Source organism: Schistocerca americana, chromosome 4 (assembly GCF_021461395.2).
Source record: "Schistocerca americana isolate TAMUIC-IGC-003095 chromosome 4, iqSchAmer2.1, whole genome shotgun sequence".
NCBI classification, from domain to species: Eukaryota; Metazoa; Arthropoda; class Insecta; order Orthoptera; family Acrididae; genus Schistocerca; species Schistocerca americana.
Genome location: NC_060122.1, coordinates 435,097,690 through 435,386,047, shown reverse-complemented (window position 1 = coordinate 435,386,047; position 288,358 = coordinate 435,097,690). Strand labels below are relative to the sequence as shown.

The following is a 288,358-nucleotide window of genomic DNA, read 5'->3' as shown; positions in this document are numbered from 1 at the left end:
AGTGACTGCGATTAGGATTTTAGACATTTCCATGACGTTCTCCCTTACATTACGCGAAACTGAGATCTCCCGCCCTGTTCTTATCCGTAAATGCGAAATACCTCGTATAACTATTACATTAATCTGACTTGTATGCCACACAATTGTACAATATTTCAGGATGTGCTGCAAAAGCGATGTGTTCGAAATCTGCTTCGCACACGAACTGCAGTTTCCAATTACTCTTTCGCTACTCACAACTCTTCCTGTGCGATCACTCCGTTTCGACTCACCGCGACAGGTCTTACTTCGCTTCGAAAGGCGTTCACAGAGCTCTTTCTCTGTCTATCGATGATTCTCCATCATCCATAACGAGCTACAGTTTGTCGTAAGTACCTCTATCCGTCATTCAAAGTCACTTATACTCGATGCCCAGTCGGGTTCGATCCACTGCGGCTGTCAGAGCTGCCAGCTTTGTGCCCCAGACTTCGCACCTTGTGTTCCTCCAAGTCACCTATACATTTAATCGTGTATTCTTCGTAGTGCAGTGTTTATGCGAAATAAGTAAAATTTCGTTTTTAGCTATCCTTCCTGGTACTGCATTTGGCGGAGGCAACAACTGATACTTAGCAGCTGTCGCCAAACGCCAAAAGGAGGATCTTTAACAGATACGTGGAATCTGTTTACTATCTGGTGGACTTAAAAGTCATTTCAACCTCATTATTTGCCAAAACGTTTCCAACGCCATCAACAATGTTGTTCTTAAAGGGGAGGAACATGCCCCCGTTGGCGACTGTTGTTCACCATTAGACCTTCGAGTTTCCTCTGAGATGTAGAGCTCGTTCCACCACCTTATTAGAGAAACCATTTTCTTGAAAGCAGACTGTAACCTTCTTGAACAGTAGGTAATGTTTCTTGTATACTTCCTTTGGCCTGCGTAGTTTTAGTTATATCTTTCTTCCGTTTCGCATTTCGTGTTGAGAGTAGAGGCTTTTCACTCATTGCAGAAGCGTCACTCATTGTCTCGTATTTTTATAGATGAATCTTTGTGATTCTGTAAAACAACAGATTTATCAGTACCGTGCACGACAGGGAATACTGTGATTTTAACAGTCGATGGATAACGTCGGTCTGATTGATTCTCATGGTCTGTATGGAAAATTGGGTCATTTCTTTGGCGTGGAGGCCGTGTTGTCCCTCCCCTCCTGTCTCATCAGCAAAACAAAAAATGACTGCAACGTACCTCCCTGCGAGCACGTTAATCACAAAACCAGTTTACAGTTCGCCTTTTCACATCTAAGATCTTCGATGGCTTCGTGAGACTATTCAGTTTTACACGGTAGAGCGACGGGAGTAGACCCAAAAACATCAAGTTTACTGTCTATGCTTCATCTACTGCATCAACGGCATCAGTCAGAAGCAGAAATTGCCACTTTTTCGTTTAAAAGAAAGGAATGAAGTTGTGAAATTTCAGCTGCTCTGGAGGGTTTGCCACAGCTCTAAACTGTATTTGGGCTCAACACACTGTAGCATGCAGTTCTAGAGCTATGAATTCTGCAAACAATTTGGCATGGCTGCACAATGTGTCAAACTAAGGAGCTGAGTAACGCCTTGGTTCGGCTATACACTACTACGGGTCTGTTCTACTTTACAATTTCAGTGTGTTTGCGCGAAATTTGTAACATTTATCTGGTCGAACGCTGGGTTTGAGTTGCACTTTACAGAAACATGCCAAAACACAAAGCTTTCAGAATATATTTATTAAACTTAAATGATGCCAATCAACAACAAAAAATAAAAAGACGTGAAAATATTCCGATATATCCAGCATGATGATCAGATCTGTTGTTCCAAAAACTGTGAAGTGTTATATTACATGCCACCAAAGTTGAATAATCAGTTTGTAAAGTTTATCTCCAGTTTCTTAACCCTTCGGAGAGCATTACACAGTTACTTTTTCTTACGTCTAAGACGGCTATTTCAGCTGCTCTAACTTTTTTTTTCTGTATCACATTTTTTATTTTTAATGGGAATCTAACGTGACTTGTATACGGATAAAAATATATTTGTAAATTTTTTTATCTGTATTTCCTGACATATTCATCATTTACTTGGATACATGATAGACTTAACCATTCGAGTATATAATTTCAGAATACCAACTAAACAAGTAGCATCTAGAATCAAATGAATAACACAAAAGGATATACATCTACATGCACATCTACATGGATACTCTGCAAATCACGTTTAACTGCCTGGCAGAGGGTTCATCGAACCACCATCACAATTCTCTATTATTCCAATCTCGTATAGTGCGCGGAAAGAACGAAGACCTATATCTTTCCGTACGAGCTCTGGTTTCCCTTACTTTATCGTGGTGATCGTTTCTTTCTATGTAGGTCGGTGTCAATAAAATATTTTCGCATACGGAGGAGAAAGTTGGTGATTGGAATTTCGTGAGAAGATTCCGTCACAACGGAAAACGCCTTTCTTTTAATGATGTCCAGCCCAAATTCTGTATCATTTCAGTGACACACTCTCCCATATTTCGCGATAATACAAAACGTGCTGCCCTTCTTTGAACTTTTTCGATGTACTCCGTCAATTCTATCTGGTAAGGATCCCACACCGCGCAGCATTATTCTAAAAGACGACGGACAAACGTAGTGTAGGTAGTCTCCTTAGTTGATCTGTTACATTTTCTAAGTGTCTTGCCAATAAAACGCAGCCTTTATTTAGCCTTCCCCATAGCATTTTCTATGTGTTCCTTCCAATTTAAATTGTTCGTAACTGTAATTCCTAGGCATTTATTTGAATTTACGGTCTTAAGATTTGAATGATTTATCCTGTAACCGAAGTTTAACACAAATTCCTTTTAGCACTCATGTGGATGACCTCACACTTTTCGTTATTTAGGGTCAACTGCCACTTTTCGCACCATTCAGATATCTTTTCTAAATCGTTTTGCAATTTGTTTTGATCTTCTGATGACTTTATTAGTCGACAAACGACAGCGTCATCTGCAAACAACCCAAGACGGCTGCTCAGATTGTCTTCAAAATAGTTTATATAGGTAAGGAACAGCAAAGGGCCTTTAACACTACCTTGGGGTACGCCAGAAATCACTTCTGTTTAACTCGATGACTTTCCTCAATTACTACGAACTGTGATGTCTCTGACAGGAAACCATAAATCCTGTCACATAACTGAGACGATATTCCATAAGCACGCAGTTTCACTACAAGTCGCTTGTGTGGTACAGTGTAGCCGGCCGGAGTGGCCGAGCGGTTCTAGGGGCTTCAGTTTGGAACCGCGCGACCACTACGGTCGCAAGCTCGAATCCTGCCTCGGGCATGGATGTGTTTGATGTCCTTAGGTTAGTTAGGTTTAAGTAGTTCTAAGTTCTAGGGGACTGATGACCTCAGAAGTTAAGTCCCATAGTGCTCAGAGCCATTTCAACCATTTGGTACAGTGTCAAAAGCCTTTCTGAAATCCAGAAATACGGAAACGATCAGAAATCCCTTGTAAACAGCACTCAAAACTTCATGCGAATAAAGAGCTAGTTGTGTATCACAAGAACGATGTTTTCTAAACCCATGTTGACTGTGTTTCAATAGACCGTTTTCTTCGAGGTAATTCATAATTTTCGAACACAATATATGTTCCAGAATCCTGCTGCATATCGACGTTAATGATATGGGCCTATAATTAAGTGAATTACTCCTGCTACTTTTTTTGTATATCGGTGTGACCTGTGCAACTTTCCAGTCTTTGGGTACGGATCTTTCATCGCGCGAACGGTTGTATATGATGCATCAGCGTACTCTGAAACGAATCTAATTGGTATTGCTTTTATTAAGTAATTTAAGCTGCTTCACTACTCCGAGGATATTTACTTCTACGTTATTCTTGTTGGCAGCTGTTCTTGATTCGAATTCTGTAATATTTACTTCGTCTTCTTTTGTGAAGGCCTTTCGGAAGGCTGTGTTTAGTAACTCTGCTTTGGCAGCACAGTAGCTAGAAAATGGGGTTTTTGGCTTACTAGCTCACTCACTCCGTTCGCTCGCTATTTCGCCAAAACCCCCATTTTCCATCGGCTTTACCATCATTTTCTGCTATAACTCATTCATTTTTCATCTCGGTGAATGTAAGAAAATAAAGAGGTGAACGTAAGAAAATAAAGAGGTGAAAATAATGGTGAACGAGCGTAACTGACTTGAAGAAGTGCAAAATATCTCCTATCGAACTCCTTCCACTCAGTCTTCACTGAGCTAGCGATAAGGTTTTATGAATTTCTTAATTTTTTATGTTGTTTGAATGATTTCGTGAATACAGTTCTACCACATTCACAAGTACCTTCAATTTTCTGATATTCTTTACTATATTCTATACACATTCTACAATATCCACCTTGTCAATATTATCATTGTAAAATTCACCAACATTCTTTTTCTCTAGATACATACCATATTGTTTTAGCTGTTCAGCTGTTGGATTTACAGAATATAAAATTCAATAGGAAGAAAATAATGCTGAACAAGAGTAAAAAACTGCAAAACGGGTGCGCACCCGAAGAAAAGTTTTACATACTGAATTCGAGATCATGAAATTCATTGTTTTTATTTTTATGTATTTTCATGCCTTTATATCTCAGTTTCAGCTGTCCACCTTCAAAAAATTGAACATCCTAGTTATTAATTAATTTAGCATATCTGTCTGGCAAAATAAGTCCGTGGTTGCTTCAGTGAGCAGTTAATTTGCCTCTCGTGGTAATGTTTCGTAATTTCACACGTCTATATCCATTAAATATTTAACCCCGTACAACAGCTTGCAGTCCATATAAAATTCAGTGTCCGTTATGTGTTTAGCCAGACACCATCCACAAGATACCATACATTATGATGTCCATTCTACCGAAGCAAAAGTGGCTTAACAAAACTTGTTGATGTAGAGCCAGCATACTCCATCACGAAGGCGTACTGCTGATATACTCGTATAAACGTCGACTCCAAAAGTAGCGTTTTTTGCAGTCTACCGACGCTAAATCTTTCTGCTCAAAAATGTAAGCAACCCTTCACAAAGACATACTCACAAAGATTCACAAATAAAAACTAATGAAGAGGCTGGATCGTATCGTATTCTTTGCGCAGCAGTAAATCCCGTAACTGACGTTATTCATGCGTCTCTCGTTAATTACATGCAGATTTTTATAACAGGCCTACCGTTTAATAGTTTGTTTTACATATGACATAATCCAAGTATTAAACATTTTAATCATTGGTAAATAGTATCTCAACCACGATAAGGAATGCAGCTGGTTCATTCAAAATCTTTGTCACTATGTAACTGCAACTTGCAGTACAGCATCAGCCCTTCATACGGCACTTCGTTAACTCACACGACTGCTGCGTGATGAAGCAAGCTTGTACTCCAATAATAGCCACATGTGTACAGGACATGTATTACTATCTCATAAAACGGAAATAGATTCTGTCAAATTTACTATCGATGGCAATGCGTGTATCGTTACAAGTTACGGAAATACTGGAGCATAAGCTTGCTAAGATTTGGTCGAGGTTTTCTTGATTTAATGCTGTTCATTCCCCTCGTGTATAAATTTACGCAGGGGGGATGTACACTCCGCACCTGGCCTGCAGTATCACACTGTTGGAGTGCGTAAGGTTTTTCAAAACACCATAAATTTAGCATTCCTTACATTTCTGGACGATAAAGGACATCATTCTAAGTCTAACCAGAACGGGAAACGAGCTGACTGTTTGTCCATGCTGTAGCATTCTACTGATCCTGTCTATGTATTGCGAATAACAAATCCTTGTGAATTTACATGCCTGGCTCTTGGTTTGGCCCGGATCATAGCCTACGTGCTTCGCCTGAGAGGAGAGCGTAATGCATTGGTGAGGTGGACATTCGTAAAGCTGTGCTCACATGGGACGAGGAAGAGTTCGTGAACGTGGAGCAAGTCCAGTTTCGTTAACTCACTGCGTGGAATTTCACGTTCCACAGCATTCTGTAGCGTGAAGGAATGAATAAAGCAAGTTAGATGTTTTGCTTCGTGGAGACGAATGTGACCAGTAAGACGTAATATCGCGTTCTACGCCACAAAAAAAACTTGTGAGACACCATATATATGAGTTTTCTGGATATATTCTGTTTCAAAGCATCAGAACATTGAGGATCTCCCGAAAATGCGACGTTACTGGTACGATTTGTTGCACTAAAATGACAGGAAACGTTATATTGGTGGTTTAAGACTGTTCGTATTCAGTTGTTTTCAATTTATAACTTTCTTGTGTTTGTATCTGCACAGGTGTAACGATGCTACGAAACTGTCTTGTCGGCACAGATATCACTACTCTAGGTGACTAGCTGCTCGACACGGAAGTCAGACAGCGGGACCGTAGAAGAGGGAAAACTGGATGTGGGGGTAATCTGTAGCAGATCAGAGAGTCCAAAAACCGTGTAGAGACGGCAGGAGAAAAGCACAAAACGTGATCAGCCCAAATGACAGAAACAACTAGCGCAAAACCCAGAGCACGGCGCGATGAGAAAGCCAGATCTTTGTTCGCCGGTCTCAGCATAAGAGCTGGGAGCCCGGCCATCCGTGATAAATTTCTGCACTACTCTGCTGCAAGGTCCACTCCAGCTCATCCGTGTCCCATTTGCAGGGGTACTATATCCCCGCCCCCGAAAAGACCTCGGTCACAACTGGAGAGGGTGCGAGATTCCTTGTCAGCAGGTAACTAACCATCGCCTTAGACAACGATGACTCAGCTGGTTTTGCCGGAACGGCAGAAGACTGCGGATGCTGACGTCGTGGTGGAGGTGGCAACATATTTGCACATTGCTGCAACTGAAGCCCCCTACCAGGGAGACACCACGACCAATGCTGTCGCCCAACTGGCAGGGAAACAGTGGCGATCCACGTAGGACAGATTGCACATGCAACTGATCTGAATAACAGGTCAGCAGCTCCCAGCCGACATCCACCACAAACAAATGCCGATATTTGTGGCTCAGCAGAACACTTGATAGTTACCCAAGCTGCCGGCCAAAAAAAACGAGACCAAATGACAGCCCTACGAGGAAAATGCGGCAGACTGCGACACTCCAGGACACAAGTGAGTTAACAAATCCAACATTCCCTGTGCTGGGCACCCATATGCAAATGTTCCTCTGGACTGCACTCATTAACTGCTGTCACCTAGCATGTGCACCATCACAGGATGGGGCAAGCATGGACTTCTTCAGTTGGCCCTTGAAAGTTTGTACAAATCGCTCCGCCTCGGAATTAAGTCAGCTGAAATGGAGCAGTTGTCGCATGCTGGCTACCACTGCAAACGCAAAAACCTTGAAACTCCCATGACAGAAATTGCTGACCATTACCAGACACGAAGGTCCGATTTTAGCCTTCCATAGCAAAACGACTGACAGTGCATGAATAGTTGTTATATCTGTTGTGGAGGGCAGCTGGGCTACGTGTGGGAAATTGGACAATGCTTCCACCATCAACAACCACTTGCTTCCTAAAACAGGTCGACATCCACCCTGTTCCTGAGAGTACTTACAATCTGGTTGGCGCAGGAAAATTCTTATACATGGAAATGAGTGTGCGATAGCAAGAGCAATTCAAGAATATGTCGACATGGAAGCACTGGAAACCAAGAAAACAGTAATTTTTTCGTGGACAGCGCTAAGATGGCTTGAATAGATTGTTTAAGTGGATGACCAGCAAATGTAGAGTAATAAATTTATATATGTCGCAACATGAGCCCTGCTGTGACCCCAAAGTTATTGGCAGACACCTTATAGATTTTCATAAAGTGGTCGGACATGTGACTATGGTAAACTTTACGACCTCCTTAGGTAAAGAGCATTGTGTTATCAGTTTGGGGGCTACAATATACCTATACCGAATGGATCACATGTGTGACCCTTTGTGCGACTTTTTAAGTATTTTACATGCTAACAACGAGTATTTACAGTGTGCTTCTCTGTTCCCTCGACTGATCACAACTATGCGGAGTCACCTAACATATTCTTTACAGAACAGGTGCCGTATGGTTTTAATAACATTTTTCTATACGTCTATTGAGATAATAGGGATACCTGTAAGTTGGCTGCTGTCTTTGATGCTTTCCTGGGAAAGAGATCCGTCTGCCTCTAACGTGACATGGATCTGCATTAAAAGATGATAGAAAGTAGATGGAGGAATCGGTTGGGAGCAGCTGTAACGAGGTATGATTTAATGATAAACTGATGACGCAAACTAGAGAGAGGCAGATGTTGCAGCACGTCATTTATCACACATTTAATCATTTTTTCCGTAGTTTTCTTGGGATGTATCAGTTGCGTGGTATCACCTGCATTCGACTCGTGTACAACTTTATGTTCTGTGTGTGACTTAGAGCACTATCTACCTACGATCGTTAGCAGGAAACCTCTACATACCACAGTCAGCAGAGGACTACCAACGCATGTGTAATGAATCATCTCCACCAAACCGATGGAAAAGCTATTTCGGCGGCCTCCTCTACACGAACAATGATGTATACAAAGTACTCCATTTCCCTGCCACATCTCGGATATAAATCGAGTCTTAAGTGTTATGACTGCAGTGATTCTAAGTTACTGATAGGGGGTTGTGAGGTACTGCGATCCCTGTCTATACATTTGCTTGACAGATGTTGTGTGTGGAAGAGACTGTGTTCTGTTCATGGACGGCAGCATGGCGTGTAATTTCACTTGTCAAACCCCGCTGCTATGCGTTTTGTCTATTTCCTCATATTGCCCGCATCTCGTGGTCGTTCTCGCTTCCCACGCCCGGGTTCCCGGGTTCGATTCCCGGCGGGGTCAGGGATTTTCTCTGCCTCGTGATGGCTGGGTGTTGTGTGCTGTCCTTAGGTTAGTTAGGTTTAAGTAGTTCTAAGTTCTAGGGGACTTATGACCACAGCAGTTGAGTCCCATAGTGCTCAGAGCCATTTGAACCATTTTTATTTCCTCATAACAAATCGTTGTTTCATGCATTTTCCGTTGCTGACGAACATAATAATAGAATGTGAACAGTGGGCGCTGTACACCTCTGGAAAGCAATATGTGCATTTATCAGAAAGAATCCATGGTTTTTTCCCTTTGGTGCAGAAGATAGTAGTTTCATCATTTTAAAGTTTCTCGCCATAGTGAGTGGGACAGAAAACTTGCAGCGTGAACGTAAATCAGGTGCTGAAAATATATTTCCTGCACTGGAGTATTAACAGTGTTGCATTTGAAGGAACTAAAATATCAGAAATCACACTGCTTTAACATTATATCATGTTTAAGTGCTGGACTATGCAGCCTTATGAATGTGTGTTTATGTTCTATGTTCATTTTTCTCTTACCAGTATCTTCCTGATATAGAACCCAAACACCGCAACAATATTACAGAATTGATAGCATACATAAAACGCTCCAAACTCCATCCATCTGGACCTCCATCATGCATAAACCATACATGCATACGTTCCTTCTTCTTCTTAATCGTCTGTTATACCACCACAATGCTCTCCAATGTATCAGGCTCGTATCTACTATATACCAGTTGTAACGAAATTTTTTTGGCAGGGGTGGTGACTGGAATGCAACAAAAATAATCATTGAAAGATTATTTGATTAAACAGAGAATTTGAAAAGTTTGTTGTTACACTTGTGTTCCAATGACATCAAAAACATATGATCATGGGGGTGTTTCTTACTGATCACTCGGGCCTTCACCACTCAACGATAACTTCGAGACAAATACATATGTTTACTGCTAGAACAGTTTCCAAACGTTACACTTTAGTAATTAGTTCTACAGTGACATATAAAGTTTAGTTCATTGCTTATACATATCTTAGGTCGGTGTAACTCAGAGTAATCTGCTTCCTGCCGATGCTGCTGAAGTCGTCATCCCGGTCCATTTCATCTGCAAACTGGGTCTAGCTACATGAATTCCATGGAATAATCCAGGTACCATGTCGTTTTATAGTGGTTTATTAATGAGGAGCTGCACAACTGGTTCTTGGTGGGAGTCCACTCCACATAACCAGCTATATAGCCAACCACAAACAAGCTAAGATATCGATACAATCATCACCGCACACAGATTTCATTCTTCTATGGATTTCAATTGGAGGCACGTTTTCTGCGGTTAGACACTCGATTACAGCACGCTGTTTCTCAAGTACCCGACACAGTTACGTTACACATCGCGATGTTACACGGTACAATTCGGAGCCATCTAGCGGCAGAGGGTTACAAGCGTCAGCGAAGCGGGAAAGTCGCTCGAATAATATGGGTGACATGTACACTACTGGCCATTAAGATTGCTACACCAAGAAGAAGTGCAGATGATAAACGGTTGTTTTTTGGACAAATATATTACACTAGAACCGACATGTGATTACATTTTCAAGTAATTTGGGTGCACAGATCCTGAAAAATCAGTACCCAGAACAACCACCTCTGGCAGTAATAACGGCCTTGATACGCCTGGGAATTGAGTCGAACAGAGCTTCGATGGCGTGTACAGGTACAGCTGCCCATGCAACTTCAACACGATACCACAGTTCATCAAGAGTAGTGACTGGCGTATTGTGACGAGCCAGTTGCTCGGCCACCATTGACTAGACGTTTTCAATTGGTGAGTGATCTGGAGACTGTGGCTGGCCAGGGTAACAGTCGAACATTTTCTGTATCCAGAAAGGCCCGTACACGACCTGCAACATGCGGTCGTGTATTATCCTGCTGAAATGTAGGGTTTCGCAGGGATCGAATGAAGGGTAGAGCCGCGGGTCGTAACACATCTGAAATGTAGCGTCCACTGTTCAAAGTGCCGCCAATGTGAACAAGAGGTGACCAAGACGTGTAACCAATGGCACCCCATACCATCACCCCGGGAGATACGCCAGTATGGCGATGACGAATACACGCTTCCAATGTGCGTTCACCGCGATGTCGCCAAACACGGATGCGACCATCATGATGCTGTAAACAGAACCTGGATTCATCTGAAAAAATGACGTTTTGCCATTCGTGCACCCAGGTTCGTCGTTGAGTACACCATCGCAGGCGCTCCTGTCTGTGATGCAGCGTCAAGTGTAACCGCAGCCATGGTCTCCGAGCTGATAGTCCATGCTGCTGCAAATGTCGTAAAAACTGTTCGTGCAGATGGTTGTTGTCTTGAAAACGTCCCCATCAGTTGACTCAGGGATCGAGACGTGGCCGCACGATCCGTTACAGCCATGCAGATAAGATTCCTGTCATCTCGACTGCTTGTGAGACGAGGCCGTTGGGATCCAACACGGCGTTCCGTATTACCCTCCTGAAACCACCGATTCCATATTCTGCTAACAATCATTGGATCTCGACCAACGCGAGCAGCAATGTCGCGATACGATAAACTGCAATCGCGATAGGCTAGAATCCGACCTTTATCAAAGTCGGAAACGTAATGGTACGCATTTCTCCTCCTTAGACGAGGCATCACAACAACGTTTCACCAGGCAACGCCGGTCAACTGCTGTTTGTGTATGAGAAATTAGTTGAAAACTTTCATCATGTCAGCACGTTGTAGGTGTCGCCACCGGCCCCAACCTTGTGTAAATGCTCTGAAAAGCTAATCATTTGCATATCACAGCATCTTCTTCCTGTCGGTTAAATTTCGCGTCTGTAGCACGTCATCTTCGTGGTGTAGCAATTTTAATGGCCAGTAGTGTTGTAATACCTCAACCGATATTGAGAAAAGAGTAAAAAATTCGGAGGAATTACTTTTCATCACGACCTCGTATTTTAAACTTCATGTGTGTAATCGGTGCTTGCCTGACAAAAGCTGTTATATACAAATGGGGCTGCTGTTACGGGAGATACACAGAGGTGAACGATCCACCCCTGTGACTGTAGCGTGAAATATTTTTAGACTGGTGGGAGGCGGGCGACTTGCATGTTACGAACGAAGGATGAACATTATCTAATTTTTATTATGTTTAAAAGGCACTGAGGCTTTTCCGTCCACAACACCGAACTGCGACAGTTAGTAACTGATACGGCAGCCTGAGCTCGCTATAGACTTCCACACTTGTTTCGTGATCCTCCTAATTAGTAAACAAAGCACCAGCTAAAGGCCAGCGAACAACGGTAGCGCGCCCGGTTTTCCTCACCCACAGGGACTAGCGGCGCCTGGGGCAGCCCAGAGCGCTAGCAGGATCCCCGTTGTCGAGGGGCGGGGTTGTGGGTGTGGGTGTGGGTGTGGGGCCCGGCGCCTCGTTTATTTATTTATACAGCGGGATGAGAGGCGGCCGCGAGACATTTCACAGATGAGCTGTCCCGGCTGAGTGCTTAACCAGCGGATAGGCAGCACGACGCGACGGCACCCACTACGAGTGTTTTCGTAGGGATGAGAAACACAAGCAGGCGGATATTCTTACAACACATCATACTTTTGTTCGTTAACATGTTTCTGTATTTTTCTGACAGATTTCCGTGCTCTGCGGACTTTCATGTATTCGACGTCGCGTTTGCTTGTTTGATAACGATAAACAGAAAATTACTAGAAACAGCGATCTGACTTTCGTTCGTCGTTTGTTCCGTTCCTGTGAAAGTGGTGCAACACCTATTGAGGGCCATTGTTTCTTAGGAAAACAATTTCACATTTCATGGTCAATACACCCAAATTACCTTTTTTCATTCAATGTTTTTTATAAACAGGCTCTCGACTTACTATGTCATCTGTGTCATCTGTGGTTTCCAACATATTCGATTTATTTGATTAGAAAAGAAAGTAAGTAGGCTATGTCAGCTACTGGAAGGGTGACCATAACTATGCTTATGGAAGAAGTGTTTAGACTCTTGTATGCTATATAAAATCAAATATATATGCTGAGCTCAATAAGCTCTATTGACAGATTCGGGAGCCGAAGCGACTGCTAGATATAAATTATACAGTGAAGGGAGAACTTTGCATGCCGTGCAAACACAAGTTTACACATTACAGTAGAAGTCAGTTCACCACAACAAGAACTGAGTGTGGTGAAAATAAAAGAAGGCTGCGAAATTTAAGAAGACATTGGTATCAAGATAAATCGAGAGGAAAGGAGTAGGTGGTCGAAGCAGTACACGATTTTCTTGTCAGTGGAGTAAAATGCGAAAACGTCATGACAAAAACAGAGGCGACGTATTATTTAAAAATGAAGCAAGTGATAACCATACAAAGTAAAAAAAGAAGTAAATTATTGAAAGGAGACACGTGAGAATATTGGAAAAAGCTGTCGTTAACGAAATTGACTCTGTGTTGGACCGTTAGTTACCAACACGCGGCTGTATATGGTGCAAGACAACATGAAATAGTTATCATCGTAACTAAGACGAGTTTCAATAATTCCACGATGTTTTTCAGGTACTAACACTCTGATCGTCCCCTAGATACAATGCTTTGTACAACTGGTGATTTCTGCATATAAGTTCCCTTTCGATACAATCCTCTGCATCACAATTCGCACTGAAGATGGAACACGAAACTTACAGCAGTGCAAATTGCCACCCAAAGACTTACCTTACTAGAAACTGAATGACTGATGCAAATAATTACTACATTTTGTTTTATAAGATTTTGTTAATAGTGGTAATACATCATAGATTAGAGCTTCCAGTGTGGTAAAACAATTCTAAAAAACGACGTGGCAGGCATCTTTCTGTGAAGAACCGCGATCGCAAAACTAGTGGAAACTCTGTTTCTTGAATGCCGACGAATCGTAACAGTGGCGGTAGCGGAAAAAGTGACTATCGGTCATGGCAAAGTTTCAACATCTTGCGCGAAATTTTGAACGCAATAAAGTTCGCCAACCGCTGTGTTGCGCGGCTGCTACACCCATTTACAAAGCGGAAGCGAGACAGTAGCGGACATGTTGCAGCCAGCTTGACACAGGCCTACCCAGGTGACTTCTTTAGCCGCCAGACCACCATTGACGAGTTCTGCGTGGCCTCCAGACAAAGGAGCAAAGCAAACAGCGCGAACTGCTTTGACGCCTGTGTGAGCACTGTAGTAAGTCTTCGCATTACCTAAACTGCTCAAGTATATTCATTGAGTCTTCATTTTATACTGTTTCTTGAAACTTGGTAAGTAAGATTTCGCCGGATAGTTTGGCGTCTATCTTCAAGCGTCTTTCGGTTTATATATTTAATCATTTCTGTGAAGCTTTCCTGTGAGTCGTACAAACTTGTAACTATTCGTGCTGTCCTTCTTTGTTTATGTTCCATGTCCTGTGTCCGTCCTATTTTGTGTGAGCTTAACTAACATTCTAAGATGGGAGTTGTCTTCTTTGTAGACTGCATTTTCCCTGTATCCTGCCATAGAACCGAAGGCTGCCGCCTGCTTCACCTACGGTTGGGTCTGGTAATCATTTCATTTATACCTCTACAAATTGCTTCACCCAAGTGTTTGAATGAATTGTATGATTGCAATTGAAACTTATTGTAGTCATAGGATACTTACTTTACTGAGTTTTAAAAATGCGCAATTTTACATTTTTGTGCAAACGAGGTAAGTTATCAATATCTACTCCACTTTGAGATCTTGTCAAGAACTGACTGGATATTTGAGCAATTTTTTTTCGGATAGTACTTCATCGCAGTTAGTGCACCATCTGGAAGAAGTCTGAGGTTGCTATTAATATTGTTTGCTGTGTCATTAACATACGACGTGGAGTTACTTCTATTTCTGTCGAAGACTTTCTGTAAGAGATAACAAGCTACGTTCTCCCTAACAAGAGACCACCGGTCCAATCATACCACATACTTTTGCTAATAAACTGCAATGAGTCAAAAGCTTTCCGCAACTACCTGTTAGCCTTGATCCATTGTTTTCAGGGGTATCTCTTTAGAACAGCACTAGTAGGTGCTGGTTGCCATGCGTCCTGTTCATTGTACCACTTATATTTGAGCGCAGAATATGAAGATTCTACTACAGATGGACACCAATAAAACTGAGCAGCAGTTTTGTAGATCATTTTAGCTATCCTTTCTGTAGGCAGATGTGACTCATGCTTTCTTCCACTCACTGGGTACAATTCTTTCTTTGTACAAGCACCATAATCCGTAATTACATATTCCTCAGTGAACTCCCTTCTTGCTACGCTTTGTATCATCTGCTCCAGACATGATCAAAAGTCTGGAAGACTGTTTATCAATTTAGTAGGAGGGGTTTCATCTTCAAACAAATACGCAAAAATGTATGTAAAATGTTTTTCGTGTTGTTGAAATGTGACCATCGGTCCGTTTCGCATACGCTGATGAAATGTGTCCGCTGTACATCATGCCACTGGCGCTGTATAGCTCCTGGAATTGTAAATTCTTGCTTTGGCGAGACTGTAGTAAAACCTCCTGGAAGAAAGTGGTACATGTAAGATGTTTTACTTTACTTAAGTTCCTTAATTTCTCATTCCATGTGCGAATGCAGTTGGGTGATTCTATGGCTACTTGAGAATTAACGCATCATGGTGGAAGAGCAGGGAAAGACTCAGTACGGGAGGGAATGTCGGTGTGTTTCTTTCGAATGATTAATTTTTAACGAAAACTTCTCCCTACCATCTGAAACCGAGCGTTACTTCGTGTATGACAAAGAGGAGCACTGCGTGAAGGACATGGCGAAACGCCGAACCTAAAACAGGAGAATCATCAGCGTACTTAAATTTTAACGAAAAGGTCTTACATAGGCAGTACGAAGGAGGTCATGTGTGAGAGAGATGGGGCAAATGCAGAACGTAAAGCAAGAGAATCACTGGCGTGCTTGAATTTTAACGAAAACTACCACACACCACTTGACAGACAGAGCTAGTTTCGGAGACGAGAGAGAAATGCAGGACGGTAAAGGGACAGAAAAATTCGTAGCCTCAAATGGCCTGTGATCGGAGTGTTTCAAATCCACCTGACCTCTCTCCCCCTTCAATCTGCAACCAGCGCTATTTTGGAGGTGACGAAGGCGGTTGAGGGAGAGAGACAGGGACACAGAGTCGTAAACCATGAGATGATTGCATATGTCTAAAAGCTAACAAGCTTTTACCCCCTCCCTTGGAGTGTGAGAGTAGCACTCATGAGAGAGTGAGGGCGACAGACGACAGAGTAAGGCATAGTTTTAGATGAGGATGGAAAAATTACGAAAGGAAGAAGAGAGTATGTCTGGTCACTTTCAGATTTAGCTCATTTTGCTTTCCACCACTCCTAAGGACCGTACAATGGCCTGAACTGCACGAGTGTTTCCGTGCCAGTGATGAGTTAGTGCAGGGCAGCGACGCTTGGTGAGGAGGCAGTGCTGGGAGGCATCTGGTTGCTGTGGTGAGTGCGCCGTCGCGACTGCGCGAGATCTCCTGCTGTTCTTAGAAGAACTGAGGGTAGGCCATGTTAGGCAGCATTCACGCCGTTTCTTCTTCTGCTTACTTATTCAGTCAAATCAGGGAGACGTCTGGCTTTGTTCTTACGTCTCATAATAGTTTTGGACTGGTTGTCCGTTCTTCGCAGGCCGTGTTCTTTCCTCACTGTCACCAGCGACCGTATAATGCGCGGTAGTTAGTAGAGAAGAATATTTCTCAGGTGTGCCTGCAACGTATGCGAGTGAAGGCTATTTTTCCGATATCATAAGTAAAGATTCTATGATTTTCTTTTCCACACTAGTGTATTGTCGATATCTTTGCAGAGCTGTTGTGTTAAGGGAACCGACCATTCCATCCTATATAACATTTTGGTAGTCATTCATTGTGAATTTGTATAGGTAGATGAGATGCGTTTTCAGCTTAGTTAATCCTGTCTTAAGAAATAAACATCTTTTGAAATTGATGCATATCTCTCATCTCTGATGCAAAAGCAAGCCATCACTCTTCCCTCCGGTTATTTTCCGCTACCTCCTCGCTAGAAGCTGTTTCCGTTGCTTGATATTAGATAATATGTGGACAGCGGTCTGGTCGCTCATCTAATAACCAAGTAGCAGGCCAAATAGCAGACTTAGTAGAGAATCCAGTGGCTATGAACCAATTCTCAGATTAATTCTGATGTCCATTTGACCAAGCAGTAGCATTTCACTTTGTCTACGTCGCTGGAACCTATTTTAACCATATCAGACAAGCAACAGACGTACTTTTAGTTAACTTTTCCTACCAGGATGAGTAATAAAGTCAGAATAGTAAATTTTGACTGCCGTCACATATGTCATACTTTTTATCCATCAAGCCAGATTTTTAAACAAAAGAGATACTGAAGCAGTATTAACGCAAGAACCTGAATATATTGAAAAACGTTGATTATTAAGAAAACTGCTGTGGTAAGTCAGATACTATGAACATTTGGCGCCTTAAAATCTTTGTAATTCGTCAGGTTCTGGGTCCAGCTTCCTTTACTAATATCAAAACAAATTTATAAAAGTTTTCTACCAAAATCTACAGGTATATTATATAGAGGAAGTTCGAGTATTAAGGAAAACAGTTCACTTTTGTTGTTGTATTCCAAATTGGACTAATTCTTAGCTCTCAAACTCACTGTATCACAAATTTCAGCTGTTTGGTAAGTATTTGTATTTCTCTTAGCAAAATTTAAAAATTTACCACTGAAAAATGTTTTAAAAACGTTGCACTTGGAGGTTAATGTGGAATATTCCGGAAATATGGAACAGAGTGGTGAAAATTACAGATAATTACGTAAATTTGGGAAAAATATATTTAATGTACACTAAATACAATTCTGGGATTGCTCTTGTTTTAAGCTCTTAAAAGAATTACTCGCCAGTAACAGAAAAAGTAGTCGATACGATAAAATATCTGTTAAGTTCATGAACTTCAAAACAAAGTTCTGAAACAATTATTTGCTTATGTCGTAGATGATTCGTTTACCTTCATTTATTTGCGGAGGTCACGAATGCAATCTTCGTTCTCAGCACCTGCACAGTCAGGTTGGGGCCATATTTATTAAGTATTCCATTTTTTCGACACGTCATCGTGTACTTCACAATATTAAAACAGAAACAACTGAATCCAAAACTAAAAATCGAGCAATAGATCTACATAACGATCTGCTTTTACTTAATAAATTGCATAGTTTTAATCGTTAGCGTATATTTTCAACAATTATCGCATATTTTTGTAATCTTAACTGCAAAGGTTTAGACTATAAAAACATTTTTTCTGTACTATCACTTAACACGATGTCTGCAGACGAACATCACGGGAACCTTTTGAAGTAGTTCATGCGCTCTCGCTTGTGAGCTCCAATCGAAGGATGAAAAATCATGGTATTCCATATTTTTCGATCATTCCATTACACTCAAAGTTTACCTATATACATAAAATTCTGTTACTGAAGTTTTATTCTCGGTTTTGTAACTGTTAATGCCCCGACAATAATAACTCTTACTTAGCAACACTAGTCGTGTTTCTCGTGTATTTTTATGCAAACTAACGCAGACTTTTCTAAATGTCCTTTCTGATGGGATGAAGCAGTTGAGACTTAATACGTTTCAATTTCTCTACAATCAGTTAAAAAGTGGTTTAACAACGTGAACTATAGACTGTAGTAGCATTTGTTGATCTTACGGCCGCATTTGATACCGCATGGCGCGATGGCCTGCTACTTAAATTTGCAGAAGTCATACCACACAAAATACTGGTATATCTATTTATCATTGGCAGTCCCTTTGCTTGGAGTATCTAAACTGTTGTTTGAGAAGTTGCGACTACTGCAAACAATGAGCTGAAAAAGAAGTTAATCTAACTAAGTGTTTTTCAGAAAACTGTACTGAGTCGCCTACTAAGGAAAACCAGAGTCTACCTAAGTTCTCTTCAAAAATCGTAACACTATGTTTCATACTTCCTTACTTCTCCGACAAGAGATTTGACGAAATCTTAACTAATTTCTGGTCTTATGAAAAGAAGTTCCTTGAAATGTTGTTGTTGTTGTGGTCTTCAGTCCTGAGACTGGTTTGATGCAGCTCTCCATGCTACTCTATCCTGTGCAAGCTTCTTCATCTCCCAGTACTACTGCAGCCTACATCCTTCTGAATCTGCTTAGTGTATTTATCTCTTGGTCTCCCTCTACGATTTTTACCCTCCGCGCTGCCCTACATTACTAAATTGGTGATCCTTTGATGCCTCAGAACATGTCCTACCAACCGATCCCTTCTTCTAGTTTCCTTGAAATATGAAATGTATTTTTTTTTCTTTTTCTTTTATGGCTCATCCATGGCAATGAATAACGCTCGAGCAACTGTTCTGTGGAAACTGCTGCTGCCGCTACTGAAAACTACTAAAAAGGCACGTCTGGGTGGCAGACTACTGATGAACTCTGTGTTCAATGAGTCACGTAAGGCGTCTGTATTTTAAATTGAAATTGTGAAACTTTTTTTCTAATGAACGACAAAGATTGGGTAATGGATGATGAAGTGATGAAGTACGTTAATGCTGATTCCTTTAGAAGGTGTACAGGCCAATTAAGTAAAGTATCTTAACAAAATTATTCTTCATTATAATCAAGAATTGCAAAGAAACTGCAAACTCTGAAAATACTTTAAAGTTGTTTGTTCAGTTGTGTCATGTTCAAAGAATTATTACAAAATGCATACGTTCATCGTAGATTACAAAAGGTTGCATTAATTGAGTTAATCTTTCATGAACTGTCGTTAACATTACCTAATTGAGAAGAGGGAGAATGTTCTGTGTCAGGTACTAAATTGTTGTAATGGTGCGTAGGCAGCAGCTCACATGCAATTAAAGCAAAGGCTCATAATGAAGTCTTGATCAAATCAAACAAAAATTCTTTCTCTCTCACAGTAAAGATATCAAAAGTCACGTAATAAAATCAATTTTCTCAATGAAGATAAACTGTCATCATTCTTGCCATACCGCTTTCTCGGGTGTAGCTCATTTCACGATTACACGATACTGCCGACCTGTGTCTGCGAACAGCATCTGTGAGGACCGGCCGACGCAGAGATGTTATTGCAGACGCGCAGTGTCACAGATGACATTGCGCGCTGTCTAAAAAATAAAGTAAGCGCGACTGCCGTCTGTGTATCCTAGATATAAGGGTTGATAGTGAACAAATATCTTTCACAACCCCCTGGCTTCTGAGGCCAGAATTCTGCAGAGTAAGTTTTATGGAGGATAAGGCTTACTCTGAGAAATTCGCTAACGAAGTTATAAAAAAAAATCTCTATTGTGAACAGAAGTGAGATGAAACAATTGTTTTAACAAAAAAGTATCTCAAATTACAAATAACCTTGAGAGATGTACAATGAATAAAGATGTAGCAATGGAAGCACGTGCTTAAAAAGTTGTAACATATTGAAGATATTTGAGTTTGAAGTACATCATACTGAAGTGTGCAGTGTGGAATGTTCTGCTCACAACATGGAAGTTCGTAGCACATTACGAGAGGGCTTAGCACATTATCATCACAGTAACCTTCGCTGAAGACTCAGTGCGAGACTGAGTTCCAGATGTGCCCCACTGACATCGACAAACAAGCATGTGCTCTCTCGCAACTCAGAGCCCAAATGATTGTGACTTATCCAGCATTTAGTGGTACTAACTGGAGTAGAAAATCGTACATATGCACCATAAAGCGTCTCGTAATAATAGGAAGACATGTTATATAACGTTGTTAAGAGCAGACTCAGGGAATGAGGTACCAGTTTCTAGATCTCTGCTGACAGCTCAAAGCTCAAAAGTTTATCAGTTACACAGCATGATGTAAACAAACAGTGAGAAACAGACGATCTACCAGTCCATTAAATGATTGTGTGCAATTGTTAAACTTGTCATAGCTCTTTGCTATAAACATGACAGTTTCTTTGGTAAAAGTGTGTTACTTGCTTACAGTGTGCCTCACAGCTGTGTCATATTGCTGGTGTTCAAATGTCAAATCCCAAATTACTGAAATCAGGCTACGAATAGTGTTACAATGTGTGAACAAGTTATTCGCAATAAACAAAACAAAATCTTAGGATTAGAAAATGTACAATACGAATATATGGGCAAGTAACGCACATCAGGGCGACAGAACATAGAAGTAGAAATGACATAGGAAAGAAAATGTTGCGTTCATATTCATAAATTAATATAAAACTTCTTCATAGGAATAGGTCATGTTAAAATTATTTCTTGTATACAAAAGTGTAGAGAAAGGTAGTTACAAAATTCCACAAAACGTTGTGGTTTCAGTTATGTTCAAAATTTTCTTTCTTAGGTAGAAGCATGTTGATTCATAAAATAAGCTGTCTTTGCATATGTGAAAGTGTGATGTGTGAAGCTAAGTACATCAGCAATTACCACCTTTCAAAGTACTACTTTCTACAGAATGCTCGAGCTCAAGCTTTTACTGAAGGATACAGGAAAGTTCTGGGAAAGAAAGGCTTCATGCACAAATGACCTGTTGTTCCTGGTATAAGAATGCGGTAGTCATTAAGGTCAGTCAGTTGTGAGTCATACATGTAATATAGCCGTAATAAAAATTAATTTCTTAACCTATGCACGTGTCTACTAGGAATATTAGACTAATATTAACATCCTAATTCTACCCCACATAACAAATAAATTTAGAAGTTCAAGCATGCCTTAAAGTTACATACAGAGTGAAATATTGGTGCACATTAATGACTTCAAACTTAATTCACCATCTAACAATAAGTACACAATAAGACAAAGAAAGTCCAAAGGGTATAATTACTTACGGGCTAACATGTCCAAAATTTTCTTGTTACAGGTTATCTAATGTTATATATTTTAAATTTCTTTGGTATTTTCCTCCTCCAAGAAAAAGATAAAATTACCTTCTGTCACATTATCTCTTGTTATTCATCTCATCTTTCGTTCTTGCCCCTGTGCTATAATTACCAAGGACAAAATGGGTGTAAGAACAAACTGAGACGAAATCACAACAAAAGTTGTCACCTGAGGTAAACTATAGTACTTTTCTTCACGTCAATCTGCATGTGTCTAATAGAAACCTTTCTTGCACAGAGAAAAAATTACTTATTGCTGAAGTATAAGTATATTATTCCTCAAATCATTTACTAAAAATTACACATCGGCTGAGGTAGAGCAAATAGCAAGGTTGTCAAAAGAAACTTCATTGCATAACTAAAGGTAACTCCCCAATACCTATAAAGAATTTTGTTTCATTATATTTAAAAGCATTTATTACAAATCAGTCATCATAAGGTCCCTATAATCTCTAACTCAATGCCGTTCGGGGTAGCCGCGCGGTCTTGGGCGCCCTGTCACGGTCAGTGCGACTCCCCTCGTCGGAGGTTCGAGTCCTCCCTCGGGCATGGGCGTGTATGTTGTCCATAGCGTAAGTTAGTTTAAGATAGATTAAGTAGTGTGTAGGCTTAGGGACCGATGACCTCAGCACTTTGATCCCATAAGACCTTACCACAAATTTCCGAATTTCTAACTCAATTTCATATCTCTTACCCTCATCATCAGCAATATATCGTAATATAACTTCGTAATCATATACACATTTTCTTGGCAAAATGTTTAATCATGCAATACTTGTAATCATTATCATTGTCTCTATCCATAAGATACATATTTCAACACCATCGTTTCTACTTAGTAAAAAATTCCTTATGACTCTCAGCTTGTAACGTTGACACTATCCTACTGTTTTACGACACACTTCATCGAATAGGAAATTACCTCCTTCGATCATCCACCTGAAATTCTAAATACAGCAAACACTAAACGAGGTGCAACAATAAAGCAATGAGACTGATGTGAAAAAAAATGTTGCTTACCGTTTTAAGTTTAGTGTTGTCCCTTCAAAGTTGTTCCCTTCTGACTGCACACACTTTTTCCAGCGCTTATGCCATCGGTGGTAACATTTCTGGAACTTGTTTCTGTAATAGCCTCCAAGACCCTCGTCACGGCTTTATGGACATCTTGTGTTGTCTGAAAATGGTGTCCCTTGACCGTCGTTGTGTCCCTTGGAAATAGAAAAAGTTGCACGGAACGATATCTGGTGAATTAGGTGGCTGTGAAAGCACTGGAATTTGTTTTGAGGTTAAAAATTGCTGTACTGACTGAGCAGTATGGGATGGCGCATTATCGTGATGCAGAATCCAATTATCAGCAATGTTGGCACGGACATGAAGAACTCTTTTACGAAGTCTTTATTTGTAGTAATATTGGTTAACTGTTTGTCCAGGAGGCACCCACTTTTTATGAACAATTTCCTTGGAACCAAAGAAGCACACAAGCATGCATTTCACTTTTGACTTTGACATGCGAGCTTTTTTTGATCTGGGTTATCCCTTTGAGCACCATTGCGAACTTGGCGTTTTGTCTCTGGATCGTACTGAAAAAACCAACTTTCATCGCCAGTGATAACACGGCTCAACAATTCTGGATTGATTTCCGTTTGCTCTACCAGATCAGCTGCCACACTTTTCCGTGTTTCTCGCTGTTGCGGTGTGAGATTTTTGGGGACCATTTTTGCACAAACCTTTCTCATACCAAGATCTTCAGTTATTATTAGACGAACTGTTTCTCAATTGATGTTCAGTTCATCTGCAGTCATTTTCACGGATAATCTTCGATCAGATCGTACAAGTTCATACACCCTGGCCAAGTTGACATCCGTTCGTGAGGTTGATGGTCGTCCACTGCGGTCTTCGTGTTCAACATTCGTTCTGCCTTCACTAAACATTTTATGCCAACGAGTTCTTGACATAACTTCCTATCCAAAAGCCTTCTGGAGCTTACCGTAAGCTGCCGTCCAGTTTTCACCCAATTTAACGCAAAAAGAAACGGCATACCGTTGCGCAATACAGGGTGATTCAAAAAGAATACCACAACTTTAGGAATTTAAAACTCTGCAACGACAAAAGGCAGAGCTAAGCACTATCTGTCGGCGAATTAAGGGAGCTATAAAGTTTCATTTAGTTGTACATTTGTTCGCTTGAGGCGCTGTTGACTAGGCGTCAGCGTCAGTTGATGCTAAGATGGCGACCGCTCAACAGAAAGCTCTTAGTGTTATTGAGTACGACAGAAGTGAATCGACGACAGTTGTTCAGCGTGCATTTCGAACGAAGTATGGTGTTAAGCCTCCTGATAGGTGGTGTATTAAACGTTGGTATAAACAGTTTACAGAGAATGGGTGTTTGTGCAAAGGGAAAAGTTCTGGACAGCCGAGAACGAGTGATGAAAATGTAGCACGCATCCAGCAAGCATTTGTTCGCAGCCCAGGAAAATCGACTCGCAGAGCTAGCAGAGAGCTGCAAATTCCACAATCAACTGTATGGAGAGTCCTACGAAAAAGGTTAGTTATGAAACCTGAACGTCAACTACCCGAGGCGATGGATCGGCCGCCAGGCAGCCCGTGACAGAGCACCTCATCACTGGCCTCCAAGAAGCCCTGATCTTACCCCCTGCGATTTTTTCTTACGGGGGTATGTTAAGGATATGGTGTTTCGGCCACCTCTCCCAGCCACCATTGATGATTTGAAACGAGAAATAACAGCAGCTATCCAAACTGTTACGCCTGATATGCTACAGAGAGTGTGGAACGAGTTGAAGTATTAGGTTGATATTGCTCAAGTGTCTGGAGGGGGCCATATTGAACATCTCTGAACTTGTTTTTGGGTGAAAAAAAAAACCTTTTTAAATACTCTTTGTAATGATGTATAACAGAAGGTTATATTATGTTTCTTTCATTAAATACACATTTTTAAAGTTGTGGTATTCTTTTTGAATCACCCTGTATTATGTGGTTCCATTTTAGTGACGAGAGACACAAACACGTGTCGACTTATTACAGCACAACTCACGACTGAGCAGTTGCATCGATGTGCCGCTTGGACTAGAGGCAGCTTATAGACCATGGTCAAACGTATTGTGCCTACGCATGCCTGCAGGGTTGCCACATCTTGCAAAGAACATCAGTCTCATTACTTTATTGTCGCACCTCGTACATCTACACGAGTTCACATGGTAGAGAAAGCTGTGATTCTTTCCGTCCTGCCGAATATTAAATGTTATCTCTTCCCGTAAGGAAAGTTTCATTAGTAGACAGCGTAATTGTTTGATGATGTCTTCATTTAAAATTGTACAACATTGTGCATTGTTAGCAAAGGTAAAAGTACATATATAATTATGAATACCTAATGTGAAAAAAACTGGTACAGAATATAACATTCAATCATAGTTAAAGTTGTAAGAAAAGGAAAATTCTACAAAAACACTGCCTGATAAATCATGTCTGAAATTGCATCGTTGCTCTATAATAACAAAACTGATTTAAGAAGTAAATGTGGCAAAACCGATATAAAGCCGTTCGTCTTCCTCAATAGTATTTCCATGTCTGACATGCCTGTAAAAGCTTGTCTCAGTCGATAAACGCCTTAACGCTGGAAATGTGGTGCCAGCCTCTAGTTATCTTTCTATGTGAACAGCGATGGGATGGCAATCCATCGAATGCAAAAAGGTCCGACGTACAAGAGAAAGAATTTCTGACACTCACCTTTACCTTTGAGAGGTAGAAGATCCGGGCGAAATGAAACCTTTTGATTTAAGTGAAATTCTTTATTGTTCATTTTTGATCGTTGAGTGCGTTTCCTTCTCTGTTGCTTGTTTTATGTTTTTGACTGCAATGTCAATGGGTTCATGATGTAAACATCGTCGCTCTGCAAAACGAATAATTTCTCTAATGCAATCTGGTGGTAGCATTTTTTCAACACTAAATGAGGAGAAAGCAGTATGGAGTCTTTGGCAGAGATTATCATTTCCTGAAAAATGTTTATATATCTATCCCATTCAGTCTGTTTCCTGTGGCAGTACAATCTACATAATTTACTTAATACCTTCATTATACGTTCTGCAGTGTTTGATTGTGCGTGTACAGGAAAATAAAGATACGCTGATTTTTTCTACTTTTCAAAGTGTGAAGCCAAAAAGTAGATCGAAATTAGGTCCATTGTCAGAAATTATTTTGTCTACATGACCTACCTCTCGTAAAAAACTCTTAACAAAGGTTGTAGTTACTGTTTCAGCTGTCGCTTTTCGTAAAGGTATGAATGTAACATTTTTAGAAGCTATTTCTACTGCAAAGAAAATGTAATGATATCCTTTTGTCGTTGAGACTGGTCGGTAGTGATCAACTGCGGCTAGATGGCGTAATTTCACTAAGATGACAGGAAAAATGTGAGCAAAGTGTGGAACTGTGGGTGATTTCGCTTTCTGATAATGTTAGCAATTAGCAAGAACACGATGAATAAGTTTTTCCACGTTCATTAAATAAGAAGTCTGACTTAGAATCGGAGAACATTTTCTTGCGACATAATGAGCACAACTGAGATGAGTATACCACACAAGTTTGTTTATTAGGTCTTCCGAAACGCAAGCCAAGTAGAGCTGTTCGGATTCTGTCGTTTGAAATAAATGTTGTGCCTCACTAAGTAGTAGTTTCTGACAGTCAAATTGTTCTCGCGGTACTGTCATTCTTCGATGCCTCCCCAAATCGGTTCTGCAGTGTCGCTCAGAGCGGATGGAATGAAATTTTCAAAAGCTACTTGTTGTTCCCAAAAATGATTCAAATGGCTCTGAGCACTATGGGACTTAACTTCTGAGGTCATCAGTCCCCTAGAACTTGGAACTACTTAAACCCAACTAACCTATGGACATCACACATATCCATGCCCGAGGCAGGATTAGAACCTGCGACCGTAGTGTTTCCAAAAATGGCTAAAGTGTTTTAGGTACCTCTGCTGTATCATGTTCCACCAATGGATCGTAAAGGAGCGTCAGCAACGTAGCTCTGTGTGCCAGGAATGTGTATCACAGTAAACTGAAATGCCTGCAGGTACAGCACCCTGAAACGTGGCTATGTGCTGTGCACCAATGACGACGCTTCAGATAAGCAATAGTTTTAAGAACTTCTTGTGACACCTAAGAATATGAGGTGGCTTCAGAAAGAAACCAGGTTGTTGTACGGGCAATAAAACTAAAGTTCTAGCCTTTTTAATTAAGCGAGCCCCGATTAGAATGCAGAGGGATGGCAGACAGACGGACGGCCAGAGCGGAGGCAGCGTGCCGAACGGTTACGAGAAGAGCCGTGTCGGCAGCGGTAGGCCAGCACGGTGACTTGCAAAAACGCGAAGGCGGAAGGACACAGAAAAACCAGGTGTAGCTTAGAAATACGACGCAGCACCACCCACAGGCGGACACTCCTTGCGGATGGAGAAGATGGACTGGTACGACAAGAGACTGCCGAAGGGTAGAAAAGTAGTTCGTTTGAAAAAACTTGAAATTAGAGCAGAGGAACAGAGTAAAATTTGCAGAAGAGTGCAAATCAAAAGTGTATTTGTGCAGAAAATATAAGGTAAAATGTGTCTGTTTTAAGGGCAGAGGTGGTGGCTGACGTCACAAGCGGTTTAGTGATGGAGGAGAGCGCACAGCTCGCCATTGTGGAGGACTAGCGATTAGACCGGGGAGCAGTACGATAGCCGGCAATTGCGCTCCCGCAAGATTTCCAACTAAGCTTTGCTTTTTGGCTAAATCTGTATAAGACCGTGACAAAGGAATGTGCGCGTAGATGGTGAAATTATTTTGACTGTGAATGAATGCTTATCTTAATATGTGACAATTACTGAGGTATACAAGCAAATAGTTAATTGAGCAAAGCTTGGTGCATGCAACAACACGACAGTCATTTAACACGGTAAGTCAGCTGCTGTGCTCGCCTCTGTGTTGAAATTCTGTTTTTGGTTTCTGCCAGTGATCATTATGACCAATTGGCTATGATTATGCTTGTTTTTATGTGGGGTATTAAGTGTAAGTAATGACTGAGTTCCGTGGCATCCGGTAATACAAGATCCTGGCCTTGTGCACGAAAGCCCCGCGTGGCAGCTGAGTGAAGGATATTAAAACGATCACAATTGAGATTAGCCTAATTGAGACAACAACCAAAAGCAATCGGTATCCGACAGTGGTCTTGAACCCACTTAGAGGGGCATATCCATCTGACCGCTATCTGACTGGATTCTGGCGTGCAAACTACGATTTTGCAACTTGTTTGTAGTAAACTCTATCCAAGTATTTAGAGGCCTGAGAGCTGCGTTGCGTTGTTTAGTAGCATCGGAATTCCTCTCCAAAACCTTAGTTCTAAGCATTTGATAAGTCCAGAATCCACAGGGTGGCGAATAACGTACGAGCGGCAGGTAAGATTACAGGTCGAGAAAGAGCGGAGGCCGACTACGCTGCCAACGTGCAGGAAATCACAAAGAGGATCTGCCACGCATCCCTGTAAATCTACCTCTTACCGTACGAGACAGTTCAATGGGTCCAGTACGTTATAAATTAGGGTTTGTCATTCCGCAGTGGGGATGTTACAAAGTGGTAAATGGCCAACCCAACGAGCCAAACGTCTGTGGGAGAATTCTGCGGTCACTAAAAATTGCAGTGCACAGTGGTCGGTAAAGTGTCTTTTCCAAATAAGAAGTAGCGAAATTTTGTAAAAGCCCAAACGACTGCTAGCACTTCAAGTTCTGTACCTGAATAGTTACGTTCTCAATATGATAAAACACAGCTAGCGAAAGCAATACTCTTTGTACTATAACATTATTCTCCTCAATTTCCTGAAATAAATGTGCACTAAGTGCAGACTTAGCAGAATCTGTGGCAATGCAGAAATCACAAGTAAGGTGAGGATGGAAAAGTAATGGTACGTTAATTAATGCATGTTTTAAACTATCAAATTCCGTTTGAGCTTCTTTATCCCAATTCCAAACTGCGTCCTTACCTGTTAATTGGCTTAAAGGTGAAGTATTAAGAGCTTTGCAATCAATGATATGACGAAAATAATTGACGAGTTCTGTTTGTCTAATCTTTTTCTCCAACAAGTCTGCCTGGACGATCTGTGTATAATGGTTACTGTGCACAACTGTGATGTTGTCAGTCGAAGTTATGTATGGTGTCTTCCGTTGTTATAGTCTGTAACTTCATGTTTTGCTTCTCATTTATAAACATCTGTCCTTCTTTGAACTGTTCAAGTGGGTAGTATTCTTCCGTCTTGGTAAAATGTATTGGATGTGTATCATCAGTGTGAAGGTCGGAATTCAAATTAATTTGTGACGCTCTCTGCGAAAGTCTATCTAACTGTTCCTTTAAAGAGTGGTACTATTCTTAAGTTTTCAAGTCCATGTATTTCGTTAGTGTGTGTAGTGATTTCGTCTCTTCCCCTGATTGTTGTGTCCGTTGTTGTGACTGTTGTAGCAAGTTTGTAGCTAGTGTAATGGGTACTACATTGTCGACTTTTGCCATGATCTGTTCCTTATCCTTGGTGTTTTTATTAGTGATGTCCTTGAGTCTGTCGTCTACTGATTTGTCTTTTGTGGTGCCGTTCATCTGAACGTTTCTGGGAAGTGGAAATCTCCTCGACTCGTTTTGCTAAATTCGTCTGTTCCGGTTTTATGTCATTACTTATTTGTTCTGTGATTTCGCCTGTCATTGTCTGAATTTGGTTAGAAATTTCCTTCAAGCTCGTTTCAAAAGATTTAATGCGTTCCTCTTGTTTCTTGGTAAATTCGTCAAACTGAGCAGTGAAATGTATCTTTAATTCTTCTCCTTGTTTTAACATTCGGATAAGATTAATGCTATGTAAGAATTGTGACATTCGTGTTTGGTGATACTGTTTGTTTGTGTTCTTTGTGACGCAGTTTTTCAAGGCAAAATTTGGTGTCTGTTAGAATGGGTCCTCGTTTGTCACTCTAGAATCGCGACAATTGTCTGGAAATGAAATATTCTAGTTGTAACATATGGTGCGTTCACTACTCTGTAACGAGTCTGTGTTGAGCAGAAGCTGACTGTTCGCGTGGAATGCAGTCGCGTCTTACATTGTTACGTCAGGTTTGAATACACTTTGATTATCTGCTAACTCATCGGAAGACATCGTTGCGGTGGGAATTAAAGATCTCTGATTCTGAGGTCGTTTGTTGTTCGTGCTTCTGGACCCAGCTTTTCCTTCAACATTTGGCGTATTGGTGAGATATGTTTTTACGAAGTATAGAAAACTGGAAACTCAAAACTATTTTTACTAAGCTGAAAAAAAATACACAAATGGTTAGTAAACAGCGCAGCGACATTACAAAGGCAATACAAATGTATCAGAAATTTAATAAAAAAGCAGTGCCTCTATCTGACTAAAAATTCGCAAAAAGTCCACGAAGTCCGTCCTTTGAACAGATGTCGCCAAGCAAAAGTTTCTTTTAAAAAATTATTAGTTCTACTAATAGTTTTTATTTATTGATTTGGCATTGGCAATTGCTTTGCTTGGATTGTCTAAAAGGTTGTTTGAGAAGATACGTCTATTGCAGACAATGAATCGAAACAGAAGTTAATCGGACTGCGTGATTTGCAAGAAAATATACGCAGTCGCCTAATGAAGAAAACCAGATTCTCTTTTGGCTTTCCTATGACAATGAGTAACGCTCGGGCAACAGCTCTCTGGAAACTGCTGCTGCTGCTGCCAACGAAAGCTAGTAAAAAGGCGGCAAACCAACTACAGATGAAGTCCGCATGGATTGAGTCCACGTAATGTGTCTGCATTTTAAACTGAAATTGTGGAACTTCATCTAATGAACGATAAAGATTGGAAAATGGATGATGACATTGCAAATTAACGTTAATGCCAATTCCTTTAAAAAGTTCGCTGGCAAATTTAGAAAAATCATTTTACAAAAGTATTCTTCATTATAACCAAGATTTGCAAAGAAATGACAAACTCTGAAAATACTTTAAAGTTGTTTATTTAGGAGTATCATGTTCAAAGAATTATTACAAAATATATATGTTCAGCGTATATCATAAAATGTTGCATTAGTTGAGTTAATCTTTCCTGAATTGTCACTAATGTTAACTAATTAAGAAGAGGGTACAGTTCTGTGTTGGATGCTAAATTGTTATAACGGTGTGTGGGCAGCAGCTCGCGCGCAATTAAACCAGAGGAAGTTAATTCTTACCTCATTACGAAGTCTTCATCAAATCATTCAAAAATCTTTCTGTCTTGCGGTAAACATTACAAAAACCATATAATAAAATCAGTTTCCCCAATAAAGATAAATTTTCATCATGCTGCTTCCTCGGCCGTGACTCACATCATGATTACACTATGCAGACTGCCTGTCTCTGCGACCAGCATCCGTGAGGAGCTGCCGACGCAGGGATGTTATTGCACACGTGCTGTGTCACAGATGAGCGGTGTCTGAGAAACAAAGTAAGCGCGACTGCCGTCTGTGTATCCAAATTATAAGGGAAGCTGACAGTGAACAAATATCAACAGTCCTTTCAATACTTAGCATGAGGCGATACCAGGTATTCCTTGGAGGGAAAGTTAGTAGATCGGGAAGGATGAATGATAGGCTACCCATTGGCTCTGCTCTATCATGAACCCCTTTTGATTCTTACACCACCGATATGACCAACACTAATGTTAAACAGTTAGCTGATGACCCATCACTGGCTTGTCAAGCAGGAAACGTGGAGGAGTTTGAAGGCGCTTTGAGCACAGATTTACACATCATTATCATCATCAGCCAGTTCGATCACTTGGTAATATGGCCTCTTTGAGTCGGCCTGCAATGTAGGATGCCTGTAGATTCCTCCAGTTCGGCCGATGTCGAATTTCCTGTTGCCAGATCAGTCCGGCTTTTTTTTAAGTGTCTGGCCCATCTGTCCGGTGGTCGTCCCCTTCGTCTTTTTCGATTTACACATAGTGGTTGATTACATGAAAACTGGAAATTGAAGCCAAATCCGTCTGAAAGGGGAAAATGTTTATCATCTTAATAACAGCGAGGCGAATCATAAATTAAATATAGTTTTCTAAAACATTACTCTGGAACAAAACCCATACCCATAATACTTTGGGAGTCATTTTGCACAGAGTCCTTACTTTTAAGAGCCATTTTGAAAATATGGCAAAGTGAACACCAGAATTGATATTATTACAAAACTAGGTGGACAGCAAGGGGTACTAACGTAGATACTTTTCGTACTGCTGCATTGGCGTTGGTTTACTCTACAGCAAAGTACTGTGCTCCAGTACGTATAAACAGCGCTCATGCACACGAAGTTGATATTTAACTAAATCAAGCAATGAGAATTAATGGCACTGTTAAATCAACACCACTTCCACGACTGCCTGTATTATGTGGTGTTGTATCACCATCAATCAGACGAGAAGCGGCAGCTGCAAGAGAGTTACAAAAGTTTACTACTTATTAGAACTCACTTCTACACATTCGGTTTCACAATATACCTGTCAGCAGACTCTGATTCAGAAAATCACCCTGGCCAACGCAAGAGGTGCCTCTTGCATATGACTTGTGCCAAGAATGGAAAAGCGTTTGACGGATGTTCCCTCCAACAAATTTTCGTCTTCTTACTGATGCGTACGAATTTTAAGATGGGCATGTCATTTTGATTTTTGTAAGTTACCGACGTGCACGTCAGAGAGAGGGCAATGTTATGTTACTGTTAAATAATCTTTTGTTTTGTCGTGGCACAGTCTTTCTCTCTGCGCACTCTTATACATTCTTAGTTGAAGTGCGGTAGGTAATGGGCGTATTCGGTAGTGAGGTCTTGACTTGTGACTGTGTCTGTCAAACGAAGCAAGGATGAATAAATGAAAAGCGAAAAGAATGTAAATTTTGAATATAAATTTAGATTGTCGGAAAGAATATTGTCAGCATGTGTAGTGTGCGAGGTTTTCAACATTATCCCGCTCTCTGCGCACAAACTATTGGTCTGTAATAAAACTAATGTAATTTAATTTTGTAGTAGGATACGTTTTCTTTAGAGGCTGCGGTTTTCGAAAATTAAGTACAGAAGTGGCCTTCAGACGCGATCCCACCGCCACACTCTTCCTTCACCGGTCAGGATTTTTAGTATGTGCTTCATGGCACTCTCTCATACCGCTGTACAAAAATCTGCGACTACACCAATATTTCTCATTTCAACATTTTAAGGGCCTTCACTGGCTGGGCTACTACGCACTATTCATAATGAGAACGATCCAGAGAACGATCCATTCGTCTTTTCTCTCTCTCTCTCTCTTTTTTTTTTTTTTTTTTTTTTTTTTTTTACCTTCCCATCATCCCTACGGGGAAAAAATAATTTGAAGGGAAGAGTTTCAGGGCTTTGATGGTTACGAAGTAGGACCATTTCTACCAATGCACTTCCCGGGGTTTGTTATAGATGAAGTCTCACCTGACGATTAGAATGAGAAAGGAATCGGCAAGCTGGAATAACGTAGTTATTCTTTTAGCCAAAGTAACCCCTACCAGTACTGCTGGAAGCTGATTTTCAAGAGTCTAGATAACGGGTTTCTACAAGACGGTGCTGTAACATAGCTGATAGTCTATCATAACACAACACACACTTGCAGAGAAGCGCTCTTGAAAATGTCTCTCCACTTCGAGCTCCACTTGTTCGTTGAGGATAAGATCTGGTGAGTTAGAGCTATAGATATAAATTTCTAGCAGAAGAGCTAGAAATTTATATCCACAGCTGTAACTCACCAGACCTTATTCTCAGTGAACAAGTGAAGCTTGCAAACAAATCTTATCTCCACATATTTCATGAAACATTCAAAAACAAAAACTCATTACCCTCTGATATAATAACAAAGTAATATGCTATGGAAATTCGATGTAGCAGTCATACAACAGTTCAAGTATCATTATCCTAATTTGTAAAAGTCGTATTGCAAACACAAGCTGTAACTGTCATTTTCATAATTTCTAACAGCTTTCAAAATTTCATGTGTAAAACTTGATTGTACTTCCTAGATCTAAGTTATCTGACAACAGTGTGGCTCAAAACAGTTCTGTCATTTTTTAAATTTGTAATAGCTTTTAGTAATTTCATATATACAACACCATTGTACTTCCTAGATCTAAGTTCTCCGACAAAAATGTGGATTAAAAAATTTCATAATGTGCATCAAAAAACTTCGCAGTTTATAATAGCTTTTTAAGTTTCTATATGTGTAACGTCCTTGCACTTCTTATGGCTAAGTTCTTTGACCATAACCTACATGTTTCTGTATGAGCAACATGTTTACACCTGATACGTCTAAGTTCTTTGACCGTAGCCCACATGTTTGTATGTAAGCACAGTGTATTTCACGAGTGCACGTCGCAATAGTGAAATATGCAGCTAAACTTTATAAAACTGAAATATGTACATGAAAAAGATAACAAGTAAGCAACTAAGTGGAAAAACTGTCACCACAGCGTAATTGTAATAATGATGCTTCATCTTTATGTAAGTACAGATATATTTTCGAAACATGCTGCCTTGCCACTTAGACAATTGTCCCACTTGTATCTGTTTAGACACCAGCAAATAATTTTTTTGTATTTATACCGTGATCTCCAGCAATATAAACATGTACATGGCTGTATAAACACCTGAGGATGGGCACAAGCCCGAAACCGGTCGTGTGACAAATAAATAACCTTTTATTGTGACGTGGCGGAAATTTTTTATAGCCTGTTTGTTATCTATATATTACGACTGCCGATTCCGCTATACGTGAATGTTTACTTGTGTATCAGCTGTATTCAACTATACCTAATACAATTTCTCGGAAAAATTCAAAGTCGATTTCCTCTGTAAATTTATGACAAACATTAAGAATAAACTATATCTCAGCCGGTCGCTGTAGCAGAGCGGTTCTAGGCGCTTCAGTCAGGAACCGCGCGACCGCTACGGTTGCAGGTTCGAATCCTGCCTTGGGCATGGGTGTGTGTGATATCCTTAGGTTAGTTAGGTTTAATTAGTTCTCAGTTCTAGGGAACTGGTAACCTCAGATGTTGAGTCCCATAGTGGTTCAAATGGTTCAAATGGCTCTGAGCACTATGGGACTTAACATCTATGGTCATCAGTCCCCGAGAACTTAGAACTACTTAAACCTAACTAACCTAAGGACATCACACAACACCCAGCCATCACGAGGCAGAGAAAATCCCTGAGTCCCATAGTGCTCAGAGCCATTTGAACCATTTTGAACTATATCTCAGCACTTTTTTAACCGTGTTCCACACGCGTGTTTCACTACGGAACAGGAAGCAGCCTCATTCATTTTCATACTGCGTATTAACAGCCCGACAATCAGAGCACAATAGTGCAGAGGCTGTGACTATACATAATACTTGATATACAAACTATTCGTACATAACTACAGCGTGATTAAGAAAAACGTTGATGGCTGCTAATACATTTGAATATCTTAAAGCTTCATTTAACATAACTTAGTAATAATATATCTAATACAGAAGTAAGACCTGCTTCCAAGGGCGCAACAACACCAGTGTACGTTTGCTACTGCTTTTCACCAATCATCGCGTTTGTGTTCCTTTATGTCAGGTTTATTCTTATGAGACGGAGTGTAGTAGCGCCACTACAAGTATGCAAATCACGTTTGCTTTAAATACAACACGCTGTAACGGTCGTGAGCGTTAGTTACCTTTGAGATTGGGCGTGGTGGATTGATATCAGTCGAGAATACCTTTAAGGCGACAAAGGCGGTATTATGAACATCTCACTGACTTTGAACGAGGTCGTGTAATAGCGCTACTAGAAGCTGGATGTTCCCTCTGCGATACTGCAGAATTTGGCAGGAATGAAGCCGCTGTTCATGACTGCTAGCAGCGGTGGTCACGAGGATGTACGGTTGGAAGAAGACCGGGCTCCGGACGACCACGTGGCACTACCGAGAGGGAAGACTGCCGTGCTCGGTGTTATGTCTCTTGTCGCATCGTACTGCGTCCGCAACAGCCATCTGAGCAGCATTTGGGACACAGTGACACAAAGAAATGTTACAAACCCGTTACTTCAAAGACATCACCGAGCCAGACGGCCTGTAGCGTGCATTCTACTGAGCCGGCCGGGGTGGCCGTGCGGTTCTAGGCGCTACAGTCTGGAACCGCGCAACCGCTGCGGTCGCAGGTTCGAATCCTGCCTCGAGCATGGATGTGTGTGATGTCCTTAGGTTAGTTTTTTTTTTTTTTTTTTTTTTTTTTTTTTTTTTTTTTTTTTTTTTTTTGCACCTTCCTGCGCCGTTTGAGAGAAGAGATAAAGAAAAAGAAAGCGCGGAAAATTGGGTCGCGGAGTTCTTTTGCATCAGGACAACACACCGGCGCACAAAACCCTCACAACACTGGAAACTCTGCGTGACTGTGGGTTCAAATTGATACGCCATCCGCCATATTCTCCAGATTTGACACCATCAGATTTTTTCTTTTCCCAGACCTAAAAAAGTCCTCAAAGGACGTCGATTTGACAATGATAATGCAGGGATTGACGCTGTGAACGTTTGGTGGAAGTCGAAATCGAAGACCTTTTATTTGAATGGTTTGCCGAAGTTACCTGAGCGTGCCCGCGAGTGTATTAGCGTACACGGGTATTATATTGAAAAATAAATTGGTATTATGAAATTTTTGTCATTCTTTATTTGTTAGGCTAGAAACTTTTCGACCCCCCCCCCCCAATCGTACGTTGCCTAGACAAATACATTCCAGAAATTTTATAACTGTAAATTAATTATTTATTGGTGCCGCGATTTTTTTCTGTCAATGCATATTTGCTGATGAGCAATGTAGTGGGTTGTGACAATGTGAGGAAGAAAAACAGCTTTGCCCGGCTGTTCTATGACTGCTCTACAGAAAGCGTCTCGGGCTATGGAGACGGGTTGGCCTTTCCTCTGCTCGCTGCACGACCCCTAGTGTGCGAAGGGGCTGCCGTTTAATCGGATCAGGCACTGGTTGCGTGGCGGGGAGAGGGAGGGGGAAGCCGGCTTGCCGCCAGCCAGCCAGCCAGCGGGCCGGCAGTGTTTTAAGGGGCGCGCGACGCGGCGGGCCGCCAGAGCTGCCGGTGCCGCGCCATGGACGTGGACCACGTGACCTACATCTTCGGCAGCGTGTCGCGCCGCCGACAGTCGGACGACGCGACGGCCGCCAAGCGCCGCTCGCTGGACCCGCAGCCCGCCGGCGGGTCGCCGCCGCCCCCGCACGCCGCCCCGCCGCCGACGACGACGACGTCGATGACGCTCAGGTCGCCCATCATCAGGTGCGCTCTTCGAACAACTGACTCGCACGCCACGCTACTCCGACCGTGCAGCCGTACTACATTGGCCGGATAAAAAGCAGTGGCAATGCAGTTGCGCTTAATACCGGACGTTACTGACAGGCGTTCACCGTATTACATTCCCTCGAATACTGCCCCACAGCACGGTCACTTTCTTCCGCAGAAATGAGAGGCGTTGTTGTGCACCATCAGCGCATTCAGCTCTGTCGATGTCTCGCCAGGACCGCACTGTGGCACGAATAACGTCTTCTCTTGTGGCGAATGCTACGAACAGGTTCCTCCACGGACAGGTCGTAATCGTACGGACTCATATTGGGTGCATACTGTGGGTGTTTCAGTATCTCCCACCCCCACGTACATAGGAGCTCATGCACGGAATGCGCTGTGTAGTGGCGTGCATTGTCATACAGGGTGATCGTATCCAATATCACAAGGAAACGTTGCGCACTCCAGCCCCATGGCACCTCAATCTTGATCCACACAAGTTCGTGTTTCCCAAGACATACTGTTAGGGTGCTCGAACACACACAGTAACTGACTCAAACACAGCTGTCACGGGCGGCTACGGTGGCCGAGTGGTTCTAGGCGCTTCAGTCCGGAACCACGCGGCTGCTACGGTCGCAGGTTCGAATCTTGCCAAGGGCACGGATGTGTGTGATGTCCTCAGGTTAGTTAGGTTTAAGTAGTTCTAAGTCTAGGGGACTGATGACCTCAGATGTTAAGTCCCATAGTGCTCGGAGCCATTTGAACCAGTCTGAGCTGTCACCGCTCCCTGCACTACTTCGACTGACCTTCTGCTATCAGCTACAGACAGCAGGCATGCCACTGACGCACGTCCTTCACGTTACGGCGGTGTTGCCACTACTTTTTATCCTACCCATGTACATTTTTTTGTGATTGCCGGAATCGACAAAGCAACGTAATCAGATTTTTCGCAGCTGATATTTACATTTAGATTACTCCGTACCTTGCAAGTCATTGTGAAGTGCGTGGTAGAGGGTACTTCGCAGTGTACAATACGCTAGGTTTTCTCCCAGCTCCAATCGTCTATGGAGCGCTGTAAGAATGACTGCTTAAATGGGTCTGTCTTCTGGGACCTGCGGTAGCGATATGTAGGGGAGATGAATCATTTTTCCAGATTCATCACTTAATACTAGTACTTAAATATTTTAAGTAGGCTGCCGCAGCGTAATTTGTGTCTACCTTCGTGCATCTGCCAATTCAGTTTTTTCAACATGTCTGTGACACTCTTCCCTCGGACGAAAAGACCTGTGACGAAATCGTGAATTCGTGCCACCCTTATTTGTGTGCATTCAATGTCTGGTGTTAGTACAGTTTGGTATAGATCCCACAAACTCCAGCAATATTCTAAGATGGAACGTTTAGGTGATCTGTAAAGAGTCTCCTACGTAGACTAACTGCATTTCCCGGTATCTTCCCAAAGAATCGAAGTCTGTCGCCTGCTTTACCTACTATTCAGACCATGTGACCATTCCATTTCACGTCCTCACAAATTTCTACACCCGCGTAATTGTACGAGTTGATTAATTTACACAATGGATCTTTGACATTGTAGCCAGAGGATACAACGTTTTCTCGTTTTATGAGTGCATAGTTTTACATTTTTGTATATTTCAAGCAAGTTGCCAATAGTTATACCACTTTAAAATGTGATGAAATATTTATGCAGCATTTTTTCAGATAGCATCATCATCTGCGAAAATTCTTAGGATGCTGTTTACATTGGCTGCCACGTTACTAATACATAATATGGACAACAATGATCTCACCACACTTCGCTGAAACAACATCTACTTCTATGAACGACTCTCCATCCATTTTTCCTATCGTAAAATCGTTGGTGAGCTTTGTTATGCAAGTATTGGGTTCTGGTCTAATGTGCGCTTCTTTGCCTAAAATTTCTTCTATGATTAAAACATCTGTTGGCCACAGTACTTCGAGGAAGATATCGATCATTTAAGAGTTACATTCGGAAGAAAAATCCTAATCTGACAAAGAGATAAATAGCACACTTCATCCTAAAAGATATGGCGCATATAGCAAAAAATGACCGACTAAAGGGAAAGTCATCCTCCCATTCGTAATAACAATTACAGATCGCATCAGCAAGTGCTAAGAAGACACAGTAGTGGCAAAGCGTTTAAACCGAGGAGAAAAGTGCAAGAATAATTGAACAATTTCAAGAGCCTAGATCTGCCACTTGTCACATCGGGCGTGTACAAGATGCCGTGGACATGCTGTCAAGTGTACGTACAAACTACAAAAAGAATATAAGAGTAATTTTCGTCGGGCAACACGGATAAATCGGCGGTAGCAGTCAGGCCAGGGAACCAAAAATTCGTTTCTCCGATACTACCGTATTATCAAGTTTCAATCATTACAGTGTTAGCATCTAGGATACATTGGGTTGGGGGAAGAGGGAGGAAGGGGGGGGGGGGCAAAGAAATTCGAAAGCACAAAAACAGCTTCAGTAGAAATATGGACAAATTAACAAGTTGTGAGCCTTAGCGCTAAATAAAGCAAACAGTGCCTGCTCTACAGTAGTACAACCTCCGTGACACGCCTCGGAACGACCCTGAGATCTTAGCCAGTGGTCTGATCGTCACCATTAGACCGTTGCGCGGTTATGTATACAGAGTTAGTCTTGGTCGGACTGTTTACCTTTCAAAACACTAGTGCGTCTGTGTAGCCTTTGATGGTGCCTTCAACATTAAGACATAAAATGTTAGGGCGGAAATATGCCTCAAACCCCTGCCTAATGCCATATAACGAAAATCATCAAGGATGCAAGTGCAGAGTGTTTCATAAAGACTCGTTGGTTTTCACAAGCCTATGTTTTCTACATCAGTGAACTCGTGCAATACATTTGCAAGTACGTCTACAGTTACTGCATTCACTGCCATTACTATGCTACAGCGCAGTTCACCCAAAGTTTTTGGGATGGGATGCATGTAGACGATATCTTTCATAAACACCCACAAAAAAGTCACATACCGCGAGATCAGGTGAGCTGTGAGGCAAACGATGCAATGCTACGTCCGTACACCTCTTGGGCTAAGGCTATACTAGCATTTTTAACGTAACTTTTATGTGATAAACAACGCAAAAAATATGGACCCAGTGTTGGGGCATATGACATCGCTACACGATACGAAAATTAATGCACAATGTGGAAGGGCAGGCGCGTTCTCAAGGGCCTACCGTAGGTGAATGTGCCTCGGCGCTTTTTCTTGCGTTAAAAGAAGCACCTGGCAGTGATTAGACGTGCGTTAAATAACACATTGCTCTGGCCACAATTGTTGAGGGTTGTTTTACACTCACAATGGAGTTACAAGGAAATGCTTATAATGGAGGTTGAGAATACAAAAGTTTATTGGTTCGCGACACTGATTATAGAAATCGTTAGAAGACACAAAATGCATAGACGATTGGATGTGAGACAGTTTTCAGAGATCGATGGGGAACTATGGAAACAGAGAAAGAAATGAAGTAGGTAAGCCTTTGTTGTGTTACGTGTTAATAGTTCTTACAATAGTATAGCAATAATAAATTCGTAAGCACACTAATGCGATTCAGTTTCACTAAATATTAAGTGGCCTTTATGAGATCCGCCTGACAAGTAATTAGGTAAATAGTATAGAAAATAATTCAGTTCCAGTATCTATAAACAGTCTTTCTGTCACTGAAATACTCTGTGGCGAAGTGAAATATGCCACAAAATTTTCTCCTACATCGGTGTTCCTTTGACTTCCTCTAATTCTACGAGGTGGTACACTTTCAAAATAACACAATAGTGTGTCTTTAAAGTCGAATACATCCCACTTCCCGACAAAGTTGTGTAACGAACGACACGTTTTGATTATGAAATTCGCAAACTCAGCATGAACGTCAAGAGGACGGTGGGAAATACGTCACTTATTGATTAGTATTCCCAACGCACATTCGACAGTTCTTCGGGCTCTGCTGAACCGATATTTGAACTTTCTTTTTTTTTTTTTTAATGTTAGAATTATTCTTGGATAAGGGTGCATTACATTTTTACAAAGTGGCGCATTACATTTTGACAAAGTGCAAAAGCTTCATTAGCTACAAAGACAAACGACAATAATAAAGAAAACAAGGTTGGACAATTTTTCTTTCGTGTATATTTCTGAAATTTCCTTGGCGACGTCGATTTGCAATTATTGGTAGTATCTACAGTTTCCTCTGATTTTTCTGTTTCACTTGGTGCACAATGGACCGTGCTACAAAGCCAACTGCATTAACAATACATCGTGTAGCCGGCGTGCTCCCAAACTGGAGCTATTTACCGTATAAAACCTTGTGTTATTTAAAGTGTGGTACAGCTAGGTGTCTACGGTGATGACGTCGTTTCCGAGCCACCACAGGATGCCTCGCCTGTTGGGCCAGTGGCCGATTCTCCGGCAAGGTCCCGACAGTCACAGAGGGCGGGCCTATTAGTTATAGGGAGCTCTAACGTTAGGCGGGTTATGGAGCCCCCTAGGAAAATAGCGGGTAGGTCGGGGAAGAATGCCAGTGTGCACTCGGTGTGCTTGCCGGGGGGTCTCGTCCGTAATGTGGAGGAGGCCCTTCCGGCAGCTATTGAACGCACTGGGTGTGACCGGCTGCAGATAGTAGCACATGTCGGAACGAATGACGCCTGCCGCTTGGGTTCTGAGGCCATCCTTGGTTCCTTCCGGCGGCTGGCTGATTTGGTGAAGACAACCAGCATCGCACGCGGAGTGCAAGCTGAGCTTAATATCTGCAGCATAGTGCCCAGAGTCGATCGCGGTTCTCTGGTTTGGAGCCGTGTGGAGGGTCTAAACCAGAGGCTCAGACGACTCTGCGACTATAATGGTTGCAAATTCATCGACCTCCGTTATTGGGTGGAGAACTGTAGGGCCCCCCTAGACAGGTCAGGCGTGCACTACACACCGGAAGCAGCTACTAGGGTAGCAGAGTACGTGTGGCGTGCACACGGGGGTTTTTTAGGTTAGAGGGACCCCCCCTTGGGCGAAACGATAAAATACCTGACGGCTTACCAGAGAGGACATTATCATCGTTGATAAAGAACGTCCGTCCTCAGAGACCAAAAACAGGAAAAGTTAACGTAATATTGGTAAACTGCAGGACTATCCAGGGCAAGGTTCCTGAATTAGTATCTCTTATTGAAGGAAATAGTGCGCATATAGTATTAGGAACGGAAAGTTGGTTAAAACCGGAAGTGAACAGTAACGAAATCCTAGACACAGAATGGAATATATACCGCAAGGATAGGATAAACGCCAATGGTGGAGGAGTATTTATAGCAGTAAAGAATTCAATAATATCCAGTGAAGTTATTAGCGAATGCGAATGTGAAATAATCTGGGTTAAGTTAAGTATCAAAGGTGGGTCAGATATGATAGTCGGATGCTTCTATAGACCACCTGCATCAGCAACCGTAGTAGTTGAGCGCCTCAGAGAGAACCTGCAGAACGTCGTGAAGAAGTTTCGTGATCATACTATTGTAATAGGGGGAGACTTCAATCTACCAGGTATAGAATGGGATAGTCACACAATCAGAACTGGAGCCAGGGACAGAGACTCTTGTGACATTATCCTGACTGCCCTGTCCGAGAATTACTTCGAGCAGATAGTTAGAGAACCAACTCGTGAAGCTAACGTTTTAGACCTCATAGCAACAAATAGACCGGAACTTTTCGACTCCGTGAATGTAGAAGAGGGTATCAGTGATCATAAGTCAGTGGTTGCATCAATGACTACAAGTGTAATAAGAAATGCCAAGAAAGGAAGGAAAATATATTTGCTTAACAAGAGTGATAGGGCACAAATCGCAGAATATCTGAGTGACCACCATCAAACGTTCATTTCTGAGGAAGAGGATGTGGAACAAAAATGGAAAAAATTCAGAAACATCGTCCAGTACGCCTTAGATAAGTTCGTACCGACTAAGGTCCAAAGCGAGGGGAAAGATCCACCGTGGTATAACAATCATGTACGAAAGGTACTACGGAAACAAAGAAAGCTTCATCATAGGTTTAAGAGTAGTCGAATCATAGCTGATAAGGAAAAGCTGAACGAAGCGAAAAAGAGCGTAAAGAGAGCAATGAGAGAAGCATTCAACGAATTCGAACATAAAACATTGGCAAACAATCTAAACAAGAACCCTAAAAAGTTTTGGTCATACGTAAAATCGGTAAGCGGATCTAAATCCCCTATTCAGTCACTCGTTGACCACGATGGCACCGAAACAGAGGACGACCGAAGAAAGGCAGAAATACTGAATTCAGTGTTCCGAAACTGTTTCACTGCGGAAAATCGTAACACGGTCCCTGACTTCAGCCGTCGCACGGACGCCAAAATGGAAAATATTGAAATAAACGATATCGGAATTGAAAAACAACTGCTATCACTTAGTAGCGGAAAAGCATCCGGACCAGACGAGATATCCTTAAGATTCTACAGTGATTATGCTAAAGAACTTGCCCCCTTTCTATCAGCAATTTATCGTAGATCGCTGGAAGAACGTAAAGTACCTAGCGACTGGAAGAAAGCGCAGGTCGTTCCCATTTTCAAGAAGGGTCATAAATCAGATGCGAATAATTATAGGCCTATTTCGCTTACGTCAATCTGTTGTAGAATAATGGAACATGTTTTGTGTTCTCGTATTATGACGTTCTTAGGTAATACAAATCTCCTTCATCATAACCAACATGGATTCCGCAAACAGAGATCATGTGAAACTCAGCTCGCCCTATTTGCCCAAGAAATTCACAGTTCCGTAGACACTGGCGAGCAGATTGATGCCGTATTCCTGGACTTCAGGAAGGCATTTGATACGGTTCCGCACTTACGTTTAGTGAAAAAAATACGAGCTTACGGAATATCGGACCAGGTTTGTGATTGGATTCAGGATTTCCTAGAAGAAAGAACACAACATGTCATTCTTAACGGTTCAAAATCTGCAGATGTAGAGGTAATTTCGGGAGTACCGCAGGGAAGCGTGATAGGACCTTTATTGTTTACAATATACATAAATGACTTAGTTGACAACATCGGTAGCTCCGTGAGGCTATTTGCAGATGACACGGTTGTCTACAAGAAAGTAGCAACATCAGAAGACTCGTACGTACTCCAGGAGGACCTGCAGAGGACTAATGCATGGTGCGACAGCTGGCAGCTTTCCCTAAACGTAGATAAATGTAATATAATGCGCATACATAGGGGCAGAAATCCATTCCAGTACGATTATGCCATAGGTGGTAAATCATTGGAAGCGGTAACGACCGTAAAATACTTAGGAGTTACTATCCGGAGCGATCTGAAGTGGAATGATCACATAAAACAAATAGTGGGAAAAGCAGGCGCCAGGTTGAGATTCATAGGAAGAATTCTAAGAAAATGTGACTCATCGACGAAAGAAGTAGCTTACAAAACGCTTGTTCGTCCGATTCTTGAGTATTGCTCATCAGTATGGGACCCTTACCAGGTTGGATTAATAGAAGAGATAGACATGGTCCAGCGAAAAGCAGCGCGATTCGTCATGGGGACATTTAGTCAGCGCGAGAGCGTTACGGAGATGCTGAACAAGCTCCAGTGGCGGACACTTCAAGAAAGGCGTTACGCAATACGGAGAGGTTTATTATCGAAATTACGAGAGAGCACATTCCGGGAAGAGATGGGTAACATATTACTACCGCCCACATATATCTCGCGTAATGATCACAACGAAAAGATCCGAGAAATTAGAGCAAATACGGAGACTTACAAGCAGTCGTTCTTCCCACGCACAATTCGTGAATGGAACAGGGAAGGGGGGATCAGATAGTGGTACAATAAGTACCCTCCGCCACACACCGTAAGGTGGCTCACGGAATATAGATGTAGATGTAGATGTACGGTAAAAGAAAAAGAGAACGTTGCGGTAGCAGCCGTAAAACTGTTGCGTTAAAAAACGGCCCTGTAACCTTAGCCTAAGAAATTCTCTTACATGTACGTACCAGTGCGGTGGTGCACCGTCCTGTCAATAAATGGAATATCCGACATGTTCTCACAATTTTGGAGAAAGCTAGATGAAAGAACGTGCGAGCGAGCGAGGTAGTTACTCCAGGGAGACGCGTAGCGGCAACCACATGCTTCGATAAGTTGCAACTGGTGCCAAGGCAAATTTCTAGTTTCGATTATTGAGTTAAAATGTAGCCCAAACTTCTAATCTTGATGATGTAGACGAAGAAACAGTCTTGTGAAATTTAATGAATCTTTTTGCGGCAACTTGTATGTCTCATAGAAACAACTTGTTTACGGCCTAACTGCTAGGGCACCGTAAGCTTCATCGCGTCGACGGGTGTGCGCTCTTGCACTTGCATCTAGCGCGTCTCTCTCCATAACGTAGGATTTCATGTCATCTGCTGCACATCTGAATGAAACAGATTTATGCAAATGAACTTAGTTGTTGGCTTAACATTTCACGTTCTGCATAAAAAAATTGTGTTTTCTTTGCTCTGTAGTCTTTCTGGTTGTGCAACTTTAAGGAAATCATTCGCAAAGAAATTGATTCTTTGCCTTATTGAAGTCTCACATTGCCACTTGATAATTAACTGTTCCTCTTTTTTGTTCACATTAAGTGCATCCTTCAGTGCAATGTTTTGTATTCTGTAGTAAGTGAACAAATGAATTCCGTTGTCCGAATAGTAAGAGGCAGCTGGAAACAAGCAGAAACGCATGCTCATCCGAGACCTTTTACGAGAACAATCGCCAACTGTTCTAGTTCTGATCTCAATTGCTGTCGACATTAGCCGATCAGCAACGTGGAAAGCGAGATCTTGTTCGTCGGATTTGTTGGTCGAATACTCGAGGACACTTCTCCAAAAGAGCGAGAAGTCAGTCGTCAGTTTCGTACAACTCAACATTAATGGTGTTCGAACTCGCAGTGTGGGTGCGCAAACGTCAATAATTTCAGCTGGCTATAAGACACAGCACTACTGATTCGTTTAGTTCGTCTGCACGAGTACTTCTTAAGTCATTGTACAGTGTATTGTCCAGCATACTGCTTATTGTTACTTGTTATAAAAGAGTGAGTCAATAAGCAAGTCGCAAATGCCAGAATACCGCATATCGTTTTAAATTTCGCGCCTATACGTATCTAGAAAGTGACAGCACATGTCGCATAGAAGGTAGTCTATACTTACCAGAGAAATTCCCCATCGCACCCCCCTCAGATTTAGTGGTGAGAAGGCCCAGTGGGTAGCGCGTCAGAAACTGAACACAGATCAAGCATGAAAACTGTGAAAAAAGAAGCAAAGTAGAAACGGTCCAGGATAAGGATGGACAATATCGAGTGAAGCTGAATAGCAACGGCGTTGTGGATATGTTGTCAGGTCATTCGACTGTAAAGGGGGAAGTCCAGGTTCAGATCTTCCTCGTGTCCCTTTTTTTCACAAAGTTATGAACTATCTGTCCGGTCATTGAGGTGTATATTCGTTGTATTCAAATTTGTGCCTGTGTGGTGGTGCAACGTCCGTTTGCAACAGCGAGGTGTAAGGAAGTTTTGATTCTTGAATTCCTTTGTTGTAACATGTTATGTTATGTTATGTTAACCGTGGACCTAGAAACGACAGAGAGGCTCCGTCCCCGCCGCAGCCGCAGTGGTCCGCAACCCCACGACGACCACCGCAGTCTAATTCACCCCTCCAAAAATGGTTCAAATGGCTCTGAGCACTATGCGCCTTAACTTCTGAGGTCATCAGTCGCCTAGAACTTAGAACTAATTAAACCTAAATAACCTAAGGACATCACTCACATCCATGCCCGAGCCAGGATTCGGACCTGCGACCGTAGCGGTCGCTCGGCTCCAGACTGTAGCGCCTAGAACCGCACGGCCACTCTGGCCGACCTTCACCCCTCCGCCGCCCCACACCGAACCCAGGGTTATTGTGCGGTTCGGCCCCCGGTGGACCCCCTCAGGGAACGTCTCACACCAGACGAGTATAACCCCTATGTTTACGTGGTAGAGTAATGGTGGTGTACGCGTACGTGGAGAACTTTTTTGCGCAGCAATCGCCGACATAGTGTAGCTGAGGGGGAATAAGGGGAACCAGCCCGCATTTGCCGAGGCAGTTGGAAAACCGCCTAAAAACCATCCACAGACTGGCCGGCTCACCGGACCTGGGCGGATTCGTGCCGGGGACCGGCGCTCCTTCCCGCCCGGAAAGCCGTGTGTTAGACCGCACGGCCAAGCGGGCGGGCTTGTTGTAACATAGTTCACACATGTTTATTTGTTGTTTTCATTTCTGTTCAAAAATGGTTCAAATGGCTCTGAGCACTGTGGGACTCAACTGCTGAGGTCATTAGTCCCCTAGAACTTAGAACTACTTAAACCTAACTAACCTAAGGACATCACAAACATCCATGCCCGAGGCAGGATTCGAACCTGCGACCGTAGCGGTCTTGCGGTTCCAGACTGCAGCGCCTTTAACCGCACGGCCACTTCGGCCGGCCTTTTCATTTCTGTGAGATGTCTATGCGGCATCTCGTCTGCTCTCACTTTTCATCACATTTACTTGCGACGGTAATACATTCTTACCATATGACTCATATGCTATAAGCTATGTATAGTTCGGCAATTGCGAAGACTACAGAAGAAGAACAGACACGCCAATGACGGAGAGACAGTTCACAATTTTGTAAAAAAAAAAATAAAAAAAAAAAATGGGGCACGAGGAAGGTTTGAAAACGGATCTCCCTCTTCGCACTCCAACATGGTGACCACACAACCACAACACCGTGACTCTGGCAATCTGCCCGATGTTGCACATCCTGTGTTTGGACCGTTAACTGATTTCATTTTGCTTCTTTCTTCACAGTTCAGTACGTCTTCCTGTTTTCATGCTTTATCTGTGTTCTGTTTTCGGCGGGCCGTACATTGGGTCATTTTACCGCTAATCTGACGGGGGGTGCGATGGGGTGTTTCCCTAGTTAGTACTCTGCTTTCAATGGTTAATGATCTGTTGTCAGATCAAGATGGCAGATATGCTATCAACGTGTATCCGACTAGAACAATGCGACTTTTATGAGCTGAGGGGCTGTCCACAGAGCACATCTATAGCGAAATTCGTCCCGGATGTAGACAGAACTGAATTCCATGGAAATTTGTGTCCAGTTGTTTACAGGAATTCAGCAAAAGACAAGAAAAGTCACAAAGAAGGAGCGTCCTGCCGCGGGCATCTTGTTTCCCCGTCTAGGCGTATTTCGCTACCCGCATTACACATCGGTCTTGTGTGTTGCAGCAATGTAAGGAAACAAATAACCTTGCTATAACCTGCGAGGTCACTCGTTAGATGCGAACGTTCCCACAACAGTTCTATGCTGTAGGCCCTTTAACGCCTTGTAGAACAAGGGGATGAGTGTTCAAGTTTACAAGAGGAGTATACTGGAAAGGAAAATAAATTTCAGGCTGGTACCCGCCGTTCCGATGTCTCATCCCAGTTTGTAACTTATTTATTGATTCACCCTCGTACATACCGTTTTCTAGTTTCGCTCTCCAGAGGGTGACAAGAAAATGAGTATCTTTGCTAGTGTTTATTCCATTGGACGAGGTCGACATTTTTATAATGTGGCAAAACTTTAACTTATTACTTAAATTTGTGGCCACATGCCCTTCTCGCCGCCATAGTCGTCAATTATGCCAATGAAGGGAAGCCGTCTGCTTCATCTGTCTATGAATCGTATAAAGTTTGTCCTGAGTGTTATCGCATTTCAGCTGCTTGTGTATCAAATTTTCGGAGCCTGAGATCGAGGAATAGCTCAGCATTTGCCTGGAGGACCGCTGAAAACAGCGTAAAAACCACAGTCTGGGTGGCGTACTAGCCTAACGGGCGTTAATTTGCCACGCGAATACGATCTGGGCCTGGATAACCTTATCACGCAAGCTGACACGCTGAGCGTTAAGCCATACGAGCAAGTTTCCGGGAAAATTGCTGTAAGAAGAGAAAATGTGCGGGTCTAGTGCAGAGGTAACGTTCATATTGCAAAATTTGGTTTTTGGTAAGTTTTTGCGTAGGGTAGGGACTTCAGAAAGTAAGTTACAGATGCTGTCCCATGCTGAGACCATTATCTTGTCAGAAGAGAGTACATGGTCCACGTTTTCCGCAGACACAGTTCTCCTCCGGTGCCGATGACACGTACATCAGAGTGTGAGATTGAAATGGCGATGGAAGCGTACTCCAAAGTTGAAGTACGCGTGACAGTACGATTCTTGTGGTCAAAACGTCTGAATTTCACGCAGATTTACCGTGAAATTCTGGCAGAATATGGACCAAATGCAATGTCGCGTGCATTTCTAGTGAAATGTTGTGAACAATTTGACCAAGGCTGACAGAGTGAGAGAACGTTTCGACCGTTATTTACAGATACATAGTGACTATGTTGAAAAATAGTGTCAAACATCCGTAATATTAGGAAATGGATAGATTGCTGCTCACTATAAAGATGATCCGTTGAGTTGCAGACAGGTACAACGAAATGACTATTACGCATTATAACTTTCGACCAAAGTCTTCTTCAGCAAACAAAAGTGAACACACATACACTCACTCAAGCGAGCGTACCTCACACACAGCTCCGAGCGGAGCTGCCGGTGGTAAGGTCATGTGTGTGTGAGGTGTAATTGAATGTGTGAGTGCGTGCGTGCTTACTTGTCTTTGCTGAAGCAGGCTTTGGCCGAAAGCAACGTGTAACGTAATAGTCTTTTCGTTGTGCCTGTCTGCAACTCAAAGAGGCATCTCTAGGGTGAGTAGCAATTTATTATTTCCCTAATATTGTTGTTTCTCATATATGTCTGTTCGTTCGAATTGTAGTGCAACATTCAATAAAAGTTGGTTGGTCTATCACAATAGTGCGTAACTTACGTTTTGAAATCCCCTCATACATGTTTCAAAATAAATAGCTCAGATGTTAATTTCATTTGCGAAGTTTCTTGGTACATCCAGCAAGGATTTTGACTCTGAGTCGCAGTGTGCGCTCATTTGAATCTTCCTGTCAGATTAAAATCGCGTACCGGACCGGGACCTGATACAGGGATGTTTGCCTTTTTCGAGCAAGCGAGTCCTGGTCCGCCACAAAGTTTCAATCTTGCAGAATTATTTTTGATGTTGCATGTGTTGCTGGCATATGGATAAACCGCAATACTGTGCCATCATATTGTAAATCTTTGCTTTATTTTGTTCATCACTAATGGAAATTCATCTCAAGTAAGTGAAGGTTCATAAAGAACATTCTCCTACATTTGCAATAGTTACAAGATAGGAGCCTGAATTTTAATGTGACAAAATTCTTTTGAAAATGATCTACTGAAAAGACGTGTACAACTGCAACCACAGCCGCCGGAAACTTCAATAAAATTTTAAAAAAATTATGCAGGAAGCTGACCAAAAGCAAATGCGAATAGAAATTCAGAGCAAAGTTTCAGTAATAATCTCAATGATTTTATGCAAGGAAGGCGGAATAGGCGAAGTCGATTTCATCTACTGGAAAGGTTATGCCATTGTTTTACGGGAAGCAAAAGGAAGTCTTCTATTTCCTTTGCAAAGAGCGACGCAGTGACTCTTGACTGCTACGTACTGGACAGAAAAAAATAGATCGTTTATCATCGGGGGTAATAAGCCTGACCACGAAGGTGTTCTCGCAGTGCTGAGTGATTTAAATTACGGGCTGTTATAATTCACACTCTATTTACCAGATATGTCTCCCTCTGACTTTTCTTTATTTCCAAGTCTAAAAAAATGTATGCCTACAAAACATTTTCAGCCCAATGAGGAGGTTACAGCATCCCTAGCTGTATGTTTTAAAGAACTTTCAAAATAGTACTTGAGGGATGGAATCTACACCCAAGAAAAAATGTGTACTCAAAGTGCATTGACCTAAAAGAGGACTAGGTCGAAAAATAATAACACAGTCTTCAGCTTCCACACTGAAATATTACCATTTTACCCTCGTATACTTCAGTATCTGTACTAAAGCCTCTTCACTTCTTTGCACGGTCCCTCTGTGAGATATACACTGGGTGTGAAACGATCGTTAGAGTCTGTCTTAGTTCCCTTTAAGTTTTTCAATAGCAAAAGTTGTACTGAAATTACAGCAACCAAGCACGTGTGTTACAAGAGCTTGATTTCAGTAAATCATGACTGGTTTTGAGCGTTTACACTCGTATGTGGTTGTGATCGTAGTTGCCCAGGTTAAAGATGACAGGACTGCTCGAGTGTCCCATTTCCATGTACAGTCGAGTGGAAAGTTTTCTGAATAGCTTCGTAAGAGTCTCAAAAAGGTATTCTCTGTAAAGGTCCGCGGTGCGTATGTATCGTGGAGCTTTACTTGTGATACGTAGCACTTTGTTCTGTATGATCTACAGGCATGCAGACGTGTTGTAGCTGCATATCCCGAAACTGGAGCTGCATGCGTCCCCAGTGGTCTAATTAGTGATGTGCACATGGAGCTCGACACCCTCCAATTCCGTGTACAGAATAGCCTGTTGAGCACAGGGTAAAGCTTTTTCAGCCTCGCATTTGCTCGGTTGGTTATGTAGTCAATGCGGTCCTCCCCGTGTAAGTTTCTGGTCCAATTGGATACCAAGTATATGACATTTTTTACAGAAACGTATTGAGTGTTATTTGTCTGCAGTTTTGATGTTTATGCATCTGTTTCGGTTGGCGTGTGAACGGAATGGCCTCGCACTTGTCGGCGTTTACTTTAACACGCCATCGTTCCAACCAAGATTCGGCAGTTGCGAGTGCTGACTGTAATCGTGAATTAATGTTTGACGGTTTCCAGTCTTGCGCCAGGATGGCCGTGTCATCAGCATAGATGGCTACCGTCGTGTTTTGTGTAGCTGGGAAGTCCCTGTAAACAGGTTAAACAAGGGAGGTCCCAGGATGCTGACTTGGGGCACTACCTTTTGTATGTCGTGTTGTGCTGACTGTTTGCCCTGAACGTCAGTGTAGAATCATCTGTTGGTGAGATTTGAGTGTATGAGACGTGTGAGTCCGTCGCGGAAACGAGCATCACTGAGTTTGCGAATGAGACCGTTGTGCCATAGACGATCGAAGGCCCTGTTGTTTTGCTTGTGTTGTAGCCGGCTGTGATACGTTCCATTACGCGGAAGAGTTGTGTTGTTGCGTGGTGATTCCTGAATGTAGCTGTCATTTAAATAAAGGCCGTACCTCAGTAAAATCGCAGAACTCTTCTGCTTACAGTGGAAATATAAATGTTCCAATAATCTTTGGTGACAGAACATCTTCATTCCAAAGACACCAATGTAAGAAATGGTCTTATTGAGAGAGCAAGATGGTGATAGTTCTAAGAGAACATCTCTGACTTCATTCGGCCTGACGGTACGAACGTTCGAGCAGTATTAAAGGCACGTCACTAAAAAGTCTTCTACGCAGTCTCACTTAAAATTGTACTACATTTTCTTGTAGTACTCCAATAAGAATGCAATTAGTGTTCTGGATAGGCTTCAACTTTGACTGCCGGATTGACTACATGCATGACGTCATCATCTTCCACACCTCTCCTAAGCCACACAGCCACCTAAGTCAAGAATCTCCCCTCCAGCAACGCCTACCCCATCCTCCCCCACACCCCCCCCCACCCACCCACCCACTCCTTCCTAACCCACACCGTTTCCCTCTCCAGTGATTTCCTAAGCCATGTGCCTTTTTTCCGAAATAGGACGATCAGAGAGCTCCTAAGCCAAAACACATATTTAGCTCTCCTAATAATAGTATTCTACTGTCCAAGAACATTTTCAATTCCTTCTCCAATGTCCCCTCCCCGCTCCCTCCACAGCCCCTCCTTTTCCTGAAAACAGACCAATCAGAGAGATATTATGCCAACTGCATTACACATATTGAGTTCCCCCAATATCAGATCGGTATTTTGGTTTAAATGGTTCAAATGGCTCTGAGCACTATGGGACTCAACTTCTGAGGTCATCAGTCCCCTAGAACTTAGAACTACTTAAACCTAACTAATCTAAGCACATCACACACATTCATATCCGAGGCAGGATTCGAACCTGCGACCGTAGCGGTCTCGCGGTTCCAGACTGTAGCGCCTAGAACCGCACGGGCACTCCGGCCGGCAGATCGGTATTTTGCTGCCAATCAGATTTCTCCACTCTTTCTTAAACCCTGGACCCCTTTCTTGGAAATCCGCTTAAAAATCTTCCAAACCAATACACATATTCAGCCTAGACGCAGATAAGTATTTTACTGTCATGTCAGCCTATCCAATTACATTTCTCGACTCCTTCTTATACCACGCCTCTTACTTGAAAATAGGCAAACCAGAATGGTTCGTACGGCAAGGGAGAGCAGGATATAGCATCATTCTGGTCCAGTGGTATGGGCAATCGTATAATGAATGCATGGCGTCAGACGCATTCGTCTCATAGCCAATGTTAGTTCATTTTCAGTACGCAAGGGACCTAAAATGATGAAACAATAAACTGTGAGTAGTTTGAAAGGATACTATTGACTTATTTTGCTAGATTTTCTGTTCTCGATATAGCTATTGTGAGCAGTACACACCTAAACATATGTATGTTAGCCCTGTAGGCGGCGCAAACAGATCGTAACTTTATTTCGTTTTTTAACATTTTGTGGGAAAAATTTTTTTTGAAGCTACAGTCATCTCCACAGCTTACTCAGTAACTTATTTTTGTTGTGCTACATTTGAAAGTATCTGTGAGTAAAATGTAAATCAGTTTATTTACTTACTACATACTGCAGTCTTGCATTATTAAGTAACTATATCCAAGTAAAACGCACTGAATTTTGAAACTTTCTCGTCTGTAAGGTGGGGGTGCCATATGTAATCACAAATAATGTTCAAGGAACGTTGGGTACAACAAACGAAGTATCATCACCTTTTTAGAAGTTTTTCAGTTCAGTTTACTTCTCTAAACGCCATTTTAGGGAAAATATGATAATGCATCATGTTCTACACTATAAAAATATAATTGACATTATTGACTGGCTAATGTAGCTTTTTATTAGTTTCGATTTTAGGCCTAGTTGAAGCTATGGATGTGGATAATACTTATCCTTATCTACATGATAAACATAACTGAAGTGTCAGTTAGGGAAAAATGGTTGCAATTATGCACAATACTATTATTGCCTGTCAATCATTTCCATCACAGACCTACAACACCCACAAGAAGACACTCATCCAAATCCACAGGACAAAAATTCGATAACTCTTGATTGCCAGGCATGTGCTGCACCACTAGACCAACACATCTGACAATGACTCTCTAATCAAGTTAATTTTTACTTTACTCTTTAGATCAAGACAAAGTAAGTTGTTGGGTGAAGTAGCTACATGAAGATGGAAAGATTAGCACAATAGCTTTCTCGGCGAATCTCGATGATAAAATCTTCTCGGGTTGACAACCGAGTCAATGTGTTGTTTTCCAGCAACGTTTCAGCAAGTTTCTTACTTGCCATCTTCAGGCGAAGGCCTTCGCCTGAAGATGGCAAGTAAGAATCTTGCTGAAGATGGCAAGTAAGAAACTTGCTGAAACGTTGCTGGAAAACAACGCATTGACTCGGCTGTCTACCCGAGAAGATTTTATAATAGATTAGCACAAGATTGGAAAAGTTAGAGGACAGCATCAAATTATACTGATGATTTTCTTAAACAAGTAATACAACGATGATATGTTTCTTTAGAATAAAAAAACCGTGCCTCGAAGATTCGTCTCACTACAGCCAATCGGAATCCATTTAAACGGTATCGCCCCTCCGGCTGGCTGTGTCATTCGGCACAGAGGACAGAGAAACCACCTCCAGTAGCTCCACGTCTAGGGCAGCACTGTGGTGTTCAAACGAACCTCTGGGCTATGGATGGTTTATCACAGTTGTATTCGGGAGCAGGTGGGTTACCTAAACAAGACTACGTCAGTTTCCACCCTATTCTTGACGAATTCGATTATCTGTTTCGATTCCAACGCTCCCGATATCGACGGTACGCTAAACTCTATCGTTCTTTCTCGGTATTCTCCCACGTGAAACCAGATACGTGAAAGAGATACACTGTTCAGGTTTCTGCCAGTGCAATGGAGTTGTCCCAGGCACGTTTCTGTATTATGACTATATTACCCTTTGTATAAATGATCTTCGAAGGTCTCCAAACGTTTCCATAACATGATTTTTACTCTTGAGTACTTTGATGCGACCCGCCACGTGTTTTTCTTCTGTACGGTGTGAATCTCTTCAACTCACAATAGCACCTACAACCAACGGCTGTCGTGAAGTTGGGCGACCACCCCTCATCACAGATGTCGGGTGTCATAGGCTGAGCAGAATGGTAAAACAGGACAGGCGGCGAACTGTGGTGGGACTGACATCAGACTTTAATACTGGGCAGAGTACAAGTGTGTCTGAACACACAGCTCACCGAACACTCCTAGCGATGAGCTTCTGCAGCCGATGTCAACACCACAACGTCGGCAACTCCGACTGAAATGGGCACATGACCATCGACACTGGACGTTGGCGCAGTGGCAGAGCGTTGAATGGTCCGATTAATTCCGACACCTTCTTCATCATGCCGATGGGAGAGCGGGAAAAGCTCCTTGACACAAGTACTGCGGGACGGAGACAATGGGATTAGCCGAGCGGTCTAAGGCGCTGCAGTCATGGACAGTGCGGCTGGTCCCAGCGGAGGTTCGAGTCCTCCCTCGGGCATGGGTGTGTGTGTTTGTCCCTAGGATAATTTAGGTTAAGTAGTGTGTAAGCTTAGGGACTGATGACCTTAGCAGTTAAGTCCAATAAGATTTCACACACACACACACACACACACAGACACAAGCTGGCGGCGTGTCCATTATGCCCTGGCGAACATTCACACGGGCATCCATGGGTCAACTGGAGCTCATTAAGGCACCACGATGGCCGGGATTATCGTACACTGGTTGCAGATCACGTACACCCCATCATGACAATCACGTTTCCCAACGGCAGTGGAATTTTTCAACAAGATAATGCGTCATGTCACAAGGCCAGGAGTGTAATGGAGTGGTTCAAGCAACAAAGTGGCGAGATCTAATTGATGTGCTGGCCCCCCAGCTAGAAAAATTCGTAAGTGAGGTAGAGTTAAATTGGGGAGGAACCATTTTTAATCGTTCGCTGTAGTACCTAGCTTAGCAGACGATGTAGCATTACTCGCAGGAAACACAGTTGTGCTGGCTGATGCCTATCAACAACTGGAGAGAGACACTACAAGGGAACTTTATCTGGTAGTCAATGTCGAAAAGACCAAATATATAGCAATGACCAACCAACGTAACATACCAAGTCTCAGGATAGCCGACAAGGAGTCTGAAAGGGTGAGGTACTTCAAGTACCTTCTATTGACTATCACAGAGACATCGGCAGCTAAATGAAAGCTATAATAGCAGCAGGCAACAGATGCTGCTTTCCCGAACAATCCATGATTAGAAACTCGCTTCATTCATGAAAATCTAAAATCCTCTTTTACAAAACAATTGTTATGTATGGAGCCGAGACGTGGACCATGACTGCAAATGAGGAAAGGATCCTTAGCATTTGCGAGAGAAAGGTTTCTCGTAAAATATATGGCCAAATATACGATCAAGGAAGTTGGCACATCCGTAAGAATGCAGAACTAGAACAACTTCTTGAAGAAACTGGCATTGTCACCACCATTAGAATAAGAAAACTACAGTGGGCAGGACACGTGGTCGGAATGTAGGAAGACAGAACATGTAAGAGGATTTTTCATGGAAAAGCTGGAGCCAGACAACGGAAGGGACGTGCCAGAGAGAGGTGGGTAGACGGAATCGAAGAAGACATGAAAAAGCTGGTTGCCAGAAGATGGAGATGGAAAGCCATGGATGGGACAGAATGGCAGTATATTGTAATTCAGGCCAAGACGCGTAAAGGGCTGTAGAGCCCAGGAGTAAGTACGAGGTGCATTCAAGTTCTAAGACCTCCGATTTTTTTTTCTCTGGACTGGAAGGAGATAGAAACATGCGCATTGTTTTAAAATGAGGCCGCGTTCATTGCCAATATGTCCCAGAGATGGCAGCACCGTACGGCAGATGGAATTTTACCGCCAGCGGTGAGAATGAGAACTGTTTTAAATACTTAAAATGGCGACGTTTTCCTTACTTGAACAGCGTGCAATCATTCGTTTTCTGAACTTGCGTGGTGTGAAACCAATTGAAATTCATCGACAGTTGAAGGAGACATGTGGTGATGGAGTTATAGATGTGTCGAAAGTGCGTTCGTGGGTGCGACAGTTTAATGAAGGCAGAACATCGTGTAACTCCAAACCGAAACAACCTCGGGCTCGCACAAGCCGGTCTGACGACATGATCGAGAAAGTGGAGAGAATTGTTTTGGGGGATCGCCGAATGACTGTTGAACAAATCACCTCCAGAGTTGGCATTTCTGTGGGTTCTGTGCACACAATCCTGCATGACGACCTGAAAATGCGAAAAGTGTCATCCAGGTGGGTGCCACGAATGCTGACGGACGACCACATGGCTGCCCGTGTGGCATGTTGCCAAGCAATGTTGACGCGCAACAACAGCATGAATGGGACTTTCTTTTCGTCGGGTGTGACAATGGATGAGACGTGGATGCCATTTTTCAATCCAGAAACAAAGCGCCAGTCAGCTCAATGGAAGCACACAGATTCACCGCCACCAAAAAAATTTCGGGTAACTGCCAGTGCTGAAAAAATGATGGTGTCCATGTTCTGGGACAGCGAGGGCGTAATCCTTACCCATTGCATTCCAAAGGGCACTACGGTAACAGGTGCATCCTACGAAAATGTTTTGAAGAACAAATTCCTTCCTGCACTGCAACAAAAACGTCCGGGAAGGGCTGCGCGTGTGCTGTTTCACCAACACAACGCACCCGCACATCAAGCTAACGTTACGCAACAGTTTCTTCGTTATGACAACTTTGAAGTGATTCCTCATGCTCCCTACTCACCTGACCTGGCTCCTAGTGACTTTTGGCTCCTAGTGACACTCTCCGTGGCCGCGCATTCACCAGCCGTGCTGCTTTTGCCTCATCGATTTTCCAGTGGTCAAAACAGGCTCCTAAAGAAGCCTTCGCCGCTGCCATGGAATCATGGCGTCAGCGTTGTGAAAAATGTGTACGTCTGCAGGGCGATTACGTCGAGAAGTAACGCCAGTTTCATCGATTTCAGGTGAGTAGTTAATTAGAAAAAAAATCGGAGGCCTTAGAACTTGAATGCTCCTCGTAAGTAAGCAAGTGGCATTTCTCAACAAGATAATGCGCCATGTCACAAGGCCAGGAGTGTGATGTAGTGGTTCGAGGAACACAGTAGAGAGTTTCAGCTGATGTGCTGGTTTCCCAACTCACCAGATCTGAACCCGACAGAAAACTTCTTGGATACGATTGAGCGTGGCGTCAGAGTTCGTCGCCCCACTCCCCGGAACTTACGGAAATTGCGTGACACATAGTGCAGATGTGGTGCCAACTCCCTTCAGCGCCCTACCAAGGCCTCATTGCTTCCATGCCACTGTTATCTGTGCCAAAGATAGAAATACAGGCTATTAGGTAGTGGTCACAATGTTCTGGTTGATCGATGTATCTCAGCAAAGAGAAAGATAATGTACTATCGTCCTGTCTGTTGTGGTTGCCCAAAACTACACTTTATTTGGTGTATAAGCTATAGTTTCCAAGGAATCCTCATATACCATGTGCATAAAACGTAAGTTAGCAGGGTGTTCAACAACGAGAAATAAAACTGATCACAATCAGTATCCACACGCAAAATACCTGGCAGGAGCGCGACGTCGTTTAGCAGCATTAACCCGCTCCAAATACAAGTCCGACACTTGACCATTAGAATAAGAAAACTGCAGTGGGCAGGACACGTGGTCGGAATGTAGAAAGACAGAACATCTAAGAGGATTTTTCATGGAAAAGCTGGAGCCAGACAACGGAAGGGACGTGCCAGAGAGATGATACCAGACGCCACGCCCAAAGACTCACCATGCTTATGTTCACTGCCAGGTCTCCGTAAACATTCTGCAAGCGCCTATCAATATCTGCGTTTCTCTGGTTTTTCACTAAAAGAAACTCAATGGCTACTCTCTGGTTGGAACACACTTTCGTTACAGACGCCATTTTGAAGGCAACGTATGGCGCTGCCACCTGTCGAAACTTCATGAAACTACGTCTTTCGCTTAGAATTAAAGATCGGTTACTGCATTTTATCCGAGTTCAGAAATTGATCGTTGGACAATCAGTCTTATTATTCGAGATTCATGGCATTGACTGTTATCACTTAAAAGTCAAGCTCATACTCAAGACCTATTTTAGAGGTCAATTTTTTTAACTGGCAGTGCGAGTTAGAGAATTATTGGTTTTATTGATTCAAGAGCTGAAATATCTAACCACTTCGAATATCTTTCTCAGCATTAAATGGTGTGGTCTGTTTAAGTGTGTGCTGTGTATTCCGAACTCATGAGATTACTTGCTTACTATTCAAACACTTGGCTTTCCGCATCAGACGTACTTTGTTATACGATTGGCGTTCAGTAACAATTCAATACACATCTTTTTCGGCCAAGTGTCTACGTCCAAACGAACGTCTTGCTGCTGTAGGGTGGAGAAGGAAGAACAGTTCAATGACGTTTGTGAGCTCCTCTTGGGTGCGCAGTCTTGTGGGAGGTCTTGCACTCAGACGTCCAACTGTGCAGTGAGATGTTTGACTAGGAGGCGATGACTGACGTCCAGAAAAACGCCTGATAATAACTGATGTGCCGGCCGCGGTGGTCTAGCGGTTCTGGCGCTGCAGTCCGGAACCGCGGGACTGCTACGGTCGCAGTTTCGAATCCTGCCTCGGGCATGGGTGTGTGTGATGTCCTTAGGTTAGTTAGGTTTAAGTAGTTCTAAGTTCTAGGGGACTTATGACCTAAGATGTTGAGTCCCATAGTGCTAAGAGCCATTTGAACAATAACTGTTGTCTCGTTAGCACCATCCGCGACTACATTGCCAGCTGCTTGCGGTTTATTGGTAGATGCTTGGATGCACGACGCCTCTTCCTTCACGTTCTGGTATCTACCAGCACCGTGATTATCTATAGCGCAGCTAAGCCACTCAGCGCTGGATCCGTCGGATACAGCGCTGTCCGTTCTGCTTGTCACTGTTTTCCACATATCCTTTCCGATTCTGCCAAGAATGTCTGCATTCCTTCTGTTATCAATCCACCTAATTTTCAACATCCTGCTGTAGCAATACATCTCAAACGCCCCAGTTCTCATCGTTTCTGGGTTCCCCAGAGCCCATGGTTCACTACCACACAATGCCATGCTCCATACGCACATTCTCAAAAATTGCTTCCTTAAATTAAGACTACGTTTGATACTAATAGACTTCTTTTAGCCAAGATTGCCCTCTTTGTCTGTACTAGTTACTTCTTACACTGAAGCGCCAAAGAAACTGGTATAGGCATGCTTATTCAAATACAAAGACATGTAAACAGGCAGAATATGGCGCTGCGACAACACCCATAGTAGACAACAAGTGTCTGGCGCAGATCGGTTACTGCTACTGCCATGCAAGGTTTCCAAGATGTAAGTGATTTTCAAGGTGGTGTTGTAGTCGGTGCACGAGCGATGCTACACAGTGTCTCCGAGGTAGCGATGAAATCGGGATTTTCCAATACGACCATTTCACGAGTGTACCGCGAATATCAGGAATCCGGTAAAACATCAAATCTCTGACATCGTTGCGGCCGAAAAAAAATACTGCAAGAACAGGATCAGCGACGACTGAAGAGAATCGTTCAACGTGACAGAAGTGCAGCCCTTCCACAAATTGCTGCTCGGCCATGAACAAGTGTCAGCGTGCGAACCATTTAACGAAACATCATCGTTATGGGCTTTTGGACCCGAAGGCCCACTCGTGTACCCTTGATGACTGCGCGACACAAAGCTTTACGCCGCGCTTAGGCCCGTCAACACCGACATTGGAATGTCGATGATTGGAAATATATTGCTTGGTCGGACGAGTCTCATTTCAAATTGTATCGAGCGGACGGATGTGTACGGGTATGGAGACAAGCTCCGAATCCATGAATCCTGCATGTCAGCAGCGGACTGTTCAAGCTGGTGGAGCCTCTGTAATGGTGTGGGTGTGTGCAGGTGGAGTGATATGGAACTCCTGCTAGTCTAGATACTACTCTGACAGATGACATCTACACAACATCCAGTCTGATCACCTGCATCTATTCACGTCCATTGTGCATTCCAACGGACTTGGGCAATTCCAGCAGGACAAGGTGACACCCAAAACGTCCAGAATTGCAACAGAGTGGCTCTTCTGAGTTTAAACGCTTCCGATGGCCACTAAACTCCCCAGACATGAACGTTATTTAGCATATCTGGGATGCCTTGCAACGTACTTTTCAGAGGAGTTCTCCACCCGCTCGTATTCTTACGGATTTATGGACAGCTCTACAGGATTCATGGTGTCAGTTCTCTCCAGCACTACTTCAGACATTAGTAGTGTCCATGCCACGTCGTGTTGCGGCACTTCCGCGTCCTCGGGGAGGCCCTGCACGATATTAGGCAGGTGTACCAGTTTCTTTGGCTCTTCAGTGTATATTCTCCTTGCTTCGCTCATTACATGCATTTTTCTTCCAAGACAGCAGAACTCCCTCGCTTTACTTACGTTATGGTCACTATCTTTGACGTTAATTTTACCGCTAATCTCGCTCTTACTGCTCTCCATTACCTACCTCTTCCATTGGTTTACTCTCAATCAAAATTCTATAGCCATTCAAATGTACATTTCATTCCTGTAATTCTTGGTTCTTCGTGATATATCCGCAATTACATCCTTACAACGAAATCGCCGCATATGATACCATTGTAACTTTCAAAAAGGTGGAGGGGCCGTTAGTAGTGAACCAGATAGGATGACATAATTTTCCGGCGTCTAATATGCACGTGTGCACGTGCAGGGAAATGTTTTGGCTAACAAAATGGGCTAAACCGCTGGTGGGAAGCAGACGTAAACAAACGCGTGGAGTCACTCGTTCTCGAAGATTCATTCCGTTCTGAATGTCGAAACGAAGCACACGAGAATAGTGCCTTGTATCTGGCGGGCAGAGAGCGCCGAAAAAGTAAACGAGCCGTGAATGCCCCATTGTCGCCTCCCCGCGCGTGTTTGACTGTTGCGGCCGCCCCGCTGGACAGCAAGAGACGCGCCGTGTTCTGAGGTCTCAGTTTTGCAACGCCCACACAGTGGCAGCACTGTTCACACGTGTGTTTGGGGAGGGCGAAAGTATAATGTAACGTAGCTACGATTCAGTTTGTCGTACAGAGATAGTGAGAAGCAGATACTACACACACACACACACACACACACACACACACACACACAGTCAAGATAAATTTTCACGCGAAGCAGAATTTTGATCTTTAGAGTGACACACGGTTTTTGTACCACATATTTATTGTCTTGGTCTGGTGCCAATGAAAAAGTTTGTAGGTAAAAGAACTGGATCCGACCTGTAAAATGTAACCTCACGGAACTCATAAAAATCACCAGTCGGAAATTAAAAAAATTTCAGCTCTAAGGACTTAATGGAAAAACACCAGTCTATAGCAGACTAGTAGTTAGTAGTAAATGAAATGATTTAGAATACCGTGCTGTGGACGGAGTACGAATCACATACTGACAAGGAAAGTACGTGACCACGAACGATCAGAACCCCACAAAAATGTGCTTAGCTTAGGAATACGAGTCGCTCATATAGCTATTCGCATGCAAAACTGTGCTCCTTACCACGAGAGACATTTGAACGATCACCTATTCAAGGTCTAAGAGAGGAACTCTGGTAACGGGAAGAAACAAAATATCGATATAATGCACACATCAAAAAGAGTTTTGCATCACCCCGATTCCAAGAACTCCTGAACAGACGTTGACTGTGGATATTGTATCACAGACACAGTCCCTTTGACTGTTCAGAGCTGTCACTAAACCTGCCCAAAGATGTAAACAACCGTGCATGAGCAGCGCCTATTAGACGGAGGGGGTCTGACAGCCGATCAGTTCCAGTCATTCCACCAGGAAGGAGGTACACGGCTCGTGTTGCCTGTAGTTCAACCATGCCTAGACGGTCAATACCGCGGTTCGACAGCTTCCGCATTGTTACTTCGTGCCAGGAAGGGCTCTCGACAAGGGAAGTGTCCAGGCGTCTCGGAGTGAACCAAAGCGATGTTGTTCGGAAATGGAGGAGATGCAGAGAGACAGGAACTGTCGACGACATGTGTCGCTCAGGCTGCCTGAGGGCTACTACTGCAGTGGATGACCGCTACATACTGATTACGGCTCGGAGGAATCCTAACAGCAACGCCACCATGTTGAATAATGCTTTTCGTGCAGCCACAGGACATCGTGTTACGACTCAGACTGTGCGCAATAGGCTGCATGATGCGCAACTTCACTCCCGACGTCCAAGGCGAGGACTATCTTTGCAACCACGACACCATGCAGCACGGCACAGATAGGTCCAACAACATGCCTAATGGACCGCTCAGGACTGGCATCACGTTCTCTTCACCGATGAGTGTCGCATATGCCTTCAACCAATCGTCAGAGACGTGTTTGGAAGCAACCCGGACAGGCTGAACGCCTTAGACACACTGTCCAGCGAGTGCAGCAAGGTGGAGGTTCCCTGCTGTTTTGAGGTGGCATTATGTGGGGCCGACGTACGCCGCTGGTGGTCATGGAAGGCGCGCGTAACGGCTGTACGATACGTGAATATCGTCCTCCGACCGACTGTGCAACCATATCGGCAGCATATTGGTGAGGCATTCGTCTTCATGGACCACAATTCACGTCCCCATCGTGCACATCTTGTGAATGATTTCCTTCAGGATAACGACATCGCTCGACTAGAGTGGCCAGCATATTCTCCAGACATGAAGCCTATCAAATATGCTGGGAGTAGGTTGAAAAGGGCTGTTTATGGACGACATGACCCATCAACCACTCTGAGGGATCTACGCCGAATCGCGGTTGAGGAGTGGGACAATCTGGACCAACAGTGCCTTGATGAACTTATAGATAGTATGCCACGACGAATACAGGCAAGCATCACTGCAAGAGGACGTTCTGCTGAGTATTAGGTGTACCGATGTGTACAGCAATCTGGACCTCTGAAGGTCTAGCTGTATTGTGGTGCAACATGCAATGTGTGGCTTTCATGAGGAATAAAAAGGGCGGAAATGAAGTTTATGTTGATCTGTATTCCAATTTTCTGTACAGGTTCGGGAATTCTCGGAACCGAGACGAACCAAAACCTTTTTTTGTGTGAGAACCCACAGGTAAAGTTACACGATCGTCACTTAATCGTGTGTGCTATACAATCAACTTTCCGAACCGAAATACGAGCCTGTGTTACAATATGCTTGGAAAAAGGCGGCTTATGACTTGTCATACCAATGTCTTCCTTTGAAAATGTAATTAGTGAGGCGTTTGATAACGGATTGCTTGAATGGAGAAGCGATCTTGAATCTGAAAAAGTGGCTTTAGTTAGACTTTGCATAGATCACTTCATAGAAATCCCACACCTGCACTGTGAAGACTGAATGATCGCGTAATACTGTGAAGTCATATTATTTTGAATTGCGGACAGCCGCAGCCAATGGCCATGTCTTTAGAAAAGGGCAGAAAACAACTCTCTGGCTATAGAAAGTTTTTTTGATTAAAGCCATGACCAGTTTCGTTTAATGCAGGCGCATCCTCGCGCGATATAAATGGTGCCTACAACATTATTTTACGCTTTCCTGAACCCACTCCCTGTACTTCACGTCATAGATAAATTAAAACCAGCTAGAAGCGTCCGTGAAATTGATGACAACTGGGTGTCCCATAGTTCAGAGACCGAATTGATAGAACATCCTAAGAATTTTTGTTCTTATGTTAAATCAGTAAACGGATCGAAGCCATCTGTCCTTGTGACCATAGAGACATCGAAACGGAGGACCACAAAGAGAAGGCAAAATACTAAACGGCTTTTTCCAAAAATCTTTCAGTGAGAAATATCGTACTGTAGTTCCTTCTTTAAACCGTCGCACGAACGTCAAAATTACAGATGTCTAAATAAGCGACCACGCGACAGAAAAGCAACTGAAATCGCTCAACAGCGGAAAGGCGAATGAATCTGTTGGAATACCAATTTGATTTAAATAGTATATGCCGAAGAACCTGCTTATCTTCTAGCAGCCGCCTATCGTAAGCCACTGGAGGTGCAAACTGCACCTAATGATTAGGAAAAAGCGCAAATCATTCTCATTTTTAAGAAGGGTCATTGAAAAGACGCATCTAACTATAGGCCTACATTTCTGAGATCGATGTGTTGTAAAATTTTGAAACATGTTTTATGCTCGTTTATTAAGAAATTTCCGAAGACCGAAAATCTCCTCTGCATGAATCAACACATGCTCTGAAAAAAAAAAGCCCATATGAAACCCAGCGCGCTCTGTTCGTCCACGAGACCAGCAAAACAGTAAATACTGGTGCCCAGGTAGATGTATTCTTTTGACTTCTGGAAGGCATTCGATGCAGTTTCACAATGCCACCCAATGAACAAAATACAAGCATGCGGAATAGGAATATCCGATCAGCAGTGTGACTGCAATGAATAGTTTCTCTAGTAAGTTCTGGGGCTACGGAAGAGACTGTTATACGTCAATTACTTTTCACAGACTACACAGGCTGAATCACCTACTAGTCGCACAGCAAATATTTCGGACGTGGAAGGCACTATCGATGTGTGATTTTCACATAACTGAATTGGGGCAAGGGGGCCTGGTTGCAACCAATACACGTTGAGACGTTGACGAAAGTGCAGTTTTTTACAACAGTTACAAATTATTTAGATGGGATAATGCGTGTTGACAGTAAAATCCTATAAGTAGCGTAAATGAGAATGTCAGTGGTGTTTTTTGCAAGAAGCTAGTGCAAGTAGTTACGAGTTATCGTACTGTGAACAATGGAAAGATCAACAGCTATTTGTTCCATCGTATTGCTTAGATGCTAGACGAAGACGTCAAGTTTGTTTACACTGTGTTGTGTGCACACTGCAATTGCCCTGCGACGGTCCTTTCACTTATTGTGTGACAGAGGACGTGGTAGGACGTGCTTGGAAGATGGTATTTGCCAATGCGAAAGGAACAGACATCCTCGTGGTTTATGGAGAATGTAGGAAGTTTGCCGTTCGTTCGTGTACCTTGTATGCCGAAAGATATCCCAATAGAGTCAACCTCTCCAACCTCTTCAAACAATTACATATGATATGAAACGGCGTATTGCTGTTGCCTGCCCTGCAATTTCCGCTGAAATGCTAGAATGTGTGCAGCAGTCATTGCATTCCAGACTGCAAGCTTCTATTGAGTCAGGTAGTGGTTATTTTCAGTACAAGCTTTGAGGGTACATTGGTTCTTCACGCGACAGGCCCCACAGATGTACTGTATTCGCCTTTGTTTGTTTTTCGTTTGTGCTTGATAAATGGTTCAAATGGCACTGAGCACTATGGGACTTAACTTCTAAGGTTATCAGTCCCCTAGAACTTAGAACTACTTAAACCTAACTAACCGGCCGGCCGGAGTGGCCGTGCGGTTCTAGGCGCTACAGTCTGGAGCCAAGCGACCGCTACGGTCGCAGGTTCGAATCCTGCCTCGGGCATGGATGTGTGTAATGTCCTTAGGTTAGTTAGGTTTAATTAGTTCTAAGTTCTAGACGACTGATGACCTCAGAAGTTAAGTCGCATAGTGCTCAGAGCCATTTGAACGATTTTTTGAACCTAACTAACCTAAGGACATCACACACATCCATGCCCGAGGCGGAATTCGAACCTGCGACCGTAGCGATCGCGCGGTTACAGACTGAAGCGCCTAGAACCGCTCGGCCACTTCGGCTGGCTGTGCTTGATAATGACCCGCTTAACAACGGAACGCCTCCGGAGACGTTTTAACATTTGTGTAGAGCTGTACATACGCACCCATGTGAAATTCACATTCGTTTGTGCTTCAACATAGAACAAACAGCTGTCGGTGTTCACAGTGTTCAAACTACGATACCACATAAACTACCTGCACTAGGGTCCTGCAACAAACACCAGCCGCGCGAAGTGGGCGCGCGGTTTGAAGCACCATGCCACGGATTACGCGGCCTCTCCCGCGGGAGGTTCAAGTCCTCCCTCTGGCATGGGTGTGTATGTTCTTCTTAGCATAAGTTAGCTTAAGTTAGTTTACGTAGTGTATAAGCCTAGGGACCGATGACCTCAGCAGTTTGGTCCCTTAGGCATTCAGAAACAACAAACACCATTGGTGTTCTAATTTAGTCTTTGATTGTGGTACTGTCAACAGGCATTGTTCCAGTGAAATATTTGTACCTTTTGCAAATAAATACACATTTGAAACTCATAACAGTCTGTGTGTGGGCTGCAAAGACGGATCCTTGCCTATTATTCCAGTCTGTGAAATCCGCACATCAATGGCGCAATCCATTGGCTGGTTCAAATGGCTCTGAGCACTATGGGACTTAACTTCGGAGGTCATCAGTCCCCTAGAACTTCGAACTACTTAAACCTAACTAACCTAAGGAGAGCACACACCGCGACTGCTACGGTCGCAGGTTCGAATCCTGCCTCGGGCATGGATGTGTGTGATGTCCTTAGGTTAGTTAGGTTTAAGTAGTTCTAAGTTCTAGGGGATTGATGACCACAGATGTTAAGTCCCATAGTGCTCAGAGCCATTTGAACCATTTGAACAGCACACACATCCATTCCCGAGGCAGGATTCGAACCTGTGACCGTAGCGGACGCGCGGTTCCAGACTGTAGCGCCTAGAACCGCTCGGCCTCCCCGGCCGGCCGCAATCCATTATCGAAATATTTGCGCTGCAAGGTTTAGGTGATTCACTGTATAAATGACATAGTGGATAACATAAGAAGTTTCATGAGGATTGTTGCGGATGCTGCCGCTTTATACAGAGAAGTTGTGAGGCTAGAAAACTGCAGCGAAATGCAGGAAAACCTGCGGAGGGCCGACGCTTGGTGCAGGGTTTGGTAGTTGACCTTCGACATGCATAAACCTTACGTATTTCGCATAATGAGGCAGAAAGACCCGTTATTGTATGGTTACGCGATTTCGGAACAATCACTGAAGCAGTCCCATCCACAAAATATCTATGAGCAGGCGTATGGAGTGATTTAAAGAGGATCGACTACATAAAATTAATCTCGCGTAAGGCCGATGCCAGGTGGAGATTCATTGGAAGAATCCTCAGACAGCGTAGTCCACCCACACAGGAGGTGGCTTACGAAACACCCGTTCGATCAGTACTTGCATATTGCTCGTCAGCCTGGCGAACACACACGATACTATTGTTAGAAGAAACAGAGAAGATCCAAAGAAGGGCAGTGCGTTACGGAGGTGCTCAGCTATCTCCTGTGGCAGCCGATGTAAGAGAGGCGTTCTGTGTCACGGTGTGGTTTAGTGTTAAAATTCTGAGAGCGTTTGTTCCTCGAAGAGGCAGCCAATGCATTGATTCTTCCTGGGTATACCTCTATAAAGGGCCCTGGCAATAAAACTAGAGAGAGATTCGAGCTCACGTGGTAACTTTACAGACAGTCGTTCTTTCCTCGAGCCATTCGCAACTGGAGCTGGAAAAGGGAGAAGTGACACTGGTACACAAAGTGTCTTTCGCCATTCATCATATGCTTGCGGATTACAGATCTAGATGTAGACAAATCAGAATGGATAAAACGTACTGAGTGTATATTTTCCGTTTCGGACACATTGCATCCTTCCTCATCAAATTCCCACTTTGTTCAGCCCAGGTACTCCCGTTCACTTCAACTCTTCTGTTGATTTCTTTTGCTCTGCATCTAGACGTTACCTTCAGCTACCACAGATACAAAAACTCAGCAACTGTTTCTCTGAGTCCATTGATACTTTGCACTATTTTCTTTTCTATGTGTTGATCGTGAACTATTTTAGTTTCATTCTAACTGGTTTACAGGCCATTTGTTTTATTATATTGTTCCTTCAGTTACTGACTTTTATCTCAACACCAGGTAAACAGTACAAAGTCATCAGCGTAACGAAGATGGTTTAAGTATTTTTCATTAACACATAATCATTCTCCTTTTTCCCAGTCCAGGAATCTTAAAATTTCCCTTAAGGTTGATGGCAATAGTTTTTTTTGATGTGGAGACTGGTCCTGCTTATTAGAATTTTTTTACAAATTTGAGAAACTGCAATCGAAGCTTTAGCTTTGGATTGCACATTCCTCAGTTTACTAACATAAACTGATTAATTCTTTATTTCTCTAGAGCTCGCAGTAAATAATTATTTGTAACTGAGTACAAAGCTGTCACAAAATATATGAGTCCCCACACGATTGTCTCGTGAGTGTCTACAAACAATTAGCGCGAACTTTTCACCTTGGAGATGAAAGAATACGATGTGAACGTTATAAAAATTATCTTAGAGGACGCGGAAAGCAACAGATTTTAAGTGAAGTTAATTTTCAGTGACGTATCAGTTAGTTAGTTACACTGAGAGGCACCCACATGCCTTGCTCATACTGTGGCATCAAGCAGTCAGGCCTGCAAGATGAGTGGTCTGCCAAGCGAGTGGATTTATGTTTATTTATCGGGTAACATCAATGACTGATTATGAGCTCTAGTACTCACAATTAAGCTACAAATTATTCTCCTGTTTGAATATTACGCAACAGAAACGGATAACGCACATCTGACTATTAGTAATTTACACAACTCTGATTGTCCACTACGCACTGGCAATACCACATTTCTTTCTTATCCAACGGCTTTGACCAACCCGTGGCCATCGCACTGAATATGAATGGCGCATACATTATAAATTCTGGATATCATGACTACACTCTATTCGAAGAATAAGGCCACCAATCTTTTTCTTTTCACTATCTTTTTTTTTTATTCCGATAAATTCTATTATTCTATTATTACATTTTTATACAATAATTACACACGAGAAACTCCGCCCAGTGGGCATGGCTTTACATTGGTGATTATCTTATGGTCTCGTAATTATCTAACGCTACAGTGCACTTTCTGGATAGGATGGTGGATCTTTTGCTATATCTCACACTTCGACTCTCACACCCATTATCACGAAAATTTACTCCAGACCGAGTGGTACAAAAAGGAACTTTGAACCTATCTTGCTACTCTCCCATGCAAACCACACATACTTAAATTACATGGAATACAACACACTGGCAACATACATCACAAAGAATAGTCACAACGTTAGAATCACTTCACTTTCAGCTTTCCCACTTCAATTAGTATTCATCTCAGTTTCACACGACACTACCCCACTTCGTAACTTTTCTTTCCTACTACGAACTCTGGAGGATATATGCACGTTTTCCTGTGCAATGCAAGCCAAGTGGCGTTGCTGGATAGACGGCTGACTCACCTTGCTTCTCTCTCAGAGTATTAGAGTTTGAATCCAGCGTCACACGGAAACATAACACGCAGAATAATATTAAGAACATTTTCGTCACACACGCGAGTCCTCAACTGATACCATGGACGAGTACTTCTCTTTATCCTTTGTCTATTACACAGATTGAGACTCACACAGTACTCACCACGTGGAAGTACTCGTCTCTAATTCCAAGTCCTGCACACGCCATTTCTTAAATATTTCCAACTTATAATACACACGCCAGTAATTCAGCTTAACTTTAGCACTCGGAAATATTTCAACTTAGTACTAGCATTCGACAGTATTCCAACTTAGTACTAGCACTCGCAAGTATTTCATCTTATTCCTACACGTGGTTTCACTGTGACCGTTGGTCACTTCCGAAGATTACTACGAGCCCCTTAATATTACCTGTCTGTCATTTAATTCTCCCCCCAAAAGTTCCTGAAATAGAGAAGTAATTATTCCAAACTACTCTTGAGTATTTCACATGCATATCATTTTCTCCACTCTTTTGTCTTTACGGAGCACACCTAAGACAGGTCTTACCAACACAAGATCCAGCGCCAGAGTGCTGAAACATGGCCGTTCTTCAGGTCATCTCGCACCTCCGTCGAGGTGGGGGAAGACCATGCTACCCATTGGTCAGCAGCATTTCAGGCGCTCAAAGCTCAGGTAAATTTCATCTCTTTGGTTCCACCAAATGTGACCAAAGGACCGTCTCAAAGATGATCATATATTGCACATTCACTATCTGCAGTTAGCAGACGACCATACATTCATTCATTTCGCAGATCTCACCAAATTGGATGTAGGGATTTATTTTGTAGTGGTGCACATGTGATCAATTAAAAAAATAAATTGTCATTCTTTCCTACACTGGTATTCGGCTTTGGTGTATTAAGTGAAATTGAGTTATTATTACAAAAAATATGTTGTTCTGACAAGAATAACGAAGAATGTTGTACCTATATCATTCTCGGGCGGTACTGTACCCTTTCGCCATGTCCCATGAATCACTGAAGGATTCTTTGTCGAAATTATGTGGGAGGAGTCAGTTTAAAGCATATATATACATCACTAGTGCTAACTTTAACGAACATATTACTTTTTAGTCCTACACATGTACTCATGCAAGGACATTAAAAATTATTATTATTATTATTTTTTTTTTTTTTTTTTTGCAGACTACCAATTTTTAAATAATAATTCGTCCATAAAATAGAAGGACTTATTTAGGAGAAATGATTTTGGGCTAGATTTAAAACTTACTTCGCTACCTGTCAGACATTGTATGCTATTGGGAAAATGATCAAAAGTCTTTGTAGCACCTCACTGAACTCCTTTGCGAAGCCCTGACAGCTTCAATAATGTGTAATATAAGCAATTTTTTCCACTAGTGTTGTAGGTATGGACATCACTGTTCTCCTCATTCTGTTTTAGCGGTAAAGTTAACCGGCATAATGTGCGCATATGAAGATTCCATAACCCTAATGGTATAGCTGAGTATGAATGACATTTGCAGAAAGTGATCTTGCTTTGCGCCATTTGCTCTGAAAAAAAAAGTATGACCTATTCTCTCTTTAGCATAATGCAGTGGACCACTACGGTCGCGGGTTCGAATCCTGCCTCCGGAATGGATGTGTGTGATGTCCTTAGGTTAGTTAGGTTTAAGTAGTTCTAAGTTCTAGGGGACTGATGACCTCAGAATTTAAGTCCCATAGTTCTCAGAGCCATTTGAACCAGTTGATAATGCAGTGACAGGAACGAGCTTCCCTGAAATGCTGCAGACGTGGCTTTTTGCATAATTAGGGAGGACTCCAACGATTTCATATTCGACATATTCGAAGAGAATGGAACGCCACCACAATGGCGTAACAGTATACAACTTTTCCTCACGACACATTGCCTCAACGTTGGACAGGACAATTATGGACGCCGAGACACTGCGCTATACTCGTATTCCTTGCCTCCAAGATCTTTAGACATGACAATATTCGACTTTTTCTTTTGGGTGTACGTGAAGGAATTTGTTTTCACCTTCCCTTTAACTCGTAACATAAATGAGTCCAAGAATAGAGAAACAGCAGCAGTGACTTTCGTCGATGAAGAAATTTTAAACAAAATGTACGTAGAACTTATGTCATCGAGATAGTGTTTGTGCGGCTGGTGGTGAACGCATACAGCGTTTGTAATTGTACTGCAAAACAGCGTACTTCTTTTGTATTATGTTTTCATCAGTACATATGACGTCTGGAAATCGGGTGATTCTTTTTAAAACGCCCTGTGTTATGACCACTATAAGCGTTCAGTTGATAACGAGAAACAACATAGGACCTTTTTTTTTATTTGTACTTCCATTCTCCAGTTCAAAGAGTAAAGAAGGCTGTTTGGAAACCGATCGTAGTAGAGCGTCAGTTGTTATTAGGCAAATATCAGGGGGGACTATAATGGGAGGGGGGGCTTCGAATTGGGAATAAATGGAAAGTGATCACTTGTTTCAGCGTTTGCCTTAAACCAAGGGAACCTTCCCGGGAACCTTACTCAGAACATGGGAATGAGAACTACTTTGTACCAAATTTTGGCACAATATATCTCAGAACATAATTTAAAGCCTAGCGTGTGTGAAAGTGTACCTGGCTGCGTACTCACAGACTAAAGTCTATGACTTTCTCGACGTGTAATGTGTCTAATTCTCCTAGGAGTAAGCTGCGTATTACACATTGTGATGGAAACAAGGACACTATGGGTGACAGGTCATAATTGGCGCCAACTTAACGTCTAGTCACAGTGGGCACTTGTTATGTGGCGTATAATAACGGATTATAAGCATGGCAGTTACTCAGTTCCTCGCAAACCTTCCCTCTCTCTCTCTCTCTCTCTCTCTCTCTCTCTCTCTCTCTACAACGATATGCACATATACTTACACTGATCAGCAAGAACATTATGATTACCTACCTAATTGCCTAATTGCCGGTACGTCCACTTTGGCACGCGTCGTGTCATGGAAGCATGAGGCCTTGGCGGGTTGCTGGAAGGAGTTTACATCACATATGCACACACAAGTCACCTAATTCCGGGCGGGGGGCATTATCTTGTTGAAAAATGCCACTGGCATCGGGAAACATGATCGCCATGAAGGTGTGTACGTGGCCTGCAACCAGTGTACGATACTCCTTGGCCATCATGGTGCCTTGCACAAGCTCCAGTGGATGCATGGATGCCCACGGGAATGTTCACATTCATAGGTCGTCGGCTGCGGAGGCCCATCGTTAGGAGTGTCCGGTGCACTGTGTATTCAGACACACTTTTTACTCTGCCCAGCATTAAAGTCTGATATTAGTTCTGTGACAGTTTATTGCCTGTCCTGTTTTACCAGTCTGCCCTGTCTGTGACGTCTGACATCTGTCATGAGGGGTGGCCGCCCATCCCCATGACGTCTCGACGTGGTTTCACCTTGGTTTCGCCACGTGTTGAAGACACTCGCCACAGCACTCCCCCAACACCCAAAAAGTCATGCAGTTTCCGAAATGCTCGTACCGTGCCGCCGGGCTATCACAATCTGTCCCCGGTCAAACTCGGGTAGATCGCGTGCCTTCAACATTCTACACACGGACAGCACACTCACTGATACTACATGCACAGTGCGTGTGTCTCAGTAGCAGTCATTGCTCGCCAGTTGGCGCTGTTATCGCCTGACGCGTTTATATCGATAGTAGGTCGGTGATCACAATCTTCTGGCTGATCAGTGTATAACGTCACTATACACAAAGCTACCATATCCATACCTTTTTACTTTACACGTGGCTGTAGTTCTATTCGTAATGAGTTGAGGAGGCGCATGACCCGTAACGTCCTGTGCAATATTATTTTGGCGCGTTACACACAGGTACATCTGTGTGATCCCGTTGGTTCTTCGACAGTCAGTGCCTTTCTTGGGTAAAACAGTGGGAGGATATCGTCGAAAGTTCGTATTAATACGGCCTGTTTTACGTTTTTCTCGGTAATGGTTTCCAGCAAATTTATTCTATAAAGGTTGAGCCCGAAGCGGAACGACATGCTATTGGCTATTGGAATGACGTCAGCAGTGAAGCAGAACTGCGAACGCGAGGCGAGTTCTTTTGCTACGTCACAAATAAGGCAGCTTAACACCCAAAATTACCATTTACGTTTTGTTTATAGCAATTACTTACCTCGTTAAATCCCTCCGATTGCTGAAGAGTATCAGTGAAATTTGCTCGTCTGTGATGCTGCCACCTTCCCTTTCTTCAGCTTTTCATCGAGGTATCGCGCTCCAATAAAAATTCTGGTCCGTAAGACTATTCTAATTATGTCCGGCACCACATGAGGATTTTTTTGCGAAACCTTGCCCACTAATCTCTCAGAAATATTTTTATGTTCGCTTTGACACAGTGTCAGTTCCGTTAGCCTCATTGGACAGGAGCTCAAATTTTGAGATGCGTTGCATCCACTTGTCAGACGGCACAAAAAAAGAAAAAAGAAAAAACATGCTCGTGATGAGAATTCCATCCATCCGTATCCTCAGTGGAGTGTTGGAGGTGGGAAAACTAATTTTTCCGCCGAGGAGGGGCAGTGCTTAGCACATTGGACTTGCATTCGGGAGAACATCGATTCAAATCCGCGTCCGACCATCCAGATTTAGGTTTTCCATTATTTCCATAAAGCGCTCCACACAAATGCCAGGATGCTTTCTTTGAAAGGGCACGGCCGACTTTCTTTCCCATCCGTGACACAGTCTGAGCTTGTGCCCCGTCTCTAATGATTAAGTTTTCGGCGGGACGTTAAAACGTAAGCTTTCCTTCCGACGTTGTCCCCAGTGTGTTATCTCATCTGCGAACAGAAATTTTCGTGGGAGCCCTAGTTCAGCCGTCCTGTTGAAATGTACTTAATGACGAGTGACAGAGGATCAGAAAGAAGGTCAAATGAATTAAGCGATGTTATCAGTTCTTTCTCGAACGGCAATGTTTGCTTTCTGCTGCCTTAGGCTGCGTCCACAGTGGCACCAACAACGATCGACAGACGCCATCGCCAGAGGTCGCCCGATAAAATGGGCGACAGCTTTGTCACAATGCATCCGATCTCCTTCGTCAGTCTGAGGCACGGTCAAGGAGGTTAGGTAAGAATCTGTTCTTTGTATGAAGTATGTTAGATTTTAACCTCCAAGAATGGTATGGGTACCATGCTTCGAGACAAGTGCTGGAATGCGGCGTTTTTTATTAACAAGATGCCGAATTCATGTAAATAAGCTACACACATCAAAAAAAGTTTTACATCACTTCGGTTCCGAGAGTTCCGGAATCTGTACAGAAAATTGGAATAGAGATCAACATAAACATCATTTCCGCTATTTTTAGTACTCATGAAGACCATACATTGCATGTTGTACCACCATACAGCGAGGCCTTCAGAGGTGGTGGTCCAGATTGCTGTATACACCGGTACCTCTAATACCCAGTAGCAAGTCCACTTGCATTGATGCTTTACCGTATTCGTCGTGGCATACTATCTACAAGTTCATCAAGGCAGTGTTGGACCAGATTGTCCCACTCCTCAACCGCGATTCGGCGTAGATCCCCCAGATTGGTTGGTGGTCACGTCGTCCATAAACAGCCCTTTTCAATCTATCCCAGGCATGTTCGATAGGGCTCATGGTCTGGAGAACAGGCTGGCCACTCTAGTCGAGCGATGTCGTTATCTTGAAGGAAGACATTCACAAGATGTGCACGATGGGGGCGCGAATTGTCGTCCATGAAGACGAATGCCTCGCCAATTTGCTGCCGATATGGTTTCACTATCGGTCGGAGGATGGCATTCACGTATCGTACAGCTGTTACGGCGCCTTCATGATCACCAGCGGCGTACGTCGGCCCCACATAATGCCAGGGAACCTCCACCTCGCTGCAATAGCTGGTCCGTGTGTCTAAGGCGTTCAGCCTGACAGGGCTGCTTCCAAACACGTCTCCGACGATTGTCTGGTTGAAGGCATATGCGACACTCATCGGTGAAGAGAACGTGATGCCAATCCTGAGCGGTCCATTCGGCATGTTGTTGGGCCCATCTATACCGTGCTGCATGGTGTCGTGGTTGCAAAGATAGTCCTCGCCTTGGACGTCGGGAGTGAAGTTGCGCATCATGCAGCCTATTGCGCACAATCTGAATCGTAACACGACGTCCTGTGGATGTACGAAGAGCATTATGCGACGTGGTGGCGTTGCTGTCAGTCTTTTTAGTGTAATTGCACAAAGCATAGTTTCAAAATTTGGTATTTGGGGTGCAAGAGTGAAAATATTAGCTTTTAGTCTTCAAGGCATCATAAACAGCATCCAATGTATCGCACAAAAACTTTGAAATTGTATTTTTCAGAACGCGGTATAGGCCTGAATACTGGAAAGATGTAATCGCAAAGTGTCAAACGCCGAAGTGTCACTTCTAGTTTTACTTGAGCCAGAACTGCATCTTTAATGTGAGTACCGGATTTTTTTTTAATAGAGCTCGAATCACACCTGCACAAGTACTCTAAATAATCGAAATTAGCTTTCTTTATCCGGAAGTGTTTCACGTATGTGTCTTCACATTTTCATACTCGGCATGATTAGGGCTAACCCTGCAAAGCGAAGTTACAAAGGCTATGTTTTGCTGAATTTATTTGAAGCTGTGCAGGCATGCGGTAATTAACCTTCAATGACTGTCATTTAGCATATGTGTGAAAGATAAACAAAGTTAAAAAAATAGTCCGCACACGTAAAGCCGTGAAAAACAGACACACGCAACACCACATTCACAAACCACTTTATGTAACAGAATCACCACCCTAGTGACATAAAAACGCCAGTAAGCACTGATAATAATTTGTAGACAGCTATGTCCACCTTCAACAACCCAAAAAAGATCCACACAGTAAGCATAAGACACCCCATCCTTCCCACTTGAACAAAGTATGTTTTGAGGTTACAATTCACACCTAAAATTTTCTATAAATATTTTGTCTATTAGTGGTTTCCAATAAACCTGCAATTTCAGTCCACAGATTCCAAACCATGTCGTCATCGTCGTTGTTGTGGTCTTCAGTCCGAAGATTGGTTTGATGCAGCCGACCATGCACTCTATCTTGTACGAGCTCCTTCACCTTCATGATATTGTTTTCCTCAAGAAAACATTCGCTCTTCCTTGGATTAAACCGTTCGTTTCACAGTCCATATGTGAGAACGTCAGTCGATTTGACCAAAGAAAACAAACCGATCTGAGTTTCACCTATTGTCGTTCGGGCGATGAGATCAGCTACAGTGTGACGGCGGTCGTAGTAGTGTTGTTGTGGTCTTCAGTTCTGAGACTGCTTTGATGCAGCTCTCCATGCTACCGTATCCTGCACAAGCTTCTTCATCTCGCAGTACTTACTGCAACCTACATCCTTCTGAATCTGCTTAGTGTATTCATCTCTTGGTCTCCCTCTACGATTTTTACCCTCCACGCTGCCCTCCAATGCTAAATTGGTGATCCCTTGATGCCTCAGAACATGTCGTACCAACTGGTCCGTTCTACTCGTCAAGTTGTGCCACAAACTTCTCCTCTCCCCAATCCTATTCAATACCTCCTCATTAGTTATATGATCTACCCATCTAATCTTCATCATTCTCCTATAGCACCACATTTCCGAAGCTTCTATTCTCTTCTTGTCCAAACTATTTATCGTCCATGTTTCACTTCCATACATGGCTACACTCCATACAAATACTTTCAGAAATGACTTCCTGACACTTAAATCAATACTGGATGTTAACAAATTTATCTTCTTCAGAAACGCTTTCCTTGCCATTGCCAGTCTACATTTTATATCTTCTCTACTTCGACCATCATCAGTTATTTTGCTCCCCAAATAGCAAAACTGCTTTACTACTTTAAGCGTCTCATTTCCTAATCTAATTCCGTCAGCATCACCCGACTTAATTCGACTACATTCCATTATCCTCGTTTTGCTTTTGTTGATGTTCATCTTATATCCTCCTTTCAAGACACTGTCCATTCCGTTCAACTGCTCTTCCAAGTCCTTTGCTGTCTCTGACAGAATCACAATTTCATCCGTGAACCTCAAAGTTTTTATTTCTTCTCCATGGATTTTAATAGCTACTCCGAATTTTTCTTTTGTTTCCTTTACTGCTTGCTCAATATACAGATTGAATAACATCGGGGAGAGGTTACAACCCTGTCTCACTCCCTTCCCAACCACTGCTTCCCTTTCATGTCCCTCGACGGCAAGTATTCCGGTCAACATTGTCAAAAGCTTTCTCTAAGTCTACAAATGCTAGAAACGTAGGTTTACCTTTCCTTAATCTTTCTTCTAAGATAAGTCGTAAGGTCAGTATTGCCTCACGTGTTCCAATATTTCTACGGAATCCAAACTGATCTTCCCCGAGGTCGGCTTCTACCAGTTTTTCCATTCGTCTGTAAAGAATTCGTGTTAGTATTTTGCGTAGTAGTGTACTGATTTAAAAAGGTCGGCCGATTTCGGTCTTCGGCGGAATCCACCGATATCGGTGCCAATGTGACCGCGGCCTTAGTGCCAAAGTGGAACGAACTTGACGCTTGCTCTTGAGGCCCATCTCGTAGTGTGTGCATTGGAGTGAGCCCTTGTGTGAATATGTGCGTGTGTTTGTGTGTGTGCAGAGCGGTGGCGAACCGTGCGGTGTGCGGCATCTGCCGGCGCGCGCAGTCGGAGCCGCGGCTCCTGGCCTGCCTGCACAGCTTCTGCACGGAGTGCCTGCTCGAGCTGCAGGCGGCGCAGGCCGGAGACGCCTGGAGCGACCCGGGTGAGTGGCGCAGTCGCTGCAGCCCCTGTAGCAGGTGGCACGCATGTCTTCGTTACGAAGAGGCGCAACGATGTTACTCCTGGAGTCACGATGGAGGAGCCATCGTATATGACTTCAGGGCGCAGCTAGTAGTGATTGAGGAAACTCTGGCGCCACAACAGTACGTCGCGGACCTACTACGTCATTCGCGTATGTTATCTCTCGTGTAACAGTATTGCAGTGCCATTTTCCAACAGGACAATGCTCGTCCACACATGGCATATGACTCTACGAACTGTTTGGATGATGCTGAGATACTTCCTGCTGAAAGTCCTTGTTTTGTACAGGGTGTTTGGTTCAACTTGAGAGAACTAAACATCTCGAAAACGATCAAATGTTTATTATATCTCTTAAAAAAATAATGTAGCTATTTATTTAGATGAAACACTCTCCTAGTAAATTTGTTTGTCCTTTGATTTCTCGTGATCTGTTACTGATTTTTAGTGAAGTTAGTTTTTACTTTTAGCTTTCAAAAAAATACAAAAGAGATATAATAAGCAAAATAATGAATTTCTTAGGTTGCCAATTACGTATTATATCTGGTTTTATCGAGCGCCAGGCTCCCTACAAATTACTGTAAATGCAATAGCGTAGTATTACTCAGCTCCAGTTCACTATAATTGAAAATAGACAAGTTTTAATAAAATTATTTCACTGGATTACTTCAATTAATCTCACTGAATATTTTTACAATATTTCTTCCGCTCCGGCTATCAGACGTTGTGCTGTAAAAAAATATTTTTAAATGTACCGCGTAATGGCGGCTAATTGTTAACAATCAGAGATCACTGTTACTCGCTCCGCAGCAGCTGGAAACATGCTAAATAATTTTCATTAAATATTCTTTTCATAAGGTAAATGTGGCGTGGGTTCTTGAAATAACACACGGAGATCACTTTATACTAATATATTCTTACTGGGACACAGTTTACACCATTAAATATTTGCAATTACGTTACGACAGAAACAAATGCTAGCGCAGCACAATAGCTTGTGTACCTTATTCCAGCTAACACCAGAACGAACAGAACAAAACAGACTAGACAGAAGAATGAACATTGCATTGTGTTTTATACTCTTACAGAGATGATAATACTTCTTTTAATTACTTACACATTATAATCTCATACACTAAAAATAATGTCTTTTCTGCATTTATCGATATATATATTGTATATTTTTACAGTTAAATCAATGTTTGCAATTCATTTTGAGTCACATACAGTCATTTTTATTTATGTTTCACCTCGATAATGGTGAATATTGCAAAAGGGACACTACATGTTGTCTGTGCAAAATGGCTCTGAGCACTATAGGACTTAACTGCTGAGGTCATCAGTCCCCTAGAACTTAGAACTACCTAAACCTAACTAACCTGAGGACATCACACACATCCATGCCCGAGGCAGGATTCGAACCTGCGACCGTAGCGGTCGCGCGGTTCCAGACTGTAGCACCTAGAACCGCTCGGCCACTGCCGCCGGCTGTTGCATGTGAAAAGCTAATATTATCAAAGGGAACATCTGTCTGTGCTACAACTGGTCACCTCCTAGCCACCCCGCCCCACCGCTGGGCGCAGTCAACTTCGTATTTGCAAATACGAGGCGTGTTTTTTAAGTAAGTACCGTTTTGAAATTTAAAAAAGACGTGGTAAGATATCTCAATAATTTTATTTTTACATGAAAGCCTGTACCTTAATATACTTTTCTACACGATTTCTGTCAATATTGAGGCACTTGTCATAGCGTTGTACTTGGTTTTGAATACCCTCCTCATAGAAGTCTGCCGCCTGACTTGTTAACCACTACGTCACCACTGTTTTGACTTCGTCATAATCTTGAAGACGCTGACCGCCCAGGTGTTTCTTCAAGTGCAGGAACAGATGGTAGTCACTGGGCGCAAGACCGGGGCTGTACGGTGGATGATCTAGAGTTTCCCATCGAAAAGATGTGATGAGATCTTTGATCTGATTCGCCACATGCGGACGGGCATTGTCTTGCAGCAAAACGATGCCCTTGCTCAACTTCCATGGACTGTTGCTTTGATTCTGGAGTGACGTAGGCCACCCGTGTTTCATCGCCCGTAGCAATTTGGCTTAAGAAATCATCACCGTCGTTGTGGTACCGCTCAAAGAAAGTCAATGCACTGTCTAAACGTTCGGTTTTGTGCACATCCGTCAACATTTTCGGTACCCAACGTGCGCACAATTTTCGGTAATTCAAGTGCTCGTCCACAATGCCATACAAAACACTACGAGAAACATTAGGAAAGTCATCCTGCAAGGAGGAAATCGTAAAGCGTCTATTTTCTCTCACTTTATTGTCCACTTCCTGCACCAAACTTTCCTTAACGACCGAAGGACGCCCACTCCGTTGTTCATCATGCACATTTGTTCGGCCATCTTTAAATGCTCTCACTCACTTTCTTACCATTCCATCACTCATAATGTTTCCGTAAACTGCACAGATCTTACGATGAATATCGATCGCTTTTAGGCCTTTAGTACTGAGAAATCTTATAACACCCCGTACTTCACAGTCGGCGGGACTCACGATTATCAGAGGCGTCTTAAACACTCAGTACACAACGTAAACAAGAAAGAATCAGACTGTCATGGCGTCAGTGCATAGATTAAGGTACAGGCTTTCATGCAAAAAATAAAATTATTGAGATATCTTAGCACGTCGTTTTTTAATTTCGAAACGGTACTTACCTAAAAAACACGCCTCGTATTTATCTCTCCCCCCCCCCCCCCCCAATTGCTATTGCATATTGCGATTATTCGCCTAAAAATTCCTACGGTTTACTCAAACTATTGTTTTCCATTCTTGGTAGATGGCGCTCTAATCAACAAACATCAAGTATTTCCGTCTTTCCTGTTACGAACCGACACATTTGATTCTACATTTCACTTACTACGTAAATGTCAATGTTTTCGTTCTAACGGCTGATATTTAGGGCCTATACCCGAAATTTGCTTTTATGTTGCAAATTTGATTGTACAGTACAATACGGTTAGCCTTTTCAGTGTTTGGTTAGAAACTATGTTCTATGTGATCCACGAATAACGGCGTGGATGTAATAGTTTTCTGGTCCCATCGGGATGCTTCATGTTAGTGAGTCCCCTCGCCTCTCACCATTTCAGAGGTTGATTTCGGCGAGTATCCATGGCAGGTGCGCCTGTCGCTATCACGTCATGCACATTTCATCTTATTACAATGGTTGTGGTTCGTATCCCGCCGGTAGGTGCGTAGGGGCCACCACGAGGGTTATGGCGTTTGGATGAAAACACACACCGATATCAGTCGCCCTCAAAGCACGGTACGAAGGTGGCCACCGAAATCAAGCATTCTGATGGTTTTGGGACTCACTGCAATCAGCCCCGTAGGTGACACAAATGTACCTTATCATGGACATAGCTTATTCGCCAGAAATGTCAATGTCTTGCCATGTTACTTGTACTGTACAGTCACATTTGTAACAATCCAAGTAGCGTTTGAACATCAGTATCAACAGTTAGAAGGCAAAGGTTTACATTTACATCGTAAATGAATTGCAGAACTAAATGCATCGGTTCTTAATTGCGAAAACAAGCACAAATGGTTCAAATGGCTCTGAGCACTATGGGACTTAACATCAGAGGTCATCAGTCCCCTAGACCTTAGAACTACTTAAACCTAACTAACCTAAGGATATCACACACATCCATGCCCGAGGCAGGATTCGAACCTGCGACCGTAGCAGTCGCGCGGTTCCGGACTGAAGCGCCTAGAACCGCTCGGCCACCGCGGCCGGCAAAACAAGCACAGATGACATTTGTCGATTAGAGTGTCACCTACTATGAATGGGAAACAATGGTCTGAGTAAACCATATTTACTTTTTTGACGTAGAATCCGAATATGTAATGAAAATTTTTGACGGTACAAAGATACAAAGTTCACCTCACCCACGCAGAATGGTTTTCCAGTTGTAGCACAGACCATAGAGCATTTCTTTATAGCACGCGTCGTTTTCGATATATTTAGTTCTCTCAAGTTAAAACAAGTATACTTGTAAACCGTGTGATGACACTAAAGGTTAGTGAATTGAATCCTATTAAATATGCAAGGATACCCTCCAAAATAATTTATGGGGAAGTTTATGACTGTTAACTACTAACACGAATTACTTTAATTTATTCAAATAAACAAATAGTAAGATATCGAAACATCAGTCTTCTTACAACAAAATCATGAATAGACAAATGGCAGGCTGTGCCAATAATAATGTAATAAGACATTATATCTGACATAGGGGGTCGGGAGGAAAGATGCCGATACTCAAGTAAATTAATTACAGTCGCGAGATGCCGACTGATTCCCGTAATGTTAATTGAATATGGGTAGTACTATACGAACGAATGCGACACCCCTGTGCTCGGAGTTCAAAGCAGATGTTCATGGTATTAAGATGCAAGTCTTCAGAGTGAAGCATGAAGTAATTGGATTACTTAAAAAGACTTAACGGCCCTACACACGTCCCGAAGTTGCGGCTCGATCTCACCATAATATTGCGGGTGGTGGCTGAAGCGGCCGCAGAAGCGATTACTGGCGGACACGACACCCTAGTCGGTGGCTAAGTTGAAATTAGCCTAAAAACTTTTGTAAGTCGCCACTGCGTCAGGTCAGGTGGCTCTGCAGCCGGCGGCACCTCTCCGTATAGGCAGCCTGGCAGCGAAGGCTCCAGAATTTCGATCAAATGGTTCAAATGACTCTGAGCACTATGGGACTTAACATCTGAGGTCATTAGTCCCCTAGAACTTAGAACTACTTAAACCTAACTAACCTAAGTACACCACACACATCCATGCCCGAGGCAGGATTCGAACCTGCGACCGTAGCGGTCGCGCGGTTCCAGACTGTAGCGTCCAGAACCCTCGGCCACTCCGGCCGGCTCCAGAATTTCGTCATGAAGGTTGAAAATGAGGTGCAAGTCTAATTTCCGACTGAGTGTTGGTTAAAAGGAAATCTCGCATTGACGTGTCCTGCATCTCTCATTGATGTTTGGTTAGCTGACGTCTGGAGCTTCTGAGTTCTGGTCTATCAAACTGCTTCTCACAAAACACTAGTCCCCTTCCTCTAGCTGGTTCACCAATAATAACTTGCGTCCTGGCATTCTCCACCAGTAAAGTTACGTCACTCTCCGTCTGTGTCTTTCTTTGACTAATGAGGTGCTCTGCATCGTCACCGTACGTTGTCTCTTTCTAGCTTATAATTTATTTATGTGAGCCAATGTTGACGGGTTTATACTGAGTAAACATTTGCTCTTTGCAGAGTCAAAACGTTTAGTGATGTCTTACGTTTTCAGAGACCTATCCATCTTTGAGATATTTATATTTAGCTTTCAGTACTTTCTGGAGAAATGCCCAACTTACTACATTTCGAGTACGATTGTTATTTTTGCTAAAAAGGGCGATCCTCCTCACTCCATTTCCAGGTCATAAACATTTTCGCCTGGAGTTCACTCCAAGGGAGAGGCTATCTGTTTTTCTATACAAAGCCACGTGTCCAGTGGATGTGCTCCAAGGCTATACGCACTGGCCGCTTGTCCACTGCCGCTCAGTCCTACCCTCGCAGCATTCCGAGAACTGGCGCTGAGGGGCGCCTGATTTCGGGGCTTCTGACGATCTAGGTGCCCTTTCACAGTTTGGTAGCTTTCATCGTTTTGGACTTCTACAGGGCATACTAATATTAAGCAACAGTGAAAGAATATCGAGGGTGCATGAGTTATTTACTTACAATCACTATTACTGCTGTTTCTCACATTCTTCGGTGTCAATTAAGTAATCCGATGAAATGGATTCCCTTTATGGATCTGTGTAGATTATGAGACTGTTTCTGGAAAAACAGTCCCATAACATCCTGTGGCCACCAAGATCCCCAGATCTGTCGCTGATAGTACATAGACAAGACCATCTAGGATGTCACCCCTATCCTAGTGCCAGTGTCCAGTGTATTAAGGACCAGCTACAACACTCGTGACGTAGCTTGCCTCAGGAGTGGATACAACGGCTTCTAACAGGATCAGTGCACGCATCTCAGTCAGTGAAGTTTCATTTCATTTCCCTCTCCCCTCCTGGGTGCAACTTTTTTCTAGTTGCAGATTGGAAAATTTATCGTGCAGAAGCATAAACATTAAATGCTATGGCACACAATATCAATATTATAAGCTAGTCTGCTAGTACGCAGTCTATACAGAAACTACAAATGGTGCAAGCCCCCAGAGACTGTTTATCCATACTACGCATGGGGCACTTGCTATGTACTGCACACAGTCATGTGTTCCGCAGCCACAGTGTCCACTTCCTCGTGTAAAAGTTAAGCTCACCAGTTTCCAGTTGAAAATGATAATAAGGTTTAGTATTACTTGCGCATGATTGTGCAGTACTTGAAAATCACTGACAATCATAGGTCATCGACAAGCTCTACTTTCAAGAATTCGAATACTACATTCATTGTAATCTTTTTGTCTTAAACCACATTTCAAATTTTGTAAATTGGTGGAAGGGTTTTGTTCACATTTCCTAATCCACTCGCGTCTGTTGTATGCTATTATAAAAATGCACCACCATATTGTCGAATACGATTGGTTGCTTCACATTGTTAACAAATCTATGCTAAAAACCGTTTGTTGATGGACCCTCAAATCAAACTTGAGGAGCGTTCAATAAGTAAGGCAATACTTTTTTTCTGAAAGTTGGTTGGTTTTTTGCAGGATTCCAATACGTCGTACTATTCCCCACTCTTTTGGCTACAAAAACCTATTTTTCAGTATAATCTCCGTTCAATATGATAGCCTTACGCCACCTTACTGGGAGTGCCTTTATGTCAACATGGCACCACTCTACTGGTCGATGTCAGAGCCAACGTCTTGCTGCATCAGTAGCCTCTCCGTCACTGCTTCCCACGGAGCGCATTCTTCATTGGGCCAGTCAGATAGAAGCCGGAAAGTGTGATATCCGGGCTGTAGGGCGGGTGAGGAAGAACTGTGCAATGAAGTTTTTTGAGCGCCTGTCGGATGCGCAGACTTGTGCGTGGCATTGCACTGTTTGGGAAAAGGAGAAGTTAGTTTGTATGTTTGTGTTGGTGAACATGCTGAAGTCGTTCCACTGCAGGAATCACGGCTGTGTGCAGCTGGCCAGCACTTGGAGATCGGATTAGTTTCTGTAACCTCGCTGCGATGATGACAGACGCCGCGCCCAGTGACTCTCCATGGTTTTGTTGACTGCCAGGTCTGCATAGACATTCTGCAAGCACCTATGAATATCTGCGAAGCCCTGGTTTTCCGCCAAAAGAAACTCAATGACAGTTGTCTGTCTGGTATGCATCCAAGTTACGGACAGCATTTTTGAAGACTACGTATAGGGCCGCCACCTATAGGAACGACATGAAACTATAGGAGCTAAAACGAGAATACTCTACAATGTCCCACAACTTATTCTGCATTTTTCAATCGAAACTGGTCGAGAAAACAAGTGTTGCATTACTTATTGAATGCTCCCTGTATCTAGGCTGCTAAGCGAAACAGTCGATATCTAGAAAAATTCCGAAGTCTGACTTGCACAATTATTAATTAACGTTACAGTAAAGCAGCATGCCATCCGGAAGAATTACGGCTGTAGCTTCCTCTTTCTGTCAGCCTTTCACAGTACCAGCACAGCAAGGCAGTTTTCGTTGATGAAACGAGGCCAGATCAGTCAATTTTGCAGGCTGTTGCCCCTGTAACTACTGCAAAGGCTGCTGCCCCTCTCCAGGAACCACACGTTCATCTAGGCTCTCATCAGATACCTCTCTGTCGTGGTTGCATCTATGGTACGGTTAGCTGTATCGGTGAGGCACGCAAGCCACCCCACTGATAGCAAAGTCCATATTTCATATAGGTTAGCGATAATTTATTTCATCTGGTGATGTTTGTGTAACATTGTTTTACGTTCCTTTCAGTAATTTTTATTTGAGCCACAATGTGCCTTCACAATAGGTTTGCATGCCATGTTGCAAAGCAGTGTGCACAGTTTTTGTCCAAGTCTTAATACATAACCGATTGAGATACTTCATGGTCTCACCCTATTCTGCCTGTTTTCATGTTATGCCATTAACAACGAGAGGCTTCGGATAGACTCATTTTGGCAGCTCACGTGCGTACCATGTAAAATGTAGCAGTCTATGACATTTTAGCTCGCTACCTCCTCCTTATTATGAGGAAATCGCCCGTAAAGTTCTTGATGTTCAATTGACTAAAAACTAGTAGACTCTATACATAACTGAAAATAAGAGATTTTTCGTCATCATATACGTATATCGCGTCTGTAAATGCTTATTTTCCGAGAAATCGAGGAAAGAAACGTTGACAACTGCTGCTTATCACGCTGCATCCACAGCTTTATTTCGTGCACTCAGGTGCGCCCTGCCCCGAGCTGCAACGCCACGCCTAGTCGGCGGTCCTGGGCTGTCAAAGGGCCCTGTGTCAGTTCCCTTCCCGAATCAGTTTCTTCATCGGCCAAGCAATGGTGCGAGCTGCCAGTGACTATAGGCTGCTTGCTGAATGCACCACTTTCTCGCAGCAGGTTACAGCTTACGCCTTGAGGCCATTGGCTTCTCTGAGTATTGTCCCGACTAAGAAATAGGCGAATGTTTTAATAATACTGTTTTCATGTTGAAATATCACATGAAACCCAGGTATCGACTCACTGCCCCTGGTAGTGAACTATCGGCTTTCTGATCTCCAACTACTCAGTTGCTCCACCACTGCAGAGGCCAACCCACCTCCAGCCTCTCCAGTCACAAGCAGTTACTGACGTCTGCAGCTGGATCCAGGGCCAAGTCTCCAACTGCAACGTGCACTTTCAGTGGTATGAGTGTGGTGAGTGAGCTTTCATTTTTGAGGCCTTTTTGTTTTGTTTTGCACGTGGAAACCTGTAGGTACAATTTGTGAAACGTAAGGGGCCGCCCGCATCTCGTGGTCGTGCGGTAGCGTTCTCGCTTCACACGCCCGGGTTCCCGGGTTCGATTCCCGGCGGGGTCAGGGATTTTCTCTGCCTCGTGATGGCTGGGTGTTGTGTGCTGTCCTTAGGGTAATTAGGTTTAAGTAGTTCTAAGTTCTAGGGGACTGATGACCATAGATGTTAAGTCCCATAGTGCTCAGAGCCAGCCATAAGGGGCCCGCAGATCTGTCGCATTTTAAGTGAAATTGTAGAGAGTACTATTTACAGCCTGTGAGATGCCAACATTGTAATTTGGCAGGGCACAAACTGCCTTGTATCCTATGAGTGTCAACTACACGTAGTTCTCACTGATGTTAAGGGCACAAGGCAAATCAATCTTCAGAAGCTATATGGGCAATGATCCATTGTAAGGATTAATGTCATTTCTTGTTATTCTGCCAAAGTCTGGCTTTCCTTTTTTTGTCATTTTGTGGTATCTTTAACTGTACTGTACTTTTGGTAAGTAGAATTAGCACAAATGCCGGGGTAACTAACATGAGCAATGACACAAAGGTAAGCAATTGATTCTTTGTTTAAAAAAGGTGGCCAAACCATCGGACAGTAAAGCTTATTTACAAAAACAGTTGATCATTTTGAAGCCAGACAGCACATGTAGATAGGGTAAACTATAAGGGATAGCAGAGGCAAAAGCTCAATTCACTTTACCCACTCCTTCTTTGGATACACCTGCAGCTACCCTAGTGCTTCCTTTTTCAAGTAAAATGACTGCAGATGTGTTAGCATTTATTGACATTCTGGAAGCTGCTGCAGGTCCAGGCGGGTACTCAGAAGAAGTACATCTGCACATGATAAAGTTACAATTGATAGGTGACACAATGACATATGTATTGTGTCCTGAAGGGTGTAATAAGGCAAGCACATTCGAACAACTCGTGAATGGACTCTTTCAGCGTTACCACAAGCAGAACAGTACAAGGTTCTTCAGGAAGCATCTCAGTGGAATGTCTGAGAAACAGAACGAAATGGTGGAAATGTCCTTGAAAAGAAATAGGAAAATAAATTCGCAAACATATGAGTTAACAGAGAGTGAGGAGACAGATAAAATTATCCTACAAAAGGCAGAATAAATAGCTCCAGGTGCATTTTTGAGGGGGCTCCCACCTGATACGTCGAGGAGAGTACAGATGGAGCATCCAGTGGGTTCGGCTCCTGCGATTAAGGTTGCTATGCAACTGGAAGCCGTTGCTATTAAAGGATAATGCTACAAAGGTATATTCGTAGGTGGACTGTTACTTGGTGGGCATCGAATGCAACATAAGTTTTTAGTGGGTACAGGGGCTCATGTGAGGGTTACTAGTCTGGACTCTTGGATAGTTAGAGACTGAATTCTACTTGATGTAGATTATGTGGAGTAGGGGACAATGCTATGGCATCATTGGGATCAGCAGTTTTCAATTTCTGTACTAGATCAACGAATTTTTGGGAATATGTAGAATTATCGCTCTATGACAATGATGAGTGCTGCACAATCCCAAGGCTGGATTTACTGAATAATCATCACATAAAAAGTGATCTTTTGCAGCACACAATTGACTTCAGTTGGACATTGTTCTAGCTAGGAGTGGCCACTGCAAATTATATATCGTAGCAAGGTTCACTGAACATGAAGGCAGAGCCGAGTAAACTGCGCACATGATTATTAAAGCTCAATTTAAGTGATAAAGTACCTGGAAGTATGTGAAAACTACTCTGAGTAAGCGTGTATACTAACCTACTGAATGTTATTTGTGCATTATAAAGCCATCGGAACACAATGAAAGTCGGATATTTCACTTTGTTTTGTATATAGGAGCGTGGTACGCTTGCACCATATAAATGTGGATAATTTTGTCTCTGACGAAGTGGATATGTCAAAAGGATTATTTATTGCCAATTTGTACGTTCTAGATGACGATGAATTTGTAGGTCCAGTGAAGACCTTTGCCACAAGCGAACTATCAATGTAGCTGCATAGGCACAAAAGTACAGCATTTAAAAGAGAAGGATGGGATAGCTATGGAAACTCTGCTGATATGATTTGCAGATTTGTTCAGTCCTAATGGACCATTAACAGTGACATCTGCAGCACAGAATGAAGGAGCCCCATTGGAGAATAATCCTCTTGTCTAAAGGAAACCATGCAGAATACCTTGGTACTTGCTACTGATATTGGAGGAATTCATCAATCAGATGCTGGCTGATGGCTTTATTGAGGGCGATGACAGTCTAAAGTCATTGTTATTGCGACCAAGAAAAAAAATCAGATCAGATGAAGAAATACAGGTTTAGTTGCGATTACCAACATCTGAATGCCAGAAGAGTGATTGATGTGTATATAATATAACAAAAAGTCAGATAATCTGGGTCAATGTAAATACTTCTGCATAATGGATTTAAAGAGTGGATGTCACCAGTTGGAATTGGTTCGCGAAGACCAGCCAAAGACCATATTCATTATTCCTTGGAGACTCTTCAAGTTCCAACGGATGCCATTTGCGCTTAAAAATTCACCAGCTACATTTCAGACTTTACTACATGGAGTATTAAGAGGGTTGAAACCACATCCTTGCATGGTCTATTTAGACAATATTATTGTATTTTCTAAAGATTTCGAGGAACATACGCAAAAACTGGAAGAAGTGCTTAAGAGGTAGCATTGGCTCATTTAATGGTAAGTATTCGAAAGTTTCACTTTGAATCGACAGAAGTAAACTACCTATGCCATGTGATTAATCAAGATGCAACTGACCCAAGGTTGATATGTACTGTCCGTGATTTCTTACCACCACAAACTGTGAAACAACTCTAATAATTTTTAGGTCTATGTGATTATTACAGAAAACATGTCAAAGGTGAAACGTCCCCTTTGAACAATTATACATGACTGTGCTTAAACTGACACACAATATTTTTAGCACAACACAATTTGACTTTCAAAAATCCCTACAAAAGAATGGCCCTGGCTAACATTAACCTATACGTTTCACAAATCACTTACCTCACAAAAATCTTCATTACTCGAACTACTGCAATACAGCGAGCGCCACTACTGCCAGCTAAATAAAAGATCAAACTACTGAAGGCACTAACTACTGATACGCACAGTTAGCAAAAGAAAGATTTTGATAGAGAACAAACAATGTATTTACCTTAATATTGCTCAAAAGTCATATTATATATATCAGTTCATGACATCCAGTCTTACAAATGTACTGTCTCTGATGGACACACGTCCAGATCATCCGCTCTTAAAAATCCGCCATCTCACTTCCCCACATCCACCACTGCTGGCGGCTCACCTCCAACTGCGCAATGCTACGCGCTGTTAACATCCAGCTGCCCAACACTACAATGGCATACAACAATGCAAACTAGCCACAGACTGCACACAGCACAGCCAGTGATTTGCATACAGAGTGGTACGTGGCGTTACCAATAAGAAAACCTAAACAGCCTACTTACATAGCCCCCATGCTCCCCACAAAAAATTTTACAAATTGTTTTGTTAAAAAATTTTTCACAATTACAATAACAAAGAAATCATATGCACACACTTATTGATACAATGTTGGTCAAAAGATAAAGTTTTCTCACAGTCCATAAAGACAGTCCTGATCGTTCATCACAGTAAAATAGCAGTGTTTTCCTCAAAGTCTGAGCAGTAAAAGGAAATGCACACAGAGGTAGTGGATTTCCATGCAGTCTTGAAGAAGTAGTGTTGTCCTTCCAACGGAAAGACAGTGCTGACTCTCGACATGCAGACAGGTAATGGGCCACAACAGAGCAAACCGACCGCAGAGTCAGTCAAAGTTTTGAAGAATATTGGTAGGTAGGTCATCACAGAGTAGACCCACTGTAGTCCTGGTAGAGATTACGGTATTGGTGGGCCACCAGAGGTGCAGACCCACTGCAGTCCTTGTAGAGATAATGGTGTTGGTGAGCCATCAAAGATGCAGACCCACTGTAGTCCTTGTAGAGATGGCTAGTAGCCATCCGTTGTGACTATGCTGGTGCACAACCACCATTGAAGAGTCTTGCGGACAATATAGCAAGTCCATAAACCACCACTTGTGCACTCACAAAGTTTTTGGAATTGACCTTAGAACCAGCAATGCTGTTAACCAGTCCCTTGCTGAATTATTAACACACGTGCAAACACTATCAGTCCCTACTTCTCACATATTGTCCATATACTGTGACCAACAGAAATGTGTTCAGTGAAACGAATGCTTACAAGTTACTTAATCTGATGAACTGGTGTCCATTACAATTATAAATTTACAACATAAGAATACAATTACAAAGGTACAAAATACATCATTAAAGAACATAACATTGCAGATAACATTTGTAGTAATAGTGGCTTTACAAAAGAATAGAAATTAACATATACATCAGTGTAACAGGAATTATGACATAAGTAAATACATAAAAGATCAGAATAACTTTTCAAACATCAACTTCACACATGAGCATTAAAAGAAAACAGAATAAATAATGTCTAAACATCTTTACGAAGTAAATAACATATTATTAGAAAAATTCTACAACGTAACTCTCATGAGATAAACATATAAAGACAGGAAGAACACAAATACCCAAGGGTACACAAATACATAGTGGGATAACACCAGGGGAAAGGGCAGGGTTTGTTTTCAGTGTAACATTTGGTACTGCAGTCCAACCCAAAACTTCGTTCTGTAGATCTTTCCTCTTATTTCAACATTTATTTCCACCAAAAAAATCCTATCCAAGCATGCTTTCTATATTCTGTTCACATCCTCTTTCATAATTCTTTTGTGGCCAAACCATTTTCTTATAGCTTCTCAATGCATTTCTTCCAATTCATCACAACTCGTTCTCACATATAGCCTACCCCATCTTAAGCTAACTTAAATCTACTGAGCTCAGATGCTAAACTAAGGGACGAGGCAATGCAGAGCACAAAACAATTAACACAAACAGCAGTGACAAAAAAATGCAAATTGGTAAAGCAAGCAGCAGGAAATCTAAATTAGCAAAGCAATTGCAATATTACAACTAACATAAGGCACTGTGCAGCAAACAAGAAAAATAAATCAGTAGTAAAACTGGCTTAACAGAGTAATACAAAGTGAAATTTAGTAGCACTATGCCTGGCAAACAGCAGCAGCAAATGCAATAACTTATATCTAAACATGACAGAGCTCAAGCAGAAAAAATATTACAGTAAAAATGGCCATGTTTAATACCTATGTCACATCATAACACTAGAGTGATGCATCACGATAACTTACTCTACCAAAAAAATTACCAAGTAGTTGAAAAGAAAATTATGTATGCTGTTACTGTTATTAATCCCTTCTTATTGTTCTTTCCATTCCAAGTGCTCCTTTTTCGAAGAATATGGATCATAAAATTATTATTTAATAGATCTGTTGGCAGAAAGTGTTCACATTAGCAAATGCACTTAATTTTATTTTATAAAGCCAATGCTGAAACACAGCTGGAAACCAGATATTAAACAAAATGAGCAATCTCTCAACTAGAAAGACAATAGATGTAAAATGTTTCTCATCATTTCATTATGCATTTTAGTAAATATCATAAATTAAGAGCTCCACAGTGTAATCACATGTTTTCAAGTTTGAGCGTGTCGCATTTGCGATGCTTTTGACAAAGAAATGTCAAGAGCGAGGATAATGGCCTCCTTTTTTTTCTCCACCTAATGGCTTTCTTTTGTCAGACGACTATCTCTCAGCTGGGCGCCCAAAACGCATTACGTCAAGGTGACCTACCTTCCTTACCGAAATATTTACGACATCAGTTTCCGCTACAGTGACAGTCTCGTAAGCCGGCCGAAGTGGCCGTGCGGTTAAAGGTGCTGCAGTCTGGAACCGCAAGACCGCTACGGTCGCAGGTTCGAATCCTGCCTCAGGCATGGATGTTTGTGATGTCCTTAGGTTAGTTAGGTTTGACTAGTTCTAAGTTCTAGGGGACTAATGACCTCAGAAGTTGAGTCCCTTAGTGCTCAGAGCCATTTGAACCATTTTTGAACAGTCTCATATAAAAATTTCACAGGTCGAGAATTTGGTTTACAAATGTGTAGAAACAAAATCCTGTAAATATAACAGTGTCCACAAAATTTTCGTCGGCATTGTGGTACATTCACGCATTTACACACATTTCATAACTCTTAAAGTACGATTCTTGGTTTCCAACATCCTTTTTCACAAGTCAGAGTCCCTAACCACTACTCATTATTCCTTACCTTACTACACATATAAATATTCGTCGACACTTCTTCAATATTTCATCATAATAAATATGTAGCATAATCAAATTCCTCATATAGCATCAGCTTATTGATCATAAACATACTTCAACAGCATAATACACATTGTCATCGTAATAATAACATCATAACATTTTAACAAAACTGAAGGTTGTTTTCCAAGATCAATGGAACGGCTCACATGGAGACATTTCAGTAAGTGTATCGGAGTATGCTGTTGTAATATGGTGCTTAGTATAGTAATGGACCATGTACGTCTAGTCTTGTGAGAGGATGACGGAGAATAATGCGAATACCTTTCCCCCAGGTTGCATTACCGTCGAGAACTTCCAGGATGTGTGTAATAATTCTAATTTACACTGTACCTCATTATGAGAGAAGTAGTGGACACTCTAGGGAACCAATGACTTGAAACACGATTGCTGTTTTCCAGGCAGGAGGACGTCGTGAACGCAGGCACCAGTGGACACCAAGGTGAACCTACAGCACATGGGAAGTAAGAAATGAGGCACAGAGATGAAAAGAGACATTGAAAGGGCTGCGTCTCGAAGCTGAGAGGAAAGCAGTATTAGAAGAAATATGGGGAGACTACCAAAGACAGCGGCTATTAGCGGTTATAGGATCAGTTAATCAAGTGATGGATTTAGCGTCATGACATTTTTACGACAGAAGAAAGTGTGATTAGACGCAAGTGGGAAATTACAGTTACACTTGGGGAAAGCAGATGCAATGTGATGCGAAAGGGATGTTCTGACGCCAGTCCTATATTTCTAAAGGATTGGTATGCATTAGGGTTACTCTGTGTTCGCTCCATATATGGTAATAGTGAACTGTTATGAATACAGTCAACCGAAAGGAATGACAGGCTTCGAATTGCAAAATAGTGGAATACTAATTAATGGTACAACTTGTGATATAACAGGCACTATGTTCCGTCTCACAGCTACCATCACTAGAACAACCATAACTAACATGAAACAATCATTATTGTATAGGTTGGAAAAGCCATTAGAAGTGTTCCTAAACGAGAATCTGACCTATTTAGATGACGTCCTAAAACGAAACTACTTTTATGCACTGGATGAGCTCATAACGTCTCAGAAGTTTGATATTACTGCTGAGAGAATGTTGCAGCATGTACGGCAATATTAAGATAGGCAGTGCAATAACATTATGTCCATGAGTGAATCGGTTTCTGTTACTTTTGAGGTTCTGATTCTCCTTTGTGAAACGTGCAACTACCACAATCAGAAAGCCACTCACCCTATGAACTTCCAGTACATCAATCAACAGTGGACTGGGTTACCTGTAGCAAGTAACAAGTAGTTAAGTAGAATTAGATGAGTAGCTACCTGATAAACAAGGAAAAATGCTGAGCATAGGAAACAACCTATGGGACTATTTGCCGTTAAATGGCTGCTGAGGAATTTGTCAAAAAGAGAGAAAATGGTAATGTAAATATAATAATTTGTAAGTGATGATTTAATGGAACCATGTTGCTATAAGGAAGCAAGAAATGTACAGTGGCCTAATCATAGAAAATAGCATTTATATTAAGAATACAGCCAATGAACCTTATGGTTTAAGCTGAACTAGTGTAAAAGGGAAACTGAATGTAATGTACGTAATTGCCATCCTGTAAGATATTTGTGCGAGACTTTGGAGAATTGCCATGATCTAGGGTCCTGTGGACTGAACCTTCTGAAGAAGCGAGGCTGAATAAAACTGGGATGGCTAATGGAAGAGGCCATGAAAGTGGGTGAGATCGAGTCAGCCAGGTGCTGATACAGCTGGCCGAGCTGAGGGGCCATAGTCGCAATAGCTTCGATGCATCAGGAAGGTAGAGCTGCTGTGGCACTGGTGACCTGATTGCTTCACGTTCGATCCATGGCTACGTTGTTTCTTACGTGATGTCAACTGATGCCTTGGTAAAACGGATTCGAGCCAAACCCGTATATATACGAGGGGCGTTCTATAAATAACGTAATACATATTTTTCTCGGCCGATTTCAGTTGAAAAAATGCTGAATTGGTTGTGGGACATCGTGGAATATTTCTGCTTCAGCGCCTGTAGTTTCATGAAGTTCCAATGGGTGGCGGCGCTATACGTAGCCTTCAAAAATGACGTCTGTAACTTGGGTGCATTCCAAGCGGAGAACTGTGCTGAGTTGCTTTTGGCAGAGCATCGCAGATATTCGTAGACGCTTGCAGAATGTCTACAAAGACCTGGCAGTGTACAAAATTTTGGTGAGTTGTTGGGTGATGTGTCTGTCATCATTGCAACGAAGTCGCGCAAACCTGTCCGATATGCTGTGTGCCAGACGGTAACACACAGCTTTGACTCCTTCAGTACTGGAACGTGCAGACACTCTCATTTGAGGTCATCGACAGAGCACAGTCAAACACCTCACCTCACGTCCCTGTTGGTAGTGCAGACATACTCGCCCGCCAGTTGAGGTGCTCAAAGGGTGTGCTGACTGGGTTCCTCACGACGTAACAGAAGACCATAAAGAGCAACAAATTTAATCCAGCGAAGGATGCACTTCGTGGGAAGCAGTACATGGATGATGGAGAGGTTGTTGATGCAGCAAGATGTTGACTCTGACATCGACCATTAGAGTGCTACCATTAGGACATACAGCGCCTTCCTGTAAGGTGGCGTCAGGCCGTCGCGTTGAACGAAGATTATGTTGTGAAAAAGAGTTTTGTAGCCAAAGGCGAGGGATAATATGGTTTATAGGATTCCCGAATGAAACCAACTTGCTTTCAGATAAAAATGTGTTGCATTACTTACTGAATGCCTCTCTACTACTCATTTCTAGACACAAGTCCGCAGTCTGACAGCCTCCAGTTCTGGACAGGTATCTATGCTGATTTAAGAGTCTGCATGAATCAACTAGCAGTCACTTCTGGACTCAGCTGCTGCTAAGTGCGGCCATTCCGTTCACACAGAGGCCGATGACGCTGACTTAGCGCCCTCCAAACAGTGGGTCTCCTGCGGGCCTACTTTACCTGCTGCCAGCCTGATACCCTACAGCCACTCAGCTACCGTCATCTGTGTGGGCAAAGTCCTTGCTCTCTGCCTCCATTGTGGTGGGTAGGCTTTGCTGCTATGTGTGCACAGGGTCCCCGGTTCGATTCCTGGCGGGGTCAGGGATTTTCCCTGCCTCCAGATGACAGGATGTTGTTGTGTCGTCTACATCATCATCATTGATCCCCATTACGGTCGTAGGAAGGCAATGGAAAACCACCTCGGCTAGGACCTTCCCTAGTCGCGCTGCGGGTCTCCCACATCGTCCCCTACGCTCCTCGGAGTGTGGTATCTTATCATCATCATCATCATCATCATCATCATCATCATCATCATCACTGTCTCATCCACACTGGTGCACGATTCTGTGTGCTATGGTGAGTTCCACCCCGAGCTGTGAGGCCACACTTAGTTCAAATGGGCGCTGGAATGGGCCTCTGCATGTGTCCAGTATCAATGACCTTGCTGACGTCATTGTTTCATCGGCCACAGACGTCGCAAGCTGCCTATGACATACCGCATACTAACCGCAGCACCTTGTCGCCTGCCGTGTACACCTTTCACTTTGGCTTGCGTTGGCTTCGCCGAGCAACTTCCCAACTCTTGTATTTGCGGAACATTAAATGAATGTTTTAGCAATGCTGTTTTCACGACGAAACTTCGGGCCACAACCAAGCATACATTCACTGCATCCTGTCCAGGATGGTGAACTACCAGCTTCCTGATCTCTGACAAGCATATCCTCCACCTGCTGTAGAGGCTAATCATTCCCAGCCTCCACAGTCCCGCCATTACAGTCAGCATTAGACATGTCCGACGTTTCCTATAGTCGTTATATGTGTTATACAAGCATTAATAAATGTCTTTAACGCTACTCATAGTATACAGAGAAAAACCACAATAAATTTTGTGGGCATATAATTCGTAATACTTCCTCGACTTTAATGCTGTAGCATGTTGTGATAGATGTAATTTGTATTTTCTATGTAGTCTGTAAGCAGAAGCTTGCCGGAGTGGCCGAGCTGTTCAAGGCGCTACAGTCTGGAAACGCGCGACCGCTACGGTCGCAGGTTCGAAACCTGCCTCGGGCATGGCTGTGTGTGATGTCCTTAAGTTAGTTAGGTTTAAGTAGTTCTAAGTTCTAGGGGACTGATGACCTCAGAAGTTAAGTCCCATAGTGCTCAGAGCTATTTGAACCATTTTGTAAGCAGAATGCCATACTTATCATCAAACAAGCAACAGCAAATATTTTTATCCTGTCGCCACTAACCGTATCTCTAGAAACAGGCCCCGCAGAAAGCATTTCTATAATTGTGTACCAGCTTCAGTCAATAACTTAGTAATCGTATTCATCTTCGGTAAATGAAAAATGTGCAACAAACCAGTAATATGTATACGCAGAAAAACTACTCTTGAAAATAATTTTCTGTGTAACCAAGGCCGATATACTATTGGGATGTATTAAACCGATACAACAAATTATCTTAAATCATAAACTCTGATAATGAAAAAAGTAAACCACTTAGAATGGGAGGAGGAAGTGAAACGAAACAACACAAGTTGAGATTGTACATAATATTAGTTCAGTGGTTACTGTATCTATTCAAATTTGAAAGGACCTTGGCAGATGGGCCCACTTATCTGTATGAAGTTGCACAATCTCTGGCCTGCGTGCGTGCTCTGATTCAGTTGATGGCAGTTGCACCCTCTCCTGTGACAAGTCAGCTCGCAACTGTCGTATATCCTGGATGCTCGCACAAGGACAGAGTTGACGTCTGAGCTGGTCCCAAACATATCTTATCAGGGACATATCTGTGGATCCTGATTACCATAGGAGTACCTCAACATCATGCAGACGGTTCGTACAAACACGCGCCTTGTGTGGACGAGCGTTGTCCTGTTGAAAAACGATACCATTTTATTGTTGCATGAGAGGTAATACACGAGGATTCAGGGTATGTGTGTCATCCCGTTGTGTTGCCAGAGTTTCCTCAATCACTACCAACCATACCCTATGGTCCCACACACCATGACGCTAAAAGTAACACTGTTGTGCCACTCCAAGCCATTGGAAGAGCGGTACCTCTCCCTAGGTCGCCGCCACGTTCGTCAGTGATGGTCATCCGGGATAATGCAGTCCGTGGTTCATCACTCAACATAATGGCACGCCATCCATCAACAGACCATGGCGCCTGGTCACGGCACCACTCCAAATGCGACCGTTTTTTTAGTGGTGTTAACGGCAGCCTACACCTGGGATGGTAACTCCATAGTCCGACTGCTAGTCTCTGACCAATGGTGCAGGATGATACAAGTGTTCCAGGGAGTCCGCTGCCAGTTCTCGGATGGGAGATGTAGATATGAAGGTTGTACAATGTGTTTGGTGCACAGTACGACGATCCTTCATTCGGGTTGCCAGATTTGATCGACGGACCTTGACGACGAGTGTGCCTTTTCTAATGATTCAAATCAATTCAACATCGGGACACTGCCACATGCATATTCCGCACAAATAAGGATATTGCACAATTCGACCAACTGGCAAAATGGAGACCCACAATAAGGCCCCGTCCAGACTCTGACAGATGTTGATAACGCTGTCTCACACGAATATACGTCATCTCCTTGTCCTTCGCAGTGGCCATTAAACGTCTGACACTGTTCACACCCTGTATATACCCTATTATGCCTGGTAACACTAATGGACTCTGGTGGCCGTTCCAGCTATCACAGAGTATTGTAGCTCTTAATCATTTACATACCCGCCGATGTTACATTTACATCCTACCATGTCTTATGAGAGCTTCACTTTTTTCGTCGGGCAGTGTGTTATGACATTGCAATGGACTGGATCCCATCATGTAGCTGACCAGTGGGAAGATCTAGAAAGAGATGGATGGATAGAGTAAAACAAGACTTCCTACAGCTGGGGGCATGGAGAACTGGAGACAGACAGCAGAAGATGGAGTAGATGGAGAGCTTTAATTCTGATTTCGCGCGGTCCTCTGGGTCCGATCACTTAAAGCAAGTAAGCATATAACTGAGTGTCACATTCGGTAGGAGAGGGAATATAGAGCTGGATTAGTGTTATCTGTGATGTAATAGTCGGGATGTAAGTGATTCGTGAGGAAGAAGAGATAACTGTCAGTGTAAAATATTCCGCCAACATCGAGTTGGCTAAAAGACTGCCACCCCAGGATTATACTTAAAAATACGAACTATATTACGGAGAAAATTTAGAAAGAACACATTCTATTAATGAGTGCCTCGAGATAAATGAAACTTTGTATAACACCGAGGTTAGAACACGGATTTTCTGCTCCTCGCGAGCTGTCGCCTTAACCGTCAGGCTATCAGGAAATTATGCCAGACGTGACTCAGTCACAATAAAATTTTAGTTCCGTCAATGACTGGCAGAAATTCATGTCAAAGCGTGCCACAACTAATTGCCGCACCGGCATCTGTGACCGAGATGTTCTAGGCGCTTCAGTCCGGAACCGCGCGCCTGCTGCGGTCACAGGTTCGAATCCTGCCTCGGGCATGGATGTGTGTGATGTCCTTAGGTTAGTTAGGTTTAAGTAGTTCTAAGTCTAGGGGACTGATGACCTCAGATGTTAAGTCCCATAGTGCTTAGAGCCATTTGAACTAATTGCCGTCAACGCAGTTACGAAATCTAACTCTTGGTAATTTCAGGACATTGCAAAAACTTGACGTTCACTCTTGAGCTTAGTTTAACATGTAATAGGCATACAAACTTAATAAATGTGAATTTCTAATGTCCCGTAATAGGTTTTCAATTTTAGTCTTAACATTTGTAGTTCAGTCATTTTCTTCGGTGAAAATAAATCAAGGCTTTTAGAATCAAATCGACAAAACGGTGTATGGGTGCAACCCCGTAAGAGTGTTCAGCATAGGAACTACGCAACAGGAAGTGGTTGAATCTGCACATGAAACAATAAATGTAGTTCAAGTTTTGACAGTCTACAGTTTATTGAAAAATTCACAGATAGAATAGATATTTATCAACACTTGGCAATTATATGAAACAAAATACGGAAAAGCTAGATATGGAAAGTTGTCGTTGTTAGCAACACATCCTAAGCACACTGCATGGATTGTGAGAACATTATTACTCTATATCATGCCAAGATGACAGCTTTAAGATTGTAGTCACATCGGTTATGTATAATGGGCTATTCATATCCATACTAATCAAATTTTAAAAAATCTGAAGGTGGAGCTGCAAAAATTAGATGCCTCTTACCGCGACCAAGAAATGTTCACGAACCATGCCTATGAGTTTAGCTGTAGACGTACAAACTTATGGAAATTCCAAAGACCACTGGAATGGAATTTTGATACATCTCACCTTCTGCGATATATATAGTTCATATACTGTTTATTGATTAATTTTATGTTGTACTCTGGCCGGTTGCTACTAACCAAATGGTCACGGATTCGCGCCCCGTTATAATCTTTGATGTGTATTTTAAAGGGTATACCCTTTGTCCTCGTGATACAATGCTTTTTCTAAAAGAAGTGGCACAGCGTGTATGGTAGATTCAAAGGAATCAGATTTCAGATCCCCCCTGCAGCCATTCAGAATTTGTTTTTCCATAATTTTCCTACATCAGTTAAATAGACTGACTGTATTATTCCTCTGAAAGTATCACGAGTGATTACCTTTCCTCTCTGAGTTTTTAGTTCGTCGCTAATGACAATGAAGTTGACGAGACCTTAAATGTTTATCTTCCTATGTTTTCTGCTGGTGTCAAGGTGAAATACCAAAAAAAAAAAAAAAAAAAAAAGAAAGAGACAGGACCGTGATTTGTGACCGTCACAACACGGTACAAAGAAAATCCTATATGAATATAGAGAGAGGCGCTAGCAGGAGTGGGCTCAAAGTCAAGTATTGTGAGAGACAACCAGAATCGAGTTATGTCATGATTTTGTTCAGACAGGATTTTGTAAGAAACTTAATTCCATAGCACAAATATAGTTTCTCGACGCGCATATTGATACACGTGAAAGCGTCTATATATGGGCTTGCAGGAAATCTGCAAGAGACGCTTTGAGCTTACATCAGCTGAGTTACGCAGGGCAAGGCCGGCCGTGGCTTTGTATTGGATTATGGCGCAACAGGGCGAGGAAGCCCTGGAGCAGGGAAGCCGCACCGAGAACCGGCCAAAACACGCCAGTCGGCCTCAACTTCCCAACGCAAGTGTCAAAAAACCAGCAAAAGAGGCACACGGAATAAATTCAACACAGCTATCACCGTAAAAGGCCGTCACGATTCCCTCACAAAACGGAATTCTGCTGTCTGTTTAGGGAAGAAGTACACCCTGCTTCAATTAGGTTCAAATGGCTCTGAGCACTATGGGACTTAACTTCTGAGGTCATCAGTCCCCTAGAACTTAGAACTACTTAAACTTAATTAAACTAAGGACATCACACACATCCATGCCCGAGGCAGGATTCGAAGCTGCAACCGTAGCGGTCACGCGGTTCCAGACTGAAGCGCCTAGAACCGCACGGCCACACCGGCCGACGCTTCAATTAGGCATGGAATACACGGTAAGCAATGCGTTGTACCACCAAATTCTAGTAGTGTCGGAACTTTGGTTACGAGCAGAGTGTACTCTAAAAGCTGCAGTTAGCACAGCGATGCCACAAAGACACAGTCTGGATCAGTTTCTAAGGGTAGTGTTATCCGACACCGTTAAGTAGATCTGACGAAGAACGCAGTATTAGTATTGTTGATTGTGCCACAAACTTCCAGTTCGAGCTTTACTGACGATTGCTGGGCATAGGAAATGTTCGTTATAGACCATATCGTGTGCACTTATAGAACACCTTATAATTACATTTCTCCCTGAAACATTGAAGTCTCTTCTTTATCTACGATACACCAGCGCTGGACGTAATGGGAAAGTCTTGTACCATAGGTGATCTTATAGATCTTACAAAACATTTTTGCCTGAGCCACTCAAGTCTCTTCTTTATCTACGATAACGATTGAAACAGACGAAATTAATAAAAAAATTTGCCGCGGCCAGGACTCAAACCCGGAACTTCTTGGTTGCTAGGCAGAAATGCTAACCATTACACTACCAGAGCACTACAGTAAGCGTAAGTGCCCTCCCCAGCACAGGACTTTCCTATTACGTCCAGCACTGGGGTGCTATTCCAATGCCGGAGAACCCTGGCAATAGAGACAATGTAAGGGAAAATTAACGAAAAATATGAATTGAAATTAGAATTATATTTTCAGCTGCTGACGGGCGTTGATATATATCAACGGCGACAGGTGAAAAAGTGTGCCCCAATCGGGACTCGAAGCCGGGATCTCCTGCTTACATGGCAGACAATCTAGCCATCTGAGCCACCGGGTGCACAGAGGGTAGTACGACTGCAGGGACTATCTCGCGCTCGCCTCAAGTACATAGATATGAATTGAAGTTTGTGTTGGGTAGTGCAGTCAACTTGAGAAGTTGGTGTAGCAATGCTCTCCGTAGGGCTGACGTGGTGCAATGGGTAGCATTTCTGCCTGACAAGTAAGAAGCTCTGGGTTCGAGACCCGGCTGCAGTACGCATTTTAATTCATTTCTTCTGCTTCAGTCATTATCCTATATCGTGTGGACGTTTAAAGGAGCGAGGGCCAGTATACCGAGTGACCATCAGTCAATAGCATCATTCTACGATGTCGGTCCTTAGCTCTGGGGGTGCATATAGGATATTTACCGTTAATTTTTGTGTTTACACCAGCAAATTCCTGATGCTTTAAAGAGTCGAACTCCCATGCATAAAACATCTTCAAACTTTTGATTGATTTACAGATGAGTTAATGTTTTACATATTTGCCGTTAAGCATGTTAGCGATAAAAACTTAAGATAAAGTTTGAAATTGTGCTTAAAGTTTGTTGGAAGTCGCTAAATGCTCTCATTCTCATATAATGGATGAATATAGTAGGGCTAATCCGAGCGTAGCGAACTCTGCTGCCTCAATACATGGGCCTACAGTATCAGATCAGAGGTATTCGGGCACGCTTGTTGGATATTAATATGGTCTGTGTCCACCCTTCGTCTTTATGACGGCTTGAACTCTGCTGGAAACACTTTCAGTGAGGTACCTGAATGTCTGTGACTCAATGTCAGTCCACCCTTCCTCGAGAGCCGAAACCAGAGTAGGTAATGATGTTGTACGTTGAGTTCTGGAACGAAGTTGACGTTTAACTCACCTCAAAAGTGTTCCACTGCGTTCAATTCGGAACCATGGGCAGGTGAGTCCATTTCAGGAATGTTATTGCCCACAGACCACTATCTCACGGATGCTAATTAATGATAGGATGCATTGTCTTGCTGATAAGAACTGTAATCGCTCTGAACTGTTCCTCTACTGTACACTCTATACAGTGCTGTAAATACGATCATATCCTACCGCATTTAGTGTTTCCTTAAGGGCGGAAAGGAGACGACAACTAACCACGAAAAACACCTCATATCATAACACCACCTCCTCCGTACTTCTCTCTTAGCACTACACGTATTGGCAGGTACGTTTTCCAGGCATTCGCTACTCCCAAATTCTTCCATCGGATTAGCGTTGGTTACAAAGTCATTTGTCTCTACAAATCACTTGTTTCCAGTCACTGTTCAGTGACGTCGCTCTTTACAAAACCTCAAGCATTGTTTAGTAACACTGACTAAAGAAACGTGTGGCTTATGAGGAGCTGCTCGACCACTGAATCCCATTCTTTTCAACTCATTACGCACAGACATTGTGGTAGCTGGACTGCTGGTAGTACTTTGGATTTCACAAATTATTTATACACTGATTTCATGCGATTTTTTACAACCACCCTCGACAATGCTCGGCGATCTCAGTCCGTTAATACAATAGGTCTGCCTGGTCTTGTTTCAGCTATGATTGTTACTCCCCATTTCCACTTCACCGCCGTACCTCTAACAGTCGACTTGGGCAGCTTTAGGAGGGTTGAAATGTCCCTGATGGATTTGTTACGCAGGCGACATATCCAATGACTTGTCCACATCCAGGGTGGCAAACAGGCATTCCACACAGATATAAATTTTGTCTCAAAATTAATTAAAATGCCACTGTTAGATTACAAGAATACTCAAATTAATATAAATGACAAGTTTGGGATTTATCCCAAAATGATAACACAACCTCTTTCTCACTGCAGGAGCCTTCACGAAGATTGCGTTCACCACACGAACAACAAGCAATCGGGCGTCCCCTGGAAACGACCTAGTCGGCCAATCCTGCAAACACCGGAGCACCCTTTCTCATTCTACATTTTAATTTATGAAAGCTTTCAAAGTTCAAGTCATAAACGACAAGAGGGTTTGATTACTTTCAACTCTCAACAAATTAATTAACATTTAGACATTGAATATGTGATTATTAAAACTTTATCTCTACATATGAAAGCATTATGACAAATGAAACAATTAAACCATTATCAATGATATTTACATCTACGTTGTAGTAACTGAGCAACGGTCTAAGTTGGTGGAGAATGAACTTTATATTTTGAACTAATCAAAACTCTCATGTACTCAATGGAGGGTATGTTAGTAATTAACTCTTAAATTTCTAAACTCAAAGCGTACGCAGGTTGGAGTAAACAAAATCTCAACTCAACATTTAATCTTGCCTAACATGCGTTGGTACATTGCCAATCGGGAACTGATGTGGTGTTGTCCCCATGCTGGATCTGACATACTAATTCCCTTCTCAGGCCTTGACTGAATTAATTCAGTCTTAACTTTCCTGCGTTCCGTAGAAAATTAATGGCAATTGCACACTCTCTATTGGATGGAGCGACGTGCACAAATCTCAGCCCACAAAAATTCCCTCAGGAATATGAACTACCGCTTTACGTTTGTCGTCACGATACGTGAAGTGTACCGCCCTCACTTCGCAAACGTAAAGTTTGAGTCTCAACGTCTTCGCTAATTTTACTACACTCATGTGTGTGGCCGGCCGTGAGACGAGAGCTCTCTGTGTGTTAATTTAATTCTCAAAATGCTTTTACATGACGTCACTCTCCCCACTACGATTCTACTACGTCACACAGTACGGCTTCGGCCAACTGCTTCCTCGTTATAGGTGAATTCTTATTTTTCTTGCCCGGGTCGCCACTAGCCTCGTTAATGTGGTATCGCCATTTACCCACGGTCTCGGCTGAGTTTATTCCAAAAGATATTATACTGTACTCGCCTTAATTCTTTCTGCACTGCAGCTGGGCCTTCTTTTGTTAATGTTAATTGGGATTTCCCAATGCCATTAGTCACGGCTGGTCCCCAAGCTGCGTTCACTTTATCTCATTTACGCATGCCCCTGTCGTTGTAAGGGTAGATATTGTTCTGTTATTTGATGCATGACATTGCCTTAATTGCTTCCTTTTGACAATATACAGTTATTTTCTTGGCGTTTTATTCTGTATCGTACGTGTGAAGCTTATATAAGGTCGGTAAAATGCGGACACCTTACAATAGGAGTGTCTGCATACTTTCCACCGAGCGAGGTGGCGCAGTGGTTACCACACTGGACTCGCATTCGGGAGGACGACGGTTCAATCCCGCGTCCAGCCATCCTGATTTAGGTTTTCCGTGATTTCCCTAAATCGCTCCAGGCAAATGCCGGGATAGTTGCTTTGAAAGGGCACGGCCGACTTCCTTCCCTGCCCTTCCCTAATCCGATAAAACCGATCACCTCGCTATTTGGTCTCTTCCCCCAAACAACAACCCAACCCATACTTACTATCAGATATTCTATACACCATTTCTAACTGTTCTTACTGTGCTAGGCCTTTAACATGATGTTATACCACTTAACGTTTAGATAGTCGCAACATTTTAAATTTTTAAATGCGGTCAATAATTATATGAAACACTGAGAATCAAATTTTTGCTGCCCGTAGAAGTCATTAGATGGGCAGTTTGCAACTGGAACCTTGAACCATGAACCATGAACTACGAGCAGCTGGCTAGTTGGTTAGTAATGTAGACATGGTGAGGTATTATAGCCACTGTTGTTCATTGTGGGTGGCAAAAGGGAACACATCAAGTATTGCCTTAACAAAGAACAATACTTCTTTTCTTTGAGAGAGTCTGAAGCAGAAACATTGTTCCAGTGTGGTGCTTACCGTAGCATTGCCTGTTACCAGATAGGTTACTGTGGCTGGAACATGAGGCGTGAAAGAGAGCAAAAAGTGTTCTGCGTCTCTTCCCCGTCTCCCTCTGCACAGAACGCAACATACACCCGTATATTACGTGCAGACTGCTATAGCACAAGGTCGACCAGGTATGACCACTCTGCATATCTGACCTCGACTACATGATGGAACCCAACAATGACTGCAAGGCACTGGTCTGCCTCAAGAATTGCTGCTTCTTCACACTGTCTACTCGTAGCTCACGCTATTTATCTCCGTGCCAGACGTCTGGCAGCTTGAGTCCCACTCCCGGCAGTACACACACCCTATGTGACCGAAAGTATCCGGACACCTAGCTGAAAACGACTTCCAAGACCGTGACGCCCTCCATGGGTAATCCTGAAATTCAGTGTTGGCCTACCCTTAGCCTTGATGACAGCTTCCAGTTTCTCATACATACGTTCAGTCAAGTGATGGAAGGCTTCTTGAGGAATGGCAGCTCATTCTTCACGGATTGCTGCACTGTGGAAAGATATCAATGTCGGTCGGTGAGGCCTGTCACGTAGTCGGCGTTCCAAAACATTCCAAAGGTGCTCTGCAGGATTCAGGTCAGGACTCTGCGCAGGCCATCCCATTACAGTGATGTTATTGTCGTGTAACCACTCCGTCACAGGCCGTGCATTATGAACTGATGCTCGATCGCGTTGAAAGATGCAATCGCCATCCCCAAATTGCTCTTCAACAGTGGAAAGCAAGAAGGTACTTAAAACATCAATGTAGGCCTATGCTGTGATAGTGCCACGCAAAACAACAGGGACTGCTAGCCCCTCCATGAAAAACACGACCACACCATACCATAACACCACCGCCTCCGAATTTTACTGTTGGCACTACACACGCTGGCAGATGGCGTTCACCTGGCATTCGCCGTGCCCACATCCTGCCATCTGATCTCCACATTGTGCACCGTCACTTCACACAACGTTTTTCACTGTTCAGTCGTCCAATGTTTACGCTCCTTACACCAAGCAAGGCGTCGTTTGGCATTTACCGGCGTGACGTGTGGCTTATGAGCATCCGCTCGTCCATGAAATCCAAGTTTTCTCACCTCCTGCCTAACTTTCATAGTACTTGCAGTGGATCCTGATGCCGGTTGGAATTCCTGTGTGATGGTCTGGATAGATGTCTGCCCATTACACATTACCGACCCTATTCAACTGTCGGCGGTCTCTGTTCAAATGGTTCAAATGGCTCTGAGCACTATGGGACTTACCATCTATGGTCATCAGTCCCCTAGAACTTAGAACTACTTAAACCTAACTAACCAAAGGACAGCACACAACACCCAGTCATCACGAGGCAGAGAAAATCCCTGACCCCGCCGGGAATCGAACCCGGGAACCCGGGCGCGGGAAGCGAGAACGCTACCACACGACCACGAGCTGCGGACTGCGGTCTCTGTCAGTCAACAGACGAGGTCGGCCTGTACGATTTTGTGCTGTACGTGTCCCTTCACGTTTCCACCTCACTATCACATCGGAAACAGTGGACCTAGGGATGTTTAGGTGTGTGGAAATCTCGCGTACAGACGTATGACACAAGTGACACCCAATCACCTGACTACGTTCGAAGTCCGTGAGTTCCGCGACGAGCCCCATTTTGCTCTCTCACGATGTCTAATGACTACTGAGGTCGCTAATATGTGGTACCTGGCATTAGGGAACAGCGCAATTTACGTAATATGAAAAACGTATGTTTTTGTGGTGTCTGGATACTTTTGATCACATAGTGTATGTACCCACTATTTGTGGAGTTAATTATGTTTACATTGTAGGTTGGAACATGACCTGCTCGTATAGCGTAACCTGCAGCACTCTAGCTGAGTGAAACAGGAAAATGAGTCAGACCCAGATAAACCATCCGACGGATTAACGACTTTGACTGATACAATGGCCAGCCTGCATGTGGTTTTGGGGCGTTCATTTAGACAAATGCTGAGCTATTCCCCATTTTCTACCACAGCAAATTCGATACGCAAACAGTTAAAATACGATCAAAGACTAGACATAGTTTACACAGTTCTCACAGAGAGGTGAAGCCCCCTCCTAGGCAACCGAGGGCTGTGGTAACAGGGAGGGGATCCGGGCGCAATGTTCAATAAAATTAATTTGCCAGAGCATGAGTACAGCATACACTGTAGTAGACGGGATTGACGCAAGGAGAAGAAGAAACCCAGTATTCATTTTTACTCAAACTACTACAGAAAGAAAGAGTAGTGTGGCGTTGTTGGCTGAGAGGCCTGACAGGGTAATTCGGTCGCCTAATAGGAAAAGGTTTCTCTTCCTCCATGTACAATGGACCCTTTTCATGCGGCGTGCGAGAGACGTGTATTAAGTGTAGCTCTTGAGTGTCGTGTCATGTTTGTGTTGTAAACTGGTGGGAGAAGGGAATGGGTGAAGCCTGGTGCCTGCAGGTAACGTACTCTTGTTGAATGGCACTAAGAGCGGAGTTTAATGACCCCACTCGACGGACGGATCATCAACAGCGTCACATATTCTAACTCCATGAGACACTGCAGAAAGATTTGAAATTTAATTCAAGATACAGGCCAAAATTCTGGGGATCAGAAACTTTACTCCACCGCCTCTCCTGTCGCTATCGGCGAAACGCTGGCGCAGCAAATTTCTTCCGCCATCAGGATTCGAACTGGCCACGTGCGGGCCGAGCGCCACCACACACGTGTGTGTTCACCGATTGGCTGTCGGCTGTTAGCTAGGGAGGAGTTCAAGTTACTGATATCAACAGTTAATACTGTCTTCTATACATCGGCAACTAACATAATACAAATGGCTCTGAGCACTATGGGACTTAACATCTGAGGTCATCAGTCCCCTATAACTTAGAACTACTTAAACCTAACTGACCTAAGGACAACACACACATCCCTGCCCGAGGCAGGATTCGAACCTGCGACCGTAGCAGTCGCGCGGTTCCGGACTGAAGCGCCTAGAACCGTTCGGCCACCGTGGCCGGCTAACATAATACAACCTGAGTGTAATCAGACATTAGCTAATACCCCCTCCCCCCCCCCTTACCGTCTGTTGCGCCCCACCCTACACTATCTTCAACTGCAGCACCTAACTAAACTGTAAAATGAAAGACTTTTTATCGAACATGATGAAAAAGAATGATATTTTGCGTGTCCGTGTGTTTTTGTGTGTCCGCGTGTTTGTGTGTGTGTGTGTGTGTGTGTGTGTGTGTGTGTGTGTGTGTGTTAGAGTGAATGATGAAGCAATTCGTGGTGCATGACAAGTGTCACCCACAACTCTTTCTCAGATAAGAAAGCTAAATGCCCACAGTGAGGGTAGACACAGGACTAACTTCCCCTGCCTCACTTCTCTCCATTGCGGCACTTGCTTGACCTGTATACCGTAACCCAGTTTAAAATCAGACAAGTTCAGTCGTGTGCACTATACTTAATATTCATAAATCACTTCATTGCTGCATTTTTTACTTCTGAATTGGCAGAAATTGGACAACTTCAGGCTGTTAACATTTTGTGTCTAACCTCTCTAACGATGATGATGATGATTAGAATAATAATAATAAAACTTTGTACAGCACTATAGTAGCCCTTATGTAGTTATTACTGACTCGTGCTGCCAATTAATTCGATTATGTTTCGAAGCTAGTAATGAAGGATTTTCTGGACTACTGCAGGTACTGTCTACAACTTAAAGAAGACTTCTCTTGAGATATTTAACATTTGTTACGTATGTATCACACTTTTATCATCACAATGTACGGGACAAAGCGCAACCTATGTGTGTAGGGCGTGGAGTATCCGAGGAACCTGTAACCTACACCGCTACTAATTGAGAAAAAGTAAAAATGGCTCAAATGGCTCTAAGCACTATGGGACTTAACATCTATGGTCATCAGTCCCCTAGAACTTAGAACTACTTAAACCTAACTAACCTAAGGACATCACACAACACCCAGCCATCACGAGGCAGAGAAAATCCCTGACCCCGCCGGGAATCGAACCCGGGAACCCGGGCGCGGGAAGCGAGAACGCTACCGCACGACCACGAGCTGTGAAAAAAAAAAGTAATTATTGATAACTTACATAATCAGTATTAGAGTCTTACAAAATTTTGGTAATAGTAACGATCTTTTGAAAGTAATTTAGTTTCATAACTGAAACAGAATCTAATTGTTTAGTTTTTAAGCTTCATAAAATTTCATTTTAGCCCTCAATGGGTAATTACCCCGGGTTGGGAACCACTGTACTGCCACGATTCATATCTACCACTACTACTGCATTACTAATTAGCACTACTATTCATTATACCTAATTTAAATACATTGCAGACAGTAATAACAACATTATAGCACGCTACATTCCACAAGGCATTCCGTCACTCCACAGCCCGTAGGCACATCCTGCAGGTTCCTTGGGTGCTGCGATGACGCCGTAGTGGAATCTGCCTGTGTCCCCTGGTGGCAGGGGACGACTCCCCTCTTCCGAGGGAGCTTCCTTTTTGCCGGTGAGGAGCTCCATGTCGGCGCGCAGCACACCGGCTGCCGAGTGCTGTGCCCACAGCTGCACTTCGCTCTGATGCACCGAAGTTCTCCGAGCGTGTGCTATTGGCCGTCTGTCTGCCGCAGCTGTTGAACTCGACTCCCTTCGCTGTGTTGCTTCGCGGTCTTCCGTCGCAACTGGCGTTGACTGGTAAAGTGTCACACTCTCCAAGTCTTCCTCGAAATGGCGCCGCCGATATTCTCCAGGATTTGTCATCTCTCGTAGTGCAATGTGTCTCTGACATAAGGACTTCTGTGTCGATTCAGTTACAACCGACCATACCGACCACATCGACATACAGCGAATATCCACAGAGAGAATTTTCTGACGTGCAGATGGTAGTTTGTCTTTTTTCAATTCACACTCAGTAGATAGCGTAAAGGCTGTGACCTGTCAAGAACTGTGTCATTCCTTTTGAGAGACATGGGGCTCTCGATCATAGCCTTTGTCTTATGCCGGGGAAGAAACCACAAGTACGACTCGCTGTTCGAGGATCATCACATCGTTTCTGTCGCTGGAGTAAAACCTGAATGTGAATTCGCTATTTTTTGTAACCCATATTCTTACTATACTTCTGCATCCAAGGTTTCGTATTTCTTCAGCCACTATATCGTCGTTTTCTGCCGATTGCAGACCGAGCGGACATATCCTGAGTACTCTCTACAATGCCTTAACTGACACAATACTAAAAGCATATATTTACTAAGATGGTATCTGTTCTTTCGGAGATGTCCGAAAGAACAGATACCATCTTAGTATATATATATACAGTTAAGGCTCACCGGCCACTTGACCATCTTCTTCTTCTGTGCGAATCACAAACAGTGCCCGAACTCTTACGGGAATCGGCAACGCGCCGCGAGTAATGAGTATAATGGGCGGGGGCACTACGAATGTAGTGCGGGGCAACACGTTGAGAATGTGGGTTTCGAGGGAGGCGTGCCAGAGATAAATCCCTGCAGTCGCGCTATCCTCTATGTCCTCGGTGGCTCAGATGGACGTTCGATCCCTGCCACTGCCTAAATTTAAAAAAAAAAAAAAAAAAAAAAAAAAAAAAAAAAAAAAAAAAAAAAAAAAACGGATAGAGCGTCTGCCATGTAAGCAGGAGATCCCGGGTTCGAGTCCCGATCGGGGCACACATTTTCATCTGCCCCCGTTGACGTATGTCAACGCCTGTAAGCAGCTTAGAGTGTTCATTTCATTGTAATACTAAAAGCTCCCATCAAACGGAGAAGTATTCCACGTTGTAACCTGTTAATTGCCAATAATGATATTATGACCAGGAGTCTGTACGTGGAAACACTCTCGCCGTATCGCAACTCGGACGGCGTTATGATACTTCTTTATTTTCGTACACTTATTTCTAATCGAAACTGGCGATGCTAGTAATCGTATTCACTATGTTCTCGCCTGACATACTCATTTCTTTTGTACTGATGAGCCAAAACACTATGACACTTAACAGCGTTTGGGTTCGCCATTCAACGCAACACAACAGAGATTTTTCGTGGCATGCATCCGAAAGGTCATTGTCAGCTTTCAGGAGGCATGTGGCAAAAGAAGTCTTCGCACAGGTCACACAATTCCTGTAGGTTACGGACCGTTGGTTTGTAGATATGGAGCTGGCAACCGATAGCGTCTCAGAAGTGTTGGTTCAGATCAGGAAAACAGGTAATCAAGACATAATCGTGAGTTCACTGCCATGCTCCTCAAAACGCTGCAGCAGAGTTCTCACCTTGTGAAACATAATGTTATCCTGCTGGAAGTTGTGCTCTCAGTCTGCAAAGATGTCAAGCGTGAACTGATGCAAGCGATCCGCAATACTCCACAGCTCACAGCTGTCATGGTGCCTTCTAATACTAGTACAGGTCCTATGTAAGCGCAGATGAATGTCGTTCACCCCCCACCCCCCCATAGCATAACCCTGCCTCTAAGGGTCTGTGTGATGCAGTGCATGTTTCAAGCAGACGTTTGCCTGAATGACACTGTATCCGGACGACCATAGATCTGGTGTAACAAGAAACGTAATTCATCTGACAAGGTGACACGCTTCCATTGATCCACAGTCTAAATTGCAGTCCTCAGCTGGCCTTCTTGTATCGAACAGACGGCCATCACTGGCATCAAAGCAGATCAGCTTTCATCAGAAAACACAACAGACCTTGACCCTGCCCTCCAATGAGCTATTGCTTGACAGCACTGAAGTTGCAAATGGCAGTGGCTTGGGGTTTGTGGAATGCACACTGCAGGGCGTCTGGCCCGGAGATGTCCTTGAAGTAACCGATTTGTAACAGTTCGTTGTGTCACTGTGGTGCATATTGCTGCTCAAATTGCTGCTCCAGATGCAGGACAAGGCGGCAGAGTCATACGCCAAACATGATGGCCTTCCTTCTTGTAGTACGACCTGGGGTTCTGGAGCTCGGTCTTCTTCGACCTTACATTCTCGTGACCACTACTGCCGCAAATCATATGCAGTGGTTATATTCCTGTCAAGTCTTTCTGCAGTACTGCAGAAGGAACATTCAGCTTCTGCCCTACTACACGATATCGTTTAAACGCAATGAGTTGCTGATAATGGCGTCTTTGTCTTTAAATTCATTCTTTAGTAACATCAGTTCAGTAACTAACACTCACGACCGTTACAGCGTGTATTTAAGGCAAACCTGATTTGTATCCTCATAGTGGCACTATTTGTCCCACTCTTATGCTATTGGCGCGAAACTGGAATAGACAACACCTTAAACGCCTACCAACTCTCTTTTATGTCGCACAACTCCTTCTTGGTGCTGCGACTTTTTCTGTCAGTGTATTTTAAGTACTAGAATATCTATCTCAATAAGGTATAATAGAAGTTTCTCTTGTGCTGTACATGTTAGTAGTAGGGCAACCTGTGCGTTACACCACTCTGCATTGTTGCCAAATTTATTCAAGATGGCAGATCCAAGATGGTGGCAATAGTTGTGGCAACGCCACAATGACGTCATGGCAGTAAGTTCACATTTTGGCGGGAAAATAGGTCAATTGGGCTACCTCAACTAATATAACACCCTCCCCTCCTAATTCCCCCCTCCACACTCCCCCTCTCCTCCCCAGAAAATGGCGGGAAGTTCAAATTTTGACAGAAAAAAGGTCACTTGCACTACCTCCACTATGCTAAGAAAATGGCGGCAAAAAGGCCACTTGGACTACCTCCACTAACCTAAGTCATCCGACCACCACCTCTTTCGAGGAATGGGCAGGGAATGGACTCAGTCTGCGGGATAGGATGGACATAAGTCCTTACTTTGCATTCAGTGTGTATTTAAACAATTTGAAGCAGTAGCTCAATCCAGTGTGTTCACCATGAGGTCTAGAGTCCAACTGACATAATACATAATGCTGCCACCAGAGGGCTCTTGCTGTGTCCGCAAGAAGAATCTGAGAAAACGTCGACATGGAAGCGAAGAGAACATTGGAAACAGTCACTTTTTCTGTCTGGCCAGCATTCTACTATACAGGGCTATTACAAATGATTGAAGCGATTTCATAAATTCACTGTAGCTCCATTCATTGACATATGGTCACGACACACTACAGATACGTAGAAAAACTCATTAAGTTTTGTTCGGCTGAAGCCGCACTTCAGGTTTCTGCCGCCAGAGCGCTCGAGAGCGCAGTGAGACAAAATGGCGACAGGAGCCGAGAAAGCGTATGTCGTGCTTGAAATGCACTCACATCAGTCAGTCATAACAGTGCAACGACACTTCTGGACGAAGTTCAACAAAGATCCACCAACTGCTAACTCCATTCGGCGATGGGATGCGCAGTTTAAAGCTTCTGGATGCCTCTGTAAGGGGAAATCAACGGGTCGGCCTGCAGTGAGCGAAGAAGCGGTTGAACGCGTGCGGGCAAGTTTCACGTGTAGCCCGCGGAAGTCGACGAATAAAGCAAGCAGGGAGCTAAACGTACCACAGCCGACGGTTTGGAAAATCTTACGGAAAAGGCTAAAGCAGAAGCCTTACTGTTTACAATTGCTGCAAGCCCTGACACCCGATGACAAAGTCAAACGCTTTGAATTTTCGGCGCGCTTGCAACAGCTCATGGAAGAGGATGCGTTCAGTGCGAAACTTGTTTTCAGTGATGAAGCAACATTTTTTCTTAATGGTGAAGTGAACAGACACAATGTGCGAATCTGGGTGGTAGAGAATCCTCACACATTCGTGCAGCAAATTCGCAATTCACCAAAAGTTAACGTGTTTTGTGCAATCTCACGGTTTAAAGTTTATGGCCCCATTTTTCTTCTGCGAAAAAAACGTTACAGGACACGTGTATCTGGACACGCTGGAAAATTGGCTCATGCCACAACTGGAGACCGACAGCGCCGACTTCATCTTTCAACAGGATGGTGCTCCACCGCACTTCCATCATGATGTTCGGCATTTCTTAAACAGGAGATTGGAAAACCGATGGATCGGTCGTGGTGGAGATCATGAGCAGCAATTCATGTCATGGCCTCCACGCTCTCCCGACTTAACCCCATGCGATTTCTTTCTGTGGGGTTATGTGAAAGATTCAGTGTTTAAACCTCCTCTACCAAGAAACGTGCCAGAACTGCGAGCTCGCATCAACGATGCTTTCGAACTCATTGATGGGGACATGCTGCGCCGAGTGTGGGAGGAACTTGATTATCGGCTTGATGTCTGCCGAATCACTAAAGGGGCAGATATCGCACATTCGTGAATGCCTAAAAAATCTTTTTGAGTTTTTGTATGTGTGTGCAAAGCATTGTGAAAATATCTCAAATAATAAAGTTATTGTAGAGCTGTGAAATCGCTTCAATCATTTGAAATAACCCTGTATTTCTATTGAGGTAACAGTGATACACACGAGTTGACTACTGTATTTGACGTTGTTCAGGACAACAGAGAACCATCTGCCTCTAAACTTATATGCAGCTGCATTAAAGGATAACAGAGAGTGTACAGGGTGATCGACTGAGATGGAGCTGTAACAAGGAACGATTTAATGGCGGACTGATGATGCATTCTAAGGAGGGAGATGTTGCTGCTGATCATTTGACCATTTTTTCCGCTGTTCTGTCAGGATGCATCAGTTGCATGACATAGCCTGTGTTTGACTCGTATACAACCATGTGTTCTGTATATTGTGACTTAGAGCACTGTCTACTTGCGATCGATAACAGCAAACCTCTCGGTCATCAGAGAACTTCCATCTCATGTGTGATGAAATGTGGCCATCCTGTTTTGACACATTCCTCTAAACAAACGAAGATTTATGTGGTGTACTCCATTTCCTTGTCGCATCTTGGGTATAAAATCGAGACTTCAGTTTCATATCTAAGATGATTTTAAGTTAGCGATAGGTGAGAGTGAGACACTGCAATCCCTGTGTATACATCTGTTTGACAGATGTGCTTTTTACAGAGTTTGTGGCAGCATGACGTGTAATTTCACATGTCGGACACTGCTGCTAAGCTTTTTTGTGTTTCCTTGTAAGAGGTATTCTCCGTTACTGATGACCATTTTATGTAGGACTGATGCGGGCATAGCATAATTTCTGAACCATGATTGGATGTGAACAGTGGATGCTACACATCTTTGGAAAGCTATATTGCGCATGTATCACACAGAGCCGATGTTTTAAGGAAGAAGTTTTTTTCACTTTACACTTTGTTACCATAGTTTATTGTAGAGAAACCTGCAAGAAGGATGTATGTCACGCACTGGAAGTATATTTCTTACATTGGGATATTAAAAGCGCTGCATTCCACATGACTGATAGGTCAGAAACTGAAGTGATCTAACATCATAGCCTGTTTTAGGTGCAGAACCGTGTAGCCTTAGCAGTGCATGTGTTTGTGTTCTCTTTTACCAACACCCTCCTGGTACTGATCCCAGACACTAGAACAATACTATAAAATTGATAGTGTAGTTGATTTACGTAGAATGTTTCGAACTCCAGCTGTCTGGAGCTCCATCATGCATAAAAACCACCCGTTTCTTGTTCTTCTTAACCGTCTGCTATTACAACACTTTCAAATCTGTTTCTATACACCGAGAACGGGTACTAACCTCCTCGACATGGGCGCATCTGGAGAAATCTTGTGGACTTGGACGGGCGAGGACTCGGCAAGCTCCATTCATTCATGAGACGCAAAATGTAGCGGTCTACTTCTGGTCAGCTGCAGATTAAATCGGTAATTGTGCTGCAGAGCAGGTTGATCAAAGACAGTGCGAGGGAGTCTTTCAGTCTCTAATTTTATCCTAAGACAGCGAGAATGCTCTGTGACTCCCACTGGCATAGAGGTAGATCGTAAATTATGCACTATGCTCGAGGTGCCAGAAATATGTGGAGTGCTGTCTGGTATACTTTGATGATGTATATGTTCAAGAATTAGCAATGAATAATCATACTGCACAGTCATCTATCTACATTCGCAATGATACTCGCAAAGTAGTGGAGGGGCAATTCAGCGATGACACTGAAATTGGGAAACATGCTGTCGCATCATTGGTCGATGTTGAAATTACTGTAAAATTGCTAAACTTTTTCGCGCTATCAACTGTGATGCTTATTATTACAGTACATCGACGGTGTCTTTTCCATCCCATTCGTCCACCAGTATACTGTTGGTTATCACATAATGATTGACTGACATCGCTTGTTTGTGATAGAGAAAGAGTTTTGGCGGAGGGGCAACAACTTCTGGGGATGGCTAGCACCGAAACAGTGATCGCGTACATGACTACAATATGAGGAATCAGTCGAAATGGAATGCAGAGCCATCAGCTATCCCGTCACTGTGACAGATGAGTTTAAATTTAGAGGTCATCAATCACCTTCGGACAGCAGTTGGGAAACGCTTGACAACACCGCCAAACTCATCCAGATTCCTTAAGTTTTTAACTGTCTCTTATTTAAAACCATCCAGCATGTGTGGTGTGTTATGGCAGCAGCAGTAACAACATGATTTACGGTGTGAAATGTCTAGTTTTCTGTAAGAAGCAATGGATCAGAACATATTAACGTCAGTTTAGAGCCTGACACAGACATCGAAGTTATGGTAGAAAAAACAAAATGTATGGCAGTGTACAAATAGTGTTACCGCAAAAAAAAAACAATGTTTTGAACAATGACATAGGGTCACAGGGAGATGGTCCGTGCAATGGATCAATAGCTGTATACTTAATAGGATCGTCACATGTGCTCGATGCCGGCACGCAGACAGCATTTGTTTTCGATATAAGGGAGAAAAGAGATGCAGTAAAAATCTTATCGAGTTCTCTCCCAGATGAAGTTAGTGGAGCTTTTATAGTTCTAATTTTTCTCTGTTGGATGGTACAGAATAATGAAGATAGCATGTTGGGGTGGTAGATATGAATGAGCCCTGAGGGACACAGATCTGTTTTGAACAGCAGTACTTGTATGTAGTTTGAGGATGCATCACAATGCAGCAGCAAAATCCTCGTCCTTCCCCCAGTTCCATTACTGTCTTTTATACTACCTCATGTTGCAGGAGCAGGCTTCGTTTGGTGCTGACAATACACGTCGTACACTGTTGGCAGAGCTACGACAACATGTTCCCATTTCCACCGAATGGTCAAAACATAATCCTGTTGCACTAACCCATGTCACTCTGTTTCTACACAGGTTGCAGAAGGTGGTAGATACAGCTCTCTCCGACATCTGCTCAGCTCTTACTTAAATTGGAACAATATCATGCGCAAGGCTGCAGGAATGGCAGCAGTTGCAAGAAGCATGGGGACTATCTAAAATTTTACTGCAGCTGATAGGTTCGAAAAAGGTAACTCGTTTCAAGATACGAGAGTGCCGGAAATATGATTCCCTAGTGGTTGTTACATTAAAGGACTTCTCTATAGGATCCAATGCAGATATGTGGTTGAATGGAGAGACTTGATTCCAAATCCTAGACAGCATTTCTACCGAAGAGCGTAACACTAGAGATATGAAAAGCTAGTGTACATTTCTTATGACCTCAATCAGCACACAATCTACTGTTTGTGATTCTTCTCAATCAACCTTCGCATATAACCCAGTGGATGTATTGCAGAACCTCTGACATCACATCGAGACAGAATGCGTTACTAATACTGGAGAAACATCTAGCAGTGGCATGAGGGAGTTGCAAATACTGGTTTCATACCACGTTCCTTAGTCGAATCACTTTCTAAATTCAGTTATTTTATCACGAGGTTGCATCGTCAGCTACGTGTAACCACACTGTTGGTCTGATAATATACACTCCAGCAATCACCGTCTGTATTCAGTGTTGCAATATTTGTCTGGGAAAACCACTTCATTCGGAGGTAATGCCATACCTCGTTTTCTAAGGCCAGTATAACTTTTAAAATGAATACTTGTTTGTACCTATAGAACCAAGACCGCTTGTGATAGTAATATGGTCGTTGCGATCGTGTTTTTTTAACATATGGTGGTTTGTAAGACGATTACACCTCTCTTTCTAAGAGACGGTGGTACCACTCGCAAGAAAAACTTTTTGAGACATGTCCACCCATCTCTGATTTTCGGTCAGTATTATTACGTATAACCAGCAATCAGTTATTGGCCAAGTATTATACTTAATAGTAGGGGATGCATAATAGTTTCGCCTTGAGCATCAGGCTTATGAAGTATATGCATGTGTGTGTGTTCTGACATGTGCATAGGAAGGTATGGGTTTGACGCAGAATACTGTGACAGCAAAGGGAAGAGTATGTCAAGTCATAAGAATGGTACAGATATTTCTATTTCCAGAGCCACAGATGTCAGCAGGGTGTATTTCCGATACTTCGCTCATTGTTGATTATCGTCCAGTTGAGACTATGATCGTGATAAAATGTACAGGGTGGTCCACTGATCGTGACCGGGCCAAATATCTCACGAAATAAGCGTCAAACGAAAAAACTACAAAGAACGAAACTTGTCTAGCTTGAAGGGGGAAACTAGATGGCGCTGTGGTTGCCCCACTAGATGGCGCTGCCATAGGTCAAACGGATATCAACTGCGTTTTTTTTAAGTAGGAACCCCCATTTTTTGTTACATATTCGTGTCGTATGTAAAGAAATAAAGAATGTTTTAGTTGGACCACTTTTTTCGCTTTGTGATAAATGGCACTGTAATAGTCACAAACATATGGCTCACAATTTTAGACGAATAGTTGGTAACAGGTAGGTTTTTTAAATTAAAATATAGAACATAGGTACGTTTGAACATTTTATTTCGGTTGTTCCAATGTGATACATCTACCTTTGTAAACTTATCATTTCTGAGAATGCATGCTGTTACATCGTGATTATCTGTAAATACCACATTAATGCAATAAATCCTCAAAATAATGTCCGACAACCTCATATTCCTCTCAACGGTGAGTAGTTCACCTTCCATAATGTCTGCACATGCATTGACAATGCGCTGACGCATGTCGTCAGGTGTTGTCAGTGGATCACAATAGCAAATATCCTTCAACTTTCCCCATAGAAAAAAATCCGGGGACGTCAGATCCGGTGAACGTGCGGTGCTTTGACGACCAATCCACCTGTCATGAAATATGTTATTCAATACCGCTTCAACCACATGCGAGCTATGTGCAGGACATCCATCATGTTGGAAGTACATCGCCTTTCTGTCATGCAGTGAAACATCTTCTAGTAACATCAGTAGAACATTACATAGGAAATCAGGATACGTTGCACCATTTAGATTGCCATTGATAAAATGGGGGCCAAGTACTCTTCCTCCCATAATGCCGCAGCATACATTAACCCACCAAGGTCGCTGATATTCCACTTGTCGCAGCCATCGTGGATTTTCCGTTGCCCAATAGTGCATATTACGCCGGTTTACGTTACCGCTGTTAGTGAATGACGCTTCGTCGCTAAATAGAACGCGTGCAGAAAATCTCTCATCATCCCCTAATTTCTCTTGTGCCCAGTGGCAGAACTGTACACGATGTTCAAAGTCGTCACCATGCAATTCCTGGTGCACAGAAATATGGTACTGGTGCAATCGATGTTGATGTAGCATTCTCAACACCGACGTTTTTGAGATTCCCGATTCTCGCGCAATTTGTCTGCTACTGATGTGCGGATTAGCCGCAACAGCAGCTAAAACACCTACTTGGGTATCATCATTTGTTACAGGTCGTGGTTGACGTTTCACATGTGGCTGCACACTTCCTGTTTCCTTAAATAACGTAACTATCTGACGAACAGTCCGGACACTTGGATGATGTCAATTGGTTCACAAATGGCTATGGGCACTATGCGACTTAACTTCTGGGGCCATCAGTCGCCTAGAACTTAGAACTAATTAAACCTAATTAACCTAAGGACATCACACACATCCATGCCCGAGGCAGGATTCGAACCTGCGACCGTAGCGGTCCTTCGGTTCCAGACTGTAGCGCCTAGAACCGCACGGTCACTCCTGCCGGCTTCGCAATTGGTAAACTGTCCATTTTAACACGGGTAATGTATCACGAAGCACTGGCGGAATGTTATGTGATACCTCGTACTTATACATTTGTGACTATTACAGCGCCATCTACCACAAAGAGAAAAAATTGGTCTAACTAAAACATTCATATTTCTTTGCATACTACACGAATATGTAATAAAAATGGGGATTCCTATTTAAAAAACGCAGTTGATATCCGTTTGACCTATGGCAGCACCATCTATTGGGCCAACCATAGCGGCATCCTGTTTCCCCCCCTTCAAGCTAGATGAGTTTCGTTGTTTGTAGTTTTTTCGTTTGATGCTTATTTCGTGAGATATTTGGACCGCTCACTATCGATGTGGCCAGTTTCCTAGGATTATTCTGTCTGCGCCAGTCGCCTGTGGTGGGGATGATTCACGTTTTCGGCTAACGGTAGGAGCTGTCCGAATGGAGAGGCCTGTTGGTGTGGAGGAATGTAGCTGACTTAACCGTGTCGTCCTCTAGACGGCCGAATAGCGAACTAATACTTAGTATATGTTGGATAGCTTTTGTGATCGCATTTGAGAAGATTCAATATAAATGTGTGTTTACGCTGGACCATTATGCCCTCCCATATAAATTCTCCAGTTGACTGCTTGTACAAACTTAGCGCCCTTATTTAGTTGAGGGGGCATCGATTGTGGTGTGTGCACATAGCAGGTAAAAGACAGGTGGAAGGCACATTTGCTGATTCTCTAGACATAAGTAACACTTTAGTTGACTTTGTAAATTATAAGAATGATTTGGAATCTGTTACATCACTGAAATCGGTGGAAATAATAGTTTCCTCTAATTTTTTCGAGTTTTCGTGTAAAGGTCTTCACAGATGGGATAAGTTTCTAGTTACTCGATGGTTTAAAGCACGCTACACCTCGCTAAAGTTTAGGGTTTCTAGCGAAATAATTTCCAGTCTATATCTTCGGAATTATACTGTGCGAGCAATATTGCTGTGTGCTTGATATCGAGAAGTATCGCGTAAATGGTATAGCATTCCGGCAAACCATGTGAAAATACATGTGTTCTTGTAATCCCAGAATCTGGAGAAGTGTGTAGAATGCAAGCAAGCAAGCAGGTCGAGGCCAGAAACAGTAACGCCTTTGTGCTGAGGGGAAACGAGCCCGACTTTCTACAACAGTTCTGAGAGTGACTTTGGTCCGATGAGTTCACGCTGGTCACGCCTTGGGAGGGCAAGACTTGTGACCATTGGCAGCAGTGGATGATCGCCCGACCTTCTGGGAAAAATCTAGTGCTTATGCTGTCTGTCTTCGCGGTATATGTACGAGTGTCTGGTGGTCGATAGCTATATGCATGATGCAAAAGGGGCGATTTTATACGGCGCAGGATACGAATTGTATGTTTACTACATTGACATGGTACAAAGGGATATATTTCAGGGTTGGACATTGGTTTCACTCTCTAATATTCAACCTTCCATCCTCAGTGGCAAAACAGTGTAATTGTGCTTGATATAGAGAAGTATCGCGTAAATGGTATAGCATTCCGGCAAACCATGTGAAAATACATGTGTTCTTGTAATCCCAGAATCTGGAGAAGTGTGTAGAATGCAAGCAAGCAAGCAGGTCGAGGCCAGAAACAGTAACGCCTTTGTGCTGAGGGGAAACGAGCCCGACTTTCTACAACAGTTCTGAGAGTGACTTTGGTCCGATGAGTTCACGCTGGTCACGCCTTGGGAGGGCAAGACTTGTGACCATTGGCAGCAGTGGGTGATCGCCCGACCTTCTGGGAAAAATCTAGTGCTTATGCTGTCTGTCTTCGCGGTATATGTACGAGTGTCTGGTGGTCGATAGCTATATGCATGATGCAAAAGGGGCGATTTTATACGGCGCAGGATACGAATTGTATGTTTACTACATTGACATGGTACAAAGGGATATATTTCAGGGTTGGACATTGGTTTCACTCTCTAATATTCAACCTTCCATCCTCAGTGGCAAAACAGTGTAATTGTGCTTGATATAGAGAAGTATCGCGTAAATGGTATAGCATTCCGGCAAACCATGTGAAAATACATGTGTTCTTGTAATCCCAGAATCTGGAGAAGTGTGTAGAATGCAAGCAAGCAAGCAGGTCGAGGCCAGAAACAGTAACGCCTTTGTGCTGAGGGGAAACGAGCCCGACTTTCTACAACAGTTCTGAGAGTGACTTTGGTCCGATGAGTTCACGCTGGTCACGCCTTGGGAGGGCAAGACTTGTGACCATTGGCAGCAGTGGATGATCGCCCGACCTTCTGGGAAAAATCTAGTGCTTATGCTGTCTGTCTTCGCGGTATATGTACGAGTGTCTGGTGGTCGATAGCTATATGCATGATGCAAAAGGGGCGATTTTATACGGCGCAGGATACGAATTGTATGTTTACTACATTGACATGGTACAAAGGGATATATTTCAGGGTTGGACATTGGTTTCACTCTCTAATATTCAACCTTCCATCCTCAGTGGCAAAACAGTGTAATTGTGCTTGATATAGAGAAGTATCGCGTAAATGGTATAGCATTCCGGCAAACCATGTGAAAATACATGTGTTCTTGTAATCCCAGAATCTGGAGAAGTGTGTAGAATGCAAGCAAGCAAGCAGGTCGAGGCCAGAAACAGTAACGCCTTTGTGCTGAGGGGAAACGAGCCCGACTTTCTACAACAGTTCTGAGAGTGACTTTGGTCCGATGAGTTCACGCTGGTCACGCCTTGGGAGGGCAAGACTTGTGACCATTGGCAGCAGTGGATGATCGCCCGACCTTCTGGGAAAAATCTAGTGCTTATGCTGTCTGTCTTCGCGGTATATGTACGAGTGTCTGGTGGTCGATAGCTATATGCATGATGCAAAAGGGGCGATTTTATACGGCGCAGGATACGAATTGTATGTTTACTACATTGACATGGTACAAAGGGATATATTTCAGGGTTGGACATTGGTTTCACTCTCTAATATTCAACCTTCCATCCTCAGTGGCAAAACAGTGTAATTGTGCTTGATATAGAGAAGTATCGCGTAAATGGTATAGCATTCCGGCAAACCATGTGAAAATACATGTGTTCTTGTAATCCCAGAATCTGGAGAAGTGTGTAGAATGCAAGCAAGCAAGCAGGTCGAGGCCAGAAACAGTAACGCCTTTGTGCTGAGGGGAAACGAGCCCGACTTTCTACAACAGTTCTGAGAGTGACTTTGGTCCGATGAGTTCACGCTGGTCACGCCTTGGGAGGGCAAGACTTGTGACCATTGGCAGCAGTGGATGATCGCCCGACCTTCTGGGAAAAATCTAGTGCTTATGCTGTCTGTCTTCGCGGTATATGTACGAGTGTCTGGTGGTCGATAGCTATATGCATGATGCAAAAGGGGCGATTTTATACGGCGCAGGATACGAATTGTATGTTTACTACATTGACATGGTACAAAGGGATATATTTCAGGGTTGGACATTGGTTTCACTCTCTAATATTCAACCTTCCATCCTCAGTGGCAAAACAGTGTAATTGTGCTTGATATAGAGAAGTATCGCGTAAATGGTATAGCATTCCGGCAAACCATGTGAAAATACATGTGTTCTTGTAATCCCAGAATCTGGAGAAGTGTGTAGAATGCAAGCAAGCAAGCAGGTCGAGGCCAGAAACAGTAACGCCTTTGTGCTGAGGGGAAACGAGCCCGACTTTCTACAACAGTTCTGAGAGTGACTTTGGTCCGATGAGTTCACGCTGGTCACGCCTTGGGAGGGCAAGACTTGTGACCATTGGCAGCAGTGGATGATCGCCCGACCTTCTGGGAAAAATCTAGTGCTTATGCTGTCTGTCTTCGCGGTATATGTACGAGTGTCTGGTGGTCGATAGCTATATGCATGATGCAAAAGGGGCGATTTTATACGGCGCAGGATACGAATTGTATGTTTACTACATTGACATGGTACAAAGGGATATATTTCAGGGTTGGACATTGGTTTCACTCTCTAATATTCAACCTTCCATCCTCAGTGGCAAAACAGTGTAATTGTGCTTGATATAGAGAAGTATCGCGTAAATGGTATAGCATTCCGGCAAACCATGTGAAAATACATGTGTTCTTGTAATCCCAGAATCTGGAGAAGTGTGTAGAATGCAAGCAAGCAAGCAGGTCGAGGCCAGAAACAGTAACGCCTTTGTGCTGAGGGGAAACGAGCCCGACTTTCTACAACAGTTCTGAGAGTGACTTTGGTCCGATGAGTTCACGCTGGTCACGCCTTGGGAGGGCAAGACTTGTGACCATTGGCAGCAGTGGATGATCGCCCGACCTTCTGGGAAAAATCTAGTGCTTATGCTGTCTGTCTTCGCGGTATATGTACGAGTGTCTGGTGGTCGATAGCTATATGCATGATGCAAAAGGGGCGATTTTATACGGCGCAGGATACGAATTGTATGTTTACTACATTGACATGGTACAAAGGGATATATTTCAGGGTTGGACATTGGTTTCACTCTCTAATATTCAACCTTCCATCCTCAGTGGCAAAACAGTGTAATTGTGCTTGATATAGAGAAGTATCGCGTAAATGGTATAGCATTCCGGCAAACCATGTGAAAATACATGTGTTCTTGTAATCCCAGAATCTGGAGAAGTGTGTAGAATGCAAGCAAGCAAGCAGGTCGAGGCCAGAAACAGTAACGCCTTTGTGCTGAGGGGAAACGAGCCCGACTTTCTACAACAGTTCTGAGAGTGACTTTGGTCCGATGAGTTCACGCTGGTCACGCCTTGGGAGGGCAAGACTTGTGACCATTGGCAGCAGTGGATGATCGCCCGACCTTCTGGGAAAAATCTAGTGCTTATGCTGTCTGTCTTCGCGGTATATGTACGAGTGTCTGGTGGTCGATAGCTATATGCATGATGCAAAAGGGGCGATTTTATACGGCGCAGGATACGAATTGTATGTTTACTACATTGACATGGTACAAAGGGATATATTTCAGGGTTGGACATTGGTTTCACTCTCTAATATTCAACCTTCCATCCTCAGTGGCAAAACAGTGTAATTGTGCTTGATATAGAGAAGTATCGCGTAAATGGTATAGCATTCCGGCAAACCATGTGAAAATACATGTGTTCTTGTAATCCCAGAATCTGGAGAAGTGTGTAGAATGCAAGCAAGCAAGCAGGTCGAGGCCAGAAACAGTAACGCCTTTGTGCTGAGGGGAAACGAGCCCGACTTTCTACAACAGTTCTGAGAGTGACTTTGGTCCGATGAGTTCACGCTGGTCACGCCTTGGGAGGGCAAGACTTGTGACCATTGGCAGCAGTGGATGATCGCCCGACCTTCTGGGAAAAATCTAGTGCTTATGCTGTCTGTCTTCGCGGTATATGTACGAGTGTCTGGTGGTCGATAGCTATATGCATGATGCAAAAGGGGCGATTTTATACGGCGCAGGATACGAATTGTATGTTTACTACATTGACATGGTACAAAGGGATATATTTCAGGGTTGGACATTGGTTTCACTCTCTAATATTCAACCTTCCATCCTCAGTGGCAAAACAGTGTAATTGTGCTTGATATAGAGAAGTATCGCGTAAATGGTATAGCATTCCGGCAAACCATGTGAAAATACATGTGTTCTTGTAATCCCAGAATCTGGAGAAGTGTGTAGAATGCAAGCAAGCAAGCAGGTCGAGGCCAGAAACAGTAACGCCTTTGTGCTGAGGGGAAACGAGCCCGACTTTCTACAACAGTTCTGAGAGTGACTTTGGTCCGATGAGTTCACGCTGGTCACGCCTTGGGAGGGCAAGACTTGTGACCATTGGCAGCAGTGGATGATCGCCCGACCTTCTGGGAAAAATCTAGTGCTTATGCTGTCTGTCTTCGCGGTATATGTACGAGTGTCTGGTGGTCGATAGCTATATGCATGATGCAAAAGGGGCGATTTTATACGGCGCAGGATACGAATTGTATGTTTACTACATTGACATGGTACAAAGGGATATATTTCAGGGTTGGACATTGGTTTCACTCTCTAATATTCAACCTTCCATCCTCAGTGGCAAAACAGTGTAATTGTGCTTGATATAGAGAAGTATCGCGTAAATGGTATAGCATTCCGGCAAACCATGTGAAAATACATGTGTTCTTGTAATCCCAGAATCTGGAGAAGTGTGTAGAATGCAAGCAAGCAAGCAGGTCGAGGCCAGAAACAGTAACGCCTTTGTGCTGAGGGGAAACGAGCCCGACTTTCTACAACAGTTCTGAGAGTGACTTTGGTCCGATGAGTTCACGCTGGTCACGCCTTGGGAGGGCAAGACTTGTGACCATTGGCAGCAGTGGATGATCGCCCGACCTTCTGGGAAAAATCTAGTGCTTATGCTGTCTGTCTTCGCGGTATATGTACGAGTGTCTGGTGGTCGATAGCTATATGCATGATGCAAAAGGGGCGATTTTATACGGCGCAGGATACGAATTGTATGTTTACTACATTGACATGGTACAAAGGGATATATTTCAGGGTTGGACATTGGTTTCACTCTCTAATATTCAACCTTCCATCCTCAGTGGCAAAACAGTGTAATTGTGCTTGATATAGAGAAGTATCGCGTAAATGGTATAGCATTCCGGCAAACCATGTGAAAATACATGTGTTCTTGTAATCCCAGAATCTGGAGAAGTGTGTAGAATGCAAGCAAGCAAGCAGGTCGAGGCCAGAAACAGTAACGCCTTTGTGCTGAGGGGAAACGAGCCCGACTTTCTACAACAGTTCTGAGAGTGACTTTGGTCCGATGAGTTCACGCTGGTCACGCCTTGGGAGGGCAAGACTTGTGACCATTGGCAGCAGTGGATGATCGCCCGACCTTCTGGGAAAAATCTAGTGCTTATGCTGTCTGTCTTCGCGGTATATGTACGAGTGTCTGGTGGTCGATAGCTATATGCATGATGCAAAAGGGGCGATTTTATACGGCGCAGGATACGAATTGTATGTTTACTACATTGACATGGTACAAAGGGATATATTTCAGGGTTGGACATTGGTTTCACTCTCTAATATTCAACCTTCCATCCTCAGTGGCAAAACAGTGTAATTGTGCTTGATATAGAGAAGTATCGCGTAAATGGTATAGCATTCCGGCAAACCATGTGAAAATACATGTGTTCTTGTAATCCCAGAATCTGGAGAAGTGTGTAGAATGCAAGCAAGCAAGCAGGTCGAGGCCAGAAACAGTAACGCCTTTGTGCTGAGGGGAAACGAGCCCGACTTTCTACAACAGTTCTGAGAGTGACTTTGGTCCGATGAGTTCACGCTGGTCACGCCTTGGGAGGGCAAGACTTGTGACCATTGGCAGCAGTGGATGATCGCCCGACCTTCTGGGAAAAATCTAGTGCTTATGCTGTCTGTCTTCGCGGTATATGTACGAGTGTCTGGTGGTCGATAGCTATATGCATGATGCAAAAGGGGCGATTTTATACGGCGCAGGATACGAATTGTATGTTTACTACATTGACATGGTACAAAGGGATATATTTCAGGGTTGGACATTGGTTTCACTCTCTAATATTCAACCTTCCATCCTCAGTGGCAAAACAGTGTAATTGTGCTTGATATAGAGAAGTATCGCGTAAATGGTATAGCATTCCGGCAAACCATGTGAAAATACATGTGTTCTTGTAATCCCAGAATCTGGAGAAGTGTGTAGAATGCAAGCAAGCAAGCAGGTCGAGGCCAGAAACAGTAACGCCTTTGTGCTGAGGGGAAACGAGCCCGACTTTCTACAACAGTTCTGAGAGTGACTTTGGTCCGATGAGTTCACGCTGGTCACGCCTTGGGAGGGCAAGACTTGTGACCATTGGCAGCAGTGGATGATCGCCCGACCTTCTGGGAAAAATCTAGTGCTTATGCTGTCTGTCTTCGCGGTATATGTACGAGTGTCTGGTGGTCGATAGCTATATGCATGATGCAAAAGGGGCGATTTTATACGGCGCAGGATACGAATTGTATGTTTACTACATTGACATGGTACAAAGGGATATATTTCAGGGTTGGACATTGGTTTCACTCTCTAATATTCAACCTTCCATCCTCAGTGGCAAAACAGTGTAATTGTGCTTGATATAGAGAAGTATCGCGTAAATGGTATAGCATTCCGGCAAACCATGTGAAAATACATGTGTTCTTGTAATCCCAGAATCTGGAGAAGTGTGTAGAATGCAAGCAAGCAAGCAGGTCGAGGCCAGAAACAGTAACGCCTTTGTGCTGAGGGGAAACGAGCCCGACTTTCTACAACAGTTCTGAGAGTGACTTTGGTCCGATGAGTTCACGCTGGTCACGCCTTGGGAGGGCAAGACTTGTGACCATTGGCAGCAGTGGATGATCGCCCGACCTTCTGGGAAAAATCTAGTGCTTATGCTGTCTGTCTTCGCGGTATATGTACGAGTGTCTGGTGGTCGATAGCTATATGCATGATGCAAAAGGGGCGATTTTATACGGCGCAGGATACGAATTGTATGTTTACTACATTGACATGGTACAAAGGGATATATTTCAGGGTTGGACATTGGTTTCACTCTCTAATATTCAACCTTCCATCCTCAGTGGCAAAACAGTGTAATTGTGCTTGATATAGAGAAGTATCGCGTAAATGGTATAGCATTCCGGCAAACCATGTGAAAATACATGTGTTCTTGTAATCCCAGAATCTGGAGAAGTGTGTAGAATGCAAGCAAGCAAGCAGGTCGAGGCCAGAAACAGTAACGCCTTTGTGCTGAGGGGAAACGAGCCCGACTTTCTACAACAGTTCTGAGAGTGACTTTGGTCCGATGAGTTCACGCTGGTCACGCCTTGGGAGGGCAAGACTTGTGACCATTGGCAGCAGTGGATGATCGCCCGACCTTCTGGGAAAAATCTAGTGCTTATGCTGTCTGTCTTCGCGGTATATGTACGAGTGTCTGGTGGTCGATAGCTATATGCATGATGCAAAAGGGGCGATTTTATACGGCGCAGGATACGAATTGTATGTTTACTACATTGACATGGTACAAAGGGATATATTTCAGGGTTGGACATTGGTTTCACTCTCTAATATTCAACCTTCCATCCTCAGTGGCAAAACAGTGTAATTGTGCTTGATATAGAGAAGTATCGCGTAAATGGTATAGCATTCCGGCAAACCATGTGAAAATACATGTGTTCTTGTAATCCCAGAATCTGGAGAAGTGTGTAGAATGCAAGCAAGCAAGCAGGTCGAGGCCAGAAACAGTAACGCCTTTGTGCTGAGGGGAAACGAGCCCGACTTTCTACAACAGTTCTGAGAGTGACTTTGGTCCGATGAGTTCACGCTGGTCACGCCTTGGGAGGGCAAGACTTGTGACCATTGGCAGCAGTGGATGATCGCCCGACCTTCTGGGAAAAATCTAGTGCTTATGCTGTCTGTCTTCGCGGTATATGTACGAGTGTCTGGTGGTCGATAGCTATATGCATGATGCAAAAGGGGCGATTTTATACGGCGCAGGATACGAATTGTATGTTTACTACATTGACATGGTACAAAGGGATATATTTCAGGGTTGGACATTGGTTTCACTCTCTAATATTCAACCTTCCATCCTCAGTGGCAAAACAGTGTAATTGTGCTTGATATAGAGAAGTATCGCGTAAATGGTATAGCATTCCGGCAAACCATGTGAAAATACATGTGTTCTTGTAATCCCAGAATCTGGAGAAGTGTGTAGAATGCAAGCAAGCAAGCAGGTCGAGGCCAGAAACAGTAACGCCTTTGTGCTGAGGGGAAACGAGCCCGACTTTCTACAACAGTTCTGAGAGTGACTTTGGTCCGATGAGTTCACGCTGGTCACGCCTTGGGAGGGCAAGACTTGTGACCATTGGCAGCAGTGGATGATCGCCCGACCTTCTGGGAAAAATCTAGTGCTTATGCTGTCTGTCTTCGCGGTATATGTACGAGTGTCTGGTGGTCGATAGCTATATGCATGATGCAAAAGGGGCGATTTTATACGGCGCAGGATACGAATTGTATGTTTACTACATTGACATGGTACAAAGGGATATATTTCAGGGTTGGACATTGGTTTCACTCTCTAATATTCAACCTTCCATCCTCAGTGGCAAAACAGTGTAATTGTGCTTGATATAGAGAAGTATCGCGTAAATGGTATAGCATTCCGGCAAACCATGTGAAAATACATGTGTTCTTGTAATCCCAGAATCTGGAGAAGTGTGTAGAATGCAAGCAAGCAAGCAGGTCGAGGCCAGAAACAGTAACGCCTTTGTGCTGAGGGGAAACGAGCCCGACTTTCTACAACAGTTCTGAGAGTGACTTTGGTCCGATGAGTTCACGCTGGTCACGCCTTGGGAGGGCAAGACTTGTGACCATTGGCAGCAGTGGATGATCGCCCGACCTTCTGGGAAAAATCTAGTGCTTATGCTGTCTGTCTTCGCGGTATATGTACGAGTGTCTGGTGGTCGATAGCTATATGCATGATGCAAAAGGGGCGATTTTATACGGCGCAGGATACGAATTGTATGTTTACTACATTGACATGGTACAAAGGGATATATTTCAGGGTTGGACATTGGTTTCACTCTCTAATATTCAACCTTCCATCCTCAGTGGCAAAACAGTGTAATTGTGCTTGATATAGAGAAGTATCGCGTAAATGGTATAGCATTCCGGCAAACCATGTGAAAATACATGTGTTCTTGTAATCCCAGAATCTGGAGAAGTGTGTAGAATGCAAGCAAGCAAGCAGGTCGAGGCCAGAAACAGTAACGCCTTTGTGCTGAGGGGAAACGAGCCCGACTTTCTACAACAGTTCTGAGAGTGACTTTGGTCCGATGAGTTCACGCTGGTCACGCCTTGGGAGGGCAAGACTTGTGACCATTGGCAGCAGTGGATGATCGCCCGACCTTCTGGGAAAAATCTAGTGCTTATGCTGTCTGTCTTCGCGGTATATGTACGAGTGTCTGGTGGTCGATAGCTATATGCATGATGCAAAAGGGGCGATTTTATACGGCGCAGGATACGAATTGTATGTTTACTACATTGACATGGTACAAAGGGATATACACTCCTGGAAATTGAAATAAGAACACCGTGAATTCATTGTCCCAGGAAGGGGAAACTTTATTGACACATTCCTGGGGTCAGATACATCACATGATCACACTGACAGAACCACAGGCACATAGACACAGGCAACAGAGCATGCACAATGTCGGCACTAGTACAGTGTATATCCACCTTTCGCAGCAATGCAGGCTGCTATTCTCCCATGGAGACGATCGTAGAGATGCTGGATGTAGTCCTGTGGAACGGCTTGCCATGCCATTTCCACCTGGCGCCTCAGTTGGACCAGCGTTCGTGCTGGACGTGCAGACCGCGTGATACGACGCTTCATCCAGTCCCAAACTTGCTCAATGGGGGACAGATCCGGAGATCTTGCTGGCCAGGGTAGTTGACTTACACCTTCTAGAGCACGTTGAGTGGCACGGGATACATGCGGACGTGCATTGTCCTGTTGGAACAGCAAGTTCCCTTGCCGGTCTAGGAATGGTAGAACGATGGGTTCGATGACGGTTTGGATGTACCGTGCACTATTCAGTGTCCCCTCGACGATCACCAGTGGTGTACGGCCAGTGTAGGAGATCGCCCCCCACACCATGATGCCCGGTGTTGGCCCTGTGTGCCTCGGTCGTATGCAGTCCTGATTGTGGCGCTCACCTGCACGGCGCCAAACACGCATACGACCATCACTGGCACCAAGGCAGAAGCGACTCTCATCGCTGAAGACGACACGTCTCCATTCGTCCCTCCATTCGCGCCTGTCGCGACACCACTGGAGGCGGGCTGCACGATGTTGGGGCGTGAGCGGAAGACGGCCTAACGGTGTGCGGGACCATAGCCCAGCTTCATGGAGACGGTTGCGAATGGTCCTCGCCGATACCCCAGGAGCAACAGTGTCCCTAATTTGCTGGGAAGTGGCGGTGCGGTCCCCTACGGCACTGCGTAGGATCCTACGGTCTTGGCGTGCATCCGTGCGTCGCTGCGGTCCGGTCCCAGGTCGACGGGCACGTGCACCTTCCGCCGATCACTGGCGACAACATCGATGTACTGTGGAGACCTCACGCCCCACGTGTTGAGCAATTCGGCGGTACGTCCACCCGGCCTCCCGCATGCCCACTATACGCCCTCGCTCAAAGTCCGTCAACTGCACATACGGTTCACGTCCACCCTGTCGCGGCATGCTACCAGTGTTAAAGACTGCGATGGAGCTCCGTATGCCACGGCAAACTGGCTGACACTGACGGCGGCGGTGCACAAATGCTGCGCAGCTAGCGCCATTCGACGGCCAACACCGCGGTTCCTGGTGTGTCCGCTGTGCCGTGCGTGTGATCATTGCTTGTACAGCCCTCTCGCAGTGTCCGGAGCAAGTATGGTGGGTCTGACACACCGGTGTTAATGTGTTCTTTTTTCCATTTCCAGGAGTGTATTTCAGGGTTGGACATTGGTTTCACTCTCTAATATTCAACCTTCCATCCTCAGTAGCAAAACAGTGTAATTGTGCTTGATATCGAGAAGTATCGCGTAAATGGTATAGTATTCTGGCAAACCATGTGAAAATACATGTGTTCTTGTAATCCCAGAATCTGGAGAAGTGTGTAGAATGCAAGCAAGCAAGCAGGTCGAGGCCAGAAACAGTAACGCCTTTGTGCTGAGGGGAAACGAGCCCGACTTTCTACAACAGTTCTGAGAGTGACTTTGGTCCGATGAGTTCACGCTGGTCACGCCTTGGGAGGGCAAGACTTGTGACCATTGGCAGCAGTGGATGATCGCCCGACCTTCTGGGAAAAATCTAGTGCTTATGCTGTCTGTCTTCGCGGTATATGTACGAGTATCTGGCTATATAGCTATATGCATGATGCGAAAGGGGCGATTTTATATGGCGCAGGATACGAACTGTATGTTTACTACATTGACATGGTACAAAGGGATATATTTCAGGGTTGGACATTGGTTTCACTCTCTAATATTCAACCTTCCATCCTCAGTGGCAAAACAGTGTAATTGATTGAGTCTTTTTGTATTTGATGATCTATAAGCCACTTTTGCAGGGTTTAATTGCCAGTGCATTGTGGCGATCTGTACAAAATAGTTTTTGCCACTGAAGGTCTTGTCTGCAGAAAGAAGAAAAAAAAGGAGACAGTGCTTACACACCAGCAGCATTAGCAATTTGGTGGGTAAACTCAGTTAGAGCCAATCATAATGCTCCATTCATTCACAAGACATCCTTTGCGCCTGGGACATAGGAGCCTCTACATAGCAGTGAGAACGTTTGCGTTTCGGAGATGTCTGTTGAAAGCAGGACTTAACGGTTTCCAGGTAGGGTAACACATGACAGATGGGGTGCCACGGTACGACCATCAAGAGGAGTGCATTCGGCGTTATTCTGGTGTATCTTCATAAACAGGTTCTGTTAGGACAAGAATTTCCCTGTGGATAAGCTGAGACATCATGAAAGCTCCTACAAAAGCGACCGTTAACCATTTCTATGACACTTTACGATTTCCTAGAGGTCGACTTGGCTCTTATTTACATATCCATGTGATGTCAGTAAACTCTGAGAACCTTTTAGATGCACCTGTGATGCTGAGTCGCTATGTGAACATTTCACAGTGATGCGTCAGCCAAGCTTGGCAGGTAAACGCGTGACGGCTAGACGCAAGTCACATGTCCCGTTAGGATCACTAGGAAGAATGCACCCTGTGCTATTCTGGGAAACATTGGAACCGATTTCTATAGCGTGACCTGTGATGTCAGTATAACATTGAGAGCCTTTATCTGCGTCTGTGAGGGTGAGTCACTGGGCAATTAGGTCTTTGCTGGACCGCAGGTAGAGAGGCATCACGCCAGGAATGGTGAACACCTGCGAGTCCAAAGGGTGAATTGTCTCTATTTTCAGAGACATGTGATGTCAGCATAACACTTGAATAATTCTAGCCGTATACCCAAAAATAGATGCGACTTTCACTTGCTTACTGTAGGCAGCAGTGGTGTGAGAGCGATGGCTTATGCTCTGGCGCTGGCTTGCGTCCGGCTGGCCCTCCAAGGTGCCCGTGCAGTGTCGGCACGTGTGCATGTTGGAACAATTTGCTGATGCATCGTGGTTGACAATACTTCGAAAGCGGTTTTTACATGCAGCGAGTATTTTTGCAGTGCATTATTTTCGACTGTTTAAGCGTTTTGAGGGTGTTTGCAGAGCCTTTTACATGCATTATTTTGACAATTTACCAGTTGTTTTCGTGTCTGTGCATCAATGTACTGCATTATTTCGGTAAATTACGGGTAGTTTGCAGGTCTGTATGGAGTGTACTGCATTATTTGGACGGTTTAGAATTAGTGAGCGTGTCTGAAGAGCATTTTAAATGCGTTGTTCTTATCATTTACAGGTTGTTTTCATGCCTGCACATCAGTATACTGCATTATTTCGACAGTTTACGAGTAGTTTGCGGGTCTGTATAATGTGTATTGCATTATTTAGGTAATTTACTAGTTGTTTTCATGTCGGCACATCAGTGTACTACATTATTTCGGTGATCTACGCGTAGTTTGCAGCTCTTTAGTGTGTGCAATGAATTATTTTGGTAATTTACGAGTTGTTTGCGTGTCTGTACATCAGTGTACCGCATTATTTCGATAATTTACGAGTGGTTTGCAGGTTTGCAGACTAAGTAGCATGACCCCAAGCACATCAGAGCGAGTGTTTTGTATCAGTGTAATAAATGAACTACGTGAAATTCATTGCTAAATAAATTGTTCCAAAATAAATAAAATACACTCATTCCTCTCTCCAGCAGTTCCAGCACAGGATGAGTCCTTTTCCCGCCATTTCCTCCCTCCTCAGACTGCCCTCTGGTAGTAGTATTGTGTACTAGATCAGTTGGACTCGAGACCTCGTGGTGAACACATTGGATGGAGCTACTGCCACAAATTCTTTAAATAAACCCTGGATTAAAAAATAACTTACATCCATCCTATCCAGTGGCCTAGCACTGGCTGAGTCCTCCCTGCCAATTCCTAGGGAGAGGTGGCGGTCAGATGACAGGTTAGTGGAGGTAGCCCAAGTGAACTTTTTTCCTGCCATTTTCTTAGGTTACTGGAGATACCCCAAGTGACCTTTTTTCTGCCAAAATTTGAACTTCCTGCCGTTTTCTGGGGGTGGGGAGGGGAGAGGCTTAGGTTAGTGGAGGTAGCCCAATTGACCTATTTTCCCGCCAAAATGTGAACTTACCGCTATGACGTCATTGCGACATTGCCATATCTACTGCCTCCATCTTGGATCCGACATCATGAATAAATGTGGCAACACTGCAAAGTGGGGTGGCGTGCAGGTTGCGCTACTACTCACGTTTATTGAAACACATTGGTTTCTATCCTATATAGCAGATGTTACCATAATGGTCGCCAAAGGCAGAATAGGCATGCCATTAGTTCTCCCTAGCCCCTTCTGCAACCACAGTATGATGCTGCAACTGCCAGCTATAAAGGGTGCATCCACTACACAACTTCAGTGTTAAATGTATCTATGACCACATACATAAAGCAGTTCCTAGGCTGTCAATAATATAGGAAAATAATATTGTACAGTATATTGGTGGCTGGCTCGAGACAGCGAAGTAATATTGTGGAAACTTCATGCCAAATATCGGCAGTGCAAACATGACGGATGTGGGTGCCAGCTGTTATTTTGGCCTTGGGCCGGTTTTGCACTAGGGGAAAGAAAAAGTGCAAGTGTCGATAGACGAAGGTATGGAATAAGAAAAGAGAAAGCCTGATGGATGAAAATTTGCTAATGGACTTGACATCAAGCGAACCAAATGACCATCAGATCTTTCTGAAGGATAGTCACTCGCTCATTCTAAGGTAAGGGGGCCTAATATCGTTCCCGCTCCTAATTTCGTCCCCCAAGGAATTTTCGGTCCGCACTGTTGGTAACAAGTGTTTGGCTGTACGTACATGTGATGACCTCTGTCCAATATGTTGTTGAGAGAGTTTATTGTATGGAGCACGTGTAGCTTGCATGTACAAAGAACTCATTTTTTTATGCCGAGGTGAGTAAGTGTAGCAGTCAAATTAATAGCCTGCTATTCTTAGTGTGAGCACCGATTTGTGTACAAATATTGGGCTGTTTTCTGTAGACCTGTCAATATATTGTACCGGGTGATTATAATTAAAGTGCAGCTACTTGCGAAGGTCCAGTGCGGGGTGTAATTATTATATGGCACCGAAACTTTGTACGTAAGGTATGAACGTGGAACAGATTTATGCTGGAAAAAAATTATTTTCAATTTTGGCCACCAGGTGTAAATAAAGCTCTGTACAGCATCTCGTCGATGTCTCATACACTGAAGTGACGAAAGTCATGAAACTAAGCGATATGCACACATACAGATGGCGGTAGTATCGCGTACACAACGTATAAAACAGGGGTGCAATGGCGGAGTTGTCATTTGTACTGAGGTGATTCATGTGAAAAGATTTACGACGTGATTACGGCAACATGGCAGGAATAAACAGACTTTGAACTTGGAATGGTAGCTTGAGCTAGAAGCATGGGACATTCAGTTTTGGAACTCGTTAGGGAACTCTATATTCCGAGATCCACAGTGTTAAGAGTGTGCCGAGAATACCAATTTTCAGACATTACCTCTCACCACGAAGAACACAGTGGCCAACAGCCTTCGCTTAATGACCTAGAGCAATGGCACTTGCGTAGACTTGTCAGTGCTAACAGATAAGCGACGTTGCGTGAAATAACCACAGATGTCAATGTGGGACGTATGACGAATGTATCTGTTAGGACAGAGCGTCGAAAGCTGGCGTTAATGGGCTAAGGCAGCAGACGACCGATGGGAGTGCCTTTGCTAACAGCACGACATCGCCGACAGCGCCTCTCTAGGGCCTATGACCTTATCGGTTGGACCCTAGACAACTGAAAAACCGTGCCATGGTCAGATGAGACCGATTTCAGTTGCTAAGAGCTGATGGTAGGACTCGAGTGTGGCAAAACCCAACTAAAGAATGGGCCCAAGATGTCAACAAGGCACTGTGCAAGATGGCGGTGGCTCCATAAGGATATGAGCTGTGTTTACATGGAACTGGACCAATCATTGACTGGAATTGGTTACGTCCGGCATCCATTCCTAAACTTCACGTTTCCAAACGGCGATGGAATTTTTAAGGATGACAATGCGCCATGCCAGCGGGTCACAACTGTCTGTACTTGGTTTGAAGAACATTCTGGACAATTTCTAGGAATGATTCGGCGACACAGGCCTCCTGACATGAATCGCATCGAACATTTATGGGACATAATCGGGAGGTCAGTTCGTGCAGAAAATCCTGCCCCGTCAATCCTTACGCAATTTTGGACGGGTATAGAGGCAGCATGCCTCAGTATTTCTGCAGGGGACTTCCAACGACTTGTTGAGTCCAAGCCACGTCAAAATGCTGTACTACTCCGGTCAAAAGGCGGGCCAACGCGATATTAGGAGCCATCCCATGACTTTTGTCACTTCAGTGTGGTGAAGATATTGTGGAAGTGGTAGTAAAATCACCATAATGCCTTTCTCTCTTGTTTGGCCTTTTTTGTCCATGTCCCATTCCTAACCCATTACATATGAAAACATTTCCATACGTCTGTCTTGCATTCACAGAGCTAGATTAGCATCTAGTAGCCAAAATTGGAACTAATTTTTATGCTGTGTAAATCTGTTTCACATTAACTCATTAGAATATCTACAAAATTTCCTTGTCATACGATAATTACAGACCACATTTTACCTCTGTGATTAGCTACACTTTAATTACAACCACCCGGTACAATGTATTGGAGAAACGTCATTATTATCCATAGATGCTCGATAATATTACAATACTGTTGACAGTCTAGTGGTCGTTGAAGCCATCGGCACAGGGACCGCGCTTTTGAACGTCAGCGTTGACCGTGCCGAGTTCATCGTGCTACTGAATGTGTGGTAGATGCGATCGCAACGCGCTCCAGCAGCAGTTGTCGGCAGTATCAGACACGAAAATCACACTACGAAATGGGTATGTCAAATTCTTACATTAGCTCTGTTAAAACGTACATTTCCTCCCTTGTCATTACACTAGTCATGTTCTGTCAACAGCATACATAAATAAAAACTTTCATAATCATGAACATGTTATAAGGCAAAAAGGAAAGGACCTTATCCAGTGAATAAGGACATGGGCTTATAAAAGTTCCATTACAATATTGCGATACAAATTTACAATAGTTCACCATATAACAAAAATTATTCCCACTTTTTAGTAAAATTCTAATGTCATTCTTTCTATTGTTTCTATTCAGTAGTTGGATCTTTACAATATGTGAAACAAAAAACTTGAAACAAGACAGTGAAAAAATCTTACTGCAAGTAATAGAAGCTGTCTTGTAGATTAAGCCAATCGATCAAACTCACTCCTCAGAAACACCGCGCTTATATGTACGTAACGTCGAATATGACAGAGTATATTTTCATTAAACTAATTAGAAAGTATCAGGTCCTATTAGAAAACGTGAAGGCCACGGGAAAAAAATTTCTGGAAATAGTGAGACGCGAACCAGCAATACATCACGCAATACCTCACAAGTACGTAACCCCACTCACTGCGCTATACCGACCATGAGTGGCATACTACGCACATACTTGACCTCTTACCATCTCCTGAAAGCTTTTATCGTACATATGTCGTTAAGTAAAAATTAAACACAGCAAATTGCGCCAAGAACGATACGTTTTGTTGGATCCTCCGTGTGGCGTTGCCTTCAAATGTCACATTGTCGTAATACGCAAGTTAGAAAAATTATTTAACCACAAATATGTTTCCCGTCATTATATTACAACAAAGCAGATAATGAACGACGGGTTTTCGAGAAATCCTCAATTTGTGGACGCTTACAAACGGCATATTTACCTATGGACTTCAACTGAATGCCAATATGGCGTCTAGTGTGTACCGAAGAGAGATGGAAAGCGGGGCCTACGAGAAAAACAGGCCGCGGCGCGTATGTCACACAGCATGTGACAGACAGCAGGTTTTACAAATACCAGCAACTGTCCCTGACGGGAACCGAGTAGCTATTTCAGACGAGTTTAATAATTGTTGACTGCGCGTTTAAAACCATGTAAGCTGTCGATACCACGCCATAGTGTTAAGGACTTTAGTGGGTACTTCTCAATTACATGTTGATTTACTGTGGGCCCTTCACGGACAATATGACTAGTGTGACGTCACAAGTTCATTACACGGCTAGTATTTCTCGTTGGCCCCAGATGGCAAGCATGTGACGTTCTTCCATCTAATTGGTCCACGTTCAAACGCACCTTCTGAATTCTGACGTGCTGGGCATTGCTCTGCACATTCGAGAAAACTCTCCAGCGACCGAGCGAGGAGACACAGTAGCTAGCACACCGGACTCGCATTCGGAAGTACGGTGAGTCACACCCGCGTCCGACCATCCTGATCTAGCTTTTCCGTGATTTCCCTAAATCACTTCAGGCAAATTCCGGGATGGTTCCCTTGAGAGAACATGGCCTATTTCCTTCCCCATCCTTCCCTTTGCGATGAGACCGATGACCTCGCTGTTTGGTCTCCTCCCCCAAATCAACCAACCAACCAACTCCCCGACGTGCTTTTTCCACACTATGGCGTCAGAAATTCGGTACATTCAATGTTCAACATTCGATTGCGCGGTCCCCGTGCAGTCGGCTTTAATTACTTATTACATGTAAGTATTGTCACAGGATGAGTACTTTTTGAAGTTGAACGGCGTGTTGCGAGCTGAGAAGTTGCAGCGTGGTAAGTGTGCGTCGTGTCGCAGCAGTGGACTCGGTGTTCCTGGGAGGTTCCGGTGAGGACGCGAGCGGGTCCGGCTCTGGGTCGGGGTCCGGGTCTGGGTCCGGGAGCGGGGAGGCGCGCTCGCTGCAGTGCCCCACATGCGGCTGCGCGCAGCCGCTGGCCGCCGGCGGGGTGCGCGCGCTGCCGCCCGACTTCCCGCTGCAGAGCCGCCTGCGCGCCGCCCCCGTCGCCGCCGCCTCCGCTGCGCCCCCGGCCGCCGCCGCGACGCACGACGACGCAGAGCCCGCCGTAGCGCCGCTCTGCGACCTCTGCTCCACCAACGTTCAGGTAGAGTTGTAAACCTACCGTAGACTATCGTAAGTAAGCGTAGGCTTCGATAGTTTTCCTAGTAGTTTCGATCAGTTAAGGTCGTACCCGCGTTACCTGTACGTTAGGTGTGTTGCATACCTATTGGGCGCTACCTCTTAACGATAGTTCTCTTTACGTTTGCGACCAGTGTCTCACTAGATTATCCTGAAAACAGAATGTGGTAAAATGTATAGAAATTAAGCTGATGATATACAGGGTGCTACAAAAAGGTACGGCCAAACTTTCAGGAAACATTTCTCACACACAAAGAAAGAAAATATGTTATGTGGACATGTGTCCGGAAACGCTTACTTTCCATGTTAGAGCTCATTTTATTACTTCTCTTCAAATCACATTAATCATGGAATGGAAACACACAGCAACAGAACGTAGCAGCGTGACTTCAAACACTTTGTTACAGGAAATGTTCAAAATGTCCTCCGTTAGCGAGGATACATGCATCCACCCTCGTCGCATGGAATCCCTGATGAGCTGATGCAGCTCTGGAGAATGGCATATTGTATCACAGCCGTCCACAATACGAGCACGAAGAGTCTCTACATTTGGTACCGGGTTTGCCTAGACAAGAGCTTTCAAATGCCCCCATAAATGAAAGTCAAGAGGGTTTAGGTCAGGAGAGCGTGGAGGCCATGGAATTGGTCTGCCTCTACCAATCCATCGGTCACCGAATCTGTTGTTGAGAAGCGTACGAACATTTCGACTGAAATGTGCAGGAACTCCATCGTGCATGAACCACATGTTGTGTCGTACTTGTAAAGGCACATGTTCTAGCAGCACAGGTAGAGTATCCCGTATGAAATCATGATAACGTGCTCCATTGAGCGTAGGTGGAAGAACATGGGGCCCAATCAAGACATCACCGACAATGCCTGCCCAAACGTTCACACAAAATCTGTATTGATGACGTGATTGCACAATTGCGTGTGGATTCTCGTCAGCCCACACATGTTGATTGTGAAAATTTACAATTTGATCGCGTTGGAATGAAGCCTCATCCGTAAAGAGAACATTTGCACTGAAATTAGGATTGACACATTGTTGGATGAACCATTCGCAGAAGTGTACCCGTGCAGGCCAATCAGCTGCCTATAGTGCCTGCACACGCTGTACATGGTACGGAAACAACTGGTTCTCCCGTAGCACTCTCCATACAGTGACGTGGTCAACGTTACCTTGTACAGCAGCAACTTCTCTGACGCTGACATTAGGGTTATCGTCAATTGCACGAAGAATTGCCTCGTCGATTGCAGGTGTCCTCGTCGTTCTAGGTCTTCCCCAGTCGCGAGTCATAAGCTGGAATGTTCCGCGCTCCCTGAGACGCCGATCAATTGCTTCGAACGTCTTCCTGTCGGGACACCTTCGTTCTGGAAATCTGTCTCGATACAAACGTACCGCGCCACGGCTATTGCCCCGTGCTAATCCATACATCAAATGGGCATCTGCCAACTCCGCATTTGTAAACATTGCACTGACTGCAAAACCACGTTCGTGATGAACACTAACCTGTTGATGCTACGTACTGATGTGCTTGATGCTAGTACTGTAGAGCAATGAGTCGGATGTCGACACAAACACCGAAGTCAACATTACCTTCCTTCAATTGGGCCAACTGGCGGTGAATCGAGGAAGTACAGTACATACTGACGAAACTAAAATGAACTCTAACATGGAAATTAAGCGTTTCCGGACACATGTCCACATAACATCTTTTCTTTATTTGTGTGTGAGGAATGTTTCCTAACAGTTTGGTCGTACCTTTTTGTAATACCCTGTATAAAGGGCTGGGTAACGTACAGAACACTGATCTTCCAAATGCTTGCCCTCCTGTCTGTTACTTGAAAGTAAACAGCATTCATAGCAAGATCATATCAAATATCGCTTCAACACTTCGTCGAACTTGTAGAAAACATATATCTGTTATTTGTAAACAACTTTTGCATTTATCAATAATAACAGGAAACTCTTGCCTTTGATCATGATATATATAGAGAACCATTCAAAACGAAGTAACAAGTAGGTTTCAAACATTTATTGCTTTCAAACTACAAAAGATAGAGCACAGTTCCAAATTCCAACGTTCCTGAGAAGTTCACATTTTTATGCTCTCAATGTGAGCACCGTATATTACACGCCAAATATCAAAACCGTCGCTCATTTCCTGCCACACACGAAGCAGTTGGTCTCTCGTTATCCAATTCACAGCTTCAACAATGCGATGTCGAAGGCTTTCTACAGTGTCAGCTACATAAGGGAACGCTTGTAAAACAGGGGAGTTGCTCGACGCTTGCACCAAAATCAACGTTATGTGGCGCCGTCATAGAATCGGTTCCAACTGACAGGTAGCTTGCAAAAACAGACATAATGTCTTATGGGATAACAGCAATCAGTGATTTTATGTTACTTTAAATCCGTCTTGATTGCAAATTTTTTTTATTATTCATATGACCGGTTTCGGTTCATTCAGAACCATCTTCAGATCTGTAAAAATAATTATACTAATTTACTATTTCACGAAAGCAAATCTTTTTCATCCTATCTTATCAACATCAAATGTACCAGAACGTACCTGATATTTAAGTTACAGGAGTAACCCGTCCAATTCAGCAACTTTCACAAGCTACGTCACATAAAATTGGTTGGCAGAGTGCACGTCATTTATATTAATTATGACACTATTACCGACAGGTGGCGTCTGGTACATTTGTTACATTCCATTTGCACATACTGTATTCAGTAGATCTTTTTTATATTAAAAATATTTAATTAAAATATGTAGATGTCAAAGCTAAAATCTGTACTTGTCAGGATTAAAAAACAGTAGAATTATCATTTTTATACGATCTAACAGGCATAGGGCGATTTATATATCTATGGTGCTGGTGTGAACTTGTTTTCTTCTACGGTCTGCTTCCGTGGTTCCCGCCACTTTGGTGTTGTGCCGCGGCCGCTCAGTCGTCTGCTGTCCATCGCCGCGGGCAAGAGGGCCGCACAGGAGGGCCCCGTCAACGACGCCAGGCGTTGCACGCGTCTTCCGGCTTCTCCACCGCGCACCATCTCTCATCCCTCGGCCTGGATCTCCATACGCAACAGTTGTCATCTTAGTAGGTCGTCATAAATGCTAAAATAGGCGTTATGATTGAATTCGCTTTGTTCGTTGAGGATTAAATCCGGATCTTTATTTTTATGGGTGTATATTTCGATCTCTTCTAAAATGTTAAGGAACCGTCCCTTGTGAGCTCTATGCAGGATGTCTAAGTTGTTTTCAATATTCGTGACTGAGTGCTTTGTCGCAGCCATATGCGCCCCAAAAGCTGTTTTGTTTTGAGAGTAGGTGTGCTCCCTGAATCTGTTAAATCTGTTAAAATTGAAGCTCCGGCATAGAATATGTAATAGTAGGAATAAACTTCAGGATTCAGGTGTATATAAAATCAAATGTAATGACTGCTGTAAACAATATATAGGGCAGACTGGTAGGAACTTTGAAACCAGATTCAGGGAGCACACCTACTCTCAAAACAAAACAGCTTTTGGGGCGCATATGGCTGCGACAAAGCACTCAGTCACGAATATTGAAAACAACTTAGACATCCTGCATAGAGCTCACAAGGGACGGTTCCTTAACATTTTAGAAGAGATCGAAATATACACCCATAAAAATAAAGATCCGGATTTAATCCTCAACGAACAAAGCGAATTCAATCATAACGCCTATTTTAGCATTTATGACGACCTACTAAGATGACAACTGTTGCGTATGGAGATCCAGGCCGAGGGATGAGAGATGGTGCGCGGTGGAGAAGCCGGAAGACGCGTGCAACGCCTGGCGTCGTTGACGGGGCCCTCCTGTGCGGCCCTCCTGCCCGCGGCGATGGACAGCAGACGACTGAGCGGCCGCGGCACAACACCAAAGTGGCGGGAACCACGGAAGCAGACCGTAGAAGAAAACAAGTTCACACCAGCACCATAGATATATAAATCGCCCTATGCCTGTTAGATCGTATAAAAATGATAATTCTACTGTTTTTTAATCCTGACAAGTACAGATTTTAGCTTTGACATCTACATATTTTAATTAAATATTTTTAATATAAAAAAGATCTACTGAATACAGTATGTGCAAATGGAATGTAACAAATGTACCAGACGCCACCTGTCGGTAATAGTGTCATAATTAATATAAATGACGTGCACTCTGCCAACCAATTTTATGTGACGTAGCTTGTGAAAGTTGCTGAATTGGACGGGTTACTCCTGTAACTTAAATATCAGGTACATTCTGGTACATTTGATGTTGATAAGATAGGATGAAAAAGATTTGCTTTCGTGAAATAGTAAATTAGTATAATTATTTTTAAAGATCTGAAGATGGTTCTGAATGAACCGAAACCGGTCATATGAATAATAAAAAAAATTTGCAATCAAGACGGATTTAAAGTAACATGACAGGTAGTGTTGAGGACTTACACCGCACAGGCAGTCAAAGCTCGACAGGTGCACAAGATGATCGATATCTAAGATTTTTTAATCAAAGCACCTTGGTGTAAGAGCTCCAGGACTGAATTCGGTGTTCGAAGCAGCTACCGGACGTCATATATCTCATCAAACTGTTAGGAGACGATTGCATGATGTGAAGCCCCATTCCCGACGACCATGGTAAGCTCCACATCGTACACCACAGCACCATGGAGTCCATTACAGATGAGTAAGCAATCGTAGCAAAACGGATGCCTCAGAATTGCCGTCAGATATCGTTTACGGAAGAAACTCGGATCTGTTTGCACCCTGATAATCGCAGAAAACGTGTTTGGAGACAACCCGGTAATATCGGGCACCTCCAATACTTTGTCCCATATGTGCGACAAGGTGGTGATGGAGTGATGTTTTGCGGTGGCATTACGTCGAGCCACCGTACACCCCTCGTAGTTCTCAAAGACAAGTCACTGCTGAATGGTACAGGGCCGAGTTTCAACAACCAATAATGGGACAGTTTCGCCATCATTTTGGTTACAATTTCATCTTTGTGGATGATGACTCACGTGATCATCGTGCTGCTCTCGCGAACACGTTCCTTCAGCACGATAGAATCACCAAAATGGAGTGGCCTGTCTGTTCCCCTGCCATGGAGCCATTCGAGCATGCGTGGAATCGACTGAAGGAGCTCTTTTTGGACGTCGACAACGACCACTTACTCTATACGACTTACGCAGAATCGCCATTGTGGACAATTTGAACCAGTGCTGGCTTGATAATCTCATCGATAGTATGCTGCGACGGATTCAAGCCTGCATCCGAAAAATGGTACGTTCCACCACGTACTGACGTTGCTCAGCAGCACTGTGTAGAACCACCCATGGGAAAGAGTCGATTTTGTCGTTACACAAATGTTTTCTAAATTTTTTTATTGATTTACCAGCTGGTCTCAATCACGCGTTACTGTGGCTCAGTCAGGTTAAATGGAAAAGAAAGAAAGGTGGAAGCACACGTTTCTAATATGTACGGGAATTGGATAAACGTCCCAATCTCCTTTTCTCCCCTGTCTGTCCACGTCCTCCTCCCCCTATCTTCGTACATCTCCCCCTTCTCCCCCTCTCTGTTCATCACGTCCCATCTCTCTCCATTTCCTCCTGTCCCTGTCTCTCTTTCCCTCTCTCTGTGCATCACCACCGGCCCCCTTTCTCTGTCGATCTTCTCCACCCTCCTCTCTCTCGATCTCCTCCTGACACCTCTCTCTCCCACTCTCTCTGTCCGTCACTTTCCCGTACCTTTCTATGTCCATCTTCTCCTTCTCCTCTCTCTCTCTCTCTCTATCTTCTCCTGCAGCCCCTCTCTATCCACCTCTTCCTTTCCGCTTTCTATCTCCATTTCCTCTCACCCATCTGTCCATCTCCTCTTCCCCCTTCTCTCTGATCTTGAGCCTTATTTATTGTTATTGCATATTCAGATTCTGTACTAGTATTCTAATCATAAGCTGATAAGCCATAAACACTATTTTCCTGTTTGCTAACAACGCTTCACTAACGAGAGGCAGAGATGCCAACTACTACGAATCAATCGTAATAATTACTAATTTCCTCCAGTAATTACGACTTTACGAACGATATGGCAAAAATTACGATTTTATCTATTTTTGTTGATTTGTAAGTGTAAGCGTGTGAAGAGCATCTTTACAACTTGAATTCTCAACAATATTTATTTTCACATTTTTCGTAAACAGTTGGTATACATGCCCTTTTGTGTGCCTCGTAGAATTTTGATTACACCAAATACCATGTATGGTATATGGCTTCACTCATCGTTTTGAATATCTTGCGCGTCCGCAGCTCGTGGTCGTGCGGTAGTGTTCTCGCTTCCCACGCCAGGGTTCCCGGGTTCGATTCCCGGCGGGGTCAGGGATTTTCTCTGCCCCGTGATGACCGGGTGTTGTGTGATGTCCTTAAGTTAGTTAGGTTTAAGTAGTTTTAAGTTCTAGGGGACTGATGACCATAAATGTTAAGTCCCATAGTGCTCAGAGCCATTTGAACTATTTATATCTTGCGTAATTTTTCTCTTTCCTAGTCACATATTGGCTCTTCCTGGAGAGCTCCCGCGCTGGTGTCTTTAAAGTTTTGTTGCGACTACAAATTGGAGTCAAGCTACGTTTAGCAAATAATATGCATGTGCGTGACGTATTAACAAGCGTTTATTGCATTTATCGTAAGCAAATTAACATAGAATGCTCTTCTAGCGCATGCTAAGCGTATGCCGAGGAGATATGCTGGAAAGATACTGAAATAAATAATGAAGCGATTTCAGGTGCAGCAAAATGTATATGGCCCTGTTTACTGCGCTCCTCCAAATCTGACTCGTCCGTTTTGTGTAGAGGGTGTAGCCGGTGTTTTTCAGTTGCGCTTGGTGGAAGAGACGATTGCCGCAAGCACGTGGCTAGCAAAATTCATTCAGATACCATGAATCTGAGGGACATGAACAAGAATTTCACAGTTTTTACTAAATGAAAGTTTGGTAAGAAACGCAGAGACGTTTTTTACGATATTCGTTCTTGAGCACAATTTACCTTTAGCATGCAGGACGTTTGTTCAAGAAAATGTTTCCTCATTCGGAAATAGCCTCCAAATACGGTTGTGCAGGGACAAAAGCCGGAGCGCTAATTGAAAGTGTGGCTTCTGCAATTGAGGGAAAGGTAACAAAGTAAATGAAATGCCAGCCCTTTGCCCTGGAAACAGACGGCAGTAATGATATGAATGAAAAAAAAGGCCCTACCCAGTAGTTGTGTCGCTTTTCGACGCCGAAACTATACAGATTTCAACAGCAATTCTCTCAATTCGAGAATCCAACAACAATACAGATAAAGGAATATTCAGTGTTTTGGATAATGAACTAAAGAAGAACGAGATTTTGTAAGATAATTCTATACGTTTGGCAACGGCCTTGCCGCAGTGGATACACCGGTTCCCGTGAGATCACCGAAGTTAAGCGCTGCCGGGCGTGGCCGGCTCTTGGATGGGTGACCATCCAGCCGCCATGCGCTGTTGCCATTTTTCGGGGTGCACTCAGCCTCGTGATGCCAATTGAGGAGCTACTCGACCGAATAGTAGCGGCTCCGGTCAAAGAAAACCATCTTAACGACCGGGAGAGCGGTGTGCTGACCCCACGCCCCTCCTATCCGCATCCTCCTCGGAGGATGACACGGCGGTCGGATGGTCCCGGTAGGCCATTCGTGGCCTGACGACGGAGTATGTCAATTCTATACGTTTAACATGTGACAATGCAAGTACTATGACTGTTGTTTACAAAGGTGTACGTTCCTTTATTTGTAAAGAAAAAAAATACTAATATTCACGTGCAGGGTTATGCTTGTCATATTGTGCACTTAGCTGCTGAAAAGAGCTGTAATGATCTTGTCTTTTAATTGACATTTCTTGTTACGTATTAAAGAGTTTAAAGAGGCAAAATGCTTTTGAGGTATCTCAGCAAATCTTTGGAGAAAAGTCACATAAAATATTCATGTATGTTTCTACTGGATGGTTGCCTCTGCTACAGCGTGGATTAAGGGTCTTAGAACAGTGGAACCCTTTAAAAATATTCTTCTGTGAATCATATCCTGATGAGGCCACTTCAAAATTTCTACAAGTTAAGGCACAGCTTTAAAATCCATGTACTAAGCTTTACCTTTTGTTTCTCTCTCTGTTCTTCCACCTGGCAACTCCTTAAATGCATTCTTCCAACAAGAGGCCCCACTTATACATAAACTTCATTCAGAATTAAACGATCTTTTCAGTGATCTTATTGTTCACTTTGTGAGAGCATCCTCAGTTCCGGAGTCCGATAGTCCTTTGTTCGTATGAAATGTTGGTCTGTTAAGTTGCAGAAAAGTGGCAGTGAGTTGGTCACTAGAGCCACTCTGTAGGAATTCTGGACGTGTGGGATGTCGCATTGTCCTGCTGGAATTGTCCTAGTCTGTCGGAATGCACAATGGATATGAGTGGATGCAGGTGATCAGACAGGATGCTTACGCACGTGTCATCTGTCAGAGTCGTATTTAGACGTATCAGGCGTCCCATATCCCTCCAACTGCACACGCCCTTCGCCATTACAGAGCCTGTAGCATCCTGAGCAGTCCCCTGCTGACATGCAGAGTCCAAGGATTCATGAGGCTGTCTCCATACCCGTACACATCCATCCGCTCAATAGAATTTGAAACGAGACTCGTCCGACCAGGCAACATGTTTCCAGCCATCAACAGTCGAGTGTAAGTGCTGATGGGCTCAGGCGAGGCGTAAAGCTTTGTGTCGTGCAGTCATCAAGAGTACACGAATGGGCCTTTTGCTCCGAAAGCCCAGCTCAGGCGAGGCGTAAAGCTTTGTGTCGTGCAGTCATCAAGAGTACACGAATGGGCCTTTTGCTCCGAAAGCCCATACCGATTACGTTTCGTTGAATGGTTCGCTCGCTGACACTTGTTGATGGCTCAGCAATGAAATCTGCAGCAATTTGTGGAAAGGCTGCATTTCTGTCACGTTGAACGACTGTCTTCTGCCGTTCTTGCTGGATCTTTTTCCAGTCGCAGCAATGTCGGTGATTTGATGCTTTACCAGATTCCTGATATTCACACTACACTCGTGAAATAGTCGTACACGAAAATCCTCACTTCATCGCTACCTCGGAGATGCTGTGTCCCATCGCTCGAGTGCCGACTATAACACCGCGTTCAAACTCACTTAGCCGGCCGGAGTGGCCGAGCGGTTCTAGGTGCTACAGTCTGGAACCGCCCGACCACTACGGTCGCAGGTTCGAATCCTGCCTCGTGCATGGATGTGTGTGATGCCCTTAGGTTAGTTAGGTTTAAGTAGTTCTAAGTTCTAAGGGACTGATGACCACAGCAGTTAAGTTCCATAGTGCTCAGAGCTATTTGAACCATTTTTTTTCAACTCACTTAAATCTTGATAACCTGCCATTGTAGTAGCAGTAATCGATGTAACAACTGCACCAGACACTTGTTGTCTTATATAGGAGTTGCCGACCGCAGCGCCGAATTCCGCCTGTTCATGTAGCTCTGTATTTGAATACGCATGCCTGTACCAGATTCCCTGGCGCTTCAGTGTGTATAAAATTAAGTTACGTTCTAGATTTTGTCGTTAATAAATATTCCGAAACCCTGTGTGTTAAGTAGAGCTCGTGTCTCTTTTGATAAGTTGCGAGTGAGCATTGCGCGGTGTGCCGCAGGCGAGCAGCCGGTGCGCGGACTGCATGTCGTGGCTGTGCGCCTTCTGCGCGGAGGCGCACGGCCGCCAGCGGGCCACGTCAGCCCACGCGCTGCTCTCGCTGGGCGAGGCGCGGCGCCCGCGCCCCGCCGCCTCTGCCGCTGCCGCTGCCGCTGCCGCTGCCAGCGCCGGGGCGCGCCGCCCCGCGCCGGCCACGTGCGCGCTGCACCCGGGCCAGGAGCTGCGGCTGTTCTGCGCGACGTGCGCGCGGCCCGTGTGCCGCGACTGCGCGCAGGCGCCCGGCGCCGCCCACCGCGGACACTCGCTGGAGGCGGCCGCGCGCGCCGCCCAGCTCTGCGCCAGGGGGCTGCGAGACGCGCTCGAGCGCGCCAGGCCCGTCGCCGAGCAGGCCGCGCTCGCCCTCGACCGCCTCGGCCACCTCGAGAAGAGGATACAGGTCAGCGGGCGCACCCCTCGCCTTCCTCGCGCCGCATACCACTAGTGCTGCGCACATTTGCAAATCACCGAAGCTGGTTTTCATTTCATAATCGACGCCTTAACACGATGGCCGATAATAACCGACCCCAAAACAATGATATTTTTAACATCGACGTTAAACGATGAAATTATACACTGGTGCACCACACGTAAGGGCAAAATATGCCTTTCCCATGATCTATCACTGCCGAGGGACACAGTTCGATGAAACATGAACCGTACATAGAAAGAACTGCTGCACAATTGTGCTGGAGGTAATAGAAACAAGCACGCAATAAGACGATCAGAAATGACACTTTTTTTTCAAAGACAATAATTACACTGAAGTAGCTGTGAATCACGATCGTCCCCTGGACATTACAGAGGTGTGTGTGACCACCACTGACGACAGTGCATGCTCTTGTAACGTATTCCCGTGCTGGTCAAAAGGCTGGCAAGGAGTTCTTTCAGTAGGGCCTTCAATTCCTCCGCCAGCTTGGTTGACAACTGCCGGATAGTGAAAGTGGTGTAATATGTCTCACCGAAGCATCCTACACGCCCACGATGGGATTTAACACAGGAAAAGGGGCAGGCCAGTCCATTCGCCGAATGTCCTCTTAGCCGAGCGGTCTGAGGCGCTGCAGTCATGGACTGTGCGGCTGATGCCGGCGGAGGTTCGAGTCCTCCCTCGGGCATGGGTGTGTGTATTTGTCCTTAGGATAATTTAGGTTATGTAGTGTTTAAGCTTAGGGACTGATGACCTTAGCGGTTAAGTCCCATAAGATTTCACACACATTAGAGATTTATTTATTTATTTATTTTTTTTTAATGTCCGCCGCGAGGGATTAGCCGAACGGTCTAAGGCGCTTGGCAGTCATGCCCTGTGCGGCTGGTCCCGGCGGAGGTTCGAGTTCTCCCTCGGGCATGGGTATGTGTGTTTGTCCTTAGGATAATTTAGGTTAAGTAGTTTGTAAGTTTAGGGACTGATGACCTTAGCAGTTAAGTCCCATAAGATTTCACACACATTTGAACATTTTGAATGTCCTCTCGTTCCAAGAGCTCCTCCACCTGTGCTGTTCAATGCCATCACAATAAAAATGAAATCAGGGACGAATACGCCCCAGAAAGACGCACTTGCGGATGGAATAAAGGGTCAGAATAACGTTGACTGGTGAGTGTGCCGTGTTCAAAGATTCGGACGTCAGTCCGCCGAGTCAACATCATATCTCCCCACCCCGTAACACGTGGACCACGGAAACTATCCTGTGCTACACGTTTGTGGACGTACCCTCACAGGGCGAGAGATTGGAACACGTAATGCACCAAGAACATTGTCGAACATAATCGTTTTGGTGGTCTAGGTGTTATGGTGTGGCGAGGTATTATGCTGCATGGATGTACTTACCTCCAAACCTTTGAACATTCACCAGTCTGTGTTATCGTGACACTGTACACCTCCCTCATGTGTGTCTTTTCACTAGTGCGTTCGGCCTTGATTTCGTCTTTGTGGATGACAATACATGACTGCATCGAACAGCACAGCCGCAGGATATGTTCAAATGAGACGGTATTGGGAGAATGGACTGGAATTCCCATTCACCCGACTTAAATTCAATCGATGGCGTGTGGGATGCGTTGGAGGGACGTATTGCAGTACACCTTCACATGCGGCAAAGACTCATCCCTCAGTTGTCAACAGCGCAACGAAATGCCCTACCAAAAGAACTTATCATGTTTATAGCCAGCATGGGAGCACGTCGCAGAGCGGGCAGTGCCGTCCGAGGTGATTACATAGCGTATTTACAATCATATGCCGGCTTTTCTAATTTTCAGAGGACGACTGTGAACTGCGATTGGTTCAGTGTAAATATGGTCTTCCAATAAAAGTGTTATCTCCCCTCGTCACACTGCATATTTCCTTCCTTTACCTTCTGCACTACAGTGTAGCAATACTTTCTATGTATGCTCCAAGTTTTATAGAGCTACACTATGTGATCAAAAGCATCCGGACACCCCCAAAAACGTACGTTTTCCATATTAGGTGCATTCGGTTGCCACCTACTGCCAGGCACTCCATATAAGCGACCTCAATAGTCATTACACATCGAGAGAGAGCAGAATGGGGCATTCCGCGGAATTCACGGACTTCGAACGTAGTCTGGTGATTGGGTATCACTTGTGTCATACGTCTCTACGCGAGATTTCCACACTCCTAAACATCCCTCGGTCCACTGTTTCCGATGTGAGAGTGAAGTGGAAACGTGAAGGGACACGTACAGCACAAAAGCGTAAAGACGGACCTCGTCTGTTGACTGACAGAGACCGCCAACAGTTGAAGAGGGTCGTAAGGTCTAATAGGTAGCCATCTATCGGTAACATCACACAGCAATCCCAAACTGCTTCAGAATCCACTGCAAGTACTATGATAGTTAGGTGGGAGGTGAGAAAACTTGGATTTCATGGTCGAACAGCTGCTCATAAGCCACACATCACGCTAGTAAACGCCAAACGACGCCTCGCTTGGTGTAAGGAGAGTAAACATTGGACGCTTGAACCGAAAAACGTTGTGTCGAGTGACGAATCACGGTACACAATGTGGCAATCCGATGGCAGGGTGTGGGTGTGGCGAATGCCCGGTGAACGTTATCTGCCAGCGTGTGTAGTGCCAACAGCAAAATTCGGAGACAGTGGTGTTATGGTGTGGTGTGGTCGTGTTTTTCATGGAGGGGGCTTGCACCCCTTGTTGTTTTGCGTGGCACTATCACGGCACAGGCCTACAGTTCGGGGATGGCGATTGTATTTGTCAACAAGATCGAGCATCTGTACATAATGCACGACCTGTGGCGGAGTGGTTACACGACAATAACATCCCTGTAATGGACTAGCCTGCACAGAGTCCTGACATGAATCCTATAGATCACCTTTGGAATGTTTCGTAACGCCGACTTCGTGCCGGGCCTCACCGACCGACATCGATACCTCGCCACAGTGCAGCACTCCGTGAAGAATGGGCTGCCATTCTCCAAGAAACCTTCCAGCACTTGATTGAACGTATGCCTGCGAGACTGGAAGCTGTCATCAAGGCCACGGGTGGGCCAACACAATACTGAATTTCAGCATTACCGATGGAGGGCGCCACGAACTTGTAAGTCATTTTCAACCAGGTGTCCGGATACTTTTGATCACATAGTGTATGTTACAGGGTACGAGGGAGGGTCGAAAAGTTTCTGGCCTAACAAATAAAGAGTGACAGAAATTCCATAATACCAATTTATTTTTCAATACAACATCCGTGTACATTAATACACTGGCGCACACTCAGGTTAATTTCTGCAAACCATTCAAATAAAAGGTCCTCGAATTCGAGTCCAACCACGTGTTCACAGCATCAATCAGTGCATCATTATCAAATCGTCATCCTTTGAGGTCTTTTTTAGGTTTGGGAAAAGAAAGAAGTTTGATGGAGCCAAATATGGAGAATATGGCGGATGACGTAACAATTCGTACACGCAGCCATGTACAGTTTCCAGTGTCGTGAGGGCTTCGTCCGCCGGTGCGTTGTCCTGATGCAAAAGAACTCCGCGAGCCAATTTTTGGCGCCTTCTTTTTCTTTATCTCTTCTCTCAAACGGCGCAGGAGGGTGCAGTAGTACGGTGCACTATAGTTACGCCCTTTTGCAAGTAATTCACCATAATTACCTCTTTTGCATTCCAGAAGACCTATGCCACCACCTTACCGGCTCATTTTTGCACCTGTAATTTTTTGCGGTAGGGGATTAAGGGTGTTTCTATTGTTGTGACTGTTGCTTTGTCTCGGGATCAATCTGGTGAACCCACGTTTCGTCCTTTGTCACATACCTTGCAAAAAAGCCATCTTCATCCGCTTCAAATTGACGGAAAATTTCTTTAAAACACCCTTCCGTCTCTGATCTGCTTTCAAGTCTTCCGGGACCCACCGAGATGAAACTTTCCATATTCCCAAAATATCCACAACAACGTCATGACCACGCCAATGGCAAATTCCAAGTGTGGTTTTAATGTGCTGTAACGTTGTTCGACGACCCTGCAAAATCGTATCGTGAATTGCAGTCCCTGTTTCAGCAGTGCAAGGCCTTCCGCTCCTTGGTGCATCTTCCACACTCGTTTTTCCACGTTTGAAGTCGAACACCGAGTTTTTCACTGTTTCATAAGACGGTACACTGTCCTTAAGTGTATTCCGCATGTCCTCCGCAATTTCCTTGGGCGTCATTCCCTTCAAATGAAGAAAGTCAAACACTGCACGGTTCTTGATTCTCTCGATATTCGCCATTTTGCTTACACTGCCGAATACAACGCATTCTAGAGGCAAAACCAACGAAGCTGGAGCCGCGAAATTTAACTTTCATACCCACAAATGGTCGCCATAAAAGTAGGTGGTGTTTTTTGTGCGAGACATTACGGTAACTATCTCGGGCTAGAAACTTTTCGACCACCCCTCGTAGTTACACAATATGCGAAAATTAGTTTCGTACTTAAGATGGCGTAAAAAGTAGCATGCAAATACAGCTAATGCTGAAAACTTCCTTTTCGTCCGTTCTTCAGAGCATCCGTAGCGTCGTGCGAAATCACACTCGCGGCCGCGATCAGAATCCTCGCACTGTGTGGATTTTATCGGAAACGTTTACTGGCGGACCTGAATTAATTCTCTACTTTGCTACATCTCCAAGATCAGTATAAATAAAGATCGACAACTTCGCTTTGGCCCGAGAGATAGGGTTACACTTTACGACTCGAAAGCCAGTAACTAAAAGCCCTGTAAGCTATCCAATTACTTTCATATCAGATTGCAACATCCGGCCACTGGATTCAAATATGATCACCGCTAATAGTTCAGTGCACAGACTTTAACCGGTTACTAGCAAACTACCCCAAAATCGCACAACAAAACGGGGATACAGTTAAAAGTCAATAGGGAAAGAAACATATAAAACACCACTCTCAAATCTGCCCACAATCATGCGAAACACCTGCGCATGGAAAGTTACAGCAAGCCGCAACACTAATTGTGAGCAGATCTAAGCTATGAGTTTAATGTGCACAACTTAATTGGATAACGCTAATTTTTGTTGGTGCTAGTTATAGGTTCTAAAGTGGGGATTTGCACATGGAACATTTAATTTGAAGGTGCGGTGTCCAACAGAAACAGTATTTCATTTAAACTCGTTAATTTTTTCACTGAAGACATCAGTCATATGCATGAATCGTGAGGAAATGTGGAGTAGTGTACAACACAAATTCTAATTAGCGGCTTGGACGAGAAGATATGCCCTGATGGCTTTAAAGTCGATCACAAAATCAATTGTAAAACTAGTTAATCCCACAAGAAAAATAGTGACTGTAAGCGTGGCGACTAACTATAAAGCTCACATATCCAACACGCCAAGGCTGAATCTAAGACCGGCACTCGTACAGAGTTGCACACGTGCGGATGAAGAACGCCGTGACACCACTGCTGTCGCTTATGCTCACCACAGCTGTACAAGACCGCTTCGGTGAAAACTTTAGTTTAATTATTGTCTTTGAATAAAAGTGTTATCTCCCTTCGTCTCGCTGCGTTGTGAGGATGGCTCTCGATTGAAGAGGAGGGCGCGTGCTCGTCTTCTAAAATTGAGCTCATCTCTGTCTCCCACGTACGTGGCTGGCATGCACAAGATGCGCACAGCTCCGCGTCCCCCTAAGAAGACTAGATGCGTCCTCCTCCGCATCTCCACAAGAAGTTCCTCAATTTTTGGTGGATTCTAACGCCCTGCTGTCTTTACCCACTGAACCGTACCTGCCCGCCAATAGCGGAAAATGCAGAACACAGCGGCCCAGTAGCGAAGTTCTTTCTAAAGACAAAACCCCGCCAAAAGCAACACGTCGTGATCTGACGCCAATCACACAACAAAACGCCCAACTGCTACTAAAAAAAGACCACTTCAGCGGTGTCTTCATAACAGTACTGATTAAAATACTAATGACACGTTTTCGTCACCAGCAACTACCTTTACATCAGAGGTCCTCTGAAATTCTAACACCAGCTCACGAGGCTGGGCCATTATTTTCTGCAGGCCGTGTTTTCTTCCTAAAAGCATCAGTGTGGCGATGTTTCAAAGAATTAGTTATCGATATTGTAACATTGATGTTTAAAGTCCCATACTAGATATTTCGTAAATATCAATCATCATCGAATGTCCCTACATGCGACATGACGGCTCGGTCAATACCCTCTAGCGGCCAATCCACGTATAACATATTGTTCCTGGCCGTGCTTGGGGAGTAAAACGCCAAACAAGTTCCATTAGCGAGAGCATAAAATGACCAATGGATTTCCCTCATTTCTGCTCCTCTACGCCAGTAATATGCCTCATATACCTAGCTGGTAGAAACAGCAGTACTTTCTGAAATAGGTACTTTATTTCCTTTCTCATTTTAGAATGTTGTTTGAGCACTGTCTCCCAAAAGCATTCATCAAAAAATTACCTGTGATGAATAAAGCTTGGCATCGCTCTCAGAATCAACCGACTAGGAAAAATTTTATTTAAAATACGTCAGGTCACCAAGGAAGAGTGAGTTGGCAAATGTGTTCTTTTGTAATCATTTCTAAGCGAAACAACTGTTGTAAATTTAAACGTATTATTTTTTACTTGAAAATAGCTTCCGTGAGTTAATTAAAAGAGGGATATAAGAATGAAGCATAAAAAAACGTTTTCCGTCTACACTTTAACGTAAACAGTTATACTTCTTTTTTTATGCCTAGCTTAGTTGATCAGCGCTATCAAGATTTTTTGATTGTATTAGCGGATCAGCACAAATGTGAAAAAATATTCATCATCATCTTCCTTTGAAGGATTAGGCTGTTAGCTATTCCGTATTCGCAAACAAAGTCATTCCCATCTTTTTCTAGACCTTCCAATATCTCCTTTCCCATTTGGCTTGTAGTTCAAGATCTTCTGAGGAATTCTGCGACCTGGCATTCTCATAAGGTGTTGTTTCCAATCTTCACGATATTCTTGAATTTTTTCATTCATGCTGAAAATATTTAATTCTGGTCTAATATCTTCGTTTCTAATTTTTTCTTCTGCAACTCTTCGTCTTCCTCAGGAACCTTATCTCTGCTGTTTGAATTTTGTTTTCTTGTCTTTTTGTGGTAACCCAGCTTTCGCTTCCTTAGGATAACACCAGAACGACCATTACCTTGTAGAATTTCATATAGTTTCTTTTTGTACTTTATGGCCCAATGTTCTGCTAATGGTACCACTGACAGCTTGGAATTTTTGTATTTTATTTTCAATATCAGGGTCCAAATCAAAACTTAAAGCACAGTCTAATAAGAGATTTGAGACACTTGTTCTAAAACTGAATTATCTAAAACAGTTTTTGATCTGACTGGATATTTTCCTCGGAATGCAATTATTTTTGTTTTGTTACCAGAAATTTTAAAGTTGTACTTCTTGTTAATTTCGTTCAACTGATATACTGATCTATGGAGGTCATCTTCATTCTTTTGAATAATAACGGTGTCATCAGCAAACAAAGGTACATTCAGGTATTCCTCATTCGTTATCTTAATTCCTTTGTTTACTTTACATTTCCATTTCCGCAGAATGAAGTCAATGTAGATACTGAAAAGGGTAGGCATAGTTCACATCCTAGTATAACGCCTTGGTTGATAATTGCTTCTTCTAATCGATTCGTACCTGTGTTTATTACAATGTGTCTAGTTTTGTAAAGACTTTTCACTACCTCTATTAGGCAATAAGGATAACCACATTCAGAGATAATCTACCACAGCCTATAAAGGCCTTCCCGAGGTCGATAAAGGCCACATGGGTTTCTGTATTAGTTTCTCTGTGTTTTTCTATGATGTTTTTAATTACAAACGCGTTGTCTATGCATAAATGACCTGATCTAAATCCATTTTGTTCTTCAGAAATAATAGCTTCTGTGATGTTCTTCATGCAATTATTTATAATCTTTGAATGTAGTTTATAGCAAGCGTTTAGAAGGCTTATGCCACGATAGTTCCTACAGTCATTATGCTTCCCTTTTTTGAAAAGAGATATTACTTCTGCTGTATACCAAGGGTCTGGGATCTTGCAGTTCGACCAGCATTCATTTATTAATTGTAAAAGTCTTTTATCTAGTGGTAACCCTCCATATTTAATTAGCTCTGCGTTTATTCCGTCTATTCAGTAACTTTTCTGTTCGTCATGCCTTTCGAAGCCTATTGTAGTTTGGCCATAGTAATTGGATCTACTGTTTCATTGTTCAAACTTCCTCCAGTATCATCTTTGGCCTTCTGTGTACACCACAGATCTGTATAATGATTTATCCATTGTTCATTGGGTACAATGTTCAGTGAGGCAGTGTCTTTTTCTTCCTTGTTGAGGGCGTTCATGACCTTGTGTACACATTGCTGTCCATCGTATACGGCGTGTTATAAACTGCTTGTGCGTAAGTAAAGTGACTTTGTACTCTGACGGACTGTTGGCAGAATATCTCGCAATTTTGTTTCTTACTCAGTATTTGCGACTGATTGCCAGAGATCGCCAGTGGAGAAAACGCAGCTAGCTGCTGCATTGACAGACCTTGTCTCCTATGAATGCGATGCCCTGTTGCCACGGTGGATTACGGTTTTGCACAAGGATTTCCATCCACAGCTTTTTTTGTCTCCTGTATACCGAAAATCACTGGATATTTTAGAGGGTTACAGGAGAAAAATAAATTGTGGGTGGAAATTTGTGTCCGAAACCGTCTTCCACCGGAGCAAGAGAGCATCACATTCACAGGAAACAAGGCCCGTCCACGTAACAGCTAGCTCCATCTTCTCCACTGTCGATCGTGGTAATCAGTCGTGATCACTGAAAAACAAACAACATGGCGAGACGTTTCGCCTATGGTCCGTCAGCGTACAATGTCACGTTTGCTGCCGAAGAGGTGGTGTAGTGGCAGACGCTGGCACCTAAACTCCGACGCTCTGTAGTGCCACTGGATGACGGTTCCAGGCACACGTTCTTATCCTCAGTTTGCTCCTGATAACACCCGCCACCGCCTCTCGAAGCCTGTCGCTATCGTTTTGTAACGCCCTGTTTATACACTCCTGGAAATTGAAATAAGAACACCGTGAATTCATTGTCCCAGGAAGGGGAAACTTTATTGACACATTCCTGGGGTCAGATACATCACATGATCACACTGACAGAACCACAGGCACATAGACACAGGCAACAGAGCATGCACAATGTCGGCACTAGTACAGTGTATATCCACCTTTCGCAGCAATGCAGGCTGCTATTCTCCCATGGAGACGATCGTAGAGATGCTGGATGTAGTCCTGTGGAACGGCTTGCCATGCCATTTCCACCTGGCGCCTCAGTTGGACCAGCGTTCGTGCTGGACGTGCAGACCGCGTGAGACGACGCTTCATCCAGTCCCAAACATGCTCAATGGGGGACAGATCCGGAGATCTTGCTGGCCAGGGTAGTTGACTTACACCTTCTAGAGCACGTTGGGTGGCACGGGATACATGCGGACGTGCATTGTCCTGTTGGAACAGCAAGTTCCCTTGCCGGTCTAGGAATGGTAGAACGATGGGTCCGATGACGGTTTGGATGTACCGTGCACTATTCAGTGTCCCCTCGACGATCACCAGTGGTGTACGGCCAGTGTAGGAGATCGCTCCCCACACCATGATGCCGGGTGTTGGCCCTGTGTGCCTCGGTCGTATGCAGTCCTGATTGTGGCGCTCACCTGCACGGCGCCAAACACGCATACGACCATCATTGGCACCAAGGCACAAGCGACTCTCATCGCTGAAGACGACACGTCTCCATTCGTCCCTCCATTCACGCCTGTCGCGACACCACTGGAGGCGGGCTGCACGATGTTGGGGCGTGAGCGGAAGACGGCCTAACGGTGTGCGGAACCGTAGCCCAGCTTCATGGAGACGGTTGCGAATGGTCCTCGCCGATACCCCAGGAGCAACAGTGTCCCTAATTTGCTGGGAAGTGGCGGTGCGGTCCCCTACGGCACTGCGTAGGATCCTACGGTCTTGGCGTGCATCCGTGCGTCGCTGCGGTCCGGTCCCAGGTCGACGGGCACGTGCACCTACCGCCGACCACTGGCGACAACATCGATGAACTGTGGAGACCTCACGCCCCACGTGTTGAGCAATTCGGCGGTACGTCCACCCGGCCTCCCGCATGCCCACTATACGCCCTCGCTCGAAGTCCGTCAACTGCACATACGGTTCACGTCCACGCTGTCGCGGCATGCTACCAGTGTTAAAGACTGCGATGGAGCTCCGTATGCCACGGCAAACTGGCTGACACTGACGGCGGCTGTGCACAAATGCTGCGCAGCTAGCGCCATTCGACGGCCAACACCGCGGTTCCTGGTGTGTCCGCTGTGCCGTGCGTGTGATCATTGCTTGTACAGCCCTCTCGCAGTGTCCGGAGCAAGTATGGTGGGTCTGACACACCGGTGTCAATGTGTTCTTTTTTCCATTTCCAGGAGTGTACATTTCACTGTTGATGTAAGTTAGACAAGGTGACGGAATCTCCCTTCTCCCCGTTATTTAATTTACTACTGTCTTAGAAGGAAAAAAAGGAACTCTTCGTCCAGGCTTTGACGGCTCAAGGGATGTCGAACAGCTGTCGTGTCATCTTCTGCCATCCGGCGTCATGCGGATGCGGTATAGAGGAGAATGTACTCAGCACAGCGCTCTCCCGGCCGTTTTACCAACTTTCAAGACCAGTAAACCGCTACTTCTCAGTCAAGTAGCTCCTCAGTTGGCATCACGAGTCTGGGTGCACCCTGCACCAGTCTTCGCACCAAGGAAAACCGTTTGCAGGTGTTCTGAATAGCAGCCACGTACGCTGACCAATCACTTACGGAGGCGGACTGTCCGAGAAAAAATAATCCTAAAATAGCGAAAACTAAAATTGAAGTCCAAGATTGAAGAGCCAATGAAATTAGGAAGAACATGTATTAAGAGAGACTTATTAGCTTTTGTAAACAGGTTGATGACTCTAGGTCAGGAAATTCAAACACCACAAAAACATTTAAAAATTCTTAATGAAAAATCAGAAAGAGTAGGTCTCAAAATATCCTTTGAAGAAATAAAGTACATATCTAGCAAAACCCTGGCATCAAAACTCTCTAAAAATTAAATATGAGAAAATCGTACGAGTTTCTCAGATCAAATATTTTTGGCGCAACCATTCTGGGGACTGGCCTGGAAAAGATTTGTGATGAACTGTATTGCCACAAAATGGAAACAGCCTTTAGACTTACAAAAGATATTTGTAACAAAAAATGCGCGTCAAAATGCGGAAAACTGAGATACGGCAACAGAATCATCAAACCAGACTATCTTTATGGGGCAGAGACACTCCTTTTAAACAGAAAGAGTGATACTGAAGACATGCAAGAATGAGGACGACAACTAATCTGAAATAATTTATATCCAAGTAATGATGAAGACGGAACATACAGACTATGAGCAAATAAGGAAATTGAAAAGTGTTCCAACATTTATTCTTTATTCAGACTTGAAAAAACTCAGTCTAAAATTCTGTGGACATATTAAAAGAATGTAACCACCCAGATTAATTAGACAGATTGGGGGATTGTATGAAAGTGGTAGTAAAGATAAAATTAACACAAAAAATGGATTGGATTTGTAAAAGAAGACCTCAAAGAAGCACAGATAACACAAGTTGACATATCAAAGATAAAAAATTGGTTTAAGATTCACAACAGGAGAGCTGGATTGGTGGAAAATCCCAATAAGACCAGAACTGCTTAGTCTGACAGGTGGTAAAGAGCCAATGCTAAGAAAAAGGGCTCAAAGGAAAATTCTGGAGATGCTCCTTGTACATCGTGAGATTCAATGAGATCCAAACATCTGTTTTTAATAACATTATCCTTGTTGTTGTTGTTGTGATCTTCAGTCCAGAGACTGGTTTGATGCAGCTCTCCATGCTACTCTATCCTGTGCAAGCTTTTTCACCTCCCAGTACCTACTGCAACCTACATCGTTCTGAATCTGTTTAGTGTATTCATCTCTTGGTCTCCCTCTACGATTTTTACCCTTCGCGCTGCCCTCCAATACTAAATTGGAGATCCCTTGATGCCTCAGAATATGTCCTACCAAACGATCCCTTCTTCTAAGCAAGTTGTGCCACGAATTTCTCTTCTCCCCAATTCTATTCAATACCTCCTCATTAGTTATGTGATCTACCCATCTAACCTCCAGCATTCTTCTGTAGCACCACATTTCGAAAGCTTCTATTCTCTGTTTGTCTAAACTATTTATCGTCCACGTTCCACTTCCATACATGGCTACACTCCATACAAATACTTTCAGAAACGATTTCCTGACACTTAAATCTATACTCGATGTTAACAAATTTCTCTTCTTCAGAAACGCTTTCCTTACCATTGCCAGTCTACATTTTATATTATCTCTACTTCGACCACCATCAGTTATTTTTCTCCCCAAATAGCAAAACTTCTTTACTACTTTAAGTGTCTCATTTCCTAATCTAATTCCCTCATCATCACCCGACTTAATTCGACTGCATTTCATTATCCTCGTTTTGCTTTTGTTGATGTTCATCTTATATCCTCCTTTCATGACACTGTCCATTCCGTTCAGCTGCTCTTCCAGATCCTTTGCTGTCTCTGACAGAATTACAATGTCATCGGCGAACCTCAAAGTTTTAATTTATTCTCCACAGATTTTAATTCCTACACCGAATTTTTCTTTTGTTTCCTTTACTGCTTGCTCAATATACAGATTGAACAACATCGAGGAGAGGCTACAACCCTGTCTTACTCCCTTCCCAACCACTGGTTCCCTTTCATGCCCCTCGGCTCTTATAACTGCCATCTGGTTTCTGTACAAATTGTAAATAGCCTTTCGCTCCCTGTATTTTACCCCTGTCACCTTCAGAATTTGAAAGAGAGTATTCCAGTCAACATTGTCAAAAGCTTTCTGTAAGTCTACAAATGCTAGAAACGTAGGTTTGCCTTTCCTTAATCTTATATCATGAAATAAGTGGACAACCATTATACTATACCAGATCCTAAAGTATTCACCAGCAGCGCGTCATGATACAGTTCATTCTTTGAACTCGTCTCAGTAAAAATTCTCAAAATGTTTAAAAGCGTATACACAACACATAAAAACTGACATCGAAGCAACAACGAAGAACACCCATCCCACATTCAGGTGACGCTTGAATATGTACCATTACGGTTGGAGAGTGGGCTATCAGCTCTACAAAAATCCCGCTTCTGTCAAGCATTGTTTATAAATGTATGAGCAAGGTACTATATAAATTTAATGAGAAATATGTGTATTTACATTTATAAATAAGTTCTGATTGATATAAACGTTGCTGTTCTTTTGCTTCTTTCTAAGATTAAAGGAAAGAAGATTTTTAAGAAAAACTGCATGCGCATTTTGTAAGTTTGGAATTCTGCGGGGGTTGCAGTTTTCATGCTTGGCTGCTTAGTAGCTTTAGTGTAATGTGGGCTGTCTGCTGGATGGTTAGTAGATAAGGTTTCCAAATTATTAGCCGTTCGAGTGTTAGTCCAAATTATTTGATTTTTTTTGTTAACTGAATAGTATGGTTGTAAATAGGCAGAAGCCATGTGTATGGAAGTTCTGTGTGGGTCATCCTATTACTACTGACTGTGTTATGTTGGGACTTATCTTCAGGAGGAAAACTGTTCAAGATAGAGCTGGAAGAATCGTTGAGACTTTTTGAGTATTGGGTAGAGGGCAAGAAAAACAGTGTCATCAGCAAACTGAAAGTGGTGGAAAAGGAGTCGGAAGTTTAGGCAGTTATTCCAAAGGATTAAGTACTTAAGTATGCAAATATACTAACCCGTTTATACATTATCTGATCAGAAGTATGCAGACGCCTATTGGCGGATATTAATATGATTTGTGTCCACCCTTCACCTTTATGACAGATTGAACTCTGCTGAGGACACTTTCAATGTCTGAATGTCTGTGGAGAAATGTTAGCCCATTCATCCTCAAGAGCCGAAACCAGAAAGGGTAGTCATGCTTGGGACTAGAATCTGTAGCGAAGTCGACATTCTGACTCATCCTGGAGGTGTTCCATTGGGTTCAGGTGAGGACTCTGGGCAGGTCAGTCCATTTCAGTGATGTTATTGTCCGCAAACCATTGCCACACAGATGCTGATTTATGACAAAGTGGATTGTCATGCTGATACAATCAGTCATGGTCTGTGAACTGTTCCTATGCTGTACACCGTACATAATGCTGCAAAATGTGTTCATACCTTCCACATTAAGTGTTTTCTTAAGGGAAATAAGGGGATCACACCCTAACTACAGAAAACAGCCCATGTAGTGTAACACCACTTCCTTTGTACTTCATTGATGGCACTAGCCATGATGGCGGGAACCATTCTCCAGGTATTCACCAAACTCAAGCCCTTCCATTGGATTGCCACACGGTATAGCGTGATACATCACTCCAAATCATTAGTTTCTAATCATCCAGTGTCTAGGGGCGTCACTCTTTAGACCAGTCTTGATTTAGCTGTGTATGTTCCTTCGCATTTCCCTTTCACAGTCACGTCACCAACAGCCGAGTTGGACAGCTTTAGAGGGCGAAATGGATTTGTTACTCAGGTGACATCCAATGACTGACCTACATTCAAAGTTACTCAGCTCTCCTGGCCGACAAGTTTTGCTGTTACTGCTTCTCTACCGACAACACAATATTCTCTGCCTCGTTTCATACCGTAGAGTCCGTCCCTCATAAAGTCTAGTGATCAATTTCGCATTACATAGGGGTGTCCTGACACTTTCGATCAGGTAGTGTAGGGTTACACAATGAGGTGGTAAAGCCATGGGACAGAGATATGCACATATACAGATGGTGGTAATATCGCACACAAAAGGGCATTGCATTGCCGGAGCTGTCATTTGTAATCGGGTGACTCATGTGACAGGGTTTCCGACGTGATTATGGCCGCATGATGGGAATTAACAGACTTCGAACATGGAATGGAGCTAGACGCAAGGGACATTCCATTTCGGAAATCGTTAGGGAGTTCAATATTCGACATCAACAGTGTCAAGACTGTGCCTAGAATACTAAATTTCCGGCATTAACTCTCACCACAGACAATGCAGTGGCCGACGGCCTTCACTTAAAGACCGAGAGCAGCTGCGTTTGCGTAGAGTTCTCAGAGCTAATAGACAAGCAACACTGTTCGAAATAACTGCAGAAATCAATGTGGGGCGTACGACGAACGGATCCTTCAGGACAGCGAGGCAAAACTTCGGCATTTTAACTGGTTACGGCAGCAGAAGGCTGACGCAAGTGTCTTTGCTAGCAGCACTACATCGCCTGCAACGCCTGTCCTGGGCTCGTGACCATATCGATTGGACCCTGTACTACTGGAAAATTGTGGCCTGATTTCTGCTGGTAAGAGCTGGTGGTAGTGTTCGATAGTGGCGCTTACTCCACGAAGCCATGGACCCAACTTGTCATTAAGGCATTGTGTAAGCCGGTGGTGGTTCCATAATGGTGTGAGCAGTGTTTACATGGAATGGTCTGGGTCCTCTGGTTCAACTGAAACAATCATTGATTGGAAGTCATTATGTTCGGCTACTTGGAGGCCATCTGCTGCCGTTCATGGACTTCATGTTCCCAAACAACAATGGAATTTTTATGGATGACAATTAGCCATGTTACAGGACCGCAATTGTTCGCAATTGGTTTGAAAACATTCTGGACAATTCGAGCGAATGATGTCTCCACCCAGAACGTCCGTGGTGAATTATATCGAACATTTACGGGACATAATCGAGAGGTAATTTCGTGCACAAAATCTTGCACTGACAACACTTTCGCATTTATGGACGGTTGCAGAGGTAGCATGGCTCAATATTTCTGCAGGATTCTTCCAACGACTTCCTGAGTCCGTGCCACGTCGTGATGCTGCTCTGCGCCAGGCAAAAGGAGGTCCGAGACGATATTATGAGGTATCCCATTACTTGTCATTTCAGTGTATTACCGTTTCATTTTACAATGAAAAAATAACAACTGTGTCTGACTCATTGACAATTATTAATATCAGTATAATGGAAGAAAATGTGTTAGGAAGCAAGGCGTGTGGAATAATCATTCTTTACTACACTATTGGTCATTAAAATTGCTACACCAAGAAGAAATGCAGATGATAAAGAGGGTATTCATTGGACAAATATATTATACTAGAACTGACATGTCATTACATTTTCACGCAATTTGGGTGCATAGATCCTGAGAAATCAGTACCCAGAACAACCACCTCTGGCCGTAATAACGGCCCTGATACGCCTGGGCATTGAGTCAAACAGAGCTTGGATGGCGTGTACAGGTACAGCTGTGCCCTTGCAGCTTCAACACGATACCACAGTTCATCAAGAGTAGTGACTGGCATATTGTGGCGAGCCAGTTACACGGCCACCATTGACCAGACGTTTCCAGTTGGTGAGAGATCTGGAGAATGTGCTTGCCAGGGCAGCAGTCAAACATTTTCTGTATCCAGAAAGGCCTGTGCAGGACCTGCTACATGCGGTCGTACGTTATCCTGCTGAAATGTAGGGTTTCGCAGGGATGGGAAGAAGGGTAGAGCCACGGGTCGTAACACATCTGAAATGTAACGTCCACTGTTCAAATGCTGTTCACTGTTCAGTGCGAACAAGAGGTGACCGAGACGTGTAACCAATGGCACCCCATACCATCACGCCGGGTAATACGCCAGTATGGCGATGACGAATACACGCTTCCAATGTGCGTTCACCGTGATGTCGCCAAGCACGGATGCGACCATCATGATGTTGTAAGCAGAACCTGGATTCATCCGAAAAAATGACGTTTTGCCATTCGTGCACCCAGATTCGTCGTTGTGTACACCATCGCAGGCGCTCCTGTCTGTGATGCAGCGTCAATGGTAACCGCAGCCATGGTTTCCGAGCTGATAGTCCATGCTGCTGCAAACGTCGTCGAACTGTTCGTGCAGATGGTTGTTGTCTTGTAAACGTCCCCATCTGTTGACTCAGCGATCGAGAGGTGGCTGCACCGTCCGTTACAGCCATGCGGATAAGATGTCTGTCATCTCGACTGCTAGTGATACGAAGCCGTTGGGATCCAGCACGGCGTTCCGTATTACCCTCCTGAACCTACCGATTCCATATTCTGCTAAGAGCCATTGGATCTCGACCAACGCGAGCGGCAACGTCGCGATACGATAAACCGCAATCGCGATAGGCTACAATTCGACCTTTATCAAAGTCATAAACGTGATGGTACACATTTCTCCTCCTTACACGCGGCATCACAACAACGTTTCACCGGACAACGCCGGTAAACTGCTGTTTGTGTATGAGAAATCGGTTGGAAACTTTCCTCATGTGAGCACGTTGTAGGTGTCGCCACCGGCCCAACCTTGTGTGAATGCTCTGAAAAGCTAATCATTTGCATATCACAGAATCTTCTTCCTGTCGGTTAAATTTCGGGTCTGTAGCCCGTCATGTTCGTGGTGTAGCAATTTTATGGCCAGTAGTGTAGAACTGGAAAGACATTGGCACCATTTCCTGGAAACTGAAAATCATTCATTACTAAAAGCAATTACCAAATGTGGAAAAGCATTGAGATGAGGCGGTTTCCTCTGTCTTGCATGACACAGCAATGCAGTATCTACATTTTAATGACATTCGCTGGAACGTCACCCCTAGTGTTTTCTTTTGATCGTTTGTTCGTACTCGCTATGCTCCTCGTTGTTCCACTCTGTGTGGGGAATGTTTCCTTTCTCGTGACTCGGCTGGTGGGCGCAGACGCGGTGCAGCCAGGTGTCGGACGAGGTGGAGCGCTTCATCGAGTCGTACTCGGCGGCGCTGGAGGAGCACCGGCGCTCGCTGCAGCGGCAGGTGCAGGAGGCGCGCGCCGCCAAGCTGCAGCTGGTCGAGGCGCACGCCCGCCACCTGCACAGCCGCGCCGACCAGGCCGCCACCGCCGTCGCCTTCACCGAGGACCTCCTCGCAGAGGCCTCCGACGTCGAGGTGCGTCTTCCACCCCCTCACGAGCTCCACCTACAAACTACTGACACGTCTTACGCGGGGATCGTCAGACCTGTTGATAACGGATTTTGAAGGGACTTATGTATGTTGCAGAGGGAGAGGGCCCTGTTCTGATTAGGCTTTTCAGGCGACGGCCCATAGTTTCCGGAAAAATCGATGTTGAATTCTTCATGTGTGTCTCCTACACCTTTAATGTCAGTCTTGTTTCGAACTACCGAGCGTAGCGCAGCAGCTAAGGTTCAAAGCCGCTATGCTAGTGGTTCTGTTTCAAATCCTGAACATGTTCTTTAACTTTTTCTCAATTTCATCGTGTAGAATGCCTTTAAAGGGGTAACACTAGTGTAGAATTATCAAAAAATCTTTTTTTATTGCCGTAAAAGATGATTTGAACCTTGTGGAATATGAGGCAAAAAGTCTAATCCCCGGAAAAAAAATTGTTCTACGGAAATACGAGCTCCTCCTCTAGCGCCTCAGATGACTCGAAACGGCCTGCCTGCGCCAACTCGATACCCCCTGTAGCGTCTGTATATAGTTTAGAAACGTTTCAAAACAATGACGCGTTTGCTTGGCGTCAGGAATAATCAGTACGTGTATGAAAAAGGCAATTCTTTCGCTTCTAATCTTAATTTTTGTACGCAGTATTGACTTTTGATAGTATATTTGTACTCTTATAATATACAGTTTTGCCTTTCAACTAAAAATGAGTGATAAAAAGTGTACTCGGGTAGAAAAAGTACGAAAACGTCGTATCCAATACGGCTTCGAAGTAGTATATGTCATCAAAGCTTCCAAGGAATAGATATGAGTCTGAGAGCAGTTTGGAGGGAGTCAGTGCCTCTGCTAAGAAACTGAGAGGCAGTGGCCTGGGTTTTGATGTGAATTACGAATTGAGCCGTTTTCTTTGTTATTTCTGAAAACGAGAAATGTGCGATGCAAGAACGAAGTTCTCGGGCCTTAAGCGTCACAGTAACCATTGCTTGTCAAAATAGCCCAGAAGCTGTTATACCGAGCAATGAGTTTATAAGGTAAGCATATGAAATCAATTGTTGAATCGTCCTATCAATGCACCTGCTTGAAATAGGGCTAAACGGAATTGCAAAGTTTTGTGCATTCATGGAATTGCCACGATCGACATTTCAATCGTCCTACAGTGAACTAGTGAATACGATTTCGAGTTCGACGGAAACAGTTCGACTGGCCAGCCCTTAGATAGCAGATTAATGGCACGAGTTTTCTAAAAGTTGATTTTCTTTCATTTGTTCATGTCTATAGCACATTTCAAAACTCCAAACGCGTTTCTCAAGGATTAAGGTTTTAAAAACAGCACGTAGCATAACTCCAAAAAAGTCAATCTTTCTATCTGAAAATTTAACCACAACTTTGAAATAACATTTTTGATTAGTTAGTATAAACAATATTTACTAACAAATGATTGTCCTTTTTGGTGAAAATTGAACGACGTTATTGAAACACTTGCCAATTATCTAAAAATCGATATATCTAAAACACTCTACGTGGTTCACACTCATGTGTTCACTACACTCATGTAGAATATAGTTTTTTTTTTTCTTTACCAGATTCAAACTGGCACCAGTTATAGTGCGTGCCGCAGGTCGCCTCAAATTCAAAATGCCTTGGGAGAATTGCCGCAATGTCGCCATTTTGTAATATTTTCCGACAATATTTTTTGTATTATACTTAAGTATATGCTTAGCAACCAACCAAAGTATTATTTCTTCAGCACCTGTCCTTCCCCTAAGGAAAAAAGACCTTTTTTAGACCGTTACAGTAGTGTCCCCCTTAAATAGCACGTATATGTCGAGCAAAATTATTCAAGAACAGTCATTTTTGCCGTAGTATTTCATCAACAAATCAAACATTACAGCACACTTTCTTCAAACGTATATTCCGTTTGTGATTCGCAGTTAAAATTCCCAATATTTGGAGAGCTCCACAGAATTCGCAACGATGGACGAAAATTAGCAGCTGCGGAAGATTTCCAGATACAGACAAAAGCACTCATTCCTTATTTTGGCCTGGATTATGTAATTAACACTAATCATACCGGCTGACAGTGTCAATCGACATACAATAGACTCCTTGTGGACCAAGGAGCGGAAACCGTCCTAGTACACACACACAAAAAAAAAAAATCATCAAGATTAGTTATAGTGTCACAGGGCACTGTGCTATAACTGCGCCAAGAAAGATATTCTCTTACGTTTTTTCATGTATGCAAGAACCACCCCTGAAATTTAGTCGGACTGTTCAAAACAGAGTGGACAACTTGACTCATAAATTACAAAATGTTGTCATATGCTCAAAATCAGGGAAGTTAACGAAAGTGCTGTACGAAGAGTTTTGAAAATCTATCATTCTTCCGCAGGAGGACAAGAAAAATTTGTTTACATATTGATTCGTGGGGAGGGCAGACCGATAAAACTACGACCAAATCTCTGTAGGTGAAAGAAAAGCCTGCACGTGCATCATACAGATTATCCCACCCAAATGTGCTCCACTTTTTACGTAAAAAATTCAAACTGCTCCCGGCTTGCTAAAGACTAACGCAGAAATCGCTTCGAGGGAAAACTGTACAAAAATTTATTCTTTAATTCTGATCAATTTAGTGCAGCTCATTTGCAGAGGAGTGATTGAGACGAGTGGCTCGTGTCGAAGTTGATCGAAGAAAGAATAATCTTTCCTAATTTCAACGAACTGTGTTTTGCGGTCAGAAGCGTCTGACAAACCCATGTGCCCTGTAAGGCAATAAGCTTTTATTAAATATACGTAATATTCTACGAATCTTTTTCGGTTGCTTCTACGAGAAATACTATCCGGAATTACGTTCTAGCACAGCAAGCGATGCAAGAAATAGCAAGTACGATGATTCTGTAACAAACAGAATACACATTTGAAGAAAGTTTGTATACTATTTAATGATATTCCTGATGAAATTGAGAGAAGACAAAGTACACGAGCAGAGTCTGAACCTGTACCGCCAGCGTCGTAGCCGTAATTTTATCCGCTACGCCACTCTCACTTGGTTGACAGGCAGAGTTACAAATATAGACCGTACACATAAAACTTCAACATCGATTTTATCGGAAACTAGTGGTCGTCGCATAAAAAGCCGCTAGTCAAGACACTAAGCACCATCATCCTATCCTCGATAATGGCCTCAGATCCAGGGTTCGATTCATCTGGGTGGAGGCGGTTGGGGCGGGTGGTGGTGGGGTGGGGAGGGGAGGAGCGAAGGGAGCGCTCAGCAGGTCACAGTTTGTTACTGTCGCTGTCCGCTCCCCTCGTACCCCCCTGCCTCTATATACTGCCGGAAAAAAATGCAACGCCATCAAGGACACGGTCATTTTATTGGCAAGTACACGTCACAGTAAAGGGTGACCAAGCACTAGCATCAGTAAACAGTGTAACCCTCCTCCCCTCTGGCGATAACACAGGTGTGTATTCTCACACGCAAACGATCATAAAGGTACTGAATAGCATCCTGCGACAGACGGTCCAAGCGTTTTGCGCCTTTTGTTGCAGTCCGGCAATGGTTCTTGCGGGCCCTCGAGACTGAGTGAATTCCCGCTTCATCATGTCCCCGGCGTGTTCAATTGTCCAGAGATCTGGTGATCTTGCCAGTCAGAGCGTATATCAAGTTGCGTCACAACAGCCATACACACTACGTGATCAAAAGTATCCGGACACCCCAAAAATATACGTTTTTCATATTAGTTGCGTTGTGCTGCCATCTACTGCCAGGCACTCCATATCAGCGACCTCAATAGTCATTAGACATCGAGAGAAAGGGGCACTTCGCGGAATTCACGGACTTAGAACGTTGTCAGGTGATTGGGTATCACTTGTGTCATACATCTGTACGCAAGATTTCCACACTCCTAAACATCCCTCGGTCCACTGTTTCCGATGTAGGAGTGAAGTGGAAACGTGAAGGGGCACGTACAGCACAAAAGCGTAAAGACGGACCTCGTCTGTTGACTGACAGAGATTGCCAACAGTTGAAGAGGGTCGTAAGGTCTAATAGGTAGCCATCTATCGAGAACATCACACAGCAATCCCAAACTGCTTCAGAATCCACTGCAAGTACTACGATAGTTAGGTGGGAGGTGAGAAAACTTGGATTTCATGGTCGAACAGCTGCTCATAAGCCACACATCACGCCAATAAATGCCAAACGACGCCTCGCTTGGTGTAAGGGGAGTAAACATTGGACGCTTGAACAACCGAAAAACTTTGTGTGGATTGACGAATCGCGGTACACAATGTGGCGATCCGATGGCAGGGTGTGGGTGTGGCGAATGCCCGGTGAACGTTATCTGCCAGCGTGTGTAGTGCCAACAGTAAAATTCGGAGACAGTGGTGTTATGGTGTGGTGTGGTCGTGTTTTTCATGGAGGGGGCTTGCACCCCTTGTTGTTTCGTGTGGCACTATCACAGCACAGGCCTACATTGATGTTTGAAGCACCTTCTTGCTTCCCACTGTTGAAGAGCAATTCGGGGATGGCGATTGCATTTTTCAACAAGATCGAGCATCTGTTCATAATGCATGGCCTGTGACGGAGTGGTTACACGACAATAACATCCCTGTAATGGACTAGCCTGCAGAGAGTCCTGACATGAATCCTGTAGAACACCTTTAGTATGTCTTGAAATGCCAACTTCGTGCCAGGCCTCACCGACTGACATCGATACCTCTCCTCACTGCAGCACTCCATGAAGAATGGACTGCCATTCCCCAAGAAACCTTCCAGCACCTGACTGAACATATGCTTGCGAGAGTGGAATCTGTCATCAAGGCTAAGGGTGGACCAACACCTTACTGAATTCCAGCACTACCGATGGAGGGTGCCAAAAGCTTTTAAGTAATTTTTACACAGGTGTCCGGATACTTTTGATCACATAGTGTATGCTGTGCATTGTCCTGCTGAACAAACACAGGAATGGTAGTAACATGGGGATAACAGCCTGTCCAGTGAACAAGGATTGGTTACTTTATCCTGCAGAAACATCTTATGTGACCGTGAGTTGTAACTAATGGTCCCCACGTCATAAAGCCTGGGATGGGACTTACGTGTCGTGGGTGAATGAAGTATGGAACAGGTAACTCACCAAGTCTACACCATGCAGGTGTACATCCATCACTCACATACAGACAGAATCTACTCTCATCACTGAAGACAACAGAGCGCCTTATTGCTGTCCAGTCAACTCTTCCACGACCCCAGAGTAGCTTGATGGTGCCATGCTGTCAGTGGCAGCCTAACCAGACTCATACTGTATGTGATCTCAATCCTGTTGCAAGCAGGTGTTCCCGATGGTCCCTGATGACACAGCAGGTACAATATGTGCCTGGATTTTATCCCTAGATGATGCTCAGTCAACCACTGCTGCTCACGCAATGTGAAAATGTTCCACAGACCACTGCTGAAAGCAGTGAAACATCACCAATGATTTGTGCCTAAGGTGTGCAGCAATCCGTCGATATGTCCCTCCAGCTTCCCTCGGGCCCACAGTGTGATCCCGTTCAAATGGTTGCAGCTACTAAATAGTTCATAGTGGTCGGTAAGGCCTGGTTGTACCATAGAGTGAATGTTGCAAACACTGTTCCTCTTTAAACTGTCCACAGCTGCTGTCTGCAAAGTCAAATAGAGGGCCTACCATCCCATCGCCGATGACCGCGACAAATGAATCACTGACACTAAAATTCCCTCAATATGCCCATATTATACCCTGGTGCCAATGAACACAGTCCTTGAGAGAGTTTCATTTTTTTTCTGGCAGTGTATGACTCTCGTTGTCAGCCCCACCTTTAACGTGCCACAGATATGCTCAATTTAAATTATAATAACAATAAAGTGCAAAAAAATCTCATTATAATCATAATAAATTGTTTAATTACCATAAGTATTTTAATGTACAGTAATAATAACAATGACGATAGTAATAATAATTTGTTGATAACAGTGAATAGTACATTGATTTAGCATAACATCCAAGATACTGATAGAAAAGTACGAACTTTGAAAATCATTCCTCCGAAAATTTGAGAAGTGGGCTTGCATATGTCACGCAGTTAATTTAAGAACCATAATAACGACATATTCTCACAACTCTGATAATGTCGAAATTTACATAAAATAAAATCGAAGTGTGCACTCACAGTTATCACTGTTTCACCAAGCACTACAGCTGCGAACACTGATCTGCAGACTATGGCTATGTAAATAAAGTGAATGATCTTTCTTTCAGGTATTTCCGCCTATGTTTGGGAGGTCAGTTTCTTCCATACAAGGAAACATCACCAACTTGACTTTGTGTTTTAAGAGGAAAGCAGCACAGTTACAAGATATCACCCCAGAAATCGATCCCACCATAATCCTCATAGTACACAGTTACAACTTTCTGAATGTGCTGCTTTTAAACTAGGCGCGTACCATCTGTTTGTCACTCGCTCCGCTCCACAGCGGCCGCCTAATGCCCGAGCACGAACGACAACCAGAACCCTCATACTCGCGGGTTTCGAAGGTGAGGGAATAGGAAGGGCGACGTGGCTACATCTGTCCAACGTATTTTGAAATTTTGTTCAATGACACACGTTATTTTACACGAAAAAAAATGTCAGTAATGTGAGTACCGAATGTAATATGTCAACCTCATGCACATATACATTTAATATTATTTTAATAGTATTCTCGTGATCGTATTCTGCAGCAGTTAATATTTATTGTACATCAAAATGAGTAAACCTAAGCAACTGAAGAATTATTGTGAAATTAATGATTTCGAGTTAAAATTTGGTCATGCCAACCACAATGAAGAACAGTGAACTCCCGAAAATGTACTTCACTTTAACATTGTCAACTTTACAACCCAAAGAAAAAACACACAACAGCGATGTTAATAATTAAATACCGCTTGGCTATTTCTTTAGTGAGGCATTCGTTTACACTGTAATTGCGAATCGCTAAATAAAAGTGTTCAAAGCAATGAGGTCTCTGGTACCAACTACAAATTATAAACCTCACACTTTGACACAATGAACAAATCATGTTACCAATATCAGAACAGTAATTAATTAGAAGTTTATAAGTGATCTACTTGGTCGTTGGTGTAGCTGCTTCGATACCATGCGTGCTAGAAGATCGGTCGAAATACTGATGTACATAACTGGCAGTAAAGAAGAGACTGCATTTCAAGTATGTTGTTGATCTGGCCGAAGCTCACATCGATGCCCAGATGTTGTGGCGAGCTCTTAAACTTTCAGACAAAACCATCAATATGCAGAAGCCAAATACATCCAGTGCTCGACATCATCTAATTCCACATGGAGGTATCGGCAATACAAAAACTGCAGTGTTTTCTATTCCGTGTTTTAGTAATTTAAAGTTCCTCCTGATGGTCCTGAAAGATAGGTCTCCCTTCTTTCTGATTTACAGCTCGTTTCATAAACTCTTCTGTTACGGACAGTGGCAAAGTGGTATCTGAGGATATTGCGCCTTCACAGCAGGCTTCATTATAACTAACTTCCTCGTTTTCACATCCCTGCCCCATTGTATCAATGAAGCTATAGGACGAATGTGACTGTTACAAGGGCAGCCTCACTATCATCATCGTCATCCTCTCCTGAAAGAAGCATCGAACGTCAGTACCCGATTTTGCTCTACCTCTAGCATGTCTTCATTCGCGAAGTTGTCTTCGACTGTTGCAACGAAACTGAAATATATAAAAAGTAACCCCTTACAATTTCGTTTGCCTTGTATAAAAGTCAGTCTAATAGCCGCAAATAACGATGCTTACCAGTCACTACTTTCAGGAGTAGGCCTACTCATTTTTCACGTTTAAGCGTTGCAATTGGATCGTCAATCCGTACCGCTCCTGCTAATGCTGATCTGTCACTGACTCACCGCGTTATGAATAAAACCTGTTACTGCACTATACAGTATTTGGCATTCGAGTATGATGTGAATGCGTGGGGCGGGCTGGTGACGAACGCCCAGCGAATGCGAAGTTTAAAAGATGTACATTCAGAAGGTCGTAACAGTATACTATCAGAACTATGGTCCAAATTTTCGGGAGGGATTGATTGCTGGGGTAAATATATCGCTGTGCTTACTTTTTTTCTCCTTAAAACGTGACGTAAGGCTGGCGATGTTTCCTTCTTAGTCGAGTGTCTTTCCCTTCCCGTCCTCTCTTATCAACTTCCTGTGACACGCCGATTCTACTACCTGGAGACTCACGAGCCATGTCTGATTTGTTGTTGACAGCACGGTGCATAATGCCTTTACCTGGCTGAATATTCTCGGCAACCACTCAGGCTGCAAGCCCGCCCCCTCAGACAAACAACCGAAAAGTATACTGTTTTAAACTGTAGCTTCAAAGTTCTAGAATTCCTTTACATTTTCAAGACTTTTTTGTTTACATGCTACTCTATTCTCTGAAAGTTAGGTGCGAATTTTGGAAGCGGTTCCACTAAAATCTGTTTGTGGGCTGACGGATCAAGACTGCTGTCCCCTTGGATCTGCACCTAATTTTGGCATGGTAGACAGTCTGCACTTTTCTTCAGGTATATCAAATGAAAATGAAATCACTTATCAGTTATTATATTTTATAGAGCTGCCTCATTGCTGGGATGCTGACTGCTACATTTTATTTGTTGTACCAAATAATTCCAGACGTTTTCTATGGAATTCACAATCAGTGATTTAGTGGGCCAGTTGAGGTGCAATAGGGTGCATGGCTGTTCATCAAACCAGATGTGTGTGTGCAGCCCTCTGTAAAGGGTGTCGTCATCTTGCAAGATGATGGTGTTCACAGCACATCATGAAGAGTAGAAGAAAGGGAACTCTCGTTCACCAAATATTGAATTAAACATCCTGGATCATTGTCACAGTAGACTGAATGAGTGGGCCCAAGTCAAAGTACAGCAAATACCCCTAAAATATCATTCAACCACCTTTGGCCTGAACTATAACTTCCATTCACTTTTGGTTAAATGCCTCATTACGCCGTTGGTGCACTAGGTGCCTTGTATCAGTTGAAAAGAGGCAAAATCACGACTTGTAGGGCCTAACTATGTGTCTCTGCTCTGCCGTTGTTTCTGTATCTTCTCACATATTGAAGGTGTGTAGCTTTATATCACTCTAAAAAGAAATTGCTTTTAGCAAGATACCCTGTTCCAAATGTCAATTGCATGCAATTCCTTTTGCAGTGTTCATCTCCAAACTGTTTGAGATGGGCCTGTAATTCATTGACACTACCAAATCTTACTGTTATGGCTGGGAGTGGTACACCCTTCCTTGCAAACACAATGGACAGCCGAGATTGACACGCCATCAAATCAAACTATGTCATTCATAGTGCAGTCATGGGTACTTTCAAATGTAGTTTCTTTTTCAAGTTGACCCATCTCAGTGTGCTGATTCCACACAACCAATCTGTGGATGTGTCAGAGATAGTAAGTGCTCTGCAGCTATGAGGAGTGTCGACTACAGTTTGGCTTAAGTGTGCTATTCTGTCATTGTAATAGGGGTTATTATCATATGGAAGAAAGTCGCAACCAGTAATGTTGCACAAGTAGAAGACTTGAACACCTGTCTTCTCCAGTGCATGTGTCATCTGCTCCCCCACTGGGCTTTGTCTTACTGTATCCAGTAGCTGTCTGACTTTATCTGGTGGTGATATCTGTGTGTCCTCCAGACAGCTGTTATTTTCTCTGTTGACAGTGTATGGTTTGAGATACATACTTATTTTGGTTTTCTGCGGTGGAATATTTGGCCTAGCTTATGAGAAACCTAAAGCAACTTGAACTTTGTGCCTATTCTTCTTTCGCATTATTCGTCAGGATGTATTTGGACTACATGCGAGAAATGAATTGGGTCCACATGTTACCAGAAAAACATGCAAGCCCTAAGATGAAGTAACTTTTTAAAAAACATGTTTTTTTACACTTAACTTTTTACTCAAATGGGCAGAGCAGATGGTCATTTTCTCTCACTACATAAGCAAATGGACTCTTGCACTGTACAGAAGCTTGCCAAATAGATATTCATGGTCCAGTTACATTACTGTGACCACCACCTATTTTTGAAGGCAATGTGCAATAAGCACTCACAGATGGCACGTGACAGAACTAGCAATGAAGGATATGTAAAGTCTATTGAGGGGACATGGAAAAAGGTGCAGTCATTGTCATAATGTGGCAACGGAGTGACTTATTTGACATCCAAAAGGACTTTTTCATTGGCTCCCAGGTCATGAGTGGAAGCTAAGTTTGTAAACTGTTCTTGTGCTGTCATGGTTAAACTATACCGTTCATGACAAAATGGTGTGCTCCAAAACCGGCACAAAGGAAAGTTTAGTGCATCATGGGCCATAGATGATGGGTGAACAAAAGCTGCAGATACGTGCACATTTGAATAGGTGTGTAACTGTTGAGCAACTGACTGATCAGAAGAACCAAGGGGCTACCAAAAGTCTCTTCTCAACAACTGTTAAACCAATATTGTTGTGTATGGGCCCCAGCAGCAGGCACCTAGTTCATGCAGCCCTGCTGACTGCTCAACATCAGTAACAAAAGCTGGATTTTACATGCCAACACTGCGACTGAATGTCCATTAAATGGTGACAGGTGGCCTTTTCAGATGAATCATATTTTATGCTCCATCAGAAAGATGGAGTGTGAAAGATTGAAAACAAACAGCCTGCAACAATCAGCACAAGCATCCAAGCAAGAGGAGGGAGCATCACAGTCTGAGGAATGTTTTCGTGGCTTTCCTTGGGTGATCTCATCATTCTGTAAGGCACAATGGTACAATACATTGACATAAGTACACACTATCCATGGGGGCCATGACCACCCCTACATGCAATTCATCTTTCCTCAGCATGATGGCATTCAACAGCAGAACAGTATGTTACACAGCTCACAGTGTACTAGTGATTTGAAGAGCAGCAGTATGAGTTTTCCGTACCCTTCTGACTACCTGACTCTCCAGATTTAAACCCTGTCAAATATCTGTGGGACCACCTCGATTGTGCTGTATGCGCCTTGAATTCTCAACCAAGAAACCTAACACAGGCAGCCATGGCATTGGAGTTGGTGTGGCTCCACATCCCTGTCAGTACAATATAGAACCTCACTGTCTTCCTGCATGTCTTGCAGCAGTCTGCGCTGTAAAAGTAGGCTTTTGACAGGTAGGCTCGTTACTGTTATGGACAGTGTATAAGTCTATGCTAATGTGTGTAAATTTCGATGCCCATCATCCATTTAGAGATGAAAACTAGAGTACCTTTATAACTAATGACTTCTTTATTCAACAAACAAAATAGTAAAACATAATGAATTTTCAGGTAACCTAATTTTGTTTCTACAATCATTATAGCTTGAACAACTTATAACTTAAGTTTACTTGCTTTGGCAAAGACAGAACTAAAACATTTATGTACTTGGGATTTTTATACGCCACCTACTTGAAATGTAATAAAGTCTTGCACATCTACTTTCATGAAAACCAAGTACATGTCTGCAATCACAAACAAACAAGGATCTATAGCTTGAAGGGTGAAAGTCAGACATATTTTTGATAGAGTTCAAAATCATCTAACAGGTCTTATATAAAAAATTTCAGGAAAAATATGTTAGTAGGATTTTTGCTATTTAACTGGTTTAGTGAGAATTCAAGCAGCTCCAGCCCATAATGTTACAAATTTCTTAAGAATAAGTACGTAAATAAGAAGCTGAAAATAGAGGTGGAGTTCTTGAAAAATATATTTTGGTGACTTGATGCAGTAGTAGTTTTTTTAGGTAGTATATCTCTTGTAATGTCAAGAAGTAATATGAAATTTATATTCGGGAAATATTTAATCACATAATATTATATCTTGCAGGTCTTTGTGATGGGTATTGTGCACGAAAAGACCATTTGCAACTTATTGATTACCTACTTTAACTCTGTTGCACTCTACATTAATGCAGACTGTTGGCACAACCATGTAAAAAGTACTATTTATTTTTCTCAGCACTGTGCAGCTGACAAAGCAGAACACAGGTGAAAAGTTCTTGATTGCCTTGGATTCCATACGTTTTAAGGAATATCTTTACCCATGTGGACATAATCAGTGAAGGAGTAATGGAGCTCTTATCTAAAATGACAGAGCTGATAGAGGAAAATCCATAGCTTCTTGCAGCTGATCAGTTCTGTATAGCTTCATTGATTTCATACAGCTGTTCAATGAGAATTGTCACATCAGGCACTGTCTATAAAGGTTTTCTAAGATTTTGGCTGGTAGCTGCCAAGTACTTCCTTTGGAATCGTCACATCTTTAATGCTACCTTTCGTGGAGCTACAAAGTTAGTGAACTCAATTACTCCACAACAGATGTCCAGTGTGTCTGTGAAAACCCTCTACACTGGCTTGCTGGATGAGGCAATCTGCCTCCAGCAGTGACGGTTGTTCCTTGATTGGTGGTAGCCGAGATACTGACACACATGGTGTGCGTGTGAAAATCTGGTGGGAACATTTACAGGCCACCACAGTGAGTGGTGAAATGTACTGATTTTACCATTGTCACATTCCATTAGCAAATGTTGTGCAGAAACAAGTGTTGGTAAGCCTCCATTATGTGTTTGAATCTCTGTAATTTTATCTACATGATCTTTTTTCAAGGTATATTTAGCACAAAGCAATATATTGGTTGTCTGCTCTAGGAATGTAAATTCTTAGAATTTTAATAGCAAACTACATTGAGATCCACACCACCGCACTGTGACTGAAATGGATGGGTATCTTTGTGATGCTTTTGTACTTACTGCACAAAACCATGACAAAATGAACTGATCTGCTTTATTTCCTCTAGCAATTCTATCTGGTAAGAGTTACAGATTGAAGAGCAACACTCAACTATTGGTTGAACGAGGATTTTCTGGCCACCTCCTTCGTGAATGGACTACACTTCCTGGGGATCCCTTCAATGAATCTCACTACATCTTTGGCCTTTCCTATGATTAATTGCATGGTTTTATTTCATATGCCTACTTTCAGATATTTAGTCAATGTGACTATTTCCAGTGGTTGTTTGGCCATTGTCCAATGGAACAAAAACAGGTATTTTCTACTGTCTGAGTGGAATACATCATATTTCTCTACAGTGAGGGTAAACTGCCAAACCCTACATCAAGTATCGCTCCTTTGTATATCTTTCTGTATTTTGCTGCAATTTGCTAGCCTAGTGACTTCCCTATATATGAAAACAGCATCTGCCAACACCCTCATGGAGTTTCTAAAGTTATCCACTCAATCCTTTACATGTATAGTTCATAGTAATGGCCAAATAATACTCCCTTAGCCTTAGCTACTTTTATACCTGAAGACTTGTCTCTGTTAAGAATGCTGTACTGTGTTCCCCCATGTGGAACCGTACTGAATGCTTTCTGGAAGAGAAGAAACACTGCATCATCCTGGGTGTCAGTATCCACTATCTTCTCAGTCTCAAGAGCATAGTGAGCTGGGCTTCAAAAGATTGTTATTTGCAGAATCCATGTTGTTTCCTGCAGAGGAGGGTTTCAGTTTCCACAAAGGTCATAATACATAAGAATCAAATGTTTTCCAAAATTCTACAACATATTGATGAATATTGCAATCTGTGACTAATGAGGCTGTATTCTCCCTTCTCCAAAATCAGTACGTAATTTTTATCAGGCCCACGGACGAATTGTCTCTACCCTAAAACACAACACTTGCTTACAACATACGCGTTCTGCTACTTTAGCAGCATCATCCTGCTCATAGCGCATGTCCTGCCTATTAAGGGGGTGGAGGGGGATGAGAGTGCTACAGCTCTCCACTAGATAACTGAAGTCAAGAATTCTGCATTCAAGATTGTCAAAGAATTATCTGAGCCACTGGTTTAAGCCACACCAAGGCGATCCTGGCCGCCTGACAGAGCTAACTAAGCTACACACTCGTCCCTCCAGCCCCACCCCCTTGGGTAAAACTACCTTTCTGCAAAAGTTTCTATGCAGACTAGTAAATTTTACAATTTTGTAGGTATATTTAATAAAAATGAAGCACAGTAAAACTGCATGTCCAGTGAAATTTGCTACAATAAATACATGGGTTGAACATTTAGCACAGCGATTAGCAACAAAACTGAATACTTATGGTGCTTTAGCATGTACCAGTTTCATTTGCACTATAACAACAACAACAATATACCTAATACGTAAGTAAGGCTTTCACCAGGTCCTAGAGCAACACAGCTAATGACCAATGGCAGAGCCTATGTTTGTTTGCGTAAGGGCTAAACTTAAATCAACAGTATTTAGCTGTCAATAAGCATGACTAGCAATTCCTGCAATATTATTAATCAGAAACATAAGGTTTGTTCTGGATTTATTTTTTGTTTCCACAACATAGTCACACAACTGAAATTAGGGAGCAGCAAAACTACAGCCTAGAGAGGCAAGGAAATTACATAACCCCTCCATCTTTCTTGTAAGCTGCCTCCATCACTGTGTCTTGCTCCAGTTCTCAACCGACAAAAATCAAGAGCCATTAGCTTCAGCACCCAATTGCAGACCTATGAGATTCCACAATACCACATGGAAGTAGCAGCACAAACTCCATTGTCGAACACGGGCAAGTCGTTTAGGTTGCACCTGAATGAACGAAGTGCACCTTTGACACACAAACCATGTCAGCGACAGACGAACTGATCAATAGTTGTCACTTCTTTATGATGCTGCTCAGATGAAGTGGGGGTTTAGAAATGACACTGACAACAGTGCACATTTACAGTTGCTAGCTAGGAAAAGACTTCCTCACAAGGCAGAAGACGGATTGTGAGGGGTAGGAGAACTCATATACTTCTCCCAGTTACTTCTTAAACCATTGTCTTTTTATGCTTTGTTTTTCTTTTTTCATTAATTTTTCCATCTGTCAGTGCCCATGCCCTCAGCGGACACCTATCTGGCCACCCTAACAGCATGGTCCTGATAAAAACAAAGGATTCTTCTTCTGACTAACAAATGACTTTACCTTTGTACGTGAGATTTAATTACCCATTGATTCATGAGAACTACTCCCCTTTTTTCCGGAATACTAATTTATTAAGAAGTTGATATGATGTTGTGAGTCATCTTGAATCATTTAACAGAAAGGAAGAAGTTTATCATAGTGGATGCTCAAATGGCAGACTTGGTGTTTCAGCTGCTGACGCTGGTCTCCCCAGTGCTGCGTCGTCTGGAATGGTGCTGCAACAATGGGGCTAGTGGCAGCCTCATGGAACCACGTGTGTCTGACTGCCTGCAGTTCCTTCCTGAGGAGGGCTGTGGCCGAATCAAATCACACACTCTCTTTGGCGTCATAACAACACAGACAGTGTCTCCACAACACTGCACGCTCAACACTGACAGTAAGTGCTACTGAACGAGAAGCATCAATTCAGTATCAGATCAGTGAAAACTGAGAAGTTTGTCTGGAGACATTCTATGTTAGGTCCATTTCATTAATGCCAATTAAATACAAAAATTATTGTCATGAGTTACTTTTATTTACCTTTTCACTGTGTGTCTCAGAGGATTATACCTTCATCACCAGGTGGATTTAATGAAACAAACAGTTCATATGAACAGTTTTCTGTGCAACCTGTGGCACTGCCTATCAGTTGCCACAGGCTTTTGGTACAAAATATATTTACATTAAACACTAACGTAAATTCCTGGATGGAACAATAAAGGCAACCACTCACCTACAGCAGACTGATGTGTCGAGCACAGAAACACATAATGGAAAGTAGTATTCACACTAGCTTTCATGCTCTTGCTCTTTTTCTGCTAAAAGTACACACATCCACAGACACCCAGAAGTACATGCTCCTGGTCAATGCAAGCAAGGTAGTGTACGTTTATCTGTGTGGGTGTGTGTGTTGCTAGAAAAGAGCAAGAGCTTGAAAACTAGTGTGAATACTGTCATCTGTTCCTACACAGACTGCTAAATGTAAGTGGAATCTTTTCCTTTATTTTATGTATTATTACATTTAACACTTCACTTTCAATGAACCAACATAAATGGAGATTGCATACCAATCTTGAAAGTGTGACTGCTGAACAATACATCGGGCAGCATTGGCAACACAAAAATGAAACATGTGGGCACGTGTGCTCATACATGATCTACAAGAAAAGGCAACAGTCTCCTGGATGTTTTATAATGTAATTTACTCGTCTTCCATTAGGATGTCATTTTACATTTTTTTCTAATCTCCTGGAATCTTGCATGTCCTCCTCTACAGTCTGTTCCAGATACATGTGTTTGGCCACCTGTCTCTACTTTTTATTCCTTGCATTCATCTCACCAGTGCTCAGTATTTTAGTAGTTTTCACACTGTTTTGGAAACTCTACTTAGTTTACTAAAAGCACTCCAGGCCATTTTTACTCGCCTATTTATTTCTTTTTCTGTACATCCAAGTCACTGTCCATCTATAAATACAAAAATCATATACATGGTTTTACAACCTCTAAGTTGATTGATGAGTATGCTGATAGATGAACTCCACCATAATCTCGTTCTTTATATAGTCACATTGCCTGCTTTCACAACTAAGACAACTGAACTGACTCTTGTAAAATTCTTGGGAAATTTTAAACAAGTACACTACAGAGCTAAACGTTTTCCTTTCTTTTTTTTAAATGTAAACTTACAGGAATAAAGCATGGAGCCACAAAAGCACTAATACTGAACATTAAAATGTGAACAAGAACCATCCTCAGCTGTCAGTTACAATAAAGCTGAAACAACAGCAGTGAGATTTTTTTTAAAAAAGATGGCTACCGTGCTCTGAATTCCTCACAGCGTGTGCACAAATACGCAAAGAAAATCTGTAATTCTAAGCTTGCTGTCCTATACACAAATAACACAACATTACACTCTAAATGATGATAAATATCTGAATTGTAGATCTTCAAAATCTTTGGTACTTAACTGAAAAAAACAATAAAAATTTATTTATCCATAATGCACACTGCTATATTTAACTTTTATCTGATACATAGTTGGAAGGTATAGAAATTTTACTATATAACGCTCTTCACTGCTTGACTTGAAGGACATAATAGTGATTTGTTCTCAACCTGCAGCTCTGATGATTTGTCGACAGCATAAGAAAGCTGAAGCAGTTCTAACAACAAGAGATGCTGATGAACAGCCACTATGTCATGGTGGAGAGAAAGTCACTGCAGAACTGCGATACAAGGATGCCAGCAACAGGTACACTGTTGTCCAAATTAATTTTAATATCAGATTATGATTATAGTAAGAAAAATTTTGGCAAAATGTAAATAATTTAGAAATAAAAGAGACCACTCACCAAACAGCAAAAGCATTGAGTTGTCAATAGGCAGGCACACACAAAAGAGAACATGCTCCCCCCCCCCCCCCCTCACACACACACACACACACACACACACACACACACACACACACACACACACTACCTGTGCTCCTGAATTGAGTTGACTGGACACACAATGCTAGGATTGCATTTAAGCAGGTGGACAAGGGTGAGGTCCGGGTGGGTAACTAATAGCTCAGAGGAAGGCAGCAAATTTGCTCGCTAGGAATGTGGGAAAGAGGGGTGGCAGGTGCACATGGTAAACATGTGGAACATGGGTACTGGAGCTAGTACCATGTGGTGTACAATGAAGATGACATGGAGGCATGGATTCGGAGGGGAGGACAGAAGTGGAAACTGTTGTACACTGTGTGTCAAGATAGTGCGTTAATGGAGACAGAAGTCAGAGGGATTACGCGAGTCCAGTACGAGCTGTAAGGATAATTCCCATCTGCGTAGTTCAGAAAAACTGGTGGTGGAGCAATGGATCCTGATGGCCCGAGCTGTGAAGCAAATATTGAACTCGAGCGTGTTGTGCTCAGCTGCATGTGATGCCACTGGATGGTCAACTTTGTTCTTAGCCACAATTTAGTGGTGGCCATTCATTCCTACCAACACAAAAGGCTGAGCAGTGATTGCAAGCAGATTTCATACAAGACATGGCTGCTTTCACAGGTGGCATTACCTCTGATGTGGTAAGATAAACCTGTGGCAGGACTGAAGTAGGAAGTCCGGAGTGGCTAGATTGGGCAGGTCTTGCACCTCAATCTTTCTCAGGGATATGACCTCTTTGGCAAGAAGTTGGGAGTGGCAGTGGCAGTGGCATAGAGAGGACTAGGATGCTGAGTTGGTTGGGCAACTGAATACTACTTTAGGAGACATGGGATGGAACTTAGATAAAAAGTCAATTATTACCGGGCATGATGATAGATAATCAAAGTGATGTTGAAGGATATGGTACAGTTATTCCAGTCATGGGTGATATTGGGTGATGAGGGGGCTTTCCTCTGTGAGTGATTCTTTGGGATGTGGGAGGATTAGGGGTGCGTGGGGGGCGTGGGCAGGAATCAGGCAGTTGGCAGAAGCCTTCTGGCAGGTAGCCACTGCGATTCGTCACAACAGTGGTGGAGCCTTTGTTTGCAAGGATGATTAACTAAGAATCTGTTTTGAGGTTGTGAATAGCTGTCCTTTCTTTTATCGTGAAGTTAGTATTCTAAGCATGGGACCTGGAAAGGATGGTAAGGTCAAGTTGAAAGTAAGGAATTCCTGGACAGTAACCGGGGTGCTTAGGTGAGAGGGTCATTGTTAGATAGTGGTATGAACTGGGAGAGGCAATGTCCAGTGTTGGACTTAGGCTTACTCTGGCTGGAGCGATTGGTAGTAAAGGTTTCCATTGTATGCCCAACAGAGTTAAACTTGGATGGTCAGCTAAAGATGAGGTCTCTAGATAGGACTGAAACTTCTGTGAAATTAAGGTTTTGGTGGAAAGATTAAAAACAGTGTTCTGGGATTGCTTGGATTCGACAGGGTTTGAGTCCTGTGAGTGGAGAGGGGAGTTCAGTGTGGGTAGGACAAGTGTTGATGTGTCATGGTTTTCTAAGGCAGGAGCAGGACGTCAACAGGTTGGACGATCCATGGAGGTGGTGACTAGAATTACACACATCAAAAAAAGTTTTGCATCACCTCAGTTCTGAGAGTTCTGGAACTTGTACAGAAAATTGGAATAGAGATCAACATAAACATCATTTCTGCACTTTTTATTGCTCATGAAAACCACACATTGCATGATATACCACCATACAGTGAGACCTTCAGATGTGGTGGTCCAGATTGCTGTACACACTGGTACCTCTAATACACAGTAGCACGTTCTCTTGCACTGATGCATGCCTGTATTTGTCGTGGCATACTATCCACAAGTTCATCAAGGCACTGTTGGTCCAGATTGTCCCACTCCCCAACAGCGATTCAGCATAGATCCCTCAGCGTGAATAGTTGGTCATGTCGTCCATAAATAGCCCTTTTCAATCTATCCCAGGCATGTTTGGTAGTGTTCATGCCTGGAGAACATGCTGGCCACTCTAGTCAAGTGATGTCGTTATCCTGAAGGAAGTCATTCACAAGATGTGCACAATGGGGGCACAAATTGTCGTCCATGAAGTCATGTATTGTACAGTCGTTACGGCGCCTCCGAAGACTACCAGCGGCGTACGTCGACCCCACATAATGCCACCCCAAAACAGCAGGGAACCTCCACCTTGTTGCACTTGCTGAACAGTGTGTCAAAGGCATTCAGCCTGACCAGGTTGCCTCCAAACACATCTCCGATGATTGTCTGGTTGAAGGCACATGTGACATTCACTGATAAAGAGAATGTGATGCCAATCCTGAACGGTCCATTTGGCGGGTTGTTGGGCCCATCTGTACAGCGCTGCATGGTGTCGTGATTGCAAAGATGGACCTCACCATGGATGTCAGGAGTGATGTTCCGCATCATGCAGCCTATTGCACACAGTTTGAGTCATAACACAACATTCTGTGGCTGCACGAAAGGCATTATTCAGTATGGTGGCATTGCTGTCATGGTTCCTCTGAGTCATAATCTGAAGCAGTCATTCACTGCAGTAGTAGCCCTTGGCCGGCCTAAGCGAGGCATGTCACTGACAGTTCCTCCATGCCGAAACAATATTGCTTTGGTTCACTTCAAGACACCTGGACACTTCCCTTGTTGAGAGCCCTTTCTAGCACAAAGTAACCATGCGGATGCAATTGAACCACAATACTGACAGTCTAGGCATGGTTGAGCTACAGATAACATGAACCGTGTACCTCTTCCTAGTGGAATGACTGGAACTGATTGGCTGTCGGACACCCTCCATCTAACAGGTACTGCTCATGCATGGTTGTTTACATCTTTGAGCTGGTATAGTGACATCTCTGAACAGTTAAAGTGTCTGTGTCTGTGATGCAATATCCACAGTCAATGTCTGTCTTCAGGAGTTCTGGGAACCAGGGTAATGCAAAACTTTTTTTGACGTATCTTCCAGTTGTTCAAAGCAAACATTTCAATTTTGGAGATGTGTCTTATGAAGTGAGGATTTTTCACAGCAAAAATACCTTCTGGAAGGAGCAGAGATGGTTCTGACATGCTTGTGCCATGAAGATGTGTTTCTGCAGTACCAGGTCTGTGAGGGATAGGGATTGGCATACACTGAAAAGAAGGTTCATTGTGAATGGAAGGATGGGATCTTAGAAGGAGAATTTTTAGGGTTAGGCCATTGGGGGAGGGGGTATTCCAGGCTTTAGGAAGGATTTAAGGAACAGGGACTGTGTTTCAGCTACGGAAATGGTTGCTTTTCAGAGTGGATGCAAATGGATGGATCAAGGGTTCATTTGAACTGAGATGGCACTAGGAAAACGTGAAATGACAGAGGAAATGGACAAATGAAAGCATCAGGTGGTTGTAAAGGGAAATGGATAACAAAACATGAGCTTGGAGAGTGAAAAGAATGGAAGAAATTTTGCTGAGTGAACTAGGATAATTCTGTGATGTGAGGATACTTGATCACACCTAAGTTAACATAAAAAAAGGAAAGACATAAAATTCTGAAGGGAGCAATGTGGGGAGAGGTGGAATGATATGGTGATCAAATTTAGTGGTTTGTTGCTAGGACAGAGCTGTAACTATGTATTCCCTTTCCCAGTGTGCTAAAAATCTTATCTGAGGGCCTTAACAGACCAGCATTACCCCTCCCCTCCCCCCCTCAAACCCAGTCTGTAAACAGATTTCCTATGTCATATCCTCCCACAATCCTAATCCACCAACTGCACCCAAAAATCATCTACAAAGGAGGAACCCCACATAACCCAATATCACCCTCGACTGGAACAACAGTACAATATCCTTCACCAGGGTGGTGATTATTTATCATCAGCCCAGAATTAAAGGACATTCTACCTAGGATCCTTCCTAAAGGGATAGTCGATCACCCGCCCAACCTACACAATATCCTGGTCCATCCCTATGCCACTGCCACTCCCAACCCCTTGCCACAGGGGTCATATCCCTATGAAAGACCCAGGTGCAAGATCTGCCCAGTCCACCAACTAAGCACTTCCTGCTCCAGGCCTGTGCCACTTGTGAAAGCAGCCCACGCCGTATACCAGATCTGCTGCAATCAATGCACAGCTTTTTACGTCACAATGACAAGCAACTGGCAGTCCACCAAAGTGAATGGCCACAACTAAACTGTGTTCATGAACATAAGTTGACCACCCACTGGCACAACATGCTCAAGTTCAATGGCTGCTTCACAACCTGAGCCATCTTGTTATTTCCCTCCACCACCAGCTTTTGTGGACTAAACAAATGGGAGTTATCCTTGTAACAGACACTTCTCTCCTGTAACCTTCCTGGTCTCAATCTCATCTAACCTATTTTCCCCATACCCTCTATCCAATTTTTGCTTCCTCTGTCCTCCCATTCAAAGCCTCTAAATTGTCATCATTGTGTGTCACACTGAGCCGGCTCCGGTATCTATGACTCACATACTTAGCCTGTGCACCTGCCACTCCTCCCTCCCACATTCATAGCAAGCAAACCTGCTGCCTCCCTTCAAGACATTAGCTACCCACACCCAACCCCCCCAACCCCTCTTCCAGTCTCCTGCCTCTCTCACCCTCTACCCACCCCACCCGAACCTATCCCCACCCCAACCTAGTCCACTGTCAAATTTAAATCCTGGCACTGTGTCAAGGATTAGTTCTGAAAGCTAGCAAATTTTATTTATGTTTTGTATGTGCCTGTCAACAACTCAACACTTCTGCTATTCAGTGAGCGAAGTAAGTTTGTACAAATAAAGTAAATGATTGATGGTGTTCATAACCACAACACAACACACAAACATAATCTCCACATAGGCTTAGCATTATTACCTATGTTTCATAACACAGTTTGGGATCATGATGCTAAAAATTTCTTTTATCACATTTCTTAAAAACACAAGTCAAAAAACTTACAATTCCCCAAATAAAAAATATTTGGATTTTGCCATTACAAATCCTTATTACAAATTTAAGCAATAATGTGCATAGCAAATCAATACTTCATTTCTACTGTATATAGTTAAATGTTTATAATCACTGCAGCTACATATAGAAGTGGAAGAAAAACAACTGTTGACTAGAGTAACAGTAAAAATTATTCCATTTTCCTGTGTCATTCCATCCAATAAGCCTTCCTTGATTTGGATGACTCTTCCTACATCCTTAAGCATTACTAGGCTCATTTTCTACAACTCATGGACATTCACAAGGGAGGCTGGGACGAGGGGAGGAGGGTGGGCAGAGCACTGACCCCTCCCCCTCTCTCTCCCTATGGAATCTGGACTACGGGGTTTTCACTCATATATTCAGTGGATTAGCATCAATTCATTGATATATAATAAGTTTCTGATTTCACCTATAAAACATAGCTCTTATGGTGTGATATGTCCCACAACTGACCAAATCCTTTATATAAGAAATATTTTAGAGTTTTTCCACACCCTCGAAAAATATCTGCAGACAACCATGCTTCAGCTCATTCCTAATTCTAACAACTAGCAATTTTACATCTTTACACATGTTCACATGTGCTGCCACTTGGTGACTAGATTATGTTTAACCATATTACAAGTAGTTCATGCTTTTGTTCATGAGAATTGTTGGAGCAACAAATATGTGCCAGCAGTATTAACTGCATCTTTCCATGTCTTTATCAGCCCAGCCCCATATACTTGTGGGCTCTTCATGATGGAATCTACTCAATAAAATGCATTCACCAATACCAAGTAGACTGATTTTGATTAAATTTGTCACAAGAACATCTTTCAAGGCTGAAAAATCATTGCATGCTAGTACACCGTGATAAACAGTTCCTTGGTAATGTAAAGAGTTTCACTTAATTTGAAATTACATAGTACATACACATTTTCTTCAATGACAAATCAACTGTCTAATTTTAAGTTAAGTAATACATTCACTCAGTCACTCACTGTGTTCCAATGATAATCAAGAATGATAACCTTAAAGGGTGTGGAACAAGTTAAGATACACATTAACAAAGTGAAGATTCCATTATAAACTACATTAATACACTTTAGTTATTATGGATGCATCTTAAGAGATAAATACTGCATGATATTTCAAAAATATAAATTAGTAAATATCAATAAAGTAATATTACAAAACATAATTATTCAAACACAACACAAAACTGATTAGCATGGCATTCTTCTTCCATAGGTATGCAGAAAAGGAAATTGACACTCTTATGATAAGAAATAACTTATTACGAGTATTTAAAGTCATTAAATTTCAGGAAGATTCCTATCCACGTGGCTGACCGTCGAGATGGAACGTACTTGCTAGTGTTTGTACCAGACACTGCAGGGAACCTCAGTCTCTCTGTCTATGTTCGTGGGAAACCAATTAAGGTAAATAATAGTAATAAAATAAAAATATCTGTACATGTTAGTGTCAAGCCAAAAGATACAGCAGGCACATAAAGTAAGCCAATTTTGGCCTTTCTGGGCAACTCTGCTCCACATATAGCAAAAAAGATAAATTAATTTCCTACAGGAATTATGCTGAAGATGACATAAATCATGTGTTCTACATTCTTTGCTAGAATGTATAATCTCAGTCTAGATAGTGTGGCCCTTTTAAATGTGTCTATCAACAGTATTAGATATTTTGTTTCCTAAAGCTAAGTACTGGCCAGATATTCTGTCTCATAATTTATTAGTTTTCTCAAATGAATCTTCCTATGGTACAAACAAGTTATGGCCAGTAACACTATTCAGTCACCGTATACATCATCCTGCAAACAAAGACAGGGTTAAATTGTCATTATTATACTCAGAATAAACACGTGCTCTATGAACCACACCTACCTTCTTAGAGATGAATGCCAACAAGTATACGCTGTGCCCAATGAAATTCTGTCTGTACACCATATTTTTAAAGTGACATGTTCACAACAGCACAACTTTAAGATTACCCAGTTTTCTGTTACTGATTTTATGAGACAACAAAGTTTTTAAATTCTGTCCTGAGTTGGACCACATAACTAAGTTGTTAGGGGGAAATTTTAGTGTGTAACAGAATGACCAACTTGTGCAAATTTATTCCTGCACATATAAACAAACACAAGTAACACATTTCAAATAATGACAAAATTTTGAGGACAGATTGCTACTCACCATATAGAGAAGACACTGAGTCACAGACCAGGACAACAAAAAGACTGCTACAGATTTAAGCTTTCACCCAAAGGGCCTTCTTCTAAAGTAGAAAACACGCACATTCACACAAGCACAACTCACACACACATGACAACTGTTTCTGGTCACTGAGGGTGGACTGTGTACAACAACTGTGCCTGATGGGAGAAGCAGTCCGTAGGTGGTAAGAGGGAGGGCATAGCAGAGTAGGGGTGGGAGAGGGTGCAGTGCTGCTTGTGGGAGCACATACTGACATTGTGGGAACAGGGTAAAGCTACTAGGTGCATTCGGGAGGTTGGGGGGGAGGGGTGGGGGCAGAAAAGGAGAGACGTAAAGGAGGGAGAGAAAAGACTAGTGGGTGTGCTGGCAGAATAGAAAGGCCTGTCTTCAACTTTCTGTTTTAAATTATTAAACTTTTGTGTTAGGCCATTAAAGTTTTGAGTTTGTTCATTCCTAACATCATTATGAGTTTTCATCATCCCTTGCATAAGTTGTATCAATGATGAAAACTCATAGTGAAATTAGGAATGAAGAAACACCAAAATATGTCTTCATTCCTGCATTAGACAAAGTTTTTGGTCCAGAACTACTTAATTAAGTCACTTACTTGCTACCAGTAATGCCTCTCTGGGAACAGTATTTGCAATTTTTGGGACAAGCACTATACTGATTCTCAGAATACGGTGTCACAGAAAATTTAAAAAAGCCTGAATTTGGGAAGGGAAAGGTCAAATTCCTAGGATACACCATATCATTAGAAGGTACTTTGCCAGATGCAGGGAAATTAAATGCAATCAGACATTTTCTCCAATGTCAGGACAAAAAACAACACTCAAAGCTTACCTGGGCCTGGAGTCTTTAGAAAATTTATTACTGACCAGTTGCTGTACAGTGGTGCCCTGTTAAATTAGTTACAGAAGAATAACCCATGGATATGGACAAATCAATGTCAAACTGACTCAGAAAGCATAAAAAATACTCTACTCAATGCAAATGTATTGTATCATCTAGGCATGTCACAAGAGTTTTGTTTAAGTGCTGATGCATCTTCACAGGATCTGGGCACTTGCCTATTCCAAATCACCAAGACAAATAGACAACAAACACCCAAGATAACTCTTACTGAATGTGAGTGATCATATTCAATAATGGAGCTCGAAGCCCTCTCTATAGTGTGGATATTATTTGTGGAGAAAACACACCACAGTCTACCATGACCACCAAGTGCTTTCTTTTCTCTTGACATGCAAACTTCTGCACAGAAGATTAGCTACATGGTGTCATTACTTGCAGAAACTCAGTTTGAGGTACTGTGCATCAAAGGTAAACAAAACATACAAAAGTTAAAAGACTTTTTACAACTCATCGAACACAGTTCTGAAATCAGCGTCCTGCTTATGCAAGACAAAACTTGTCGACCCTATTGTGTAAAAAAGTGCAATACCTTGAAGCAATTGCAAGAAGATCCACACTGGAAGAAGGTAAGACTCAGACTATGTGAAGATGATGATAATAACAACTTAAAAAAGTTTTATATTATTTATAAAGGAATACTGTTTCACCGACGTACACCTAACCAAGAACAGTTGTGCATATGTTTACCTAAAAAGTTTGCAGACAAGTTCATTCTTTACACTCACTACGTATGGGGTCATTGTGGTGTTTCTAAATGCACTGATAAGATTAACACATACTGCTACTTACCCAACATGTGATGCCAAATTCTCCAAGTAATCCAAAAATTCATTACTTGTCAGAACAATAAACATTCCAAAAAATCAAAATAAGTTGAACTGCATCTAACAGTTCCCACAAAACGATTAGAATTTCAATCATTGGATGTTGCCAGTTCTTATCCAAAAGGAAAAGGGGGTGTCAAGTAAGTAATTTCCCTATGTGGTGTTTTTGCCAAGAACGTTAAGTTGCATGCAGTGATGTCAGTGACCACCGATTCTATTATTAGAAGAATTACAGACGACTATCACCCTCGAATAGGGGAGCCACAGACACTGTTATCTGATGATGCACCGTATTTCACATGTAACAGATGGAAACAAAATAAAACACGTACTGCTATCATGATTCCACCCCAAAGCAAGGCCATAGGAAGGGTGTTTAAGGAATTTAATAGATTTATACGCTGCTACACACCACAGAAAAATACATAATGTATCAAGTTCGTCTCACCATTTCAGCAAATCATTAATAATTTGCCACATACTTCAACAGGTTTTAGACCAGCTGCATTAATGTTTGAGAAACGAGAAACGGATGAGTGGGAAAAAATCACTGCTTAAAGTACCCAAGGGACATATGTCATTTGATGAAAAAAATACAGCAAGCCTTGATTAATCTAGTAGAAAAGGCTGAGCAGAGAAAAAGGTCTTTCAACAAAGATTAGGGTGCACTGTACAATTCCATACAGGCCAAAAAGTATTGCTGCGAATGCACTCAAGATCTACCAACCATGGAAAACTTAACCACAAATGGAAACTCTTGTCAACTGGACCTTTTATAATTACAAGGATCATATGGACTAGCTTACCCTGTAAATAGAAAGGACAAAGGCCTTTAACCACACATACGGCTCTAAAAAAATTTGTGCAATAAGTGAGTCTGACAAAAGGTTAAACCAACTCGTGAAGTTATTGTGCTTGCTTATAGTGAAAATATTTCACTATAAATTATGAAAGATGTTCACTTAATTGCCATGATGCAAATTCACTACTACAATATGTACAACTTGTGACCGCAAATGGATAACTATAGTGGGAGAAATAAATGATGTACCATTACGACAAGAGGCTACACACAAGTGCAGTAGAAATTTTCTGCAAGCGCAGTAGAAATTTGCACCACAAGACAGTGATCTCAGCACATGTGCAAAGGCAAAACAGGTCGAAAATGCTGCTTATCACACCCAACACTCAGGTAACATTAGAAACCTGTACACCAAATACAGTATATGTGAAAGATTATGAATATAAACTGACTACTAAAATAAATACCAAAGTCTGCACTATAAGAATAAAATTAATATAAGGAAAGAGAACTAAGATAAGGATATATTTGTGTGGAAGGAAAGAAAATGAACTAACTACAAGAGGATATCTACACACTAGGTTATTATTTATAATACGAGGGTTGGAACTTTAATAGTGGCAGCTATTCATTTACAGCTTGTACAAAATAGATACAGGTTTTCAAAGTTTTACTGACCTTCAAAGTAGTCACCAGCATTGTGTATAACCTGTTGCCAGCAATGTGAAAGTCGGAGGATACTCTTAGCAGTGCTAGTTGTGTTGACAGTTCGAGCGGCGTGGTCTATTGCCCGACGAATTTGTAGCAGTTCTGAAGCGAATGCCGTGAAGTGTTTCCTTCAGTTTAGATACTGAGTTGAACTCACGAGGGCTTAAGTCGGGGGAGTGCAGTAAGTGGTATAGCACTTAGCAGCCCCATCAGTCAAACAAATCATTAACAGCTTGAACTGTATGTGCTTGAGCATTGTCCTACAAAATTATGTCAGGTCCTGCAGAAAGTGTCATCACTTCTGTCTCTATGCTGTTCATTTTTGGAACAAAACCTACAACCAGCTTTGAAGGTCAGTAAAACTTTGAAACAAGTATCTATTTTGTACAAGCTGTAAATAAATAGTTGCCACTATTAAAGTCCCAACCCTCGGATATACACAAAAATCTATATGATGACAATATACAAATTAAATTAAACACTACATTATATAAAATCTGTATGGACCATGAAAGAATGAATAATTCCAGGCATATGCTCATGCTCTGAATAAGCTACAGGATGGGGTAATGATACTATTCCTCATCTAGGACAATATCTATTATTTTTATGTGCACTCATCCTATGGAGATGGAAGATATGAAAGAGGTGAATCAAAGTGATAAAAATGCTGTTAATATTCGCTCCCTCACAAAAAGATTTGAATTCTGAGAATCTGAATAATGAACTAAAAACATTTGCGTACTGAATGAAAATATATACATGTTACAAGTGAAAATGATACATTGGTCAGCTTTGGATCAACTATGTAGTTGGTTTATAAGTTAATAGATTAGATTAGATGATTCATTCCATAGACCCACAAAAGTGGGGATCCTCCTGGGTGTGGAACATGTCAGATAAACACATTACAAAACTGTAATTAGAAAAACTTGAGTTTCATTAATTTTAACGATCCTCAGTCAATAAACAGTAAAATTATGTACACGAATTAAAATTCAACTTCTAATATTTACAGGATTAATACTTAATCTGCTTTCATTAAATCCATCATTCACACAGTTGCTAGTTACTTAGCTGTTACAACCAAGTATTGTCAAAAATTAAAGTAAATTATTCATTTCAATGATCCTCAGTTAAGAACAGTTAAATTATGTACAAGATTTAAAATTAAACTTCCACTATTTACAGACTTAAGGCTTACATCTGCTTTCCATACATCCATCATTCACACAATACGTAGTTACTTGGCTGTTACAACCAAGTATTGTAAAAAATTAAAGTATAATAAATTTTCATTAAAATGGTCTGCTGCACTTGTTGAGAAATTCATGGATGGAATAGAAGGAGTTGGCCACCAAAAATTCTTTAAAATTATGTTTAAATTATGCCTTGTCTGAAACTAAACTCTTAATGGTTGCTGGTAACTTACTGAAAATATGCGTTGGTGAATAGTGGACTCCTTTCTGGGCAAGAGTAAGTGATTTTAAATTTTTACGTATATTGTTCTTACTCCTAGTATTGATACTGTGTCCTAAGCAGTTAGTTGGAAAAAGAGATGTATTATTTACAACAAACTTCATTAAGGAATAAATATACTGAGAAGCTGTAGTTAGCATGCCCAATTCTTTGAATAGGTTTCGACAGGATGTTCTTGGATTTACACTACACATTAATCTTGTTATACACTTCTGTACTCTTAAAACTTTTTTCTCAGTTTGTGGAGTTAACCCAAAATATGATACCATATGACATAATGGAGTGAAAATAAGCAAAATATGACAGTTTTTTTTATATTTATATCTCCTATATCTGACATCATTCGCATTGCAAACACAGACTTCTTTAGGCGCTTTAGCAGTTCATTAGTGTTCGTTCCCAATTGAATTTATTATCAAGTTGTAATCCCAAGAATTTTACACTCTCAATTTCTCCTATTTCCATGTCGTCATATTTTACACATACACTTGAAGGAAATCTCTTGGAAGTTCTGAACTGCATATAGTGGGTCTTTTCAAAGTTTAATGACAGTGAACTGGCTATGAACCATTCATTCATGTCAGTAAATATTTAATTAGCTGCCCTTTCTAAATTTATATTTGGTGTACTATTTTTGCAATGTTTGTATCATCTGCAAATAAGACAAACTCAGCATCTGGTAATGTAACAGATGGCGGGTCATTAACACACACAAGAAAAATTAGTGGACCTAGTATGGAACCTTGGGAAACACTACATGTAATTTCTTTCCGATCAAATTAAGTCCGATTGCCTACTGCTGAAGTGTTACGTAATGACACCTTTTGATTTCTATTATGAAGATATGACTGAAACCATTTTGCAACACTACCAGTGATGCCATAATATTTTAATTTACTCAAAAGCATGCTGTGATTCACACAGTCAAAAGCCTTTGACAGGTCACAGAATATGCCAGTTGCCTCTAATTTGTTGTCTAATGAATTAAGGACATTTTCACTGTAAGTGTAAATAGCCTTCTCAATATCAGCACCCTTAAGAAACCCAAACTGTGACTTTGACAGTATGTTATTTTCACTAAGGTGCTTCAGTATACATTTAAACATAACCTTTTCAAAGATTTTTTAAAAAGCTGGCAAAAGTGAGATCGGTCGGTAATTTGATGGCATTTCTTTGTCCCCTTTCTTGTGGAGAGGTATAACTTCAATATGTTTAAGCCAGTCCAGGAATGTTCCTGTGATAAGTGATTGATTGCACAAATAACTTAAGCTCACATGAACACACTTTTATTAACTTTGTTGATATGTTATCATAACCACTAGAATGCTTTGATTTCAAGGACTTTATGATGGATTCTATTTCTTTGGGTGAAGTAAGTCTCAATTCCATTTTACTGAGATTGCTTGTGTGCACTGGTCTCAGATATTCCATTGCATTATTTACTGAACCTGACAATCCCATGCTATCAGTACCAGAGACAAAATATTACACTTCTTACAGGTAATGATGCAAAGAACACCCCTGTAATGAGAAGAAAGGAATTTAGATAGCTGGTACCAAAAGAAATGGGCCATACCACAACATGAGTAACCATTTAGATTTAAATATGTGTATGAATATGATAGTTTGAATGTTATGTGTGGATATAAAGAATTTATAGTACGTAAAATATTGTGAAGTAAAGTCAAGGTCCTGAACAAAAAAAACAGTAACAGATATGAACACCGAATGGCTGCGGATAGTTATGCTTGCTTGTGCTGATTGGAAACATGAGAGTGAAGTTCTCTATGTCTTTCATCAGAAAGCACGGAATTACAAACAGTTGAGTTAAATGAGATGATCATGGGAATGCATATATGTACAGTAGAGTCCCATTAATAAGAACTAATTGGGATTGGACCTTGTTCAGATTACCGATTTGTTCGGATTAGCCGGAATTACGGTGACGAGTTTCTAGAATGAAGTATACCAAGCAGATAAGTAGGTACACCATGGTTAACAAATGGGAACAAGTGTGGGAACAATGGATCACTCTCACTCCCTGCCCTTGTTGTTGTGCATTGTTGAGACCTTTGTAGTGTTTGAGGTCAGTGCACTGCCAGTTGGCTAGCAAAGTGCTTGGTTATGTTGGTTATCAATCGCTGGCACGCGTTAAGTTGTATTGTATTTGTTCAAGTGTAGTGGTGTACGTATTTTCGTCATGAGTAAACAGAAACATACAACGTTAACTCTCAAAGAAAAACTGAATGCTTTGAAGTGGATAGCCAATGGTGAGAATGTATCTAAACTGGCAACAGAACTGGGTGTTGGTAAAGTAACCATTTGTGATTGGAAGAAGAACCGAGTCAAGCTTGAATAGTCCTGTGCAACGTCTTCAGGAAAAACACTTGAAATTCAGCAGACTTTGAAACAGTCCCAGTATGATAAAGTGAATGAAGCTCTTTTCCTTTAATCAAAATATCCACGGGTGTACTGCCGGTCTACAGTGTCCAACAGGCACAATATTTCGGCGATTATACGTGTCGCCATCATCAGGTGAACTGACGGACTGAGCTCCTGTGAACGTGCCGGCACGGAGATCCGTACGCTATGGCTGCTCAGAGAGAACTGGGTTCGGTCGCGGCGGCGGCCGATTTAAATACCCTCCTCCCGTGGTGCGCTCCCTCCGCTGTCCGCGCCCCGCGCCACGGTCGCGCGGTGGAACAGATTGCGACGGCGTCTGAGATGACGTCGGAGCGATGGCTCTGTCCACCATGGTTGTCACAACTATTTTCCCTTTGGTTTACGCAGGAAAGAGAAAGGGGAACTCCTTTGAGTGGAGCACTGGTTCAGGAGAAGGCTGTTAACTTGAACAAGTTAATGAATGTTGATGAGCCTTTTAGTGTGTGTACGGGTTGGTTGGACAGATTCAAAAAAGTCATGGAATCCGTCAGCTAACAATTACTGGAGAGAAGCTTTCTTCCGACCATGATGCAGCGAAGGAATACTTAGGTTAGTTTGAAAAAATGATAAGAGAGGAAAAGTATTCTACCCAACAAATTTATAATGCTGACGAGACTGGCCTTAATTTTAGGGCATTACCAACAAAAAGCCTGGCATCAAAAGCAGAAGACCATGCTCCTGGTTTTAAAATGTGCAAAGATCATGTGACTATTAGTGTGCAGCAATGCTGCTGGTAATCACAAGCTGCCTTTAATGCTGATCGGCAAATCTGCTAGGCCCAGAACTTTTAAAAACTGCAACATGTAGTCCCTGCCCATATATTATCACAACAAGAAAAAAGCATGGATGGATGGATGGTAAGCTGTTCAAAGAATGGTTTCACAGCCAGTTTGTTCCCTCTGTTTGACTGTTTTCTAAGGAAAATCATTTGTCCCCCCTAACAATCCTTTTGACTGATAACGTGCCATCTCACCCCAGCACTGAGGAATTATGCAATGGAGAAATTGTGGTGAAGTTTTTGCCGCCAAATGTTATACCACTTCTACAGCCAATGGACCAGGGTGTACTGCAAACATTACAACTGATTTACAGAAAACATTTTTTAAGAATGCTAATCCAAGATGATAGCATTCCTTTAGTGGACAAAATAAAAAGACCAATGTGAAGGATGTTGTTTATTGTGCCGCTGAGGCATGGCAGAATATTTCAAAAAATACTCTGAGAAAATCGTGGAGAAAACTGTGGACAACTCTTGAATTTCAGGACAATGTAGTTGAAAATGAAGAGGAAAATCTACCACAAATGATACAGACAATCCCTGGATGTGAAGAAGCTAGTGAAGGAGATGTAGATGAGTGGATGGCAGCGGATGGGGCATGTGTGGAGAACCGTACTGTCGCTGATTTAGTTGCTGCTGTGACTCAAGACCAGGAAGACATGGACTGCTGTGACGTAAGTGACAATGAGCCTGAAAGCAACAAAGGAGAGCTGGTGCGACACAGTGACGCAGCAGAAGCCCTTGACCTTGTGCTATGTTATTTGGAGCAACAGCTCAGTACTACACCTGCTGATTCGATATTCATGAGATGATGGCGCAACTATGCGTCATATGATAGACTGTCTTCATTGTGCTGTTCCAAGATGGCCGCCGAGTAAGTGACGCCAGAAACCATTTCCAGAAAGTTAAGTGATTTAGACAGGAATATAATTTAGTTTAACGCCGACAACAAATTAAATACGTGTATTAGTGTATCGTTTAGTCTTGCCGTTAAAGGTTTGACTTTTCTTTGCGTATTTTTTCAGAAAACACGAAAAGATCGTAACTTTGCGAAGTCGCGCTTAGGCTTAAATTTTGTAAACGTGTTTGTTTCTTGTTTCACGGTAATTTAACCAGTTTCTCGGTAACAAATAAGTAAACTACCGTAAATAGCGTATAACTTCATTGTTTTAATACAGATTTCAGAAAAACAGCGTAACTTTATATCAGAAACTTGCCTATATACATTTGTTTATAGGCTTAATTCTCGTAACGTTTTTGGAGAATCAAAGTTAAAGTATCTCGTTTAATTGTCCTTTTTTTCATTCCATCGAGTGAAATATATAATAAATAGCGTATACCTTCGTTGTTTTAATACAGATCTCAGAAAAACAGCGGAATTTTAAATCAGAAACTTGCTTATATACATTTGTGAATAGGCTTAATTCTTGTAACGTCTTTTTTTGATTTTCGGTAATTTAATTGATTTATTCTAGCTAAAGTATTATTTTTGCCATGAGTGAGAAGTGCCTGACTTGCCGTAGAATTGTTAGTTCGGGGTTTGGTGTGATGGATGCAGTAGTTTTTTTCACTGGGGGGACTGCAGTGGCGTGGGTGTTGGGAAAGTGGATCAGGCTCATCAGTGGTTATGTAGGATTTGCAGCAGAGATAGGAAGATAGTGGAACAGGAGGGGAAAATTGCTGCCCTTCAGGCTGAGCTAGATCAGGCTAGGGAAGATCTGGACAGGTTAAGGAGGGAGAAGGGCAAAGAGAGGTGGGAAGTGGCAACAGGTAGCAGAAGGAACAGGCCTAGAACTAAATCTGGCAGGTTTGTGGTGAATGTCAAAAATAAGTTTGACCTGTTGCTTCAGTTAGAAACTGATGAGCCTCAAGCAGAGGTAGGTGTAGACAGGACACAACAAACTTTCAATAGGAAATTGAAAAAGAATGTAGGAAAGTCATCGAAAAGGAAGAAAGTTTTGTTGTTAGGCAGTTCTCATGCCAGAGGTGTAGGCCAACTTCTGCAGGAGGAATTAGGACCAGAATACCAGGTCACAAATTTTTTCAAACCAAGTGCTAGTCTGGATCAGGTGACAGAGGATTTAGGTTCACTCTGTAAAGGATTTACCAGGGAAGACACCGTGGTTATTGTGGGAGGGCCAGGGAACAGCATCGACAGAGATCCTGGGTACAGTATAGAGTGTGACCTGGTAAAGATTGCGTCGGCATCGAGATACACCAATGTTGAATTTGTATCTGTCCTGAGACGCCATGACCGGCCTCATTTGAACTCTTCTGTTGGGAGAGTTAATTTGGAGTTGGAACGGCTGCTTGGGTCGGGTGCGGGTGCTCATATTGGTGTGGTTCCTGTTGATTATCTCAGTAGGTGGGACTATACCAGGCACGGCCTACATCTCAACAGGAAAGGGAAGGGGAAACTGGCTGGGGTAATAGCAGGAAATTTAAGGGGGGAGGCACTGCCATGAATGGTAAAATACCAGTGGTTACAGGTGTTGGAGCAGCACCTTTTTTAGGATAGGTAAGACAGAAAGATGTCAAGTTCTACGAGAGGTCAGGATTGAAACAAATCTTCAATTTAGGAAAGAAATTAAACAGCACAATTCTAGCACATGTGATCACCAATCACAGCTATCAATTATAAATTTTCACCAATCACCAGAAATTTTATCTCCACCAAGTTGTATCTCAGTCCTAGGTAATTGCATTGATGAATTAAAGTCACCCAACCCAGTTGACATAATCTGCCTCTCTGAACACCATGTGACCACTGGTATAGGAACTAGGCCTAAGCACAATGAGAAACTCAGACAGGAGAGTACTGCAAATGTTAGAATAAGGAAAGGTTCTCATAAAAGTATAATTAAAAATAATGTAAGTATATTTCATCAAAATATTGGGAGTTTAAAGAATAAAGTAGACGAGCTTCTGGTTTGTTTAGAAGATTTAGAAGCTGAGAATGAAATAGATATACTATGCCTGTCTGAGCATCACATTGTTACTGATATGGATAAGGTAAATGTAAGTGGTTATAAGCTCTCTGCACATGTAATGAGAGAAAATATGGAGAAAGGAGGAGTTGCCATATATGTCAAAAGTTATCATTGTGCAAAAAGTATAGAAACAAAAAAGTTTTGTGTAGAGAAACATACAGAAGCACGTGCCTGTGAGCTTAAATTAAATAAAGGCACATTTATAATTGTAACTGTATATAGGTCCCCATCAGGAAATTTTCATCTATTTCTGAAAAATTTGGACTCCTTGTTGTGCTATCTGTCAGACAAGGGGAAGCAAATTATTATTTGTGAGGACTTCAATGTAGATTCTCTGAAAGAGGGTAATAGGAAAAATGACCTTGAAGTATTACTCGGTTCTTTCAATTTGACACCCGTAACTGATTTTCCTACTTGGGTGGTAAAGGATAGCAGCTCACTGATAGATAACTTCTTTATAGACCAAGATAAGTTTAACCAGATAAATGCTCAGCCTGTTGAGAATGGTCTTTCTGATCATGGTGCACAGCTAGTTACAATATATGACATAGCTCCATTCAGCAATACTAAACAGTCCTCCAAAGTAGTACGTTCAGTCAATGGTTTAACAATTGCAAATTTCAGGGAAAGCCTACAGCAGTTAGACTGGGATGAGGTGTACCGTGAACCTGATGCCAATTTAAAATATAATTTATTACATGACATTTTTGTAAATGCATTTGAAAACTGCTTCCCCAAGAAAATAGTTAAATATACTCGTAAGAAACCTTGTAACAAACCATGGCTTACTAAGGGTATAAAAATATCTTGTAACCGGAAAAGGGAAATGTATCTGACAGCAAGAAAGAGTAGTGACCCAGAAACTATCAAAAATTATAAAAACTACTGTGTTATATTAAGAAAAGTTATTAAAAAATCCAGGAGTATGTGTATCATGTCTGAAATCAGCAACTCTGATAATAAAATTAAAACAATTTGGAATATTATTAAAAGAGAAACAGGTCAACCAAGAGCAGAGGAAGACAGTATTACCATCAAATTGAATGAAAACTTTACGAACAAAAAGTCAGAAGTTGAAAATATTTTTAATAATCATTTTCTAAATGTTGTGGATATAGTAGGATCCAGGTGTTCATTAGAAGATGCTAGGCTGTTAATGGAAGAGGCCATACCTATGCAATTTGATACAATTGAAATCTCACCCACTTCTCCCTCTGAAATTAGGAAAATAATAAACTTGCTTGAAAGCAAAAACTCACATGGAATTGATGGCATTTCCAGCAAAATACTAAAAGCTTGTTCTCAACAGATAAGTAAGATTCTCAGCCACCTGTGTAATAGCTCTCTGGAACAGGGCATTTTCCCTGATAGACTGAAATATGCTATTGTTATACCTTTGCATAAAAAGGGGGATAGATCTGATGTCAACAATTACCGTCCAATGTCCCTTCTAACAGCTTTATCCAAAAATTTTGAGAAAGTAATGTATTCAAGAGTAGCTTCACATATCTGTAAAACTGAAGTACTAACAAAATGTCAGTTTGGTTTCCAGAAAGGTTTTTCAACAGAAAATGCCATATATGCTTTCACCAGTCAAATTTTGAATGATCTGAATAACCGAACACCTCCCATTGGGATTTTTTGTGATCTCTCAAAGGCTTTTGATTGTGTAAATCATGAAATTCTGCTAGACAAGCTCAAGTATTGTGGCATGAGTGGGACAGTGCACAAATGGTTTAATTCGTACCTAACTGGAAGAGTGCAGAAAGTTGAAATAAGTAGTTCTCGTAACATGCAAAGATCAGCACATTCCTCAAACTGGGGAACTATCAAGAATGGGGTTCCACAAGGGTCAGTCTTGGGTCCTTTGTTATTCTTATTATATATTAATGACTTGCCATTCTATATTCATGAAGAGGCAAAGTTAGTTCTCTTTGCTGATGATACAAGTATACTAATCACACCTGAGAAACAAGAATTAACTGATGAAATTGTCAATACTGTCTTTCAGAAAATTACTAAGTGGTTCCTTGTAAACGGACTCTCACTGAATTTTGATAAGACACAGTACATACAGTTCCGTACAGTGAATGGTATGACGCCATTAATAAATATAGATCTTAATCAGAAGCATATGGCTAGGGTAGAATATTCCAAATTTTTAGGTATGTCCATTGATGAGAGATTAAATTGGGAGAAACGCATTGATGATCTGCTGAAACGTTTGACTTCAGCTACTTATGCAATAAGGGTCATTGCAAATTTTGGTGATAAACATCTTAGTAAATTAGCTTACTATCCCTATTTTCACTCATTGCTTTCATATGGCATCATATTTTGCGGTAATTCATCACTGAGGAATAAAGTATTTATTGCACAGAAGCGTGTAATCAGAATAATAGCTGGAGTCCACCCAAGATCATCCTGCAGACATTTATTTAAGGATTTAGGGATATTCACAGTAGCTTCTCAGTATATATACTCTCTTATGAAATTTGTTATTAACAACCAAACCCAATTCAAAAGTAATAGCAGTGTGCATAACTACAATACTAGGAGAAAGGATGATCTTCACTATTCAAGATTAAATCTAACTTTGGCACAGAAAGGGGTGAATTATACTGGCACTAAAGTCTTTGGTCACTTACCAAATAGTATCAAAAGTCTGACAGATAACCAACAAGTATTTAAGAAGAAATTAAAAGAATTTCTGAATGACAACTCCTTCTACTCCATAGAGCAATTTTTAGATATAAATTTAAAAAAAAAATATTAAAAAATAAAAAAAAATAAAAAACACAAAAAATAAAGTTGTTATATTAACTTAAGTATGTTGTTAAATTAACCTAATTATGTCACGTATTAGAAAATTCGACTCGTTCCACATCATTACGAAATATCGTATTCATGATCCATGGAACTAGTAATAATCTAGTCTAATCTAATCTAACGCCAAAAAACAATAACTGAGTTTTTGTCATCCAAAATGTAGGGATAAAATGTCCGCTGTATTTTAGTAAGTTTGACAGCTTTTCTTTCATTGTTACGCATTGTTTAAACCTAATGTTTTCATGCCAATTTTTCTAATACATGTTTACTGTACTGCGTAAATTAAAATAGTGTGTACAGCACAGTTACCGCACAGTTTTCCATACTTAGACTAACATTTTTCATGTTTGGATTACCCAAACGTTCTGATTACCGGGGTTTGAATTAGCATGACTCTGCTGTATATTGTTTTTTCAATCCTGACATATAATACGTTTTGCAATTTATTCATGTAAACAAATACAATGCAATGAGTTTAAAAGTTAAAAGGAGTACTAGCTCATCATCATGAAAGTTGTAAACATAAATGATTTATTAACGATGAGAATTAACATGAAATAACTTGTCACAGAAATGTTGCCTTATGAGTTTTGAAAGTGAAATGACTTCTTAAATATTATTCACTTGTTTTTAAATGTTTTTACACAAACATCAAAAATGATGTGGCAAATTCATGTATAAACTTTTGTACAAGTAAAATGTATTAGACCTAACGTGTCAGCTAAAATTAAAATGACATTTATTTGTTGTTATAAGGAGCAAATTTTCATCATGTTTTAATTTCTTTATGCCAGTCGCGTAAAATTTTACGCAATTATACAAAGACATGTAAGGAAAACTGTATATGAAAAGGGTGTTTAACACATGCAGAGAAAAAAGGGGCTTCAAGAAAAACTGTTGACTCATAGGTTTAGCATGTGTTGAATAAGGAATACACACTTATGTGAGGTGGTGATCAAACCTATGTGTGTCTACAATGATGAAAATACAGGGTGATTCAAAAAGAATACTACAACTTTAAAAATGTGTATTTAATGAAAGAAACATAATATAACCTTCTGTTATACATCATTACAAAGAGTATTTAAAAAGGTTTTTTTTCACTCAAAAACAAGTTCAGAGATGTTCAATATGGCCCCCTCCAGACACTCGAGCAATATCAACCCGATACTCCAACTCGTTCCACTCTCTCTGTAGCATATCAGGCGTAACAGTTTGGATAGCTGCTGTTATTTCTCGTTTCAAATCATCAATGGTGGCTGGGAGAGGTGGCCGAAACACCATATCCTTAACATACCCCCATAAGAAAAAATCGCAGGGGGTAAGATCAGGGCTTCTTGGAGACCAGTGATGAAGTGCTCTGTCACGGGCTGCCTGGCGGCCGATCCATCGCCTCGGGTAGTTGACGTTCAGGTAGTTACGGACAGATAAGTGCCAATGTGGTGGCGCTCCATCCTGCTGAAATATGAATTGTTGTGCTTCCTGTTCGAGCTGAGGGAACAGCCAATTCTCTAACATCTCCAGATACTGTAGTCCAGTTACAGTAGCACCTTCAAAGAAAAAGGGACGAAAAACTTTATTGGCTGAAATGGCACAGAAAACGTTCACCTTAGGCGAGTCACGTTCATACTGAGTTGTTTCCCGCGGATTCTCAGTGCCCCACGCTGAACAACTGTCGTCGATTCACTTCTGACGTACTCAATAACACAAAAAGCTTTCTGTTGAGCGGTCGCCATCTTAGCATCAACTGACGCTGACGCCTAGTCAACATCGCCTCAAGCGAACAAATGTACAACTAAATGAAACTTTATAGCTCCCTTAATTCGCCGACAGATAGTGCTTAGCTCTGCCTTTTGTCGTTGCAGAGTTTTAAATTCCTAAAGTTGTGGTATTCTTTTTGAATCACCCTGTATTTTAAGTGCCCTTTGGAGTGGCACTGGGTGTTGAATTTTGCTACTACAGAGGAGGGACTAAGGCAAGTACTTTATGGACTTACTGTAGTGTTACCTTTTACTATCTTGTCCTCATTAGCTATTGAAACAACCTCGCTTTGTAATGTAATTTTAATTTTCACCCAAAGGCACATTCAACACAGCGCAGAAAAATACACGTCTTTCGTATCAAGACAAGAGAGAGAGAGTCCTCCTTTAGTTCTTAAAAACAAAAAACCTACGCAAAAGTAAAAAGACGAACAAAATTATTTATAAAATCGGTCGCTGGCGCAGCGCTCTTCTGCGTGCGCGATCGTAAATTATAACTTTGTATTGGCGGAGGCGCGGAAGTCAAAGTACCATTACAATGCCTCCCCTACTGACACGCTCCGCAAGCGAGCGTGGCAGTATAGAAAATTTACATAGATACATATATATGAGAAAATATGAAATTTTCATATTACAAAAAATATTTCTGAACACAATGATCTTTGCATATCACTCTTTGTATACAGTCCTTTTGGTGTGTATCTTCTTTAGGAGTCGTAACACTAATGTCTTTGAATTGCAGCGTATTATCGTTGCTTAGCACAGCGTTTGAATTCAGTTCACATGATTCGTGTTTACAATGGAATTAATTCGAACAATAAATGTTTCTATTATATTGCTCCAATGTCTTTAAACGTAGTATCGGATTCTGAGTTTGTGTGTGTACTGCCTGGATCTCTTGCGTGTGACTTGAAGAAAATCCAAAGTTTGTTCAATGTGTCAACACGAAATTGTGATCTCCAGTAGTCGAATTTTGGTGGCGTCTACCGGGGTATAAATGGTCAATGAGGGCACAGGAAACACATCACTGCCTACGACAGGTGATGAGCTTGTCTTTTACACCAACCTTAAGACCTGCCGGCTTCCACAACACCGTACACTTCAAAGCATATTGACACTACGTAAATATTGCTTGACAGTGTTCCATCACGTTGGTTTCTTCTTTGCACTTACAGTTCCATTTATCTGAATTATGTGCTACATGCACAAGTCCTTTGCAGTTCATTAACATCTCCTTAAAATACATTTCTTGATATAGTAAGTACATAAATATGCAAATATTTACAATTAATCATTACATGAGATAGTTACATGGTTGTCATATAGTACATATACAGAATTAAATGAAAAATATAGTAAATTTTTACGTTACATTCAATATCATTGTGCTGACATGTGAATTACATTACATTCAGATTGAAATATACATTTTATGTATTTTATTTGTTAGCTCATTCTTTTTATTTTTTTTACACTTGCAACATTTGAAGATAATTGTGGCGACTCGCTAGAATATTCAACTTAAAATTAATCTTGCCTCCTGGAATAAAATTTACACATATTTCAAGCCTCAAGACAGCCCTCTGTAGGAGGATAGGTTCATGGGATGGTTGCTAACTACATCATAAATACTAGTAAAGTCATCCCCTACAGTGGACTACACAAAATAAAATATGATAAAATACATGTTAACTTAATATAATGTAAAAGTTCCTATACCTAATACCATTTCTAAGTGTGGTGTCCCCAGTATTGCTGTTTCTAAGAGTGGTACCCCTCTAAATATCTTAGGGTCCTACAAGTATGTACATCATGTTCCTATAAAGTTTGTGTAGTTCATCTCCTTCCTTTCCTGAGTATCAAGCAATATAAATAAATGTTTTATTTAATAAATAAATAAATAAATCTTCTTAGATAATTGCTGCTGCGTTCCATGCTGTATATCCATTCTGTATTTATCTTGTGGTACCTGTAAAATTCTATTCATAAATAAATATTTGTGTATGTGTCTCCATACTGTCAGATAATCACAAATTATATAATGTCAAATCTTTCATCAACATGTATCAATTTTTCTAAGGGAGGGATGAGAGTATGAGCCGCAACAGAGGACTGACATTTTCTCCTTTCTATTTAAAGGCGCATTAGTTCAGTACAGTAGATGAGCTTTAATTATGTCATTAGATGACTGGTAAATATGTTCTCTTAAATAATTCTTCCAATCTGAAGTGTCAAGCCTACATAACTCCAAAAATTTCATTACAAGTTCCCATTAGATTAGTGTTAAAGTGTTATAGATTTAAATCTTCTGGTATATTTCCAACAGTGGCTGCTGTAAATAATTCTTTCCACATAAATCTATACTTTCACCTTTAGTTATAAGAATATATATGACACCACATAAGTTATTATCTCAGGCATACCAATCTTTTAATAAATAATATTCTTTCCACTACTTTCATTCTGTATTCCATGAGTACATGTGATATAGCGTTCAAATCTAGTTTCTCTGCTCTCAACATATTCTCAATTACTCATAACATTCTCACCTATCCATTATTCATTCTTCACATAATAACATGTACTTATTCCTCAGCATTATATATATATATATATATATATATATATATTTTCCTCTTATTCATCACCACTTATTTTTTACTTCAACAACAACAACAATAATAATAATAATACCCTTTTCTCATCTTATATTTCATTTACCTCTCTCCATATTACTATTTGTCCTCTTATTAAACTAAAATTACATTCACTCATCTCATTCAGTCACTCGCATCACTCATACCAACATTACTATTATCACATGCCTCCTAAAGAAAATAATTCTGTTCAGTTCTCTGCCTCCTCTAATGTGTATATGCCTCAATAGCAACTCCTCTTATAACCTAATATCTTATTAGCTATTGGATGGTTCACATTGCTTTCTAGACTTACCTGCATTCATTAGATTGTAAGTGTCTGTATAACTTAAATGTAGGCTCATCATAACTGTATATCATATTAATTATCTTCTCCTCATTAGCTAACATTTTACTGTATGTATTTTTTCAAATGTCTGTGTGGATGTAGACCTCTGGGTTTATGTGTTAAAGGGTATTCTAACGAATAACAGCCAGGATGTGGAATATTTGCAATTCGGTATGGTCCAGAGTATAAGACCTGCCATTTCCTGTTTAAATGTTTCAGTTTTGTGGGTTTAGGATGTGTTCTTAGCAAAACTAACTCATCAACTTGAAATGTTTGTGCTTTCCTGACACCTCTGTCATATTTCTGCTTTCTTTCCTTAGCTTTGTCACATCATGTTGTGTAAGCTTGTATTACCTTTTCTTCTAAACTAACATGATTTGTTGTTGCTGTAAATTTAGGTAGAGGGTCTGTCCATTCATTTCTTTCTGTTTTATCCATAATTAATTCAGTTGGTGTGTATCCAGTAGAAATGTGAGTTAAATTGTTCACTATTTGTTCAAATGGTGCTAGGTATTCTACCCATTCTGTGTGCTTCTCTGGTGTGTGTGTTCTCATAAACTGTCCAAATTCTCGAAATGTTCTTTCTACTGGGTTTCCTGCTGCGTGAAATCTTGAAATTAAAATATGTTTAACATTCTGTTCTTCAATAAAAGTCTTCCATTTTAAACTGGTAAAATATGCTGCATTATCCGTGATCATAACTTCAGGTTTTCCTATTCTTACAAAATAATCTGTTAATAGACGTCTGGCAATAGCAGTGGTAGAAACTGAACGTAAAACATATAATTTTAAATACTTTGTGAAAACATCTAACACAGCAAGGATGTATTTCATTCCTCCACGTGCTTGTGGATAGGGTCCTGCAATATCTAAAGAAATTAGCTGTAATGGCCTCTTAGGTATGATTGGGTGCAATTCATTCATGCTTGTGCGATTAGAATATCTGGCTTTCTGACATATGATGCATTTCCTAATATTACTCAATACTCTTCGCCTTAAATTTGGAAAGTAGCAATATTGTATAATCTTATCTGTACATTTGGTTACACCATAGTGTCCCCAAGTTCTGTGTGTAAATAAAATAAAATCATCAACATGAGCTTCAGGTAAGCAAACACACCAATGCTATGATTCAGGGTTTCATCGGTGAAATAATACTTCTTTGTGTAATGTGTAATATTTTTCAAGATGTGGGTCCGTTCCTGCACGTAATTTATTCTTTATCTGGATCCACCTGGGATCATTGTCCTGCAATATGGCTAACTTCCTGCACATGTTTTTGTAGTAAGGTGCAAATGTACCATCATACATGAGTAAAATTTTGAAATCTGATCTTTGTTCTGTCACATCTGAAAATTCTTGTAGGCCTTGTGGCAAACGAGATAGAGCATCGGCTATAATGTTGGATCTTCCTTTTATATATATAATATCAAAATCATATTCTTGTAGTGATGCACACCAGCGTGCAAGACGTGAATGTAATAACTTGCATGATAGCAGGAAAGAAAGAGCTTGATGATCAGTATAAAGCTTAGTATGTTTTCCCCATAGAAAGTAGCAAAACTTGCGAAATGCCCATACTATGGCAAGTGTTTCACGCTCGGTCACTGAATATGACTTTTCGCATTCAGTGAGCGTGCGGCTAGCAAAACTTATAGGTTTGATGACTGTTTGTTCATCTTCTACATGAATTTGGAATAAAAATGCTTCGAGCCCATAGGAACTTGCATCTGTTACTAGGCAAAAGTCTGACGTCATGTCAGGATGACGTAACAACGGTGCATTAACTAAAGCATTCGTAATCGCTTCAAAATCTGTGTGACAGAACTCTGTCCATTTCCAAATATTATTTCTTTTGAGTAAAGATAGAGATGTGGACTGTTAAGAAGGTGGTAGGGTACAAATTTCCTGAAGAATGAAGATAGACCAAGAAAGGCTTTGAGTTGTTTACGATTCTGTGGGGATGGAAAATTCTTTATTGCATCAATTTTTCTTGAGTCTCGATAAATGCCTTCAGTTGATATGATGTGACCAAGGAATTTGATTTCTCTCCTCCCTAATTTCGTCTTTGATAAATTGATAGTGACACCTGCGTCAGAAAATTTAGTCAGAAGTTGCTTCAAAAGATTTACATGTTCTTCCTAAGTAGTGGTGGCAATGACAATGTCGTCAACATAAACTGTGATTTGCGATAACAATTGTGGTCCGAGAACAGCATCTAAGGCTTCAATAAATACTCCAGCACTCACTCGTAGACCAAAGGGTAGAACACAAAATTGATAACTACGTCCCTCACATAAAAAATGCAGTGTATTTACGACTGTTTTTGTGGAGGTTCACCTGCCAAAATTATGAGCAGAGGTCGATATTGGTTAAATACTGTACATTATGAAATTTTAAAAGTTGTTCTTCCAAATTAATAGGTCGTGTGTTGATTGGGATTACAACTTTGTTAATTTCTCGTGCGTCCAGCACTAACCTTACACTACCATCCTCTTTATTAACTGCTAGTATCGGACTGCAATATGGTGAATGTGACCTTTCAATGATACCTCAAGCTTGCATTTTTTCAATCTCTTTCAAAACTGCGGGTTTCTTTGACCAAGGAATATTATAATATGTTCTACAGTATGTTTTGTGTGGTTTAACATCCATCTCATAAGTATAGCCTCTAATAATTCCAGGTTTCTCCACAAATACCTCAGCAAATTGCTGCAAAACTTCAAGTAATTCAAATTGTTGTTCCTTCGTCAGATATTCAGATTCCGTGTATTTCTCATATAAATCATTAGGTTTAATTCCCTGAGATACAGCTTCATTAAAAGTTAAATCACATATGTTTGTTGCTGGTGGATACACAAAATGTAACCGTTCAAATTTACATTGTTTACTGTTTAAGTTTTTACCCTGTGTTAACTCTATTGTCAGTTGTTGTTGGTTTACGGTTAAATGACATTTCCCTTTTCCTAAATCTATGATTGCTTGATATTCATTCAAAAAGTCAATTCCTAATATGCAATGCATAACTAATTTGTCTACTACCAGAAAACTGTAATTGAGTGGTATATTTGAAAATGTGAAGTTAATTAGCACTTGAAATTTCACATTCTTTGATTTGTTACCGGTGGCACTTATAATGTGACAATTCTGTACTGGCAATGTTTGTATGTTCATTATTTGTTTGAGTTCATTATATAAGGACATTGAAATGCCACTTGCTGCTGCTCCTGTATCTAACATTACTTCCTCTTCATAGCTACCAATCATAACTCGTGTTATAGCCTGAATAATCTTCTTTGTTTTACTGGTACTATTAAAATCTACATCCTGATATAATTCTTTTTCTATTTTCTTACTGTCATCATATCGGAGGAAACAAATCGTCGGTTCCGTTGCGCTCTGCTCCCTATCAACCTAACTCGAGCGCTTAGCTCGGTCGTCATTCGTTTTCCGGCAAATTCGGTTTTTGCTGCGGGTTGGGTTCATTGCCCAACTCAATAATATTTACATTTCTGTCCCGCGTCACCCAAGTATCAGCTGTCTGGTTGTTGACATTACCTCGCGTTGCATTGGGAGTTCTGTTAGGTAGGAATTGAGGGTTGCTGTAGTGCATGTGTCGTGGCAGTGGTCCATTGTGATTTCCCCATACATTATTTCGCCCATGACTGTAACTGGTATTGTCATTACTGTTATTCCTGCAATACATGTTTGGATGTTGTTTCTCTGAAAATATCCTGGATGGTACCTGTTATCCTCTCTTCTTTGATCTCTATGATTTAGGTTCCTTCTTCTGTTGTTGTTATTTTGAATATAACTGTTATTGTTCTGATTGTAATTACTGTTCGGATAACCATTATAGTAATAATTACTGTTTCCTTGCCAATGCTGCGAGTTGTTTCTCCTAATATTGAATGGATTTGTCCCAGTGTAGTGCGAATTGTTTCTTTGAGTGTTTTGTTGTGGTGTCGGAGGCGGATTCCAATAGCCTCTGTCATTTCTGTTGTGCGTAGGCGAATTTCTTGGATGGATCGGATACAATTGATTGAAATTCCTGATCTCATCTCTGTAAACAACATCTATCTCATCAACATAATTAAAAAAATTCTTTATGTTGTCCTCGGACACTCCTATTAATTTATCACGGTAAGGAAATGGTAAGTGGCTTTTAAGTGTTCTAATTAAGTCTGGTAAATCTGCTGGTTTTGTCCAATATAATGTTTTGTCTAGGTAGCGTTCAAAGTATTGATGTAAAGTCTCTTTCTTCGGGTTGTAAATTTCTGGATTGTATACTTCTCATTTTAAATTTTGCTGTTCTGTGATCGACCAGAATTCCTCAAGAAATGCTTGTTCAAACTGTTCAAATGTTAAACATCGTCTTTTCATTGCTGCTCCCCACTTAGCTGCTCTTCCACGTAACAAATTTGTAACATATCAAATTTTATCGGCTTCTAACCAATGTCTCGGGAAAATACCATCAAAAGAGCGGATGAAAACAATCGGATGCACTTTGTCTTTCTCATCATATGAAAATGTCTGAAAGTATCCATGTCGTACTAATGTTTCATCAGCTGCTCCCGATGGTATTATGGGTCCTGCATTTTGTGTCAAATTGTGCATAGTATGTGGTGATGTCTGATAGTAATTTTGATCATGTGGTATCATTGAAAATGGTTCATTGGGTTTTGGATCACTCATTGGTAATTCTATTTTCGGCTGTGTGCTGGGTCTAGCATTATTATGATTCTCATTTATGTTTTGGTTGCCTGTTATGGGTTTTGGTATCACTGACGAACTTGGTATTACATTTTCTTTAAGTTTACGTACCTCTTTCTGAATATTATCTGTTTCTCCCTTTACTTGTTCCTTTGTCTTATCTAAAATGATCTGTGTCATTGTCTCAAACTTCTCATCTAAATAATCATCACATAATTTGCATTCATGTACAAGTTTTTCTGCTAGAGTTGTGTCATTCTTTAAAGATACTACATCTGCTCTGTCTTCAAGCTTTTCTAACTTTTCCTGTAAGGATTTCTGCTCCAATGTTACATCATTTAATCTGTCTGAAAGGTCTGTAATCGTCAGGTCTAAGTGTTCTTGGTTTGTTTTTACGGAATTGTGTGACTGTCGTAATTCGTCAACTTGGGTACTGGTTTTCTGTTGTTCAAAAACTACCGTTAACAATTTCTCATTACATCGTTGTAAGTCAGTTTTTGTCTCGTCACTGAATTCCACAAATACCTTTTCGTGGCTCGTAACCTTGTCTGATAAGTCAGTAAATTTCCTTACAAGACTACTGGTGGTTTCTGTCAAGTCGGCAATTTGTCTCGATTGTTTTTCAAAATTTTGTTTTATGTCCCATGTCAGTTCATCGAATTTAGTGTCAAATTTCCCAATGTCACGTTTTAAATTGTCGTGTAAAGCGTCAAATCTTTTGTCTAAAGTGTCAAATTTTCTGTTTTGGTCACCAAGTAACTTCAGAATCTGGTTGAGCATGTTAGAGTCCTGTGTCTTAGTTTCGTCATTTTTTCGTGTCTGATTGATGTCTGGTTCTGAAGTTGACGTTGTCAATGTCACGTTTTGTCGCGTAGTACTCACTCTCCATCCGCCTGTATATCTGTTTAAATATAGGGGTTGTTGTCTTAATCGATCCAGTAAAATTATGTCTTGAACATCCTCACAATTAAGTTCAATATTCATTTGACTGTCGGACATGTTTTTCAATGTGTCACTTTCACTAAGCTCGTCCGCGGAAACAATTTCTACGCGTCTAGCGTCCACCTTGCGATTTTCGTAATTAATTGCAAATAAAGTTTTCCAATGGTAAAAAATTTTTTTTTTAAATCTGATATGTTGAAATCTGAAATTTCTCTTATGGAAATGGATATTTCTATATGATTTCTAATTAGAAATTTAATTATTAAACTGGTACTGAAATTTCCCTCTCACAAATAAATGACTGTGAATATGCTCTTCACTTATCATTTGCAATAATAGTAGTAAATCAATTTTAACTATAATTTGAAAAAATAATTTCGAAATAAATGGATCGGAATAAAGGAAGTACAGATGGCTGCTTGAAACTGGAAAAAATGTAAATTTCTACACTCGCCATTTTTTTTTCTTTTTTTTTTCCAGTCTTATGTTGCAAATGTTGTGTCAAATATACAGTTTCAATCCAAAATTTTTCTTTCGCGTCCGTGCAAATTATTTTATGGAACATTATCCTTTTCCCTTTTTTTTTTTTTACCAAATTAATTTCCTCAACATGAAAATGAAAATTAACACAAATTAATAACAGGGAAAACAATATTGTTGTAAATTTCATGCACGTAACATTAAAATTGAAATGAAAGAGACTTAGTCCAAATTCATTTTCTGATGCTATTAAGTGGTTAAAATTAGATAAAATGTCCAAAATTTATAATAACTGCACTTGTATCAAATCCGAAGATTGCAAGTCCTGTCACCAGGACGCCAATTGTAGTGTTACCTTTTATTATCTTCTCCTCATTAGCTATTGAAACAACCTCGCTTTGTAATGTAATTTTAATTTTCACCCAAAGGCACATTCAACACAGTGCGGAAAAATACACGTCTTTCGTATCAAGACGAGAGAGAGAGTGTCCTCCTTCAGTTCTTAAAAACAAAAAACCTATGCAAAAGTAAAAAGACGAACAAAATTATTTATAAAATCGGTCGCTGGCACAGCGCTCTTCTGCGTGCGCGATCGTAAATTATATCTTTGTATTGGCGGAGGCGCGGAAGTTAAAGTACCATTATATTACCAAGAATATAGTGAGCGCTCGACATGTTACCGATGATACAGTTTGGCCTTTTGGACACTGAAATATGTAACGGACGAAGTAGTCTACATCACCATGGTCAAAACTGTATGGCTTCTCCATCAGGGTATCAAACTTTTTAACCAAACACACATCAATGTAATCTTATCCTAAGGAGCTACCCTATGAACTCTATAACAACATGGAATTCATCGTCATCTACAAAGTTACACAACCGAGGCCAAACTATTTTCCATAGTTGCACCAATGCTAATGCAAGGAACGTTCACAACGAACACCACTTAATGTGTGGAGATGCGACAGCACAAACTATGAGTGGCAGTTACACCTCAATAATGAAGCAAAAGATTCTAATTCAACATCCCCTATGTCGAGTCATGATCTTTCAGAAGCTGAACCTTTAAAGTTTTGTAAATTTCATGTAAATTAATGGCAATATAAATAAATCTGACACATGCAGGGGATACATAAGGTATAAACTTGGTGACAAATACAGAGATTTGATCCTCGGCCAGGGCAAGTGGTACTTCCCTATAAAATTTGATTATTTATGTCACGTACATTTGTAAAATGCATTACTACTACTGTATAGTCATCTGGTAATAATGGGCAATGCCAGAATACTGTGGGGTGGCAAATTGTGATAGATCTTCTTTTGGTTCAGCCTTGAAGTATATGTCAATCAACAAGTATCAGAACACTGGCAAAGATGTAATATGAACATGCCCACACCAAAAAGAGATCCGTACAAAAATGAAAGATGAACATATATCTGTATTACAATGTTCCCTTAAGCTGACATCAAATTTTTCGCTCTCCAACTATCTGTCTCTTCCCGCCCAGGATTCCAGGTGGATGTATTGCGTGTTGTCAGACAACAATACATAAAATTTTTACAATATATCTTATAGCAAGGGAGGTAGTTTCTTTCATTTCTAAATTGTTTCATCCTGAAAATTATATCTGGATACAATGGAGCCAACAAAATTCAAAAAGCACAGCGACATTATTTATGATTGTATTCTACTGCAGCCGGCCGGGGTGTCCGAGCGGTTCTAGGCGCTATGGTCTGGAACCGCGCGACCGCTACGGTCGCAGGTTCGAATCCTGCCTCGGGCATGGTTGTGTGTGATGTCCTTAGGTTAGTTAGGTTTAAGTAGTTCTAAGTTCTAGGGGACTGATAACCTCAGATGTTAAGTTCCATAGTGCTCAGAGCCATTTGAACCATTTATTCTACTGCATTCTTTACAAGGAGCTGGTCAGTGCACGCTTTTCTACACAAAAGAAGAGGTAAATATCACTCTGTTCAAAAGGAGAGTTAATATACCAACTAGACCATTACAGTGGTAACTGTAGCGAGACTGTGAAGATGCAAACTTAGACGCATGAATTGTTGCTGGAAAAAGTATCTGCCAGTCACACACCTCAAAATAATCGACATTATTCACACCTCCTTATGGCACCAGTACTTAAAACACCACTATACTTCTTATCACTATAGATGTTTCAGCCATGGGTGGCTAGGCTGTATGGGAGGGACTACTTGGAATTGAATGGGTGGCAGCTGCCTAAGTGAAGGTATTGTTGGTGGTTGGCAGCAGGCCTGATATGGACGGAGATATTGATGTAGCCATCTTTGAAGTGGTGATCTATATCAAGGAAGGTGGCTTGTTGGGTTGATGATGACTATTTGAAGCAAATGGGGGTGAAGATGTTGAGGTTCTAGAGGAATGTGAATAGGGTGTCATCACCTTCAGTCCAGATCATGAAGATATTATCAATGAATCTGAACCAGATAAAGGATTCTGGATGGTTAGGAAGGAACTCTCTACATGGCCCATACATAGGCTGACACAGGACGGAGTCACACAGGTGCCCATCTCTGTACCACAGATCTATTTGTAGGTGAATCCTTGAAAGGTTTAATAATTGTGGGTGAAGATATATTTAAGTAATAGATTCCAAATATATTAATTGTTTCAACACACTGTTCAATGTTTACATGTGATAACTGTCATAAAAGATACACAGACACAGCTAATAATTTTGGAAACTTTAACTGTCATGCAACCTGGAAAGTAACCAGCATCACCATTATCACTCCTCCCATTTTTTACACAGTTTATTTTATTTTGTTTTCATCAAGCAAAAATCAGCTTGCTCCAAACCAAAAAAAATTTCAAACTGTTGTGTAATCAGCACAACATTTTGTGCATTTGGGATCACTGCTATAGTGAAGGATGGTCGTGTTGCTTGCATTTGAGAACAAAGCACTTAAATTGAGGTAACACAGAATGAAAACCTGTATTTCTGTTGTTCATAGTTCAATATGTTACACAGAACATTAATGTGGTGAAATAATTCAGTTGTCACAAGAGTAGGGAAAGGAATTAATTATGGTCTTGTTGGATAGTTATTGAAAACATAACATAATAAACTTGAACCAAGATGGTAGCTTACATTGTTATTGCCGGTTTTCTCAATAACTTTTTCACTCTAAATGAACAATTGCTACTTATTTCAGTAATTAAAATTTATTTATAGACACACATTTGCCTTTAAGAATGTTTCATCAGTCAATGCATTATTTACTGCTTGCATGAAATTATGAGGTTTGTAACAGATTATGGTAATATGGTATTTTTTTTTTTTTTTTAGATATGTCAATGACAATGGGGACAAAAGTATATTTCCATAAACACTACATTACTGTGGAATTAAGAAAAAGCCACAGAATGGATCTAAGTTACATAAGTGGTACAAAGCGAGAAGTCCTTGAACTTGTAATACACATCGTACACTTTCCACTGAGTGAGTGTAGCACAGAGGTCCAAACTTGTTTTTATTTTCTGGGAACACTGACAAATATCCAGGGTATGAACTGAATAATAAAGCAAATAATTTACGCAAGGGAACCAGTTCATGGTTTATATCTAATAAACTGATTCCTTTTACAGTAAGCGCAGCATATTCAGTTTCTCATCCACAATTCTGTAGGTGACATTACTCCAGTACCTTGAAACAGTGTCATGAAGGGGAGCACACTAGGGTTATTGGGACAGAGGTTCAACGACAAGTCCTCATGGGAGCCACCTTTTCTTACACTGCAGAAGTAGAATGCAGTTAGTAACCTTTATGATTAAAATATTTTCTCTCATCAGTACCTGTGATTCACTTTTATGTTGGCTTATTTTTCATTCGTTCACTCCTTGATGTCAATTGGCTATTTCAGGAGAAAATATTGGAGTTACTAAGGCTATTTCTTGAGCAAAACTGCACAGATGGTGTTAACTCATAAAACTCATAGGACACTAGTTAGCTTCTCACACAGTCATCTACCTATGTGTATTCTCTTGTATGATTTGTTGCATAAAACATGCATTTGTCTGAAAACTAACACAGTACTAAGGAATTATTTGCACATGCAGAGTACATCCTTCTCGATCATTCAGAAAAGAAAGATCTCATATTGTTTTCAACAGATAAAGTTTGTCAATTATGGAATATAAATACATATTTCATCAGCATCAACTATTAAAATCATTCCCATAAATTATACACATTCCCTTGCTGCATTAATTGACATAAAAGAAGAAACAAAGTATCATCAATGACAATGAAATCAAATGAAACAACATGTTTACTGTTACCAGTCACTATTTATCTCCATGATGTATTTGAAAGGTGTAAACCTCTATCATCAGGTGGATTTACATTTGTTAGCATGATGTATGTGTTGTGTTATGATTTCTGGAGGAACTTGTGGCACTCCAGTGGTAACAAGTTCCTTTCACTGCCTTAACACATCACATGTACACTGTCATATTTTGTAAACAAAGACGGTGTCTGAAAATGCCGCCTTTATAAATGTGTCCACTCAAGAGCAACTTGCATATCTTTTACAGGGAAGTCCTTTCCTGGTCTGTGTGAGGACACTGCGTCCTCACCATGGGACATTTCATTGCTGCAGCTTTTGTTCCAGTAATGGGAGCAAAACTGCTACATGTGGATGTGGTGGGAAAATGCCAGGTAATAGAATATCTAACAAAAGGCTTTATATAGGGAAGATAAGGCACAAACATTTTCTTTAACCTATACATCTTGTATTCTCAAACAATATAACACTTCCTTTCATTATTTTTCCATTAAAATTAAGTTTCCATGCAAACTGTACATGTATATACAATCTATCAATGTATAAGAATCAATGTGAAACTGAAGTTGGCACTGTACAATAAGGACCCACAAATAACAGACATAATCATTACTTAATTTTGTTTATGTCACCAGGTGGCTACCAGGGTTGCGGCCATGGCCATGCTGGACATCCTGGTCGCCGGCATTGGTCTTGCTGTGGGAACATTCTTGAAAATTCCGAGTGTGGACGTACAAATTCTGCTCTGTACCAATTCACACTGTGACTGGACATTACTTACATTTATATGTGGAATTTACTGGGTGCGAGATAAACACAAGCAGCACTAGAAGCATGCATTAAATGAAATGACGTGCAGTAACAACTCAGATAATTTATTATTGGAGGATAAAAACAAATAAATTTTAAAAACAATTATAGGAAAGTCCAGTGACAAAATATAGCATAGGAACAACTTCATCACACACAAATCACAGCTCCTTATAATGGAACATTTTCCCAAATAAATGTGTTCAACAATTATTATTTTTATTGTACTTCTAGGAAATAAATACATTCAGCTCCTACACCACCCTCTTCCACAATTAAATTACTTTTTAAGTGCATAAAAAAATCTTAAACGTCGGTTATTGAATTTTTAGTCGCACTCTTAAATCAAAAACTGAATAAATAAAACACACACACACACACACACACACACACACACAGAGAGAGAGAGAGAGAGAGAGAGAGAGAGAGAGAGAGAGAGAGAGAGAGAGGTGTTCCCTATTTGTCCAACAACCATCCAGTAGCCTCCTGCTTACAGTGTCCACATCTACTTACTCCGGAAAAAAATTTAAAAATGCTAAAGTCCAGAAAACTATTTGAACTGTTGAGGTGGTGGTCCAAAGAGGCCACCACTTTGCTTGCTTGCTGTTCTAGAAGGAGCAAACCCAAGCAGCTTCTGGATGTTCTGGAAGTGACAAAAAAATTATATAATTGAAATGTCTTCTTACAAAGGAACATTCAGCACAACAAACTAAACAGGAAAAAAAATCATATATGTGCAGAATCAATGCAGAGTATATACAGGATATATACTTATATGTTTTTCATACATAACATGCTAACTACAGGAGTGTCGAAACCAATGCAAACCCATGACTTAATGTAAAGATTGAGCTTTTGAAAACTTTTAATGCCGTTTTAAGTAGATACAGTAATTCTGACTTATGAAGGAAGGAAAATTAGATTTTTGAACATCCTATTGGTTATGAAATCAGTACAGACTGAAGCTTGGATGGAGGAAGAAAACAGGTCGTGTCCACTTGAAAGGAACCCACACCAGCGATTTCATTAAACCACATAGAGCCTAAATCTGGATCATCAGACAAGAATTTAAAATCCAGTCTTCCCAAATGTGAGCCATTGTCTTAACCACTGCATTACCTAACTCAGTGATACAAATCAATCTCAGCAGTTAGGCTTCTAATGGTTATCACATTTTCAACCCAACTAGGCCTCCAATGTGCTATTTTGGGTGCATATTTTCACATTACACTCCTGTTTTTTTAAGTTCTTTGCATATTTGAGACATCAAAATAAAACACCTGTTTTCTGTAGCGAGAAAAGTACATACTGGAAGAGCAACTGAATTAAAGTATCTTAAATATCTTGTACGTTAATGAGTAACCTGTAGATAAAGCAGTACAGCATGGGCAAATATAACAATGGCAACATTCAGTGTCAACGATGTTAAAGACAGCAATGAAGGATTAATTATGACAAGATCAGAATATGTTCTTGATACTGAAGTTTGATTATATTCCATCTTAGTCATTTCTGGCCTACTCCTTGTTAAGAGTGCATGTAATAGTGTTCACACTACACAAACTGTTTATCTTACTGACAGTGGCTCCCAATAGTTGTTTGAAGCGTTAGTACTGATGCAGAAGTGTCACACTTGTACCTCCTATTAAACTTTTCAGTTTTTGAGTCATAAGCATGTATCTACCAGTATACTACTTACTTACATGAATGGCAAAATCTGACAAGTGTAGAAAACTAGGCAAGTGCCAGTAAACATCAAAATGGAAAAAAAAAAAATCCCGAAAGATAATCTTGGCAAAATCCAACTTCAATGTTTATCTTTGCACATCACAGCAGTTCATTTCAAATCATATTATAACTAGGCTATTGGTAAACATGGTTGCTATAATGGAACTACTTGGTTGCTGAAAATATGGTTCAACGCAATCCATTGCCAGAGTTACACAGATTATTGTAGAAGAAAATGATTAACATGCAGGATTGCATAGACAATTTTTAAACATTCATTCAAATGACAAGTACTGTCACATCTCATTTCAAATTCTGTCATAAAGTTAACAAAAGTAAGGAATAAAAATTAGCAGAAAATGTTGCAGGGTTGTATTGCACTGATAGCACATTGAGCAATCATTAATTAAAATTGAGCTGTCACTGTAAATTTCCACAAACCACATGCCATATAATATTTGAAAAATCTGTAAAGTAGGGGTAATACAACAGCATGAATGGTGGATGACTGGGGTATTACAGAACAAGAGTGGTAATTAATAGGGTTACTCTCAAATGTTTTTGGGTTTTTCAAGATTGCTTCTGATTAGAGTATTTCCAAGAAAGAAAGTTAGTACTGGCCTGTAATGTGAGTTATGCAACTTTTGTCTTTCTTGCCATTTGTCAGACTAAGATGGAAATGAGCTGTCAATATTATTATTTCCCCATGATGACTCAAAAGTATGAGTGAACACACTGGAAAGTCTGCAGTCGGCTTTCAGCAAGTCTACGCCTTCCAAAGAACAGTTTGTCACTGATTTAGTTCAGCACAAGAGAACCATTATTGAAGATGAAAGGCAATCATGACAGGTCACAAAAGCCAATACCAAAGAACGTGAACCTTGTCATCTACCAGGCTGCGTGAAAACTGAATGCCCGCCGGAGCTAATGGACCTCAATGGCAGTGTCGCCCAAGCGCTCCACTCGTCTAGTGAGTGCACCACCATTTCGCCACATGAATACACCGGACAACAGTGTCCCTCGCGGGCAGCATAAATATCGATGTACCTCGACCACTCAGTTAGTCATGTACTTCATCTGATAGCGTTTGTTACTATCTTCACCATATTACTGACTACTCGTCAATGACTTCACTTTGCTATTGGTTTTCCTCTTTGGTCCTGATTTCAATTGTGGTTTGTACTTGACCTGTTAACAGTGTTGTGTCAAAAGTTCACTGCACTTTGTTGTTGCATAGATTGTATTGACTTGCTCTTGGTGTGTCAGGTCTGCCGTTCTGTCAGCCCTGTTGCTCAACGCCAGCATGGGTTTGAGTCCCGTGCGTAGTCGATCTCCTCCCCTTGCGTCATCATCGTTTCTCTCCTGTTTTTCTGAAGTCAGCTATTCGCAGATATAGCACTTGAGCCTGGACAGTAATTGAAGAGGATCTCCGCTGCATTTAACAGCAAATTAAGTGCTCTCTTGGGATTGGGTCCTACCTCGACATCTACATGGATACTCTGCAAATCACACTTAAGTGGCTGGCAGAGGGTTCATCGAACCACCTTCACAATAATTCTCTATTATTCCAATCCCGAAAAGCTCATGGAAAAAATGAACACATATATCTTACATCCTGTCTCATGTCAGTGACATTCTCTCCCCTGTTCTGCGATAATACAAAATGTGCTCAATGCACTCAATTAATCCTACCTGGTAAAGATCCCACACAGCACAGCAGTACTCTACAAGAGGATGGGCAAGCATAGTGTAGGCAGTCTCTTTAGTAGATTGTTACATTTACTAAGTGTCCTGCCAATAAAACGCAATCTTCGGTTTGCCTTCTCCACAACATTTTCGATGCATACTTACCAATTTAAGTTGTTCATAATAATAATTCCTTGGTATTTCGTTGAATTTACAGCCTTTAGATTTGACTGATTTATCGTGTAACTGTAGTTTAATTGATCCCTTTTAGCACTCGTGTGGATGACCTCATAGTTTTCATTATTTAGGGTCAATTGCCAATTTTTGCACCATACAGATATCTTTTCTAAATAGTTTTGCAATTTGTTTTGATCTTCTGATGACTTTACTAGATGGTAAACGACAGTACCATCTGAAAACAACCTAAGATGGCTGCTCAGATTGTCTTCTAAATTGTTTATATAGTAAGGAACATAGAGGGCCTACAACACTATCTTGGGGAACAAGAGAAATCAATTTTGTTTTACTCAATGACTGTCTGTCAATTGCTACAAACTGTGACCTCTCCGATGGGAACAGAAATCCAGTCACACAATTGAGACAACATTCCATAAGCGCACAACTGCAATACAAGCCGCTTGTGCGGTACAGCGACAAAGCCTACTGGAAATCTGGAAACCTAGAAATCAACTGTCAATAGCACTCAACACTTTGCATGTAAAAGAGCTAACTGGGTTTCACAAGAATGATGTTTTCTAAATTTGTGTTGAGCATGTATCAATAGACCATTCTCTTTGTGGTAATTCATAATGTTCGAGCTCGATATACGTTATGTTGATGTTAATGATATGGGCCTGTAATTTACCTTTCTTGAATACTGGTGTGACCTGTGCAACTTTCTAGTCTTTGAGCACAGATCTTTCGTTGGAGGGTTGTATATGATAGTTAAGCATGGAGCATACTCTGAAGGGAAACTTATTGGTATACAGTCTAGACCACAAGACTTGCTTTTATAAAGTGATTTAAGTTGCTTCACTCCTCCGAGGATACCTGTTTCTAAGTTACTCATGTTGGCAGCTGTTCTTGATTCACGAGTGATTTAGAGATAAGGACAGGAAAATTCTGCGAACAATAACGCGAAATTGGCAATGTTGAGCAAAATAACATTAAATTTGCAATTTCATGATGTATTGTGAAATTTTTAATTCTGCTGTATGCAAATGTTATAAATCTGAGGACAGTAGTTCACTATTATCAATAATTGATTGTAACTGAATGTTAAAACTGCATTTTGACTTCTAATCCTCTCAAAACTGAGGATTGTGTATATCTTAAATTGAAAATATCTTAAATTGAAACTTCCTGGCAGATTAAAACTGTGTGCCCGACCGAAACTCGAACTCGGGACCTTTGCCTTTCGCGGGCAAGTGCTCTACCATCTGAGCTACCGAAGTACGATTCACGCCCGGTCCTCACAGCTTTACTTCTGCCAGTATCTCATCTCCTACTGTCCAAACTTTACAGAACAACTCCTGCGAACCTTAGACAAGGCTCAGCCACAGCCTGGCGGATGTTTCAAGAATGATATTTTCACTCAGCAGCGGAGTGTGCGCTGATATGAAACTTCCTGGCAGATTAAAACTGTGTGCCTGACCGAAACTTGAACTCGGGACCTTTGCCTTTCGCGGGCAAGTGCTCTACCAACTGCGCTACCGAAGCACGATTCACGCCCAGTCCTCACAGCTTTACTACTGCCAGTATCTCATCTCCTACCTTCTAAACTTTACAGAAGAACTCCTGCAAACCTTGCAGAACTAGCACTCCTGAAAGAAAGGATACTGCAGAGACATGGCTTAGCCACAGCCTGGGGGATGTTTCCAGAATGAGATTTTCACTCTGCGGCGGAGTGTGCGCTGATATGAAACTTCCTGGCAGATTAAAACTGTGTGCCTGACCGAAACTTGAACTCGGGACCTTTGCCTTTCGCGGGCAAGTGCTCTACCAACTGATCTACCCAAACACGACTCGTGCCCCGTCCTCACAGCTTTACTTCAGCCAGTACCTTGTCTCCTACCTTCCAAACTTTTAATCTGCCAATTAATTGGGAAAATTGCAGTTTTGTTAGTGGTGAGCACGACAAGACATCCTTATACTGAGTTTGGCTGAAAATGATACCAAATGTGGCAATAAAAAGACAGAATTTGGCAAAAGTGTTAACTAATTTGCAAAAATAAATGATTCTAACAAAAATAGCACCAATTTTGTCAAAAGAAAACATTGTATTTGGCCATAAAATAAAACGATTTTTTTCCTGTCCCTTTTTTTAAGATGTTGCTTGAGAAAATTCAGGTTAAATATTTCTGAAGTTGTTGGATACTGCATCTTTAAACACTTGGACAGAGAAGTTTCCACATTGAATTCTGTCAGTAAATGCTATGCATACGCAGTTCCAATCAAAAGCAGTATTTAATATCATAAATTGTGATGAAACATGGCTATTCTCAGAAGAAATTCTCCCAGCAAACCACAACATTGAGTGTGTGTGCACACAGAGATGCTGTGCACGATCTCTCTGAATACCTCTACAAGTGCATAAAAATCAAATATGGATGGGATGCTGCTTCGTAATTACAATGAACCAGCTCACAGCATGGTGAAAACTAAATCTCTTGAGTAATCTCGCATCTACACTCTTCCTCATCTATCCCATAGCTCTGATCTGTGTTGTTCTTTCTTGTTCCCACAGCAATAAAAACCACCTGTAAATGTCAATTTGAGTCTCCTGCAGCAGCCAAGGCTGTGAAAATAGTGACATCATATTGTTACATAACTTAAACAATGGAAAATCCATGATGGAATGTAACAACATTATAAAAAGAAGTTGCTACTCACCATATAGCGGCGATGGGAGATGCTAAGTCGTAGAAAGGCACAATAAAAAAGACTGTCAACAAATAAGCTTTTGGACAGCAAGGTCTTCATCAAAAATAGACAACACACACACACACCACTGCAGTCTCTGGCAACTGAAGCCCCACCGAGTGTGTGTGGCTTCAGTTGCCAGAGACTGCAGTCATGTGTGTGTGTGTGTGTGTGTGTGTGTGTGTGTGTGTGTCGCCTTTTTGACAAAGACCCTGCTGGCCGAAAGCTTATTTGTTGACAGTCTTTTTGTTGGGCCTATTTGAGACTCAGCATCTCCACTATATGGTGAGTAGCAACTTTCCTTTTCATAATATTGTCACAAAAGCAGTGTATACAAAGCAGCGGATACAAATAAAACCATTCGTTATAAAACAGAAGTGGCACCAAGTAACTGCTACCATTCAGGAATGCTTGCTTTTAAGCTATCAGAAACATCCAGCTATCACTTGAGTAGGTTAGGTTGAAGACTGTGAACAATAATTTAAGAAACACTAGTCTGACACCATTCATAGACAATTTCTGTGAAAATTCACACAACAAAGACAGGGATGGGTACATTTTCTACTTATCACCATTGAAGAAGCAATACACACAATTGCATTTTCTAATTTTCTGGATTCCAATAAGCTGACATACTTGATTCACTGCACCTGATATTACCTAAGTAACATTGAATTTTGAATTCTTTACAATTAAAATGCATCTCAAGAATACCACATACAAGATCTGTTCAAAAAAATCCGGAACTTAGTACACAAAATTTTTCTACATTTACCTTTTACTTATAGTGCATAGTCTCCTTCAAAATACTCTCCTCCACAATTGATACATTGCTTCTGGAAATGGAAACGGTATTGAGAGCAGTCTTAGTATGCCTCTTGCCAGATTGCGTGAAGCCCTGTCTGCACTACTATTGCATATCTTCACCATTTCAATGGGGTTGTCAACGTTGGAAATAAAGTCCACAGGGGCCATCTCTGGAGAACACGGAGGATGAGGCAGCACTGTGATTTTTTTTTAAGCGATAGTCTTGCACCAACAACCAACAGGGATGAATGTGCGGGTGCGTTATTGCGATGCGAGAGTCATGAATTGTCTCACCACATTTCAGGCCATTTCCTTCTCACGTATTCTCTCAGATGTTGCAACATGTCCCGATAGTACCATTAGTAAGAGTTTGTTACTGTGGCATGAATTCGTGATGTACTAATCCTTCTAAGTCAAAGAAAACTACCAACATGACTTTGACATTTGACTTGACCTGACAAGCTTTTTTTTTTTTGCTCTTGGAGAATCTTTCATGACCCATTGTGAAGACTGAACCTTGGTCTCAACATCATAACTGTAAACCCACGTCTCATCACCAGTTATGATTCTCTTAAGGAACATCTTGTTCTCGTTTGTGTGATCCAAAAGCTCTTCACAGATTACAAGGCGAAGCTGTGAGCTGTCGGACGAACTTGGCGGTAACACGATGCATTCCAAGATGTCGTGTCAGGATTCCAGGACATGAACCTACTGAAATGTTACATTCTTCTGCAATCTCTCAGAGACCGTCAGTCCTCAATTGGTATGCACAATTTCATTGACGTTTCTGACATGAGCATTGTCGGTAGATGATGAAGGGCATTCTGAACGAGGGTTACCTTTAACTTCTGTCCGGCCATTTTCAAACTGAGTGAACCACTTGTACCACTGAGTATGCCTTAAGCACTCACCACTGTAGGCTACCTGAATCATTTGGTGTGCCTCTGTAAAGGTTTCACACAAAATTTAGTACAGACACATTGCTCCTCTAACTCTGCCATTTCGAAATTCGCAAACTGTGCAACACAACACACTACTTAATATAGCATTTTACAATAACTAACAGATATACAACAATTAAACTTCCAGCAGTAGCATATGAAATGCTGTTACACATGTCAACCGAATTTCGCCCCAACACTCCACTGGCGCAAAATTACAAATGTTATGAAATTTTTTGAACAGACCTCATACATCAAACAAGGTAAAATGAAGATGTTCATTCCCCAATACTGTAGAAGAATGAAAGAACACATAACTACAGCTGGAAGCTCTGTGAGGATGTTTGTAAGCAATGCTGTTGTCTAGAGTACAGTTGCATAACCCAGAAGGCTGAAGTAAAATTCAGGAAAGCCTGCAGGTGATCAACAATTGATGCAATGGCTGACAGCTATCAATCACTCTAAAATCTTCCATACACTACATACATGTGAACAACAATTTCTTTCTCAGTAAAATGATCATCTTATGTACCATTTCTTCAACAACAATATGTCCTACTTTTCATGACTTCTGAAAGTGAACAACATGTGTACAAATCCCATAGGATGCAGAAATGAACGCTGCAATCAATTGTAACACTGATGCCTTGTATGATATATTTCAGACTAAAATGAGCTGTTGCCATAAAGTACGTATTGAATTTGTGACAAAATCATTTTGGCTAAGTTATTACAATAATGTAAAATCTGAACAGGACATAAGGAATAGAATACCCAAGATAACCACTCTCTGTACGGAGGCATTATTGAACAGTGAACAGACTCTCACAAGATACTGAGAATTGTAGTCTAGCTTACAGACACTCAAAGCCATAATATTATGTCACTCATAAAACAGCTCCTTACAAAGAATAATCATGCCTTCAGGAAAAGTAACTCACGTTACAGCTTGACAATATCATGAAAAGAATAGACAGTTGCTACTCACCACGTAGCAGAGTTGCTGAGTTGCACTATGAGCACAATAAAAAGATGTCAAACAAAGCTTTCAGCCAAACAGCCTTCATCAGAATTAAACACACACACAAATACAAATACAACTCACACACATATGACCACAGTCTCATGCTGCCAAGGCCTAGTGTGTGTGTGTGTGTGTGTGTGTGTGTGTGTGTGTGTGTGTGTGTGTGTGTGTTTTATGTCTAATTCTGATGAAGGTCTGTTTAGCCGAAAGCTTCGTTTCACAGTCTTTTTGTTATGCTCCTATCTGAATCTCCACTATATCGTGAATAGCAACTATCCTTGTCATTATATTGTCGTTATTCCATCCTGGATTTTCCACTGTTTTATTTTCTTTCATGTTAATGCTTTATTAACATAAAATATCTGGACAACAGTAAACACAGAAGACCAGGCAGACTCAGCATGTCTACATTTTTGACTGGTGTTTGAAACTGTACCACACTACCTCTAATTACAACAGATTCACAAATATCCAACTGTTTCAATGAATTTTGACTAACAGAATCAAGAATGTTGCACAGAGCAGCAAATGTTCAACACAAACACAAGCAACAAGTGTTGCTCCAAAGAAGTTTAATAAGACCACTAATGTTCCCTACACAAGCGAACAATTTATCAGATATGGTCACTCAACTGGAAAATACCAATGTTAGACAATCACATGGAAATATACAAAAAAAATTGACAAAACCTTCAATTCATGTACAGAATGGAAAAATAACCTTATAGTACTATATCACAACATTAGTGTTAAATATTTTGAGCCTATAATATTTAAATATCTAGGGATAATACTACAACATGATATTAAATGAGACAAACATGTGAAATAAGTAGTAGATGTGGTGATTTACGATTTAGGTTTTATTTGGGGATATGTGTGCTACATCTGTAAGGAAATCACACACTATATGCTAGTGCAACCAATTCCAGATGACTATGCCAGTGTTTGTTGTTCTAATCCAGCAGGCATGGCAACAGGGAATTTTCAAGGATTTGCTGCTATAATCTTAACAAACAAGTACAGCCCCCATGAAGGTGTAAATGGTGATTACCTGAATGGACATCTTTAAAAGACAAGACATCACAGAACCACTATTCAAGGAAGACTATAGCAATTCTACTATATCCATAATATAACTCTTTAAATTAAGGCTGAGAGAGATTAGATCACATAATGTGGCATATAGACAAATTTTCCCCTAACTTCAAACAGAATATCAGTAAATTTAGCATAATGTGCCTTCCTCCCAAGGACTTGTGGAGTACAGATGTAGATATATTATCAGAGCCAGTTTAAAGTCTCGAACTGTTTTCTATTCACTGAGTATCAAAGGAAGAAACGAAATACAGAGAGAAGTCAGGCAACACTTTAGTAATTATAGAAATAGCGGAGACTGAAAAGGATGGAGCATGTTCCTGTGGAATGTTTCTTAAGTGTTTCAGGGAAATTGTATGAAACCCATACCTGAACCAGGAATTAAGCCTGTACAAACTGAGTTCAGAATCCAAACAAAAAGGTTTGGGGTTAAATCCTAACCAATCTGATTTTTTCTGTCACTTGTAGAACAACTATTTTGCTGAGTTTCAGTACGGCATTTTCTTTCTGGAATTCATCTCCCTATGAATGTAGTCAGACACTGGTAATACTTCTATTTCCCACAGAGTGTGAAAGTATGAACTGGAGGGATAAGAGGAGACAAGAAGCAAGATTACAGCCTCACTGAATTGGTAGAATGCATAATTCCCTTGATGCTTATGAGAAATTTGTCTTTCAGCAATAGGCTCTCAGTTAGTGTCACAGAGTGGTAGAGCACAATAGTACAATATGCACAATTGGTTTACATAAGTTATTTTTCTGTATGCTGGAAATTTACACACTGCAAAATAGCAAAGTGACTTAAATTTAATAAAAAAAAAAAAAAAAAAAAATCAGCAACATTATACTATATCATTATTCACGGTACAAGAGTGTCACAGGTAAAACAAGAACATTTTTCTTCTTTTCTGCATATTCTACCAGTGTTTCATTTAGTATGGTCTATGGCATAAAAGGAGCTGTTCACAGAAATGACTTCCTGTTAGATTTAAAATGTCCTTTGTGACTATCAACCGCACAAACGGATTACAGGTAAAAACATACACTGGTATGCAACACTTAAGGATGTGTCACTTGTAAGGAACATACCTTGACAAAGTTAACACCGTACATAGAAAAAACTGCTACGGTATAGTACAGAAGGTAACTGAAAGAAATATGCAATAAGATGAATAGAAATGATACTTTTATTCAAAGACAATAATTACACAGTGATTTGTATGGTCCTCTGGACAATACAAATGGTGGGATATGGTTCTTCATAGGGCGCGCGATCACCACAGATGGCAATGCATGCTTTGCAACATGCCTCTATCCAGGTCACAAGGCTGGTAAGGTGTTCTTGTGGTGGTGTGTTCATTCCTCCACCAGCATAGTTGACAACTACTGGATGGTCACTGGAGCATGTGGACACGGATGCGCTGCAATAAGTCTCCCCAATGCATCCCACAAGTGCGCGATGTAATTTAAGTTGGCGGAACAGACAGGCCAGTTCATTTACTAATGTCCTATCATTCCAAGAGCTCCTCCACCTGTGCTGTACGATGCAGTCGCCCGATGTTACCCATAAAACTGAATGCAGAGCCAAATGCACCACTGAAAAGATGCATGTGGGGAAGCAGTTACAGTGTCACAACAACATCGACCAGCAAGTGTACCATGTTCAAAGATTTGGAAGTCAGTAGGCCCATGCAACACTGTGCATCCCTACAAAATAACACCTAGACCACCAAAAGATCATGTCTGACAATGTTCCTGGGTTAACTACGTGTTCCCCCTCTCGCTATTTGAGGCCTCATCAAGAATCATTACTCACAAGGAGACCACACGGCAACTGGACCTTTGTGATTTTTTTATATTTATGGTAAGTGAAGTCCAAAACTCTCAAGTTTCTGTTTCCCAAAGCAGTTTGATGCAACTCTCAAAAATACTAAATAAAATTGACTTTAAAGTTTTCTGAGTGTCTTTAATATTATAAAGTACTGTTGGCATTTTGACAGGCAGTGTGGTGCTGCAGCAGAATGCTCACCTACCATGTGATGGGGGGGGGAAAAAAAAAAAAAAAACAGTAGCACGCGAGACTAGAAACTGTTGGTTCCAGTCTTGTTTTGGTCATTACCCTTTTTTTTTAAATACCTTTATCATTTAAATATAAAATGCTTCGAATATATATTAATTAACACACATCTAATTGTAATTTTTATGAAAAACGCATTTCTTCTTATTTATGATTACATATGGCTCTAACAATCCAGTTTACATTCTCAATATAAATTCTTAATTCCCAATCTTTTATAGATTGCTTAAAAGAAAAAAAATAATAATTACAAATTGAACTTTTTTTGTCTTTATACATTTCAGGCTTCACAGAAATTTTTGTGGAACATGCACCTTTGTTTAAAAATTCATCACAGTCAGAAATTGAACTTGGACCGCTTATGTGGCAGGCAAACGTTCTGCCCGAGCGACCACTTCACGCCAAACTCTCAGAAAATTTCAAAATCGATTTTCTCAGGAATTTCTGAAAGACAACTGCCTTGCGAGATTCATATTTGAGTGCTGAACTTCACGTACCATAAATATAAAAAATCACAAAATTCCTACTGCCATGTGATTTTCTTTTCAGATAGTCTCTTATATGCTCTTGACACCTTCGAAATCGGTGCCACCAATGTGCAGGTGTCAATGCAACACCACAAACTGGTTATTGGACAAAAACGTCACTCTCATGTACTCAATGTGCCAGTGGATTGCATGCCTCGCAATCCTGTTAAATGTGACTGCAATTGCATCCACTGTTTAATGTGGATCCCTTCTTGCATACTGCACAATGTAGCAGTCATCTACTGCTTGGTTGACTGCAGTTGACCACCTCCTCTTCTTCGGGCAGCAGTGCCTGTGGTTTGGAATCCTCCCCATGCATGTGAAACAATGCTGTCAGCAATACCACACTCCTGAGCTGTACTCATCACACTTCGCCCTTCTTCCAGCTTCCCATTGATTCCTCCCCACCTGAACTCGTACAAATGTTATCTCTGGGCCACGCTGTTACAAAGAACACTACCACAGTGCCATACATGCTTGACGATTGTCGCACATTGTCTTTTCTCATTCATTCAGTTGCCTAATGTCATGGCACTATCATAACTTTGACCAGATGCCATGTGACATCCAGATTTATGTGCACGACTGGTAGACCTCTGGCAACAGCTGTCACACTTTCATTCATTTTCACTAAGTTATTAATGTGTTGTATTACTTAACCCATCTCTTCCTTTAAGTTCTGCAGAGCAGTGTATTTTCACAGTTTGCATTTGGCCAGTCAATACCCTTTACAGAAGTAATTAACTATTCACAAAAATTATGACATATGGTATTAATGAATGATCATCTGCTAAACACATGAACTGTTGATTTTCACAAACAGACAATTACGAAAAAGGACCAAGTTTCTGAACTTAGCTTGTCGAGGAGCCACAAGAAATCATTTCTTCCAGTTCAAACATTCATCAGTAAGTTCACCAAGATATTTGGAGCAGTCTATGCTACCCTCTGACTCCTATTCATGTATTACATTACAACTCATTTTGTCATGCAGTACTAAATATATTTTCTATGCTGAGAGTTCGGTATCCCTACTGTATTTCTGAAGGCATTTTAAACTGACTTAATCATGCAAGACCATTCACACATTCCTTTTTTCTCCCTTTTGTTGTCTGTTTCAATGGTGAATCAAAGAATTACTGGAGCAGTATACAGGGTAGTCCATTTTTTATTCTTAAAGGATAAAAGAAGTCAACATACGAATTTACAATTTCTAAGCTGTGACAGTGTCTTAAGGCCCATGATTCTTATAATTTTTAAACAGATTTTTCACCACCTAGATCATAAAGGTTATTTCTCTTTATTACAACATTTCTGGAGAACAAAAATCTCTTCTGTAAAAGTCAGCAAGGATTCCACAAACAGAGATCTCTCAAAATTAAGCTCACTCTGCTTGTGCAAGAGATCCTAAACACTGTAGACAAAGGTGTCTAGGTTGATCAAATGTTCCTTGACATTCAGAAGGCATTCAACACAGTTCCACATTGCCACACTGCCATATAGTGAACAAAGCACAAGTTTACTGTGTATCAGACTAAATTTGTGATTTAAGTTAGGACTTCCTTGCAGACAGAACTCAACGTCATTCTTAACAGAATAAAATCAGTACATATAAAGGTAATTTTGGTAGTATCCCTATGCAATGATATAGAGCCATTACTGTTTACAGTTTAGATTAATGGTCCAACAGATAATGCTTAAAACTCCATAAGGCCATTTGCAGATGACGCTGTTTCTTTAGGACTGTCACAATGCCACAAGATGAGGAAAACAAGATGACCTGTAGAGGATCGACAACTGGTGCAAGGACTGGCAGTTGACTCTGAATATAAATAAATGTAATGCACTGTGGGTAAATAGGCAAACAGATCTACTATTGTTCAGTTACACTACTGATGATAAATCATTATAAACCGTAACTACTGCAAAATACCTAGGAATAACCATCCAGAGCACCCTTTGGAAACACCACATAAACAGTTGGGCTCAGACTCACTGGGAAAATCTTAAGGAAATATAATTCATTAATAAAAGAAGTGGCTTACAAAGCACTTGTTTGCTGGTTCTAGTGTTTTTCTCATCAGTCCGGGACACTTTTCCAGATTAGGATTAATAGAAGGTGTACAAAAGATCGAAGGAAGAGCAGCACATTTTGCCACCACATTGTTTAGTCTGCACAAGAGCATTACAGGGATGCTCAGCAAACTACAACAGTGACAGATCCTGCAAGAGAGGCACTGCACATCAGACAGGTTTGCTGTTGAAAATGCAAGAGGAGTCAGCAAAATTTCCTCCCATATGTATTTCGTAAAACGACCAAGACAAAAAAAAATGTTGCAAATTAGAGATCATAATAAGGTTTATCTACAATCACTGTTCCCAATGTCATTCATTAATGAAACATGAAAGGAAAAGGGAGAAGAAAATGTGGTACCAGAAGTACCCTCCACCACACACTCTGTCAAATGGCCTGCTTTGTACAAATGCAGATGTTAAGATCAGTTCCAGTTATTTTTCATAAGTATCTTCAGATCTGGTGACCCATATAACAGTTAACCTCAGTCTGTGTCAGTGTCGAACGAGTATAATGTCTTGCTAATTCATAAAGCCTTGAGCAGGTTATTTTCCAAGTTTCTTTTTATTTAATCAAAATAAATTGCTTCAAACTCCAGGACAGCTTACTTTGTCAAATCAGCAGAGAGTAGGTTGGCATGATTGTACAGCAGCAACACTTGATACCAACTTCTTGGTTGTTTTTCTTAAATTGTAACTACAAAGTGTGCTAGATGCTGACAACAAATCTCGGTTGTGACTATCACACCTCTGGGAAGCAATTTCTAGTACTCATTATCATCTTTGTGCCACGAGATGCATAACAATGTCTGTTGCGGATGTACATTGGTCTCTGCATGGAGAGATGATTTCTGCTGAGGCTCAGAAATTAATTTTTTCTGTTGAAGTTAACTTAAATGCACCATAGCTCATCATCAATAATGACACTGGGTAGGAACACTTGTTCTTCAGAAGCAAAAATGTAGGTATGGCAGTACCCATACACCTAACTTTCGGATCGGGGCTACTGAGTGGACACGGATGATAAATGGTCACAGTTCACACCTGCCAATTACTGAGTACACTGATATGGTCATAACATAAAATTTAAATGGTCTTATTCAAAGCACACTGATCTCCCTGAAGTCTTCCTGAATGCAGAGAATCACTCACATCAAAACTACCAACGAGAAAACCACTTTTTGGCTTGATTTAAACGATGGTACTCTTTGCATACACAGCACAAATAGTTCCAGCTGCCTCTATCAAAATTAAAGCAAACAATGTTTCTCCAGCAAACACACTATTTTCTATTGATCGTGACACTTGTTAGTTTCAAATATGCAAAATTCTATATGTATAATCTCATCAATAATACTAGCACTTCAAGAAAACTAAAGTCAATAAATACATTTTTAACAACCCTCATACTCAAAGCTTTAAGGTAAATTTTAATATGACGGCAAATTGGGTGTTCCTCACTCGCAACCTGCACTAGCAATTAACACATCAATAGTGTTCTGCAGTGTTAACTGGGTTTGTTGTGAATATTTTGCACTGAAACTCACAGTACAAAAATAAATAATTTTATGTTTGCTAAAGTGTGAGATACAGCACATGCTGTAGATTGTATGTACAAGGTGCAATGAGATGGAAAACCTCAGGTGGTGATGAGCCACCTTCAGCTGCTTCATTGAGGGCCAGGCAAAAAATTTCTGGAATGAATCACTATTACTAGTTCAACATTAACCACAGTTTCACTTGTGTATACTTGCCATTAATTGTAATTAGCACAAGATTACATCCAAAGATAAAAGACATTTTGCTGTAAAAAGTTCTAACATTCTAATATTCTAGGAATCAATAATTCTCTTCAGATATTATGGCTGAATGCCTCCCTTCCAATGTCAAGGCAAGCTAGCAGCTGACACATGAGTAAAATTTGTACTTATTTGTTCCTTGAGAAGCTACAACATTCTGATGTTTCAACCCAAACTTTTTGTAATAATGTTGAACTGCTGAACCTGCAGCTTCTTATAGAAACCAAACAAAATTATTTTCGGCTAAAGTGCAATTATGGTGTACCAGGCTCTTCCACTACATGCTCTGTTGGCAATCTGTTTCTTTTGGTCACAGCCAATAATATGGTAGTATGAGGTAGCCAATCAGAATCGATGAATCTAACAATTTCCTTCGACAGAAGATACAAAGTAATTAAATTTGTTTTTGATATGGAAAGCAAGAAGAAAACCAAATATGCTGTCAGGATGAACTGTAGTGTAGACCAAGGCCTAAATTAGGTTGGAATGTGATAATTTGATTGTGAGCTGTCAAAGCCAATAAATGTAAATAGAAGCAAACTAGATGCACTGACAAACTGGTCTGTAGTGACGCCTGAGGCCTAAGTTACAAAGGACTGTGATAATTCTGTTGTGACTTGGCAAAGCCAACAAATCTCACCAGGAAAACATGATTGCTATAATAGACAACATGTAGCTTAGCCTGAGATGTAAGTTCATCATTGCAATAACATATTTGTTTGCGTTATTTCTGATTTTGGTGAAAAGTCTCACAATGTGGTTAAAGTTTGACTTAATAGAGGAACATCCCAGCTAACTTTACTTAAGAACCACAGGAACTTATGAATGAGCATTCTGACTGACTACTGACAAGAGACTCACGATTCATCATGATTACTTCCCACCATTCACCATGCATATAGCCAGTTGCAGCTGTCCCACTAATATTTATTTGTCTCTTGTAGCGGAAGTGAGTTATTACCTGATGACAGTCAGATATGCTGAAAACCTGCTCATAATAAATAACATCTGTTTATCACCATTACAAATGTCAAATTACAATTTTAATTTAGATGATGTGACAAAGGTGTTACAGTGTTATTCTTTTGTGTGTGAAATGTTGAACGGCTTAGACAGAGGTCTACATATGAAGTAAGAAATGATACCACACACAAATAAGACATACTGGCGATTACGTCACAACTATTATCCACTGAAGCATATAAAACTCCATTCAAACTACAGTAGGAAAGTTCTATTGTTGAAAAGATAATTTTGTTATAGCAAACCTACCTGTCTAATAGACATTGTACAAAGAATGTACAAGAAGATAAAGGAACATTCTGTGTAATCATCTCCAGGCAGATTCCTGTGAGACAGTCCTTGGATCCAAGAAATTGGAACAAAAGGTAATCTTGCAACAACTCTTCCATCAAAGCTGAATGAAAAGTTCAGACATCTATGACTTATAGAATGCTTTAAACATTTTAGGCATTTGAAATTTCTTATGTAAGATACTTACATACTATTAAACATGCTCAAAAGAGCAGTGAAGGCAAAACCAATTGCAAAAACTGATTTCATTTTCACTAATGACAGATCTCTATTATTGTTCTTCAGTTTCTCTTCTTCTCTTTCTATTTTCTTCTTGTGTTGTTTATCAAAAGAGTCACCATGTGCCTCTTTGCGTTTCTCCACTGAAATTAAACAAACATGTGTCATTACATTAATTTATTTACACTTTTCCATTAATTTGCAGATGATATGAACTCAAAGTAAAGTTATGTATATATTTACCACCATTTACTGCACAGAATAATGAATTCATTAACTTACATTGAGCAGTCTTAATCATGATTCAGACTGTAGTGAAGTTCCATGTACACCCACTCTCCTTTGACCAATGATGATAAAACTTTTTTCAGCGAATTGATCTGTTGGGATTACGTGAGATGTGAGGTGGTGATGGTTTGGTTGTGCACTGATAAAGGAGGCAATCAAAGTGCCATTACAAAAAGCATACTTTTTAAATGGAGATTGTGGTGACTAACCTGTAGCATGGCCCCAGGCCTAGCATATGTTTTAGGCGTATTATTTGTTTAATTGTAAGTTATACATCAGGACTATTTCATTTATATACAATGTGTCTCAGCTGAAAACCCTCGTCTTCACAGTACAGTTTGATGTTGTCAAGGTTTTAGGTGTTAATAACTAGAACAATCTCAACTAAAACAAACAATGATAGTTCAAGTACACGTGACTGGGCTATCAAGTATACATGATTGGATAAAAGTTACGTAGTGGATCCTTTTTCATTATTAGTAATAGGCCATAATCTAATATACCTATTCTGAATTTATCTTGGAGTTTTTGTTTTTATGACGAAACTTATGTGTGAAATATGGCATGGACACAGACAGCAGTCTATGATACAGCTCAGTCTTACTGCAGCCTTTTTTTTTTTCCCACTGGCTTGGCCAACTTACACCCAAACTATCACCTTCCAACCCGACTAAGAGCTCAGGCTATGCTCCAGATCAGTCTGTTACCACAGCTAGTAGGATCAACTCCCACACTCTGGCCCATGGTTTTATAAAGCCGAGCACCATAGGGGTTACATACGACTGAACAATATTTGCCTTAATAGCACAACTGCTCAAAGCTGACAAAGCTTTATCTTATTCTCCAGTACTTTCAAGAAAGTAAGAATCATGTTTCACTGATTTGGCATTGATAAAATGGACGTAGGTGTCGAAATCACATTTTTTAAGAGATCTAAACAAATATAACTGCTTTGTAGAACCTATCTCTGATTAACTATAGCATTGTATGTGGTGTAAAAAATAAGTTACTTTACCAAAGTGATTGATTTTATTTACTCACATTTCATGAGTGACTATGTTGCTTATAACACAACAAAAGTTAGTGTAGTCCAGTGCCCTCATATTTGGCCTGAATATTATAATTTAAAACAAATAACTGACAAACTGACACTTACCAATGTTAAACATGGGTCTTATGGTGAAAGTTTACACTAGGGAGAATGTCATACTCGTGTTTCGTGCAAGAATGTTATCAGTGCTTGACGTGAAGTATGGTGGGAACAAATGAAGGTGTATCAGCTGTTTGCATTATGCAGCCAATGAGAGAGCAGCAGACAGATGACATGTTTTGAAGTAATAGATTCAGAAGAAAGGGTAAAATATTGCTGTAAATGAGGATTATAACTGCTCCTTTTGAGTAACAGCTACTTAAACTGTACTACTATCTGCATCTGCAAACCAAGGACAGTGTTGCAACTCATGATATATTCGAAAAAGCAGTAAAACATTTCTCTGCAATCGATCTGCATGAGCATACTGAGTAAGGGATGTATGTTTTTTTATTGAATCATGGGAGGAGTTAGGTGCATCATTTTTTTTTTCATTAAATAATGGGTGATGGTAGGTGGATGAATGTTTATTAATATATCAAACATGCAACTCATTATTAATAAACATTGATCCACCTACTTTCCCCATAATTGAATTAAAAAACATTGACCACTTGCTCCAAACGAAGGCTTTTGTTGCACTTCCAGATGATTCCATTCACACAAAACTTTGAATCTTTAACAGGCACTTCATACCACATTTGATACATTTTAATGTCTCTGCAATTAATTCATGAGATATGCACTAACAGATGATTCCACTATACGGCTCTCGCTGCCATTAATGTTTCTCTTGAAACACATTAATACAATGAAAAGCAGCAAACAAGATAATAATTTCAATTTTGGTGCTAGCAATACATTGCCTCTGTTCTCGTCTCTCGTTGGTTATGTCAAAGACTCATCCCAGTGACTATGCAAAACTGATGTGCTACCAACCTATGAATAGTAGATAAGCACCGCCGTGACTACCGCTGGCCATAATCTAGACTTTAGCTATGTCTTACAGTATTTGTATACTTTATACAGGAGATTATGGACACACAAACAATTCATCTCTACACCTTTACCTGTTGATTAGATTTAGATTTTAATATTACTTACAGAAAGTTTCACATAGATAACTTCACTAGATATATAGACCTATACATCTATAAATAGTTTCAATCAGATTCTAAATGCTACATATACTTACATCTTTTACTCTGTCTCTCTACTTCAGCTTTTAGTTTCTGATATTTTTCTGTTCTGTATACCATTAGCCATGTAAGACCTAAAAAAAGATATCATTTAGCTGTGACTATTGTACTGAATTTCAGTAAACACAATCTACACAACTTTCTTTAGTTGCATAACAAAATAGCGAAACAGCTTCATAACATTTGTATGGCAATTAATAAAAGTAAAAAAGCTGTAATAAGTAAGATATTATTTATATTTAATAACAAACATCAGAATTCACCAAGCAAGAAGTGCCAAATGCGTGTGTCAGTTTTTAAAGGACTTGCTCTGAGGGATCAGCTAAGATTTATAGTCTAGCAAAAAGCTGTTTCTACTACAAACATTAAAAACTACAAATGCAAACAAATCCATTTTAAGTACTGTCTACCTCTACAATCGGTACATGACTGAGAAGTGCACAGCACAGCAAGTGTACTGGTTATTATGGCTTTTTCCAATTCCATTTACATATGGCACGTGGGAAGACTGAGTGCTTAAATGCATACTTAATTAGTCTAATCTTTTCTTTGCAACCCCAGCATAGGAGGGATAGGGGGGGGGGCAGGGGGGGGGGGGTCGGGGGGGGGGGGGGGGGGTGACCGGGTGGGATTGGGTAGGGTGTTATAGTACACTCCTAGATTCATCCCTTAAAGTTGGTTCTACAAACTTGCTAAGTAGGTTTTCATGTGATAGTTTGAATCTTACTTCAAGCATCTGCTAGTTAAGTTCTTCTTCATCTTCGTGACATTTTCCCATGGGCTGAAAAAACCTACGGCCACTTGTGCTGCCCTTTTTTTGTATCTATTTAAGTCTATTTGGTACACGTCCTACAATACGTGAGCAATATTCCAGAATGGGTCGCATGAGTGTTTTGTATGCAGCCTCCTTTGTAGGCTGATTGCACTTTCCTAGTGTTATACCAATAAATTGTAGTTTGCCATTTGCTTTCCCTACGACTGAGCCTTTGCGATCGTTTCATGTCATATGCCTACGTATTGTTACACCCAGATATTTGTACGAGTTGACTGATTCCAACTGTTACTCACTGATAATTTAGTTACAAATACTACACTTTTTGTTTCATGAAGTGCATAATTTTATATTTCTGAATGTTTAAATCAAGTTGACAATCTTTGCATCACATTGAGGTATTATCAAGATCTAACTGAACATTTGAACAACTTTTTTTGAATAGTATTTCATTACAAATAACTGAATCATCTAAAAAAGTATTGAGTTATTATTAATACCAGCTTCTTTCAGACAGCATTTCATTATAGATCCCTGCATCCTCTACAAAAAGTATTAAGTTCTTTTAAAAACTGTCCATAAGGTCATTAACATACAACATGAACTGTAAAGATCTCAATGCACTGAGGCACGCCCCCAAGCTGCTTCTACATCTGTCGATGACTCTCCATCCGAGATAACTTACTGCATACTTCCTACCAAAAAACACTCAATCCAGTCACAAATTTCACTTGATACCCCACACAAAAGTACTTTTGATAATAAGCATAGATGTAGTACTGAGTCAAATGCTTGTCAGAGACTGAGAAATACTGCACCTAACTGCCTGCCTTGATCCAAGGCTTTCAGTTATTTCATGCGAGAAAAGTGGAAAATGGGTTCAACGTGATTGATGTTCTCAGTATCCATGCTGCCTGGCATACAGGAGGTCATTCTGTTCACGATACCTCATTATGTTTGAGATCAGAATGTGTTCTAAGATTCTGCAACAAATGGGTCTCAAAGGTAGTGATTAAATAGCTATGTCATTCAACATTAAAGAGAGATGTAATTTTACTGACACAATGATCCTCATAAATTTCGGTTTGTGATGTTACACAGCATCAAATTAAGTTTTCTGCAATGTCAAGGAATTTGTGGAAATGCCTTGTTCCTTTTGGTGCTACACAGTTTTCAAATCTGGTTTGAAGTACTGTCTTCATATGCAAAACCACTTCTTCTTTCTTGATCAGACAATAGGTAAAGCCTTTAATATTATCCTTGCAAAAGACATACTTGTCCTGTACTGTGAGAATATGGTCTGTGGTTGGTCTTTGTAGGCTGGCTTTACTTCACATTTTGTTGTTCCTCCTACTCCATCAAATGCATTTTTACCATGGCAAGATGAAAAAAAGTGCCATTCAGCCAAAGTCTATTTTGTGGTTGCACAGACTTGAAAAATTCTTTTTGTTCTTATATGGACTACCACTTCCATCTGAAAAGTATATCAGCTTCTCAACCTCGGGAAAATTTTCTTTTATGTAACCTATTACATACTTTTGAAACACATGTACACCAAATGTGTTGTGCTATAAGTAGTCAATTGCAAATTGAAAAACTGAAAACTTCATCTTTCTCATTTTTAAAGTAGATAATAAATTGATGCACTGTTGCCTGGTCATTAACCCAGTGGTACCCCTGTATTGCATCCTGAATCACAAATGTAAAATTTTCTACAAAATCAGCTAGCACTATGCATCCAGCTTCATGAAGTTGCACTTTTTTTGTCCTTAAAAAAACTCATTTTCGATTTTAGAAACATAGTGGTGACTTTCAAGTTTTTGTAAGTTATCAATTAAAGATTACAAGTACTCTTCCTGAGATTAAACCACTGTTATCATTTGTGCCTTGTCAGTTGCGACCCACTGTTTGAAGGTAATACTGTCTGGCATTTCCTCATCACATTCAATAACGGTTTCCTTACCAGGGCATTTATTACACAAACTCATCATGCAGTCATTACTGTTAGTGTACAGACCATGAAATCTAGTAACTCTTTGTAGTTAAGCTCACTGAATTTTGCACCCACAATCATCAGTTTGACATATTGATGATGTAAACACATAAGGAGTGTGTCACCGAGAATCCAGTGATAGTGTAAACTAAATATATGCCACAATTAAATTTTATTACAATGAAACAATAAACCATTTAAATAGGCAACAGCCATAAGATCAGTTGTAGAATAATGTGAATTAGCCTATTTCTCATTTTCAAAAATTCATATCTCTTTCACAGTTAGATATCAATGTTGAAATTTTTACGGTACATTTCCATCATATAGGTGTACAAACTGTGCAAAAATCATATTTTTATATTCCCACCTGAGATAACTAACCCCAAACTTTACATAAAATGAAAATTTTCAAAAATTCATAAAAAATTAAGGAAATATTTGCAAGTCTTCTTGCTCTATATGAAGCTAGTAGTGTACGATATCCAACTATAGGAAAAAAAATAGACTCTTGTAAATCACTCCTTGTTTGTTATTTTTGGGCCTAAAAAGTGGATTTTTGAAAATTTGGATACCAAACTTTGGAGGTTATTCTGACTGGTTATTTTTGAATTTCGGTTATTTTGTGTACTGGACAATGTTGTAGTGGGCACTTTTCTAAAATCAATCATGTCAATTGCAATGTTATAACTAACCCCGGTGCAGAGATATTCAAATTTTCGCTAATGTCTCCAGACTCAAAAATAGTCATGCGCCTACATATAAAAATGGTCACCATCCAGAAAAGATGCAAGATAAATTATTTAACTCTTTGTCTGCCATGTGAGTTAAATATAAATCACAGGAAGTGTTCTCTTAGGGTCCACGTGAAGTAAATACAACTCATGGACATTTTTCCATTTAAAGCTCCGTGGTGTAGTTGTAACTCACAGGAGCACGCTGTGACTCCGAGTTATAGTAGGTTATGGCACCAGTAACAAATCATGTTTATGGCCAAGAGCTCAAGAGTAGTTATTGACATTTGAATTTGTGAGTTATATATAACTCTCATGGCTTAGTCGTATTGGACTTTTCTTCTTTTTATTATTTGTTTATTATTTAGTTTGACATAATACACAGTAGATTGTAATTGCAAATCACATACAGTTTTATTGACATTCTTCAACTCTAATTGTAACAACAATGAAACTGAAAAATTTGGGTCATTCCACTTTGTTTCCCTAACACCTGTATGCACTGTGCTTTATGAAAAAACACTCTACACAAAAATATGAATCACAATTCTTAGATTTCCATGCATTTCTTGACATCTTGCTCTTGTCCAAATTCATTTTTTCGTAGCACACTGTACACCTACGTACGGCTGCTCCCATGTTCACAATGGCTCATCGGCATCTTCTGAATGGAGTAGTCTCAAAGTCACTTCCTCTTTGAATTCTGTGATTGTGATCTTGTTGTTGATGTATCGGTGAGTCACATAAGCATTTACCAGTGCTGACCCTGTCAACAATTCAATTGCAAGCTTCCTGTACCATGTCACACCCTGCCTTAGACAATGCGAATATGACTTAATTTGGTCAGAAAGGTCTAAAACGTGTTGATTGTTCAAGAAGCTGGTGTGCTAGATGAACACTTGTGCAAAAATTGTCTGTATATAAGATTCTGCCCTCATTGAGTAATCCACTCATAAGGCTCATAACAACAGAAGTGGCAAGAGGGACACCAGGATTAGCATTCTTCCCAAAGTAAACTTTCATATTCCAGGTGTAGCCATCCTTTAGACAAAGTTTGAACAATTTAATTCCGAATTTATGGCCCTTATTCTTTATATACTGAATGAAATTTAGCCTTCCTCGAAATGGCACAAGTGTTTGGTCAATGCAAATTTGTTTCTCCGGCACAACTACACTTTGAAATCACTGCAGTAATTTATCAATAAGAGGTTGAATTTGCGATAAGCGGTTTACCAATGGGCACTGGTTGTTATCGGAAAAATGCCATATACGTAAAAGCAGTTCAAAACGAATGTGTGACATAACATTTTTCACACTGTCGTGATAGAGCATATTTCTTGACCAATAATTTGGAATCCTCAGTTTTACATTTAGTGACATCCATAACAAAAATCCTAAAAATTGTTCAATTTGAGTTTTGCTGACATCAGTCCGCTTTTTCAGTCGTGAATTAACAGTTACTGAATGACTTTCTAAGACTCGTTTTGCATACAAACCAGTTTGTTGAGTCATGTATTCTAGAATTTCATCAGGTACAAAATATTTGAAGAAATCGTATGGTGTCTTGCCTTTGACAGTTAGTGCAACAGAAGCATTTACACCAGAACTGGAATGAATAAATGTAAAGTTTTTCATATTTTTACCCATAACTGGCCTGCAGACAATCTCATTAGAATTTGTTCTAAGTGTGTCATCCTTATCTTCAGAACTTCATGAGATCACACTTACTTCAATTGAACCTGAATCAACTGCAGTAGTTATGGCACTAACATGGTTAGAGGTGCTTTGTTGCCTCGTTATAACAGCTGTGAAGTTCGGTTCTTTGACTAGATGTGAACATAAAACTCTTCTTTCTACTTCACTCATGTGATTCCATCATCAGAGGTTCCGGTTTCGCTTCCGGTCTCCTCTGGTAAAAATTCGTTTGAGCTATCAACAAATAAAGACACAGAATCTTCATCACTTACGCCCATAACTTCATCTAAAGGCTGTTGTACAACCCTTTGTTCATCTTCGTAACTTCTACGAGACATTTTCTTCTGCTACTATATCAATTTGTTATAGAGCAAACAACACAATAAAGACTGTAGCAACAATGCAGGAATGAAATAATGGAACGGTACACAAATAATGCTGTGGAGTGAAAACCTGACAGGAGCACAAGTCTAAAGTGATTAGCAACATAGCAAATGACACACCTGGTACCTTTACAATGCGGCCATGGGAATCATATGTAACTCACACAAAAAAATTAAAAAAAAGGTACTAAAATGCCATATTTTCACTTTATTTGCACTTAACAAGTTTACTTGGAGCAAACTAAAGCAGGATATTTGAAAAAAAGTAAAATAGCTCCAAGGAGTCGGTAACCCAAATATACCAGGGCAATCATATATAAAAAAATTTAAATATTTAAAAATGGTCAAGCAACCATCACTGGACCACTTCATATGGATTGACCCTTTCTCTGGAACGTTTTTCAGTATTTTTTCATAAAACTAACTTCGTTAAAGTTTACAGTGGAGACAATTTTGCATAATAATCAATTATATATACATAAAACTGCAAAGAAAATAAATAGCTTATCTAAGAACTAAAAGACTTTCTTTATTATTTGAGAAAAACACATATTATAATTATCAGTTTCTATGAATTCTTCAGTTGAATAGAATTCGCTGTATTTTGGCCAAGTTTGTAATATGCTCTTACATTTATTAAATGGTACCGTGCGATAAATGCAGATAGTATACGCACTTTTTATAAGTAAATACTAACGTAGAAATTAAATGTAGAAAGAGCTGATCCTTTATTTACAGTTCTTTTAAACAATTTCGTGTTTGCATATAGATTGTGTGATACCTTAAGAGTTAAAATACAGGCACTGAAAAGGGAACTACCGCAAATAACAGCACATGTTCATTGTAAAACACAGTGTTAAGACGATCAGTCATTCAATTAACACTTCCAACGCAGGATGCCTATTCCCATGCCATTCACTCTGGCAAAAAAGGCGTGATTCTCTAATCACAGTTGTGTAGTTTTAACTAAAAATTCGAAACTTTAGGAAAATAAAAACGTGTTATTCCCATAGAAAAAACTGAAGATAAATTATTAATATCATTAAATAATCTCACCTTCTCCCAACAACGCTGTGCATACCGATATGAAAAGTATCAACAACGTATCAGCCCACATTTTGTCCCACAACACAGTACTCACACCACGTAACACAGCTGATCACAGTCAACAGTCAACACAACTAGGAACAATTTCATCTTGCTTTTTGAGTTTTTGGCGAAAGATACGGCACTTCGAATGACACAAGATTACCAAAGAACTCTATGAGCTCCCAAACTACAGGCAACTAAAACTTGCACCTCCCTCCAGCAGCCAACTACGTACTAGCCAGCGAGATGGGCTATGGAGTATGGAAACACGCTATTGACTAACTGTCACGGCAGCTGGTCTGACAGAGAAGCTAAAAATCGTTTGAAGCCAGATTCACACTAAACGTGAACACGTCAGAAGGGGACGTTATCGTCAAATGGTGATGTGTTCACATCGAGCGTAACGTCAGCACAATGTTGGTTCGCTTATTTAGCCCACTACCGAACTGTAAGAGTGATGTTATAGGTCCCTCTACACGATCAAGTAATATGTCTCATCCTGCTATTTTTGCCACCTATTTGACCATGCACCGCTGCTATTTGACATGTAAGTCAAACACAGATCGTGTTAGACAAATATCTTGGTTGATGGAAAACTTGACAACATGGCGGACGTTGTTTCTGTTTATTCGCCTCTCAGTATTTTTTTTTTTCATTTAACTGGATTCGTCAAACTTGTTCAATAATCAGTCACACATACAGAAAGTAAATACCTTATTTAAGACCAAAATATTTTCTTTATCACTTAGGAAAAAACGTATATTATAGTCATTAGCTTCTAGGAAAACTTTAGTTAAATAAAATTCACTGCATTTTAGTCAACTTTATAATATGCTCTTTCATTATTAAGTAGTATTGTTCGAACTGATTGTGGTAACTTGCTGAAAATTTTATGCTCAAGTAGGCCTGTTTATAGTTATTATTGACTACAGAAAGTCTTAAGGAAGGTAAATCAAACAAGATGACATGAAATCCCACGTTCAATTTTTATATATTTCCTCTAAGACATATTAAACAGTTATATTCATATACAGGATCGGCAATGTCATACTACTAAGGCTTTTAAAGTGGTTTCTGCAGGACTCTCTGGATGATATTCCTATTAAACATCTGATTGGCTTCTTCTACCATCTGAATATAATTGGGAAATAGCCACACAGCAATAGTCCATAACAAATTTGCATGTTGTTGTTGTGGTCTTCAGTCCTGAGACTGGTTTGATGCAGCTCTCCATGCTACTCTATCCTGTGCAAGCTTCATCATCTCCCAGTACCTACTGCAACCTACATCCTTCTGAATCTGCTTAGTGTGTTCATCTCTTGGTCTCCCTCTACGATTTTTACCCTCCACACTGCCCTCCAATACTAAATTCGTGATCCCTTGATGCCTCAGAACATGTCCTACCAACCGATCCCTTCTTCTGGTCAAGTTGTGCCACAAACTTCTCTTCTCCCCAATCCTATTCAATACTTCCTCATTAGTTATGTGATCTACCCATCCAATCTTCAGCATTCTTCTGTAGCACCACATTTCAAAAGCTTCTATTTTCTTCTTGTCCAAACTATTTATCGTCCACTGTTCACTTCCATACATGGCTACGCTCCATACAAATACTTTCAGAAACGACTTCCTGACTCTTAAATCTATAATCAATGTCATCGAATTTCTCTTCTTCATAAACGCTTTCCTTCCCATTGTCAGTCTACATTTTATATCCTCTCAACTTCGACCATCATCAGTTATTTTGTTCCCCAAATAGCAAAACTCCTTTACTACTTTAAGTGTCTCATTTCCTAATCTAATCCCCTCAGCATCACCCGACTTAATTCGACTACATTCCATTATCCTCGTTTTGCTTTTGTTGATGTTCATCTTATATCCTCCTTTCAAGATACTGTCCATTCCGTTCAACTACTCTTCCAAGTCCTTTGCTGTCTATGGTCAACTTTCCTGAAGAATGGCTATTCTAGCAAGGATATAGATAGAGCACTTCGCTCTAGGCAGAGAATCAGGAGCAATGACGAACAACAGTCGCCCAAGGTCAAGGTTTTTCTTCTGTTCATTAGTAAGGTCACAGATTGCAATGGGAAAGTTTTAAGCAAGTATGGGGTGAAAACTGTTTTCAGACCCACCAGGAAAATAAAAGAATATTTAAGATCGGCAAAAGATGCACAACACCCTTTGGCTACACTGGGGGTATATAAAACTCCTTGTAGTTGTGGACAGGTTTACATCGGTACCGCAAAGAGAAGTGTGAACACCCGTCTTGTTGAACATAAGAGGAATTGCTGCCATAGCGGAACCTGTTTGCCAGGAAGGTGATCATGAAATAAACTTCAGCGAGACGAGCGTCATATCTAAAACGTCGCATTATTATGCATGCATGTATAGAGAGGCTATCGAGAGTGATAAACACTGTAATAATTTTAACAGGAAAGATGAAAGTGTTAAACTGGATAAAATTTGGATGTCATCATTGTACCGCAAGCGTGACGATCGATTACCTTCAATCAAGAATGCTGGTATTACCAGAGACAGTGTCATAGCCGACGCCAAGTGATGGACAGTGGCGCCCTCTGTACTGCCTATATAATCAGCGCTTCCTCGAGTTCTCTTTACAGTTCGCTGCTGTACCTCGGAGGATGTCTCCCAAAGTTGGAGACGAAACGTCAGGGGAGAGTTTTATGCATCGACCACGGCCAATCAGCCCACCAGTTTTAAGTGAAGATAATAGCGGTTGTGAAAGCCTGCATTGCATGATAAACTATTTACTGTTCATAACCAAGGTAATAATCGAAGTAATACAACAGAATGGAGAAAAATAATATACAGTCACAAGTGTTTGCACCAAACATCATCAATACATGAGAGTGGTTGTTAGACCAGGAAGAAGAAAAAGAAGAAAGTCACAGAAGACTGATAATAGATGAATGAACATATTTACATAGAACCTGGTAGTGAGAATTAACTTATCTCACAAGACTTATTACAAATACTGAGAAATAAAGACCTGTGTTCCATACTATCTGCTACTGTCTTAGGTATTATGGGAAGCAAAGGTAAGTTAATCAAACAGGAAATGTGTGTATCTATGAATGTCAGAAATTTTCAGCTATCGCAAACTTGACTAACAATACCTAATGTTTATTTAGAAATATTATTTGGTGTAAACTGGTTATAGAAATATTCAGAAAAAACAGGGTACCTTGAACGACTAGAGATAGGACATTCATATTCACAGGACATGTACGTTAGTATGTTCTGCAGAAATGATTAGCATTTGAACCATGTCGGCCTTCAAGTTCAAGGCCAACTTTGATATCATGACACAACATCATCTACCAGTAAAATGTCCCTGTGGCTCTCATTGTCACTATAAACCGACGGAAATGGATCAGTGTGAGTTGGGCAGATGTGCAGGATGCCTCACACATGTGTATGTGAACGTTAGTGTCAAATCAGTGAGTCTGAAAGAGGGCACACTATTGGCGTGAGAGAATACGATTCATCCATCCAGGAAATTGCTGCTTGTGTGAGACAAAGTGTTTTGACAGTGCAACAGACTTACGCAGAATGGTTCACAGAAGATTGTTCAGGTTGCACCACCCATACCCTCCCTTGAGAAGATCGACACCTCACCCGAATGACATTGCATGACAGATCTGCATCCTCATCAGCTCTGGCGCAACTGTGGAACAGTGTAACACATTGGACGCTATCAGAGGTTATTACATTATGGGTTACATGCATGTCATCCACTTTTCTGCCTACCTTTGACAAATGTGCAGAAATATGCTAGACGGCAATGGTGTATGGAAAGATGTCACTGGGTACACGTATGACATCATATAATGTTTTCAGATGAATCTAAGTTCTGCTTGTTTGAAAATAATGGCTTAAATTTTGGTTCACCACAGACAGGGGGAAGACGCCATTTTTCAACAAGACAATGTACCACCACACATTGCTGTGCGAATATGTTACTTATTGGTGTCACAAAATGTCAGTCTTTTGCACTGGTCCACCAGATCACAATACTTATCGCCGATCAAAAAGTGTGCGATATGGTGAAATGACAGTCAACCCCCACCAATGAACTTTAGAACCAGGTGAATGCAACATGGATAGCTATACCACAGGATGCCATTTGCACCTTATATGTGTCAGTGCCATCACATATAGAACAAGTTATCTGGGCCCAAGGTGGACCCTGTGCCTACAAGCCAACAGGACACATGCTGAACCGAATGCTATTTGCACAGAAATGTAAATCTTTTCTGTAGAACATTCTAATGCACAAGTCCTGCAATATGACCATCCTATATCAAGTCATTCAAGGTGTTCTGTTTTTCTGAACATGAGTGTGTGAAGTGACATTGGGTTCTGATGCATAATTATTGTCTTGGAAACTTGACACTTATCGACTAGCAGTAACTTTTAAAATGAGTACAGAAATTGATGAACAAAGTGTATTGGTACATAGGATATGCTTAGCTACTAATGTGCAATTGCTAAGCAAAGAAGAACCTATAGTTAATGTACAGATCTGTAACGATAAAATAGTAGTAGTAGTAGTAGTAGTAGTAGTAGCTTTATTCATCTGTAGATCTCTTTTTGCAAGGACATAGGATATGTCAAAGTATTTATAACTTTGGATCAATTTAAAATAAGCTAATTCGTACATTATATTTACAGAATTCTAGTTAGAGAATTCTTTTCTTACAAATAACTTATTAAATAATGTAGAGAATAGTTTTCTTACAAATAACTTATTAAATAATGTAGAGAATACTTTTCTTACAAATAACTTATTAAATAATATAGACAATACTTTTCTTACAAATAACACACACACACACACACACACACACACACACACACACACACACACACACAGAGAGAGAGAGAGAGAGAGAGAGAGAGAGAGAGAGAGAGAGAGGAAAGAAGAAGGAAAAAAATAAAGTAAAGGTTTTATGTGGAATGGTGGATGTTTAATTATCATTATTATTATTATTTATTTGAATAGTATTTATTATCAAACCCCTACTCTATTTTATCTAAGTAATCCTTCAATGTACAAAATGTATTGCATAACAGGTACTTTTTAGCTGCCTTTTTAAATAAATGTACTTTTGCACTTTCCTTAATCTCTTTTGGTAATTTATTGAACAGTTTTATTCCTCGGTAGAACATGCTGTTTTGAGTTTTTCTTTATTTTTTCTTGGTAAATATAAGTTGAGTCTATCTCTTGTTTCATGGTCATGGACAGAGCTGTTTGTGTAGTAATTACCAATATTATTTTTGATGTGTACAACTGACTAGTAAATGTATTCACATGAGGCAGTTAAAATCCCCAGTGATTTGAAAAGATCTTTACAGTGAGCTTGATTAGTATTTTTGGTTATTATTCTTATGGCATTTTTCTGGAGTCTGAAAACTGTGTTCATATTTTGTGCATTTGATCCCAAAAAAGACTTCCATAGCTAAGAATTGAGTGTACGTATGAATAGTATGTAACTAAAAGACACTGTATGTTACACACTAATGATAGGATTCTAAGGGCATAACATGCTGATGACATTCTGTTTGCAAGTACCTTTGTGTGTTCACACCACTTCAACTGAGAATCAATATTCATTCCTAGAAATTTTGCATTTGTTACACGGTCTTTAGAGGTGCTATCTACGTTTAATTTAACATGGTCATTTTTCCTCTTCAAACTGAAAGTCATGGCATTAGTTTTCTTAATGTTCAATATCACTTTATTGCGTATTGACCAATCATTAACTTCCTTGAGAGTTTCATTTGCTTTATCAGCAAGGAGTTCTCTCTGTTTCTCAGTGACTATAATATTGCTGTCATCAGTGAAGAGAAATTTTCAACATGAGCAGCACTACAGGGAAAGTCATCGATCTATATAAGGAACAGTACTGGTCCTAATATGCTACCTTGCAGAACCCCTATATTAATGCATTTTGATTCTGATAAGTGTTTTACTAAATGTTTAGATCTATTTGAAGTATGTGTCAGCTCTACTCTTTGTATCCTATCTGTTAGGTATGATCAAAACCAGTCATTAGCCACCCCTCTTACTCCTAATGCCTAATTTATTTAATAGGATCTTGTGGTTGACTGTACCTAACGGCTTAGAAATACATAAAAATATGCCTGTGACGCACTCATCTTTATAAAGAGCATCAATTACAGCTTTTGTTAATTCTACTATGGCTCACTCCATATTTTTGCCACTTCAGAAACCAAACTGTGATTTGCATAAAAGATTGTATTTATTCAGGTAGATTATTAATCTGTCTTTCATAATTGCTTCTATTGGTTTTGAGAATGGTGACAGCAGGGAAATGGGTCAGTAATTTTCTGTATCTTCTGCATACCTTTCTTAAGCAAAGGTACAACTCTTGCCTGTTTTAACTGCTTTGGAAATGTCCCTGATGTGAAGGATTCATTTATTATGTTTTTTAAGGGGCCTTGTATAAACCCTATGCATTGTTTCAGAACACACATTGGTACTTCATCTAAGCCTACTGACTTTTTATTTTTTGAACAGTTTAATTGATGTCATTCTTTGTGGTTGGAAGTAATACCATTGTATTTAGTGCAACATTATTTACTGGTGTTGTTTTGGGGAATTTTTGCTGTAACTTTTCTGCAATACTTAAAAAAAGGTCGTTTTCATAGTTTGCTAAGTGTTGTGGATCATTTATTACCTTATCCCCCTCACTTAGCAATACGTTATTCTGCATTTGTTTGCCTCTCCGCATTTCCTTTTTTATAATATCCCAGACTGCTTTGCTTTTATTCTATGCATTATATATTATTTTGTCATTAAATGACTTTTTTGCAGCAATCAGCACCTACCCATAGATCTTTTTGTATCTATGATAGAAATATATAGTAAAGCTTATCAATCTATCCCCTTAGGTGACAATCAGAAGCAATTACATAATATTCTATGGAAACAAAATCCAGTATTCTAAGGTAAATTGGGAGAAATAGGAGATTACACTTATCAGTTTAAAATAAAAGATGAAAATCCATTCTTTTGTAATATCCTTTCTTATCTTTAAAATCTGCTGTACAAGGGGAAGTACAAGGGGAAATAAAAAACATGAAAGTAAATAACATCACCGAACATAAGGCAAGTGTTTACAAAAACCCACTGTTGATTGTTAAGAACTCTACAGATGGAGTACACCTCACCATAGTCTCAAAAACATACCAAAACAGAAAAAAAACAAATAGAAGCACTATGTGTATTGTTGAGTTGCTAGTTATATTAGAACAAACCAGATATTTCGGTCAATAGACTTCATAGGGTGTACTGGCAAGTGAGGTTACACGAAAATTTGAAATGCTATTACAGTCCTCTTGTTTGATAGAAAGTCATATCAATTCAAAATACTGCCTTTTGGCTTAAATATTTCATTTTAAGTGTTTATACACGCTTTATATGAAGAGTTGGGGAAATAATTATTACAAGAACTGATTATCTACATAGATAAAAGTTTAATAGTGTCTAAGACACAGGAAGAGCATTGAAATTTATTAGCAAAAACGTTGCAGAAATGTTATCAGAAATATATACAATTAAACTGTCGAGATCTCATTTTGGCGTCGAGGAACTAAAGTTTTCAGGAAATCTCGTAGGGATACGAGGTATCAAACCCAATCCTGACAGTATAAGCACAACAGTCGATTGTCCAGATCCAGAGAACATGAAACAAGTACATTCTTTCTTAGGACTAGCAAGATTTTGTTGTCATTACGTGCACTGCCAAGTAATGAACGATCGTAGGATGCTAATATCACCAAAACGAAGATCAAGATGGATCTGGGACGAAGAGGCATCAGAAGCACTCAAGAATATAGTAACTTGGTGTGAAATGGAATAGAAACTGAAATTTTTGTGAAAACTGATATCAAAATAATGCACTACAATTTTGAAATCTTAGACATAGGATTTCTAGCTCTTTTTACATCAATGTGTTGCCAGAAACCTTCCTTAAATTTTAATCTGAACTGTGTTCAAAATCACACAGGTCATGAAGTGATTTGTAAAACTGAATATATTGAACAATAATTGCATTCAAATGTGCAGAGAGGTGAATTAGAACACATTAAACACATCTAACAGCATTTTATTTAGAAAAATGCATTTATATTCTTGAGCTTAATATTAAATAATGCTAAGTAAAATCTTTTGTATTTTATAATAGAAAAACATTGAACTCCTGATGTTACAAATGCTTTTTTAGACAATGATGGTTTTCAAAACAAATCTCACCATCAATTACTTAATACCACACATTAGTTTACATGATGTCAATGCCTTCACGAGTTTTAAATATCATTCTTCCTTTCGGAAATCAGTTCCTTTCACCTTCATCACAAGGTTATTTGTTTTGGATGAGTCTATGATTTTGAGTGGATGTTGACTTCCGCTCTTGAGCAACATTTTGACAGCACAAGGATCATTTCAAAAGTTGGGCTTATCATAGTTGACTAGGTGACTAGGTGAGACACCTCTCACAGTCTCCTCGAAATTTTTGAAACAGTGTGCTATAAATTCTCTGTTCACTTGAGCTTCACATTTTTACTGAAACATACAGAAACAACCTCGTTACATGAGAACAGAGATATCCAGGCCTATTGTCTCAAATCTCTTCCCTACTCTTCCACTTTGGACCAAGCAACGTGTCACAAATCGCTAACCTCAGTAGTCGCAATTGGCTGATGCCATTCTGTACATTTAAATAAGCCACTGGTTTCTATCGCCAAGACTATGTCCACCTATTTTCAAAGGACTTTATTACTTAACTTTCTTGAAAGAGTACAAGCAGGTATTCCAACTCTATTATATGCATTCCTTAGAGATATTTTACGTGCCTTGACTCCATTAACGGCTGTCTGAAGACTCATCTCCTTATATCTTCGATAGTCAGCTGGTCTGATCTCCTTTTGTACATCGTGACATGTTCCAAATCAACCTGAAAAAATATGTTTTTTGCACATTTACCCCTGTAACTAAAGGATAACATATATGCACAATATTTGCATCACTATGACAACTAATATCTTTGGGGACTGTGGAAGACAGTTTCCATTAGTTATACTGAAGTATCTCTCCACAGGATAAATGATTTATTGAAAAGGACACAGTGTTCTAATTCAACCCAGTAGTTTCAGATGGCTCCAAATTATAATACGGCGTTGCTTCAGAACTGTTTCAAGGAGAATGGAATCCAGAAGTTGGGGAGCATAAGGCATCACTTTCACAAGTATAAACCTTCATGAGCATGAGTTAAATTACGCGGCTACGGAAAAGTAGGTGCTAGGTGTTGTTCTAAGTATTCGAAAATTCCAAACGTTTGCTTGGGGACTGAAAATAATTATTCATACTAGCCATCAAGTGTTAGCATTCTCGATGAAGAGTTTAACAGGGTGGGCCTTGTTTTTACAAGAATTCGAATTGAAATTAATCGCATAAAGAGATCTCACAACCAAGTTCCCAATACATTGTCAAGATCATCGTTAGGTATGAATTAAATGAATGAGGGACTGGGTGTGATGTTTACAATCAACTTCCTGAACTCAAGTTATGCCAATGAGAAGGTAAAAACATCAGCCTTAAGAATAAAACAGGCAATAAAAAGAGACCGTTTTAGTATTAAATTTCAGCGATGTGAACAGGCAGCGTTGTGGACGGCTACTGACATGTTTTCCTTGGCTGTTATTCACTCAGATGTGTGTGGTCATTGCTTCTTCTAACTCTAAGTTTGGTTCTTTCCACTTTATATCTTTAACCCGACATTGGGTGTAGAAGGCTCTTTTTTGGAGGTGTGGAGTTGCTTGTAGAAATCCTGCATACTGCTTCTCCTAACTTCAATTCCTCTAAGTCTTATTTGTAACAGTTCCATGCACACTGACGTCACATTCATACCTTTGGTTCAACTACCTCATGTAAAGATGAACTGTTACTATCCAATTCCATGCAATTGTTTTAAACATAGCACATGTGAAGTTAAACTTAGGACAAGGGGTGTAGCTGCAGCGGTATAAAAGTTATGGCGTTAGAAACAGTGTAGGTAACCTAACATTACAAATGACATAAACCTTGGGGATGAAGGAACAAGTACATGAAATATGAAGAACAACCACTGACAGCAATAAACCATTTGGACTTTTCAAACTGTGTCAAAAGGACAAGAATAACTTTGTATACCTGCATGTCAGGTTACAAATCACACAAATTTTAGACACTATAATATTATAACATTAACAAAAATCATTACTGATATCGTTTCATATACACATGTGAATAATATTATAACAGGATATGAATGTCAAATGTTAAAGACTATAGATTGCTAATACAAGTCAAAGAGTATAAAAAATATATATAAACCTAGAAATCAGGTCAGAAAAGAGAAACATGAGCTGTCAGCATAATTATATGTCACTGACAAGGGATCAACTGCTGCAGAGTGATATTCTGATGACTAATGGTAAAGGATAAAAAGTAAAGTAACAATTGATTACAAGTGAAGGAACAAAAAATATTAACGACTTCTGGAATCAGTTTATTATATGTTCTTAGGTTAGGAAGGAAAAACTATGTTATAACCATGAAACATAGCTGGGCTTATGCTGTTATGGCATTGGTCAGAAACATAATGTTTACATCAGCACCTAAACCTACTGTCTTAAACTCATCTTAGAACAAAAACTAATGAAATGATCTGTTTCATTAATAACAACTTAAATTGTAATGCAGTTTAACATGAAGATTACTTTGAGGTACTGCACTCATAACTGACTATCCAATATTCATATTCTGGTGTCAGAAGGCGAGGAAGTTGAATGCGCACCAGAGGGTATGGACCTGGATACCCACTATGGGTTTCTGTGAAACAGCGCACGCCTGAGCCTCGAGCCTTGCAGTGCAAGTGCGCCACTCTCTGTACAATGTGAATTCCACATCCAAATGCGTTTCTCGCAATCATATGTTTAGCCGGCCTTACGGTAATATCCCGGTAGTCTGGGACTCGCTGTAGTTTGCATGTGCATGTGGTCTCGCCATGACTTTCACCTCAGTTCATGCTTGCTTGCCTTTTATTGTGTCCTGGTCGGTCGTAGTGTTTATCATATCCTTCTCATTCGTCTGTCCTATCTGTTCGTTGTTAGCGATACATCCAACAGCTTCCCCAACTGACAGCTTCACGTCTCCATTTTCTGTTGTGAACTGCTCGCCAGTCGCTTGTGGCTATAACATTAGCTGCTCCAGGTACCTTTGGAAAATAGCCGGCGCCGAGGAAAACGGTTCGCTAGCTTGGAGGCAAGGTTGGCCTGTCTCCTGGAGCAACAGCAGCAACTCACACAGCCCATCATGGCTTGTGTCAATTATCTTGATGACATCTTGGTCAGCGGCTATACCCGCCACGAGAATCTACAAAACCTCGGTAGATTATTTCACGCCCTCCAGGCTGCAGGCTTACGCTGTCGGCTACAAAAGTGTAGTTTCTTCCAACCGGAAGTCGAATACCTAGGACACTGGCTCAGTAAATATGGCCGTCGTCACGGCCTTCTCCGCCCCAAGGATTTATCTGCCCGACTGTTTTTTTTTTTTTGACTAGGTTAAGTACTAGTTAAAGTTTTCACCCAGGCTGCTGACGTTACACAGTCCCTCAATCAGTTGTGTCGCAAAGGGGTGCCTTTCAACTGGACTCCTGCCTGTGATCAAACTTTTCTCGACTTTAAACCATGCCCAAGTCCACCCCTTGACATACTCCCTTCTCTCTGGACTGCTTCTTGGTTGTTCTACTCGATGATTTACCGTCTATCACTACAAACTGTGACCTCTCTTAGAGGAAATCACGAATTCAGTCACACAACTGAGACAATACTCCATATGTACGCAGGTTTAGGATAAGGAGTAGAGTTTGGTAAAGTCACTCAGAACCCTTTGTCAGGGGAGACATACTAGATCAGATGAGAAGGAAAGATAACATATCTTTGGTGTGATGTTCAGTATAATAAACATTGTTATGTATGTATCATATCATGTTCAGCATGATGTTCACTATAAGAAACAATGTTATGTGTATATATACACTGCTGGCCACCGTAAATGCAACACCAAGAAAGACAAGAGGTAGCACAACAAAATTTATTTTGTAGATAACATGTTGACCAAGTATTAAATGATTACGTTTACAGACGTCTGTGACATGTGGTTCCTGCCAGAATCAGTAGCCAGAGTAGCCGCCATTGTTGGAGATCACCGCTACCACACGTCTCGGCATTGAGTCAAAGAGACGTTGGATGTGTTCCTGGGGTACAGCAGCCCAAGCAGCTTCCACACGTTGCCAAAGATCATCTGGTGTGGCAGCTGGGGATGTAATCTGGGTCACTCTTTGAGCAACCATGGACCACATGTTTTCTATCGGCGAAAGATCCGGAGAGCGAGCCGGCCAGGGAAGCACTTCAATCTGGTTATTGACGAAGAACCTTTGGACAATGCGTGCCACGTGTGGTCGCGCATTATCCTGTTGAAATATGGCTGTGGCCGAGCCCTGAAGGTAAGGAAGGACAACTGGCTCCAGCACCTCGGATATGTAGCGCCGGCTATTTAAAGTACCGGCATTGCGTACTAGAGGCGTGCGAGAACAATATCCAATACCGCCCCATACCATAATACCCGGTGCAAGACCAGTGTGGCGGTGCATAATGCAGCTGTCCAGCATCCTCTCTCCACGGTGTCTCCACCCTCGAATCCGACCATCGTGGTGCTGCAGACAGAAGCGTGCCTCGTCAGTAAAGACAACGTCATTCCATTCTGCCGCCCACATCCGTCTGTCATCACACCATTGGCGATGGAGACGTCTGTGGTTCTGCGTCAATGATAGACGAAGCAATGGACGTCTTGCGGACAGACCACTCTGCTGTAAACGGCGTCGAATGGTACGCGCAGACACTGGATGATGCGTTACAGACGCAATGTGCTGTGCTATGGTTCGGGATGTCACTGAGCGATCCGTCACTGCCATGCGCACAATGTGCCTATCAGCACGTGTAGTGGTGCACCAAGGTGAATGCGATCGACCACGTCGGTCCGTCGTACCCTCCTGCATCCAACGGTCACATATCTGCATTACAGTTGTTTGGTTTCGTCCAACACGACTAGCGATTTCTCTGTATGATAATCCACAATCTCGGTAAGCCACTATCCTTCCTCTGTCGAACTCGGATACTTGATCAAACGATGTTCGCTGTTGTCTACGAGGCATAACTGATCGTCTTGTGAAACAACCGCAAGGTAAACACACGTGCCGAACGTACACTCGTCGAAATCGCCAAGCCTTAAATGGCACTATGAGGTGGCGCCACAGGCGCGCGTGATGTGAGTCTGCGCTGAAATTCTAATCAGTTGCATATCTCATCGCTGCAAACCCATGGCGTAAATTTCACTTGATTCGGATGCTTCCTTCAGGGTGTTGCATTTACGGTGGCCAGCAGTGTACATTCTCACATCATCTGTTTGACTTGTCCCATATCATGTACACCTCTGTACATGATATGACTAAGTGTTTAATAAAGATAATTTGTAACATTTATTTAGTTGCCTTATTTAACAGTATAGTACTGTGTAAGTCCTTATACATACTCGATGATTGCTGTTTTTGTCAGTAATCTCAACATTTTGCCAACATTGAACCAACCTTGTATCAGTTGTACTCCCCGATTGCTTCTAATGAGAGCATTAAAGATCTACAAGTGTTTTTACCCTTTAATATTAGACTGTTTGGTGAACTGAGGTTACATGTACCTGTGATGACATTCACCTGTTAACTGGCAGTAGTCTTGTGGCAACCTGTCTGTGTGATTTATGACACTGGCTAAATTATACGTGTTGTAGGCCCACATCTCACTGTAAGATGTAGTTGTATTTGGTATTCTGATAAGTCTTGCATGAGAAATATTCACTTTTGATCCATCTGACGTACTGTTTTGTTAGTACTGACTAGGATTATGATGTACATAAGTAAAATACTTACAGTTTTAAATCTTTTCATCTATACACTGTTAACAAAAGTGAGCTTGTTACATAAGTGTCTTGTTTTCAGTATTTGGTTATTTATAATGCGAATACATCAGGGATACACTTCCATTCTGTGCACGACTGTGTTCTGTGACATTATAAAACCCGGCCTGTGTGGCCGAGTGGTTCTAGGCGCTTCAGTCTGGAACCGCGCGACCGCTACAGCCGCAGATTCGAATCCTGCCTTGGGCATGGATGTGTGTGATGCCCTTAGGTTAGTTAAGTTTAAGTAGTTCTAAGTTCTAGGGGACTGATGACCTCAGATGTTAAGTTCCATAGCGCACAGACCCATTTGAACCATTTTTGACATTATAAAAATATATCTTTGTTTTGTCTGCAGTCAAACAATGGAAAATCCAGGATGGAATGTAACAATAAAAGAAAAGTAGCTACTCACCATATAGCGGAGATAAGCACAAAAATGTTCTGAGTTGCAGATAGGCACATTTTGTTGTGCCTATCTGCGACTGCATTTTGTTTTGTCTTGCTCCAATAAAAAGTGTTTCGTTATTTGACTCTGCCGTTGTTCTAATATATGTGATTCTCAGCAAAATATAATTACAGACAACATCTATTACATATGTTTTTCTGTTTTTTATGTTTAGTTTTCCAGTGATAATGGTTGTAAAACCCGGAAGTGGCACAGAATAAAGTTGAATGTGTGCAGCTGATAGCTATATAAATGCTTTTCTTCAAATATTTAACAGTTGTAACCAGTTAATTTCACATATTAATAATTAAATGTAAGCCTGGAAATAAATGACACAATCAACACTTCAGTTTGTTACAACCACTGTTAATTATGTCACATTCAAGTAACACACACTGAGTGGTTTATATTACAAAGAGCCCCCTCCCCTTGAAATGTTGCTTTTTTAAAATTATTAATAGAATATTCCCCAATCGGTTAATTAAGGGTAAAATACATTAAGAATTAATTTCCTCTGTGTAAATAAATCTGTAACGTAATGAGAAAAGGTCACGATTTAATGTAAGGAATGTAATTTCTTTTGCTCTCGTTTGTTTTCGATGGCTGTTTCACAGAATGTACGAGTTGCTCATGTATCTATAACTTTCGATTAAATAGTTACGCTAACTTATTTACAATAGTCGTGTTTAAATTAACAATCTACTTTCCTCTTTCATTAATTCGACATATCAAACTATTATGCTGCATTTTAAAACTTTTTCAGGTTGCAGCGAAGGACAGTTGCCGATGAATTGTTTGGTGGTCACAGACAAATGAATGAATGAATGAATGAATGAATGCATGAACTTTTATTGTCGTTTAGCTATTACAACAATTGACAAAGTCAAGTTACATATATACAAGTTATACAGCATATATACATGGGTTACAGATCAGTATGTGACATAGGTTTTACATAAAATACAATATTTAAAATGAAATAATATGAAAGCATTGCATCATAACTGATTCAGTTAAAGAAATTATGCTGCACTCTGCAAATCGGTACCACTATGATATTTTAAAGTCGTAAAATTCCTGAAGTGAGTAGTATGGATTTGCAGCTAACCAACTGAACAATTTGTCTTTAAATAAATCAAATGGAGCTTCTACCCATTCTAGTGGCAAATTATTAAACATCTTCATACCCACCACTTCGTAGCTGTTCAATGACTTGGATAATCTGTAGTAAGGTATGTCAAGATTGCTACTATTTCTGGTTCCATGAGAGTGTACATCTCTTCTACGCTGGTATTCCGATAAGTTGCTCTTTATATGCAGTAGGGCAGTGTAAATATACATGTTTATCACAGTTAATATTTTTAAGTTGATAAACAGTGGTTTGCAGTGGGCCAGTTTATCACTGTTTGTGATAATTCGAATTACTTTCTTCTGAAGTACCAAAATGTCCTGAAGGTGCCCATATTAAAAGCCCATAAGATATAATACTTTGAAAAAAAGCAAAGTAGGCTGATCTTACATAGGTCGCAGGTACATGGTTTATTAAATTCTTTAACAAATACACCACTCTAGAAAGCCTTGCACTAATGTATTTAATATGTGGCTCCCAAGTCAGTTTAGTATCTATAACAATACCTAAGAACTTAACACTATTCTTGAAGTCTTCTGCTGGCGGATCGCTCAAACTAAATACAATCTTTTGAGTTTTACTCTCATTAAGCAGGAACCCATTAGCTCGGAACCAAACTGATGCCTGTGATATTGTGTTTTTGGCCACAGTTTGGAGCATATCAATGTCTGAGCTGATATTGAAAAAAGTGGCATCATCTGCATAGAGAATGGAGTGAGTATTTATGTAGGATGGTAGATCGTTTGTCATTAGGATAAATAGCAGAGGTCCTAATACTGAGCCTTGTGGCACACCGCACTTAACTTCAGCTAGCTGTGACCTCTGTTTACCAATACATACAATTTGTCTACGGTTGCTGAGGAAAGATTCAAAAATGTTGTCAACTTCACTGTTTGTGATTCCGTAATAAACTAGTTTGTTGAGGAGTGAAATATGCTCCACAGAATCGAAGGCTTTGCTAAGATCACAAAAGGTAGCCTGAGCAAAATTTTTTCCTTCATAAGCATTAAGCACTTTTTAATCAGGGAGTCAATGGCATGGACTGTGCATTTGCCCTTCCTAAAGCCAAATTGTACCGCAGTAATAATATTACATGCCAGATAATCACACCACTGGGAGTTGATTATGGATTCCAAAACTTCAGATAAAATAGGTGTCAGGGATATTGGGCGATAGCTAGATGGGCAATTTTTGTCTCCTTTCTTGTAAATGGGCACTACCATAGATAATTTTAATACTTCTGGGAATACTCCTTCAATTAGACATCTATTTATACATTTAGTAAGAGGATATACTATGTAGCCAATTATCTTATTTAACATATTACAAGAAATACCATATATATCTTCACTATCAGAGGGTCTAAAGTTATTTACAAGAGTTAAAACAACATCTGGTGTGACCTCTGTTAAAAGGAATTTATCGTTCAGGGTGTAGTCTACATTATGGTATTTAACGAGATCACCAACAGTCTCTTGTGACCTCACAATGCTTTCCCTAATTTTGTTAACAGATTTTGTACAGTAGATATTAAATTCGTCTGCTGAAATTACTACCTCAACTTTCTGCTTGCTTTTGGCCACTGAATTTATTATAGTCCATGCTTTTCTGCATTTATTTTTTGATGACTCAATGCTGACTAGGTTATGTTGTTTTTTGGCCTCATTTAAAGCATACTTATATTCCTTTTGTGCTCTTGAGTACCTTTGTTTAGCCATATCAATTTTCTGAAGTCTGTAAGAATCTCTATACAACAACAGCCTTCTTTTCATATTGGCTAGTTGAGCGGTATACCATGGACTCTTATCCTTATGTCTATTAGTGTTACTTTTAGGGTTAACTTTACATTTGTATTGAGGGTAGTTGGTCTCGAATATATTTAAGAAATAATGAAAAAATCTATCAAACAATGTATTGGCAGAGCCCTGAGCACTATTGTTAAACAGATGTGACCAGTCATAATTACTGAGTGAGACCATGAAATTAGACAATTTTTCTTGCATTATTGGTCTTGTGATGACTATTTTAGGCTCTTTAAACTCCTTATACTCCATGTTAGGCCTATCTGTACCTATTTTTACCCAAACTGAGTCATGGTCAGAGAAATCGAAGACAGCTACATCTGAAGACAGTAACTCTCTATTGACATTTGTAAGTATGTTGTCGAGACAAGCGGACTGTCTTGTGGGTTTGCAGTTCGTAAAAATGAAGTTGAATTGTCGTAACAGGTTTTTAAATTCATTTACAGTGTGCACATCTTTGTTTACAGCAAATGCGGCATTGATGTCACCACCAATCACAATACTATATTTCTTCCACTGAGGACTAAGAAAGAAATTTAGTAAAGTCTCAAGTTTTTCTAAAAATATTAATGGACTTCCATCTGGTGATCTATAAAGAGATACAATAGCAATTTTTAAATAATCCAGATATATGCCTGTGGCTTCAAAATGTATCTCACTGCACAAAAATCCTAGATCTTGTTCATTACTACAATTTATTAATCCCTTCTTAATGTGAATTGATACACCCCCATGAATATGTTGCTCTCTGCTAAAACTGTTTGCTAAGTGGAAATCATCTAGTACATGAAAATATATTTCATTTCCTTTACACCAATGCTCACTTAAGCATAATGCAGCAAATAAGTTCTCATTTGCAAATTCGTTTAAAATTATGTGTTTTCCACTTATACTTTCAATATTGAGATAACCTATCTTGAAAGACAAAGTTGGTGAGTGGTTTTTGTTAATGGGGCATTCATCATTACTGCTATATTTCTCTCTAGTGTTACTGACATTTATTATATTATTCTTATCTTTAATCTGGTCATCCAGTGTGAATCTGGGCAAAGCTGTTGGTCTCAGCCCTTCTTTGCTACCTCTAAAAAAGAGTTTTCCTTAAATCTAAGTGGTATTGACTTAGAGCTCTATTTTTGTTATGCCTAACTCATTGGCTAGTTTTATGATTTCATTACTCACATACTTCTTTCCGAGTTGATTCAGATGGAGACCATGAACAGTGTGAAATCTTGTACCTAAGTTAGCTATGTTTACAAAAGAGACATTTCTAAAGTATTTACAAATTTTCTTCATTTCTTCATTTACTCTTGTCACTTCAACATTCACACACGACCAGGATGGAAGATCATGCCGAAATGGTATTGAAGAGATGAGGATTTTTGTATTTTGTAGTTCCTGCTGTTTCCTCTTTAATGAGGACAAGAAGTCTTTTCCTTCATTTCTCGCTACGTCATTTGATCCAGCCAGAAAAACTGCCAGTTCCATGGCTTCTGCTGGTGAAGAACCTGCTACATCTTTAAATTTTGCACTAGGTTTTATTGTGGCTGAGATATGGTGGCTTGAATTGTTCTCAACTATATCCCTTAATTTCCTTCCTTGACTGTCTGCATATAAATGTATTTTCACAGGCCTAGGTCTGTAATTGCTGCTTGCTTTCTTGTAGTTTTCAGTTTCATTACTTCTACTGACAGTTGACGTAATATTTTTACTGCACCCATTATTCATTTCACTTCTATTGACAGTTGATGTAACATTGTTGCTACACCTATTACTCACTTCACTTTCATTAACCTTACTTGTGTTAAGCACATTGACTTGTGAATCTACTTTAATGTTTTTTTTCTGTAGCAAGAACGCTAAATCTGTTTTCCAAGGGTGGAAAGTTTACACAGACTCTACTGCGTTTTGTGACAGAAACAGCATGCCATTGTCTTTGTAGGCGATCTAATGGCCTACATTGATTGCTTGGTTCTGTGTACACGACACTAACCTCTTCTTGGGAAATTTGTTTAATGAGTTCCTGATTAATTGCTGCGTATTCCTTCTTCAGTTGTTCGTTTTCTTTGGCCAGAGCTAGGTTCTCTTCAATTACCACTGATAAGATAGCTTGTAAAGTATTATAGTCAGCGTTTACCTCATGTTTATCTTCCTCCATCGGCGCCATATTGTCCTTACTCTTCAGACAGACATTGCATCGCCATTCGCCGTTTTCGTCTGGAAGATTGTCTTCTTCTAACTTTGCACATCGAAAATGTAACCAACCGTCGCACTCATCACACAGAATTCCGTTTTTCACGACTTTACTACACTTTATGCACTTTATGCTCATCAAAATTCTACTTTTCTTGGGAGCTAACTCACTTGTAACCATACTACTTGCTGCCACATTTTATCTGAACGCTACTAGGGTTCAAACGGCTATTACTTTATCAAACCTCTATTTCAGCATCCCTGTTATCTCTTTTATCGGTCGTTTCTATCAGTATCCGGGCAAGGAAAATACGCAAACTGCGTGATTTTGAGATTGGTCACTGCCTCTAAACAATGCAGCCAGTCAACATTCTCGTGAGTCTGATGGGAATCTGATGCTGGTTGGCGGAATGTATAACTTCATTATTCATAAGTAAATTTTCTATGCACCATTTTACCATTTTAGAAGCTTGCTGCCAGCATAAGTGATAAATATAATATGACATTATTTTTTTAAAACACCAATAATATTAAATCGGCGCAACCAATGTGTTGCTCGAACAAAAAATGTATGATGTTAATTGATGCTTGTTTGTTCTGTTTTACATGAATCGACTGTGTTGCTGGAGACAAGAAAAAACTGATGGCGGCTACACGAAACATAAATGAAATTAACTGATGAAACGGGAATCATAGCAGACTCCAAGAAGCAACATGGTTAAAAAAAGGTATCGCTACCATGTTACCATTCGCCTCTGCTTTCGTAGTTTGCAACGCGTAGCTCATTTAATTCAGTGTCAATTCCGGATTTTCTGCATTTTACATAGTTTGTAATTGCAGTGGACAATGTTGGCTAAGTGATATACTAAGATGGCTACTTTTCCGCTGTGTGCAGGCGAGATGAAAATGAGTGATAGTGGATTTTTTTAGTTTGAAGCATCCATGTTGTCATTTTAGTAATACAACAATTAGTTTCTGGTTAATTTGCGCTAACTATTCCGTGTCCTGCAAGAGATTTTACGTCAAAGTATATTTTCAATTTGTGTTATGACAAGGATAGGTAAACCTGAAAACATGGATTTCGCAAATGATACTGTTTTTGAAAATAGCGTCGATGGTTTTAACAATAGCACCGATCCGACGGTGGAAGAATCCGATGCTCAAAATGTGGAGGCAGAAGCTAACACGCAGGCACAAGCAATTGATAGTGATGAGCAAGTACCTCCTCCCGCCGTAGATCCCTTTTCTCTGTTATTCAGTAAAATTGCTGAGATGATTAATGCTCGCGATAACGAACTAGGTTAAGGCAATTAACGCACGCGATGAAGCGGTTGCTTCAGGTATAAATACTTCTCTTGCTGAGACAGATGTAGCGCCTAAAGGAGGCTTATAAGAATTTACTAGAAACCGTTTTCAAACTGTCAAATGATATGGAAACAATACAATCAGCACAGAAGACGATGGTAGATACCACGCGCGAATTAACACAACGTGTCGACAGCTTGTCCATAGAAACAGAAGAAGTGATAAAAATCAGGGTGAATGATCAGAGTGAAAAATTAAACACCGAATTCGCCAAGTGGCTTGAGCAGAAAGACAAAATGCTCACCGATAAAATAAATTCCGAGTGGAAAGGCGCAATACAACGCGCTGGGAGCGAAGAGATGGCCTAACACGGCACGGCAAAACAAACGCTCCGCTCGTAAATAGACCACACAAAGCACACGATACATGACGTCCGTCCACAGTGACGAGACGAAGTTTCGTCATAGGTAAGAGAAGTACAACGTGCGGTGGAAACAATACCACAACCGTCACGAGAAGCTCCGACTATCGATACGCAAATGGAGGACACGTATATTGCAGTCCCACAGTGTTCACTTTGAAGCGTATCAGTCTGAAAAACCACTGTACAACAATCGCGTGATGAGATGGGGGATGGTGAAACCTTAACAGAGATATTCCAGGAAGAAAGCTTGATAAAACAAAACACAGACAATACAGCTCTTTATCCCAGACAAAAGATAAGTCCATCCCGTAGTTTTTACATGTCCATTCCGCAACGTATTGCCCAGGTCATGGAATGCGAGGCAGAGAATACAATTCGGTGCTCACATATACAAGGAGACGGTGCTTAATGGGCTACTGATTCCGTAGAGAACTGTACACATTATGATCAATTTGAAAAGGCTTTTCGCGCTAAGTACTGGTCAATGGGCATTTAAGAACACCTTAGGACACAGGTCTTCAGCCAAGAAATTTACAACCCAAAGCAGAGTAGGGTGGAATTAGGAAGTATTTCGAAAAATACGTTAATTTAACAAGATACTGGGACGAGTCGGTCGCGCAGACAGATGTATTGCGCATCTTAAAGGCAAAGTTGACCCTGCACATAAGGGAAAAGTTAATAACAGTCCCTGATTTTGATCTGGAACACTTTTTGTCAGAGCTTGATACCATGGACCTAATAGAAGATGATGCGAAAAGCAGCACTGGCAACAAAGGCTCGCTGTCCGCGAATAAGAACGGACACGGCCACAAATATAGCCGAACGGCTGGTCGCGAACGGACACGCACAACAGAACGGCAACAATGGTGGTCCACAAAGGAGACAGTCGTTCTTTCAAAGGCAGAGACGAAATAGTAATCGGTACCATTCCGGTTATCAAAATAATCGAAACGGGAACCGATAAAATAATAGTAGAAATCAAGACCACAATAATCAATGGACGCAAAAAAATAAAGAGCAAGGTCGCCTGTAAACCAAAATAGGAATAACTACAATCAGGACGTCCGGATAGTAGAGGTGGTTGAAGCGCGCCGGCCGTGCGGTTCTAGGTACTTCAGTCCGGAACCGAGTGACTGCTACGGTCGCAGGTTCGAACCCTTCCTCGGTCATGGATGTGTGTAATGTCCCTAAGTTAGTTAGGTTTAAGTAGTTCTGCGTTCTAGGGGACTGATGACCTCAGATGTTGAGTCCCATAGTGCTCAGAGCCATTTGAACAATTTTTTGTTGGAGCGCCACCAATGACAACGTCCGGGGCGTCAATCTAAACGCGATTGTACCGTGCCGACGTTGTGACCGAGCTGTTCTAGGTGCTTCAGTCCGGAACCGCGCTGCCACTACGGTTGCAGGTTCAAATCCTGCCTTGGGCATGGATGTGTGTGACGTCCTTAGGTTTAAGTAGTCTAGGGAACTGATGACCTCAGATGTTAAGTCCCATAGTGCTTAGAGCCATTTGAACCATTTTGACTGTACTGAGCTCCCTGATGCCAGTCGCGGGGCTGAATGGGGGCAATAGTTTGAATGAACAGATAAATTGCTCCGATATAACGAGACTGACATTCGTCAAGATTTATTTAATAAGGTAGACAATAATATTGAAAGTACCTCGGAGTATGTACAAGCCGCTGTTCAAGAATTTGTGGGAGGTATTGCCACGACATTGATTTTAGATACCAGTGCAAGCGCAAACATGATAAAAGCTAATTTCTTCAGGAAAATAGTGCAGTCTGTAAAGATTCCGACTTTGCCAGTTGAAAACTGCATAGTATCTGGTGCTGTTGGTGCCAGAGGCCAGACACGTTGCAGGCACAGTCAGGTATATAATTAGAGAAAGGAGTGGATCAATGCACGTTTCCCGTAGTAAAAAATTTAACCGAGTCCTGTCTCGTAGGCATGGAATTCATGCGGGAACGGGATGTAAAGATCGACCTCCTGCATGGGAAATACCCAGGAACGTACCTACAGCTTTTGCATGGGGGGTGTCCAACGCTATCATTTAGGAAGGTAAACCTGTCTTCGTCCACCACATAAGAAGGTTTTGCTGTTAACGCCAATAGAGTCAATCAAGCAGAAATTAAAAAAAACACACAAAAACGTTAGCATCCATATTACATGTGGGTAAAACTGTAGAGAAACACTAATTGGTCCAAGTGTCTTTAAATAAAACATATGTATTGTGGCTCTTGAGGTATTTATTTATGAAAAAGCAACTAATTGTAAGCTAACATTGGAGGTAATTATATATTTTTGAATGTTATTAATCAATTGTATTAAACAATAATATTATTAAATTAGTCTTTGTATTTAAATTGTGACACTTTGGCATTTTGCTGTAACTTCAGGTTGTAAGTTAATTTAAAAACAAACATTAATTACTTTAATTTAAAGTATTATATTTAGCCTTTTACGTCTTGCTGCTAACTTACTAATAATTCCTTCACAATCTTGTTGCACTGCCAGGGGTGCAAAATTCTTTTTATCCACCACTGTTTGTCATATTTACCTTTCAGCCAATGAACAGTCACCATTTTTGCTGGCAAAAAAAGCTACATCAACATGGACAAAGTTGCAACGATTACTCAATATTAAACTTCATAAAATTATATCACACTGTACAGTCTCAGTGATCGTCGTTTCAAGATTAGGTACCACAAAAAGATAGCTCCAAAACAATCACACGCTTTCTATGTTTATATTGGCCATGGAAAACTTATTTTAGGAAAGTTATAAGAAACTTTCAATAAGTGATTGAATAATTCTGTAAGTTGAGATTTACACTGCCAATACATGTTCCTGTAACCACATGAAATTTCATTAACAACAGACTAACACGTTTCAAGAGTTTTGAAGTGAGTAGTTCCTAGGGAAAACGCCCATAATCCAGGCAATTGTTACTCTAAATATAAATAGAAAATAGTTACTAAACATTATAACCGAATTCTCTCATATAATAGCCTAACGCAGAATTAAACTAGAAAAATTGGTATAAAGTATTTTGCGATAGGCCCATTTGTTCACTTGTAATTAAATGTTAAACTAGAAGGTTCTTCTTTATATTTTACAAAACTGCGGCTCAAAATCATATAACCCTTTTTATAATGGTAAATGGGAGACTCACCCTTCTTTGCTTCATCCTCAGTTTTCCTGGATGGTCCCGCTTCATCATGCTGGGATTCCGCATCACGTGGTGACACGCCACACTCTTTCGAAACAAGTGCATCAGAATTCTGTGTCTTTTTTTAGAAAAAACCAGAAGGGATTTCTGTCTTGTCCGTTTCAGTTTTTTTTTCTCCAAACACGACTCTTAACAACTTAACACACTCACGCACAGTTTAAGCTGGCTTAACACACGAGCCCGAAACTTCGTCATTCAGTGTTGCCTGCCAAAAATAAATTAATTTCGCTACGAGCACATCCAAATTCCACAACAGTTTCAAATGTAATTTATGATATAGTCTACATAATTCCTGACGATATACAGGCTAAACAAATAATTTAAGCTATAAACAAATATATTCCATATCTTTCCAGCTGGGGCATTTAACGATCAACGACAGCTAGGACGACAGTGTCCAATGATGGACCTGAATATCGTGCTTCATTCAAATAGTTGCTGTTAATATAGTAATTGAAGTTTGATGCGACATGTAATTTTCCTCTTTATATGGAATCTGAACAGGCTAAGGCATAAGGAGTTAATTTACAAGGTTTTTTTTTAGCATTGTGTGAGCAAAACGTTTCAATGTTTATTAAAATCACAGTGAAATGTATGAATTTGTCGATGCAGCAATATTTTGATCACCTTCAGTTCTCAGATATAATTGATACGTTTTTCAAACTTAGGAAATGTTCCTCCGTAATTGTGTACGAAATATAATAATGATCAATAACGGTTCTTGTTTTGGATGTCTAGTCATACTTTCAACAAGTCACTTAACGTTTCTGCGAGTAGCTTAATAAGTCTTTTAGTTTTAATGTCTGTCATCATGGTGAAAGACTGTTCGGTATTTACATTTCCGTGCATATATTACATGTTTTGTACTTGGCAGTGAAAATTTACGAGGGTTTTACATTTCGCCAAAGAAAGTTGAATTTCAGAATTTCACCGCTACGCCACGAAGGCCAAAAAACTCCAATACTAGTAGCGGATTTCTGCCACGGTTGGCAAGATTGCACTCACTTCTGTTGTACACATAGTGAGGGGGGGGAGGGGTAGACACCCCGCAGCAGGGCACAGCTATTTTTTGCAGCCTCATTCCTCCATGGCTTGTCACTACGTCAACCAAGCGCAGTGCGCGACTATTTTGTGGCACGGGGTTTTAAAAGCGGGTATTCTTCTAATATTGGCGCTTTTTGTGCAAAGAAGGGAGGGGGGGGGGGGGCGCATCTCGTGGTCGTGCGGTAGCGTTCTTGCTTCCCACGCCCGGGTTCCCGGGTTCGATTCCCGGCGGGGTCAGGGATTTTCTCTGCCTCGTGATGGCTGGGTGTTGTGTGATGTCCTTAGGTTAGTTAGTTTTAAGTAGTTCTAAGCTCTAGGGGACTGATGACCATAGATGTTAAGTCCCATAGTGCTCAGAGCCATTTGAACCATTGGAGGGGGGGGGGGCGTCCGGATCCCCCCCCCCCCCCTTATATACGTCCTTGGAAATACCATATAACGTTTGGAGGTGAGGAGTTTGTTTGTATCTGATAAAGACAAAAGCGAAACATAGCAGAATGTGCGCACAGAATAAAAGTTAAAATTATCAAGAATAGAGTCCTGTGGGTGCAAGACCATTTACAGTATACAAAGCTTGCACCTGAACAAAAGAACAGTGGGCACAACGAAATAGATTCTTTGCTCATACAATGCAAATCCGATGAAGCGAAATCCTTATCAGACGAACAGAAAATGGAATTATGTATGTTACTTGAAAAATAAGTCGAGGTATTTTCATTAAAGCCTGATTAAGGATTATGTTTACTGGATGTAAGTCCTACCGCATAAAAGTTACAGCCAGGCAACCTATTCCGTTCCGTGGTCCAAAAGTGAGGCTGTCAAACAGGAGCTTCAGAAGATGATACAGTGGCGTGTTATAGAGCCTCCCTTTTGCCATACAGCAGCGCATTGTTAGCTGTGGACAAGGCAGGAAGTGGGATGCGCCTTGTTCTTGATCCTCGATCGATCAACGAAATAATGATTCCTGTAAGAACCAGGCCAGAAATTTTATCATCAAGAAAAGGATGTGAAGAAATGTGTTCAGTAAAGACGCTACCGCTCTGTGTGGTGAATATGAGACTCTTTGAACCTGTCATACTATTAAAGTCTATTGCACAATGAAGAACATGTACTAGTGTACCAAGACTAAAAATACTACCAATGATATATATATATATGATTAGAATGTGACAAAACAGCTGACATTTGTTTCACATTAGAAGCAATAATAATCCTTCAGTTTTAAGTATTTGCTGAATATAAGTAGTTACGAAGTTTTTCTGTATGTTTTCATGAAAGTACGTTTATGTTGTCAAAAGTGACTATGTATTGAGAAAGTATCACTGCAGCACTAAAACCGAGAAATGTGGAAATGAGGACTGAGTATTTTTAGAGTAAAAAAAATATTTTCAGCATTAGTTATATGAAGTCTAGAAGTTTGACACGTTTATTATGGAAGATATTTCTGTACAGGTCATTTAAAGTATAGGATAAGGGAAAGCGATAAAAGGGCTAAATGCGCACTAAAGTTATAAAGTTATATTTTCATAATTTGTTGTCTAGTACAAACAAATAGATGAACTGTTACCTGTAAGTAAGTGTATATAGAGCAAGAGGCAGTAATATTCAGTGTAACTACTTACCTTGTGGTAAACTTTTTTTTTCCAAGTTTATTTCTATGGATGTATATGTGATGCACTTATACATTGAATACTACCAAGTGAAGGCCAATTTAGTTAAACCTGATTTTGAACTGTATGTAAACATAGTGCGTTCTCTAGTCACACTTGTGCTATATAGGGTGACATTAAATTGAGCTGATCATTTATTGAAGAAATGATGTACAGGACATGTAATAACTGTACTCAAACTGTAAATATTAGTATGTAATCAGCATGAAAGATGGCATTTCTAATATGTAAGTCAAACAGAAGGTAGTATAAGCTGCTCTTGGACTGATGTTCTACTTTTTATGTGAATATTTATGTGTATGCTAATCTCTTGCTTATTATTTCACGTGAGTTGATATGAATTCTATTTTGAATTAGAGAATTGCTATGCAAATCTGTACTGTCACCTTTTCATCAGTGTGATCTATTATGTGTTAAATGATGTGAGACCATGAGTTACGTGAGTTAATGTGGAGCATGAGTTTAGATTTTTAGCACATGCAATTTCGGAGGCATGTGTTAATTTCGTGAAAGTGGTCTGTGTTTGGATTTTATTTGTGCTTTGTCCGTTGTTGATACGTATCTAGAATGGGATTATTTCGTGGGTAAGTAGTAACATGACGATAACCTAGGTAATGATACTCAATATGTGAGACATAAAAAGCGGGAAGTAAAGAATTTTGTGAACATCTAACTATGAGCAAAGCATTGTTACAAACACGGCTAACATAAAAAAAACCGCACGAGCGACACATTATTCATGGAAAGTACGCCACTTTTAAGAAAGACCAATGTACTTCTTCCTTACAAAGAGAAGAGTTAATTCTGAGGGTGGGGGGGGGGGGGGTGCAGGGTATAGTGGAGGTAAGCTCCGCCCACCGGCACACAGCATATTGGCAAGGTAATAAGTCGCGCTAACGTTACGCAGTGCTGGCAACACTCTGGCGTCCACATAAAAGTTGTGCTCCAAGCAGTATACATAATGCTATCTATTAGCCGCAGCAGCAACTGTTAATGCTGCGCATATACTATTGCAAAAGCGGACGGCGGCATAATAAAAGATTGCAGGATACGTGAAATTATTTACGTGTAAAACCCAATATTGCAATTTCGACAGTTGGCCATTATGAAGTGAAATCGAAAGTTTCATATTGAATGATACTGCCTATTACTACTAATTTCGTAACAATTCTCCTGGACGATTTGGCATTATACAGAACTAGCAGAAAAACTTCCATTGAGACAATAAAAAGAGAATTGACAATTGTTACGCTGTGTTGTACCCTCAAATACATCACTCTCAATCACTTTCACTGTACTCCTGTGTGTGCTTCATGTTCGTCGCTACTGTCCGTTTCGGCAGTGTTAATAATATTATCGTCTATTGCTAGTTCAACAACACTATCACGCCTCCAATATTCTTCTTCTAGTTGTTGGACCTTCCTGCAGTACCCTTCCCAGTCATCGGCAGTTACAGACAAAAAGGATTCACTTGCTGTCGCAAAATGGTTAACTTTCGACATGAGGTGCTAAACAACTAGGCGAATAGATGGCTGGGTCAATGTGGTAGCCCTCATTGAGGCCAAAAAATCCCGACTTTTTGCGCCAAACTTATGCACAGCCTTTTCAAATAAGTCCTCTAGTTGATAGATTGTTCTGCACTGATGTTCGTTGATCAGATCACTGATTTTGTCAATGTCCTCACTTCAAGCAGTTGAAGGGTGACTGGAATGGGATTGCTCTTCATTGATCATTTCTCCCTGTTTTAGTAAAAGCATGATCTTTGTAAGTCGTTTGCATTATCACAGTAGTTTCTGCTGTGTTCTTGTCAAGTAAAAACAAAATTTCACAGCCACATATTGTTTGTCTTAGGGGACTGATGGCCGTAGATGTTAAGTCCCATAGTGCTCAGAGCCATATGAACCATGTTTGTCTTAAGTAGCTATTTTCTCGTGTCACGTCTTCACTGTACACATACACTCACAAAAGTGCCAAAGAAACCACAACAGAAGCTGTTGGGTGACGCTCAACCTAGTTCTACAAGTACACGATGTGCAGCATTACAATTCCAGTTATTTTTGTGTCCGCCCTCGTACATTGAAAAAGTAAGGACTATCCACGTACACTAGTTAGAAACAGTATAGCATACGTATTGAAGTGGAAATGATACAGAACATGTTACTGGCCTCCTCTCAGTTTATTCACAGAATCACTGAAGCTGTTGTATTTCATTCCCCAATAAACAATATATGCAACAGACAATGCTATAACCATTAGTAATTACTTGAGTTATTAATGTAAGATACTTTACTGTACAACAGACTTACAGTGAGAATAAATATCGTTACAATGCAACAAGATTTACACACACCAAGAAAATGATGTTCACATGACCATCATCTCTGGGTGCATCATCACTCCCAGCTGAATGTATCTGGTTGTAGAACCACAATCATTTAGCTGGGACATATTTCAAAACCATATATTTAACATCCTTTGCCCTATTTGCATTGACTTTTAAGTCACTGTGATGTAGAATACTTGATGCATTTGCTTTCTCCAGTACAAAGATGTCACTTACCGTGGTACTCCTATTGACACTGCATGACAGACCAATGCTGTTATACTCAGCGATCTATATTTTGACACTGTCAATGTGGCACCTATTCGAGAGTAGTAGAACAAACTATGTACAAGCCCATTTTGTTAGTGCAGCTTGCCTACATCAGGGGCAGGTATGCACTCGGGGGCAAACCTGTTGTTCTCCTTTGATTGACAGGTACTTAACCTATTGTTCTGTTAAGTGGTTTTCCATGTCACCCCCATTTTCTTCTGACTGACAGGCACTTATCCTATTGTCCCCTCCCCACCCCTTCCCCCTCCAACCACCCCCTCGCTGCTACAGGTACACTTTCAGGTCTGAGTTATTGGAATAGCTCCTCTAAGTCTTATCAATTTGATTTACTACTAGATCAAATTGGTCAATTAATTAACCTCTCACCCACTGGTAAATTCCCTCCCCTCCCCCCTCCTCCCACAGAAAATGGCGGGAAGTTAAAGTTCCATCATGACAATGCAACATACCAAGGCTACCTCCACTAACCTAAGAAAATGGCGGGAAAAAAGGACACTTGGGCTACTGCCACAAACCTAAGTCATCCAACTGCCACCTCTTCCTAGGAATTGGCTGGAAAAGGACTCAGCCTGTGCTGGATAGGACAGACATAAGTCTTACTTAACCTATTACTCTGTTAAGTGGTATTTGATGTCACCCCCATTTCCTTAAAGTTTAAGGCTTAAACTATTGTACCGCCTTTGATGCCAAATTAAGTAATTAGTTATGTCCTCCCACCATTTTCTGGTACACTTTTCGAATTTCACATGCTTTTGAACGCCATTTCTCACTCATTCCCCTCAGTCATCCACCCCCTTAAACTATTGTACTGCGTTTTACATAAAAGTTATCCAAATTAACTTTGTGTTCTGCACTTAACCTGCTGTTCTGCTCCATGTCACCACTCACACACAACCTCCCCCACATCACGTTGACATAAAAAAATTATGCGAATTAATTAAATCGATATTCTTCCCATGTATAGGGTAGTTGTTTTTTTTTTTTTTAATTCACAGCACCCTATTGGTCTTAAAGTATTGTTCGTCTGTATGGGGGGGCTCTTACCAGTTGGGTCTGATTCAAGTGCTTGAGAAAGTCCAAAGAAGAACCGCAAGATTCGTGACTGGTACATTTAGCCATCACGAGAGCGTTAGAAATCTCACTGAAAGTTTGAAGTGAGACACATTTGCAGATAGACGACGTGCTAAACGGAATGGGCTGCTCACTAAATTTCAAAATCCCATCTTCGCCGAGGATGTATTATTACCACCAACTTTCATATTGTGCAATAATCAACATTCAAAGACAAGGGAAATTAGAGCTCGTACTGAGGTGTTCAGACAGTAGTTTTCCCTCACGCGATCCGCGAGTGGAACGGGGGGGGGGGGGGGGGGGGGGGGGATTTGACTTTGGCGCGAATAGTGCCCTCCACCACACACAACTAGGTGGATAGCAGAGTATATATGTAGATAGAATATAGTTTAAACAATATATACGCATTTTACACAAACAGTGCAGTTATCTTTTATATCTGTACGGACCCAAAAAAATTACGGTATACCTACACTCGCACAGGCTATAGGTCTCGATTCTCCTCAGTCCAAGGAAATTATCTGACAAAGTTGTCGAATTACCACTTCTGGAAGCTGCTGCATCCTGCCAATATTCTGTCAAACAAGTGTTACGAAGGACAGGCGTCCAGCACTGTGTGATAATGAATAACGCACCCACGGACATAACTCTTGGAAAGGAATCACCGACGCACTGTAGATTACAACTGAAGAAACTGCAAAAAGGTGGGAATTTAAGGAGATGGGACCTGGATAAACTTACTAAACCAGAGGTTGTACAGAGTTTCAGGGAGAGCATAAGGGAACAATTGACAGGAATGGGGGAAACAAATACAGTAGAAGAACAATGGGTAGCTTTGAGGGATGAAGTAGTGAAGGCAGGAGAGGATCAAGTAGGTAAAAAGAAGAGGGCTAGTAGAAAACCTTGGGTAACAGAAGAAATATTGAATTTAATTGACGAAAGGAGAAAATATAAAAATGCAGTAAATGAAGCAGGCAAAAAGGAATACAAACGTCTCAAAAATGAGATCGACAGGAAGTGCAAAATGGCTAAGCAGGGATGGCGAGAGTACAAATTTAAGGATGTAGAGGCTTATCTCACTAGGGGTAAGATAGATACTGCCTACAGGAAAATTAAAGAGACCTTTGGAGAAAAGAGATCCACTTGTATGAACATCAAGAGCCCAGATGGAAACCCAGTTCTCAGCAAAGAAGGGAAAGCAGAAAGGTGGAAGGAGTATATAGAGGGTCTATACAAGGGCGATGTTCTTAAGAACAATATTATGGAAATGGAAGAGATAGAAGAGGATGAAATGGGAGATATGATACTGCGTGAAGGGTTTGACAGAGCACTGGAAGACCTAAGTCGAAACAAGGCCCCAGCAGTAGACAACATTCCATTGGAACTACTGACGGCCTTGGGAGCGCCAGTCCTGACAAAACTCTACCGTCTGGTGAGCAAGATATATGAGACAGGCGAAATACCCTCACACTTCAAGACGAATATAATAATTCCAATCCCAAAGAACGCAGGTTTTAACAGATGCGAAAATTACCGAACTATCAGTTTAATAAGTCATGGCTGCAAAATACTAACGCGAATTCTTTACAGACGAATGGAAAAACTAGTAGAAGCCGACCTCGGGGAAGATCAGTTTGGATTCCGTAGAAATATGGGAACACGTGAGGCAATACTGACCCTACGACTTATTTTAGAAGCTAGATTAAGAAAAGGCAAACCTACGTTTCTAGCATTTGTAGACTTCGAGAAAGCTTTTGACAATGTTGACTGGAATACTCTTTCAAATTCTGAAGGTGGCAGGGGTAAAATTCAGGGAGCGAAAGGCTAATTACAATTTGTACAGAAACCAGATGGCAATTATAAGGGTCGAGGGACATGAAAGGGAAGCAGTGGTTGGGAAGGGAGTGAGACAGAGTTGTAGTCTCTCCTCGATGTTATTCAATCTGTATATTGAGCAAGCAGTGAAGGAAACTAAAGAAAAACTCTGAGTAGGTATTAAAATCCATGGAGAAGAAATAAAAACTTTGAGGTTCGCCGATGACATTGTAATTCTGTCAGACAGCAAAGGACTTGGAAGAGCAGTTGAACGGAATGGACAGTGTCTTGAGAGGAGGGTATAAGATGAACATCAACAAAAGCAAAACGAGGATAATGGAATGTAGTCGAATTAAGTCGGGTGATGCTGAGGGGATTAGATTAGGAAATGAGACACTTAAAGTAGTAAAGGAGGTTTGCTATTTGGGGAGCAAAATAATTGATGATGGTCGAAGTAGAGAGGATATAAAATGTAGACTGGCAATGCCAAGGAAGGCGTTTCTGAAGAAGAGAAATTTATTAACATCAAGTATTGATTTAAGTGTCAGGAAGTCGTTTCTCAAAGTATTTGTATGGAGTGTAGTCATGTATGGAAGTGAAACATGGACGAAAAATAGTTTAGACCAGAAGAAAATAGAAGCTTTTGAAATGTGGTGCTACAGAGAATGCTGAAGATTAGATGGGTAGATCACATAACTAATGAGGAAGTATTGAATAGGATTGGGGAGAAGAGAAATTTGTAGCACAACTTGAATAGAAGAAGGGATCGGTTGGTAGGACATGTTCTGAGGCATCAAGGGATCACGAATTTAATATTGGAGGGCAGCGTGGAGGGTAAAAATCGTATAGGGAGACCAAGAGATGAATACACTAAGCAGATTCAGAAGGATGTAGGTTGCAGTAGGTACTGGGAGATGATGAAGCTTGCACAGGATAAAGTAGCATGGAGAGCTGCATCAAACCAGTCTCAGGACTGAAGACCACAACAACAACAACCACGTACATTTGGATATACTTCTCATGGTGTTGAAATCACAATCCACCATGTCCAATCTATCCTTCAATTGCGACTAGACATACGCAATTTTTTTTTTTTTTTTTGTTTTTACGTGAATAGCTGGCCACTGTGGCCGAGCGGTTCTAGGCGCTTCAGTCCGGAACCACGCTGCTGTTACGGTTGCAGGTTCGAATCCTGCCTCAGGCGTGGATCTGTGTGATTTCCTTAGAGCCATTTGAACCATTTTACGTGAATAGTAGTTTGATTACTTCCCACAATGTATGTCGGAACATGGAACCTTCACATTTAAGCAGCAGCGTAACATTTCTGACCATCAATTATGGGTGTATAAAGAAAATTATGATACGTCCACACTTGCACCAGCTGGGTGTAATTTTCACAGTGCAAAAAAGTCTCCCGCTATTACGTATTTGTCGATGAATAAACGATGTAATTACAATTTTAAAAAGCCCTAGAGTATTTTCGGTTTATCGATTTCATCACTTCCACGAAACCTTTTGGTATTTTTGATACTTGTAAATCCAGCCAACACACAGTGGTATCTTATATCTCCAGACAGCCACGCCCGATGAGTGACCAGAGCGCCCTCAGCAGACCAAAGTCACTCTCAGAACTATTTTACAAATTCAGACTCGTTCCCCCTCAGCACAAACGCGTTACTGTTTCTGCTCCGAACCTGCTCGCTTGCTTGCTTTTATACACCCATCTCCAGACTTTGGGATTACAAGAACACGTGTATTTTCGCATTGTTTGCCATAATTTATTCCATTTTCGCGATTCTTCTCGATATTAAGCACATAGCAGTATCCTACCAATAGCCCGCCCAACATAATTCCGAAGATATAGACTGGAAATTATTTCTATACA

The 288,358-nt window shown here is 41.5% G+C and overlaps 2 protein-coding genes across 2 annotated transcripts; one reads left to right on the top strand and one right to left on the bottom strand.

Moving 5' to 3' along the window:
- Positions 1-56,493: 56,493 nt before the first annotated feature.
- Positions 56,494-226,281, top strand: LOC124613529 (tripartite motif-containing protein 45). Its single transcript, XM_047142239.1, has 12 exons — positions 56,494-56,555; positions 79,413-79,555; positions 143,066-143,182; positions 143,321-143,367; positions 153,127-153,245; positions 153,291-153,561; positions 171,477-171,701; positions 186,946-187,150; positions 188,875-189,004; positions 195,490-195,604; positions 225,614-225,737; positions 225,999-226,281. The coding sequence occupies exons 1-12, from the start codon at positions 56,494-56,496 to the stop codon at positions 226,127-226,129; spliced, it is 1,689 nt and encodes a 562-aa protein (XP_046998195.1). The 3' UTR covers positions 226,130-226,281.
- A 422-nt stretch (positions 226,282-226,703) lies between these two features.
- On the bottom strand, positions 226,704-253,744 carry LOC124613038 (calcium load-activated calcium channel). The gene is made up of 5 exons (XM_047141607.1): positions 253,599-253,744; positions 246,962-247,039; positions 244,357-244,531; positions 244,128-244,272; positions 226,704-226,816 (listed from the first exon to the last, which is right to left on the bottom strand). Exons 1-5 carry the CDS (start codon positions 253,657-253,659, stop codon positions 226,724-226,726), a joined length of 552 nt encoding a protein of 183 aa, XP_046997563.1. The 5' UTR covers positions 253,660-253,744; the 3' UTR covers positions 226,704-226,723.
- Between the last annotated feature and the right edge of the window lie 34,614 nt (positions 253,745-288,358).

Coding starts and splice junctions, on each gene's coding strand:
- LOC124613529 (XM_047142239.1), top strand. CDS start 56,494: ATGACCAACCAACGTAACATACCAAGTCTCAGGATAGCCGACAAGGAG. Junction 56,556..79,412: donor AAGGAGTCTGAAAGGGTGAG/GTACTTCAAGTA, acceptor GTGTGTGTGCAG/AGCGGTGGCGAACCGTGCGG. Junction 187,151..188,874: donor CTGCACGCTCAACACTGACA/GTAAGTGCTACT, acceptor CTCAACCTGCAG/CTCTGATGATTTGTCGACAG.
- LOC124613038 (XM_047141607.1), bottom strand. CDS start 253,659: ATGTGGGCTGATACGTTGTTGATACTTTTCATATCGGTATGCACAGCG. Junction 247,040..253,598: donor CACAGCGTTGTTGGGAGAAG/GTGAGATTATTT, acceptor ATCTTTTTTTAG/GTCTTACATGGCTAATGGTA. Junction 226,817..244,127: donor GTACAATGTCTATTAGACAG/GTAGGTTTGCTA, acceptor TGTCACTTCCAG/AACATCCAGAAGCTGCTTGG.